Source organism: Dendropsophus ebraccatus, chromosome 9, assembly GCF_027789765.1.
Source record: "Dendropsophus ebraccatus isolate aDenEbr1 chromosome 9, aDenEbr1.pat, whole genome shotgun sequence".
NCBI classification, from domain to species: domain Eukaryota; kingdom Metazoa; phylum Chordata; class Amphibia; order Anura; family Hylidae; genus Dendropsophus; species Dendropsophus ebraccatus.
In genome coordinates, this window is record NC_091462.1 from 66,735,439 (window position 1) to 67,023,796 (window position 288,358).

The following is a 288,358-nucleotide window of genomic DNA, read 5'->3' on the forward strand; positions in this document are numbered from 1 at the left end:
ATTGCTTCTGCTGTGGGCTCTTGTGATGGGGATGATACAACTCTCCAGTCTGGAGAGCAGTATATAGTCACTCACTGAGTGGGGAGGAAGAGGCTAGCAGAGCAGTCAGCCACCTTGTCTGATATGCAACAAGACAGAGTGTGGAGAAGTTTTATACTAGACTGCGGCAGAGATGGATGGATTTGGGCTTTGAAAATACCTCATTGATGCATGGTAGAATTTTGACTGCTGCTTTTGTAGAGGGTCTTAGAGAAAACATTCGTAAAGGTTTGGTATTGGCCAGACCTTAGTGGAGGTCTCTACAACCTGTCTCTACTCTGTTGCAAGTTGCTAAAGAAGTGGAAGTAGAATTCACCAAAAGACCTAGAGCGGGTGTGGCTGCTTATCAGCTCCACCCAGAAGAGGGAAAGGGAGGAATATTTCGACGCAGGGGTAGGTGTTACAACTGTGGCAAATATGGACATTTTAAGCGTGAGTGTCGTGCACCTCTCCGCCCCAAAGAGGAAAAAGATGGACACTCAGCACATGGAACGCAAATGCTGTGTCTCTAGTATCTATGCAAGTCTTTTAGACTCTATTGCACTATTGAGTCTCTTGGCCACGCCTCAGCTGTCCTCACTCAAGCAAGGGCAGGAAACCAACGTCCTGTGGCCTATTACTCTGCCAGACTTGACCCAGTAGCCAGAGGAGCTCCATCTTGTGTCTGTGCTGTTGCAGCTGTATACCACATGCTTGATAAAAGCTCTGGCATTGTACTGAACTACCCTGTTACAGTACTTGCCCCACAGAACATCACTGCTATTCTAACGCAATTGCAGCCCAAGCACCTCTCCACTGCCTAGCACCTTAGACTTCAATGTGCACTCCTTATGCCACCAAATGTCACCATTCAAAGGTGCACAACCTTGAACCCGGCTACTCTGCTGCCTCTGGAGGGGGGAGGGAGTAGTAGTATGAGTCACCTAGCACAGTATCTTCCTGACTCTGAGTAGTCACATGACTGTCTCCAACTAATGTCCTAAGAGACGGCAGAGTTTAATCATGTGGTAGACACCCACCTGGAAAACCCAGAAATGGAGCTTTGTGGATGGATCGCGGTACATGAAATCATCAAGGCAGAACCCCTGCCTCCTCATATGTCTGCACAAGAGGCCGAACTCAAGGCTTTGGAAGAGGCCTGCAGATATGCGGAGGGAAAAACTGCAAAACATTCACCGATTCCAGATATGGGTTTGGGATTGCCCATGATTATGGTCCCATCTGAAAGGCTAGAGACTTTCTCACAGTAAAAATAGCAAGGGTGTAAAGGCCCTAATGGATGCTTTGCTGTTGCCAAAGAAGGTGGCCATTGTTAAGATCAAAGGCCACTCTTCAGACAAAACCCCTGAAGCTCGAGGGAACCATCGGGCTGATCAGGCAGCAAAAGCTGCTGCACAAAATCCCAGACATGACCCTGCAGGTATTGCAGCAGTACAACAAGACATTGCCCTGCCAGTTGATTTTGAAATGCTTAAAACATTTCAATCTCAAGCCAGTAAGGAAGAAAAGTCTGGGTGGGAAGAGAAAGGAGCTAAGATGAACCCTGAGGGAGCAGGATAACTAAAAAGGAAATTGTGTTTACCCCGTGCCCTGTTTCCTGCCACAGCTCAGGCCACCCATGGTAACACCCACTTGTCAAAGACTGCAATGTCTGATCTTGTGAATAAATATTGGCATGCCCCAGGATTTAGTGTTGCAGCAGCCAAGTTTACCCAAGCTTGTATGATTTGTGCCCATTACAATGTGGGAAAGACTGTAAAAACACCTTTGAGACACACCCCCAGGCCCAATTTCCACTTCCAAAGACTACAAATATCCTTCATCCAACTGCCCAAAGTCGGGACCCTTGAATATGTACTAGTGTGTGTATACCTATTCTCGGGATGGTCAGAGGCATATCCAGTGGCCAAAGCCACTGCGAAATCTGTTGCTAAGAAAATGATTAACGAGGTAATCTGTAGTTATGGGGTCCCAGAGACAATTGAAAGTGACTGTGGTACACATTTCACAGGGGAGGTCATGAGGGAAATCATGGGGGCCCTGGGCGTTGAGCAAGCCTTCCATACATACAGCCAACCATCCACAAAGTAGCGGTAGAGTAGAAAGACTGAATGGAACTATCAAATCTAAGCTGCAGAAAGCTATGGCTGAGCTGAAAAAGCCATGGACAGAGTGCCTACCCCTAGCACTCTTCTCCATTCGGTTTACCCCTAACCGAAAGACAGGCCTCAGCCCTTATGAAATTCTTTTTGGAAATGCCACTAGGCTAGGGCTTTATTTTCCCCAACAACTCCAGATGCAGCATAGTAACCTTACCGACTAGGTTATCAGTCTCAAAAAACGATTGTCTAACATATGTTCCCAAGTGTTTGCTTCTCTTCCAGATCCAGACAGCATAGAGGCGACCCACTCTCTACAGCCAGGAGATTGGGTAGTGGTGAAAAAGCACGTCCGAAAAACTCTAGAACCACGGTTTGATGGTCCACACCAAGTTCTGCTGACCACCGCCACAGCTGTCAAATTGGAAGGAAAACCCAATTGGATCCACGCATCCCATTGCAAGAAAGTGCCTGAACAGTCACCAGAATGACCTTCAGGGGCGTAACTGTCCTGCATGTGTTGATATGTTTTGTGTATTTTATAAAAGGGGAACCTCAGACTGATAAAATCCCTACTTTTGTGTTCCACCAAGACGATACAAAAACTGCATGGTTTGACTTCTGTATTGTAGTTGACTGTGGGCCAAAGGACAAAATAAATAAGGACACATGGCTCTGGTCCGACAAGTATATATGTGTAACTGAACCAAACTCTATGACATGTGAAAAGTGGGGATTGGTGGGATGGAACACTAGTCCAAGTAGTTGGGGATATACTCCAACAGGAGCCACCTCTAGAGTTAACAAAGGGGAAAACCTATTGCAGAGAATGACACTCAGGTATATATGATATGATAACTGCAGGTATGATAGATGTAACCCTCTGTTCCTATCCATTAGAAATCCCACTCAAGATTCAGGGACTTATGTCCTAGGAGCAGTGGTAGAGGGCAAAGATCCCATAGGTCAGTTCAAGATAATGGTAATAGGAAAGGATTTACAGGCAAATCCTACCCCTCTGCCAATATTTGGTGTTAAATACTTGGGCAATCTTAAATGCGAAGATAAGTTAGCCATCGAGACTGGGTTCTCAGATATCGACTTATGGGTAGAATGGGTACATTATACAGCCCTTTCTCAGGATAAATATGACTGTATTGCCTGTGCTGCAGCTCGTCCCCATTTAGGAACTGTACCTTTTCCATTAGATGATATCACTGATCCTGAAGGTCTCAAGTGCATCCTTAAGATGTACTCTGAAACTGTTACCATTAATGAGATGGCCCCACGTTGCAAAGCCCTAGCATTATTATATCCTGCAGTAAAGGAGGAAGACCATACGGGCTTTGGTGTAGTTCCGTACCCTGGGAACTATACTTTTTTTGAACGCAATAGTGTAGGACTACCCCTTGGTGCTTTCCCTCCAGGGTACTGTTCGCACATTGTACAACTCACTGACCCAAGCAATACAAGCAATAGTAGTGACGATTACCTAGATAGATTGTTTATTAATCAAATAAAACAGCATGCTGATATCTGGTGGATGTGTGGAGACCTAAAACTCCGACCCAGGATGCAGACAGAATGGGTAGGCCAGTGTGCCTTAGTTAAGATACTTATGCCTTTCCAGATATTTTACCCACCTAAATGGAATGAAATCAATCACAAACGTAGTAAGAGATCACTCCCAACATCCTTTGACCCATATGTCTATATTGATGCGATAGGAGTTCCTAGAGGAGTTCCAGATGAGTTTAAAGCCAGAAACCAGATAGCAGCAGGTTTTGAATCTCTCATTCCTATGATAGCCATTAATAAAAATGTAGATTGGATTAACTATCTCTATTATAATTAACAGAGATTCGTCAACTACACCAGTGATGCTGTCAAGGGAATTGCAGAACAACTAGGCTCCACCTCAGTAATGGCTTGGCAAAACAGACTGGCCCTCAACATGATTTTAGCTGAAAAAGGAGGGGTCTGTAAGATGTTCGGAGCTTCGTGTTGCACATTCATTCCCAACAACACTGCCCCCGATGGAAGCATCACAAAGCCATTAACCCCTTAACGACATTGGGCGTAAACTTACGCCCTCGCGCCCTGGTACTTAGCGCATCAGGGCGTAAATTTACGCCCGATGTTTCCCCGATCGCTGCGTGTTCACACACAGCGGTCGGGGAAGATGGCCTGCTATAAATCATAGCTGGCCATCTTAGCTTCACGGCACGGAGGGTGGTTAACACCCCCCGTGCTTACGATCGCCGCTATAGGCTGATCAATTCAGATCAGCCAATAGCGGCGATCGGAACCTTTCCGATGACCCGGGAAAAATGGCGGTCGGTGCTGTCCGAGGACGGCACCGACCGCCATTACTGTAAAAAGTAATGGTGGTCACCGTGCCACCGGCCCGATCGCCGTGAATGGCCGGCCGGCCGTTCACGGCGATCGGGCCGATGGCACGGCGATCAGAGTCCCACAAAATAATAAATACCTGCCCTGGACCCCTCAGCTAGGTAGCCGAGGGGTCCAGAGCAGGTATTTGTACATTACTCACCTGTCCCGGGCTCCTGATCGGCGTCTTCCGGGTTCGCGGCGTCCTCCATCTTTCCGTTCGGTCTTCGGATCTTTCCGGCGGTCCCCGTCGTCTTCTCTCGGCTATTTTCGGCTCCAGCCTCGTCATTTTCCGGAATTTGCGCTCTGCTGCCCTCTAGCGGCTGATATGTGTAATACACGTATCAGCCACTATAGGGATGTTCAGAATGTAGAAAAAGTTTTTTTTTTTTTTCAAAATTTTTTTTTTTCTATTTTCCGCACCCTATCGCCGCTGAGTGTTGATCAGCATCGCACGAAAGTGCGCTGCTAATCAGCAACTCCTCCTTTTTGGCGCAGGGTGGTTTTTTTCTATATTCTACTGCCACAGTCTGCTGATAAGTGCCGCACATAAGTGCGGCATTTATCAGCAACTCCTTTGTTGGCGTAGGTTTTTTTTTTATACTTACTGTAAAAAAAACACGTAAAAAACACTACATTACACCACACTACATTGAATAAAGTTTGACACTACACCACTACATACCCCATATACCAATCCCCATATAAAGATGGCCCCCAGGGTGTTTTCGGCGTCAGAGGGATACGTTATTATTGCCTCCGACACCGAAACAGCCAGTGAGGATGAATGGGGGGATCCTTCTTTCCTCCATTCATCCTCATCATCCTGTGACGTGTCTAGGGGTAGCGTAGCGTACGCTGCCCCCCAGACACGTCTTTTCCGCCAGTACCGTCCCAATAAGAGATCATGGTATGGCGTGAAATTCTCCAAACTCTGTGAGCGTACCTCAGGGTACTCTTACAGATTTAGGGTACGTGCACACTGCGGAATGGCGAAGGATAACCCTTCGTGCATTCCGCAGCTGGCACCCGCCGGCGGACTGATGCGGGCGCATGTCTCTACCCGTGTCATAGACTCCATGTTATGCACGGGCGGATTCCGTCGTCCATCCAAAGAATGAATACGTTTGACTGAGAGCGGAATCCGCCCGTGCATAGAATGGAGTCTATGACACGGACGGAGACGTGCGCCTGCATCAGTCCGCCGGCGGGTGCCAACTGCGGAATGCACAAAGGGTTATCTGTCGCGATTCTGCAGTGTGCACGTACCCTTAGAGTGTATGTAGGAAGGGACACCCGAATGCAGCCCGCAGATGCCCCCTCCCCCCCCCCATCCTCGGAAAAAGTGGGAAGATCGTTCGGGAACTGATCTTCCCACTGCTGGATAAAGGTCACCACCTGTACGGGGATAACTTTTATACCAGCACCTCATCTTCCGGTCCCTCGCTGCCCAAGCTACTGTAGCTTGCGGCACGATACGAAAATATCAGAAGTAGTAATAGCGCCCTAATATTTAGTAGCCATATAGCGGACCCAGCGCTTCTGGATATGAAGGACCCCGGATCGCACCAGGACAACATTTTCCAGGTGACGTCCCCCACACTGGAGAACAGGAGACCCCAGAAGAAGTGCAGAGTGTGGCGTAACAGGGGGATCAGGAAGGACACCATTTTCCCGTGTGACACCTGTCCTGATCACCCCGGCCTCTGCATACTGGATCGCTCCAAGGCGCACCACACGTCACTGGGGTTCTACATTATCTAAATTCTGTCCCTTATTCCTATTTCAGGGGTCACGTTGGTCCAGGGATTATTCTGATCGCCATTATGGAGTCGGGAAGGAATTTTTCCCTGTGATGAGGCTACTGTCGTGTGCCTCACGAGGGTTTTTTGCCTTCCTCTGGATCAACACAGGTTGAGTTTGATGGACACCTGTCATTTCCAACCTTATAAACTAATAATTGGCCTAATACCCCCAAATAAATTAGAATGGTCCCTTTTCCCCAGCTAAGTAGGTATGGCCGCCATTCCCATTAGAGGATGCCATGATGCAATTACAAAGCCTCTGTGCGGCCAGGACAGTAGAAACCCCCCACAAGTGACCCCATTCTGGAAACTACACCCCATGAGGAATCTAACAAGGGGGGCAGCGGGGATATGGCCCCCTGGTGACGGCCACATTTGGGACATGAAAATGAAAAAAAATGGTATTTTTTTTTTCTCGGCATATGTTCTACGTAAGTGACTGTCACCAGTGGGGTCCATATCCTCACTGCACCCCTTGTTAGATTCCTTATGGGGTGTAGTTTCCAGAATGGGGTCACTTGTCGGGGGTTTCTACTGACCTGGCAGCACAGGAGCTTTGTAATTGCGACATGGCCTCAATCCTCCATTCCAGCCTCTAAATGGCGCTCTGTCTCTTTGGTGGCGTGCCCTGTGCCCATATGGCACATTATGCCCACATGTGGGGTATTTTCATACTCAGGGGAAACTACCCTACACGTTTTGTGTTCATTTTCTTTTTTAACCCCTTGTGGAAATGGAAAAAATCAAGGCTAGACCAACATTTAGTGTAATTTTTGTAAAGTTTTTACTCTAAATCATTAATCTTGTCATGATTTTTTTCATTTTCACAAGGGGCTAAAAGATAAAAAAAAACAATAAATGTGTAGAGCAATTTCCCCTGAGTACGGAAATACCCCACATGTGGACATAAAGCGCCATGCGGGTGCAGGTTAAGCCTCCGAAGGGAAGGAGCGCCATTTCGTTTTTGAAGGCTGGATTTGAATGGAATGGATTTCGAGGGGCCATGTTGCATTTAAAAGGCCTCTGTGTTGCCAAGACAGTTGAAACCCCCCACAAGTGACCCCATTATGGAAACTACACCCCTCAAGGAATGTAACAAGGGGTGTAATGAGCATATGGACCCCACTGGTGACTGGCACAAATATGGAACAATGTGGCGTGAAAATGAAATATTTCATTTTTTACACTATAATGTTGGTTTAGCCTTGAATTTATCATTTTCACAAGGGGTTAAAAGAGAAAAAAACACACAATATGTGTAGAGCAATTTCCCCCGAGTCTGTAAATACCCCACATGTGGACATAAAGCGCCATGTGGGCGCAGGGCAAGCCTCTGAAGGGAAGGAGCGCCATTTGGATTTTGGAGGTTGGATTTGGCTAGAATGGATGATGAAAGCCATGTCGCATTTACAGAGCCCTCGTGCTGCCAAAACACTGGAAACCCCCCACAAGTGACCCCATTCTGGAAACTGCACCCCTCAAGGAATCTAACAAGGGGTGCAGTGAGGATATGGACCCCTTGATGACGGGCACATTTGTGCCATGAAAGTGAAAAAAATATAAATTTTTACTTTTACGTCACATTGTTCCACATTTGTGCCCGTCACCAGTGGGGTCCATATGCTCACTGTGCCCCTTGTTAGATTCCTTGAGGGGTGTAGTTTCCAGAATGGGGTCACTTGTGGGGGGTTTCCAGTGTCTTGGCAGCACGAGGGCTCTGTAAATGCGACATGGCCCTTGAAATCCTTTCCAGTGAAATTCAGCTTCCAAAAGCCAATTGGCACTCCTTCCCTTTGGAGGCTCGTCCTGCGCCCCCTTGGCACTTTATCGCCACATGTGGGGTATTTCCGTACTCGAGAGAAACTGCGCTACACATTGTGTCTTTTTTTTCCTCTTATCCCTTTAAGAAAATGAAAAATTGAAGGCTAGAACAACATTTTAGTGTAAAATTTTTTTTTTCTTTTTTCACGCCATATTGTTCGGAAAATCTGTGAAGCACCTGTGGGGTCCAAATGCTCACTGCACCCCTTGTTACATTCCTTGAGGGGTGTAGTTTTCTAAATGGTGTCCCTTTAGGGGTGTTTTTTAGGTTTTGGCACCCCAGAGCCTCTGCCAACCTGAAGTGGTACAGTCAGAAATGACCAAATATAACGGAGGCATTGAAATTCACTAGGCGCTCCTTTGTATCTGAGGCTTGTGGTTGCGTCAAATAGCGCAATAGGGCCACATATGGGGTATTTCTATAAACTGCAGAAACGGGGCAATAATTATTGGGGTGCATTTCTCTGGTAATAGGTTTATAATTATGAAAAATATTGGATTACAATAAAATCTCTGCACAGAAAATTAAAATTTTCAAATTTCTTACACACTTAGCTTTTATTTCTGTGACTCCCCTAAAGGGTTAAAACACTTTCTGGATATGCTTTTGCAGAGTGTGGGGGGTGCAATTTCTGAAATGGGGTGCTTTGTGGGGCTTTCTAACATACAGGCCCCTCAAATACACTTTAAACCTGAACAGGTCCCTAAAAATATCTGATTTTGAAATTTTACTGAAAATTTGGAAATTTGCTGCTAATGTTTTAAGCTTCCTATCGTCTAAAAAAAAATGAAAGATCGTTTAATAAATGCCGCCAACATAAAGTAGACATGTTGCTAATGCTATTTAATATATAATTTATGTGGTATAGCCAATTTCTGTATACGCAAAAAAGTTTCAAAGTTGGAAAAATGCAGTTTTTCACATTTTTTCACATTATTTGGGTTTTTTTCATAAAGATTCATTATGAGTATCGACTCCAATTTACCAGAAATGTAAAGTACAATATGTCACGAGAAAACAATCTCAGAATCAGCCAGATAGGTAAAAGCATCCCGAAGTTATTAATGAATAAAGTGACACAGGTCATATTCATAAAATTTGTCTCTGTCATTAAGGCCATTTCAAGCTCTGTCCTTAAGGGGTTAAAAGGACTCACGGCTTTATCAAAGGAACTGGCTCAGAACTCGAATTGATAAGGCTTTTACGTCATGGCTTGAGAAATGGTTTGGAAGCTGGTCCAATGTAGTAGCCAAACTAGTTATCACACTTGTTGATGTTTTTGTAATTTTAAGCCTTATATGCTGTTGTGTCATTCCTTGTTTCAGGAAACTTGCCTTACACACATTCAACACATCAGTGACCTCAAACACCATGTATATGAATAGTAACCCTATCAAAGACAAAGACTATTATGATCAATTATTTTAAGAGCGCAACTCTGCCCTTAAACAAACTAATAATCTTTGATAATTGCGGGGCTGTTTGGTATTGCCTTCCCATTGTCCTGAGAGGATTGTGGGGGGACCTGCTGAAGAAATAGGAAAGTCCAGCTCTGCGTCATTTAGGGCGAGGGTATGCACCTCACTTCGCCTTCTCTCATTGATCCTGCAGTCCGCAAAAAGGAGGGAGTTGTCAGAGATATAGTCTGAAAAATATCTATATGTATACTCAGGTATAGCTCGTACTGCCATATGGTAATCATTATATATATTTGAATGTGTCTTTGTTCTCTTAAGACTTTGGAGGGGGGGGGATACGAGTGGTCTTGGGTGTCAGATAACTTAGGAACTCATCAGCATAAGACACTCCCGAGTAGGCAAATAGCTAATTGTGCCAGTATTAACCAATGATGTAACCACCCTTTTCCTGTACGTCATAACTAGTATAAGAACTGTTTGTGTAATAAAGCGGAACCTTTTTGCATTGATACCAATTGCTATTGGTGTCTGTGTGAATCTGTATGAGCGCTCATACCATTATTTGATATAATTTGGATACAGCACAAAGAGGAAAAATCGCTATTAGTGTAATAACACTATCATAAAAAAAAAAAAAGTAATTTATATCAGTTGCAGTTGTATTAAGTGTATACGTACCTTTACTTGTGTTTATGAAGTAGGGAGAAATGTAGCCCCTGTCGAATTTCATTCCTTCGATTATTTCTAACTCATCATGGAGAGTTTTGCCATCCTATAAAATTAATGGTATTTATAAAAAAAAAAAAAAAAAAAAAAGTTCAGTTAAATTGGTTCTCAAATGAAACTATGAAATCTACGTAGCACAATTTCTAGAGTGACAAGTCATAGAAAAAGTACAAACCTATAATGTAACTTTTATTTAGCCATCATCAGGGAGTCTACAATTACCATATCTTAAACAACTTGTACTGCTGAATAGGGAAGATTTCAGTATAAATTTAAGGGCCCTATTACACTGTGTAATTGCAGGCAAAAAAAAAAAAAAAAATTCCTGTGTTGTTGATCATTGATTTAGATCTGAACCTAAAATTATCGCTAATCGTTCGCTGTAATTCCACATACATTCCCTCAAGTTCCGCATTTGTTCACTAATCGTTCAGTATAGTTGCACATAGTTTATTGTTTTGTCATACTCCTAGTCCCTTACTGGCCCAGGAGAGCGTGGTTTGGACTTCTACAAACCCTGGCCTTGGAACCTCCAATGCATCTTCCAAGGATACCGGACCTTCTACATCAAGGTCCATTACATCATCCAGACCTATTATCACTAAAGATGTCGGCATGGATCCTGAAAGGGCAATGCTCAGGAGCAAAGGCCTCTCAGAGGACATAATAAATACTTTGCAGAACAGCAGGAAACCAGTAAGACTAGTCTTTTTTTCCTTTATTTAATGCTCTCCCCAAGGTCCTTACGGTAGCCCACATTGGGCTTCTCTCTAAGATTCAAGGCAGCATCTCCTCAGTTAAGGAGGGTATACGCCATCACTTCTCAACTGCAGCCAGAATGGTATTGCTTTGCCACTGGAAATCCCTTACCCCTCCATCTCTTGTTGAGTGGGTGGCTGAAGTGAACTATATTATGTGTACGGAGGAGATGGTGGCAGAAGAGTGAGACCATAACAATGAATTCAACTGCACCTGGATGGTTTGGTTGGAATTCCGCAATAGCCCAGCCATTGCTACCTGGCTCGTATCTCCCTAATCATATAGATTGCCTTTCCTGAGCAACCATGGAAAAGTTATCCCCTTTATACAGCACCCCCCCCCTTCCCTACCACTTTTAATTATTTATTACCTTTTATTTTTCATTTTTATTATTTTTATTTCATTATTATCCACTTGGTTATTTCATTTTTTTATTTGTACCTCCCCTTCCTTTTCTTTACTCTTTTGATCTTTCTTATACTTATATACCAAATTTGATTACAATTATACAATGGTATCTAGAATTCCATATGCCGATAGATATTTATCGATGTTGGTTTCTTGCACCTCCATGCTGACCCATACAGATCAAACATCTGTTTCTTTGTACATCTACAACTACCACATCTCTAGTTGTTCAAAGTTATTCACACTTGGGCTCTGCGTAGCCAAATTTGTGTGTGCTTGTCTTTAATTCTTCCTCTCAATAAAAGTTTAAAAGTTGAAGTTTAAAAAGTTTTGAGATCTAGCTGTCAGAGATATGACTATCTGGATTAACTGCATTCTGAAAAAATTGTAGCTCTAAATGAAAAGAGAATGTTAGAATGTTCCTTGGGACGCCACATGATGTAAATGGACAAAAAAGGGCAGAAATCTGAGCAACAGGTTTAAAAAAAAAAAAAAAAAAAACACTGAAGAGAGGAGACAAGCCACCAAAGGGGGCTATGTATGCAGACAGCCAGAGGAAGAAAGTAAAATACTTAAATTCCAACTATTGTTATAACTTTTAAAACCTAAATTCGCAATAGATGTGAACTAAAGCAAGTTTTCAATTCATTATTTTTTTTTACCATGGAAAATAGGGTGCTTCCTGTGTTCTAACTTTTTTTTCTCAAACACAGCAAGTCTAGTGTTTCCTAGATCACTTGAGGGCTTACAGAGAAGGCATCATTTGATTGATGGATACATTAAGCTGTGACTCTGTACAGGACAATCTTCATGTCTTTAGGCCCCATTCATACGTCCGTGTCAGTTTTTACTGTCAGGAAATCCTGATCAGGAGACCTCAAAAGTCATCAGGAAAGTATCAGGATTTCCTGACAGTAATCCGTTTTTACCATCAGGAAATCAGGAAAAACCTTCAGGATTTCCTGATGAGTAAAAAAAAGTGTTTCCAACAGGGGCATGATGAGAGTTTTACTTCTGCAACCTAGATGGCCACAGGCTGCAGAAGTACAACTCCCATCATGACCTGTCAACAGGGACATGATGAGAGTTGTACTCCTGCAACCTGGATGGCCACAGGCTGCAGAAGTACAACTACCATCATGGCCTGTTAGCACGACATGGTGGGAGTTTTAGTATTGGGGGGGAGAGGGCTGTGTATCTCACCTGTCGTCGGCGGGGTCATCGGGCGGCAGCGGCGGGGTGATGCGATACGGCGGCGCGGTCATCGGGCGGCGGGGTGATGCGATGCGGCGGGGTCATCGGCAGGGTGATGCGATGCGGGGCAGCGGGCAGCGTTGTGATGCGATATGGCGCGGGGTCATCGGGCGGCGGCGGCTGATGTCCGGGTGCAGGGATCCCTTGGGTGGTGGCGGCGCGGCGGTCGGGCAGCGGGGGTGCCGGCGGGCTGTCAATCATCCGGAATCACAGGTACTTTCCTGATGTACATCAGGAAAGTGCCCGTGATTCCGGCGCCCCCATAGCCTTCTATGGGGGCGTCCGGGACGGAATTCCAGACAATAGGACATGTCCTATTTTTTCCGGATATATTTTCCGGAACGGACACCCTTCCGGAAAAATCCGGAAGGGTGTCAGTGACCAATTAAAGTCTATGGGTCCGGAAATCCGTCCGGATTTTCTGATAGGAAATCCGGATGGTTTTTCCGGACGTGTGAAGGGGGCCTTAGTCTTTTTTTTCAAGCAGCACAAGACTAAAAAGCTGCCTTTAGGAGACTGGACCTGGATTTCTGGTTAAGTATAGCTTTTTTTTTTTTTTTTTTTTTTTTTTTTTTTTTTTTTACAGCATCATAATAAAAAATACAATAATGAATGTATATTGCAAGCTTGCTTTATTTCACATATACTTTTCATTTACATTTTGAAAGTTTTAGACAGGTACACTTTAAGAAAAAGGACAAGGGCCTGACCCAGACTTAGGCTGGGGTCATAGGAAACATGGGAGAATGAAAAAAAAAAAAAAAAAAAAAAGTCCATAGATAAGTTGTTGGGCTGGCAGGCCACACCTGACAGGAACAAGAGAAAGTTTGTCTTTTGGTACATTGGTATGTTTACAAACATTGTCTCTGTACACTGAGGATCAGTGAGGGTCTGGTAACAACCAAGAGCGGAAGAGACAACCACGGGACAAGCCAGCAGGAGAAAGGGCCAAATCTCCAAGACCAATAACTTCAGCCGAGGAGGTTGGCTATTCCAAAAGACCTATAGTAGTCTATGGTCCAGAGATGAAAGTGTTAACTGTCTGTAAGCTTGCGTCGAGGGAGGGGGGGGGGGGGCCCGAGCCTAGCCGGACATGTGAGCGGACGAGAGTTCTAAGAGCTCTGACTCTTACTGAATACCGATGCATTGCTATTGCTGCGGGCCACCATTCTTGCAGAAAACGCTCCCGGGGGTGCGTGGAGCCCTGTGGAGCATACCGGTACCGGGCAAATGGCTGGAGGGACCACTAAAAGAACGAAATCGATGGCGGGAGCGGGCGGCCGAGAAATCCAAGATGGTGCCGTCCCACACACCACGCAGTACAAGGCAGCTTACTGCAGGGACGGCTGCCAGAGTTCCAGAAACCGCCAACCCCACGGATGAGCAATGGATGCATCCGGTATGATCCGGTGGAGGGGGAGGATATAGAGGAGAGACCCATAGAGAATACACCTTCAGAGGCAGACATAGCGGAGGGCTGCAGTCATAAGGAGGGAGAAGAGGAATACACGGATGCTGTGGTAGGGGAAGCACAGCAGAGCAATGCCCCACCACCTGTCTCAGAGGCAGTATGTGCACAGAAACCCACACAGACATTTTGCTGGCAGTCTCACAATGTAACTCCTCTATCACCAAATGTAATGCTGCTATTTCTTCTCTTACACAACAAGTGGGCAGCTTGCAGGGAGAAGTGGGGTTCCTCCGTCAAGATTTACGTAAAGTCAGTGACAGAACCACGGAGGTGGAACACAGAGTGGGAGACCTGGAAGACAAGGTTGTGCCTATTGCCACAACTTCCCACAAGCATGATCAACTTATCTCTCAACTACTACTGAAAACGGATGACTTAGAGAATCATCTGAGAAGGAATAATGTGAGATTGGTGGGAGTGCCGGAGAGAACAGAGGGTGCAAACCCCACAGAATACTTTGAGAACTGGCTTTCTGAGGTTTTCAGGAAGGATAATCTATTCCCTATGTATGCTGTTGAAAGGGCTCACAGAGTACCCACCTGACCCCTCCCACCCAGATCCCCACCTCGTGCAGTACTAGTAAAGTTACTCCATTATCGTGATCATGACATCATATTGCGAGCTGCACGGAATTTGCCAGAAGCTACTATCAATGGCAGCAAAATATCTTTCTTCAACGATCATTCCGCAGAAGTCCAGAAACAGCGTGCACAATTTCTAGAGGTGAAGAGGAGGCTGCGCAATCTCGAGCTGCCATATGCCATGCTGTATCCTGCCAAGTTACGGGTCGTGGTGGCAGGGGACACTCATTTCTTCACTTCCCCAAGGGATGCGACACGCTGGCTGGATCAGGAAGAACATCTTCGTGGAAGACGCAGCCCGCACAACAGAGATGCTCCAGCCTGAGATCAGGAGTTGACTACACAAGTTTAAGATTTGGTGCCCCCGGAGGATGTCCGGGTGTCTGGAAAGTATTTTATATTATATGAGCCAAGTTGATTTACGCATATTGACCCCCTTCCCTAGAGTGAGTTTTCTTCTTTTTTCCCCTCTCTCCTTTTTTTCTTCCTTCATATTCTCCTGCTGGCCCACAGGACTACATTTCTCCTGTTTTAAGTGGGACCTGTCCTGCTTCATACTCACAGCATTGTACCCGACTGTCTGTTCGTTGTGTCATGGTCATTGAGAACTGTTGCCCTAATCTGCAGATTTTTTTGGGTGCAGATCACCTTGTTTTTGGGAACTGTGTTATGTTTTAAGTTAGGGGATTTTTTCCCCCCACCTGTCTGGTTCCACATGGTGCCTTAAACTTCTTATTCTGCATGATATGTTCCGAGCCCTGTACACCTCTGCCACCCAGTGCCCGTCCTTAGTATGTCAATGTAATTTCCATTTTCTAAGATTAACTGAGTTTTATATGTCCAACGATATGTCTACTGAGCAGCATTACCATTTTTTAAATGTGTTAAGTAGTAAATATGGCTAGTAGGCTTACAGTGATCTCATGGAATGTGCGGGGCCTGGGAGATGCAGACAAGCGGTAGGCACTGTTTGATTCCCTACGACAGCATCACCCAGTGGTACTGTGTGTACAGGAAACACATTTGACCACGGACACTACCCAATACTTGAGGCGTGCCTGGGTGGGGTGGAGTGATCATTCTGTTTATACACAATACTCTAGAGGGGTGAGCATACTGGTGTGTAAACATATTCCCTTCACATACAGTAAAATTGATCAAGATGGTAGGCTCATATGGTGGTTGACCCCTTAATAGATAAACATAGTATGGGCTCTGTGAACCTAGCCGCTGGTACCACTGCCTTGGGGAAAATGCTAATAGAATTGTCCCTAACAGATGTCTGGCGACAGAGGCATCTGGGGGAGCGGAGTTATTCATGTTACTCATCCACACACCACTCACTATCCAGAATAGAATTAGCTATATGTTCTAACCATATAACCTGTGTTGACTATCTCCCTAGGACCCTCTCAGATCACTACCCTTGAGACTTCAAATAACACATCCTGGTTCTGGGGTGGTCGGGAGGAGCCTGTGGAGACTGAACCCGCATTGGTTGACAGTCTTGGACCCAGCTACAGTGATACCAGTGGTGGATGAGTATTTTGTTTTAAATGGGGGTTCTGTGTCTCTCTAGGTGGAATGGGATGCCATGAAAGCATACTTACGTGGTCATTTTATCCAGCGTTATCACGGGGGTGAAGAGAAGGGGACAATTGCGGAGGGATCTGCTGAAGGGCTTAAAAGAAAGGGAGGAGCAGCATGTTCTGCAACCGACAAGTGCTACCACCCGGAGGCTTCAAGCGGCCCATAAGGCTCTTAACATATTTGATATGGAATCTGCAGCGCAAAAACGCACATTTGCTAAACATTGCTTTTTTGTAGAGGAGGAGAAGGCGGGACACATCCTGGCGGTGGTGGCCAATGCCCAAAGGGATCCCTCATATCAAGAGCATTCAAAGTCAGGAGGGGGATGTAGTGACAACACTGACGGACATATTAGAGGTGTTTAGACGCTATTATCTAACGTTATACTCCTCATTTAACGGTGACCCCAGTTCAATTGCTGCAGTTTTTGGGTGGCATATCATTACCGACTCTCACTTTAGAACGGGACTGTTTAGACACACCATTCACATTAAAAGAACTAGAGGCGGCGGTAACCTCCCTACATAACTACAAAGCACCAGGATCAGAGGGACTCCCAGCCGAATTGTATAAATTAGTTGGGAAACCCTACTCCCCCAAACTGCTGGAAATATGGAAAGCCTCATTGGAATCAGGCACCCTGCCAGTGTCTATGCAGGAGACAATAATAGTGGTCTTACCAAAACCTGGGAGAGATCCTTTGATTCCTGACTCCTATAGGAGTCCTATTTCCTTACTTACAGTTGATATTAAAATCATAGCTAAAGTTCTGGCCACTCGTTTCTCTGGGGTTATTTTGTCTTTGATACACCCAGATAAGACGGGATTTATCCCTGCTCGATCTACGGCTCTGAATATACGTAGATTACACCTCAATTTACAGATACCAGTGGATAATCCGGGGGCTTGTGTGGTTTGCTCATTGGACGCTGTCAAGGCATTTGACAGCGTCGAATGGCCATACTTATGGGCGGTCTTTGAGAAGATGGGGTTCGGACCAGTATGTCTGTCAGCTATACAACTACTATACTCAGCCCCAGTGGCTCGTCTGCGGATAAACGGTGGGCTATCCTCAACCTTTCCACTTCATCGGGGAACGTGGCAGGGATGCCCGATCTCCCCGCTGCTGTTTGCGCTGGCTATAGAGCCTCTAGCTTCCCTGTTGCGCTCGCATCCTGGGGTGGTTTGCTTTAGGAGGGGCGTGAAGGAGGATAAATTGGCGTTGTACGCCGACGGACGGCTTATTATTCTACCTTAATGACTCCTCCGCCTCCCTTTCTATCGCTATGACCACAATAAATGAATTCGGTACATATTCAGGCTTTGCTATAAAACTGGGATAAATCGGTCATTATGCCCATAGATTCAGATGATACACTGCAGTAAGATCCGACCATCCCATTGAGGAGTGTTAGCACGTTTAAAGTGTCACTGCCGTGAAATTTTTTTTTGCAGAAATCAATAGTCCAGGCGATTTTAAGAAACTTTGTAATTGGGTTTATTATCCGAAAAATGCATTTTTATCATGAAAAAGCTGTTTGAAGCTCTCCCCCCTGTCTTCATTGTTCTCCTATGGAGAGAGCTAAACAAAAGACCAAAACAGGACAACAAAGAGTTAATCTACAAATATCTCACCCGTTATCTTCTTGGACAGTCACCAGTGACCAGTCTGAGCTCGGATTACAGCTGTCACCCAGCTCCGTGCCTGTAATCCTCTGTTATCTGCTTTCTGCTGCCCGCTAACTCCCTCCTTCCTCCTCCCCCCTCCCCTCTCCCTAGAACAGACAGGGGACGTCTCCTGCAACAAGTCACAATTTTCTGATTTTTCAGAGTGGATGAAAAAGAGGAAGGAGGGGGGGACCTGGGAAAAGGCTTTTTACATGCAGATAATGGCAGATTTGGCTAATAAACCCAATTACAAAGTTTCTTAAAATCGCCTGGACTATTGATTTCTGCAAAAAAAAAAATACGACAGTGACTCTTTAAGTATCTGGGAGTTTTTATCTCTAGAGAGCATATGAAAAATTTAACATGACACCCCTGATAGGTAAATTTCAGCAGAAACTGTCAGTCTGGCGTAAATTACAGTTGTCAGTGGTGGGTAGGGCGAATCTGGTGAAGATGATATTGATGCCACAACTATTATACATTTTACATAACTCTCCTGTGTGGCTTCCCTCTCGCCTTTTCCCAGCATCCACGTATTAAATTAGAAACATTACAAAGAGCTAAAGATGATGGGGGTCTCGCTATTCCTAATGCAGCCATGTACTTCCTTGCGGCCCAACTACAACACCTTAAGGGATGGGATATGAGTGACGGGGGTGACCAGAACAAAGCACTGCTTGGACACCACCTACAGTCAAGACTCTGTTTGAAACCCTAGAGGCCAAAAGGATACTACTGCTCAATCCTCAGATACCGACATTGCTGCTCATACACAAAATATGGTGGAAAACTAGAGACTTATATGGCGTTAGGGGATATACACAGTATACATCCATATGGGATACCCCATGGTTGGGAGAATTATACTTCCTGGAGGGGTTTTCTGCCTGGAGAGACACAGGATTTAGGAGAGTAAAGCAATTGTATGATGGTAGACAGCTGAAACAGTTTGAACAACTACAAAGTCAATTTGTACTACCCCACACTCAATTTTACAAGTATTTACAACTACGTCATGCATGTGAAGCGGAACGGGAAATACTTGCATCGGAAGTACAATATCTGCCACCGATGAATATTGTAGGGGAGTCAGAGTCTACTAAGGGGCTTATCTCCTGCTCATACAGACACATTATATCTAAGCACCTAGATAGATTTCCACTTCTGTTGCGGGAAAAATGGGAGGCAGATATTGGCCCTATAGAAGTAGGCCAATGGATGGAGATAATGGAAATGACACCTAAACTGTCCTTAGGGGAACAACACCGCCTCTCACACCTCTACCTGTTACACCTTGTGTATCGCACACCACAGTTCCTCTTTCGCATAAATGTCCGGGACCAGGGGTGTAGCTAAAGGCTGATGGGCCCTGGTGCAAAATGTTAGCTTGGGGCCCCCCATCTCACCCGATCAGGCAAAGTCCTATCTAACGTTATATCCAATTACTCTAATGTGCCACCATGTTCTAATGCCCTGCCACTGCCTCCACCTCATGTACTGCACTACTGCCCCCTATAATTAATGGACTGTACTGTGTCATTGTCTAATCATTGTATTCCAATCTTTGACTCTACAGCTGAAAAACTACAACTCTCATCATGAACTGCCAGTTGGAAACGATGGGGGTTGTAGTGCTGCAACCTGAAGAGCCACATGCTGCAAAACTACAACTCCCATTATAAACTGTCAGCAGGGCATGATGAAGTTTGAACTTCTGCAACCTGGAGAAGTCACCTGATATCACCTGCAGTCCTATGTAACACCACAGATAACAGTGATATCCCTCTGAGTACAGATAATGTAGTAGTCATCTGCAGTCCTATGTAACACCACAGATAACACAGTGATATCTCTGAGTACAGATAATGTAGATGCAGCACAAGCTGGAGCTCAACGCGGTAAAGATACGGCCATAGGACATAGCTTGGGCCGCCAAGGCAGATGTCTGGAGAAGGGGGCGCTGGTACTTGCTGTCATCTGATTAGGTAAGAGGCCCAATCAGATGACAGCATGTGCCAGCGGGCGCAGCGGGACAGATTAGCGCAGTGCTTCCCAACCTTTTCCACCTCGGGGCACCCCTACTAAATGATGTTCTACAAAATAAGAAAACCGTCATACAGTGACTCACCGGTGATGTCTTCTTTGATCTGAGGCGTCACTTTCCCTTTTCCTCTTCATCCGGCCCAGTCCTCCATGATGATTCCTTCCAGATACGTTTCATCCCCTTAGAACCTGCGAGACAAACAATTTAGGCTCCGCACATTTCTAGCACCTTCCTTCCCTTCCTCCCTCCTGTAGGCTCCCATAGTAACTGCGCTGTTTGGTGTTATGTGCAGTAAAGCGAGTAGGAATGTGGGATGCCCCCTGTATGTAGGATCCCCTGCTGTGCCCCCATGAGCTAATAATGGCCCCAGAGGTGCCCCCATACAATAATAATGCCCCCAGAGGTGCCCTCATGAGCTAATTATGCCCCCCAGAGGTGCCCCCATGAACTAATAATGCCCCCAGAGGTGCCCCCATGAACTAATAATGCCCCCAGAGGTGCCCCTATGAGCTAATAGTGCCCCAGAGGAGCCCCCATGAACTAATGCTGCCCCCAGAGGTGCCCCCATATACTAATGCCCCCAGAGGTGCCCCCATACAATAATAATGCCCCCAGAGGTGCCCCCATATACTAATAATGCCCCCAGAGGTGCCCCCATACAATAATGATGCCCCCAGAGGTGCCCCCAAGAACTAATAATGCCCCCAGAGGTGCCCCCATACAATAATAATGCCCCCAAGAACTAATAATGCCCCCAGAGGTGCCCCTAAAAAAACAAACATCCTACTCACCTAATCGGCGCTGTGTAGCTGCAGGCAGCAGCTCTCCTCCTCCTCTTCGGGCTCCATCTTGCCGCAGGGACGGGACTTCCGGCAGACGTGATGACGCCACATCCTCACGCCTGCCGGAGAGGTCACGGCCCGGCCTCCCATAGGCTGCTGGTATGAAGTGCTCACTGTGCGGGCGGAACATCAAAGCGATCTGTGCATCCCTAGAAGCTGCGCGGCCGCAGCTTCTCGGGATGCTTAAAGTGACAGTGTCACAAGTGGCAAGGGGGGGCCGTGCGGGCCCCCCTAGCGTAGGGGCCCGGTCGCCATGGCGACCCCTATAGCTACGCCACTGTCCGGGACACACCTATGTGCCTGCGATGTCAAGTACATGAAGGGGGGTTATTGCACATGTTTTGCCGGTGTCTCAAGCTGTTCCGCTATTGGAGAGGGGTGGCGTCGGCCATATGAAAAGCATACTCAGTGGAACTGCAACAATCTCCACTGGTTTATATATTAGGATATGTAGAAGACTTAGCACTACATGTTGTAGAACAAACTGCAGTAGCCCGTATTTTGTTCATGGCGCGTAAGCTCATTGCACAAAACTGGCTAGACGAGACCCCTCCTTCGGTATCGGAATTTGTGGGAAAGGTTAATTGGTTGATTGGCATAGAGAGGTATGCGTATGAGCAACGAAAAGCTAACAAAAAATTTGAGAAACTCTGGGGAAAATGGATGGCTATTCCTGAACTAGTGTCTCCAGGTTCTTGCACATAAGTTGGGACATATGATGTACGGGTCGGAGGGATGGTCTATATTATCATTGTCGGTATCTTATTCCCTCTAGTGCATCGTACTGACCAACTGAGCCTTTCCTCAGTTTTGTTTTACCTGGACTCCCCAGGTTAGGCAGGTGTCTGCTTCACCCTGCCTGATTAAAACCATCTTGCTTGATTAGACTCCCAACTCATTTGTGTTGCCACGCCCACTAAGGACTTGACGCAAGCTTTTTTTATTAATCAAAATTATTTTTATTAAAAAGGTGTGCGTATATAATTATATATATATATATATATATATATATATATATATATATATATATATATATATATATATATATATATATATATATATATAAACAAACAAACCTCCCCAGAGGGCATACCCTCACCTTTTGGATAAGAGTTTTATCCAAAAACCCTGAGAAAACACCTGAATAGTTGATACATGTAATCAAGCAGAAAACAGAGAGGGGGGAGAGAAGAATTATTGATTACTGATATTAGAGAATTAAAAAAAACAAAAAAAACAACTCTTCCATATGATAAAAACTAGAGATCGTGGTGCAAAAAAAATAAAAATAAAAATTACACCCCATCCAGCCTTGTAGATGAAAAAGTAAAAGCACTATGGCTCTTAGAAGGGGAGGAGGAACATTGCTTTGATACATGCAAAGCAGGGGGCTGACAAATGTGTCAGGGAACACAAGCTTAAACATGACATGACAAACGCTCACTCCCAGTTTTATCCTACTCTTAATTTTTATCTGATTATAATTTATTTCAGCATAAGAATCAACTGTGTATTAGTGATGCACAGCCAACGACTGTAAATAAAATAATCTTATACATACCTCTTCGTGCTCCCTGATGTCTGGCTAGCTTGGTTTCACTCCCTGCAGCCACAACTGGAGCTCCGGAAGCGCTCTTTGAAGCAACAGGCTGCTCGGGCAAATAACTGGCTGTGGCATTGTCCCATCTGGGCCAGTGTTTGGCTGAGCAGCCTGTTACTTCAGAGTCTGTCTGAGAAGTCCTAGTGACAGCCATGGGCAGAAGTGAGGCGGCCACCAGGTAACAGGGAATGATAAGCATCTTTATTTTTTTTTATTATTATTTTACGCAAGAGCTGCACAGACAGCCCTTGATTATCAATCCATGTAATAGGCTCAGTAAGCGAGCACCAGTCTAGCAGATCGGCACTCACATTTCTGATCGGGCCATGTAATATGGCCCTAACACACTTATCTTGTTGTCCAAGCTGTGAGCATTTGAATTCCTCACTAAATATTTACATGTAAAAGATGCAAGATGTGTCCATTTACACAGAAAGATTATCTGCCAGATTATCTGCCAAAGATTTGAAGCCAAAGCCAGGAATGGATTTTAAAAGAGGAGAAATCTCAGGCTTTCCTTTATGACCTGATCTCTGTTTACAGTCAGTTTCAGACTTTGGCTTCAAATCTTTGGCAGATAATCTGTTAGATAATCTTTCCGTGTAAAAAGGGCCTAAGTGCTCAATTAAAATCAGGACTAGCAGACCAAGAAGCTAATTTTTGCAAGTTAGTCTTAGTCATGTGACATAGTCAGGGGAAAACATGCTGTTCCCTGCATCTCCTACTGATCAGTCAAGTATTTACCAATCAAAACTTTTAATACATCTCTGCCATTTTTGTAATATGCAACAGGTCTACTTTTTGACAACACCCTTCAAAATATTAATATCTTTAGGCAATACAAGATGCAATTATATTTCTTTAGCAAATCATAAATCAGTACGTACCTTGACAGTTATAACACCTTTACGACCAACTTTTTTCATAGCATCTGAAATAATTTTGCCAATTTCTTGATCTCCATTAGCAGATATTGTGGCAACCTTTATATAGAAAAAAGGGGACACTGAAAAACAACACAGTAGATTCACAGTGGAGCCTTGTGAAGGCTCTTGCTTGACACTTGTTATCTGAAGCCTGTTGGCCCACCTATTAGGACCATTAAAGCAGGACACTCACTTGAGCAATCTCTTCAGGAGTTGTAACTGGTTTTGATAGTTTCTTCAACTCTTCGATGACTGTATCAACTGCCATCATCACACCTGCAGAAAGCAAACCATGTACTCAGTAAGAACTTGTTGTTGACATTGCAAGGGAAAAGGGTACCTAGATTTTTTTTTTTTTTTTTTTTATCAACTGGTACTAGAAAGTTATAAAGATTTGTAAATATTTATATCTCAAGCCTTCCAGTACTTATAAGGTGCTGTACATCTAGGAGGAAGTGTAGGTTTCTTTCCAGTCTGACAAAGTGCTCTCTGCTACCACCTCTGTCTGTCAGAAAACCCTCTCCTGTTTTGGAAAGTTCCTATGGGAATTTGTTACTGCTTATAAGTAACTTATAAATTGCAAAATTTTTCTTTTCAATTTTCCATTACCTAACAGAAGCTTAGGTGATGAAGTAACCCTTTAAGGCCAGTTGTTCAATAAAGAAATGCACAATTTTAAAAAAAAAGCATTTGCTTTAATCCTGAACAAATCTTTCTACCAAAAATAATTAAAATACTAGATTTGCATTTCCAGGAAAATACATAGTGCTTGAAAAGAACGCCCCTTTACCAGTGACTTCCTTTTAACTTTAATCCTGGGTGCCGTCCCTTTTAAGAGCGACTTGGGTCCCATCCCTTTAAAGGGAACCTGTCACCCCCCGTGTCGGGGTGACAGGCTCCCGACCCCCCGTTAGAGCCCCCTATAGTCACCTAATCTCGCCGGGTACCGCTTCTGGAGGTGGTCGGGTGATGAAGATCTCAGCCGCTGCAGCCCGGCACGCGCGCTGAGAGAGGAGTCCAACACTCATAGAGAATGACAGGAGAGTCCAGCGCTCCGTCATTCTCTATGAGTGTTGGACTCATCTCTCAGCGCGCGCGCCGGGCTGCAGCGGCTGAGATCTTCATCACCCGACCACCTCCAGAAGCGGGACCCGGCGGGATTAGGTGAGTATAGGGGGCTCTAACGGGGGTCGGGAGCCTGTCAACCCGGCATGGGGGGTGACAGGTTCCCTTTAAGAGCAACTTGGCTACCGTCCCTTTAAGAGCGACGTGGGTCCCTTTAAGAGCGACGTGGGTCCCTTTAAGAGCGACGTGGGTCCCTTTAAGAGCGACGTGGGTCCCTTCGCTCTTAAAGGGACCCAGGGATATTTCGCTCTTAAAGAGCCCCAGGTCGCTCTTTAAAGGGACCCAGGTCGCTCTTAAAAGGGACCCAGGTCGCTCTTAAAAGGGACCCAGGTCGCTCTTAACCTCTTAAGGACCCATGACGTACCGGGACGTCATGGATCACTGTCACTTAAGGACCCATAACGTACCGGTACGCGGGTCCTTTAAGAGGGCGCCGCGGACCGGCCGCATGCGATCGGGAGAGATGGCCTGCAGAAATACACTGCAGGCCATCTCTCCCTGTCGGTATGGGGGGTTGTTAAACCCCCCCCCCCCCATGCCGGCGATCGCTGCTATTGGCTTATCAGTTCAGATCAGCCAATAGCGGCGATCGGAACCTTTCCGGGCCATCGGTGACCCGGAAAAAAAGGCGGTCGGTGCTGTCCGAGGACGGCACCGACCGCCTTTACTGTAAGAAGTAATGGTGGTCACGGTGCCACCGGCCTGATCGCCATTCACGGCGATCAAACTCAAACTCCCCAAAAGTAATACACTTAGCAGCTATAGGGATGTTCAGTATGTAATAAAAGGGTTTTTTTTTCCCAAATTTTTTTTTTCCTATTTTCCGCACCCTATCGCCGCTGAGTGTTGATCAGCATCGCACGAAAGTGCGCTGCTAATCAGCAACTCCTCCTTTTTGGCGTAGGGTGTTTTTTTTCTATATCCTACTGCCACGGTCTGCTGATAAGTGCCGCACATAAGTGCGGCTCTTATCAGCAACACCATTTTTGGCGTAGGGTTTTTTTTTTATACTTACTGTAAAAAAACACGTAAAAAACACACTACATTACACCACACTACATTGAATAAAGTTTCACACTACACCACTACATACCCCATATACCAATCCCTATATAAAAGTGGCCCCGGCATGTTTTCGGTATCGGACGCATACGCTATTATTGCCTCCGACACCGAAACAGCCAGTGAGGATGAATGGGGGGGGATCCTTCGTTCCTCCATTCATCCTCATCCTCCAATGACGTATCTGGGGGTAGCGTAGCGTACGCTGCCTCCCAGACACATCTTTTCCGCCAGTACCGTCCCAATAAGAGATGACGGTATGGCGTGAAATCCCGCCGGTGGATTGATGCAGGCGAGTGTCTCCACCCGTGTCATAGACTCCATGTTATGCACGGGCGGATTCCATCGTCCGTCCAAAGAATGAATACGTTGGACGGAGAGCGGAATCCGCCCGTGCATAGAATGGAGTCTATGACACGGACGGAGACGCGTTCCCGCATCAGTCCGCCGGTGGGTGCCAGCTGCGGAATGCACAAAGGGTTATCCTTCGTCATTCCGCAGTGTGCACGTACCCTTAAGAGTGTATGAAGGAAGGGACACCCAAATCCAGCCCGCAGATGCCCCCACAATACCCCCCCCATCCTCGGAGTTAGTGGGGAGATCATTCGGGAACTGATCTTCCCACTGCTGGATAAAGGTCACCACCTCTACAGGGATAACTTTTATACCAGCACCCAATCTTCCGGTCCCTCGCTGCCTGAGCTACTGTAGCTTGCGGCACGATCCGAAAATATCAGAATCAGTAATACCAGCCCTAATACTTAGCAGCCATAGAGCAGACCCAGCGGTTCTGGATACGAAGGACCCCGTATCGCACCAGGGCAACATTTTCCAGGTGACGTCCCGCACACAGGAGAACAGGAGACCCCAGAAGAAGCGCAGAGTGTGGCGTAACAGGGGGATCAGGAGGGACACCATTTTCCAGTGTGACGCCTGTCCTGATCACCCCGGCCTCTGCATACTGGATCGCTTCAAGGCGCACCACACGTCATTGGGGGTTCTACATTATCTAAATTCTGTCCCTTCTTCCTATTTCAGGGGTCACGTTGATCCAGGGATTATTCTGATTGCCATTATGGAGTCAGGACGAATTTTTTCCCTGTGATGAGGCTACTGTTGTCTGCCTCACGAGGGTTTTTTGCCTTCCTCTGGATCAACACAGGTTGAACTTGATGGACACCTGTCATTTTCAACCTTAAAAACTAATAATTGGCCTAATACCCCCAAATAAATTAGAATTGTCCCTTTTCCCCAGCTAAATAGGTATGGCCGCTATTCCCAGTAGAGGATGCCATGATGAAATTACAAAGCCTCTGTGCGGCCAGGACAGTAGAAACCCCCCACAAGTGACCCCATTCTGGAAACTACACCCCATAAGGAATCTAAAAAGGGGGGCAGCGGGTATATGGCCCCCTGGTGACGGCCACATTTGGGACGTGAAAATGAAAAAAAAAAAATGGTATTTTTTATTTTCACGGTACATGTTCTACACATGTGCCCGTCACCAGTGGGGTCCATATGCTCACTGTACATCTTGTTAAATTCCTTATGGGGTGTAATTTCCAGAATGGGGTCACTTGTGGGGGGCTTCTACTGTCCTGGCAGCACAGGATCTTTGTAATTGCGACATGGCCTCCATCCTCCATTCCAGCCTCTAAATGGCGCTCTGTCCCTTTGGTGGCTTGCCCTGTGCCCATATGGCACATTATGTCCACATGTGGGGTATTTTCGTACTCAGGGAAAATTACCCTACACGTTTTGCATTTTCTTTTTTAACCCCTTGTGGAAATGGAAAAAAAAAAATAAATCAAGGCTAGACCAACATTTAGTGTAATTTTTTTTTTAATTTTTACTCTAAATCATTGATCTTGTCATGATTTTTTCATTTTTACAAGGGGCTAAAAGATTTAAAAAAACAAAACAAAAAAAAAAAAAAAAATGTGTAGAGCAATTTCCCCCGAGTACGGAAATACCCCACATGTGGACATAAAGCGCCATGCGGTCGCAGGGTAAGCCTCCAAAGAGAAGGAGCGCCATTTGGTTTTTTGACGCTGGATTTGGCTGGAATGGATTTCGAGGGTCCATGTTGCATTTAAAAGGCCCCTGTGTTGCCAAGACAGTTGAAACCCCCCACAAGTGACCCCATTATGGAAACTACACCCCTCAAGGAATGTAACAAGGGGTGTAGTGAGCATATGGACCCCACTGGTGACGGGCACAAATGTGGAACAATGTGGCGTGAAAATGAAATATTACATTTTTTACACTATAATGTTGGTTTAGCCTTGAATTTATCATTTTCACAAGGGGTTAAAAGAGAAAAAAATGTAATATTTCATTTTCACGCCACATTGTTCCACATTTGTGCCCGTCACCAGTGGGGTCCATATGCTCACTACACCCCTTGTTAGATTCCTTGAGGGGTGTAGTTTCCAGAATGGGGTCCCTTGTGGGGGGGTTCCAGAGTTTTGGCAGCACAAGGGCTCTGTAAATGCGACGTGGCCCTTGAAATCCATTCCAGTGAAATACAGCTTCCAAAAGCCAATTGGCGCTCCTTCCCTTTGGAGGCTCGTCCTGCGCCCGCTTGGAACTTTATCTCCACATGTGGGGTATTTCCATACTCTGGAGAAACTGCGGTACATGTTTTGTGTTTTTTTTTTCTTCCTTTATCCCTTTGTGAAAATGAAAAATTGAAGGCTAGAACAACATTTTAGTGTAAAAAATACTTTTGTCTTTTTTCACGCCACGTTGTTCGGAAAATCTGTGAAGCACCTGCGGGGTCCAAATGCTCACCGCACCCCTTGTTACATTCCTTGAGGGGTGTAGTTTTCTAAATGGTGTCCCTTTAGGGGTGTTTAGGTTTTGGCACCCCAGAGCCTTTGCCAACCTTAAGTGGTACAGTCAAAAATGACCAAATATAACGGAGCCATTGAAATTCACTAGGCGCTCCTTTATATCTGAGGCTTGTGGTTGCGTCAAATAGCACAATAGGGCCATATATGGGGTATTTCTATAAACTGCAGAAACGGGGCAATAAATATTGGGGTGCATTTCTCTGGTAATAGGTTCATAATTATGAAAAATATTGGATTACAATAAAATCTCTGCACAGAAAATTAAATTTTTCAAATTTCTTACACACTTAGCCTTTATTTCTGTGACTCCCCTAAAGGGTTAAAAAACTTTCTGGATGTGCTTTTGCAGAGTTTGGGGGGGGGGGGGGGGTGCAGTTTCTGAAATGGGGTGCTTTGTGGGGCTTTTTAACAGTCCCCTCAAATACACTTTAAACCTGAACAGGCCCCTAAAAATATCTGATTTTGATCTTTCTATCAGTACCTTGATTGCCCATATACAACTTTTTGATCGCTTTTTATTACAATTTTTCTGGATTTGATGCGACCAAAAATGCACAATTTTGCACTTTGGGATTTTTTGCGCTGACGCCGTTTACGGTGCGAGATCAGGAATGTGATTAATTAATAGTTAGGGCGATTACGCACGCGGCGATAGCAAACATGTTTATTTATTTATTTACTTTTATTTATAACCTGGGAAAAGGGGGGGTGATTCTGACTTTTATTAGGTGAGGGGGATTTTTACTAACAATACTTTTTTTTTTACTTTTACACTAGAAGCCCCCCTGGGGGACTTCTAGTATAAGTGCTTTGATCTCTCATTGAGATCTCTGCAGCATAGATATGCTGCAGAGATCCACGAGATAGGCACTCGTTTACTTACGGCTGCAGCCGGAAGTAAACGAGTGCCGAGCCGGGGACGGCGCCATCTTGGAGCGGTCCCCGGCCGGCTTCAGTTACGGGATGTTATCCCGGAGGAGCGATCTCCCCACTAGACACCAGGGATGACGCTGCGTCCGGTAATCGGATGCAGCTGTCATGTTTGACAGCTTCATCTGATTACTGTATGAGCAGGCACGGCGATCAGACCGTGCCCGCTAATACCTGCGGTCCCGGGCTACAAGCGGCACCCGGGACCGCGGCGGTTCAGAGCGGGTCGCCGCGCGGCCCCGCTCTGAACGTCCTTAACGGCATCAGGGCGTAAATATACGCCCTATGTCGTTAAGGGGTTATAAAGGGACCCATTTCGCTCTTAAAGGGACCCATTTCGCTCTTAAAGGGACCCATTTCGCTCTTAAAGGGACCCATTTCGCTCTTAAAGGGACCCATTTCGCTCTTAAAGGGACCCATTTCGCTCTTAAAGGGACCCATTTCGCTCTTAAAGGGACCCATTTCGCTCTTAAAGGGACCCATTTCGCTCTTAAAGGGACCCATTTCGCTCTTAAAGGGACCCATTTCGCTCTTAAAGGGACCCATTTCGCTCTTAAAGGGACCCATTTCGCTCTTAAAGGGACCCATTTCGCTCTTAAAGGGACCCATTTCGCTCTTAAAGGGACCCATTTCGCTCTTAAAGGGACCCATTTCGCTCTTAAAGGGACCCATTTCGCTCTTAAAGGGACCCATTTCGCTCTTAAAGGGACCCATTTCGCTCTTAAAGGGACCCATTTCGCTCTTAAAGGGACCCAGGTCGCTCTTAAAGGGACCCAGGTCGCTCTAGCGACATTGGTCTCTTTAAGAGTGACATTGGTCTCTTTAAGAGTGACTCTGGTCCCTTTAAGAGTGACTCTGGTCCCTTTAAGAGTGACTCTGGTCCCTTTAAGAGCGACTCTGGTCGGATCCCTTTAAGAGCGACTCTGGTCGGATCCCTTTAAGAGCGACTCGACTCGGGTCCCTTTAAGAGCGACTCGACTCGGGTCCCTTTAAGAGCGACTCGGGTCCCTTTAAGAGCGACTCGGGTCCCTTTAAGAGCGACTCGGCTCGGGTCCCTTTAAGAGCGACTCGGCTCGGGTCCCTTTAAGAGCGACTCGACTCGGGTCCCTTTAAGAGCGACTCGACTCGGGTCCCTTTAAGAGCGACTCGACTCGGGTCCCTTTAAGAGCGACTCGACTCGGGTCCCTTTAAGAGCGACTCGACTCGGGTCCCTTTAAGAGCGACTCGACTCGGGTCCCTTTAAGAGCGACTCGACTCGGGTCCCTTTAAGAGCGACTCGACTCGGGTCCCTTTAAGAGCGACTCGGGTCCCTTTAAGAGCGACTCGGGTCCCTTTAAGAGCGACTCGGGTCCCTTTAAGAGCGACTCGGGTCCCTTTAAGAGCGACTCGGGTCCCTTTAAGAGCGACTCGGGTCCCTTTAAGAGCGACTCGGGTCCCTTTAAGAGCGACTCGGGTCCCTTTAAGAGCGACTCGGGTCCCTTTAAGAGCGACTCGGGTCCCTTTAAGAGCGACTCGGGTCCCTTTAAGAGCGACTCGGGTCCCTTTAAGAGCGACTCGGGTCCCTTTAAGAGCGACTCGGGTCCCTTTAAGAGCGACTCGGGTCCCTTTAAGAGCGACTCGGGTCCCTTTAAGAGCGACTCGGGTCCCTTTAAGAGCGACTCGGGTCCCTTTAAGAGCGACTCGGGTCCCTTTAAGAGCGACTCGGGTCCCTTTAAGAGCGACTCGGGTCCCTTTAAGAGCGACTCGGGTCCCTTTAAGAGCGACTCGGGTCCCTTTAAGAGCGACTCGGGTCCCTTTAAGAGCGACTCGGGTCCCTTTAAGAGCGACTCGGGTCCCTTTAAGAGCGACTCGGGTCCCTTTAAGAGCGACTCGGGTCCCTTTAAGAGCGACTCGGGTCCCTTTAAGAGCGACTCGGGTCCCTTTAAGAGCGACTCGGGTCCCTTTAAGAGCGACTCGGGTCCCTTTAAGAGCGACTCGGGTCCCTTTAAGAGCGACTCGGGTCCCTTTAAGAGCGACTCGGGTCCCTTTAAGAGCGACTCGGGTCCCTTTAAGAGCGACTCGGGTCCCTTTAAGAGCGACTCGGGTCCCTTTAAGAGCGACTCGGGTCCCTTTAAGAGCGACTCGGGTCCCTTTAAGAGCGACTCGGGTCCCTTTAAGAGCGACTCGGGTCCCTTTAAGAGCGACTCGGGTCCCTTTAAGAGCGACTCGGGTCCCTTTAAGAGCGACTCGGGTCCCTTTAAGAGCGACTCGGGTCCCTTTAAGAGCGACTCGGGTCCCTTTAAGAGCGACTCGGGTCCCTTTAAGAGCGACTCGGGTCCCTTTAAGAGCGACTCGGGTCCCTTTAAGAGCGACTCGGGTCCCTTTAAGAGCGACTCGGGTCCCTTTAAGAGCGACTCGGGTCCCTTTAAGAGCGACTCGGGTCCCTTTAAGAGCGACTCGGGTCCCTTTAAGAGCGACTCGGGTCCCTTTAAGAGCGACTCGGGTCCCTTTAAGAGCGACTCGGGTCCCTTTAAGAGCGACTCGGGTCCCTTTAAGAGCGACTCGGGTCCCTTTAAGAGCGACTCGGGTCCCTTTAAGAGCGACTCGGGTCCCTTTAAGAGCGACTCGGGTCCCTTTAAGAGCGACTCGGGTCCCTTTAAGAGCGACTCGGGTCCCTTTAAGAGCGACTCGGGTCCCTTTAAGAGCGACTCGGGTCCCTTTAAGAGCGACTCGGGTCCCTTTAAGAGCGACTCGGGTCCCTTTAAGAGCGACTCGGGTCCCTTTAAGAGCGACTCGGGTCCCTTTAAGAGCGACTCGGGTCCCTTTAAGAGCGACTCGGGTCCCTTTAAGAGCGACTCGGGTCCCTTTAAGAGCGACTCGGGTCCCTTTAAGAGCGACTCGGGTCCCTTTAAGAGCGACTCGGGTCCCTTTAAGAGCGACTCGGGTCCCTTTAAGAGCGACTCGGGTCCCTTTAAGAGCGACTCGGGTCCCTTTAAGAGCGACTCGGGTCCCTTTAAGAGCGACTCGGGTCCCTTTAAGAGCGACTCGGGTCCCTTTAAGAGCGACTCGGGTCCCTTTAAGAGCGACTCGGGTCCCTTTAAGAGCGACTCGGGTCCCTTTAAGAGCGACTCGGGTCCCTTTAAGAGCGACTCGGGTCCCTTTAAGAGCGACTCGGGTCCCTTTAAGAGCGACTCGGGTCCCTTTAAGAGCGACTCGGGTCCCTTTAAGAGCGACTCGGGTCCCTTTAAGAGCGACTCGGGTCCCTTTAAGAGCGACTCGGGTCCCTTTAAGAGCGACTCGGGTCCCTTTAAGAGCGACTCGGGTCCCTTTAAGAGCGACTCGGGTCCCTTTAAGAGCGACTCGGGTCCCTTTAAGAGCGACTCGGGTCCCTTTAAGAGCGACTCGGGTCCCTTTAAGAGCGACTCGGGTCCCTTTAAGAGCGACTCGGGTCCCTTTAAGAGCGACTCGGGTCCCTTTAAGAGCGACTCGGGTCCCTTTAAGAGCGACTCGGGTCCCTTTAAGAGCGACTCGGGTCCCTTTAAGAGCGACTCGGGTCCCTTTAAGAGCGACTCGGGTCCCTTTAAGAGCGACTCGGGTCCCTTTAAGAGCGACTCGGGTCCCTTTAAGGGCGACTCGGGTCCCTTTAAGGGCGACCTGGGTCCCTTTAAGGGCGACCTGGGTCCCTTTAACCCCTTAACGACATCGGGCGTAAATTTACGCCCTGATGCCGGTAAGGGAGTTCAGAGCGGGGCCGCGCGGCGGCCCCGCTCTGAACCGCGCCGGTCCCGGGTGCCGCTTGTAGCCCGGGACCGTAGGTATTAGCGGGCACGGTCCGATCGCCGTGCCCGCTAATACAGTAATCGGATGCAGCTGTCAAAGTTGACAGCTGCATCCGATTACCGGACGCAGCGTCATCCCTGGTGTCTAGTGGGGAGATCGCTCCTCCGGGATGTTATCCCGGAGGAGCGATCTCCGCAAATGAAGCCGGCCGGGGACCGCTCCAAGATGGCGCCGTCCCCGGCTCGGCACTCGTTTACTTCCGGCTGCAGCAGCCGGAAGTAAACGAGTGCCTATCTCATGGATCTCTGCAGCATATCTATGCTGCAGAGATCTCAATGAGAGATCAAAGCACTTATACTAGAAGTCCCCCAGGGGGGCTTCTAGTATATGTGTAAAAGTAAAAAAAAAAAGTGTTGTTAATAGTAAAAATCCCCCTCCCCTAATAAAAGTCTGAATCACCCCCCTTTTCCCAAGTAAATAAATAAATACATAAACAAACATGTTTGCTATCGCCGCGTGCGTAATCGCCCGAACTATTAATTAATCACATTCCTGATCTCGCACGGTAAATGGCGTCAGCGCAAAAAAATCCCAAAGTGCAAAATTGCGCATTTTTGGTCGCATCAAATCCAGAAAAATTGTAATAAAAAGCGATCAAAAAGTCGTATATGCGCAATCAAGGTACCGATAGAAAGAACAAATCATGGCGCAAAAAATGACACCTCGCACAGCCCCATAGACCAAAGGATAAAAGCGCTATAAGCCTGGGAATGGAGCGATTTTAAGTGTTGTATATTTGTTGACAATGGTTTAAATTTTTTACAGGCCATCAGATACAATATAAGTTATACATGTTACATATCGTTTTAATCGTAACGACTTGAGGAACATATATAACTAGTCAGTTTTACCCCAGCGCGAATGGCGTAAAAACACATTTCCCCCAAATAAACAAAATGCGTTTTTTTTTTCAATTTCACCACACTTTGAATTTTTTTCTGGTTTCGCAGTGTACTTTATGGAAAAATTCAGCCTGTCATTGCAAAGCACAATTAGTGACGCAAAAAATAAGGGCTCATGTGGGTCTCTAGGTGGAAAAATGCAAGTGCTATGACCTTTTATGCACAAGGAGGAAAAACCGAAAACGCAAAAATCGAAATTTGCTCTGTCCTTAAAGGGTTAAGAGCAACATGGCTCCCGTCCTTTAAGAGCGACTTGCGTTCCTTTAAGGGCGATCTGAGTACTTATAATGGTAAAGATCATTGCGCGGTTACCATGACAACCTTACTCATGTCAGTGAGACAAAATCGTTAAGGACCTTCCATGTATTACATCTTCTATTGGCTAATAGTGGACATGTGACTGTGGATGGTGTGAGACATTGCCTGACAAGACCGATGAGTTCCTATTGGCTGCTATATCTCAGCTATTTGCATATGTGCTGTGATTGGCTGTTAGCGATTAGAGTGTGGCCATTATTGGCAATGGGCTATTATTTTCTATGGGAAATTTGGGGTCTTTAAACGTAAATTTCTTAAAAACAACAAATCTGATAAAAACGAAAAATAGATAGCACACCACACAGCACCGAGGGCTTCGAAACGCAGTTTGAACGGAGTCTGTGTGTAAAGCGGTTCGGGCTGTATTACGCGCAGAAAAATAGCTGGAAGAAGAAGAAACGGAAGAAGAATACGGATTACAATATAGTGCTTTTCAAGCACTATAATTAAGATATGAAAATTAAGCATCTATAGGCATAGTTTTCTATCCTTCCTGTATCACATAGATTTTTACTGATTAGACACAGACACTGGAAAATGTTTTCTTTTGTTAATTTTGGATTGGAATGTTTAAAATTTTACGTTTTGTGGGATGCCATCTTGCCTGGGCTGCTTTTAACAGTATACCTTGACATGCTTTACAGCAAGTCTCAGGGACATAGACACAATGAAAGTTTCCAGACTGCATTCTTTGTATAGGATACAGCGGTAAGCATGCTCAGTAACCTCTGTGACCTGTGGGAAGGTCATTCAACAGAGGGCTGCTATTGCCTTCTCTACTGGCATCACCCTTTACTGTAATGTGTTACAAGACACTTTGCAGCAGCCCCTTACTTATCACTGACAAAACAGGAAGTCTCTGCTTAGTTTTAAGTCAAGTGGCCTTCATAAAAATTGCAAGATTTCAGAATTCAGAAAACGGAAAAGTCAAAAGCTAATTTAAAAATTCTTAAAAAATATGTTTCTTAAATCTTAAAAGCTTGGATTTAAATACAGCCTTTTCTGACAACACATTCCTTTTTATAAGCATTTAACCTACTAATATGCCCTTATAGGGCACAGGGCGCTGAGGATGAAGCTAACTTTCTTGCGTTTTTGTGCACTGGGGCGGGGTTAAGCAATACTATTTAGGAGGGGCTAGCAGCACATTGAGGTAGTTACCCTGCCCACATTGAGGTAGTTACACCTTATTAGCATTATAAAGTCTTGAAAACGGTACAGAGCATGAAGGTATCACATTTACCTTCATCCTTAGCGCCCTATAGGGACATATCAGCAGGTTAGATACTTCTGACCTGCTAATAGTTTCCCTTTAAGACCATTTAACATGGTCTAATCAGTTTGGAGGCTGATTTAATCGTGTGTGGCAATTTCAATTGTCTCTTGACTTTTAAGTAGCCAGGGCAGACACTGTGCACTAGGCCCAGTGAATGCATATGGCTGCTTAGTATAAAGCCAGAATCCTACTCCACACTGACGAGGGGCAATTACCCCGAAACGATCGTCTGTGGATGGATGCCTGCCTTGGTAAACCCTTGTCATGTCGCAATACTCTCCACAGAGTTAGACTTTGACGTATAAGGGACCATCCTGGTATTTCCCTATTTATGTTCCAATACTCGCAACCGAGTGGGACTTAAGGGGCTACGTATCAGGGTGGGCCTTGGCAATAGGCTTCCCTCCCCTGGAGGGATATCTGGCTATTCCCGTGTTTTGAGACTCGTAACTGAGACTCCACGGACCCTTCTTTTGCATATTTAAATTTAAAGGGGGCAATGCATCAGTGGAGACTCTTCAGTGAGTACTCTATCTGATTTTTTTTTTGTCGCTGGTCTCCCTGAGTTCAGCGATTGCTGTGTTTTGTTGGTCTATTTTTCATTGCCCCTGCTAGCCAGAATCCTACTCCACACTGACGAGGGGCAATTACCCCGAAACGATCGTCTGTGGATGGATGCCTGCCTTGGTAAACCCTTGTCATGTCGCAATACTCTCCACAGAGTTAGACTTTGACGTATAAGGGACCATCCTGGTATTTCCCTATTTATGTTCCAATACTCGCAACCGAGTGGGACTTAAGGGGCTACGTATCAGGGTGGGCCTTGGCAATAGGCTTCCCTCCCCTGGAGGGATATCTGGCTATTCCCGTGTTTTGAGACTCGTAACTGAGACTCCACGGACCCTTCTTTTGCATGCTTAGTATAAAGCAGCAGGAAGGCAGAGAGATGAGCAGACAACACAGACTAGCTTAGTGAGGGGAGAGGACAACCAACTGTTTAGACAATGCTAAGGCTACAAAGGAGAGGGAGGATGGACCAGCAGGCAGTGTCTTTAAGTTGGGGGTCCATGGACGCAAAGTTTGGTCCCCCTAAGAATGTGAAGTCAACAGTGATGCATGTAAGCATCACCACTCACTATTGTACAGGAGCAGGGAATCTGGAAGTAAATCCCAGCTACAGTGCGTACATTTCATAGCATACTTCGTAATGTATGTACAGAAGCAGAGACATCCTGCATGCGCTGCTCTAGTTAAGACACCTGGAGAGTTTAGGGGTTGGCCTCAGCACTGGATTAAGGGTTAAATTCAATATTAGGAGGCATCCTGGGAGGGGAAAGAGGGTTTACTGCGGTACTGGGGGGGGGGGGGGGGAGGAATCTACTTAATTTGGGTGAGGTTTAACTACAGGGGGAATTTACTTAATGAGGGTTATCTACCTACTGGGACGCATTCCTAGCTGAGCTTGTTGTCCTGTGGATAGGGCATAAGCTGAAAGTTGGGAATCTGACTGCCAGAACCCCCAACAGGCAGCTAGAATTGTTCTTAATCCCTGTTCTTAAGATTTGTGGAGGTCCCAGCAGTCTAGCCTCAAGTAATGAGTTTGGTATCAAGTTCAGATGAGAATATTTAATTGGTGGGGGGTAGGGATCCGCTCCTCCCCAAGTGCTTAAAAAAAAGATGGACCCAGTCCTGGGAAGCTGCGAGAAGTTTCCCAGGACTGGATCCATCTTTTCCTAGCACCTTCAAAGCCCCGCAGACGGATGAGAAAAATGTCGTTTGTAACATAGCACTATGCTCCAATTCTACTGTAAATTTCCTCTAGTGGGGAATAAAGAGACCCTGTCATTACTCACCTGATTTCTATGCAGTTGCTCCTACCACTGTGTTTGGATAACTATAGATACAAAATAACCAGGTCAGTTCTGTGCACGGGCCCTATTGAATCAGAATAGGGCCTGTTAACAGAATCAACCAGACGTAGCAATATCAATATTAACCCAAACTTCCAGCAGCAGGGACGACTGAACAGCAATCAGTTGAGGAAACAATGGTAGGCATGCTTGCAACTCCCTTACTTTGGCGAGTTGTGAAGTGAGCAACACTTTGCCTTGCTTTGGGTGTTGCCAACCCATGCTACTAACTGCCAGCAGGGGAAACACAAACAGTACTGGGAAGTGGCCAGCATATTTTATATATTTGCTTGGTTTCTGTTTGGATCATGAGTGTTGTGGCTAATGAAAGCAAAAGGCAATGGGGAGGTATAGTTCGTTATCAAAGATGTCATATGTACATGTTCAGAGATTGAAAAATAGATATGTAACAAATTCATACTTTCAAGATAATGGATGCACACAACACCATTATTAATTTGAGAAGACTTCAAATAGATGCTTACCCCTTCTGATTTCTACAGGATTTGCACCTTTACTGATTTTTTCAAACCCTTCTTTGGCAATGGCCCTTGCAAGGACAGTGGCTGTAGTTGTGCCATCACCAGCTTCCTCATTAGTGTTGTTAGCTACATCTTGAACCAGTTTAGCACCAATATTCTTGTATTTGTCTTTTAAGTCAATAGCTTTTGCAACAGTAACACCATCCTTAGTTACTTTAGGACTTCCCCAGCTCTGTTCAATGATAACTGTTCTTCCCTGAAAATAAGGCATAAGAGAAGGGATATATAGATAGATTTACACACACACAGATATATACACACATATATATATATATATATATATATATATATATATATATATATATATATATATATATATATATATATATATATATATATATATATATATATATATATATATATATATAGTGCCACATAATTTTTCTTTTTTTTCTTATTGCTGTCACATAACGACTTTTGAGTCAGGAGTGGATTCAAAGGGAATGTGAGATATAAAAGGAATGATTTTAGAAATTATTTGTGTGCGATATTACAAAGAGGTACTCCTGCCACAGAAAAGTTTTTATATACTGCTGCCATTCTGTAGTACATAATAAAGATGTTATTCTTGCCTCACCACACTCTTTTTCTCTCAGTCAGTCATTTGCAGGCGGTCACTGCCAAGACGAGTCCGACTTGAAAATGGCAGCCCCGAAAATGCCGCAGGTGGCCACCTGGAAAGCGTGGCGATACTGGTGAGGCAAGACTAGCATCTTTGTTTGACAAAAGGGCTGCGGTATATAAAAAGTTTTCCATGGCCAGAGTACCATTTCAAATGAGCACTGTCATTACCAATAAATACTGTTAAAGTGGTACTCCAGCCAAAAAAAAATTTCCAAAGCAACTGCTGTAAGAAGTTTTAGATTTGTAATTAACCTTAATTTAAAAGTCTCCAGTCTTCCAGTACTGATCAGCTGCTGTATGTCCTACAGAAAGTGGCGCATTATTTCTTGTCTACCACAATGCTTTCTGCTGCCACCTCTAACTGCCGATCTGGTTCCTGATTGTGACCGAATCAGAGATATGCGACCACCAGCAACACTAAACTGTGTCACTTACATGCTGTAAGAAAGGGTTAATCAGGACAGGATATTTATGCTTCTTTTTTTTTTCAAGGGAGGGAAACAAACAAACGGTTATCACCTACGACTTTTTGTTCGGTGGGTAAAGTCATTGTTATCAGCCTCACATGTTTAAATTATGTTTTTATATTAACCTTTGAGAATTTCCATTTTTCTATCTTAAGAGTTAGTTCACACTGAGCAAATGTGGCGGAATTCCACAGTGGAACTCTCCACCACAAAATCCCGCCTTCCTCAGTGTGACACTGCTTCTCTATGGGAAGGCTTGCGCGCCTCTGCTTCCCGCACACAGAACTGACATGTCAACTGTCTTTGAGCAGACAGCGACGCACGTGGAGGCACACAAGCCTTCCGATAGAAAAGCAGTATTACACTGAGGCAGGCGGGATTCCACAGCCACATTTGTTCAGAGTGGACATAACAGTAAAATTTTTATAATTTAGGGTATCACTGGGGCTAAAACTAAGCTGAGAGTCTCTCTCCTGTCTGTGGTGATAAGAGGCTGCTGTAAAGTGATCTGTACAGCATCACAGTGACACGTGACAATAGTAGCTCCCTGTAAAATGACCTCCTCAAAGTTCAGAGATGCTTAAAGGGGTCTTCCGGCGCTGATTAGAGGAAAAAAAAAAAAAAAAAAAAAAAAAAAAAAAAAAAAACACACAATTCTAAACATAGTTTATCCATCCGGAGCCTGTCTCCGTTTGAATTTCCCGCTGTTTGCAGGTCCCTGATGCTCCAGTTGGTGGTTTCATTGTGGTATCATGTGACAAAGGAGGCTGGCTTAAGATGGCTTAGGCCCGCCTCCCTCTTGATGATATTGTTACAAAATGGCTGCGGCAGAAAAGCCTGGGGTCAACAGTCATTAGGTAAGAATGAGTTTACTTCACTTTCTGGTGGGGGAAAGATAGAGAAGAGGGGCAGATAGGTGATTGAAGCATATTACAAATTTATACACTCACCGGCCACTTTATTAGGTACACCATGCTAGTAACGGGTTGGACCCCCTTTTGCCTTCAGAACTGCCTCAATTCTTCATGGCATAGATTCAACAAAGGTGCTGGAAGCATTCCTCAGAGATTTTGGTCCATATTGACATGATGGCATCACAAAGTTGCCGCAGATTTGTCGGCTGCACATCCATGATGCGAATCTCCCGTTCCACCACATCCCAAAGATGCTCTATTGGATTGAGATCTGGTGACTGTGGAGGCCATTTGAGTACAGTGAACTCATTGTCATGTTCAAGAAACCAGTCTGAGATGATTCTAGCTTTATGACATGGCGCATTATCCTGCTGAAAGTAGCCATCAGATGTTGGGCACATTGTGGTCATAAAGGGATGAACATGGTCAGCAACAATACTCAGGTAGGCTGTGGCGTTGCAACGATGCTCAATTGGTACCAAGGGGCCCAAAGAGTGCCAAGAAAATATTCCCCACACCATGACACCACCACCACCAGCCTGAACCGTTGATACAAGGCAGGATGGATCCATGCTTTCATGTTGTTGACGCCAAATTCTGACCCTACCATCCGAATGTCGCAGCAGAAATCGAGACTCATCAGACCAGGCAACGTTTTTCCAATCTTCTAGTGTCCAATTTCGATGAGCTTGTGCAAATTGTAGCCTCAGTTTCCTGTTCTTAGCTGAAAGGAGTGGCACCCGGTGTGGTCTTCTGCTGCTGTAGCCTATCTGCCTCAAAGTTGGACGTACTGTGCGTTCAGAGATGCTCTTCTGCCTACCTTGGTTGTAACGGTTGGCTATTTGAGTCACTGTTGCCTTTCTATCAGCTCGAACTAGTCTGCCCATTCTCCTCTGACCTCTGGCATCAACAAGGCATTTCCGCCCACAGAACTGCCGTTCACTGGATGTTTTTTCTTTTTTGGACCATTCTCTGTAAACTCTAGAGATGGTTGTGCGTGAAAATCCCAGTAGATCAGCAGTTTCTGAAATACTCAGACCAGCCCTTCTGGCACCAACAACCATGCCACGTTCAAAGGCACTCAGATCACCTTTCTTCCCCATACTGATGCTCGGTTTGAATTGTAGGAGATTGTCTTGACCATGTCCAGGGTCGGCATTAGGGGGGGGCAAACAGGGCACTTGCCTAGGGCCCCCATCCCCCGGGGGCCCCCTACGGCAAATACATAACGTGTCAGAGGCAGGAGCATACTGGGAGCGTCCTGCAGCGTCTGTGAATGATCCCTGGCTACAGCTATCAGGGGTCACACAGAGGCTACAGGACGCTCTGCTCCGGTGTGCTGCTCCCCCCCTTCCAGCTTCACTACACCATGTGACCTCCCCTGTGTCACATGGTGTGATATTACAGCAGTCGGGACATGGAGGAGAGGGCTGCAGGCTTCAGTGTGAGGATCCCAGCCTGCTGCTGCATGGACATGTGTGGATGCACCACTACTCCCAGCATGCTGCTAGTGGTAGTAAGTATACTGTGTATGTAGTGTGTAATGTGTATGGATGTAGGTGTATGAGGGATGAATGTAGTGTGTGTTACATGTCATGTGTGTAGTGTATGGGCTGGATGGGTTGGATCTGTATAATGTGTTTTCATGGATGTGTGTGTGATGGTGTGTGTGTGTGCATGTAGCAGCAGTCGCTGCAGTCCCGGCATGTAGCAGCAGTCGCTGCAGTCCCGGCATGTAGCAGCAGTCGCTGCAGTCCCGGCATGTAGCAGCAGTCGCTGCAGTCCCGGCATGTAGCAGCAGTCGCTGCAGTCCCGGCATGTAGCAGCAGTCGCTGCAGTCCCGGCATGTAGCAGCAGTCGCTGCAGTCCCGGCATGTACAGTAGCTGCAGTCCCGGCATGTACAGTAGCTGCAGTCCTGGCATGTAACCTTCTGAACTGACTCAATGTGAGTAAGGGCCATAATACACGGAGCGAAAATTGTCCAAATCCGGACGATAGCGCTCTGTGTAATAAAGACTACAGTCATCAACTGATCATTGTCTTTTGGGAGGTGTAAAAATCATTGGCTGCTGATTATGCGTATGACATAATAAAGCTGTTACTTACCTTATCACGTCCCCTGGTGTCCTCAGGCTTTTTCTGTTTGTTACCGCCAGTGACTGGCTGAATGGCCGATCACTTCAGAGGGGACCAGAAGTGAATGCTGCAGCTGCGGTGACTGGGAGATCCCAGAGACACGGCCTGAGGACACGGGGGAACGTGATCAGGTAGTATATATCTTTATTGTTCACAATATACAGCAAGGGCTGCACAGACATCACTAATGAGATATATATACAGCCTTTGCTGCACAATAATTGAGCCATGTTGTAGGCTCTGTAAGCGAGCTCCATTCTACTAGATTGGCGCTCACTTCTCCGGAATATCAGGCTGTGTAACACGGCCCTTAAAGTGGCCGTACACTTCCAATAACTGCTGGCTGAACAGTCCTTCAGAAGACAATTATCTCTCCCATCTGGCCCCATCCTCCTCATACACAGGAATGTTCTGCACAGATGAGTGTTCCTGTGTAGGCCCTATTCCACCAACAGATCTGACGACAGATTATCTGCCAAAGATTTGAAGCCAAACCCAGGAACAGACTATAATAAGAGATCAGGTCATAAAGGAAAGACTGGATTTCTCCTCTTTTCAAATCCTTTCCTGGGTTTGGCTTCAAGTCTTTGGCAGATAATCTGTCATCAGATCTGTTGGATCTGGTGGAATAGGGCCTTAAGAGGGATAAGCTATAGCCAGACAGATCTGATGGCGGCTTATCTCTCTGAGAACAAAGAGGTTGGATGTTGATTTTCCATCACGCCCGACCCCTTATGTCCACTGATGTCATCTGTCAGACTGTCCACAGAGCCCTATACACCTTACACTGATAGCCGAACCCACCACGAGCAGCAGGTACCACCAACAAAAGTGTAAAATGTATGGGGACCTTAAATTGTTGCTACAATATTTCAGCATATGGGGCCCCACCTTCAACTTTGCCCAGGGCCACATTTAGTCTAAAACCGGCCCTGACCATGTCTACATGCACTGAGTTGCCGCCATGTGATTGGCTTATTATAAATTAAGTGGTAACGTGCCGTTGGACAGGTGTACCTAATAAAGTGGCCAGTGAGTATATATCTTTGTAATGTGTTTCAATTACTGGGAAAAAGCTTTTCGCTGGAGTACCCCTTTAATGATGTTTTGCATTCAAGGGGACAGACTGTCTATTGTCATCTATGTCCATGAGTCTTGCAGTAAAACATGTCACCAGGCAATATGGCAGCCCCCATAACAAGGTGAAATGAAAGGAAAATAAAAAAAAAATTGTACCTGACTTATCAGTAAAAGTTATTATAGTGTAATCATAGGTACACCCACCAGAGTACACCCACTGATCGTCGCGTGAATACAAGTATTAGATAGAGAGAAATATGCTATTACAGGGCTCCAGATGGCAACCAAAATGGTCGCCAATGCGACTAATATTTTGCAAATGGCGCCCAGATTTATTAATCTGGGCGCCATTTGCGACTGGCCCCGGCGGCAGCGCGCTGTCTCTTTAAGATGCGCGGCTGATGCGCGGCTGCCGGGGGTGTCCCGTCCTATCCCCGGCAGCGCGGCGCATCAGTGAGCTGCCTGGGGCCCTGACTTCCGGCACAGGAAGCGCGCGTCAGAGACGCTTCCTGTGTCAGAAGTCACAGCCCCGGCGTACAGGGAGCTCACTGACGCGCCGCGCTGCCGGGGATAGGACGGGACACCCCCGGCAGCCGCGCATCAGCCGGGGACCGGACTTAAAGAGACAGCACGCCGCCGCCGGGGACAGCGCCTGAAGAAGAAGAGGATCGCCGGGGGAGCGGGTTGTCAGGTGAGTTTGTGTGTTTATTTTTTTAAAATATTGCTTAGCATAGAGGAAAGGGGGGGGCATCTATAATGGGGGGAAGAGAAGGGGGGGCATCTATAATGGGGGGAGAAGAGGGGCCATGTTCAAGGGGGGGAGAGGGGGCTAGCTATAAGGGGAGGGGGCATCTATAATGGGGGGGAAGAGGGGGCATCTATAATGGGGGGGGGAGAGGGGGCATCTATAATGGGGGGGGGGGGAGAGGGGGCATCTATAATGGGGGGGGGGGGAGAGGGGGCATCTATAATGGGGGGGGGAGAGGGGGCATCTATAATGGGGGTAGAGGGGGTCATCTATAATGGGGGGGGAGAGGGGGCATCTATAATGGGGGGGGAGAGGGGGCATCTATAATGGGGGTAGAGGGGGTCATCTATAATGGGGGGGGAGAGGGGGCATCTATAATGGGGGGGGAGAGGGGGCATCTATAATGGGGGGGGGAGAGGGGGCATCTATAATGGGGGTAGAGGGGGTCATCTATAATGGGGGGGGAGAGGGGGCATCTATAATGGGGGGGGGAGAGGGGGCATCTATAATGGGGGGGGAGAGGGGGCATCTATAATGGGGGTAGAGGGGGTCATCTATAATGGGGGGGAGGAGGGGGCATCTATAAGGGGAGGGGGCCATCTATAAGTGTAGGGCAAACTGGCTGCAGACACTGGGAGATAGATATATGCACAATTATTTTTATCAGGGCCCCTCAGGTGTCTGTATTGTAGGGGGTCACTTGCATTAGTCACTAGGTGAGAGATATATCTATCTATATACTCATCTTGTGGGGGGTCACTATGGCTGCAGTCAGAAGTCCAGCTCAGTATTTATAGACTGTTGCAAGCTTTTAAAGGGAACCTGTCACCCCCGGTGACGGGGTGACAGGCTCCCAACCCCCCGTTAGAGACCCCTATACTCACCTCATCGCGCCGGGTCCCGCTTCTGGAGGTGGTCAGGTCACGGAGATCTCAGCCGCTGCAGCCCGGCGCGCACACTGAGAGATGAGTCCAACGCTCATAGAGAATGACAGAGCGCTGGACTCTCCCGTCATTCTCTATGAGCGTTGGACTCATCTCTCAGTGTGCGCGCCGGGCTGCAGCGGCTGAGATCTCCGTGACCCGACCATCTTCAGAAGCGGGACCCGGCGTGATGAGGTGAGTATAGGGGGCTCTAACGGGGGGTTGGGAGCCTGTCACCCCGGCACGGGGGTCAACAGGTTCCCTTTAAGTTCAAGTTCAGAAGAGTAAGCCTCATTAAAAGCTGAAGTACTGAGTCAGACTGGATATGGTTGTCAGGTTGCAAGTTTCCATGTTGAACATTTTCAAACTAAGAAAAGAGAGAATCTAAAGGAGGAGGAGGCTGCCGCGGCCTCTGCACACAGTAAGTCCCATGTAACATAACATTAATTTTACATGGTTTAAAATGTTGGCGACCAAATATTCTATTTGGCGCCTAAATTTTTCAGGTTAGGAGCCAATGGCTCCTAGGTAAATTTTTTAGTCTGGAGCCCTGTATTAGTAAAAAAAAAAAATACAAGTTTATTAGATATGCATTAAAAAGTATCTTTCATACAGGAAAATAAATATTTGCAATGAATCTCCAAATGTAGTCAAGCCAAGTAAAAGAGCAACAAGTCAGTCTGTGTAATAGTGTCTAGAAACCATCTGTCAAATATCCACATATCTCAGTTCCACAATTCAAACACTTCACAGGAGATCCTGACAGCTCTCGGCTATAAACCAGTGTCAATGCACTAGGGTAATTCTTGCTCCTACCAAAACCACAATAGTCAGTCTGGACCAGGAGAGTACAATATCATACAACCCATCAAAACTATCTCTCCCAACGCGTTTCAGTAACCAAGTGTGTTACATCAGGGGCCGTGGGGTCAAGGTCGACATGTATATAGGACCTATTTACATGTCGACCTTGACCCCACAGCCACTGATGACATAACACACTTTGTTACTGAAACGCGTTGGCACAGTTTTTATGGGTTGTATGGTATTATACTCTCCTGGTCCAGACTGACTATTGTGGTTTTGGTAGGAGCAAGAATTACCCTAGTGCATTGACACTGGTTTATAGCCGAGAGCTGTCAGGATCTCCTGTGAAGTGTTTGAATTGTGGAACTGAGATATGTGGATATTTGACAGATGGTTTCTAGACACTATTACACAGACTGACTTGTTGCTCTTTTACTTGGCTTGAATACATTTGGAGATTCACTCATTGCAAATATTTATTTTCCTGTATGAAAGATACTTTTTAATGCATCTATATCATAAAAATCAAAGTCTGTCTGTCCTTCTGTCTGTCCTCTATAGACTTCCAAACGCCTGAACCGTTTGACCCAAATTTGGCACACAGATACATTGGCTGCCCGGGAAGGTTATTGCGAAGGTCCCGTCCCCGCCAGATGTACAGGAGAGGAGGGGGAGGGGAAAGAGAGGCGCCCCTTAGAGATGAATGGGAAAATCTCCTCACTGCAAACACAGGTGATATAATTAGCTGCAGCAGACACGGCAGTTGGAGCCTTAGCAACCAATAGGATTACTGCTTTCATTTTCACAGGGAGCAATGGTTGCTAGGGAAGCTGCCTCACAACATCCACAGTAATAACTGGTAGATCCCCTGCTCCATCTATACAGTACATGTATATACAGGACCCCCTGCTCCATCTATACAGTACATGTATATACAGGACCCCCTGCTCCATCTATACAGTACATGTATATACAGAACCCCCTGCTCCATCTATACAGTACATGTATATACAGAACCCCCTACTCCATCTATACAGTACATGTATATACAGAACCCCCTACTCCATCTATACAGTACATGTATATACAGGGCACAACAGGTATACCAAACTGTGACTGGGTAACACTGCTACACCAGACCTGACCAATACCGCCATACTGTGACTGGATAACACTGCCAGACCTGACCAATACCGCCATACTGTGACTGGATAACACTGCCAGACCTGACCAATACCGCCATACTGTGACTGGATAACACCTCCATACCAGACCTGACCAATACCGCCATAATGTGACTGGATAGCACCTCCATACCAGACCTGACCAATACCGCCATACTGTGACTGGGTAACACCGCCACACCAGACCTGACCAATACCGCCATAATGTGACTGGATAACACTGCCACACCAGACCTGACCAATACCGCCATAATGTGACTGGATAACACCGCCACACCAGACCTGACCAATACCGCTATACTGTGCTGGATAACACTGTCATACCAGACCTGACCAATACCGCCATACTGTGCTGGATAACACTGTCATACCAGACCTGACCAATACCGCCATACTGTGCTGGATAACACTGTCATACCAGACCTGACCAATACCGCCATACTGTGACTGAATAACACTGCCATACCAGACCTGACCAATACCGGCAAACTGTGACTGGGTAACACCGCCACACCAGTCCTGACCAATACCACCATACTGTGACTGGATAACACCATCATATCAGACCTGACCAATACTGCCATACTGTGACTGGATAACACCGCTATACCAGACCTGACCAATACCGCCATACTGTGACTGGATAACACCCCCATACCAGACATGACCAATACCGACACACTGTGACTGAATAACACTGCCATACGGGTAAATACAACCCTGCAGGTATACAGGACCCCAAAACTATACACTACAAGTGCACGGGACCTCCACAAAACTATATACTACAGGTATACAGGACCTACACCAACTCTATAATACGGTATATAGCACCTTCACCAACTCTATACTACAAGTATACAGGACCCCAAATATACTACAGGTATACAGGAACTGCACCAGCTATACACTACAGGTATACAGGACCTCCACCAACTCTATACTATAGTTATACAGGACCCTCAAACTATTTACTACAGGTATACAGGACCCCCGAACTATATACTACAGGTATACAAGACCTCCACCAACTATACATTACAGGTATACAGCACCAACTATATACTACAGGTATACAGGACCCCCAAACTATACAGTACAGGTATACAGGACCTTCACCAACTGTACACTGCAGGTATACAGGACCTCCCTCAAGTATACACTATAGGTATACAGCCCCCCCAACTATGCACTACAGATATGCGAGACCCCTAAAAACTATACATTGTGGGTATACAGAACCCCTCCAACTATGCACTACAGGTATACACTAATTCCAGTGATTAACTCAGATGAAACAATACCTTTAGCTTGGCCTCCTGGGCACCTTAGAACAAATCTAATTAACACACTGACACTTTATACCCGGGCAGCGCCGGGTACATTTTCTAGTATCTAATAAACTTGTATTTTTTTTTACTAATAGCGTATTCCTCTCTATCTAATACTTATCAGTAAAAGAAAATTTTTGTGACAGATTCCCTTTCAGTGGCTTCATGAACGTTAAAGATTGTTTGTGCGGCCCGTGAACTCAATTAGTCGTGCAGTGTAAAGGCACTGCAAGCGAGCACGGATTAGCATTAGTTTTATAGCTGTGCACTGATGCATATGTGTGTATAAGGGCACTTAATTGAGATGGTAATAGCCCCTAGAGCCGTGATGGCGAACCTATGACACGCGTGTCAGCACTGACAGGCGTAGCCATAGTCGCTGACATCTGGCAGCATACAGAAAAGCAAGCTCTATAGCAGTCCAGCAGCGCCGGACATCACCACGTATTCCCCGCCCCACATATCGCCCGGACGCAGAAACTGTGACGTCACCCAGCACAGTAGCTGAATACCGCGGTGCCGTGCTCCAGCCTTACTCCTGCCTCCAGCGTTGTCTCCTGGTGCCACAGCCTGCATCCTGGACCACATGGGTCAGGTGGGGTATTGTGTGTGTGTGTGTGTGTGTGTGTGGGGAGGGATGGGGTAGTGTGTGTAAGGGTAAGGGGGTCAGGTGGGGTAGTGTGTGTATGGGTGGGTCAGGTGGGGTAGAGTGTGTATGGGTGGGTCAGGTGGGGTAGTGTGTGTATGGGTGGGTCAGGTGGGGTAGTGTGTGTATGGGTGGGTCAGGTGGGGTAGTGTGTGTATGGGTGGGTCAGGTGGGGTAGTGTGTGTATGGGTGGGTCAGGTGGGGTAGTGTGTGTATGGGTGGGTCAGGTGGGGTAGTGTGTGTATGGGTGGGTCAGGTGGGGTAGTGTGTGTATGGGTGGGTCAGGTGGGGTAGTGTGTGTATGGGTGGGTCAGGTGGGGTAGTGTATGGGGAGGGATGGGGGTCAGGTAGGGTAGTGTATGGGGAGGGATGGGGGTCAGGTAGGGTAGTGTGTGTGTGGAACGGTCAGGTAGGGTAGTGCAACATATTGTTATTTAAACTATAAATATCGCAAAATGATGGTGTTTTTTCTCGAAGTGAGTGACACATCATTCGAGTTATACTTTTTTTTTTTTTTTTCTGAATGCTGACACACCAAGCTCAAAAGGTTGCCCATCACTGTCCTAGAGGGTCCATTCATACATTCAGGGTCTGTCATAGATATAAAGAAGTCCAGACACCAGAAGAAAATTTTTAAAATGTGAGGATAAACTATCCAGACTCCCCTCATGCCTCTCACTGCTCTGTGACCCCCTGCAGAGTTGATTTCCCAACCCAGTTGATGGACAGCATGCTCAGCCAGTAAATGGTGTGGGACACTGCTTCAGTCACTGATTGACTGAGCAAGCTGTCACTCAGCTGGGACAGGCATTTTCCCCCCGTGATGGCATCAGAACTGGGGGGAGGGGGGGGAACAATGCCTTCTGGTGGGGGACCTGGAGCCTGTCAGATAATGTAAATTTAAGGCCCCATTCACACGTCCGTGTCAGTTTTTACTGTCAGGAAATCCTGATCAGGAGACCTCGAATGTCATCAGGAAAGTATCAGGATTTCCTGACAGTAATCCATTTTTACCATCAGGAAACCATCAGGAAAAGCCTTCAGGTCAGGTTTGTGCGGATCGGGCGGCTGCTTTGCGGGCGGGGGGGCGCATCGGGCGGCTGCTTCTGGTGGGGGGGGGGGGGCTGCCTGTGCTGATGTCCATGCAGGGGGCCATAGTTAGCGGGGGCCGGCGGGCTCTCACCTTTTCGGAATCACGGGCACTTTCCTGATGTACATCAGATAAGTGCCCGTGATTCCGGCGCTCCCATAGACTTCTATGGGGGCGTCCGGGCCGGAATTCCAGATAAAAATAAAATAGGACATGTCCTATTTTTTCCGGATCTATTTTCCGGAACGGACACCCTTCCGGAAAAATACGGAAGGGTGTCCGTGACTAATTAAAGTGTATGGGTCCAGAAATCCGTCCGAATTTACTGATAGGAAATCCGGATGGTTTTCCGGACGTGTGAAGGGGGCCTAAAGCTGCAGATACCAATCTAACAAAAAGATGGAACACGGTATAAAGTCTGCAGCACACACTGGGGAATGCTCTGCCACACATCCTCTGACAACTCTGGCTGGCTTTCTTCAGGAGTCACATGTTCAGTTTATTAAAGCAAGTGGCTAACCATGAAGCATACAGAGAAAAAAAATTCCCAACACTTTTAGTAATTCCTGGGGCAATTTATGGGCATCCTAGAAATTTCCCTTTATTGGAATAAACTATCCTGCAACACAGGCCTAAATGGTTTCTAAAGAGGATACAATAACATGGGCATCACCATAGCAAAAGAAAAAAAAGAGGCAGGAGATCCTGCGCCTGCCCCATAGCATGCCCTTTAATCAATGAAGCAGTACATACCTTTGGACCCATCGTTACTGCAACTGCATCAGCCAGAAGATCAACTCCTTGTAACATAAGAGCTCGGGCGTCTGCTCCGAATTTGACATCTTTGGCGTAAGCACGGTGGAGAGGAGTCAGGGCACGATAAGCCGGTCGCACCTTTTGCAGAAGAGTCGGTAAACGAAGCATTATCTAAACGAGAGGGAAAATCACTACACTATGAGCAGAGAAGCGAATGACATCTCAGACACCAGGTACAGTGAAGCCCCTCACAAGGTCAACAGGAGATAACCGAACTTATTTGTAAAAGAAAACAATACTAGTGTCGTCTCTGCGAAACAAGACAGCTTCCACTAAAGCCAATGGCGGGGAGAACGGCTTACCGCCAAGATGGTCGCCACTGTCACACACGTGCCTGCAACTAACTAGCAGAGGGAAGAGTTTAAACCATGTAGCTGCTGCCAGGGTCACGTGTGCAAGACAGCGCCGGAAGAACATTCACCCAGGAACAAGCACACCTCCTAGCCTGGCGCCGCCCACTGCCTTTTAGTCCAATGGTAAGTCAGCCAGGGAGGAACACGCCGAAGGCAGTGGATGTTATAGCGCATGCTGGTTTCGGGGGACTGCTTTCCAGAATGTTCTGGAAAAAAAGTTTCCAGACCAAGGTTAAAGGTAGTAATGGCATTTCCCCGGAAGTCGTCTCTCGTCAACGCCCGTGCTGTTTTTTTTTTTTAACTGATGAATCATGACCGGTATTGCTTGTTCAGTGCTTTACAGCGAGTTGCGTGTGCATTTTGCAACAGCGTGTAAGAACGAAGGTCAGCAACGCCTTTTTGGTTGGCTGACGCAGGCGCACTAAGCTTTTGGAGTTCACGTGGGCACGAAGTCTTTCCCTTTGTGCAGCACAAGGATTCGCAGTCATGGTGAGGAGTAGCTTTTCTTGCATGTGTTGTTTAATTATGTTTTTATTTAATGTCGAATGTCAAGTTAGTGTAGTGTAGATTATGTAAAAGGTGCAGGCTGAAGAGACCGAGCGCTCTGCAGGAGGCTCTTCCTTGTGGAGGGGGTTAGATTTACTCTTGATTGTTCATTCCCGTCGTAAGAGGATATGTGAAGGTGTAAGGTAGCTTTCTTTCCCTTCAGTGGTTTACTCCAACAAGGAGTCTTATGACAGCTTGGGGAGATGTGGTGCCAGTCTATTTTCTTGAGATGCTGTTAATGTGGCAACAATGAACATTCTTAGTTGTCTCCTTATCCATACAGATATCTGGATGCAGGGGTATTCTACATCTTGCAAGTGAAACATCTAGAATTAGGCATACTGATGAGATGCTGATATAAAAATAAATGCCCCCTAATAACAGTTTAAATCCCCCTCCCTTTCTTTTTATTTTTCCAAATAGAAAAGTCTAAATTCAAGAAAAAAAAGTGTCACTGTCACTTCAAAAAACGTATGACCTATCAGACAGACTCCAACCAATCAAAACTTTAGGCATATCTGTGTGACATGTTTAAATTTTTTTAAAGGGGAACGGGGAACTATCAGCAGGTTAGACAAATCTAACCTGCTGATAGCCCTCTATTGCTCACAGGGCACCAAGGAGCAAGGTACGTGTCTTACCTTTCTCCTCGGCGATGTTCATGTGCTATTAGCAGTGTAATTCTGGGTCTGGAGCATCGCTTCACCCCCATTGTGCAAGCTTGCTTCTTCTAACGATAATCAATGGGGCTGGTTAGCCATATCGGCGCCCTGGTAGCAGGCTGGTGGCCACCCGTGACTGCTCCACTGCTCTGTTTGTTGGTGCGGAGTGCAGGGGTGATTGACAGACAGAGAGAACGTTAATGGAAAAATCCAAGAAAAAAATGGAATAAATAGTGATTAAAAATGGTCTCCCAACATATTATGTATATGGATGCCGGGCTGGCAGTGATGGGGTAAGGCAATTAAAATAAATAAATAAAATTGGAAAACTGATGTGCCATTGAGTTGTTGATGCTGGTTTCACACAGACAAAACCAGAAGTTGATTTAAAGTAATGGGTAAAATAAAGGCAGCACTTATGTCTCCCTATTTGCTGGATCCAATTCTGGCTTTGACTTAAAGTGACTGTACCACCACGCCCAGGCTGAAGCACTGGAGGCAGGCCAACCCACCCCTAGTGGGAGGAAACCTTAGCCCCTCTATGATAAGAGTTCCATTGATTCTAATGGAGTCACGTCATGGAGGGGCTGGGGTTTCTACCCACTAAGGGTGGGTTGGCCCGCCTCCAGTGCTTCAGCCTGGGCGTGGTGGTACAGTCACTTTAAAGGGGTTATCCAGCGCTACAAAAACATGGCCACTTTCCCCCTACTGTTGTCTCCAGTTCGGGTGGGGTTTTGAAACTCAGTTCCATTGATTTAAATGGAGCTTAATTGCAAACCACACCTGAACTGGAGACAACAGTAGGGGGAAAAGTGGCCATGTTTTTGTAGCGCTGGATAACCCCTTTAAAACTGCAGTGGCAATTTCCCCCCATACTGCTATGCGTGAAACTAGTATAAGGCCTCATTCACATATTCAGTAGTTTTTCTGGACCGCAAAACCTCCTGCTATTTTTACTCTGTGGTACTTATAAAATTATCCGTATTTGCGTGTTTCTGTAAAATGTGAATAGTACTAGTTTGCATAGGTTTGATCTGTGTTTTTTGTGAACATCACCCTTAGAACTTTATTGGTAATCCATACCGCAATCACAATCCACACTAGGACATGTTTTTTTTTTTTGTTTTTGTTTTTTTAACGGAACGGATTACGGATCAAAAGTAAAACGGACTGTGTGAATAGCCCAATAGAAATCAATGTGCTCTAAGTTGAACAGTGATTACGGACAACTTTACTGAACATGTGGGTTCACACTATGTTTTTGCAAAAAAAAAACAATGGCGGCAGCGAGCGAGTCCGGGGGCAGCCATGTGGAGCTGCGTGGGGGGGCTGCCTGGGTGATCATTAATCGTCCAGGCAGCCAATAGCATATAGCAGCGGTCTGCTGCCACCACTCCTATTCCACGGAGCAACGGTAGCAGATCGTTGCTATATGAGTTGTTTGTCTTTCAACATGTTGAAAGACAAACGACTGCAACTATCACCCAACATCGTTCATGTCGGCTGATCGTTGCCTTCTTTAAGGCCCCCTTCACACGTCCGGAAAAACCATCCGGATTTCCTATCAGGAAATCCGGACGGATTTCCGGACCCATACACTTTAATTAGTCACAGACACCCTTCCGGATTTTTCCGGAAGGGTGTCCGTTCCGGAAAATATATCCGGAAAAAAATAGGACGTCCTATTTTTATCCGGAATTCCGGCCCGGACGCTCCCATAGAGGTCTATGGGAGCGCCGGAATCACGGGCACTTTCCTGAAGTACATCAGGAAAGTGCCCGTGATTCCGGATAAGTGAGAGCCGGCCGGCCCCCGCAACCACTGGCACCCCTACCTCCCCACCGCACAGGCAGCGGCAGCACAGGCCTCCCTCCCGGCGCCACGACCCCCGCCCCGGACAGCTTCCACCAACTCCGCCCCCTCCCGACCGGACAGCTTCCAACCCCCGCACCCCCCCCCCCTCCCGCCCCCCCTTCCCCGGACAGCATCCACCCAACAAGCCCCCCCCCCCCCCCCCCCCCCCCCCCCCCCCCCCCCCCCCCCCCCCCCCCCCCCCCCCCCCCCCCCCCCCCCCCCCCCCCCCCCCCCCCCCCCCCCCCCCCCCCGGACCGCAGCCGCCGGATGACCCGGCAGCGTAAGCACAACGCCAGCGTACTTCTGCTGCCTGTGGCCATCCAGGTTGCAGAAGTACAACTATCATCCCTTATGTTTGCATACTAGACCATATTAAGAACTATTTTTTTTTTCTCATCAGGAAATCCTGAAGGTTTTTCCTGATGGTTTCCTGATGGTAAAAACTGATTACTGTCAGGAAATCCTGATACTATCCTGATGACACTTGAGGTCTCCTGATCAGGATTTCCTGACAGTAAAAACTGACACGGACGTGTGAATGGGGCCTTACACGGGATGATTATCGACCATAACGGCCAATAATCGTTCCGTGTAATAGGACCTTTAGGGTCCATTTACACAAAGATTATCTGACGTTATCTGCCGAAGATTTGAAGCCAAAGCCAGAAACACACTATAAACAGAGATGAGGTCATAAAGGAAAGCCTGAGATTTTTCTAATCCATTCCTGGCTTTGGCTTCAGATCTTTGGCAGATAATCTTCCTGTGTAAATGGACCCTTATAAGTGATGACCCATCAATCAGCCCCCTCCATTCCATGAAACCCCCTTTAATTTGCATATACCTGATATATTAAATGCTAGAAAATTCATTTTTTATTTAGTTAGAAATACCAGGTTTATAAACTCTAAAGTATAAAAAATTTACGTTGAATTTAAACTTGACTCATTTTATTAAGACACTTGATTTATCAAGCTGGGCAACAATCACAGCTAACCTTTCATTTCTCTTGCCCTGGAAAATGAGAGCTGAACCTTCATAGGGAAACAAAGACAATCATAATAAGACAGCTTTACAAATCTCCTCCACTGTTTCTAGAATCCTCCACCTCCAGGCCACATGTCTTTGCATAACCAACTGACCTTGGGCAAGGTCACATACCAACAGTTTAGCTATTTTTTTTTTTTTTTGTGTTCTGCTTTGACTTTTAGATTTAAAATACGGTAGATTATTTATTTTATTACTATAACAATGTATGTTATAAGTAATTTTTTTTTAATATTAAAGGTTGAGCCTAATAGGGCCCATGTGCTCTCCACAGTTTAGTTGTATGATGTCTATGAAATTTTGTACACAGGCCTTATTCTGATTAATAAAGCTCATGAACAGAGGCGAGCTGCGTATTTCTATGCTGAGCTTGTAGGTCCGCATAATTGGACTAACCCTTCAAAATGCTATAGTTAAAATAAAATGCAATATTGCATAATATATTTTATTGAATAAATATCTTCCACTACAGAGGTATTTGTATCATAAATCTGACATGAAAGGAGAAGATTGGGGTCGGACATTTTTTTTCTTTTAAAAGATCCAGGGAGGAGGTGGCTGAACCTCCCCGGCTCCAGTGAAGGGGTCTACTGTGCCCCGCTCCAGTTCCTCCTGGTCTGAGCGATGACCGGGTCTTGACATGTCAGCCCCACTCAGCTAGTCAGCGTCCCTATTGGGGACACATCATCACCCGGGTCCTCGCTCAGACCAGTAAGCAGCCGGTGGACCGTTAGCAGGAGTGGGGGGAAAGCGGACCCCTGCACTGGAGATGGGGAGGTAGGTGTGTGTTGTTATATTCAGCCACCGCCTCCCCGACTCTTTAAAAAAAAAAAAATGTTCGACCCCGGTCTTCTTTAATTTATGTTATATGGAAGCCCGAACTCTTGAATTGTCCATTGTAGAAGCTAGCCGACACTGCTTGTGCTTGCTGGAAAACTGTTCCAAATGGTAAACCTTGTGGGGGAGTTCTCATGATTCTGAGGCATGTACTGCTGTACAACTACTAAGTGTTAAAACCGCTTTGGAATTAGTGTGCCAAAAACTAGAAACATGGGCTATTTTCTTAATGGAAGTACACTACACATTTGAAGAACTTTTTATTTAGCAATAATTTCAATTCCCAAGAACACCCTTCATATGTGTATGTAATACATTAATCGTTAATTTCATTTTTTTTTTTCCATATCTACAGGCAGGAAAAGCTTTCAAAAAGTTTATTCCTTTACTTGACCGTGTTCTTGTTGAAAGGCTTGCTCAAGAGACCGTCACCAAAGGAGGAATTATGCTTCCGGAAAAATCTCAAAACAAAGTCTTGCAAGCAACAGTGGTAGCAGTTGGTGGCGGGTCTAAAGGAAAGGTAAACTTAATTTCCGGTTTCCAGACCAACACTGGGCAGTGCAGTCTAAAATGTGACTCCAGTGTATAATGTGTGTGCATGTTAGATACTTACCTCTCCTGTTCCTGTGCTGTCCTAAGTAGCACAACAGCCACGATATTGAGCACCTCTTCCAGCAGCTATACTCTGTTTGTGGGGATGGAGAGGGATTGATTGGAGCTGTCATTGCCCTCTGATTAAGTACCAGGTTTGGGGAGCGGGCACTTAAATGCAGAGACAGAGGACAAATGCTGACATCTAGGAAACTGTATAGAGGCAGAAAGGAAGTAATGCCCTGAACCAGGATTTCAGTGTGACGTTTCGCATTCAGGGAGAAACCTCCCCGCCAACAGTATAGGCTATGTCAGCTGACACAAATGGGTTGACTTCCCATGAACAATAACACCACAGATGGGGAGAGGCCTGGCCCAAGTCAGCTTTTGCACCAGGGCCCATGAATTGTGGGGTGTGCACCTGTATGAAAGTGTTCTTTTTGTAATACCCAATGTTGTCGAAATGTGTTCTGTACTGTATTTGTTGCTGTTCCTAGGCTTGCCCTGGAACTAAAATAAAATGTTTAAGGATAAGTCCTGCGATTGCTAAAAGCTGGCAGCCTGCAGGGGGAGGGGCCAAATTGATGACAAAGTAGGCACTTAACTCTCCTTGCGCCTTCAGTGAGCAGCCGCAGGACCCCCGCCGGAAGTCATTTTCCCCCCAAGTTGTGATGACGTCACCATTCCGGCTTTTCGCAATAGCTGGACTTGAAATATTATATATATTTTTTTTATTAAAGATGATCATTGTAAAGGCTTACCTGCTCCAGTACCCACTTTAAATACATAGGTTATGCACTAAGCATTTATTTATATTGAAGTATCTGACTTTTCTTGTGTTATAGGGTGGAGAGATCAGACCACTTGATGTAAATGTTGGAGAAAAAGTTCTACTTCCTGAATATGGAGGAACTAAAATTGTGCTTGATGATAAGGTGCATATAACTGCATAAAACTCTTTCTTGGTATCTACTGATTATTGTATTGAATTTGACATAAACTAATGTTTTGTTTTCTTTTTTCATTGCAGGAATATTACTTATTCAGAGATAGTGATATTTTAGGAAAATTTTTGCCATAACTGCTATTTTTTTTCTTCTTCTTTTTTTTTCTTCCCCCTCCATTCCAAAAGGTATTAAATATAATTATGCAATGAATGTAATGTGTTAACTACAATAAAGTAAAAAAAAAAATGCTTTGTGTTCTGCCTTTGTTTAAAAGTATCTGTAGGTCATAAACCAAGGCCTCAGTTACAGTTCAGTGTTTCCTTAAAGGGGTTGTCCGGCGATAAAAAAATTATTCACAGAATAACACACATTACAAAGTTATACAACTTTGTAATGTATGTTATGTCTGTGAATGGCCCCCTTCCCCGTGTTTCCCCCCACCCACGCTAGACCCGGAAGTGTGGTGCATTATACTCACCGCATCTCGTGTCCACGGTCTCCGATCGTCAGCAGTGACGTCTTCTTCGGGAGGCCAGCGGATCTTCCCGAGTGCCGGCCGCCCTCTGCAGCGTCATCCGAAGCTCAGCCGCGATTGGCTGAGCATAACTGATCTCAGCCAATCGCGGCTGAGCGGCTGATGACGCGGCCATGTCATCAGCTGCTCAGCCGCGATTGGCTGAGCACAGTTATGCTCAGCCAATTGCGGCTGAGCTTCGGATGACGCTGCAGAGGGCGGCCGGCACTCGGGAAGATCCGCTGGCCTCCCGAAGAAGATGTCACTGCTGAGGATCGGAGACCGTGGTCGGCACGTGACAGGTAATGTATAGCGCACCACACTTCCGGGTACACGGGTGGGGCTAGTGGGACACGGGGAAGGGGGCCATTCACAGACATAACATACATTACAAAGTTGTATAACTTTGTAATGTGTGTTATTCTGTGAATAATTTTTTATCGCCGGACAACCCCTTTAATATTGTATCTGTTCTTTGAAAGGGAATGTATTACCTAGATATTTTTTTTCTTAGTGATCTGAGCCAGGTACTGATAATGTACAGTATTATGGGGCAGCATTTATAGACCGGGCTGTGGAGTTGGTAATACGCATCTCCCACTCATTTATAAAGAAGCGGGAGTCGGACTCTGAAAAAAATCCAGGAGTGAGTTTGTCTTTTATTAACCCCTTAACGACATCAGGCGTAAATTTACGCCCTCGCGCCCTGGTACTTAGCGCATCAGGGCGTAAATTTACGCCCGATGTTATAGCCCGATGATATAAATCATAGCTGGCAATCTTAGCTTCTCGGCACGGGGGGTGGTTAACACCCCCCGTACTTACGATCACCGCTATTGGCTGATCAATTCAGATCAGCCAATAGCGGCGATCGGAACCTTTCCGGGTCATCAATGACCCGTAAAAAAATGGCGGTCGGTGCTGTCCGAGGACGGCACCGACCGCCATTACTATAAAAAGTAATGGTGGTCACGGTGCCACCGGCCCGATCGCCGATCGGGCTGGTGGCACGGCGATCAGAGTCCCCCAAAATAGTAAATACCTGCTCTGGACCCCTCAGCTAGGTAGCTGAGGGGTCCAGAGCAGGTATTTGTACATTACTCACCTGTCCCGGGGTCCTGATTGGCGTCTTCCGGGTTTGCGGCGTCCTCCATCTTCTCATTTGGTCTTCGGCTCTTTCCGGCGGTCCCCATCGTCTTTTTTCGGCTATTTTCGGCTCCAGCCTCGTCTTTTTCCGGATTTTGCGCTCTGCTGCCCCCTAGCGGCTGATATGTGTAATACACTTATCAGCAGCTACAGGGATATTCAGAATGTAGAAAAAGGTTTTGTTTTTTTTTCCAAATTTTTTTTTTTCTATTTTCCGCACCCTATCGCCGCTGAGTGTTGATCAGCATCGCACGAAAGTGCGCTGCTAATCAGCAACTCCTCCTTTTTGGCGTAGGGTGGTTTTTTTTTCTATATCCTACTGCCACGGTCTGCTGATAAGTGCCGCACATAAGTGCGGCATTTATCAGCAACTCCTTTGTTGCCGTAGGTTTTTTTTATACTTAGGGTACTATTACACCAACAGATCTGACGACAGATTATCTGCCAAAGATTTGAAGCCAAACCCAGGAACAGACTATAAACAGAGAACAAGTCATAAAGGAAAGTCTGGATTTCTCCTCTTTTCAAATCCACTCCTGGGTTTGGCTTCAAATCTTTGGCAGATAATCTGTCGTCAGATCTGTTGGTGTAATAGTACCCTTACTGTAAAAAAAAAAACCCGTAAAAAACACTACATTACACTACACTCCATTGAATAAAGTTTGACACTACACCACTGCATACCCCATATACCAGTCCCCGTATAAAGATGGCCCCCAGGGTGTTTTCGGCGTCAGAGGGATATGTTATTATTGCCTCCGACACCGAAACAGCCAGTGAGGATGAATGGGGGGGGGGGATCCTTCTTTCCTCCATTCATCCTCATCATCCAGTGATGTGTCTGGGGGTAGCGTAGCGTACGCTGCCTCCCAGACACGTCTTTTGCGCCAGTACCGTCCCAATAAGAGATGACGGTATGGCATGAAATTCTCCAAACTCCGTGAGAGTATCTCTGGGTACTCTTACAGATTTAGGGTACGTGCACACTGCGGAATGGCGAAGGATAACCCTTTGTGCATTCCGCAGCTGGCACCCGCCGGCGGACTGATGCGGGCGCGCGTCTCCACCCGTGTCATAGACTCCATTCTATGCACAGGCGGATTCCATCGTCCATCCAAAGAATGAATATGTTGGACGGAGAGCGGAATCCGCCCGTGCATTGAATGGAGTCTTATGACACATGTGGAGACGTGTGCCTGCATCACTCTGCCGGCAGGTGCCAACTGCGGAATGCACGAAGGGTTATCTGTCGCGATTCCGCAGTGTGCACGTACCCTTAGAGTGTATGTAGGAAGGGACACCCGAATCCAGCCCCCAGATGCCCCCTCCCCCCCCATCCTCGGAACAAGTGGGAAAATCGTCCGGGAACTGATCTTCCCACTGCTGGATAAAGGTTACCACCCGTACGGGGATAACTTTTATACCAGCACCCCCTCTTCCGGTCCCTCGCTGCCCGAGCTACTGTAGCTTGCGGCACAATCTGAACATATCAGAAGTAGTAATAGAGCCCTAATATTTAGCAGCCATGGAGCGGACCCAGCGCTTCTGGATATGAAGGACCCCGTATCGCACCAGGACAACATTTTCCAGGTGACGTCCCCCACACTGGAGAAAGGGAGACCCCAGAAGAAGTGTAGAGAGTGGCGTAACAGGGGGATCAGGAAGGACGCCATTTTCCAGTGTGACACCTGTCCTGATCACCCCGGCCTCTGCATACTGGATCGCTCCAAGGCGCACCACACGTCATTGGGGTTCTACATTATCTAAATTCTGTCCCTTATTCCTATTTCAGGGGTCACATTGATCCAGGAATTATTCTGATCGCCATTATGGAGTCGGGAAGGAATTTTTCCCCTGTGATGAGGCTACTGTCGTCTGCCTCACGAGGGTTTTTTGCCTTCCTCTGGGTCAACACAGGTTGAATTTGATGGACACGTGTCATTTTCAACCTTATAAACTAATAATTGGCCTAATTCCCCCAAATAAATTAGAATTGTCCCTTTTCCCCAGCTAAGTAGGTATGGCCGCCATTCCCAGGATGCCATGATGCAATTACAAAGCCTCTGTGCGGCCAGGACAGTAGAAACCCCCCACAAATGACCCCATTCTGGAAATTATACCCGATAAGGAATCTAACAAGGGGGGCCAGCGAGGATATGGCCCCCTGGTGACGGCCACATTTGGGACGTGAAAATGAAAAAAAAAATTTTTTTATTTTCTCGGCACATGTTCTACGTAAGTGCCCATCACCAGTGGGGTCCATATGCTCACTGTACCCCTTGTTAGATTCCTTATGGGGTGTAGTTTCCAGAATGGGGTCACTTGTGGGGGGTTTCTACTGTTCTGGCAGCACAGGAGCTTTGTAAATGCGACATGGCCTCCATCCTCCATTCCAGCCTCTAAATGGCGCTCTGTCCCTTTGGTGGCTTGCCCTGTGCCCATATGGCACATTATGCCCACATGTGGGGTATTTTTGTACTCAGGGGAAACTACCCTACATGTTTTGCGTTCATTTTCTTTTTTAACCCCTTGTGGAAATGGAAAAAATCAAGGCTAGACCAACATTTAGTGTAATTTTTGTAAAATTTTTACTCTAAATCATTAATCTTGTCATGATTTTTTCATTTTCACAAGGGGCTAAAAGATAAAAAAAAAACACTAAATGTGTAGCGCAATTTCCCCTGAGTACGGAAATACCCCACATGTGGACATAAAGCGCCATGCTGGTGCAGGGTAAGCCTCCGAAGGGAAGGAGCGCCATTTGGTTTTTGAAGGCTGGATTTGGATGGAATGGATTTCGAGGGGCCATGTTGCATTCAAAAGCCCCCTGTGTTGCCAAGACAGTTGAAACCCCCCACAAGTGACCCCATTATGGAAACTACACTCCTCAGGGAATGTAACAAGGGGTGTAGTGAGCATATGGACCCCACTGGTGACGGGCACAAATGTGGAACAATGTGGTGTGAAAATGAAATATTACATTTTTTACACTATAATGTTGGTTTAGCCTTGAATTTATCATTTTCACAAGGGGTTAAAAGAGGGAAAAAAAACAAAATGTGTAGAGCAATTTCCCCCGAGTCCGTAAATACCCCTCATGTGGACATAAAGCGCCATGTGGGCGCAGGGCAAGCCTCCGAAGGGAAGGAGCGCCATTTGGATTTTGGAGGTTGGATTTGGCTAGAATGGATGATGAACGCCGTGTCGCATTTACAGAGCCCTCGTGCTGCCAAAACACTGGAAACCCCCCACAAGTGACCCCATTCTGGAAACTGCACCCCTCAGGGAATCTAACAAGGGGTGCAGTGAGGATATGGACCCCTTGATGACGGGCACATTTGTGCTATGAAAGTGAAAAAATGAAAATTTTCCCTTTCACGTCACATTGTTCCACATTTGTGCCCGTCACCAGTGGGGTCCATAAGCTCACTGCACCCCTTGTTAGATTCCTTGAGGGGTGTAGTTTCCAGAATGGGGTCACTTGTGGGGGGTTTCCAGTGTCTTGGCAGCACGAGGGCTCTGTAAATGCGACATGGCCCTTGAAATCCTTTCCAGTGAAATTCAGCTTCCAAAAGCCAATTGGCGTACCTTTCCTTTGGAGGCTCGTCCTGCGCCCCCTTGGCACTTTATCGCCACATGTGGGGTATTTCCGTACTCGGGAGAAACTGCGCTACACATTTTGTCTTTTTTTTCCTCTTATCCCTTTAAGAAAATGAAAAATTGAAGGCTAGAACAACGTTTTAGTGTAAAAAATAAATTTTTCTTTATACATCGTCCACATGACAGCACCACATGGAGGATGTCACCCTTGACCTAACAGGAACAGGAAATACAGAGAGAGGTTAAAAGGGCACTTCCCCAATCCCACCACAGTGTTTTTCCTGTTCCTGTGAGGATCAGATGGAATACAGAGGTTACCTGTGATCCTTCCAGGTCATGGGTTGGGACGATATCCTCAGGAGGTGGTCCGGAGTGTTCCTCTGTTTCCCTCCAAGGTCCGGTCATGGCTCAGTGAGGGGTCCCTTGTGGATCCCTCGTGGTCCCAGTCTCCCTGCGGCGCTCAAAGCGGGTTGATGCAGGGAGACGATCCAGATTGCCGCTTCCCTTTGCGCGCCGCGGTGCGCCTGGGCCTACGCGCGCGGCGGATGTGACGTGTGGATGACGTCAGACGCCGGCGCACGCTTCCCGCATGGATTGCCGGGAGCGCGGCATGACGTCTTTCGGCGCCAAATTCAAAACTCCTGTCGGAGGCGACCCGGAAGTTCGGCGGTAGCGTCAGGTGACGCCAAATTCAGTTGGACCCAGCAGTATTTAATGGTAAGATGTACCAGTTTAGCTCTCTCTCTCTCCTTGCCACCATGGATTCTCCTGCTGCTACAGGAGAGGCTGCTGAGTCTACTGCTACCGCCGGCTCTCTGAGTTAACCCCTTGGGGTCTCCTTTTACATATGAAAAGCAATCCTTTTATGCTGATTCCTTTCCCTATAATTGTTTCTTTGGCTCTCTGCTTTCTCTTAGGGAGAAAAAGAGACACAAAAGAAGCCAAAAAGTAGAAGATGTGTGGGCTGTAATGATAAGATACCTGATGATTATGCAAAACAACTATGTAAAGTGTGCTACAATAAGCTGCATCCCTCCTCACGTGTATCCATCTCAGAAGAACTGCGCAAGGTTATCCGTCAGGAGATCAAATCTATATCTAAATCAACCCCCTCTACCACTGCTTCTACTTCCGCTTCTGCTACCCCTCCCCCTGCTCCTCCACACAAAAAGCGCAGATATGTTATATCAGATTCTGAGTCTGAGGAAGAGAAAGAAGCTTCTGAAGAGGGTGAAATTCCTACTGATCCCACTCCTAAGGAATCTGGGAAGTTTTACTTCTCCTCTGAGGACTCAGAAAACCTAATTAGAGCCATAAGAAGTGTTATGGGTATTGATGATTCTGAACAGCCTGTATCTATTCAGGATGCTATGTTCGGAGGCCTTAAACCCAAGAAAAAGAAAGTTTTTCCCATTCATGAAAATATCAAAGATCTTATTAAAGCAGAGTGGAAGGAGCCTGAAAAAAGACTGTTTGTACCTAAAGAATTTAGTAACAGACTAAATTTTGATGAAAAGGATACTGAAACATGGGCTAATATCCCTAAAGTAGACTTTCAAGTATCCAAGATATTAAAAAAGACAATGCTTCCTTTTGAAGATGCCTCTCAGCTAAAGGATGCAATGGATAGAAAAATGGAGGGACTACTGAGAAAGTCCTGGGAAGCCTCCGCAGCTATGATTAATCCTAACATAGCTGCTACAAATGTATCTAGGGCGCTCTTCATATGGTTAGAGCAGTTAGAGGGCCACCTGGGAGGTACTACCTCGAGGGAAGAGATCCTTAAAACTATTCCTATGCTGAAGTTGGCAACAGGTTTTTTGGCAGATGCTTCTGCCGAATCAGTCAGGATGGCCGCCAAATCAGCTGTCCTCTCAAATGCAACCAGAAGAGCCCTTTGGTTAAAGAATTGGCAGGGTGATGCAACGTCTAAAATAAAGCTGTGTCAAATTCCTTTTGAAGGTGATCTACTCTTTGGCTCTTTCCTTGAGGAGATCTTGGATAAGGCGGCTGATAAGAAAAAGGATTTCCCTACACCCAAACAAGAGAAAGGTAAGAAACCTTTTCGTCACTATACACAGTACACCCACAGAAGGGACGAGTTTAAAGGTAAAGGCAAAGGAGGAAGATGGTCCTACCCAAAAGGAGGACGCGGCAAGGGATTCCTCCTTAATCCCTCTTCTGAGGGAAAAAACAAGTGACCGCTCCAGAGTGGGGGGAAGGCTATCTTTATTCCACAGTCAATGGGAGAAGATAACAAACAACCAGTTCATCTTAAACATCCTGAACAGTGGGTACTTAATAGACTTCTCCTCCCTTCCCCCCAAAAAATTCTGTATAACCCACTTCAATTCAAAACTAATGATGGATCGTGTGATGAAGGGGGTTCGGGATCTGCTACTATTAGGGGCAATCATCCCTGTTCCCCAGGAGGAAATCGGTTTGGGTCATTACTCAACCCTTTTCCTAGTCCCGAAACCCAATGGCACTTACAGGACAATAATCAATCTCAAACCTCTAAACCGATCTATCAAACACAAGAAATTCAAGATGGAGACAGTGAAAACTACCATTACCCTCATCCATCAGGGGGCATCACTAGCAACCTTAGACTTGAAAGATGCTTACTTCCACATACCCATTCACCCTGCGCATCAGAAATACCTCAGATTCGCAGTTCAGACACAGCATCAACTAGTCCACTACCAATTTCAAGCCCTACCGTTCGGAATCTCATCGGCCCCATGGCTATTCACAAAGATTATGTTGGAAGTAGTAGCCTATCTAAGGAAACAGGAGATAACTATCGTTCCATATATGGACGATCTACTGTTAGTCTCTCCATCTATCCTATCTGTACAGATTCAGATAACTATTTCTATCCTACAGGATCTCGGCTGGATAATAAACCTGGACAAATCAGATTTAACACCAGCCTGCAGGAAGAAATTCCTGGGAATGATCCTGGATTAACACCTGCAGAAAACTTTCCTGCCTCAAGACAAGGTGAATATGTTAATGACAAACATTGCCTCCTTCAGGAAGAAAAAATCCACCACAATCCGGAAGGCCATGTCGCTCTTGGGTTCTATGACCGCAACCATCCCAGCGGTACCTTGGTGCCAACACCATGTTCGCATCCTACAGGGCGATATACTTCATGTGTGGAACAGATCCCCCTTAACATTGGACAAACGTATGACGATTTCACAAAAAGTGAAGATTTCGCTCCTCTGGTGGCTGAAGGAGTCCAATCTACAGAAAGGTTGCCCTTGGATTCTGGATCCAGTAGTTACGGTGACCACGGATGCCAGCCAATCAGGTTGGGGTGCTCACATTCAAGGCTTTCTTTTTCAGGGTCGTTGGTCGGAAGAAATCAGTGCCCAGTCCTCCAACTTTCGAGAGCTGGCTGCAGTCTGGGAGTCTCTGAAGATGGCGGAATACCTGCTCCTCAACAACCATATAAAGGTCTATTCGAACAACTCGACGGTGGTAGCATATCTTCGCCACCAAGGAGGGACAAGATGCAAACTTCTGCAGCTGTTATCCAGAAAAATCTTCTCTTGGGCAGAAGGCAAGGTGAGATCTATCTCAGCAGTCCATCTAAGGGGAGTGGACAACAAATTGGCAGACTTTTTAAGTCGCAAAATAATACACCCTGGGGAATGGGAACTCAGTTCCCAGATCTTCTATCAACTTGCACACAGATGGGGTTTTCCACAGGTGGACCTGTTCGCCTCAAAATCCAACAGGAAGACAGAAAAATTCTTCAGCCTGAACCCTCGGGATTATCCAACAGGATTGGATGCTCTCCAACAAGACTGGAATTTTCATCTGGCTTATGCGTTTCCTCCTCTACCTCTCATCCCGAGAGCTCTACAAAAGATACGCTCCAGCAATACCACGGTGATCTTCATAGCTCCCCACTGGCCAAAGAGGAGTTGGTTCAGTCTCCTATCCTCCATGTCAATTCAAGATCCCTTTCCTCTTCCTCTCAGAGCAGATCTCCTATCCCAGGGACCTCTTCATCATCCGGACCTACAAAACCTCCATTTAACTGCCTGGCTACTGAAAGGTCCATCCTCACAGCCAGAGGTTTGTCCTCTAGAGTAGTAAATACTCTTGTGAAAAGTAAAAAATAAATAACATCTGCCATATACCTTAAACAATGGAAGAAGTTTTGCTCCTGGTGTGGAGATCCGCCTCCGGATTTGACACAACCAGATATTCCTAAAATATTGGACTTTCTACAAGCTGGATTAGACAAGGGTCTCTCCTTAAGTACTTTGAAGGTTCAGGTCTCGGCTTTAGGCTGGGTTCACACTACGTATATTTCAGTCAGTATTGTGGTCCTCATATTGCAACCAAAACCAGGAGTGGATTAAAAACACAGAAAGGATCTGTTCACACAATGTTGAAATTGAGTGGATGGCCGCCATATAACAGTAAATAACGGCCATTATTTCAATATAACAGCCGTTGTTTTAAAATAACAGCAAATATTTGCCATTAAATGGTGGCCATCCACTCAATTTCAACATTGAACAGATCCTTTCTGTGTTTTCAATCCACTCCTGGTTTTGGTTGCAATACTGACTGAAATATACTGACTGAAATATACATATACTGACTGAAATATACGTAGTGTGAACGCAGCCTCAGGATGCATTTATGATACCAGAATTGCAGAGCATCAGTGGATCAAAAGATTCTTCAGGGCAGTATCCAGAATCAAGCCGAAGATAAAAAATCTAACAGCCCCTTGGGACTTGAATACTGTTCTTTTGGGTCTCTCAGACAGACCATTTGAGCCCTTACATGAGATCTCTTTAAAACTACTTACCATCAAAACCGCTTTTCTTATTGCTATAACAACAGCAAGGAGGGTAGGAGAGATTCAAGCCTTATCTATTATGCAACCCTACTGTACCATTCTAGATGACAAAATAGTATTTAAATTAAGTCCTGTTTTTCTACCAAAAGTTGTTACCAATTTTCACAGGTCCCAGGATATTATTATTCCTTCATTCTGTGACAATCCAAAAAATGAGAAGGAAGAGTCATTTCATCACCTGGACGTAAGACGTGCTATTCTTCAGTACCTGGAAACCACAAAACCGTGGAGGAAAGATGAAAATCTGCTGGTCCAATTTCAAGGCCCTAACAAAGGTAAAAAGGCCTCCAAAGGTTCTATAGCCCGTTGGATCAAGACTGCCATCTGTGAGTCTTACTCGGCCAGAGGGAAAGAAGCTCCATCGGGTCTCAAAGCTCATTCTACCAGAGCCACTGCAGTCTCCTGGGCAGCCAAATCAGCAGCCTCTCTTGAACAAATTTGCAAGGCTGCTACCTGGTCCTCGCCTCACACCTTCTTCAGGCATTACCGGCTGGATGTGGGTACTTCCCAAGACATGGCTTTCGGGAGAAAGGTGCTACACGCTGTGGTCCCGCCCTGAAAGTCTAAGTTGGTATGTCTCCATGTGGTGCTGTCATGTGGACGATGTATAAAGCAAGAATTATTACTCACCGATAATTCACTTTTTATGAGTCCATCATGACAGCACCCTTAGATTTCCCTCCCTATGTGTTGTTGATCCTATGGTTTCGTTATAATAACACTGAGGTGGGATTGGGGAAGTGCCCTTTTAACCTCTCTCTGTATTTCCTGTTCCTGTTAGGTCAAGGGTGACATCCTCCATGTGGTGCTGTCATGATGGACTCATAAAAAGTGAATTATCGGTGAGTAATAATTCTTGCTTTTTTCACGCCATATTGTTCGGAAAATCTGTGAAGCGCCTGTGGGGTCCAAATGCTCACCGCACCCCTTGTTACATTCCTTGAGGGGTGTAGTTTTCTAAATGGTGTCTCTTTAGGGGTGTTTTTTAGGTTTTGGCACCCCAGAGCCTCTGCCAACCTGAAGTGGTACAGTCAAAAATGACCAAATATAACGGAGCCATTGAAATTCACTAGGCGCTCCATTATATCTGAGGCTTGTGGTTGCGTCAAATAACGCAATAGGTCCACATATGGGGTATTTTTATAAACTGCAGAAACGGGGCAATAATTATTGGGGTGCATTTCTCTGGTAATAGGTTTATAATTATGAAAAATATTGGATTACAATAAAATCTCTGCACAGAAAATTAAAATTTTCTAATTTCTTACACACTTGGCTTTTATTTCTGTGACTCCCCTAAAGGGTTAAAACACTTTCTGGATATGCTTTTGCAGAGTGTGGGGGGTGCAGTTTCTGAAATGGGGTGCTTTGTGGGGCTTTCTAAAATACAGGCCCCTCAAATACACTTTAAGGCCAGGTTCAGACTATGTAAGTGTGCGGCTGTATTTGCGGCTGTAATTGTGCGGCGGTATTTTTGGTGGTTCATGCGTACGCTGGAAAGTATAGGATATACGGCTGCACAGTGCACACTATGTATGAATCTACGGCCCCATCGTAAACGGACCCGTAAAAAATGAACAAGATCATTGTTTGCGGCTGGAAACGCGGCCGTGGATTGACAGGCGGTACGGAGTACTTCAAAAATAGCCGGCAATGATGTCGAATGCCGATGCCTCTAATAGTTAATATATTAAATTAATAAAACACATTTTCTTTGTAATAAAGTCCCTTTCGTTGTTCAATAATTTAATTCTAACGAATCCATCATTTTGCAATTAAATATACTGTTAAAATAAATATATATATATAAAGAAATGTATATTTATATATATATTTATTTTTTGACAGTATATTTAATTGCAAAATGATGGATTCGTTAGAATTAAATTATTGAACAACGAAACTGAATTTATTTAATCGAAAATGTGTTTTATTAATTAAATATTAATTAGTACAGGAAGCTCCATAAGCCGTTAATTCATATTGCCGGCAAAAGCGCATTCTGTACTAATCATCACTTTACTTTAATGAAAACATCAAATGTTTCTTCTAATTATGTTATCACAATAGCATTATTAGAAGAAACATTTAGAATTATATGTGCGCTCAGCTGATTGGCTGATCGGCTGAGCGCACATATAATTAGCGGGTCCGCAGCACAGTGACTTCATTGTGCTGCGGACCAGCGAAGAGACAACATTGGGGTGAGTATAGAGCTCTCCCCACCCCCTCCCCAGCACTGCACCCCTCCCAGCATGGAAGGGGGGGTCAGTTAACCCCTTCCTTGCTGGGATGGGTGCAGTCTGACATCAGTCTGGCCCCCAAGGGGTTATGGGGGATACAATACATCCTCCATTAACCCCTTGGGGGCCAGACTGTAAGCAGCGATCTGTAAAGATGCTGCATACTGTAAGGAGCACAACACCGCTCACAATGATGGGTGTTGTGCTCCTGTTTGTGTGTTTTTTGTGTGTTTCTCCCTTTTTGTTTTTCAGATATCGGTATCCTGGGGACTACGTCGGATTCCGTGGACTACGTCGATGACCAGCGTTTTTTTTTTTGTTTTTGTTTTTTTTAATAAAATGGTCAATGAGGGGTGTGGGGGTGTTTTTATTTGAATAAAAAATTTTTTTAACTTGTGTCTTGTCTTTATTTCTTTACTTTATAGACTTAGTAGTGGAAGCCGTCTAATAGACGGAATCCATTACTAAGTTGGGGCCTAGTGTTAGCCGGTATAAAATGGCTAACGCTAACCTCCTATTAGTACCCCAGTACCCAATGCCACCAGGGGTACTGGGAAGAGCCGGGTGCCAGTGGTCCCGGAGCGTCAAAATTGGCGCTCCTGGACCGGGCGGCAGCAGGCTGGTAAGTTTTAGGCTGGGGAGGGCCTAAACCAATTGCTCTTCCCACCCTGGTGTTACCAGGCTGCTGTCGTTTGGTTTTTAACCCGGCTGGTTATAAAAATAGGGGGGACCCTATGCGGTTTTTTTTAAAAATAAATAAATAATTTAAAAAAACGCATAGGATCCCCCCTATTTTTATAACCAGCCGGGTTAAAAAAACAAACGACAGCAGCCTGGTAACACCAGGGTGGGAAGAGCCATTGGTTTAGGCCCTCCCCAGCCTAAATCTTACCAGCCTGCTGCCGCCCGGTCCAGGAGCGCCAATTTTGACGCTCCGGGACCACTGGCACCCGGCTCTTCCCAGTACCCCTGGTGGCATTGGGTACTGGGGTAATAATAGGGGGTTAGTGTTAGCCATTTTATTCCGGCTAACATTAGGCCCCAACTTAGTAATGGATTCCGTCTATTAGACGGCTTCCACTACTAAGTCTATAAAGTAAAGAAATAAAGACAAGACACAAGTTAAAAAAAAAATTTATTCAAATAAAAACACCCCCACACCCCTCATTGACCATTTTATTTAAAAAAAAAACGCTGGTCATCGACGTAGTCCACGGAATCCGACGTAATCCCCAGGATACCGATATTTGAAAAACAAAAAGGGAGAAACACACAAAAAACACACAAACAGGAGCACAACACCCATCATTGTGAGCAGTGTTGTGCTCCTTACAGTATGCAGCATCTTTACAGATCGCTGCTTACAGTCTGGCCCCCAAGGGGTTAATGGAGGATGTATTGCATCCCCCTTAACCCCTTGGGGGCCAGACTGATGTCAGACTGCACCCATCCCAGCAAGGAAGGGGTTAAGTGACCCCCCTTCCTTGCTGGGAGGGGTGCAGTGCTGGGGAGGGGGTGGGGAGAGCTCTATACTCACCCCGATGTGTCCTCTTCACTTGTTCGCAGCACAATGAAGTCACTGTGCTGCGGACCCGCTAATTATATGTGCGCTCAGCCAATCAGCTGAGCGCACATATAATTCTAAATGTTTCTTCTAATAATGCTATTCTGATAACATAATTAGAAGAAACATTTGATGTTTTCATTAAAGTAAAGTGATGATTAGTACAGAATACTCTTTTGCCGGCAATATGAATTAACGACTTATGGAGCTTCCTGTACTAATTAATATTTAATTAATAAAACACATTTTCGTTGAAATAAAATCAGTTTCGTTGTTCAATAATTTAATTCTAACGAATCCATCATTTTGCAATTAAATATACTGTCAAAAAATAAATATATATATAAATATACATTTTTTTATATATATATTTATTTTAACAGTATATTTAATTGCAAAATGATGGATTAGTTTAAATTTAATTATTAAACAACGAAAATGTGTTTTATTATTTTAATAGATTAACCATGAGAGACATCGGCATTAGTGCAGAGGATCGCAAACCCCGGTAATAGCAATTCATGTAAACTGTGTTCCCTGCTTTCCCAGATGCATGCAGAGGTGTTTGCATCACTTTGTTAAGATTTTGTTATTTTTAGTTGAACCAGATTTCCAAGTAAATGACCGTATGTTTTAAGCCGCATGTCTATTTTTTCCCACGGCCGTAGTTTCATCCGCACATTTATAGCCGCATAAAAAATACAGCCGCACAGTTACATAGTATGAACCTAGCCCCCACCTGAACAGGTCCCTAAAAATATCTGATTTTGAAATTTTACTGAAAATTTGGAAATTTGCTGCTAATGTTTTAAGCTTCCTATTGTCTAAAAAAAATGAAAGATCGTTTAATAAATGCGGCCAACATAAATTAGACATGTTGCTAATGCTATTTAATATATAATTTATGTGGTATAACCACTTTCTGTATAAGCAAAAAAGTTTCAAAGTTGGAAAAATGCATTTTTTCACATTATTTGGTTTTTTTTCATAAAGATTCGTTCTGAGTATCGACTCCAATTTACCAGAAATGTAAAGTACAATATGTCACGAGAAAACAATCTCAGAATCAGCCGGATAGGTAAAAGCATCCCGAAGTTATTAGTGAATAAAGTGACACTGGTCATATTCATAAAATTTGTCTCTGTCATTAAGGCCATTTCAGGCTCTGTCCTTAAAGGGGTTAAAGGAAAAGTAATACACACAAGCATTATCCAATACGAGTACAAAATAAACAGTACAAAGGATAATGTCATGTGAGAAATGGATACAGTGGCAATATCAGTATAAGGCTAAGTTCACATTAGCGTTTGACCATCCGGCACCATTCCGTCTACCTTTTCCGTTTTAGAGTAAGCAAAACGGAAACTGTCGGATCCGTTAAAATCCCCATAGATTCCCATGCTATTTTAGTGTGCTTAAAAAAACGGATCACGAATGGAAAGTGCACTTCCGTTTTTTTTTTACATTGTAGTCAATGAGGACGGATTTAAAACGGAAGGTATTTCCGTTCACATCCGTTTTTGCACTGAGCATGCGCAGAAGCAGCAAGAAACCAAAGAAGAAAAATAAACGGATAGAAAAACGGATGTTGACTGATGCAAACTGATGTACAAAAGTCAGTTTTTTTATGCCAAAATACAAACGGACCATTAAAAAAAGATGAACATTTTGCAATCAGTTTGCATCAGTCTGCTCATCAGTTTATGCTCATCCGTTTAATTAATATAGACGGATCCGTTAGAAACAAAGAAAAACGCTAGCGTGGCCGAGCCCTAAGGCAATTATGACATACTTGTGCAAGTGAGAACAGGAAGACCAACGTACAGCAACTGTGAAAGATCGAACCACTCAGTGGAGGTACATTAGAATGGTATATAACCGCAACCATATGCGAAAGTTGCTCCAACCTGTAATAAGTACTAATAAATACACTAATCAGCCCCTCTCCGTGAAGGTAAGTTATGTTTCCCAATCAGTACAAACCTACTTGGCTGGAAGGCAGTTTACGGTGAATCGCACCACCAACCCCAGACCTTCTTAAATTTCCCATCATGTGCCAGAAGTCCGACCTAGGGTTACTACACCTATGACATTACTCTGTGGGGTATCTACCCATTCTGTGCATACGTAGGGGAGTTAAATAGCTTTGGTGTATAATAAAAAGCTATGTCAATCTATTGTTATTGCCGGTGACACGTAGAGATCAGAGGGCAGAACTTCAGACAACTCCTCCAAACCACCCAGGGATTGCTTCCACTGGTAATAAGTCATGCCTGGTCAAGAAAGGAGTAAAGTGCAGAAATTAATGGTGTGTGTTTACACAGACTTATCTGACAGATTTTTAAAGCCTAGGCCAGGAATGGATTTGAAAAGAGGATAGATCTAAGTTATTCCTTTATGACCTGTTCTGTTTATAGTCTGTTCCTGGCTTTGGCTTCAAAGATCTGTCAGATAAATCTCTCTAGGTCCCTGAAAATGAAATATTCCAATAAGGGGGTAATTAGAGAATGGCAAATTGGGGCCCGGGAACTAAACATTAAAGGCATGGCAGAGTTGAAGATATTTATACATTGATCCCCTAGGTAACTTAAATTTTTCCTGCAATTGTTCAAAAGGACTGAACCATACACTCATCTCCCAGTTCACCCCCCACCTACACTGTTATATCCAGAACTGTACTGCTAACTGGTCAAAATAGTGAGGTAGATGTGGGTGGTACCATAGGGCTATTTCCAGCATTGTGTCCCGGGAGTTCAGAAGCTTTTTAATTGCCCCATAGACCTGATAAGCAAGTTTATGTAGGGGCAGAACCGGCCATAAAAATTGTGCTAAGTGATCTCTATTTGGGAGTATCCCAGCTTTCGCCCACTTCCTAATTGACCTGCCAAGTAATATAAGTACACATCTGGGAGGGACATTCCACTATAATTCTTAGGTCTCTGCAATGACTGTAGGCTAAGCTTTGATCTAGATGCCCCCCCCCATATAAATGAAGGAAACAATGAATGACGCTGCCGGAAGAAACTTAGACTTGCTCCAGTACGTACAGGCATTTAGGGAAAAGAACCATTTTAATGACATTTATACGACCAGGGACTGCCAATGGAAGGGTTGCCCGGCCGACCCCTCGCTAGAGACCTTTATACTTACCCGGGCACGAAGTCTCGCTCCTGGAGCCGGTCCCCTCGCCAAAATATCACCGTCAGAAGTGCGGCGCGCTCATCAGAGATAAGTCCGACGCTCATAGAGAATGAATGGTTCCATTCAAGGGCCCTTTTGTCAAGGCGGACTCTGCACGGCCGTCAGTGACGTCAGGCGGGAATCCCGTACGATGCTAAGATCCCGGAAATTATGTGAGCGGGGGAACTCCCATGTGAAGCCATGAACACCCGGAAGTGATATCAGCCACTCTGTCAGAGTGTGGTTGGTGCAGTGGGTTGCTATGGGGACACTGAAGCTCCGTGACAGCGCTCAGCTACATAGCTGCCAGCGCTGACTGAGCCTCGGAGCCAACCATATAGAACAGACCATTCCAAACAGCTGGTGTAGATGGAGGGTATTCTGTGGAGATTATCACCTTCTGTCTTATAAGAGAAACAGATTGCTGAACTCAGGGAGACCAGCCAAACGACAACACTGCCGGCTGCTAGTGAAAGTGCTCAATGCAGTGCAGTCCTAGGTGCATTGCCCCCTGGGAAACATGAATACGCAAAAGAGGAGCCCGTGGAGTCTCAAAACACAGGACTAGCCAGATATTCCCCGGGAAGGACCCAGCCAAGGGGCAGCTCCTGTTAGGAAACCACCAAAACCACCATAATAAGTGGCCCTATAAGTCAATGTAATGACAAGGGATAAACCAAGACTAGGTAACCATCCACATACAGCTGTTTTGTGGTGTTGCCCCTCATCAGTGTGGAGCAGGATTCTGGCTAGGTGGGAGCAATGCCTAGTAGAGCCATAGGAGAAACAGATTGCTGAACTCAGGGAGACCAGCCAAACGACAACACTGCCGGCTGCTAGTGAAAGAGCTCAATGCAGTGAAGTCCTAGGTGCATTGCCCCCTGGGAAACATGAATATGCAAAAGAGGAGCCCGTGGAGCCTCATTGAAGAGATTCAAAACACAGGACTAGCCAGATATCTTTCCGGGATATCCCTCCCTTCTGTCTTTTAGGAGCAGTTCTTTCAGGTCTGGCAACAGTAGGAAAAATGAGTCACGAGTGGAAAAGACCCAAAAAATTTGGGGAGGGCACCACAAAATGCAGGGTTCAATAGTGCCAAAACAAATCACAGTATAATCAAAAAAAAAAAAAAAGGGAAAAGAAAGCATTATATATAAGCACACCTTGTTAGGCTAGGTTCACACAGCGTTTTTGCAATCTGTTTTTTGCACACAAAAAAAGGGATGAAAAACAGATGCATTTGTGTGCATCCGTTTTGATCAGTTTTTCCATTGACTTCCAATGTAAAAAAAAAAATGTTTTGATCTGGGGGGTTTTTTACAATGGAAGTCATGGAAAAACGGATGGACATGCATCCGTTTTTTGCAAAAAAAAACAAAAAAAAAAACAGATTGCAAAAACGCAATGTGAACCTAGCCTTATTAGGCAAATAATAATTTTATTGAAGCACAGAAAAAGTATTAAAAACACTTAAAAACATACAAATATATAGTACAACCCATAGTAAGGAGTGCTATCAACCCTGTCCAAGGCAGTAAATAAACTACCTATATCCCTAATAGGGGAGACAAAAAGAATTTACTAATGCAAATACACATGTAGGTGCAGATAAGTACATAATTCAGGTATCAATAATGCATAATACACTGCTCCCTCATTCTATATGCAGTTGTGCCCAGTGCATAATAATACGAGAGCCTAAATGGCAAAGCATACAACCTGCACCAAGGACCATCAATGTGTGGACAGAGATGAAAGACCAGCTCAACGAGTTGCGTTGGGCAATGCGACTTCGTCAGGGACAAGATAACTGTGCTATATGGCAGTGATTTTCAACCAGTGTGCCGCGACACATGGTCGGGTGTGCCGCGGGGAAAGTTCCCCAAATTATGGTGCCCCTGTGAAACAGGAGAAAACAATGGGGGAGAGAAACCTGGGGATGGGGGAGAAACAGGGGAGAGAAGCAGGGGGGAGAGAAACATGGGGATGGGGGAGAGAAACAGCGGAGAGAAGCAGGGGGGAGAGAAGTATGGTGGAGAGAAGCATGGTGGAGAGAAGCACAGGAGAGAAGCATGGAGGAGAGAAGTACAGGAGAGAAGCAGGGGGGAGAAGTATGGTGGAGAGAAGAACAGGAAAGAAGCACGGGGGAGAGAAGCACAGGAAAGAAGCATGGGGGAGAGAAGTACAGGAGAGAAGCAGAAGTATGGTGGAGAGAAGCACAGGAGAGAAGCAGGGGGGAGAAGTATGGTGGAGAGAAGCACAGGAGAGAAGCAGGGGGGAGAAGTATGGTGGAGAGAAGCACAGGAGAGAAGCAGGGGGGAGAAATATGGTGGAGAGAAGCACAGGAGAGAAGCAGGGGGAGAGAAGTATGGTGTAGAGAAGCACAGGAGAGAAGCATGGTGGAGAGAAGCACAGGAGAGAAGCATGGAGGAGAGAAATACAGGAGAGAAGCAGAGGGGAGAAGTATGGTGGAGAGAAGCACAGGAAAGAAGCATGGGGGAGAGAAGCACAGGAAAGAAGCATGGGGGAGAGAAGTACAGGAGAGAAGCAGGGGGGAGAAATATGGTGGAGAGAAGCACAGGAGAGAAGCAGGGGGAGAGAAGTATGGGGGAGAGAAGCACAGGAGAGAAGCAGGGGGGAGAGAAGCACAGGAGAGAAGCAGGGGGGAGAAGTATGGTGGAGATAAGCACAGGAGAGAAGCACAGGGGGGAAAAGAAAACAGGCCCAGGTTTCACACTGAGTGAGTATAAATACATTTAGAATCTATATTATTAACCATATGTATAATATGTACTGTATTAGTGTCATTTTTTGCCATTTTGGTTGGTGGTGTGCCCCTGGATTTTTTAAGTATAAAAAGTGTGCCGCGGCTCAAAAAAGGTTGAAAATCACTGCTATATGGTGTCTATTTATATATTCTAAATCACTTACAGTAAGGGCTGCCCTGTACCAGCATCCCACAACGACCACGCTGTCCGTAAGCGCTCTCCGACCCTGCATCATAATAATGTAGAATTTCACAATAATTTCACTATGTGGGTTCCATCATACAATAATCATATTAATATTTAGATCCAAACACCTTAAATAATACAAATAACTATAGAACGCATATATAAATTCAACCCATGCGCATAAACCATTACAGTCGCCATATTGATGGGGGTACGGTGTTAGATCAGCGCCATAAGAGTATATGGAAATGCAGCGCGTTCGCGAAACCATTAAGGTCACCATTTTTATGGAGTCACACGCCATGTTGGTGTAGTCAGATATATGCATGCGCATAGCTCCGTACTATGCCGGCGGCCATTTTAAAATAGAGCTTACATTGCATTTTGCCCACAATCAATACATAGAACATTAAATCACCATCTAATCACATAATTCATGTACAATCTACCGTATTAGGCTAATACTTGGCTAGTACTAGGCTAATGACTATAAATCTTTTATAGTAAACCTTATATAAACAATTTAAAACATGATATCGTAAGGCAATATAGCTCTAGGTATAACTATAGTACATAACTTCCCAGGGACTTTAACATAAACCTATCACATTCCATTAATACAATATAGAGTAATAAACCTTAATCTCTATTAAAGTGCAAGTACAAATAAGGCATGATATTCATCCATTCAAGTGTATAGTAGAATTATAATTAATAAAATACTGTATACTATCGATAAGATACCTATCAGGGTACAAAATGCCCTTCAAGGTAACCTTGTGACCAGTGAAATGTGAATTATAAAGCGCAAAATACTGAAAAACCCTGAGTAATTATATCAAATATTGTGTGCAAAATCAATATCACATATAAAAATGGTGGTTTGCCAAACCTGGGCAAAGAAACAACAACCAGACTATAGCAATAATAGCGGGAGAGCTGGCCTGGGGGTCAGAAGGGCACCATGGGGCAAAAGGGGAATATATATAATAGATATATATATATACTGTAGTCCATCAGAGCAAAAATATTTCTCATGTATACCATGTATCAAAAGGTGCATACTGTCCAAAAAACAGCATCAATCCTTCCTTTAAAGCAAATATATTGCTGATGATCAATCTTGAAGTAGATCCAGGACAAGGGGGAAGGCCATACGAAAAATTCTTATTATGTGGAAACATCATGTTGAGGTGAATCCAAGCTGTGGGCGGAGCTAGATTCAGAGAGGAGGGGGTGGAGCTACAGGCTTGCAGAGCTCTGATGTCACTGCTGACCCCTGTGACCTGGAAGTTCTTTATGTAAACAAACACAAAAAGCAGCATTAGAGGATGCCCAGGGACACAGAGACGAAAAAAGGTTAGAGAAAACCACTAAGGGAAAGGGACAGATTACAAATTATTAACATTTCCAATAAGAAAAAAATGTTGGACAACCTCTTTAAGTAACGGCCGCATGATCTTTTGGCTGCAGGGCACCTGGGAAGGAGCGGTGCGGAGCGGAACACACTTCAAAGCGCCGCAGCCCGATGAGCGGCATACAGATAGGGACGAAGCGCTTCGCTTCGTCCCTACTATAAATTCGCTCATCCCTAGTGAAAATTATATGGTGTACACTGAATTATAAATGTGATGTGTAAATGTTATATAAGTGTGTGATGAATATATACAAAAAGTGAAATCAAAATCCAACAATGTAAACTGTTAAGCCTTCTCCAAAAGGTACGGGGAAGTTCTGGTGCAAAAAACTGAAAAGAAAAAGGAAAGAAGAAAAAAGAAGGAGAAAGAAAAAAAGGAAAAAAGGGAGGAAGAAAGGAAGAGAAAGAAGAAAATAGTGACCAATGTGTGAAGAGGTGATAATTTGTCCTTGGATACGTACCATAATGAAACTGCTACAACTCATGTCCTCCATTGTTCTTCTTGTTGATATTCCTTCTTGATCCCAGGGATATATCAGGCGAAATATAGACAGGACAAACGTAAGCCTATATACTAAAATGCAGAAGAGGAAAACAACTGAACTAGAATGGGTGAGGTAATTTTCATCCTAAAAAGCCTGTGAATAATAACTCTTCATTCATCCCAAAGGGATTAATGGTGTTTAATTAATATATCCATCTTGATTCTAGTGCAATCCCTCCCCCCCCCCCCCAGGGCCCACTACCACCTTTTCCAAACCCACCACTTGAAGACCCAGAGTCTTACCCTGATGCCAGTCTAGGAAGTGTGCCGCGACTGCTGTCGAAGGTTTGCCTGTGGATAAATGTTTTTGAATTCTTTTTCTCAATTCTTGAGACATCTGTCCCACATATATTTTCTGACAGGGACATAAGATGGCATAAATCACCTGTCTAGTATGGCAGTTGATATAATGTTTGAGCTGATACACTTTTCCATTTTGTGGGTCCTTTAGTTCCCTGGTGGGTTTGATAAATTGCCAGATGTTATATTGTCCACACCCATATGAGTTTATGACCCCTTCCTGTGGTCTTCGTTAGATTTTTGAAATGGCTTCGGGTAAGAAGATCTTTCAGATTTGGTGCTCTCTTGGCCGTAATTAGCGGTCTTGAGGGGGATATGTGGAGCTATTTTTGTGTCTGCCAGTGGGATGTGCCAGTTGTCAGTCAGAATTCTCGACATCTCTTTCCATTGATTATTATAAGGAAACGTAATGAAACATAGTTCTTAATTCTCTGAGGGTATTTACGGGCCTTAAACCTTTGTGTGAGCTCCCGTGCATGTTTACGAAATTCGTTGAATTCTTTACAATTCCTCCTGATTCTCTGGAACTGTCCCACCGGAATTCCATTACGAGTAATGGCAGGGTGGAAACTGTCATATGATAACAGACTGTTGGTCGCTGTCGTCTTTCTATACAATGTAGTGCTGATATGGTTACATTGTCGTTGTAATATTGAGTCCAAAAATTCAACTGAATCTGTCAAGACATGGGAGGTTAGATGGATGTTGAAAAGATTATGATTTAATTCGTCAATGAAGAGCCGGCATTCATCTTCTGTACATGTCCACAGCAAAACAATGTCGTCAATAAAGCGATACCAGAAATGAACCCTGTTTTGAAATGAGGCCATGGGGTACACGTGCTGCTCCTTCCACCATTATAGACCCATGCCAAGATACAAATAGTAAGTTTGCTATAGTGCCAAGATAAATCACAGTACAATCATAAAAGAAAGGAAAGAAAGCATTATATATAAGCACTCCTTGTTATTAGACAAAAAAATTATTTTATTCAAGCACAGAAAAAGTATTAAAAACACTTAAAAACATACAAACATATAGTACAACCCATAATAAGGAGTGCTATCAACCCTGTCCAAGGCAGTAAACATAAACTTCCTATATCCCTAATAGGGGAGACAAAAAGAATTTACTAATACAAATAGACATGTAGGTGCAGATAAGTACATAATTCAGGAATCAATAATGCATAATACATTGCTCGCTCATTCTTTATGCAATTGTGCCCAGTGCATGATAATACGAGAGCCTAAATGGCAAAGCATACACCCTGCACCAAGGACCATCAATGTGTGGACAGAGAGGAGAGACCAGCCCAACGCATTGCATCATCAGGGACAAGATAACTGTGCTATATGGTGTCTAATTATATGTTCTAAATCACTATCGCGCGACGACTGTTTACACGGAACGATCGACGAACGACGATTTGATGACATGATGAAAGATCAAAACGAACGATGTCTCGTTCGTCGTTAGATTGTTTGCTGCGTTTACACGTACGATTATCCGCAGCCCCCTGCGCCACCGCTCTGATCGCCACCCGCCGCCGCTCCGGTCGACCCCCTACCCCCCCCCGCCGCTCCGATCGCCAGCCCCGATCGCCAGCCCCGCTCCAATTGCCACCCACCGCCGCCTCTACGGTCGCCCCCCCCGCCGCTGCTCTGGTTGACACACCCCCGCCGCCGCCCCCGCCGCTCCAATCGCCCCCGCCGGCCCGCGGTCATACCTTACCTGCTCCGCGCAGCAGGTCTTCAGATATCCCCGGCTCCGCAGTGCACTGATCGGGAATTTCAAACGGCTCCTCTTCAGCACTGATTGGCTGAAGAGGAGCCGTTTGAAATTCCCGACTCCCCTCTTCAGCCAATCAGTGCAAGGCAGCACTAATTGGCTGAATAGGAGCCGTTTGAAATTCCCGACTCCTCTCTTCAGCCAATCAGTGCTGCCTGGAATTTCAAACGGCTCCTCTTCAGCCAATCAGTGCAAGGCAGCACTGATTGGCTGAAGAGGGGAGCCGGGAATTTCAAACAGCTCCTCTTCAGCCAATCAGTGCTGAAGAGGAGCACTGATTGGCTGAAGAGGAGCCGTTTGAAATTCCCGTCTCCCCTCTTCAGCCAATCAGTACACTGAAGAGCGGAGGCGGGGATGTCTGAAGACCTGCTGCGCGGAGCAGGTAACGTATGAGTGTGGGCCGGCGGGGGCGATCGGAGCGGCGACGGCGGTGGCGAACGGAGTTGCGGCGGCGGGAGGGGCGACCGGAGCGGCGGCGGCGGGTGGCGATCGGAGCGGCGGCGGCGATGAGAGCGGCGGGGGTGGCGATCGAGCCGGCGCAGGGGGCTGCGGATGAGCGGGGGGCCAGGCTGCGAGCGGGGGGCCGGGCTGCGAGCGGGGCTGCGGGCGGCCGGACTATCGCGCGACGACTGTTTACACGGAAAGATCGGTGAATTTTTTGCGAACGACGATTTGATGACATGATGAAAGATGTCTCGTTCGTCGTTTGATTGTTCGCTGCGTTTACACGTACGATTATCGTTCAAATTCGATCATTATCGCGCAAATTCGCACGATAATCGTTACGTGTAAACGCACCATTAATCCCTTTGGTATGAATGAAGAGTTGTTATTCACAGGCTTTTTAAGATGAAAATAACCTCACACATTCTAGTTCAGTTGTTTTTCCTCTTCTGCATTTTACTATATAGGCTTGCATTTGTCCTGTCAATATTTCGCCTGATATATCCCTGGGATCAAGAAGGAATTTCCACAAGAAGAACAATGGAGGACATGAGTTGTAGCAGTTTCATTATGGTACGTATCCAAGGACAAATTATCACCTCTTCACACATTGGTCACTATTTTCTTCTTTCTCTTCCTTTCTTCTTCCTTACTTTTTTTCCTTTTCTCTTTCTTTTTTCTTGTTTCCTTTTTCTTTTCAGCTTTTTGGACCAGCACTTTTGTTTTTTTGGACCACATCCAGCTAGTGATAAAAGAACCGAACCGTTACGAACCAGATTTGCTACAAATTTAGCAAAAGATTTGATTCGGTACCAAACCGCACTTTGAGAAAGTTTGTTCCAAATCTGTTAAAAGTAACAGCAGGAACGCAAAATTGTACTTTGTTCACAGAATAGACCAGGATACAATGTATTACTCCTCCTATAATGCCTTGTATCCTGGTTTTCTATGAAAATCAAGATTTGTGTCATCACTCCCCAGCACCAGGAAGTGCCAGTGCGCGCCAGCAGCTTTTCAGTGTGTGCACGGAGCTCCGTATCAGATAGAAAGGGAAAAGACATAGATAGATAGCCAAACAACTAGATAGATACAGGGAGAGATAGAGAAGGAATACAAAGTGTTGGGGAGAGAAGCAGGAGAAAGGAAGAGAAAAAAAAATAGCAAGGGAAAGCTGAATATAGAAGATAAGCTGATACATAGGGAAAGAGGCTGAGAAATCAAGATTTAGGTAGAGATAGGCATCAGTTACCTATAGCACGTATATATACACGTATAGCAGCAAAAGTTATTGAAGCCCTCCATAGGAGGTCAGTGCCCCAAAAACCTGTCCGTTTCTGCTTTGCTGGGTGCCGTCAAGTTTGTTTAGCCGCACCAAAAAAAGTTTGTTTCTCATTAGCTGTTATAGGTGAAGTAACCTATAGCAGCAAAAGTTATTGAAGCCCTCCATAGGAAGTCAGCGCCCCACAAAACCTGTCCGTTTCTGTTTTGCTGGGTGCCGTCAACTTTGTTTAGCCGCACCAAAAAAAGTAAAAAAAAAAGTTAAAAAAAAAAAAATAAAGTTTAAAAAAGTAAAAAAATAATAATAAATATTTGAAAAAACTAAAAGACACAAAAAAATAATAATTGTTTCTCATAAGCTGTTATAGGTGAAGTAACCTATAGCAGCAAAAGTTATTGAAGCCCTCCATTGGAGGTCAGCGCCCCCAAAATAAAACCTGTCCGTTTCTGCTTTGCTGGGTGCCGTCAACTTTGTTTAGCCGCACCAAAAAAAGTTTTTAAAAAAAAAATAAAGTTTAAAAAAGTAAAAAAAAAAAAAATTTCAAAAAACAACAAAAAAAATTGTTTCTCATAAGCTGTTATAGGTGAAGTAACCTATAGCAGCAACAGTTAACCCCTTAAGGTCAAAGCCAATTTTTGTTTTTGCGCTTTTGCTTTTTCCATTTTATGTTTAAAAGTCCATAGCGCTTGCATTTTTTCACCTAGAGACTTATATGAGCGCTTATTTTTTGCGAAACCAATTGTACTTTGCAATGGCAGGCATTATTTTTCCATAACATATGCTGTGAAACCGGAAAAAAATCATTTGAGCCTTCAAATTGAAAAAAAAAAGAATTTGTTTTGATTTAGGGGAGTTTTGCATTTATGCCGTTCGCCCTATGGTAAAACTGACTTGTTATGCATGTTCCTCAAGTTGTTACGATTACAACGATATATATCATGTATAACTTTTATATTATCTGATGGCCTATAAAAAATTCAAACCATTGTTAACAAATATATGTTCCTTAAAATCGCTCTATTCCCATGCTTATAGCGCTTTTATCCTTTGATCTATGGGGCTGTGTGAGGGCTCTCCAGGAGTGAACAGCCTGCATGCTGTGTTTGCTGGGAGCTGGAAAGAATACTGCCGCTGCTGGGGCTTGTTCATACCGTGCGATACCGTGGATTGAAGTGTCAGACAGGTGACCCGCTTGTTAGTAAGTGCCTAGACGGGCAAGACCTTTTTGTTTTATTTTGTTCTTAAAAAGCACGGTGTTGCTGTACTTATGTTTGCTGGACTGTTTATGCTGCCAATAAACGCCAAGCTGTTATTTTAAAAAGCCAAGTCTGCTGTGAACTGTGTCCAAACACACCATCCCCCGAGAAGATCCTTACAATATACACAGCAAAGATCGATGAGATCGGTCATAGATTGCTATGGCCTGCTGCAGGCCATAGCAATCTATTGCCGAGCCGGGATCAGCGTCATTCCGACGCTGAGTGCCGGCCCGGTCAGAAGAACGGATCTCCCCGCCCCCCCCCCCCCCCCCCGCGATCGCATCGCGGGGGGGAAATCCGACCCACTAGACACCAGGGATGTCAGGTTTGACAGCTGCATTGAAGTGCTTAATTAGCCGGCGCGGCAACCGGACCCGCGAAGGCTAATAGAGGCACTGCGCCGTTCAGAGGGGGGTCCCAACGGGACCCCACTCTGAACACTCCCCGCGGCACCATGACGTACCAGGTACGTCAAGGGTCGCTACGGGGTTAAAAAAAAAATTTTAAAAAATAAATAAAATTTGTTTCTCATAAGCTGTTATAGGTGAAGTAACCTATAGCAGTAAAAGTTATTGAAGCCCTCCATAGGAGGTCAGCGCCCCACAAAACCTGTCCGTTTCTGCTTTGCTGGGTGCCGTCAACCCACAAAGCATCAGTCATTGAAACTTTGTGCCTTCCGGACATTAACTCACTTATAATTTTTTTTTTTTTAATTCTCATTTCATTTTCCCCCAACCAAATAATTATGTCAAAGCATCCTACTTCCAGCACTTCCCAGGCAAGGACTGTCACAGCAGGTGGTGAGGGTAGGAGAAGTGGCAGCACCAGGCCCGGTGGCAGCCATGGTAACAGGCGTGGCAGCAGGGTGCAGCTACCCCAGACGCCCACTGGTCGTGTAAGAACCACACAGCCAGCGGTTCTAGATTGGCTTACCCAATCCTCCAGTTCCACCGCCTAAAGCTCCCAAACGAGGAGTCAACTATCGGTTGGATCATCCGACACCACCCTTACATGGGACTGTCAGCGAGAGTCCTCTGCCCCGTCCCCTGTTATTACTTAGCCACTCACCTTTGGGGCACTTTCTGTCAGGGAACTATTGGCAAATCTTGATCTGCCCTTGGAGTCTCTACTCTTGGAGTCTCTACAGAGTAAGGGTATATTCACACGAATGAGCTCGCAGCGAGTTCCCATACACTACATAGTTGCTGCGGTCTAAACGACCGCAGCGAGTATGTAATTCTGCCGCCCTTAACCCCTTCTGCTCCCGGCCGTCTCCCCCGCTGTAAGCATACTTTACCTGTCCTTGCTGCATGGGTCCGGCGTCCTGCTCTCCCGTCCGGCCAATCAGTGGCTGCAGCTGGGCAACACACTGATTGGCCGGACGGGAGAGCAGGACACCGGACCCGTGCAGCAAGGACAGGTAAAGTATGCTTACAGCGGGGGAGCCGGGAGGGAGCAGAAGGGGTTAAGGGCGAGAGAACTACATACTTGCTGCAGTCGTTTAGACCGCAGCAAGTATGTAGTGTATGGGAACTGCCAGGACCTGCCGGGCTCGCAGCGAGAATCTCGCTGCGAGCGCGTTCGTGTAAATATACCCTTAAGCATAATTAAAGAGGTTGACAAAGTCATAGGCATCTGCAACAAGCAGAGTGTCCATGGGTTAGTGAAGGAAAAATTGGAAAGGCAAGCAGTATAACAAAAGTCTTTGCACAAAAGGATAAGATGAAGTGTGGCAGCTCACCAAAATCGGTTAAAAGATGCTTTATTTGGGCATAGAAGGCATCAATAGCAGGTAACCTGCTATTGATGCCTTCTATGTCCAAATAAAGCATCTTTTAACCGATTTTGGTGAGCTGCAGCACTTCATCTTATCCTTTTGTGCAAAGACTTTACTGGACTGTTTTCTCAAGCTGAGCACCACCTACAATAGAGTTACACAAACCAAGGGAGAGTCACGGTGAGGTCCAAGTTTGGTTTCCTAAAACTGGGGACAGTGCCAGCATACACATCTTGTGTGAATCTAAGTATAACAAAAGTAATTTGCAAACAAGAAATAGGCGTTAATCAGGAGGAGGGCCTGCAAGGAGGCATAGGCCCGAGCAACTAGACATTGACATAGTGCATAACCTGGGGGGTCAACTGGACATGGGCCAAGACTGACCCAGCTATCAACGGCAAAGCATGGGATGCTTCCAGGGCCCCCAGGTGATGTAGTGTGAAGACAAGCCCCACTCCAGGGCAAGACTAAGATGTAAACGATAGAAGAAAGGAGAGAAAGGTAGCAGCGAAAAGGTAGGGTAGTAGGAGAATCAGAGGGGAGGGGGGGAGAGAGGGGTAAAGGGAAAGAGCTATCTCGGACATCTGTCCCAAAACGCGTCCCATGGCACCCAAACTTAAATTTGTCTACTATATTATTACGTAAGAATATGGAGGAGTAACCTGGCGGCTTGAGCCCTGATAGACCTCGGGGGGACATTAAGAAGCAGGTGCAGAGGGGTCAAGGGAACCTGGATCTCGAGAATTTCTTGTATGGTGTTTCGCACTGTCACCCAGTACGACATAATCAGGGGGCAGTCCCAGAATATATGAAGCAGCGTCCTGGGGACGGACAGGCATCGCCAGCATGTGTTGGGAAGAGCAGGGTTAAATTTATGGAGAAGATGGGGGGTATGATACCATTGTGTTAACAATTTGTACTGAGCTTCCTTGTATTGTGTGCATAAGGAAGAAGTGGCCGATTTACGCCAGATAACCTGCCATGTAGATGGCGAAATTGTAAGGCCCAAGTCCCTCTCCCACTTGCGCATATAACCATGTCCCGAAGGGTCCATCGGAAAGAGCAGACAATAAAGCGGAGGGACGCCCAGGCAGGGATAGTGCGCAAATGTGCGGCCAGATAGTAGCGAGATATATGAGGTAACGACAACCCGCCCCTATGAAACCGCGAAGTGAGGATCGAGAGGGGAATTCTGTGACGTCCCTCCTTCCATAGAAATCTGAGAAAAAGGGCCTGGATACGTCGGAGGGTAGGGCGGGGTACCGTAACAGGAAGGGTCTCAAAGAGATAAAGGAATTTGGGAAGAATTGCCATTTTTATAGTGTTAATGCGGCCTATGAGAGAGATAGGTAGGTGTGTCCACGAGTTTAACAGTCGAGAGACTTCGGTAATTAAAGGGGTGAAGTTGGCCTGGAAGAGGAGAGAATATGAGGGGGTAAGCTTGACCCCAAGGTACGAGAGGGAAGAAGATTGCCAGGTGTATGGGAAGGATTGTTGAAGAGAGGCCAGGAGGGGACTAGGGATATTTATAGGGAGGGCATCGGTCTTAGACATGTTAATTTTATAACCTGACAGCTTGCCAAAGGATAAGATGAGGTTGTGCAGGGAGGGAGATGAGCGGCTGAGTGATGGTGAGGAGAACGTCGTCCGCATAAAGGGCGATTTTAAATTCCATGTTGCGTAGGCGAACCCCGTGGATGTCCGGGTTAGCCCGAATAGCAGCCGCTAGGGGCTCTATGCATAGGGCAAAGATCAATGGGGACAGCGGACATCCCTGGCGTGTGCCGTTGCGCACAGGAAAGGGGAGGGAAGTGGCGTGAGGGAGCCGCACAGCAGACATCGGGGTGGAGTATAATCCATGGAGGGCGGTGATAAACTCGCCTCGGAAGCCCAGGTGATCTAAGGTGGAAAAAGAAACGGCCACAAAAGGCGACTCTACCACTTTTTAGTGATGAGGAGGAGGAAGAAGTCCCCAAAAGTCAGCGGGTGGAACGTGCTGAGACTCCAGAGGAGATGTTGGCTGTAAGCGGTCAACACAGCCAGGGAGGGGCATCCAATGCCACACCTGATATCCTGCCCCAGCCACCGGAGGAAAGTAGCACTGGTGAGGATGATGATGTTGCGGATCGGATGTGGCGCCCTCAATCAGCATTATCCTCTGCATCATCAGGGGAGGAAATAAAGGTGCTACCGACGCAGCAACATCCCACTGTTGCAAGGAACCAAGGCACAAGAGGGAGGGGTAGAAGACAACCTACCAGGCAGAGTTCATTACCTCTAAGCCTTGGCTCTCTTGCCACAGTGTTGAGATGCTGACTTTTGTGAAGATGAATGGATTACATCGGATTATACCACCCCTCTGCCTGATGTGAATGACTAAGGGTGGTATTACACGGGCCTGTAAACGAGCGCCGATTTGCTAGATCATCGCTCGTTTACTGGGCCTATTACATGGCCCGATAATCGTTTAACAAGGGCTGCAAGGACATTGTTACCGATGTCCTTGCAGCCCTTGTTTAAACTATATACATTACCTATCCACGCTCCGGGGCTGCTCCTGCAGTCCGCTTCTCCCTAGGTCCTGCGCGCTCTAGCTTCAGAGTGGCCTGTCAGCTGACCCGGGGAGAAGACCGCAGGAGCAGCCCCGGAGCGTGCATAGGTAATGTATATCGTCAGTCGCCGGCCTCGCACCGCTATTACACGTATCGATGCGTGGTCGTGCCCGACAAATAAAGGTCCAAACCTATAGGAACGATCAGCCGCTGATCGTTGTCATCGGCTAATCCTTGTATTTAATTACACGGAACGATAATCGGCCGATTATCATTCCGTGTGATAGTACCCTAAGTCATCAGTCACCCATCTTGCATGGCAATCCGTGTGTCCAAGAAACTGTCCTTAATATTCTAAATATGTGCACAACGTAAAAATCCTTAATTTAACTTATTAAATTAAGTAATGTTCCCCCTTAGACCCCCAAATTTTAAAAAATCACCTTAAAAATTCCCTACTTAATTCGGATACATTTGAAAAAACAGATCCCCATCTCCAAATTTAATGCCCATGGTATGTTGGCCATTTAACATCTCCACACCAGATTAATGCCTCACACTGGTCCACTGTCCAACCCATACCCCAAGAACAGTACCATCCCTATAATAATCCCCACGACTATGCTTCACAAAGTGGGGATTTCACCTTTTTATGAACTATAGCCGTGACTAAGTCTCCTTTGGTGGCTGGAGCCAGCCAATCTCTCCAGAGGGGTCAGGTGGTTTCCAAATCACCAGGTCAGAATTACCACAGACGCCAGCCCATGGGGATGGGGGGCACACTCAAGCCAGCATCATCTACTCCAGGGTCCATGGCCTCCTCACGTCACCCACCACTCCTCCAACTTCAAAGAGCTATGTGCAGTACTCCTAGCCCTAAAAGAGCTATTATAATCAGATATTATCACAGGATGTATTAATTTACTCGGACAATACTACTACAGTGGCGTATCTCAACAAACAGGGGGGAACCAGATCAGAAACTCTGTTAAACCTTTCCTCACAAATCTTCTCTCTAGCAGAACAGAATCTCTCATCTCTTGTGGCGGTCCATCTCAAAGGCTCCCTAAATCAGACAGATTATCTCAGCAGAACTCATCTCCTACAGTCAGAGTGGTCTCTGAACAGAGAAGTCTACGACCTAGTCATAAAAAGGTTTGGTTCTCCGACGATAGACCTGTTTGGAACCAAAACCAACAGGAGACTACACAGATTCTGTTCTCTCAACCCTCGGGATCATCCGACAGCAGTCGATGCTTTTTTCCCTTCACTGGGGTTTGGAAAAGGGCTATGCATTTCACTCAGACTAATCCCCAGAGTGATAAAGAAAGTAATCGGGGACAAAGCAACAATAATTCTAATCGCCCCCTTCTGGCCGAGGAGGCCATGGTTCACGGTTCTCAGACAACTCTCACTGACTACACCATGGGTACTGCCAGACAGGGAGGATCTCCTCGTCCAGGGACCAGTCAAGCATCCGGGGGCACCCCACTTGCACTTGACAGCCTGGATGCTAAAAAGGGTAATTCTAAGAGCTAGGGGTCTGTCGGATGATGTTATTAATACCCTATTGGCTAGCAGGAAGGATGTAACCTCCTCCATTTATTTAAGAGTCTGGAAAGCCTTCCTGAGGTTCGCAGATGGTAGACAGGATCCATTAGGCAAACCCAACATACCCCTAATTTTAAGTTTTCTTCAAGCAGGACTGGATAAGAACCTAAGACCCAGTACTCTTAAGGTTCAAATCTCATCACTTAGCTCCTTTTTAGACTATAAGTTGGCAGAAAACTCGTTAATCAAAAGATTCATCACAGCGGCAGTCAGATTAAATCCCCCTAAAAGAGTGACAGTGCCCCCTTGGGATCTAAATCTAGTTCTAGATTCTCTCACAAATCTGCCATTTGAGTCGCTAGATGACCTTTCCTTAAAAATATTGTCTATTAAACTAGCCTTCTTATTGGCCATTACTACTGCCCGTAGGGTAGGAGAACTGCAGGCCCTCTCAGCATATCCACCCTACACTCAAATTCTAGACCATAGAGTCATCATGAAAACCCTACCTTCATTTTTGCCCAAGATGGTTTCCGAATTTCACAAGAATCAACAGATTGTTTTGCCCTCATTTTGTGACAATGCTACAAACAGGGGGGAACAAACTTATCATTCACTTGACGTTAGAAGATGCCTCCTTAAGTATCTGGAGGTTACACAAAGTTTCCGTTGTTGTGAAAATGTATTACTCCAATTCTTGGGTCCCAACAAAGGCAAAGCTGCGTCTAAACCTACAATTAGTAGATGGATCAGACAAGCCATTACTATGGCATATACAGCCCAAAATAAGACCCCTCCTGCTTATTTTACGGCCCATTCCACTAGGGCAGTAGCTACCTCCTGGGCAGAACGGGCTGATGCTTCCTTAGACCAAATATGTAGGGCAGCCACATGGTCTTCGGTCCATACATTCCTAAGACACTATAGGTTACAATTAAACCCTATATCAGATTTGTCCTTCGGCCGAAAGGTTCTTTTGGCTGTGGTCCCGCCCTAGAGAGGATTACTATTCTAGTCCCCCAGGGGTGCTGTCATTGGGCGTCAGGGTAAAAGCACGATTACTAACCGGTAATCTTGTTTTCATTAGCCCATGACAGCACCCCTCATCTAAACCCTACCCTATTATGTTTTTTGCCAAATATTATTTATATATTAGTTCTTTTAGTTTATTTCCACTCCGCTGGAATACTTGTTTAGAACTGAGGTGTGGAGAGGCGTGTCAAGATTTTATCTTCACAGGTTTCCTGTCCTGCGGTGGGAGGTCCTCTCCAGGGGTGCTGTCATGGGCTAATGAAAACAAGATTACCGGTTAGTAATCGTGCTTTTTACACGGGTATCCATGATATGGTATGTGGGCTGCTGGGGTTTGATTGCCAGGGCTGATTTTAAGTCCCAGTCCGGCCCTGATTCCACGTCCGTGATCCGTCAGGATCACGGAACGTGGGAATGCAGCCTAAGACTGCAGAAAAGGCTTATACTTTCTATATACATGTTATATAACTTAAGGTTCTCTGCTGAACTTTACAAAAAAAAAAAAATTGGCCAGACTCCTTTAACCTTTTGATGACCAAGCCCAAAATGACCCAGTGGACCGTGCCAATTTTCAATTTCTGTTTTTTCCTCCTCCCCTTCTAAGAGCTCTAGCACTTTCATTTTTCTATCTACAGGACCATGCAAGGGCTTGTTTTTTTCAGAAATAGGTGTACTTTGTAATGGCACTAGGGATGAGCAAACTGAACCGTTACGAACCAGATTCTTTACGAACTTTGCAAAAAGTTTGGTTCGGTACCAAACCGAACTTAGAAAAAGTTTGTTACGAATCTGGTAAAAATAACAACGGCGATGCAAAATTGTACTTTTTTCAGAGAATAGACCAGGATACAAGGGATTATTACTCCTATAATCCCTTGTATCCTGGTGTATTCTGTGAATATCAAGATGTGTGACGTCACCCGTTAGGGTAAGACCGTAAATTAGTGTTCTCAGATATACCTGGATGCTGCCTAATCAAAAATGTAATGTGACAGCTGTCTGTGAGTATTAACCAAGACACATCAAAGAAACTTCATTGTTCAAACGTATCGAATTTATTAAGGTAAAATCAGTTCATATCTTTAAAATCAGGTTAATAAAAAAGAACCCCGTTTAGATGCAACAACGAAAAGTTAATTAAAAAAAAAAAAAGTCCAAAAAAAGTCCCATCAATGTCCCAGAAACAAAAAAAGTCCAAGAAAAAATCCCATCTCTGCACAGTTGTGTAGAAAAATGTTGGCGACTCATTGGGTATCTTGGTGTCCAAGACCGTGCACCCCAGTGCTGATGTCTGGTCCTTTAACTATGGGCAAGGTCAGTACATGTCTGTTACTTCCCATTGGGTCAACATTCCCCCAGAAGACCACCAGAAAGTTAGCCCATTCTTTCCACGGTCACCTCCCCGGTGCTTTAGCGGGCCAGTTCTGCACAAGTTCTGCCTCCACCAGCTTGCAACCGCCCACCGCTTTGACTGAAATCTAACCTGCCCCGGTGTCTTACCAATGATGTCAGACCCCGAGCTCTCAGGCTGTCCTCCATTTTGTGAGCCTGGGTGAACGAAGCCACAGTGGGCAGGAGCTCCTCCGGACCATCAGGGAGTAGAAGGAGATATATGAATGGCTGACCCCAGGTCAACTAACGGTGGGAAGTGTTGTAGCCGACAATGGGATGAACATTGTCTCTACAGTGCAGCAGGGAGTCATACACTTTGTATGGCACATGTGATAAACCTCATAGTGCACAGGTTTCTTCGAACATGTTGTGCCAATTGTTAATCCCTTTTGAGCAGGCATCAAGAACATCATCCCACTCGTCCGTATTCTGGAAAGTGCTGTAACCAACATAATCAGCAAGGATTCCCAGGCTTCACTCCAAGGCTGAACATCCTCATGCTCCATGACTAGTCTGTTCTCAATAATACTGTCCTGAGTGCAATCAGGTAGTGCCTCCTCCTCCTCAAATAGTCTCTTTTTAACCATACTGGGCTGTTTGCAATCAAGTGCTACTGCCTCCTCCTCCACACTGAGTCCAATACAGTACTATTATTGCTGCTGGTTCGACTGTCAAATGTCTGTTTTCCACCCTACTGGGTCCAAGAAACTTTGTGTCCTATGTCCCGTGTAATCATTTACACCTTGGCTAATTTTTTTTCACTATTTTTGCACTTTGATTTTTTCCACTTTTTTCATTGTAACTGCAACTAAACAAAACTATACCCTATCAGACTCCCACTATTGTAGCTGCAATTATTTAGCCGTTATTGTAAGGTTCGTTTTAGGTTCGGCCCGGCCGAATACGAACTTCACGAAAGTTCGCGGGATTAAACCGAACCGAACTTTTCAAAAGTTCGCTTATTCCTAAATGGCACCTTTCATAACATGTATGACAGAACCCCCAGAATATTATATATGAAAATATACATTGGTGAAATCGTAAAAAAAAATGCAATTTGGTAACTTTTGGGAAATTACTGTGTCTATGTAAAAGTGACATAATACCATTATTCTTTAGGACAGTCAGAACACAACCAAATGCAGGTTTAGGTTACAAACCCACTTGCCGGAACTGCAGCGAGTCTCCTTGCTGCGTTTTTGCAGCGAGACTCGCTGCAGATCCTGGCCCTATACTTTCAATGGCAGAGAAACTCGCAGCAGGGATGTACATCCCTGCTGCGATTTTGTCTGCAGCCCGGCCCATTAACCCCCCGGCCGCCGGACATTATACATTACCCGGTCCCCGTTCCTGCTTGCTTCGGGGCTCCCGGTGTCTTCACGGCCCGCCCGGCCAATCAGTGCGCTGCGGCGGGGCAGCACACTGATTGGCCGGGCGGATTGTGCCGGGAGCCGCTGAAGCAAGCAGGAGCCGGGATCAGGTAATGTATATCGCCCCCAGCCCCCGACCGCACGATCGCCCGCAGCCCCCGACCGCACGATCGCCCGCAGCCCCCGGCCGCACGATCGCCCCCAGCCCTGCAGCCCCCGACTTCACGATCGCCCCCAGCATCGCAGCCCCCGGCCGCACGATTGCCCCCCAGCGGGCGATCATGCGGCCGGGGGCTGCGGAGCTGCGGGCGATCGTGCGGCCGGGGGCTGGGGGGCTGCAGGCGATCGTGCGGCCGGGGGCTGGGGGGCTGCAGGCGATCGTGCGGCCGGGGGCTGGGGGGCTGCAGGCGATCGTGCGGCCGGGGGCTGGGGGGCTGCAGGCGATCGTGCGGCCGGGGGGCTGCAGGCGATCGTGCGGCCGGGGGCTGCGGGGCTGGGGGCGATCGTGCGGCCGGGGGCTGCAGGGGGGCGGGCAGGATATACATTACCAGGTCCCCGCTCCTGCTTGCTTCGGCGGCTCCCGACACGTTCCGCCCGGCCAATCAGTGCGCTGCCCCGCCGCAGCACACTGATTGGCCGGGCGGGCCGTGAAGACACCGGGAGCCCCGAAGCAAGCAGGAACGAGACCCGGTAATGTATAATGTCAGGCGGCCGGGGGGTTAATGGGGCGGGCTGCAGACAAAATCGCAGCAGGGATGTACATCCCTGCTGCGAGTTTCTCTGCTATTGAAAGTATAGGGCCAGGATCTGCAGCGAGTCTCGCTGCAAAAACGCAGCAAGGAGACTCGCTGCAGATACGGCAAGTGGGTTTGTAACCTTACACAGATTTTCTAATGTTCTATATATATATTTTTTTCCATGAAATATATATATATTTTTTGCAATTACATTATTAATAACATGGCCCTATTGTGACGCTTATAACGGTTTTCGTTTTTCACCTACGGGGCTGTATGGAGTTTAGTTTTTATTAATACCATATTTGTGTAGCTCGGACATTTTGATCACTTATTAATTTCTTTTTATATATAATATAACAAAAATCAGCAATTTTGGCGCTTTTCCCCCTCTTTTCGCTTATGACTTTCACCGTTCACGATGACCATTGCTATATTTTAATAGATCGGACAACTACGCACACTACGGTTCATTATTTTTATGTTTTATTTATATAATGGGATAGGGGGGGTGATTTTAACTTTTATTGGGGGAGGGGCTTTTGGGTATTTTTTAAAAACATTTCTACATTTTTCCCCCACACATTTTAAGTCCCCCTTGGGGACTTTTACCTGCAGTCAATAGATTGCATACACTGATCATTGCTATGCCATAGGCACAGCATTGATCAGTGTTATAGGTGCTCTGCTGATTGAGTCTGACACAGGCAGGCTCAATCAGCAGAGCGATGATCGGACCGCACTGAGGAAGGTAAAAGACCTCCGGCGGTCCGCGAAAGTGGTTGGGTAAGTGACAGGAGCTGCAGCGCGATTGCTGCAGCCTGTCATTAACGGTGATGGCCTGGCTGCTATGAACCTAGTGACAGGCGGCAAGGCCGTAACTGTACATTCAGGGTCGTCTAGGGGTTAAAGGGAACCTGCCATTACTTTCATGCTGCCTGAGTCATTGGTACAGTCTCCCCATTTCACCAGCACTGACTGACAGATCTCTCCCTGTTTATGTAGAGGGGTTAAGAGCTACTGTATCAATCAAAGGCCAGTGAGGCAAGCAGAAACCACTGGGGACTTCCTCAATGCCTTGTAATTCAGGCAGCATTAAAAGTGATGTTAGTTTCCTCTTGGCAGCTCGGCAAATCATTCCTAAGCTGTGGCGGTTGACCACTCCCCCCTCTAGACTCATGTGGGCCGAGGCTTTTGGCGCCTTGATGCGAATGGAGGAGATAAGGGCGGATGAGCACAATACGAGTAAGAAATTCTCCACTAAATGGAGGATTTGGATAATGTTTCAGTCCTCCCCTGAGATGGCTAGATGGAGATAATTCCCTTGGAGGTACATAGATCTCTGGTCCGGTTTCCTATGACACCTGGCGGCTGGATGGCGATGGGCTACCACACTCCCTCTCCCCCCTAACCCCCATCCTTCTCTCTCTCTCTCTTTTCTCCCTCTCCTCTCATTCTCTTTAGCTATAGCTGGACACTTGGATAGCACACTAATACACAGCAATATAACTCCCCTTTCCTCTCCCCCTTCCCAGGTACTTTCATGCCCCATTTCCCTTTTCCCCATACTTTACCCCTTCCCATGTGTTCAGTGTTTGTCGACGTGTACCTGTTTAAACCCCCCCCCTTCCTTTTTTTTGTTTTGCTGTTGTTCTGTATATGCACAATGTCTACCCACCAAGTGCCTACAAGGGTCTCATATGTTGCAGTTAATCTTTTGTTGGTGTAGTGGGAGTAATTTGACCCTTCATATTTTGGCAGGCTTCGGGTGACATGTTATTTTACCAATTTCTGACCTCTTTCTTTCTTTTTTGGCTTCTGTATAATCTTGTCGGCACTCTCTACCTAGCCGAAAATACTTGTTGGATGCGTATTCTTTATATGTATGGTTATTATGTAAACTCTTTAATAAAAATATATTGAACCATAAAAGTGATGATAGGCTACCTTTAACCCATTGACAGGTGCCACTGTAACAAAATCAATATTATTAACTTTTCACACAAGTGATAGTTTATATTTTTGGTAGTGCAGCTATTCAGCCAGTAATAACCTGCATGAGGTGTGCCCTAGTTTTCATTCGATTTTGCACAAAAAAAATTAATTAAAAATAAATGTGTAAACATATTGCATTTATGAGTGTTGGGAAAACAAAGTATTGTAATACAGAGTGAAATAATCAGTGTTAGGCCCCGTTCCCACTGAGGAAAGGTAGCGGAATTCCGCGACGGAAGCCTCCCGCTCATAATGGGAGTCTATGGGAGGCGCGCGCTCCTGCCCTGTCCGCGCTGAATAATGAACATCTCCCATAGACTCCCATTATGAGTGGGAGGCTATGGGAGATGTTCATTATTCAGCGCGGACAGGGCAGGAGCGCGCGCCTCCCATAGACTCCCATTATGAGCGGGAGGCTAACGGCATTCCGTGGCGGACAATTCCGTCGCGGAATTCCGCTACCTTTCCTCAGTGGGAACGGGGCCTTAGAAAAACGGCAGTCCTTTTATGTGATTCAATCCCTTTCGATATACAAATAAAACATGAATGTTGATTAAATACTTACAATAAAGCATACTTTATTACAGTAGAACAGTTTAACAACTTATTTTTAGAAATATGCTAGGTCTCAAATCAAAATTTGTTGCAAAGAATTTAAAATAAGCGAATTTACAGTATTAACAAAGCAAAGCACTTTTTTTTTTTTTTACTCTTGGCCGTCCTGTGATCAGGCTGCTGCTCTATAACTTCGCTCCAGGGGCCTGGAAAAGCTGGATACAGACCTGGGAAACATCTCCTAAAACTGCATCAAGCTTTTCCAAGCACTGGAGTTCAAGAGCAGCAGCCTGACCAGACGATGGTAGAGTGCAGCAAAGTGCTTTGCTTTGTTAATACTGTAAATTCACTAATCTCTACAAATAATGCATAATTGTCATACAACCATGTAATTTTTTATACAAATATAGGTAATTTAAAGACAATATAACCCATATCCCCTTAAACTAACAGCAAGACCAATATTCAATCATTAAAAACTTACTTGATTACTGTAAAGAATGTAATTTAGCATTTGCTTACCTCACATAAGTCTAATTGCAGGGCCATTATTTATGTAACCATTCTCATCAAATTGGCAATGTACATGATAATTTTTTCTACTTTGTGACTTTTAATAAAGAGATCTACAGCTAAAATGGTTGTACACAAAATATACAAACACAATATTAAACAAAAATACTAGTTATAGTCATACATGCCAAAGGTCTAACATACAATCCAAGTTTTTTTTTTTATGAGTAATTTATAAAGACAAACTTTCCCAAAAGCTTTAATTTTCCTTTGATAAAATAGAACATATAATCATTTAATTTCAAAACCGGAAAAAACGCAATACACAGTACAGATATCATTATGCTTCACTCTCTCCAGAAACCAGTCTTTGAACCTCCTCTTCCAAGATGGGAACAATCAGATTATCCTTGGACATCAAATTATACTTCATAACAAATTTTGTAAAACGATGACACAAGAAAGTTTCATTCTGAAAAGAAGCACAACTATTAAGATATGTCATTAAAATAAAATAAATTATGTTAAGTCATAATATTGGTAGGAAACAGTATAGTACAAGAAACAAAAAAAAGGTTTATACTTTGTACATTCAGTTTTTCCCAGTTTGTCATTCTAAATATTACACAACCCCTGCATTTGTAATTTACAACAGCTCATTTGCCATTTCAGCAGAAATCTTTTCTCCAGTAAACAACCAAGGCATGTCCCATGTATCCTTTTAGTGGACAAATTTATCAAAGACCACCAAGTATTTTCTACAAATTTGTCTTTTGAAAATGTGTCAGGAGCCATCTGCAATATATGGTTTGAGCACGGAATGTATACTGCAGACCAGACCTTGGGACACCTGGCATCATCATTTATTGTAATGCAGAGAGCTCCAAAACTGTGCTATTGTACTGACAGAGTTTTACTGACACAGAACAGGGAAAGAGTTTGGAATCTGACTGAACAAAACTTTTTTGACATGTCCATAGGACGGAAGGTATGCTGTAAATAATGCCTTTGAATGCCGAAATAACTAACTTGATTATTCTTTTGTGAAATTCTCCTCCTTCAGGAATGGAAAAAAGTGTTTATCAGGGAATGCACGAGGATCTTGAGAATTAAGACCTTTATGAATTTAATGTGTAGCCTGAAGTCAGGCTCACTCCAGAGTCCTCCAAAATTCAGTTTTGTCCTCTTGGAACAAGAATCCCCAGGCTTTAGAGTTCCATCTACCAAAGAGTAGAGGATTCACTCTGTTTTCTCAGCTTTGTCCCAGAAACCTAGAGAAGGGAATACTGTGGATCCAGTCTATTACAGTATATGTCATTGGATCGGGTTGAGAAGCTCAGTGTCAGAATATGTATTCTCTAATAATAATAATAATAATAAAAATAATAATAATAATTTTTAATTTATATAGTGGCAACAGATTCCACTGCACTTCTGGATGATACAGACATAATAAGACATTGCAGATATATACATGTACATGCAAGATAGGGATGTCAGCTCACCATGTGAGTTTTTAAGCCAGAAAGGTTTCCCAGGTAGTGTAGAAGCTAGGCCGTTCACAGCTGATAAATAATGCAAAGGAGGAACGTCCATAGCTCCATATAAAACTTCAATAGTGAATTGCTGGTCCATAAAAATACATTGACATGTTTTTGTACTTCCTGCCGCGGGTGGGGAGCTTCAGAGAGGGGTAGCATGGGGATCCTGCTCTGAACAGACTATTAGCTATTAGCGTGCACGGTCCTTTCGCTACGCCAGCTATTTAGCCATTTAAATGTAGCTGTCAGGCCTTAAATAGCCTTCCCTGGTGTTTTGTGTGTGTGTGTGTGTGTGTGTGGTTGATTCCCCAAGGGGACTTCTGAATGTATGCATAAGAAAAAAAAATAGTTTTTATTAATAAAAAAATTAAACAAATTTGGTATCGCTGCATGCGTAATCACCCGAATTAAATATCACATTCCTCTGATCTCGCAGGCTAAATGGCATAAGCGCAAAACCCAGCAAAACTTGTCACATCAAATCTAGAAAAATTGTAATAAAGCGAGCAAAAAGTCCCACATACACAAGCAAGGTACTGATAGAAAGTACAAATCATGGCGCAAAAAATGACACCTCACACAGCCCCATAAACCAAAATATAAAAGCGTTAAGGATGAGAATACAGCAATTTTAAACATTTTTTTTTGTTAAAGGTTTAAATTTTTTAAAAAGTCAGGTAAAATAAAAGTTATATAAATTACATATCATTGTAATTGTACTTACTTGAGGAACATATATAACACGTCAGTTTAACTAGGATGAATAGAGTAAACACGAAACCCCCCAATTTCACTGCGTAAATTATTTTTTTTCCAGTTTCAAAGCATACTTTATTGAACAATTAAGTCTGCCAGTGGAAAGTACAATTGGTGTCGCAAAAAATAAGGGGTCATGTAGGTCTGTAGTTGAAAAAAATGCAAGCGCTTTGGCGGAAAAAATAAAAGCGTAAAAATTTATATTAGCCTGCTCCTGAAGGGGTTAATGTCACAATGTATTTATGTCCAAGCAATAAACTATTGAAGTTTTATATGGAGCTGTGGACCTTTCTCCTTTGCATTATACACATGTACAGTTGTGCTCAAAAGTTAATATACCTCAGTAGAATTTTTGCCAATAAGAATGGGCAGCTTTACCATCTGAGAAAATAAAGCGCCTCATCCACAACTACCACAAAAAGACTTCAAGCTGTCATTGATGTTAGAGGGGGCAATACATAGTATTAACCCCTTAATGTCCTTAAATGAGCCTGAAATGACCTTAAGGACCGGGACAATTGTCACTTTTGCGTTTTTTCCTCTTCGCCTTCTAAGACCCATGACACTTATTTTTCCACCTATAGGGCCATGTGAGAGCTTTTTTTTAGGAGCAGCTGTACTTTGTAATGGCATCTAATATCATTTATGGGGTGAATTTTGGGGGGTTCCTTGTTTAAGTAATGCAATTTACGGTAAAACTGACATTTTTTTCTTTATTCTATAGGTTAGTCTGAACACAACAATATGCATGTTTACTAGGTTTTCTAACATTTTACTATTTTTATTAGCAGTAAAACTTATTTGCAAATAGGTATATTTAAAATGGTCATATTGTGACTCTTATTATAGCGCTTTTATTTTTTCACCTACGAGGTCATATGGGGCATCATTTTTGAGCCATGAGCTCTAGTTTTTATTAGTAACATTTTTTTTCTAGATCAGACGTATTGATCGCTTTTTATAATTTTTTTTTTATACATAAAATGTAATTATAATTTTTTTTATACATAAAATGTAATTTAAAAAAGCAATCTCTGTGGTTTTTTACAGCTTTTTCTTAACGTCATTTACTGTGCAGGAACAATATTGTTTTATTTTAATAGATCGGACCATTAAGCACGCTACAGTATATTAGGTTAATTAGCTTTATTATTTTTAGGTGTTTTATGTATAAAACAAAATAGAACTGATACCCGCATGAAACAGCAGAGCTGAGCCAGTGATCTAGCAGAGCTGACACCCGCATGACACAGCAGAGCTGAGCCAGTGATCTAGCAGAGCCGACACCCACATGACACAGCAGAGCTGAGCCAGTGATCTAGCGGAGCTGATACTCGCATGACACCTGCACGACACAGCAGAGCTGAGCCAGTGATGTAGCAGAACCGATACCCGCATGACACAGAGCTGAGCCAGTGATCTAGCAGAGCTGATACTCGCATGACACAGCAGAGCTGAGCCAGTGATCTAGCAGAGCCAAAGTCACCCTTAAAGGGACAGTACATAAGTCACTCTTAAAAGGGACAGTACTCAAGTCACTTTTAAAGAGACAGTTGCTCTTCAAAGGGTGGTACCTAAGTCGCTTTTAAAAAGACGGTAGATAAGCAAGTCTCAAAGGGACAGTATATAGTTAACTCTTAAAGGGTTGGCACCAAAGTCGCTCCTTAATGCACTGTACCAAAGTCACTCTTAAAGGAAGGGTATCAAAGGTTTAAGTTTCTCTTAAAAGGAAGTCACTGTGGTTAACAGAGGAAGGAAATATAAGAAGCTCAGTTTCAGCAAGATCGAGTTTAAGGAATAGTGAAGATATAATTTAAGAGATGGAAGACAGAGAGTCACTAGTGTTTTGTAGAAAAGCGGGGGTGAGATCACAGGAGGAGGTATATAGCTGGGTATCATAAGAGATAATAAGGAAAACCAAACTCTCTGATAATTTGTCCAATGGGTATAGTGTAAAGTGAGAAAAGGAGAGGAACAAAGACTGATCCTTGAGGAACCCCAACAGTAAGAGGAAGTGAAAATGGGGACAACAAACATTACGCTAAAGAAGCGGTCAGGGAGGTAAAAAAGGAAAACCGGGAAAGAGCAGAGTCCTTGAGGCCGAAAGATTGGAGCAGAGTGCGGGGGAGCTATGGTGGTCTACAGTGTCAAAAGCAGCAGGCATCTAGGAGAATTAGGAGAGAGCGGTCGCCTTTAAATTTGGCAGTGAGGAGATCATTAGAGGCTAGTTAGGGCAGTTTCTGTAGAATGGAGAAACCAGAAACCAGACTAAAGCAGGTCAAGAAGAGAGTTAGTGGGTTAGGCGGGAGTAAACCAGACGTTTCCAAGAGTTTACAGATAAAAGGGAGATTAGAGACAGGTTGATAGTTGGCTGTACAGGATGGGTCTAGAGAAGGTTTTTTCCGTTATGGCGAGATGGAGTGTTTAAAAGTCCAGAGAAAGATGGCAAAAGAAATAGAGAGGTTGAAGTATTTAGTTAAGTACGTGGTGAGAGCATGAGAGAGACAGGAGGAGGTGTGAGGGAATAGGGTCACTAGGGCATGTCTGGAGACTTCTTCTGTCACTGGTTGAAAGGCTGAGAGGGATGAGGAAGAAACGTGAGAGGGAATGGGATCAACACGACTTGGTGACTGGGAGATGATATCTATTTTGCTTGGTATCCATTTTGTGTGTCTGTCCTTTGGGTTTGAGGAGAGAGTTGAGGGTATTAAAGCGTAACTGTCATGTTTTTTTTTTATTGCAGAAATCAGTAGTATAAGCGATCTTAAGAAACTCTGTAATAGGTTTCATCAGCCAAAAAAGCCTTCTATACTCAAGAAGCAATCTCCCAGCCTCCCCCCCTGACTTCTTATCTGTGCATTATCAGGCAAACACGTCTTCATTACAGAGAAGCCAGTGAAGACGGGTTTGCTCTCTCAATTCTATCCTTATGGAGGGGGGAGGGGCCGAGGAAGATGAGGGAGCAGGAAGAGGTGACATGAAGGTCAGCTGTTTGTAGACTCTCTGGGCACCTAAACGCTAAATTCAGGTGTCAGAAAGGTCAGTGCTTATCTATGAACTTACTGAAAGAAGATTGCAGGGTGTTGTGCTTTGCAGAAATCCTCAGTGCTCAGTCACTCCTAACAGCCCCTCCCCTCTCCATAGCCACATAATGGAGACAGAAATCCTGCTTCATTTGATGTGAGGGGGGAGGCTGGGAGATTGCTTTTTCAGTACAGAAGGAAACTCTTTTAGTAAATAAAACCTATTACAGAGTTTCTTAAAATCGCATGTACTGTTGATATTTAATGTTTTCAGAAAAATGGCCCTGAAATTACAGTTACGCTTTAAGATTTGGGTTAATGAATAGAGAAGAGATATGAGTGGTACAGTAGGATTGCTTAGCAGAGTGAAGAGCAGAGTAGTAGCTTCTGAGCACAAACTTATAATGTAGAAGGTGTGGTGTTGTTCTGGATCTCCTCCATAGACGTTCAAGCACACCTAGAACACAGTCCAAGAAAACGTGTTTTAGATGTGTGCCAGGGTTGTGGCCATCTGTGTTGGGCTGCTTGGGGTATAGGGTTCCAAGTCTGTTCAGGATGGTTTTGAAAGTGTGCAGTCCGATTAGGACAGGAGAGGGAAAAATAGAGAGCAGTAATGATTGTACATTGTCTAAGAGTTGTTGGGTGTTGATGGCACAAAGGTTCTTGTATGTAAGTGAGTTCGGCGTGTCAAGAGGAGGATGAGAATTTGTAAAGGAGAGAAGGATGTGGTCTGAGAGCACAGAGCTAGTAAAATGGGGAACTGGGGAAAGTCTGGAGTAGACCAGGTCCATGGTATACTTATCCTTGTGGGTTGAAGAGTTAGAATACAGAGAGGCCAAGGTAGGAGGTTAGGGGAAAAAAACTGAGCAGCTGAAGGGGAGATTAGGTTGTCAACAGGGATGTTAATTTCCCAAGAAGAGAGCAGAAATGTCAGTAGATAGAAAGTAAGGAAGCCTGGTAGAGAAGTGATTAAGAAAGTTATGAGGTGGCATGAGGCGATAGAGGACTACGACTCACAGGGAAAATGGCCTTTAGTGTCTTATAGTTTGAACCTCAAAAGAGAAAAATGAGGGGGCGGGGGAATGACCTGGAAAGAGCAGTTTAGGGAGAGAAGTACTTCTCTCCCTAAACTGCTCTTTCCAGGTCATTCCCCCTCCCTCTCATTTTCCTCTTTTGAGGTTCAAACCATATGACTCTAAAGGCAATTTTCCCTGAGAGTCAAAGTTCCCTTTTTTCATGCTTGTTCTCAGGTCTAGGGGTATGGGAAAGGTGTAAGCCACCATAATTCAAAGCTGCGGGTAAGGGTGTGTCTGAGTCTTGTAGCAATGTTTCTGAGCCAGCAGATTGAGCAATTTAGAAACTAACAAATCATAAATTTCAGTGAGTTTGTAACAGACACAGAGTGCAGTTCATAAGGATAGGATCCGGCATGCAGGGAATCCTTACCAGGATATGAGTGTTTCTATAGGAGGCAGGTGAAGAAAAGTAGCTGTTAGTGAAAGAGGGAGGGCCACGGTTAGGAGAAATTTCCCCTGGTGCAAGAAGAAAAAGAGTTGTAAGAGATAGATGATTAAGTGACTTATGAGGGCGGTTTCTGTGTTGCACCTTGGAGAGTAAAAGGCGATGAGATTTCAGAAGGTAAAGAGTGAGTGTGAACAGTACATGGGTTAAGGAAGATGAGAGGGGCATATATAAAGAGATACAAAGCATTATGTAAGTAATAGAGAATTAAGTGTTTAGTAGATCTATGGATGCATGTGCAGTAATCATAGGCTATAGTAACTCAGAGGTTTAGATTGGTTTCTTTATGGTTTAATTCTGGTCTAATTCAAAAGTGGTCACTTAAAATGGTTCTCACCTGCTTAACAAGACAAGAAGTAAAAAACATTAAAATCCATAAAATCACCAGGCCCAGAAGGTAGCCATCCTAGAGTTTTAAAGGAATTAAGTTCTGTGCTAGACAGACCCTTATTCCTAATATTTAAAGATTCTATAATGACAGATTTCATTCCACATGACTGGCGCATGTGGTACCAATATTCAAGAAGGGGTCAAAAAGTGATCCTGGAAACTATAGGCCGGTAAGTCTGACATCTATAGTGGGTAAAATATTTAAAGGGTTTTTAAGTAATGCTTTACTGGAGTATCTTAATGAAAATTATCTTAACACATCACCAGCATGGGTTTATGAGGGATTGGTCCTGTCAGACTAAGCTGTTTAACTTCTATGAGGAGGTCATTTATAGACTGGACCTGGGGGAGGCTGTGGATGTTGTGTATCTAGACTTTTCAAAGGCATTTGATACTGTGCTGCATGAAAGGTTGGTCTATAAAATGAGGATGCTGGGACTAGGGGGAAATATATGTAGATGGGCAAGTAACTGGTTGAGCAATAGGAACAGAGGGAACATACTCTGATTGGGAAACAGTTACTAGTGGGGTACCACAGGAGTCAGTGCTCGGTCCATTTCTTTTTAATGTATTTATTAATGACCTTGTAGAGGGGCTACAGAGTCTAATCTCCAAAGCTGACAAAGCTGCGGTGGAGCGAGGCATCAGGGGCTTCGTTTGTTCCCTTAAAATAATTTTGGGCTCTGGGCTAACTTTTTTTGCTTATTATCAGCTTTATACCTGTTACCATTACTATATATGTGAGGGTTACTGAATTTGTTTTTTGTATAGGGCCTGTATTGCAGGCCCTATTGTGATTGAAAGTTTCCTCCATATATGACCAGTTTACCTTTATGACTACCGGTAACCTCATTTTGTGATATTTATATACATACTCTTTGCAATAACATTGATGCTAAGCCCCTGCAATCAAGTGTGTGCCCCTGGCTATTTTTGTATGTATCTGTGTATGTTCTAGTGAGGTGTATTTTGTATTTTATGGATTTTACTAATTAAGTGGATTTATAAATAAATAGACACATATTTTTGCACTTTGGGATTTTTTTGCGCTGACGCCGTTTACCGTACGAGATCAGGAATGTGATTAATTAATAGTTCGAGCGATTACGCACGCGGCGATAGCAAACATGTTTATTTATTTATTTATTTGTTTACTTTTATTTAAAACCTGGGAAAAGGGGGGTGATTCAGACTTTTATTAGGGGAGGGGGCTTTTTACTATTAACAACACTTTTTTTTTTTTTTTTTTACACATATACTAGAAGCCCCCCTAGGGGACTTCTAGTATATACACTTGGATCTCTCATTGAGATCTCTGCAGCATAGATATGCTGCAGAGATCCATGAGATCGGCACTCGTTTGCTTTCGGCTGCTGCAGCCGAAAACGAACGAGTGCCGAGCCGAGGACGGCGCCATCTTGGACGCGTCCCCGGCCGGCATCAGTAACGGAGATCGCTCCTCCGGGACAAGGTCCCGGAGGAGCGATCTCCCACACTAGACCCCAGGGAAACGTTGCCTCCGGTAATCGGAGGCAGCTGTCAACTTTGACAGCTGTCTCCGATTAGCTAATTAGCGGGCACGGCGATCAGACCGTGCCCGCTAATAGCAGCGGTCCCGGGCTACTCGCGGCACCCGGGATCGCGGCACTTCAAAGCGGCCCCGCTTTGAAGTGTAAGTGAGGACATATGACGTACGCATACGTCCTATGTCCTTAAGAGGTTAATGTTGAAAAATGTAAGGTTATGCATTTGGGCTGTAGAAATAAGTACAGTTCTGTTCTCAATAATAACACACTGGACAACACTGCTTCCGAAAGGGACCTGGTGGTGTTGGTGGACAGTAAACTCAACTTTAGTGATTAGTGCCAGGCTGGGGCTGCAAAACCTAATAAAATCATGGGATGCATCAAAAGAGGCATTGAGGCTAAAGATGAGAACATAGTTTTGCCTCTTTATAAATCACTGATCAGACCACACATACTGTGGAATACAGTGTACAGTTTTGAGCACCGGTATATAAGAAGGACACAGCTGAACTGGAGCGTGTGCAGAGGAGGGCGACCAAGGTCATTAAGGGAATGGGTGGGTTACAGTACCAAGACAGATTATCAAGCTTGGGGCTATTTAGTTTAGAAAAAAAGACATCTTAGGGGGCGATCTGATAACAATGTATAAATATATGAATGGACAGGACAGTGATCTTTTTACTCCTAGACTTGTAACCATGACAAGGGAGCACCCTCTACGTCTAGAGCAAAGAAGGTTTCACCACCAGTACAGATGGTGATTCTTTACTGTAAGAGCAGTGAGACTATGGAGGTCTCTGCCACATGATGTTGTCATGGCCGATTCATTAAGTTCAAGGGAGGTCTGGATGCTTTTGTTTATTATATAATATTACAAGTTAAGGACACTAGATTTCTGGTGATATATTGATCCAGGGATTATTCTGATTGCCATTTTGGAGTCAGGAAGGAACTTTCTCCCTGTGATGGGGCAATTGGCATCTGCCTCATAGGGGTGTGTGCCTTCCTCTGAATCAACACAGTAGGGTTTCTCTAGGTTGAACTTTATTGACTTCTTTAGGCTGCGTTCACACTACGTATATTTCAGTCAGTATATTTCAGTCAGTATTGCAACCAAAACCAGGAGTGGATTAAAAACACAGAAAGGATCTGTTCACACAATGTTGAAATTGAGTGGATGGCCACAATATAACAGTAAATAACTGCCATTATTTCAATATAACAGCCGTTGTTCTAAAATAACAGCAAATATTTGCCATTAAATGGCAGCCATCCACTCAATTTCAACATTGTGTGAACAGATCCTTTCTGTGTTTTTAATCCACTCCTGGTTTTGGTTGCAATACTGACTGAAATATACATATACAGACTGAAATATACGTCGTGTGAACGCAGCCAAAACGTTATTAATTATGTTACTATGGTACATTTAGATGAAATGCTAAAAAGACCTATGTGCTGTGGTCTCAAGATATTGATTCAGCCTACTCGAATCTGAGAGAACTGTTATTGGCATGGCATACTCTTACATCTTTTCAGAACATCCTAAAAAACAACCATGTAAAAAGTTCTGTCTATAGTTGCATACCCTTTGCCACCTCTACACCTACAAAGAGTAGCAGCAATACAAAAGGAGAGTAGAAAATTTGAGTAGCTTTCCTTATCACACAACATGCTCTCAGATGATTTATCCCTAAATCAGGAGGTGTTACTACAACTGGTCCAGAAATGGGGTCTCCCCCAAGTAGATCTGTTTGTTTTCCAGCTAAACAAAAAGCAGATCTATTCTGTTCTCTCAATGCATCAGATCTCCCTTCCTAATTATTCCACTAGTTCTAAGGAAGATTCAGAGGAGCCAGACAACTGTTATCTTCATTGCCCCTCATTGGCCAAAGAGGAGCTGGTTTGATCATGTAGAGCAGCTGTAAAAAGAATGACCAGTGCCACTTCCAGCAAGGACAGATCTCGAGAGCCCAGTAGTCTATCCTGAGGTAGAGGGAAATACTAAATGGGAAGACTAAATGGACCCAGTGTTTTTTTTCTGCTGACAATCTTCTATGTTTCTAGAGAGATTAAATTTGTCAGCTTGCCCCAAAATTTTACCTACTGAACTATAAGCCTCTAAAACAAAATTCCTAGTAGCCATTACTACAATTTGAGAAGCTTCTCTCAAAAATTCTAGATAAAAAGAATGTAATTTGTCACGACCATACTTTCATGACAAAGATAGTTTTAGAGTGCCACAGATATTGCTATATTATATTAAATTAAAATTGCTCTATTACCATGCTTAGAACGCTTTTATCCTTTGGTCTATGGGGCTGATTGAGGTGTCATTTTTTGCGCCATGATGTGTTCTTTCTATGCCTTGATTGCGTATATGCGACTTTTTGATCACTTTTTATTACAATTTTTCTGAATTTGATGCGACCAAAAATCCTCAATTTTTGCACTTGAGGGTTTTTTGCGCTTACGCCGTTAACCGTGCAAGATCAGGAATGAGATAAATTAATAGTTCACGCAATTACGCACGCAGTGATACCAAACAAGTTTATTTCTTTCTTTATTTTTAATTATAAAATGGGAAAAGGGGGGTGATTCAGACTTTTATTCGGGGAGGGGGCTTTTTATTAATGAAAACACTTTTTTTTTTTTTTTAAACTTATACAGTAATTAGAAGTTCCACTGGAAGACCTCTAATACAACTACACTGATCTCCCATAGGTGTCAGTGTACTTCTATTACACAGCACCGATCCATCGGTACTCTATTGCTTTGGTCTTCTGCAAACCATTGCAATAGAATACCGAGCCGGGATCAGCGTCAGTCCGACGCTGAGGCCCAGCCCAGTGAGATGAAGAGATCCCCCCTCCGCGATCGCATCGTTGGGGGAATCCCGCCACTAGACACCAGGGATGTTACGTGATCTTAATTAGCCGGAGCGGCGATCGGCCTGCTCCCGCTAGTAGCCGCGGTCCCCCTCTGAACTCCTCTTGCGGACGTATGCCCACCCTTTTTACTGTCATATCTTTACTTGTCTCTTTGGTGAACCTCTACTATTATTATTTGAAATCAATGGGGGGTGCCCTGGCGAGGGGCCTTTTAAACTTAGCTGTGCCTAAGGAGATGAACAGGAAATCCTTTAGTACAGTCATAAAGGATTTGTGGAAAATCAATTCACAGTAAGACTAATTCTGAATTTCAACATTTTAAATAATATCGGTGTATTATTTTGGATTTGTACAATTTTAGGCTATGTTTAAAAACAAAATAAAGGAAAAATATAGCTGTAATTTTGAGGTCAAAATACAGCCCTATTTTCAGTATAATTCACCCAACATATTTTTTCCATTTAATAAGGTCATTGTAACCAGCTGTTAATAAATGAAAAAAAAACAACAAAAAACTGCACTGATTGTAATGGTATCCCGGCCGGAGTGTATACACTTGTGGCCTTGCGGCTGCACAAGGGCCTGACACGTCAGTTTTGTGCGGCCGCTATTCATTGAATAGCGGCCGCATAAGACTGACAGATCAGACAGGTAAAGTGCAGCTGTATCCCCCAGATCTTTTCACACCCTAGCAACACCCCTGGTGGCCTGGTAAAAGCTAGAATATTTCAAGAATTTTTTTTAATGGGTGGTTCATTAAAACCATTACTATGTTATTTACAAGAGATGTTCTAATAGCTGAACTTGATGGTAAGACTATACATAATAATCATATAGAAGCTAGTTGATTGTGTTTTTAACACATTCAGTTTACTATCAAGTATATGATTTTATTGTATGTACATAAAAGTAAATTTTTAGTCGGGTACTGTAGGAGGGCTTAATTCCCCAGGCTTTTGCCTGAGGGATTGGTGATTGTAGTCAAAATATGAAAAGTAAACCTTATCCAGCTAAAATTGCCTATTAGGCTTTTTCACATTGTGATTACAATGTACCTCCATCTAACCTGCTGATTTGTCCATATAGTACACAGTGTGCTGAGAATTAAAGTTAAGCCCTTAAGGACCGGGCCTGAAATGGCCTTAAAGCGTAACTATAATTTCAGTAGCCAAAAAATTAAATTTCTCAAATAAAAAGCCCATGTGTTACACTTTAAAAAAAGAGCCATAAACTGCGTTGATAGCATGTACGCTCGCTGAGATATCACCAGTTGTTTGGCTCAGAAGAATAAATGAATTTTTCTTCTGGCTGAGACAAAGTGGGCGTGGCCTATCCCTCATCTCTCTGGCTGCGTCCCTCCATTCACTGACCAGCACCTTAGCAGATGTATCACACATAGCAGGATTAGATACAGCCCCAGCATACAGTATCACAATGTAAGATTAGGTACAAAACTCCAGAAGATGGTATCACACACAGTGGGATTAGATACAGTCATCTGCTCTCATAACACTGTAGGATAATGTCAGACATGGAAGTGGGGACACCTGCTGCAGAAATCTGATAGTGAATGTTATATGTACTATGGAAGGACTACAGCTGTGTTGTGCTGGGACTTGTAGTCCTCCCCTCAGTGACTCACCCACTCTCCCTCATGCAGTACATTGGAGTCATGGTGGCATGTGCCTCCTGGGTGAAGCTCTGGATACTTGTCCCTCCATCCAGCTCTTCCCCTGCGCTGCTCCTCACACACAACACCCTCAGCTCTGCTTAGTCACCTCTGTGAGGGGAGGGGGGAGAACGTGCTGCTAGGAGGTGAGGGGAGGGGGGAGGAGGTTTTGTTTATGTGTGTGTCAGGGCTGTTATCTGATGCTGCTTTCAGAGTCTGTACTCTTAAAGGGAACCTGTCACCCCCCGTACCGGGGTGACTGGTTCCCGACCCCCCGTTAGAGACCCCTATACTTACCTCATCCCGCTGGGTCCCGCTTCTGGATTCGGTCGGGTCCCGGAGATCTCAGCCGCTGCAGCCCGGCGCGCGCGCTGAGAGATGAGTCCAACACCCATAGAGAATGACAGGAGAGTCCAGCGCTCCGTCATTCTCTATGAGCGTTGGACTCATCTCTCAGCGCGCGCGCCGGGCTGCAGCGGCTGAGATCTCCGGGACCCGTACCGAATCCAGAAGCGGGACCCGGCGGGATGAGGTAAGTATAGGGGTCTCTAACGGGGGGTCGGGAACCTGTCACCCCGGTACGGGGGGTGACAGGTTCCCTTTAAGTACAGATCTCCAGGGAGGGGGCGTGTCCAGCAGGAATGCAGAAATAACTCAGAGGCAAAGAGAGCTCTGAGGGGACTTTTGGCTTTATGTATTTAAAAAAACTGTTCATTTTAGGTTATTAATGTATATTGCAAAAAGTCTTATCATGACCTAAGCTAACTAAAACTGAAAGGTCAAAATATTTTATAGTTACGCTTTAAGGACTGGAGCAAATTTTATGAATATGACCTGTCACTTTATTCATTAATAACTTCGGCATGCTTTTACCTATCCGGCTGATTCGAGATTGTTTTCTCGTGACATATTGTACTTCACATTTCTTGTAAATTGGAGTCGATACTTATAACGAATCTTTATGAAAAAAACCAAAATAACGTGAAAAATTGTAAAAAACTGCATTTTTCCAACTTTAAAACTTTTCTGCTTATACAGAAAATAGTTATACCATAGGGCTGGGCGGTATACCGCAAAAATACCGATACCGTCACTGGCGTCGGTTAACCGACTTCAACTTAGCCAGGACGGTAATTGCGGTATTTTTGTATTTTTATGTCCCCGCGCCCATCCTGTCAGAGCCCCACGCGCGCGCACACACACACACACACACACACACACACACACACACACACACACACACACACACAAGCGGCCCGACACGAGCGCTGCACGTCATGTGCAGGGACGCCGGTATCGCCCGCACCGCCCCCGTGTGGTCCAAGCGACCTTCCCCCCCGCCCCCCCGTGCGCGCACCTGTCCGCCCTCTCTGAGGCCCCGTCCTGCCGCACCGTCCATACGCCCACCACCTGTCCGGTCTGGCGTCCCTGCTCACTGAGGGGAGTACAGGACAGCCACCCTCACGTGCTGCTGCTCCTCCAGCGCTGACACGGCCGCCTCCCTGCACACACAGGACAACGTGTGCAGCGCTCGCCGGCCGGGTGTGTGTGTGTGGGGGGGGGCACTCGGACGGGACTGTGCTGGTCCCCCCTCCCGGACCAGTCCTGTCCGAGCGCCCCCACCCGGCCGGCGAGCGCTACACACGTTGTCCTGTGTGTGCAGGGAGGCGGCCGTGTCAGAGCTGGAGGTGGAGGAGCAGCACTTGGGAGCAGCTGACCTGTCATCTCATCCCCTCAGTAACAGTACAGGATAGGAGGAATAATGGGCTGCAGCGGGCAGGATAAGTTATTGCTGTGTGTGGTATCCTGCCTGCTGCAGCACATCCATTCCTCCTATGTTACAGTCCTGTACTGTTACTGAGGGGACTACAGTCATACACCCATGTACCCCCCCCCCCTGTACAGTCATACACCGCTGTCCGCCCGCCCCCCTGTACAGTCATACACCGCTGTCCGCCCCCACCCCCACCAGTATAGTCATACACCGCTGTCCTCCTCCCCATACAGTCATACACCCCTTTCCCCCCCGTATAGTCATACACCCCTATCCCTATGTGCCCCCCGTATAGTCATACACCCCCTGTCCCCCCTGTAAAGTCATACACCCCATTCCCCCCCGTATAGTCATACACCCCTATCCCCCTGTATAGTCATACACCCCTATCCCCCTGTATAGTCATACACCCCTATCCCCCTGTATAGTCATACACCCATATCCCCCCTGTATAGTCATACACCCCTATCCCCCCTGTATAGTCATACACCCCTATCCCCCCTGTATAGTCATACACCCCTATCCCCCCCTGTATATAGTCATACACCCCTATCCCCCCTGTATATAGTCATACACCCCTATCTGCCCCCTGTATAGTCATACACCCCTATCTGCCCCCTGTATAGTCATACACCCCCTGTCCCCCCCTGTAAAGTCATACACCCCCCCCTGTATAGTCATACACCCCTATCCCCCTGTATAGTCATACACCCCTATCCCCCCTGTATAGTCATACACCCCTATCCCCCCTGTATAGTCATACACCCCTATCCCCCCTGTATAGTCATACACCCCTATCCCCCCAGTATAGTCATACACTCCTATCCCCCCCTGTATAGTCATACACCCCCGTCCGCCGTCCCTGTATAGTAGTACACCCCTACCCCCCTGTATAGTCATACACCCCTACCCCCCGTATAGTCATACACCCCTACCCCCTGTATAGTCATACACCCCTACCCCCCGTATAGTCATACACCCCTATCCCCCCCTGTATAGTCATACACCCCTACCCCCCATATAGTCATACACCCCTATCTCCCCCTGTATAGTCATACACCCCTATCCCCCCCTGTATAGTCATACACCCCTGTCCGCCGTCCCTGTATAGTAGTACCCCCCTACCCCCCGTATAGTCATACACCCCTATCCCCCCGTATAGTCATACACCCCTATCCCCCCGTATAGTCATACACCCCTATCCCCCCGTATAGTCATACACCCCTATCCCCCCGTATAGTCATACACCCCTGTCCACCCTCCCCTGTATAGTCATACACTCCTATCCCCCCGTATAGTCATACACCCCTGTCCACCCTCCCCTGTATAGTCATACACCCCTGTATAGTCATACACCCCTATCTGCCCCGCCCCCTGTATAGTCATACACCCCTATCCCTATGTGCCCCCTGTATAGTCATACACTCCTATCTGCCCCTCCCCCTATGTGCCCCCTGTATAGTCATACACCCCTATCCCTATGTGCCCCCTGTATAGTCATACACTCCTATCTGCCCCTCCCCCTATGTGCCCCCTGTATAGTCATACACCCCTATCCCTATGTGCCCCCTGTATAGTCATACACCCCGATCCACCCCCATATAGTCATACACTTCTATCCCTATGTACCTCCTGTATCGTAATGCACCCCAATCCATCCCCCCCATATAGTCATATACACGTATACACCCCCCATATAGTTATACACATGTATTCCTATATGACCCCCTGTGTATACACATCCTGTAGAGGCTATATACCTGTATATACACATCCAGGTCTCTGCTGAGACCCCTAATAATGACAAATAGTAATAATGATAATAGACTAACCATGGGTTGCTGTTCAGTTCTTTTTTACTTTTTCTAATCAAAATATCGCCAGTTTGGCATGGCAAGTGGGTGTGGTTTGCTAAAAGGGGCGTGTCATAATTATCGTTGAATTATCGTTACCGCGGCTACATGTGCGATAAACCGCGATATTGATTTAGGCCAATATCGCCCAGCCCTATTATACCACATAAATCATATATTAAATAGCATTAGCAACATGTCTACTTTATGTTGGCAGCATTTATTAAACTATATTTTATTTTTTTTAGACAATAGAAAGCGTAAAACATTAGCAGAAAATTTCCAAATTTTCTGTAAAATTTCAAAATTAGATATTTTTAGGAACCTGTTCAGGTTTAACCCTTAGACGACCCAGGGCGTAACTATACGTCCTGGGTGGTTCCTCCGCTATGAAGTGTGCTCCGGAGCGGAGCACGCTTCACAGCAGGTGGGGGCCGGCTGCAATCAGCAGCCGGGACCTCACTGGTAATGACACGCTGCAGCGATCGTGCTGCTGCGTGTCATTAACTCCTTAGGTGGAGTCCCCTGTCACTTACCGATAGGGACCCCCACAGTGTGACTGCGGGGGTCCCAATCGTTAAAACGGACCGCCGGAGGTCTCTCATTTGCCTCCGTGCGGTCCGATCGGCGTCCTACTGCACTGAGCCCGCACAGGCAGGCTCAATGAGCAGATCGCCGATAACACTGATCAATGCTATGCCTATGGCATAGCATTGTACAGTGTGAGCAATCAAAGTACTGTATGTAAAAGTCCCCCAAAGGGACTTCAAATGGGTAAAAAAAAAAAAAAAAAAGTTAAAACACTAACACACTACCCCAAAACCCCTCCCCCAATAAAAGTCTAAATCACCCCCTATCCCATTATATAAAACATATAAAAATGAATAAACAAATAAACATATAATATACCGTAGCATGCGTAATTGTCCGATCTACTAAAGTATAAAAGTTCGCGGATTACCGATTTTATGTTAATATATATATATATATATATATATATATATATATATATATATATATATAAAAATTATAAAAAGTGATCAAAACGTCCGATCTTCACAAATATATTAAAAACTAGAGATCATGGCGGAAAAAATGACGCCCCATACAGCCCCGAAGGTGAAAAAATAAAACCGTTATAAGCGTCACAACAGGCCCATTTTATTAATATTTAATTGCCAAAAAAAAAAAGGATTTCATTTAAAAAATATGTATATAACATTAGAGAATCTGTGTAACCTGCATATGGTTGTGTTCGGACTGACCTATAGAATAATTGTATCATGTCGCTTTTACCATATAGTGCATTACGTAGACACAGGAACCCCCCAAACATTACCATATTGCATTCTTTATTTATATCTTCATAAATAATATATTTGGGATTCCGTCATACATGTTATGGTAAAATGAAAGACGCCATTACAAAGTACAACTATTCCTGTAACAAACAAGCCATTACATGGCCCTGTAGATAGAAAACTGAAAGTGCTAGAGCTCTTAGAAGGGGAGGAGATAAAAACGAAAACACTAAGATCAAAATTTGCGCGGTCCACTGGGTCATTTTGGGCCTGGTCCTCAAAAGGGTTAAAGTGTATTTGAGGGGACTGTATGTTAGAAAACCCCAGAAAGCACCCCATTTCAGAAACTGCACCCCCCACACTCTGCAAAAGCACATCCAGAAAGCGTTTTAACCCTTTAGGGGAGTCACAGAAATAAAAGCTAAGTGTGTAAGAAATTTGAAAATTTTAATTTTCTGTGCAGAGATCTTATTGTAATCCAAAATTTTTCATAATTATAAACCTATTACCAGAGAAATGCACCCCAATATTTATTGCCTCGTTTCTGCAGTTTATAGAAATACTCCATATGTGGCCCTATTGCGCTATTTGAGGCAACCACAAGCCTCAGATATGAAGGAGCGCCCAGGGAATTTCAATGGCTCAGTTATATTTGGTCATTTCTGACTGTACCACTTCAGGTTAGCAGAGGCTCTGGGGTGCCAAAACCTAAAAAAACAACCCTAAAAGGGACACCATTTAGAAAACGACACCCCTCAAGGAATGTAACAAGGGGTGCGGTGAGCATCTGGACCCCACAGGTGCTTTACAGATTTTCCGAACAATATGGCATGAAAAAAGACAAAAGTATTTTTTTACACTAAAACGTTGTTCTAGCCTTCAATTTTTCATTTTCACAAAGGGATAAAAGGAAAAAAAAACAAAAAACATGTAGCACAGTTTCTCCCGTGTACGGAAATACCCCACATGTGGACATAAAGTGCCAAGCGGGCGCAGCACGAGCGTCCAAAAGGAAGGAGCGCCAATTGGCTTTTGGAAGCTGGATTACACTGGTATGGATTTTAAGGGCCATGTTGCATTTACAGAGCCCTCGTGCTGCCAAAACACTGGAAAACCCCCACAAGTGACCCCATTCTGGAAACTACACCCCTTAATGAATCTAACAAGGGGTGCAGTGAGCATATGGACTCCACTGGTAACAGGCACAAATGTAGAATATGTGGTGTGAAAATAAAAAATACAATTTTTTTCATTTTCATGTCCCAAATGTGGCAGTCACCAGGGGGCCATATCCCCATTGCCCCCCTTGTTAGATTTCTTATGGGGTGTAGTTTCCAGAATGGGGTCACATGTGGGGGACATGTGTGTCCTGGCCGCACAGAGGCTTTCTAATTGCATCATGGCAAGCCTCTAATGGGAATGGCGGCCATACCTATTTAGGGGTCCATATCCTCATTGCACCCCTTGTTAGATATCTTGAGAGGTGTAGTTTCCAGAATGGGGTCACTTGTGGGGGGTTTACAGTGTTTTGGCAGCACGAGGGCTCTGTAAATGCGACATGGCATTCATCATCCATTCTAGCCAAATCCAAAATCCAAATGGCGCTCCTTCCCTTCAAAGGCTTGCCCTGCACCAACATGGTTCTTTATGTCCACATGTGGGGTATTTATGGACTCGGGTGTAGTTTCCATAATGGGGTCACTTGTGGGGGGTTTCAACTGTCTTGGCAACACAGGGGCCTTTTAAATGCAACATGGCTCCTCGAAATCCATTCCAGCCAAATCCAGCCTCAAAAAAACAAATGGCGCTCCTTCCCTTTGGAGGCTTACCCTGCACCCGCATGGCGCTTTATGTCCACATGTGGGGTATTTCCGTACTCAGGGGAAATTGCTCTACACATTGTGTTTTTGTTTTGTTTTTTATCTTTTAGCCCCTTGTGAAAATGAAAAAAATCAAGACAAGATCAATGATTTAGAGTAAAAATTTTAAAAAAATTACACTAAATGTTGGTCTAGCCTTGATTTTTTTCCCATTTCCACAAGGGGTTAAAAAAGAAAATAAACGCAAAACGTGTAGGGTAAATTTCCCTGAGTACGAAAATACCCCACATGTGGACATAATGTGCCATATGGGCACAGTGCAAGCCACCAAAGGGACAGAGCGCCATTTAGAGGCTGGAATGGAGGATGGAGGCCATGTCGTAATTACAAAGCTCTTGTGCTGCCAAGACAGTAGAAACCCCCCACAAGTGACCCCATTCTGAAAATTACACCCCATAGGGAATCTAACAAGGGGTGCAGTGAGCATATGGACTCCACTGGTAACAGGCACATATGTAGAATATGTGGTGTGAAAATAAAAAATACTATTTTTTTCATTTTCATGTCCCAAATGTGGCAGTCACCAGGGGGCCATATCCCCACTGCCCCCCTTGTTAGAGTCCTTATGGGGTGTAGTTTCCAGAATGGGGTCACATGTGGGGGATTATACTGTCCTGGCCGCACAGAGAATTTCTAATTGCATCATGGCAAGCCTCTAATGGGAATGGCGGCCATACCTATTTAGTTGGGGAAAAGAGACAATTTTAATTTATTTGGGGGTATTAGGCCAATTATTAGTTTATAAGGTTGAAAATGAGAAAAGTCCATCAAATTCAACCTGTGTTGATCCAGAGGAAGGCAAAAAACCCTCATAAGGCAGACGACAGCAGCCTCATCACTGGGAAAAAATTCCTTTCCGACTCCATAATGGCAATCAGAATAATCCCTGGATCAACGTGACCCCTGAAATAGGAATAAGGGACAGAATTTAGAAAATGTGGAACTCCAATGACGTGTGGTACGCCTTGAAGCGATCCAGTATGCAGAGGCCGGGGTGATCAGGACAGGCGTCACACTGGAAAATGGTGTCCTTCCTGATCCCCCTGTTATGCCACACTCTGCACTTCTTCTGGGGTCTCCTGTTTTCCAGTGTGGGGGACATCAGCAGGTTAGATGCTAGGCTGCTGATAGCTGCCTTTTAAATCTTTTGAAGCGATTAAACATACCTCATATTCATCAAATATTTGGCGATGATGGAAATATGCATGAGAAAATATCCTATAGATCCTACGGCACACCGATCCCAATTTAGCCACGGATGACTCCTTTATGCTAACCCTGTAAAGACAACTACATTAATACAAACAGTGTGATACAGTTTTTATTTAAGTCTAGTAATAAATTATATATCAATAGACTGTATTAAAGGGGTATACCATAGAAACAATTCTTTTCACATCAACTGGGGCCAGAAAGTTATACAATCTTGTAAAGTACTTCTATTTATAAAACTCAAGCCATTCACTACCATTCCTGCAGGAAGTGGTGCATTCTTTCCAGTCTGACACAGTGCTCTCTGCGCCACCTCTGTCTATGTGCATTGGTAAATCCCTACAGAAAACCTTTTCTTGCTTTGGATAGTTCCCATCACAGAGCTGCCACAGAAGTCCACAGGAGTCAAATTGTGTTAATCTGGAAAGAAAACACCACTAACTGCAAGGCAAATAGCAGCTGATAAGTACTGGATTTTAATAGAAGTAAATTACAAATCTATAAAACTTTTTTAATTTGAAAGAAGTAACTTTCTGCTAGAGTATCCCTTTAAATATAATTGTAAACCCAGCCTTAAAAATACAATTGGTAGAGCCTTGTGTTTTTTGACAAAATTACCAACACAGTGATTCTAGAGATCCATTAAGATGCATTTCTATGAAGTTCTGTGTGTGTTGTACTATTTCCTCTTTCTTCACATATACATGCTTATGAAGTGCATAAAGAAAGTACATAATATACAAATGGACATAAAGTATAAATGTGCCTAATAAAATTTCCATTACTGGTGCATTTCAATGGATGGTGCATAAGGTAGGAATAACTACCACCAATGGTGCAGAAGGTAGGATGAACTACCACTGAATCAATTCAAGATATGTCCCAACTGAAACAGATTTTTTTTATTCAATTGCTATGGATGATTTATTTTTTTATGTATAAATACTGTTGAAATACACACAATAGGGAAAATTTATCAATATGTTTACCATAAAACTAGAGTAAAAATGTTGCAAATCTAGTGCAATACAGTATACATTATTTCCCCATGCTTTCAAATTTTGCACGAAAACACAAGAAAAATCACCTATTTTTCTGCAGGTTACATAAATATTTGCAATATATTTACACCAAGGCCTGTTCCAAAAATATTCATATTTTCTGCAATATTTTTATGGGATAAGCCCTTTATTGATATTGTTAACTTATACAAAATCTCAAATAGGAAGCACATAACCACCATAAAGTTCAATTTTGTAAAGCGTTATGCATCCCTTAATAACTGTTCATAGATTTCCCACATACTAGACAGCAAGCTTGCTGACAAGTAGTTTCTGCCACTACTTGGGCAAAAATAGAAAGTTTAAGCATATGTGTGTGTCAGTAAGCAAAAATGGGGAGGTACATATTGCTTTTATGTTTTCCTCTTTTTAAAGAAAAAAAAAATGTTTAATATTTTTCCCCCTTACAGGAAGAACTTGACAACTTGAGGATGAAGACGAAGAAAGAAAATATTTTTATTAATAAGGTGCCTTGAGATGGGTTTTAAGTTTTTGACCCGCATGTTTTTTCCTCTTACTCATATGTGGCTTAGCAGTGGAAGTCATTACTGAGGAGGAGCTCAGCTTGTAAAACTGCTAACGCTCCCCCCCCCATATTATCTGAGCACCTACCACTGGAAACAGCTGGGTACAGGTCAGCCCAAAATGCCAAAATATGGTGCCCCAGGACTGGTGTGGTTGCAGCCTGGCGTTATTAGGCTTGGGAGGGCAAATATAAATGGTTATTTCTACCACAGTAATGCCAGGCTGCTACTGCATAAGCATTGCATGATGGAAGATGCATTTTCTGGCCAGCACCATGTTGGATATAGTTCAGCTTTTTAAAAAACTTGTAACTATGGAACAGAACGGAAGCAGCTAGAAAGACGGGAGATGGCTCAAAATACTCAGGGAGACTTGGTGAGTAAGATTAGCTAGGTTTCAGAGCATTTTATTTTTTTGGTCTTGGGAATACCCCTTTAAAAATAATTGCTTTTAATTTTTTTTCCTTTTGCATGTGCACTATTATACATTCCATTTATCCATGGACCACTGATGTTTTTTCATCAATTTCACCACAAAAATATTTTTTCTGTTTCACAGTTTATTTTTGTCATCAAAAAGTACAATTAGTCCGGCAAAAAAAAACAAGCCACCATATCATTGAATTAAGGTTACCCCTGTCCATCGAAAGGCAATGAATGGAGTGGAGGCTGGTCCATAATATTAATTATGGGCACCATTATGTTTCTGTTCTCAGGAATCAGGATCTCTACCATCTGTCAGAACTCCACCATTCTGCTTGTTATACCCTATCCTGTGCATAAGGGATAACGTAAGATTGAGATACCTCTTTAAGTGGTTAAAGTACGGAAAAACAGATTTATGGCAGAAGCAGAGGAAAAAATATATAGTGTACACAGAGAAGAAGAACTTAGTAAAGTACAAAATTGATTAAATGGACTTGATAATGCCTGAAGAAAATACATTGTAGGAATAACAGAGACATGGCTGGATGACAGCTTTGACTAGGTGGTTAACTTACAAACAGCAATGACAAATTAAGGTGGATAGAAGACTCTTAAAAGGAGAAGTCCCATGAAATTGAAAAAAGGAAGGAAGACAGGAGCATGTGGGAAAATAATAAACGGAGTAAACTCACCCATCCCCATACCTATGTAGTGCAGCTCCTGGGTCCCGCTGACAACCACCGGATGTAATTTTCTGCTGCAATCATGGCCCCGCTGAGTGATTGCCGCTCAGCCAGTCAGCAGTGTTCCACTACAGTCACTGATTGGCCGAGCGGGCAGTTGATTTCTTGGGTACACGACGTTGGGGCTGGAAAAGCTGCAGGTGGCCGGCGGATGTAAAAGGGACCCAGGAACAAAGCTACGGGGCACAGGGACAGATGAGAATACTGTTCCTTATTATTATTATTATTATTTTATAATACTTTATTATCCCCAAAAAATCTATTTCACAGGACTTTAACTCCTAAAATCATTTAAAGGAAAAGAAAAAAAAAACAGGGCAATGTTAGAGAGGCAATACTAGACAGGCAAGATTAAGGAGCTAAAAAAAGAACTGGTGCAGGAAGGATGGGTTTGGGTTCATAGATAACGGGACCAACTTGTCTTTTGCCTACAGATTCTACTGTAGCGATTCCCTGCACATGAATTTGGAGGATACAGCTGTACATGGGAAGAAGATGGCTAGAGGGTTAGAGGCATGTTTAAAGTGGTATTCTAACATGAGGTAAAAAAATAAATGAATGTACGGCAGAAGCATAAAGAATTGATGACATCTCTGCCCTGAAGCCACCAAAAATCTATTGGTGGTCAGTAAAAAGTGCCTGCACCTGCTGTTCTCATTTCCTGTCTGCTCTTCTGCCGTGGCAATGCTCATCACAAGGTAGCAAGTTGTAAACAATCCTCAAGCTCTCCAAGTGTCCCTTTAGAGATATATATGTATCTGTGTATAGGACAGGGACATGGTAATGTAAGCTGGAGGGGCTGTTCAGAGATGTGACATCACTCAGAAGGGTGTGGCTAGAGCTCAGCTTATACCAGAATACCCCTTTAGGTTACGTTTACACGTACCGGATCCGCAGCAGATTTAATCTAAATAACTGAACATCGAATCAAATCTGCACCATCAAATCTGCTGCAGATTTGCTGCGGATCCTGTAGGTGTGAACGCACCCTTAGGCTAGAAAATGGGGGAAGTCAACAATATAAAAAAGACAGTAAGCTGGGACAAAGTATTAAAACTGGGATGGAGGAAGGAATTAAGGTTTGTGTTCACAAATGGTGTTCTTATTTTGTGCGATTTTTCCTGTGAATTACACAATTGTGGTAAAATAGTGCATTTTTTACCGCAATTCACTGCAAAATAGCAGGAAAATCAAGGCAAAAACACATCATAAATGGAAAAAAAACCCACGTGTGAACACAGCCTAAAACAGTCACTAGATATATGGAGAAAGAAGCAATAGATTAATACACTGAATTACATAAGCAAAGAACCAAATAGAAACAGCTATCCATGGTGTAGAAACCTCAATAAAGATTAAAATCAAGATAAAACAAAACGCATTTTAAGGCCAGACTGGCCTCTTCCTCAGGTATATATCACAACACACAGGTAGCTATACCAAGAAGTGGAGTCTAAGCGCCTTCTTGTTCTTAACCTTTTATCACTCTCCAGGATGCGCTTAAGTGTCTTCCCATTGTGAGCAGCAGCTAGTTCCCAAGAAGCAGAATCAGTGCATGGCACCAAGGACCACTCAGAGAAAGAACGGGCACAGCCATAGCATAACATTGATCAGTGAAATCCACGATCATTACGTAGAGCCTGCCTGTGGCAGGCTCTATGCAATGATCTCCCAGCTGACTGCACGGAGGAAGTTAAGAGGTGGCAGTCAGAACGATTGGAACAGTTGAGATCGGATAGTAACTGTCACGGTCTTAAATGTCGTGATTGCAGCACTGCAGGGGTTAATGGCGACCATCCCACAATCAGGGCGGCATGTCAATAACAGTGAGGATCCGGCTGCTGATAGAAGCCAGTCCACACTTCTCTGTGAAGTGAGCCCAGCTCCTGAGATCGCTTCACAGAGCCTCCGGACCTATTGGCATCCTAATCATGAGTCCTAAAGTGACAGGCTCCCAGGACATACCAGTACACCATGGGTCCTTATGGCGTTAAGAAAATAAATTAGCAGAAGTAAAAGAATTAGACGATTCCACATTGAAGACTCAAGAAACAGATCTATCAGTAAGTGTCATTCTTAGTAACTCCATTGCAGGTAGCAGCACAGAAATAACATGTTTCGGGTACAAGGGGTCTCTTCTAGATCTAAAACATGTTGTTTCTGTGCTGCTACCTGCAATAACGTTACTAACAAGGGTACTTACTGATCCATCTGTTAAGTTTTTTTTTTTAACCTTAATTTTCTCCTGGATCCGGAGAAGGATTAGATAACAATGTATATTATCAAAGCTATGCATGCAGATCACACACACATACACAAACACACACACACCACCACCACCACCACCAATCTAATGATTGCTGTACCAAATAAGCTTGAAAGCTAAAATTCACAACTTACCTACTAGGAAAATATTTATTGCTATTCAAAAGACACGCAGCACCATCCAGTGTGTGTCGTGTGTAATCTATAGCAGGACACTAAAGACATAAGAAAAAACATGAGATTTGTTAAAAAAATGGTGTTTAGTGTACTATATATATCTACAATTTACACTAAGAGTGAATAAAGAAAAAGCATTCAGTAGGAAAAGCTAAAAAAAAAAACAAAAAAAAAAAAAAACTTTAAGAATATCCTATTCTAAATCTATCTGAACCACTTAGTGTTGTCTCCAAGACTTTGCTTGTGCTATGCTACTAAGGGTCCTATTAAACAAAGTGATTTCTCGTTTAAACCAATTAACAATTGCAAACAACCACTTTTGTTTGGGACATTTTAATGTATATATTTACAGCATTTTGTAATAATATGATTAAAATTTTCATTGTATGGCTATGATTGGCTGCACAAATGTCGTGAAGTACCAGGTGTATCCCATATAATGCAATGCTTATTGGCATAGTGTGGATAGGCTGAGAGGAAGCGCATGCACTAGGGTGAAATGGTCCGTTGCCTTCTTTTCTACATCTGTTATGACCATTATGAATTAAAGATATGAATTTGTAATATCATCGGTGAGTGCCACAACTAATTTCTACACATGGTTTCGTTGAATGGACTCTTTTACTTATATTGTTGAGCACCACCGACTGATACTGAGCGTCACTGCATGTTTGGGTCAGCAAGTGTTTCACATTCTGGCTAATTAGTACCGGAAAAGGGGAGTAGTGCCGAGGATCTCTCCTTGCTGGTGTATACAGACCTGAAATCGTTTAACTTCTTGTGGTTTACTATGTATTATGTTAAAGACCCTTCCTACTATCACCAACACATGTATAACAATAAACCCTTTGGGTTTGGTCCTGTGACATTGGGGTTTGCTGGGCCATTCTATGGCCCCCCTTCCCTGCTTGTGCACACTTTGCTGGGGTTGGAGGTCGATGACCAACACAGTGTGGTTAGTGTAGGGACTGTGAACCAGGAGACCTGCCGAATGCCCAGTCTTGATTATTCTGCAGGTGAAGCGTGTAGTGTCTGGTGAATGTACGAGGTGTTGACTATGTAGGTGCTATGTATACACTATGTATACCGGCCACTTTATTAGGTACACCATGCTAGTAACGGGTGGTCTTCTGCTGCTGTAGCCCATCTGCCTCAAAGTTCGACGTACTGTGCGTTCAGAGATGCTCTTCTGCCTACCTTGGTTGTAACGGTTGGCTATTTGAGTCACTGTTGCCTTTCTATCAGCTCGAACCAGTCTGCCCATTCTCCTCTGACCTCTGGCATCAACAAGGCATTTCCGCCCACAGAACTGGCGCTCACTGATGTTTTTTCTTTTTCGGACCATTCTCTGTAAACCCTAGAGATGGTTGTGCGTGAAAATCCCAGTAGATCAGCAGTTTCTGAAATACTCAGACCAGCCCTTCTGGCACCAACAACCATGCCACGTTCAAAGGCACTCAAATCACCTTTCTTCCCCATACTGATGCTCGGTTTGAACTGCTGGAGATTTTCTTGACCATGTCTACATGCCTAAATGCACTGAGTTGCCGCCATGTGATTGGCCGATTAGAAATTAACTGGTAACGTGCAGTTGGACAGGTGTACCTAATAAAGTGGCCGGTGAGTGTATATGCTCAATTGAAGCTCAAGCTTTTTCTGCTCAAGATGTTGAGATGGCTCTTGATGAGTGGGCTGTGATTCCCAGAGGTGATTGTAAATCCTAAACCTTGTAGCTTCTGTGATGGCTCCCTTGATCCATCATACCAGAGCACTCTTAAAATTTTTTCCTCTTATTCTTTCCCTGGAATTGGATGAAGATATTCTGATCCTTCCACCAGGTGTTACAAAGTGTCGAGATGCTGAAGAACTTGACATTTTAAAATCTTGACATTTTAAAGCAGGGTGGATTTGTTTTAAATCAAACTGATTTAAATCACGATTTAAATCACGATTTAAATCACTAGTCCGGAAGGCTTGATTTAAATCAGTGATTTAAATCAAAGTTTCTACCTAAACTAGTTCTTGCTACTTTAACATGCAAGTAGATGAAGATTTTTAGAATCACTTTTTATATTACTTTTTTCTCCCCAGTTTAATGGGTTAATCATTCATATTTGGACACCACTGTTCTGTTGTACTTAGGAAGGAGAAAAATAATCCTGAACTTAATAACAATTTAAATGGATTTATTCAACTGAAACAATAACAACATTACAGCATACGTTATTTGCTTAACCCCTTAAGGACAGAGCCTGAAATGGCCTTAATGACAGAGACAAATTTTATGAATATGACCAGTGTCACTTTAGTCATTAATAACTTCGGGATGCTTTTACCTATCCGGCTGATTCTGAGATTGTTTTCTCGTGACATATTGTACTTTACATTTCTGGTAAATTGGAGTCGATACTCATAACAAATCTTTATGAAAAAACCCCAAATAATGTGAAAAAATGTGAAAAAATGCATTTTTCCAACTTTGAAACTTCTTTGCGTATACAGAAAGTGGTTATACCACATAAATTATATATTAAATAGCATTAGCAACATGTCTACTTTATGTTGGCGGTATTTATTAAACTATCTTTCATTTTTTTTAGACGATAGGAAGCTTAAAACATTAGCAGCAAATTTCCAAATTTTCAGTAAAATTTCAAAATCAGATATTTTTAGGGATCTGTTCAGGTTTAAAGTGTATTTGAGGGGCCTGTATGTTAGAAAGCCCCACAAAGCACCCCATTTCAGAAACTGCACCCCCCAAACTCTGCAAAAGCACATCCAGAAAGTGTTTTAACCCTTTAGGGGAGTCACAGAAATAAAAGCCAAGTGTGTAAGGAATTTGAAAATTTTAATTTTCTGTGCAGAGATTTTATTGTAATCCAATATTTTTCATAATTATAAACCTATTACCAGAGAAATGCACCCCAATAATTATTGCCCCGTTTCTGTAGTTTATAGAAATACCCCATATGTGGCCCTATTGCGCTATTTGACGCAACCACAAGCCTCAGATATAAGGGAGCGCCTAGTGAATTTCAACGCCTCCGTTATATTTGGTCATTTTTGACTGTACCACTTCAGGTTGGCAGAGGCTCTGGGGTGCCAAAACCTAAAAAACACCCCTAAAGGGACACCATTTAGAAAACTACACCCCTCAAGGAATGTAACAAGGGGTGCGGTGAGCATCTGGACCCCACAGGTGCTTCACAGATTTTCCCAACAATAATGCGTGAAAAAAGAAAAATTTATTTTTTACACTAAAACGTTGTTCTAGCCTTCAATTTTTCATTTTCTTAAAGGGATAAGAGGCAAAAAAAGACAAAAAATGTGTAGCGCAGTTTCTCCCGAGTACAGAAATACCCCACATGTGGCGATAGAGTGCCAAGGGGGCGCAGGACGAGCCTCCAAAGGGAAGGAGCGCCAATTGGCTTTTGGAAGCTGAATTTCACTGAAAAGGATTTCAAGGGCCATGTCGCATTTACAGAGCCTTCGTGCTGCCAAAACACTGGAAACCCCCCACAAGTGATTCCATTCTGGAAACTACACCCCTCAAGGAATCTAACAAGGGGTGCAGTGAGCATATGGACCCCACTGGTGACGGGCACAAATGTGGAACAATGTGACGTGAAAGGGAAAAATTTCATTTTTTCACTTTCATGGCACAAATGTGCCCGTCATCAAGGGGTCCATATCCTCACTGCACCCCTTGTTAGATTCCTTGAGGGGTGCAGTTTCCAGAATGGGGTCACTTGTGGGGGGTTTCCAGTGTTTTGGCAGCAGGAGGGCTCTGTAAATGCGACATGGCGTTCATCATCCATTCTAGCCAAATCCAACCTCCAAAATCCAAATGGCGCTCCTTCCCTTCGGAGGCTTGCCCTGCGCCCACATGGCGCTTTATGTCCACATGTGGGGTATTTACGGACTCGGGGGAAATTGCTCTACACATATTGTGTGTTTTTTTCTCTTTTAACCCCTTGTGAAAATGATAAATTCAAGGCTAAACCAACATTATAGTGTAAAAAATGTAATATTTCATTTTCACGCCACATTGTTCCACATTTGTGCCCGTCACCAGTGGGGTCCATATGCTCACTACACCCCTTGTTACATTCCCTGAGGGGTGTAGTTTCCATAATGGGGTCACTTGTGGGGGGTTTCAACTGTCTTGGCAACACAGAGGCCTTTTGAATGCAACATGGCCCCTCGAAATCCATTCCATCCAAATCCAGCCTTCAAAAACGAAATGGTGCTCCTTCCCTTCGGAGGCTTACCCTGCACCCGCATGGCGCTTTATGTCCACATGTGGGGTATTTACGGACTCGGGGGAAATTGCGCTACACATTTTGTTTTTTTTCTCCTCTTTTAACCCCTTGTGAAAATGATATATTCAAGGCTAAACCAACATTATAGTGTAAAAAATGTAATATTTCATTTTCACGCCACATTGTTCCACATTTGTGTCCGTCACCAGTGGGGTCCATATGCTCACTACACCCCTTGTTACATTCCTTGAGGGGTGCAGTTTCCATAATGGGGTCACTTGTGGGGGGTTTCAACTGTCTTGGCAACACAGGGGCCTTTTGAATGCAACATGGCCCCTCGAAATCCATTCCATCCAAATCCAGCCTTCAAAAACCAAATGGCGCTTCTTCCCTTCGGAGGCTTACCCTGCACCCGCATGGCGCTTTATGTCCACATGTGGGGTATTTCCGTACTCAGGGGAAATTGCGCTACACATTAAATGTTTTTTTTTATCTTTTAACCCCTTGTGAAAATGAAAAAACATGACAAGATTAATGATTTAGAGTAAAAATTTTACAAAAATTACACTAAATGTTGGTCTAGCCTTGATTTTTTTCCATTTCCACAAGGGGTTAAAAAAGAAAATGAACACAAAACGTGTAGGGTAGTGTCCCCTGAGTACGAAAATACCCCACATGTGGACATAATGTGCCATATGGGCACAGGGCAAGTCACCAAAGGGACAGAGCGCCATTTAGAGGCTGGAATGGAGGATGGAGGCCATGTCGCAATTACAAAGCTCCTGTGCTGCCAGGACAGTAGAAACCCCCGACAAGTGACCCCATTCTGGAAACTACACCCCATAAGGAATCTAACAAGGGGTGCAGTGAGCATATGGACCCCACTGGTGACGGGCACTTACGTAGAACATGTGCCGAGAAAATAAAAAATACAATTTTTTTCATTTTCAAGTCCCAAATGTGGCCGTCACCAGGGGGCCATATCCCCGCTGCCCCCCTTCTTAGATTCCTTATGGGGTGTAGTTTCCAGAATGGGGTCACTTGTGGGGGGTTTCTACTGTCCTGGCCGCACAGAGGCTTTGTAATTGCGACATGGCATCCTCTAATGGAAATGGCGGCCATACCTACTTAGCTGGGGAAAAGGGACAATTCTAATTTATTTGGGGGTATTAGGCCAATTGTTAGTTTATAAGGTTGGAAATGACAGGTGTCCATCAAATTCAACCTGTGTTGATCCAGAGGAAGGCAAAAAACCCTCTTAAGGCAGACGACAGTAGCCTCATCACAGGGGAAAAATTCCTTCCCGACTCCATAATGGCGATCAGAATAATCCCTGGATCAACGTGACCCCTGAAATAGGAATAAGGGACAATAATTAGATAATGTAGAACCCCAATGACATGTGGTGCGCCTTGAAGCGATCCAGTATGCAGAGGTCGGGGGGATCAGGACAGGCGTCACACTGGAAAATGTTGTCCTTCCTGATCCCCCTGTTACGCCACACTCTGCACTTCTTCTGGGGTCTCCCGTTCTCCAGTGTGGGGGACGTCACCTGGAAAATGTTGTCCTGGTGCGATACGGGGTCCCTCATATTCAGAAGTGCTGGGTCCGCTCCATGGCTGCTAAATATTAGGGCTCTATTACTACTTCTGATATGTTCGGATCGTGCCGCAAGCTACAGGGCAGCGAGTGACCAGAGGAGGGGGTGCTGGTATAAAAGTTATCCCCGTACAGGTGGTGACCTTTATCCAGCAGTGGGAAGATCAGTTCCCGGACGATCTTCCCACTAACTCCGAGGATGGGGGGGAGGGGGGCATCTGGGGGCTGGATTCGGGTGTCCCTTCCTACATACACTCTAAGGGTACATGCACACTGCGGAATCGCGACAGATAACCCTTCGTGCATTCCACAGCTGGCACCCACCGGCGGACTGATGCAGGCGCACGTCTCCGTCCGTGTCATAGACTCCATTCTATGCACGGGCGGATTCCGCTCTCCGTCCAACGTGTTCATTCTTTGGATGGACGATGGAATCCGCCCGTGCATAGAATGGAGTCTATGACACGGACGGAGACATGCGCCTGCATCAGTCCGCCGGCGGGTGCCAGCTGCGGAATGCACAAAGGGTTATCCTTCTCCATTCCGCAGTGTGCACGTACCCGAAATCTGTAAGTGTACCCTAAGGCACACTCACAGAGTTTGTAGATATTTCACGCCATACCGTCATCTCTTATTGGGACGGTACTGGCGGAAAAGATGTGTCTGGGGGGCAGCGTACGCTACGCTACCCCCAGATACGTCATTGGAGGATGAGGATGATGAGGATGAATGGAGGAACGAAGGACCCCCCATTCATCCTCACTGGCTGTTTCGGTGTCGGAGGTAATAATAACGTATCCCTCTGACGCCGAAAACACCCTGGGGGCCATCTTTATACGGGGATTGGTATATGGGGTATGTAGTGGTGTAGTGTCAAACTTTATTCAATGTAGTGTGGTGTAATGTAGTGTTTTTTACGTGTTTTTTTACAGTAAGTATAAAAAAAAAACCTACGCCAACAAAGGAGTTGCTGATAAATGCCGCACTTATGTGCGGCACTTATAAGCAGACCGTGGCAGTAGAATATAGAAAAAAAACACCCTACGCCAAAAAGGAGGAGTTGCTGATTAGCAGCGCACTTTCGTGCGATGCTGATCAACACTCAGCGGCGATAGGGTGCGGAAAATAGAAAAAAAAAAATTTGAAAAAAAAAAAAAAAAAAAATTTCTACATTTGAACATCCCTGTAGCTGCTGATAAGTGTATTACACATATCAGCCGCTAGAGGGCAGCAGAGCGCAAAATACGGAAAGAGCCGACGCTGGAGCCGAAAATAGCCGAGAGAAGCCGAACGTGACGTCACGGAAGAAGCCGAAGACCCGAACGAAGACGAGGATGCCGCGAACCCGGAAGACGCCGATCAGGAGCCCGGGACAGGTGAGTAATGTACAAATACCTGCTCTGGACCCCTCGGCTACCTAGCTGAGGGGTCCAGGGCAGGTATTTACTATATTGTGGGACTCTGATCGCCGTGCCACCGGCCCGATCGCCGTGAATGGCCGGCCGGTACCGGCCGGCCGTTCACGGCGATCGGGCCGGTGGCACGGCGATCACCATTACTTTTTACAGTAATGGCGGTCGGTGCCGTCCTCGGACAGCACCGACCGCCATTTTTTTCCGGGTCATCGGGTCGCCGATGACCCGGAAAGGTTCCGATCGCCGCTATTGGCTGATCTGAATTGATCAGCCTATAGCGGCGATCGTAAGCACGGGGGGTGTTAACCACCCCCCGTGCCGTGAAGCTAAGATGGCCTGCTATGATTTATAGCAGGCCATCTTCCCCGACCGCTGTGTGTGAACACGCAGCGATCGGGGAAACATCGGGCGTAAATTTACGCCCTGATGCGCCAAGTACCAGGGCGCGAGGGCGTAAGTTTACGCCCGATGTCGTTAAGGGGTTAAACAAACATCCATGTTAACTAATTTGGCTAAACAAAAAAATAAATAAAAAGAAAATAGTCCAAACAATCAGAAACATATTGTCTAACTTCTTGGACTTGGTACTGAAGGGGATGATTCTGTATTCATAGGTTTGTAGAACAATAGGATTAAGGTCTTTTTCTCAACTCTGTTCATGTTGTAACATTTGAGAACATATACAGCCTTTATTCTACTGAGTTAAACAACTCAGCTTTATCTCATGATGGAAGAACCTTTGGATGGTAAAATATTTTCCTCAAAAAGCAGTTTATTGAAAAAAATCCGATTTAAATCAAAAAAATCCGATTTAAATCAAAAAAATCCGATTTTTTTGATTTTTTTAAAAAAATCATTGATTTTTATCCACCCTGTTTTAAAGTGTGATTTTTTTTTTTTTTTTTTTTTTTTTTTTTTTTTGTATTTGAACAAAAGGATGGTAGAACTAGATCCTGAGAGTGATGGAAGTCAGACTATTTTTGGTAGGAATGTAAGATAAGTTTTGAGTATTATTTTTTTTTTTATCAGCAGCATACAATGTTCATTAAGAAAACAAATAAATAAATATATATATATATATATATATATATATATATTACAAATATATATACAAACAAAGTCTTGCAATGGAACATGGCATGCATATGTGCAAATTGTAATAAAAAAAAAAAACAGCATGTTAAGGGATGTATGCACCAATAAACAACTCCATAAAAAAGGAGAAAATGATAAGAAAAGAAGGGAGTGGGGCGAAGAAGAGGGAAAGACGGATGAGAAGGAAAGAGAACGTCAGCACGGTTCCAAGAAAGAAAAGGTTTATGATAGAAATAAGAGCAGATGGATATTTCTCATAACTCTTAAGATGTCTGCAAGCCAGCAAGGGATTTATATAGGGGTGTATCCAGAAACGCCGCCCAAGGGAGCCACAGCCGCGTCACAGTGACAGTTCTATTATTAAATTCAGCTCTCAATTCCTCCATCCTCTGTAAGTATAAGACTTCAGCAAACCAATCTGTTATAGTTGGTGAAGTCTCCTTTCCCCCCCACTTTCCCCAGTTTTAGCTGCTAAAAGCAAAAACTTTAGGAGGGCCTTCCTACTCTTAGCAATCGGCCTGGTATCATAAACAATAGAAGTGTGGTAGGGTCATTTGGTAATTGCGTGCCTGTGATTGGATAATTGAGCCCCACCAGATATGAGACATGGTTCCCCTGGCCAATCCACATCTCCAGCATGAGTCAGGAACAGTGGGGTAAAACCTGTGCAACAGAGTCGGGACCCTATACAACCTTGAGAGGACCTCATAATTAGTCTCCTGAGCTCTGCTGGAGATGGAGGATTTGTGGCAAAAGAAAAGGGCCTTCTCCAAATCATCACTCATGATGGTGGTTTTGTAAGAGTCCAGCAGAGCATTTAAGAGTGTGTATAGCAATGATATTGTTTGCGTGTGGGGGGGTCAGTTTAGAAACAGAGTTCCTCAAATAGGGTCAGTTGCCTATGTAACCTAAGGGATTCTGCGGCCGTACTATAAAAGTGTTTCCACTGCAAATATTGGTAGTACAGTCTAGGGGTTCTATCTGCTTCTGGAACCAGTGTTTCGTAGGGGGTTAAAGCAGGTGCCTCTATGGCGTGTTTAAAGAGTAAAACTTTATTCTTAGGTTTTAGCAGAAAGGGAAGGTCTGAGTACCATGCAGGCAAATCCACATTATTTGTTACTGGGGTCAGTGGTCCATTTGCTTCATATAGTGTTGTTTTATCTTTCAAGTACCGAAAGGTCAGTAATACTGTTCTAGAAATCATATACATACAGATACTCCAGCTGATGATAGAAAAACACTACCTAGTGATAATGTCTCACAGTTTCCCACCATACAATTTAGTAACTACGGAGATCCCCTACAATATACATATCCACCAAAATTTGATCGACACCAGTACAAAAATTGATATCTTCATTAATAAGACTAAACATACAATATAAAACCAAGAGGCAATTCCAAACATGAAATATTCCAGACAATGTGATTAGGGATAAATTAAATGGGGCTATACGAAATTAACATCATTCAAAAGTGCAAGTGACAGTGCAGATATAAGGCTATGTATAAGAGAACACAACACTCTATAGCACTCTCTACTCTAAACAAACATGGTGATTATCTGCTGTGTCTCATTAATATCTCCCATTTAGTGGCACTATCAATGAGCATATCTAGTACATAATAGCCACACTATGATCATATGTAAACATACTTTTAGTTATTGCACACGTAAAAGCATTGCATCTTACCCATTAGTCTCACAAGTCTGGTCAGTTCCCCAACGCACGTTTCGCGATCGTAAAGCGACCCATTTGCTTCCTCAGGGTGCGTTGCATATTTGATCATGTGGGCTCTCTTTATACCCTGACCCGCTGATGTCATCTCTACTTCTGGATCCATCGGCGCATGTGCGGGTGATTCCCGGAAATCACACCCCTCCTCCCAAGGCATCCAGCGACGCACCGATGCCCACAACCAAAATGGCCAGAAGGCATGAGAGCGTCACTTACGTCCCCCGGGGTGAGCAGCGTCCAGGTTGGTCCACCTGCGTATGCGCACATCCGTACTCAGAGCTGTTACGTGGTGTAATACAAAGTGAATGGGAGCTATAATTCTTTTACTATGAAAGAAGGTTACGGACTAATGTTATCATATATTGGACAAAAAAAGGGGGGATTAAAACATGCACAACCATTGAGTGCATTTAAAGTGCTATGAAGTTCTATCCTCAAAATAAGTGCAATTAAGATGCTATAATATACAGAAATTATTATAAAGTGCTAAGTATCCATCTACTGGAGAGTAAACTGCCAAAAATCTTAAAGTGACAAGTGCTAAGGCAAAAGTGCAAAAATACAATAAAGAAAGTGCTAAAAAAGGTTTATATTATCACACATGTATCACAATGAATAGCAATCTCTGGCAAAAAAACGCAACAAAAGTGAAAAAAACAAAAACGCACAAAAAAAAAAAAAAAAAATTATATTTTTCTTCAAGTGTATTTATCCCTTCCTTTTCCTCCAATCAATTTTTTGTCCAATATATCATAACATTGGTCCGTAACCTTCCTTCATAGTAAGAGAACTATAGCTCCCATTCACTTTGTATTATACCACGCAACAGAGTACGGATGTGCACATGCGCAGGTGGACCAACCAGGACACTGCTCACCTGGGCGGACGTAAGTGACGCTTCTCATGCTTTTTGGCCATTTTGGTTGTGGGCATCGGTGCGTCGCTGGACGCCTTGGGAGGAGCGGTGTGATTTCCGGGAAATCACCCGCACATGCGCCGATGGATCCGGAAGTAGAGATGACATCAGTTGGTCAGGGTATAAATAAAGCCCACATGATCAAATAGGCAACGCCCCCTGAGGAAGTAATTAGGTCGCTTTACGATTGCGAAACGTGCTTTGGTGGACTGACCAGACTTGTGAGACTAAGGGTGGTATTACACGGGCCGAGCAGGGCCCGATAATACCTGTAAACGAGCAGCGATCTGCTAGATCGTTGCTCGTTTACTGGGCCTATTACACGGCCTAATAATCGCTTAACAAGAGCTGCAAGGACATAGTTACCGATGTCCTTGCAGCCCTTGCTAAACTGGCATACATTACCCATCCACATTCCAGGGCTGCTCTTGCCGTCCGCTGCTCCTGCCGTCCGCTTCTCCCGGGGTCCTGTGCGCGCTCTAGCTTCACAGCGGCCTGTCAGCTGGTAGGCCGCTCAGCCAATCACAGGCCGGGACCGCCGCGGCCTGTGATTGGCTGAGCGGCCTATCAGCTGACAGGCCTCTGTGAAGCTAGAGCGCGCGCGGGACCCTGGGAGAAGCGGACGGCAGGAGCAGCCCTGAAACGTAGATGGGTAATGTATATCGTTAGTCGCCGGCCACGCACCACTATTACACGCAGCGGTGCGCGGTCGGCGCCCGACGAAAATAGGGTCTAACCTATATCAACGATCAGCCGATGATCGTTGTCATCGGCTAATCGTTGCATTTATTACACGGAGCGATAATCGGTCGAATCGAGCCAATTCGGCCGATTATCGTTCCGTGTAATAGTACCCTAATGGTTAAGATGCAATGTTTTTACATGAGATTTGTGCAATAACTACAAGTATGTTTACATATGAGCATAGTGTGGCTATTATGTACTAGATATGCTCATTGATAGTGACGCTAAATAGGAGATACTAGAAAATGTACCCGGCGCTGCCCGGGTATAAAGTGTCAGTGTGTTAATTAGATTTGTTCTAAGGTGCCCAGGAGGCCAAGCTAAAGGTATTGTTTCATCTGAGTTAATCAGTGGAATTAGTGTATACCTGTAGTGCATAGTTGGAGGGGTTCTGTATACCCACAATGTATAGTTTTTAGGGGTCTCGCATATCTGTAGTGCATAGTTGGGGGGGCTGTATACCTATAGTGTATAGTTGAGGGAGGTCCTGTATACCTGCAGTGTACAGTTGGTGAAGGTCCTGTATACCTGTACTGTATAGTTTGGGGGTCCTGTATACCTGTAGTATATAGTTGGTGCTGTATACCTGTAATGTATAGTTGGTGGAGGTCTTGTATACCTGTAGTTTAAAGTTTGGGGGTCCTGGATACCTGTAGTGTATAATTGGTGGAGGTATTGTATACCTGTAGTATATAGTTCGGGAGTCCTGTATACCTGTAGTAAATAGTTTGAGGGTCCTTTATAACTATAGTATAGAGTTGGTGGAGGTCCTGTATACCTGTAGTGTATAGTTTGGGGTCCTATATACCTGTAGTATATAGCTGGTGGAGTTCCTGTATACCTGTAGTATATTTGGGGTCCTGTATACTTGTAGTATAGAGTTGGTGAAGGTGCTGTATACCTGTATTATAGAGTTGGTGTAGGTCCTGTATACCTGTAGTGTATGGTTTTGAGGTCCTGTATACCTGTAGTGTATAGTTTGGGGTCCTATATACCTGTACTATATAGTTGGTGGAGTTCCTGTATACCTGTAGTGTATAGTTTTATGGTCCTGTATACCTGTAGTGTATAGTTGGTGGAGGTCCTGTATACCTGAAGTATATAGTTGGTGGAGGTCCTGTATACCTGTAGTATATAGTTTTGGGGTCCTGTATACCTGTAGTGTAAAGTTTGGGGTCCTGTATACCTGTAGTATATAGTTTTGTGGAGGTCCCGTGCACTTGTAGTGTATAGTTTTGGGGTCCTGTATACCTGCAGGGTTGTATTTACCCGTATGGCAGTGTTATTCAGTCACAGTGTGTCGGTATTGGTCATGCCTGGTATGGGGGTGTTATCCAGTCACAGTATGGCGGTATTGGTCAGGTCTGATATGATGGTGTTTTCCAGTCACAGTATGGTGGTATTGGTCAGGTCTGGTATGACAGTGTTATCCAGCACAGTATGGTGGTATTGGTCAGGTCTGGTATGACAGTGTTATTCAGCACAGTATGGCGGTATTGGTCAGGTCTGGTATGGCAGTGTTATCCATTCACAGTATGGCGGTATTGGTCAGGTCTTATATGACAGTGTTATCCAGTCACAGTATGGCGGTATTGGTCAGGTCTGGTATGACAGTGTTATCCAGTCACAGTATGGCGGTATTGTTCAGGTCTGGTGCGGCAGTGTTATCTAGTCACAGTAAGGCGGTATTGGTCAGGTCTGGTGTGGCAGTGTTATCCAGTCACAGTATGGCGGTATTGGTCAGGTCTGGTGTGGTGGTGTTACCCAGTCACAGTATGGCGGTATTGGTCAGGTCTGGTATGGAGGTGTTATCCAGTCACAGTATGGCGGTATTGGTCAGGTCTGGTATGGAGGTGTTATCCACAGTATGGCGGTATTGGTCAGGTCTGGCAGTGTTATCCAGTCACAGTATGGCGGTATTGGTCAGGTCTGGTATGACAGTGTTATCCAGCACAGTATGGCGGTATTGGTCAGGTCTGGTGTAGCAGTGTTACCCAGTCACAGTTTGGTATACCTGATGTGCCCTGTATATACATGTACTGTATGGATGGAGTAGGGGGTCCTATATATACATGTACTGTATAGATGGAGTAGGAGGTCCTGTATATACCTGTACTGTATAGATGGAGTAGGAGGTCCTGTATATACATGTGCTGTATAGATGGAGTAGGGGGTCCTGTATACATGTACTGTATAGATGGAGTAGGGGATCTACCAGTTATTACTGTGGATGTTGTGAGGCAGCTTCCCTAGCAACCATTGCTCCCTGTGAAAATGAAAGCAGTAATCCTATTGGTTGCTAAGGCTCCAACTGCCGTGTCTGCTGCAGCTAATTATATCACCTGTGTTTGCAGTGAGGGGATTTTCCCATTCATCTCTATGGGGCGCCTCTCTTTCCCCTCCCCCTCCCCTCCTGTACATCTGGCAGGGACGGGACCTTCGCAATAACCTTCCCGGGCACCCAATGTATCTGTGTGCCAAATTTGGGGTCAAACGGTTCAGGCGTTTGGAGGTCTATAGAGGACAGACAGACAGAAGGACAGACAGACAGACTGATTTTTATGATATAGATTAATGAGACACAGCAGATAATCACCAAGTTGGTTTAGAGTACAGAGTGCTTTAGAGTGTTGTGTTCTCTTATACATAGCCTCATATCTCCACTGTCACTTGCACTTTTGAATGATGTTTATTGCGTATAGCTCCATTTAATTTATTGCTAATCACATTGTCTGGAATATTTCATGTTTGGAATTGCCTCTTGGTTTTAAGTTTTAGAAATCAGTGGAGGGTCTGATCCACAATAGACACTGTAAAGAGAAAGTAGAAAGCAGTTTATGAGGGTCTGGCAATGCCAAGCCCAGTCTAGTTTTGCAAGCCACAGTAGATCTCGCCAAACAAGGGAGTGCTCTTCTCTTGATAAACCTGGAAAAAAGACAATTTAGGTTCTTAAAGAAGGATCGTGGTAGAAATGCCAGGATTGTTTGGAACAAATATAGAAGCCGGGGCAGCAGATTAATTTTGATAATATTAATTCTGCCTACCCCTTGCCTCTTCAGCCTGTTTTGGCCTTAATGACCAGGGCCTATTTTTCAAATCTGACCTGTCTCTATGTAGTTATAACTCTGCGATGCTTTTAACTATCGCGGTTATTCTGATATTGTTTTTTCGTGACATATTCCTCTTTATGTTAGTGGTATACTTTGGTTGATACACTCAGCAGTTTTTTGTAGACAACACAACATTTGCGCAAAAACTAGAAAAATTTACGTTTCTTTATATTCAAAATTCTTTTCTCCTAAGAAAAATTGTTATATCACATAAACTAATTATTACTGCAACATCTACAACATGTCTGCTTTATGGTGACGACATTTGGTGAACGTCCTCTTACTTGTTAGGATGTTAGAGGGCTTTGAAATTTTGCAGCGATTTTTCACATTTTCAGGAAAATTTCAAATTCTAATTTTATTAGGGACCAGTTCAGTTCTGAAGTGGATTTGTGGGGCCTGTATGTTAGATACCCCCATAAATCCCTCCACTGTAAAAACTGCACCCCTCAAAGTATTCAAAGTAACATTTTAATATATAAGTGTATTAACCCTTTAGGTGTTTCATAGAAATTTAAGCAAGTTGGTGGGGAAATTTAAAAAGATTTAATTTTTTTGGCAGATATTCCTTTTTAATCAATTTTCCCTCTAACACAGCAAATACTGACTGAGAAATGGATCTCACTATTTATTCCCCTTATTCCAATGTTTCTATAAATCCCCCATATGTGGCTGCTGGGCATCACCTGACTTAACCACAGGCCGCAGACATGACAGAGACCTGGGGAATTTTGGGGTCTTTTCTTATTTCAGGTTTTTTTAGCCATACCACCATGTCACAGAGGCCTTGTGGTGCCAAAATATTTGTGCAAGACAAGTTGACGTTTCCACCGGTACCATACTGAGGGACATGTGACACCCTGATCGATATTTAGTTAATTTTTTTATAAGGTGGTATGAATAAAAAACACAATTTAGCAGCTGTTTTTCACCATTTTTTTTGTATGCAGTTTACTATACGTCACATATGACATGTTCTCTTTATTAGTCAGGTCAGTACGATTACAACGATATCCATATTATATAGCTTTTGTTATAGTTTATGGCATTTATGCTATAAAAACTGTTTATGTCTTGTATATTGTGAGAGCTGTAATATTTAAATTTTTTTCGGCAATGGAGTTATGTGAGGTTTTTTTTTTTCTAAGCATAAGCTGACGTTTTTAGTGGTGCCCCTTTTGGGTACATGTGACGTTCTGATCGCTTTTATCTATATTTTTTAGGTGGCGGGATTAACAAAAAAATTGTCATTTTGGTTAGATTTTTTGTTATTTTTTTAATGGTGTTCCTTGGGTGGTATAATTAATGTAACGGGTTAATAGACGGGGTCATTATGGACGCGGCGATACCAAATATGTGTACTTTATTTATAGGGGATCATTTATAAAGGGGGGATGGTGAATGTGTATATTATTTATTTTAATTATTTATGTATTTAATTTAATTATTAATTTTAACTAATTATGTATTTGTGCGTGTTTTTTTTTTCAACCTTTGCAGAAATATACTGCATATCATGCATTGCAGCACATGATCTGTGCTGTAATGCATGATACAGTGAATGAGCTCATTCAAACGATCAGGTCTCTGCAGTGCAGAGACCTGATCGTTAAGCACCGGGAGGAAGCCGGAGACGGGCGGGGGTGAGTCTTGGGAGGGAGCTGGGGGGGACGGGGGAGCCGGAGCAGGAGTGAGGGGGAAAGGGGGAGGGGGCCGGAGCACACTGGGAGAAACCGATCGGGGGAAGGGGGGGCTGGAGCACATGGGGGAGAAGCCGATCGGGGGTAGGGGGGGCTGGAGCAGATGGGGAAGAAGCCGATCGGGGGACTGGGGTTGCCGGAGCGCATGGGGAGAGGGAGCTGGACTGAGGCAGGGGGAGCAGCACGGGGTCGGAGGGGGAGAGAGGCGGGGGAAGGACATCAGCAGTGGCGGCAGGAGGAGCCAATGTGCCGCAGCCTCCTTCTGCTGCCCGATCAGCGGGAGACATCAGATTTCCCCATAGACGCTGCGGTCGTAATGACCGCGGCGTCTATGGGGTTAACTGCCCGTGGGGGAGCACGGCTCCACCCCGGGCATTGACAGCGGGAGGAGGCTGTGTGACACAGCCTCCTCCCGCTGGCCGATCTCAGATACAGACAGCTGGGGGAGGCAGAGAAGGCATGACGTCCAGGGACGTCATGTTGCAGAATGGCACTGCTTTTCATGATGTCCCTGGACGTCATATTGGCAGAAGGGGTTAATATATTCTGGTCCCATTTGGCAAGATCTGATCTGAACACAGACATTAAGGGGCAAAAATTCTGTTCCATGGTGTCTGACAATGTTGAGGGAATGTGGACTCCTAAATATTTAACCCTTTAAGGACGGGGCCCATTTTCGTTTTTACGTTTTCGTTTTTTCCTCCTTGTGTTTAAAAGGTCATAGCACTTGCATTTTTCCACCTAGAAACCCACATGACCCCTTATTTTTTGCGTCACTAATTGTACTTTGCAATTACAGGCTGAATTTTTGCATAAAGTACACTGCAAAACCAGAAAAAAATTCAAAGTGTGGTGAAATTGAAAAAAAAAAAAGCATTTCTTTTATTTGGGGGAAATGTGTTTTTACGCCATTCGCCCTGGGGTAAAACTGACTTGTTATGCATGTTCCTCAAGTCGTTACGATTAAAACGATATGTAACATGTATAACTTATATTGTATCTGATGGCCTGTAAAAAATTCAAACCGTTGTTAACCAATATACGTTCCTTAAAATCGCTCCATTCCCAGGCTTATAGCGCTTTTATCCTTTGGTCTATGGGGCTGTGCGAGGTGTCATTTTTTGCGCCATGATGTGATCTTTCTATCGGTACCTTGATTGCCCATATACGTCTTTTTGATCGCTTTTTATTAAATTTTTTCTGGATTTGATGCGACCAAAAATGCGCAATTTTGCACTTTGGGATTTTTTTGCGCTGACGCCGTTTACCGTACGAGATCAGGAATGTGATTAATTAATAGTTTGGGCGATTACGCACGCGGCGATAGCAAACATGTTTATTTATTTATTTGTTTACTTTTATTTAAAACCTGGGAAAAGGGGGGTGATTCAGACTTTTATTAGGGGAGGGGGCTTTTTACTATAAACAACAATTTTTTTTTTTTTTTTTTTTTTTTTACACATATACTAGAAGCCCCCCTGGGGGACTTCTAGTATATACACTTGGATCTCTCATTGAGATCTCTGCAGCATAGATATGCCGAGGACGGCGCCATCTTGGACGCGTCCCCGGCCGGCATCAGTAACGGAGATCGCTCCTCCGGGACAAGGTCCCGGAGGAGCGATCTCCCCCACTAGACCCCAGGGAAACGTTGCCTCCGGTAATCGGAGGCAGCTGTCAACTTTGACAGCTGCCTCCGATTAGCTAATTAGCGGGCACGGCGATCAGACCGTGCCCGCTAATAGCGGCGGTCCCGGGCTACACGCGGCACCCGGGATCGCGGCACTTCAAAGCGGGGCCGCCGCGCGGCCCCGCTTTGAAGTGCAAGTGAGGACATATGACGTAGGGGTACGTCATATGTCCTTAAGAGGTTAAAGAGTCACTGTCGTATTTTTTTTTTTTTTTTGCAGAAATCAATAGTCCAGGAGATTTTAAGAAACTTTGTAATTGGGTTTATTAGGCAAATATGCCATTATCTGCATTTAAAAAGCCTTTTCCCAGGTCCCCCCTCCCTCCTCTTTTCCATCCACTGCAAAAAAAATCAGGAAATTGTGACTTGTTGCATCAGACGTACCCAGACTGGTCTATAGAGGTTGGAGGGGGGAGGAGGAAGGAGGGAGTTAGCCAACAGCAGAAAACAGAGGATTACAGGCACTGAACTGGGTGACAGTGTAATCAGAGGTCAGAGAGGTCAGTGCTGACTGTCAGAGGAGATAAAGGGTGAGGTATTTGTAGATTAACTCTTTGTTGTCCTGTTTTGGTGTTTTATTTAGCTCTCTCCATAGGAGAACAATGAAGACGGGAGGAGAGCTTCAAACTGCTTTTTCATGATAAAAATACATTTTTCGTCTAATAAACCCAATGACAAAGTTTCTTAAAATCGCCTGGACTATTGATTTTTGCAAAAAAAATAAAAATTTCACGACAGTGACACTTTAACCCCTTGCCTCTAAAGCCTGTTTTGGCCTTAATGACCAGGCTCATTTTTCAAAATCTGACCTGTCTCACTTTATGCTCTTATAGCTCAGTGATGCTTTAACGTATGCTAGCGATTCTGAGATTGTTTTTTCGTCACATATGACACTTTATATTAGTAGCAAAATTTGGTCACTACTTTGTGTATTTTTTGTGAAAAACATCAAAATATAAAGAAAAATTTGAAAATTTTGCATTTTATGAACTTCTGAAATTCTCTGCTTCTAAAAAAGGAAGTCATAGCACATAAATTAGTTACTAAATCACATTACCAATATGTCCTCTTTATTCTTGCATAATTTGGGAAACATATTTTACTTTTTTAGGGTGTTACGGGGCTTAGAAATTTATGAGCAAATTATCACATTTTGTGAAAATTTCCAAAACTGATTTTTTTTAGGGACCAGTTCTTTTTTAAAATGGATTTAGAAGGCTTGTATACTGGAAACCCCCATAAGTGACCCCATTTTGGAAACTAGACACCTTAAAGAATTAATCTAGGGGTATAATGAGCATTTTAACCCTACAGGGGCTGGAGGAAAGTATTCACAATTAGGCCGTAAAAAAATCGAAAATTTAAATTTTCAAATAATATATACGTTTAGATTAAAGTTTCTCATTTTCAAAAGGAACATGAGAAAAAAAGCATGCCAAAATTTGTAACGCAGGTTCTCTTGAGTACAACGGTACCCCATATGTGGGCGTAAACCACTGCATGGGCACACAGCCGGGCTCAGAAGTAAAGGAGCGCCAATTAGCTTTTTTAACCTCTTAAGGACATAGGACGTACCGGTACGTCCTATGTCCTCACTTGCACTTCAAAGCGGGGCCGCGCGGCGGCCCCGCTTTGAAGTGCCGCGATCCCGGGTGCCGCGTGTGGCCCGGGACCGCCGCTAATTAGCTAATCGGAGGCAGCTGTCAAAGTTGACAGCTGCCTCCGATTACCGGAGGCAACGTTTCCCTGGTGTCTAGTGGGGGAGATCGCTCCTCCGGGACCTTGTCCCGGAGGAGCGATCTCCGTTACTGATGCCGGCCGGGGACGCGTCCAAGATGGCGCCGTCCTCGGCTCGGCACTCGTTTGTTTCCGGCTGCAGCAGCCGAAAGCAAACGAGTGCCGATCTCATGGATCTCTGCAGCATATCTATGCTGCAGAGATCTCAATGAGAGATCACAGTGTATATACTAGAAGTCCCCTAGGGAGGCTTCTAGTATATGTGTAAAAAAAAAAAAAAAAAGTGTTGTTTATAGTAAAAAGCCCCCTCCCCTAATAAAAGTCTGAATCACCCCCCTTTTCCCAGGTTATAAATAAAAGTAAACAAATAAATAAATAAATAAACATGTTTGCTATCGCCGCGTGCGTAATCGCCCGAACTATTAATTAATCACATTCCTGATCTCGTACGGTAAACGGCGTCAGCGCAAAAAAATCCCAAAGTGCAAAATTGCGCATTTTTGGTCGCATCAAATCCAGAAAAAATTTAATAAAAAGCGATCAAAAAGACGTATATGTGCAATCAAGGTACCGATAGAAAGATCACATCATGGCGCAAAAAATGACACCTCGCACAGCCCCATAGACCAAAGGATAAAAGCGCTATAAGCCTGGGAATGGAGCGATTTTAAGGAACGTATATTGGTTAACAACGGTTTGAATTTTTTACAGGCCATCAGATACAATATAAGTTATACATGTTATATATCGTTTTAATCGTAACGACTTGAGGAACATGCATAACAAGTCAGTTTTACCCCAGGGTGAATGGCGTAAAAACACATTTCCCCCAAATAAAAGAAATGCGTTTTTTTTTTCAATTTCACCACACTTTGAATTTTTTTCTGGTTTCGCAGTGTACTTTATGCAAAAATTCAGCCTGTAATTGCAAAGTACAATTAGTGACGCAAAAAATAAGGGCTCATGTGGGTTTCTAGGTGGAAAAATGCAAGTGCTATGACCTTTTAAACACAAGGAGGAAAAACCGAAAACGTAAAAACGAAAATGGGCCATGTCCTTAAAGGGTTAATGCAGATTTTGCTGAAGAAGTTTCTGAGCGCCAGGTGCATTTGCAGAGCCCCTGTAGTGTCCGCAGAATAGAATCCCCCCAAAAGTCACCCCATTTTCGAAAGTACACCCCTCAAAGAAATCATCTTTGGGTAGGATGAGCATTTTGACCCCACATGCATTAGAGGAAAGTATTCAAAATTACACAGTAAAAATGAAAAAACACAAATTTTTCCAATAATATGTTTGTTTAGTTTGAAATTTTTCAATTTCACGAGGAACAAGAGAAAAAAAGTACCCCAAAATTTGTAAAGAAGGTTCTCCTGAATACAACGGTACCCCATATGTGGGCATAAACCACTGTATCGCCACACAGGAGGGCTCAGAAAGAAGGGAGCGCAAATTAGCATTTTCAGTTCAGATTTTGCTGAAGAAGTTTCTGAGTGCCAGGTGTGTTTGCAGAGCCCCTGTAGTGTCCGCAGAAGAGAACCCCCCCAAAAGTCCACCCATTTTGGAAAGTACACCCCTCAAAGAATTCATCTTGGGGTGTGGTGACCATTTTGACCCCAAAGGTATTAGAGGAAAGTATTCAAAATAAGACAGTAAAATTGAAAAACTAGAATTTTTCCAATAATATGTTCGTTTAGTTTGAAATTTCTCAATTTCACTAGGAACAGGGGAGAAGCTGCATGCCCAAATCTGTAACGCAGGTTCTCCTGAGTAGAACGGTACCCCATATGTGGGCATAAACCACTGTATGGGCACCCAGCCGGGCTCAGAGGGGAAGGAGCGCCAATTAGCATTTTCAGTGCAGATTTTTACGAAGAAGTTTCTGAGTGCCAGGTGCGTTTGCAGAGCCCCTGTAGTGTCAGAAGAATAGAACCCCAGCAAAAGTCACCCCATTTAGGAAAGTACACCCCTGAAAGAATTCATCTTCGGGTGTAGTGAGCGGTTTGACTCCACAGGTATTAGAGGAAAGTATTCAAAATAAGACAGTAAAAATGAAAAACTCGAATTTTTCCAATAATATGTTTGTTTAGTTAAAAATTTCTTAATTTCACGAGGAACAGGAGAGAAAACGTACCCCAAAATCTGTAACGCAGCTTCTTCTGAGTAGAATGGTACCCCATATGTGGGCATAAACCACTGTATGGGCACACAGCAGGGCTCAGAAGGAAGGGAGCGCCAATTTGCTGGAGCAAAACCGCAGCTAGTAATAGTTATTAGAATAGCGCAGTTACTAAAATACAATAAAAAATGAGATTACAGGTAACGTGGGGTGGTCACGGGCAACCTGGGGTGGTCACGGGCAACCTGGGGTGGTCACGGGCAACCTGGGGTGGTTATGGGCAACCTGGGGTGGTTACAGAGAATCTGGGGTGGTTACGGGCAATGTGGGGTGGTTACGGGCAACGTGGGGTGGTTACGGGCAACGCGGGGTGGTTATGGGCAACGTGGGGTGGTAACGGGCAACGTGGGGTGGTAACGGATAAACTGAAGTGCTTATAGGTAATCTGGGATGGATACCTGTAATTTGGGGTCGTTACAGGCAATCTGGCGTGGTTACGGGCAATCTGGAGAGGGTCACTGGCAATTTGGGGTGGTTAGAGGCAACGTGCAGTGGTTATAGGCAACGTGCGGTGGTCAGGGGCAACGTGCGGTGGTCAGGGGCAACGTGCGGTGGTCAGGGGCAACGTGCGGTGGTCAGGGGCAACGTGCGGTGGTCAGGGGCAACGTGCGGTGGTCAGGGGCAACGTGCGGTGGTCAGGGGCAACGTGCCGTGGTCAGGGGCAACGTGCCGTGGTCAGGGGCAACTTGCCGTGGTCAGGGGCAACGTGCCGTGGTCAGGGGCAACGTGCCGTGGTCAGGGGCAACGTGCGGTGGTCAGGGGCAACGTGCGGTGGTCAGGGGCAACGTGCGGTGGTCAGGGGCAGCGTGCGGTAGTTACGGGCAATCTGGAGGGGGTCACTGGCAATTTGGGGTGGTTACGGTCAAGATGTGGTGGTTATGGGCAACGTGCGGTGGTTACATGTAATCTGGCGTGTTTACGGGCTACCTGCAGCGGTTACGGGCAAACTGGGGCGGATACGGGCAACCTGCGGTGGTTACGGGTAATCTGGGAGTAGACCGCAATTATTACTATAATAAAAAGTGTGTTTTATTTTGTTTGTATGTTTTTCACTTTTTCACATTTACACTTTTTCACTTGTTCTTTTTTCACTTTCATTTTCACTGTATTACTATGATTACTGTGATATTTTCTATCACAGTAATCATAGTTTAGTGACAGAGACCAAATTGGTCTCTGTCACTTTAAATTTTCAGAGCTAACTGCTTCTGACGCGCATGCGCACATCAGAAGCAGTCAGGACTTCGAGGAGGACGGAGCTCCAGGATCCGGTGAGTATATGGGGAAGGGGGGGTGACTGAGGGACGGGGGTGACTGGGGGGGTGGGGGGCGACTTGGGGGGGGGCACGGTGACACTTTTTATCCCCTGTCACCAATGATTTATGGTGACAGGGGATAAAAAGTGCCGGGCAGCACTGGGAACAGGCGATCGGCGGTATATAGTATATACCGCCGATCGCCTGCTCCGGGACCACACGGGGGGGTCCCCGATCACTGCCCCATGCTCTCCGCTACCTCCGGTGGCGGAGAGCATGGGGCTTTGATCATTATTTTATATCCATCCCTGCGAACAAACATCGCAGGGATGGGGGCGGCCATCTTGGATCTGATGGCCGCCCGGGTACGGGGATCTGGGGTCTGATCGGGGGGCTGATCTGGGGTCTGAGGGGACATTTTTCATCTCCCCCCACCGTGGATTCACGGTGGGGGGAGATGAAAGCTCTCGGCGGCGCCGGTAATTCCCGGTACCGGAGATCACCGCTATAACGGTAATAGCGGTGATCTCCGGTATCGGGGGACAAGGGGAGGGGGCCGAGGGACACACTTGTTGTGGCGGTGGGGGGAGGCAACGTGCTGCAGCCTCCCCCCGCCGCCCGATCGCCCGATCTCCCCATAGACGCTGCGGTCGCATTGACCGCGGCGTTTATGGGGTTAACTGCCCGGGGGGAGCGCGGCTCCCCTCCGGGCAGAGGCAGCAGGGGGATGCTGTGTGACATAGCATCCTCCTGCTGCCCGATCTTCTATAGGGACAGCGGGGGGAGGCAGGGAAGCCATGACGTTCCTGGAACGTCATGTTGCGGGAACTACCTGCTTTACATGACGTTCCAGGAACGTCATTTTGCGGCAAGGGGTTAAAGGAAGAGGATCGCCAATTAAAGGGAAAGCGTTGCTGGAGGGATAGGACACTAGATTGGGGCAGAGAGACATTGAAGACGACAATTTGGAAGAGGGGGCATCTCTGTCTGGTGCCATTATATATGCGAAACGGCGTGGAGAGTGAACAGTTTATTTTGAGCTGTGCCTGCGGTGAGTTATATAAAGGTCAAAATACATTCCAGCATCACTCTGCCTACGCCAATTCCCCTAAGCACCCCCCCCTAGGAAGCCCCGGTTTACCCGGTAAAATGCCTTCTCTGCATCCAAAAGATTTTCAGGGTATTATCCCTGGAGGGCACAAACCCAACTTGATCCGGGTGGACTAGGGATCCCAGTGGGGCGACAATCTCTGAGCAAGCAGTTTCGCCTATAGTGTGGCATCTGTGTTGATCAGGGAAATTTTGCCTATAGCTATAGCCTTTACCCTCCTTTAGTATGACGGTTATGTGAGCTCAAAGGAAGGCTGGGGGCAAAGGGGAGTCAGATGAGACCTCATTAAAAGGCCGCAAGGATATAAGGGGAGAGTTCCGATTGTAGGACTTTAAAGAATTTTGCGGTATAGCTATCTGCTATACCGCTATAGCTATATTGCGGTCCAATATCTTAGTAATTTCATTTCTAACCCTGACTAGGTCTCTGTGCCAAAGTCGCTTTATGTTTTAACTCCAAAGTGTGGAGCTCCTGTAAGAGTGAGTCAAATTTACTTGCGGCTTCTCCTTAGCCAAGCACTGTGCCTGATCAGGATGCCCCGTAGGACACACTGAAGAGCCTCCCATTTAATCTGCGGAGGGGTATCATCTGAGGCATGATCTGGTGTTGTGTGGCAGTTTTCAGGTCTAACGTACAAAAGGAATCATTTAACAGCGACTCATTGAGTCTCCAGGTATATTCTTTTGTGTGGGTCTGTGGGAAAGAGAGAACGCAGGTCACCAGAGCATGATCCGATAAGCGAATGCTGCCGATAGAGACAGTTCATATTCTATCTAGCAGGTGGTGGTGCACAAAAACATATCCTTTATGTATGTTAGAATAGTGGGTATAATCACAGGTATCTGGGTGGGTTAAACGCCAAGTATGACAAAGTTGCATACAAAATAAGTCACGTTTAATCCTATTGCGCTTACCATGTGGAAATAAAGACAGACCCGAGGATGTATCTAGGGCTGTGCTCAATGGGACATTATCGCCACATAGGATCAAGTCACCCTGTGCAAAGATATTCAAGGCATCCAAAGTTTAAGAGATAAATGGTTGCTGTCCATGATTAGGTGCATACACATTGGCTATTCTATACATATGACCCGCTATGGAACATCGGAGGAACACCTAACGTGCCTCTTCGTCTGTCTTCACTTCCATGACCTGACAAGGAGGGGATTTATGCAAGAAAATGGCAACACCCTTGGTTTTATTTTCAGTACTACTACTATAGAACCATTGTTGATAATATCAGTTTCTAAAAGCAGTGATACTATCTTGACGGAAATGCGTTTCCTGCAGACAAAGAATATGCGCTCTCAGCTTGTGCATGGCATACACGATCTGTGAACTTTTCAAAGTAGTCACATTAAGTGTAGCCATCACTGAAATCCTTGGTGCCATGCAACAAGTGGAGCGCATGGATAACATTAGGGGAACAGTGAGTGTGCGGTAGCTCAAAAGTTTGCAGAAAAGTAGGCAGATCCGCAATATCCCTTAGTGTCACAGTCTTGTCATTGCTTCTGGCCTGCAGGGCGAAGGGGAAGCCCCGCCTGTAAGGGATATTTTGCAAGATTGCAATAGGGCTAGGAGCGGTTATAAGGCTGCACTTAGAAACAGGGTGCGTCTAGAGAGGTCCGGGAAAAAAAAGAAGTTTAGCTCCATCAAAGTCCACTTCAGGGAGCCTGCTAGCTTTTTGTATAATTTCTTCTTTTACGGAGTAATAATGTCTCCTGCAGATTATATCTCGTGGACAAGACGGGTCCGCACTTTGTGGACAGAGTGCCCGATTGGCTCTGTCTATTTCGATATGAGTCTCTGGAGGTCTGTCCAGAAGCATGTTGAATATGCCTAGCAGAGTAGGGAGTAAGTCAGCAGCACGGTTGGCTTCAGGTAGGCCATGAATTCTAAAGTTGTTCCGCCTACTGAGGTTCTCGAGATCAAGTTTGCATCTGTTCTCTACAGCTAGTATTGGATAAGTGTTGGACAGTGTGACAAGAAGATCTCACAGGGGTTGGGAGCCGAGAGGTGCTAAGATCGGGGCTCTCATATAGGGGTACTACAGTTGCCCATGTGGTCCCCTTTTAGTTAGCCTCCTGTGTGGCTCGATGCAGGGAAACGGGGATCACCGGTAAAACACTGCTGGCACCTACCTGGTGAGCAGCGTGGCGGCAGCAAGAGGATTCAGGAAGTGATATGGGAGAGGTGTCTTACAGGGCTGGAGGGATCTGCAGCATCGTCTCCCGTTCTGATATGGTCGGAGCGATCTGGCTGTAAGGAGGAGAGCGGGTATTCGGGTCCGCACCGTGCCGCGTCACAGGCTCAGGCTGGAGGACGGAGGCCAGAGGTTGGCAAGATGGCTGACTTCCGTCTTGTTCCTGCTGCAGTGGATCGCTTTTTCTTCTGTCCATTTGTCCCACATCGCACTGCCTCCGATCAAGAGCCTCAGGGTCATTCGCTGCAGCGGGCGGGTCGGCAGCCTGGCGTGAGAGGGCTGTGCTGCGAGTCTGTCTCCGTCCCCGCGTACCTGCCTCTGAGCAAGATGGCGCCCGGGCACTGTCTCCGCCTGGACAGGTAACGTATGATGCTGCTGCTGTCGATTCGTCGGTCGCGATGCGATGCGCGGTGGGGGAACAATGATTTTAGGTCTGGCCCTAAATGAACAATCAGCCGTTGACGCGATCATCGGCTGATTGTTCTCTCTATTTCACTGAACGATAATCGGCCGAATCGGGCCAAATGGGGCCGATCCGGCCGATTATCGTTACTGTGGAATAGGGCCCTAAGACTAGACTCTGATAACGGAGAGCACATCAATCCCTCTAGCACTGTATTCAAGTCCCATGGAGGAGGAAGGTTTTTGATTCTGGAAGCAGCTTTCATAAGCCTTTTTTTATCCATCTATGAGAGAGAGTGTGGATGTGGTGGTCTATGGCTAGGCAATGTAGTAGGCTGAACCATCTCCTTACTGGCCACAATAGAGCGATGAGGATAAATTAACCTTCCATGTTATAATTTTTTGTAACATCTTGGGAAAAAGAGGAATGGAAAGGAACTCATTTACAGCCAGTGTGGACAGGTTGTGCTGCTCAACTGGTTTGTCTTTGGGCCAGATGAAGAGGCAAAGTCTAAGTACCCTCTAGGCCTTCATCTTGCTCCAGGATACGGAAGCTGGACTTCTTCATCTAGAACATACTAGGTTGCTCCACAAGCATTGTACCGATGTGAGCAGCAACTGACCCTCTGAAGAATAGTGTTCTGGCTCAGGAAATCTGTCTGGCTGTTTCTGTGGGTTTCTGAAAGAAATGGCAGATGGTCTTTGGCCCAACCAATGATTTGGCCAGAAAGGTCCTGGAGTGTCAGCTGGCTGCCTTTGAACTCTGTTTCACTTCTCTCTGGGTGTCTGATGGAAAAGATGGATCCAGTCCAGGGAAACTAGGAGAATTTTCCTAAGACTGGATCTAACTTTACCTGGCACCCTGAATGGATAGGCATGGATGCATTTGTGCATCCCTAGTAAAGATATATTAAAGGGGTATTCCCCCAAAGAGCAAAAAAATTTAATGCCCCCAAACCTAGCTGGTCTTACTCACCAAGTCCCCCTGAGTATTTTGAGCCATCTCCCATCTTTCTAGCTGCTGCCGTTCCTGAGTTACAAGTTTTTCTAAAAGATGGTCTATTAACAAGATAGGAAACTACATTTCCCATCATGCAATGATTATTACTGATGATGGTGAAGTAGCAGAGCTGAAATGGTGGTGATAATGATGATTGCGTAGCAGAGCTGAGAAGGTGAGACTGTGTAACAGGCGGGTAACAGGGGTGCCGCAGGTGAGTGGCGCATGTGAGACGCAGGTGACAGGGGTGCCGCAAGCGCTAATGAGCAGGGGGGGGGGGGGGGGGGGGAGGCGCGAGTGACCCAGCCGCGAGTGACCCACGGGGGGGGGGGGGGGGGGCCGGGTGTGACGGGAGGGTGCCTCGGGTGTGCAGTGCTTGTGAGCTGCGGGTGACGGGGGCGCTGCGGGTGAGCTATGGGGCTGGGGGCACACGGTCCGGGTGACGAGGGTGGCTGCTGTTAGAGAGGGAGACAGCTGCAGTGATCACTGTCTGATCTGTCTGATCTGACTGTTAGAAGCGCTAACCCAGCCCAATAAAGAGAAGGACGACACGTGATGCCGTCTCGGAGGGTGCGGGCCAGGAGCAGGGAGCGTGTCGGGTTGGACTAAGGTTTGATGATTTTATGCGTTTGGTGGGGGTGGATGTACCTAGATAACAGCAAAACTGTGCAGAATTTATAATAAATTGATATTGGTAAAATGGAAAGCTACGGGTGGGCAACATATTAATGCAAAAATAATTTTTGGGGGAATACCCCTTTAACCGCACTATGTAATTCAAAGATCAGACCAATACTTGAGGGGAACAAGCCCCTGAAAGAAGTGGGCGTCTTTGTTTTCCAACCAGATGCTTCCATCCATTGAGATTATAATCTTGTGTTGAGGATTCCAGCAAACCCCTTTCTTCAAATTTTCCAGGTTCAGCCACCAGTCTAGTCTATGCTTGCCAATTTTTGTTTATGATTGATCCTAATATAATATAGAGGTTTTGAAGAAATCTGCAAATCTTATTGTAGTTTCTAGGGAGAATATGCTTTAACGTAGTAGTGATGGGTAGTTCAAGAATGATCAGTTCAAAATGAACTAATCTTCAAAGTGAATAATCTAGTTCACTATTTTGAGGCTAAGATTAGTTTATTATCGAACAAAGGAGAGAGAGAGAGAGAGAGAGAGAGAGAGAGAGAGAGAGAGAGAAAGAAAGACAGAAAGAGAGAGAGAGAGAGAGAGAGAAAGAGAGACTGTGTCTAAGAAAGTATGTTCATCCAGTTTACCTGTTGTGATAGTAATCTTGTTAGCCAAGAGCTCGAGACTTGTTGCCGTCATTTGATCTTGTATCCTCACTGTGTGCTATATAAGCTACTTGCAGCTTGAAGCGGATTCCGCTTGAAATTCCGCCTGTAAAATATGAACAGAGCAATGTCCCATTGTGTTCAATGGGATTTCCGCTCTGTTGTTTACACAGCAGAATTTTCTGTGGTGGATCTGTTTTCCGCCCAAAAAATTTACGTGTCAATCCTATAAAAATCCTATAGAAGTCAGTGGAGCTTGAATTCTGCCAGAGACAATTAAACGAGGAATTTCAAGCAGAAAACTTTCCTCTTCAATTACTTGCCCATTCCTTAGTGTGAACATACCCTTACTGCTTTTTAGCTCCCTCATACCGTACATTCACCAAGTCAAGACCTGTAACTACCATAGGTGTCACTGCTGAGCTCAATCATATGCATGTGATTAAACTAAGATGGCCCGATTCATTCTTCTGGCATTTTGCTTAGCAGTTCATAGGGCACACAATGATCAACTGTGAGCTTCCTCAGGACGCAAACCTGTAAACTGCAACCATGATGGAGCCTTGACTGTAGCATAGCTAAAAAATGGCAAATATAAAAATGTCATGTGGGTATGACATCTTATATTACTCTGACTCCCAGCCAATTTATAGCTACAGTGTTTTTTGGACAAAAGATGCAATAAAGGTTCAAAAACAGAAAAAAAAAAAGTTATGGTAATTTATGTATTAAATAGCACATACAATGATTATTTTGCAGAGTTTAATATGACACTATGAGCTTGTTTTGTAAGTGATTGCATTACTTAAAATAATAACTAATGAAATGTGATGATTTGACCAAAATAACCTGTTATCCAAACAGCTAGCACTGAAGGCTCAGAGAGTCATAGTCATCATTTTGCTAGTGACTTATCAGTGTTCCAGTAGCAGATCATCAGACAATGATATTTATGCCTAGCAGGTGAAGGTGAGATATCGCTTTCACCATGAGGTTTGTGAATATCCTGGCAGACAAGGAAATCCTAAAGGGTAGGACCACAAACTGGACATAATTAATTCTTCTCTTTATCTGTAAATCTTAGAGACCGTTCACATAGTGAGGATGGGAACAAGACAGTAGGCACCTAGCATTTGCTTAACCTCTTGCCCCTGTAGTTTTCCTGGAACAGAACTGCTGCTTCTTTTTAAAAGCTTTTCCTTCCGGCAAGAATTCCTTATCAGACAATTTTCCTACAATCTTATTGATCCCAAGATGTATTTCCCTTTAAATGGGTTTCAACACAGTTTTAGCCATAAGGCTCTCCTGGCAAAACTGGTTAGAGCCCTGTCTTTTTCTCACATTCTGACTGACAAAGATTATGCCTTTTTTGATGAGTATGGGATTCTATGATGTGTCCCAGGCTAAAACTACAAATGGAGAAGAGAAAAGGCCAGAGGACAGAGCCTTGGGAGACACCAACAGTGAGGGGAAGAGAAGAGGAGGTGGTGTGGGAGACACTAAGGGTGTTATTACACGGGCCGATGGGGGCCCGATTATAACTGTAAACGAGCACTGATCTGATACATCGCCGCTCGTTTACTGGGCCTATAACACGGCCCCGATTATCGTTTATCAAGGGCTGCATGGACATTATTACCGATGCCCTTGCAGTCCTTGTTTAAACGTTATACATTACCTATCCAGGCTGCAGGGCTCCTCTTGCAGTCTTCTTCTCCCCGGGTCCCGCACGCCTTAGCTTCAGAGCAGCCTGTCAGCAGAGACAGGCCGCCCTGAAGCTGGAGCGTGCGGGACCCGAAGAGAAGAAGACCGCAAGAGGAGCCCAGCAGCCTGGATGGGTAATGTAAATAGTCAGCCGCCAGCCGCGCACAGCTATTACACGTAGTGATGCGTGGTCGGTGTCCGACAATTATAGGTTCAAACCTATATGAACGAACAGCCGATCATTACACAGAGTAATAATCGGCCGAATTGGGCCGATTCGGCCGATTATTGCTCCGTGGAATAGGCCTTTAAAAGTGCAGTTGGAGAGGTAAGAGGAGATACAGTAGAGGGCCAAGTTGGTGACACCAAGGGATGAAAGAATTTGTAGGAATGGTCAACTGTGTCGAAGGCAGAAGATAGCTCAAGAAGAAGGAGCACAAAGTATTGGCATTAGGCAGTAAGTAGGTCATTGGCCACTTTGGTGAGGGCAGTTTCCACGTGTCAAGTCCTCTGCTTGCCACATCCCCTGCTCACCCATCAGACATGCAGGGTGTATGTTGGAAAAAAGAAGTCTGGATAAAAATCTGCACTTTTTTTCAGACATACACAAGGTACAGGCTTAATAAATCCCCCCTCCCTTTTTTTCCTTTTAGACTGTAATAACTGCAAAAACAAGGAAAAACTAATCACTCACCTCCTTCGGGGTCTTATGAGCGGCACAAAGGAATATCCATTGTTCTGTAGCAGTCATCTGAGTGCAAGTGTCAGGGTGACATTCTACCTGTAAATAAAGAGGAGCTTGAAAAATGTAACATTTGAAAGGCTTGTTTTGAAATATTTCAACTTTTACAGTACACAGGTTGGCAATGCTAAAAATAGGATCTCAAATTAATCTGATAATTTTGCCCTTAGCAGGGCTGGAGACTTAAATTTTTGCAAAAATCACGAATTTTTGCCCCGCCTATTAAAAAATAAAAAATAAATGAAAATGTGCAGACAGGGATAGTGGAAAGGATGCAGTTTTGCTCTTTAACCCTTTTTTTGATGCAGCGTATAAGTGACACAAAGTAATTCAGTTCTGCATCACCTGCTGCAGCACAGAAAGGGTCAACAGCAGAAAACTATATGCTTCACCACATCAGCTCCTGTTCTGATGCCCTCCGACCTCTGCACCAGAGTACCACACACTCAAATGCTGGGGGAGGTGTCTATGCTTTTAACTATAAGGGCTCCTAATGCCTATCCCAGTGCGCACTTCCCTTCCCCTTTGAATGCTTCGCATTATCTGACTTGAAGTGTCACTGTCGTTTAATTTTTTTGCAGAAATCAATAGTTAAGGCGATTTTAAGAAACTTAGTAATTGGGTTCATTAGCAGTTTAAAGTTCTCCCCCCTGTCTTCATGGTTGTCTATAGAGAGGGGAGGGGTGGAGGGAGATGAGGCACCAAAACAGGACAACAAAGAGTTCATTTACAGCTACATCACCGAGCTTTCTCCTCTGAAGTCAACACTGACCTCTCTGACCTCTGAATACGGCTTTCACACAGCGCCCACTGTGTAATCCTTTGTTCTCTGCTGGCGACTAATCTCCCTCCACCCCTCTCCATAGATTACACAGGGCACATCTGATGTAAACAAGACATGATTTCCTGATAATAGACAGTGCCTAATAAACCCAATTACAAAAAGTTTAATAAAAATCGCCTGTACTACTGATTTATGCAAAAAAACAAACAAACAAAAAAAAACAAACAAAAAAAAAAAACATGACAGTGACTCTTTATGGCCGATTATCAGCATGTAGCATGAGTATGTAGAAACACTCATTCGGCCCCAAAAAATTGACCTGTGTAAAAGCTACTGCAATCAGAGACAGTGACCTTTTGCATGGTGCAAAAAAAAATGTCTATCAGTCCTACCTCCACCTTTGCGATCACAGGGATGTGCAGCCCAAACCAATATATTTAACCCCTTCATGACCGAAGTTATTGGTGGCCGGGTAAAATTAATGCAATTTTCCTTCTTGCCTTCTAAGAGCCATAGCTCATTAAATTTTTCACCTACAGGGCTGGTTGGGGTGTCATATTTTGCACCATGATCTCTAGTTTTGTTAGTATAACATTGGTGTTAAAAAATGTTTTATTATATTAAAATATAATATTTTATTATATAGGACAATTCTGCACACTACGACATATAATATGTTTATTTTTACATATTTGTACTTTTATAATGGGCACAGAGGTATTTTAAACTTGTTTGAGGGGTTATAAGGTTTTTTTTTAAATACTTTGAAAAATTTAATTAAAAATAGTTTTTAAAACACATACTTTACTGTTAAACATGTAATCATTAGATTGCATATACTGATCTATGTTATGCCATGGTGCAAAACCTGCACACATATCCATATCTCTGACAGTGTACCAGTCCCACCATCACAGGAGGTACACAGAATCAAGGGAACATTTTCTTACAGATCTTCTAATGTGGTGTATCTGATCATGTGTGTGCGATGTCCAACAACAGGCCTCTATGTGGGGGAAACAGGGCAGAGACTCAGTCAACGTATGAACTCACATCGATTTAGTATTAACAATGGCCGGACAGATCTTCCCGTGGCTGCACATTTCTCTGGAGAGGGACACACAGTAGAAGACCTGCTGGTTACGTTCTTAATGGGACATTTTAAGACACAGAGAAAGAAGGGAATGGGAATATAAACTAATGCTCATATTTAAAACTTTGCAACATGGTCTCAATATCCATGTCAGCTTCATGTCGGTCTATGTGTGACCTGTTCTGGTTATGAAGACCATTATTTGGCAGTAGGCCATTAATCTGACAAGAATCAGATAGCAACAAGAGCTTACCATCCTCTTGTCACACCTCACGAGCTTTAGTTTATTGACCTGTTGTAAATAGCAGACCCTGTGTATATTGCATTTTGTTATTTCTAAAATTTCCTAAAATCCTTTGATGAGCTCTGTCTAGTGTGTATATAAGTGTGATTTTTTTCAGTTTTGTAGAACATCATTTCTGACGAAGGGAGCTAGACTCTCGAAAGCTTACAAATCAAATATACTCAGTTACCCTCCAAAAAGGTATCGCCTGATTTCTTCTCTATTCTATGCTATGCCATGCTATGTACACTTACATGCTATGTTATGCTATGTAAGTGTCTTACCCCTGCCCCTCAGTACAAGTGATCAGTCAGTGATAGGTGCTTAACCAGCATTAGATCAGCATTACAGTACCACTCTGTGAGGCGGAAAGGCCGCACTATATCTGCAATAGCCTGAGGGTCATAATTGGTGACTATAAAATTCCTCCATTTTTGGAGAAAAAAAACGTTTTGTGCTTTTAGTTTTGTGTCTCAGTATCAATGCGGTTCACCCCAAAGAATATTTTCAACTGAGTGATGACCATGAGTATGTCAGGGGTGTAGAAGATATCCAATTAAAAAAAAACAAACACTGAAGCGCCACTAAGAGAATCACACTAACCATCTGCGGTGGTTGGCGTGATTCACTTTCCTTTTCTGGAGGACGTAGCTGACGAAACAAAATAGCCTGTGGAGTCATGGCCAACCTGACTTTTCAAAGAGTCTAAATGAAATCTATCACTTCTTGCCAAAATTTGGCAGTATGACTACAGCTCCATGCAACAGAATAATAATAATAATAATAATATTTTTTATTTATATAGCGCCAACAGATTCCGCAGCACTTTACATACATAGACAAAAATAGACATTACAGAGATATACATATAATTATCAGCCATACATGAGGAGTGAGAGCCCTGCTTGCATGCATCAGCTTACAGACTATGAGGAGGGAATGCGAGACAAAATGGCAGAGGGGCAAAGTCCTTCCTTTTTAGCATGGTCCCGCCATCTATATAAATAAGGCAGTGCAGTTAAAGGTGGGTAAACCAGTCACCAACCAATGCCTGCCTGCCACAGGTCTAAGTGCTTAAATGCCTGGCGCATGTATTGGGGGAGGGGGTCAATTTAGGGAACCTGGTAAGCCTGTTAAGGGTGCGTTCACAGCTACAGGATCTGCAGCAGATTTGATGCTGTGTTCAGTTATTTAAATGAAATCTGCTGCAGAAAATCAGCTGCAGATCCTGTAGATGTGAACGCTGCAGATCCTGTAGGTGTGGACGCACCATTAAACAGAAGTGTTTTGAGGGCACGTTTAAAGCTTTGGGTATTGGAGGTGAGTCTGACAGTCTTGGGTAATGCATTCCATAGAACTGGTGTAGCTCGGGTGAAGTCCTGGAGACGGGAGTGAGAGGTGCGGATCAAGGTGGATGTTAGTTGTAAGTCATGAGTGGAGCGTAAGGCACGGGTATTGCGGTAGACAGAGATGAGGGAGGAGGTATAGGGAGGTGCAGCACTGTTGAGAGCCTTGTGGGTGAGCAGGAGGAGTTTATATTGAATCCTGTGTTTAATAGGGAGCCAATGTAATGACTGGCACAGGGGGGAGGCATCTGTATAGCGGCTGGACAGGGAGATAAGCCTGGCCACTGCATTGAGGAAGGACTGGAGAGAAGAGAGTTTAGAGGAAGGAAGGCCGATTAATAAGAAATTGTAGTAGTCTAGACAGGAATGAATCAGAGCGACAATGAGAGTTTTAGCAGATTCGACAGTAAGAAAGGGACGGATTTTAGAGATGTTTTTTAGATGCAGATTACAGGAACATGAAAGAGATTTAAGATGAGGAGTAAAGGAGAGATCCGAGTCAAACATAACCGCAAGGCAGCGGGCTTGTTGTCTAGGGGTTATGGTTGCATTACAGACAGAGATAGAGATGTCAGATGGAGGGCGGTTAGCAGAGGGAGGGAATACAAGAAGCTCAGTCTTAGCAAGGTTAAGTTTTAGGAATAGGGAGGACATATCGTTAGAGACGGCAGACAGGCAGTTACTGGTGTTCTGTAGAAGAGCGGGGGTAATATCAAGGGAGGAGGTATACAGCTAGGTATCATCAGCATAAAGATGGTACTGAAAACCAAACTTGCTGATGATTTGTCTGATGGGTAAAGTGTAAAGTTAGAAAAGGAGAGGGCCCAGGACTGATCCCTGCGGAACCCCAACTGTAAGGGGAAGAGAGGATAAGGAGAAACCAGCAAATGATACGCTAAAGGAGCGGTCAGAGAGATAGGAGGAAAACCAGGAAAGAGCAGAGTCCTTGAGGCCGATTAGGAAAGGACAGAAGAAAATTAAAACCATATAGAGCGTTGTGTGCCATCTTAAAGTAAGTTTCACGTCATCTCTCATTGCTAGAGTAAAAAGAAAAATCCCAAAAAATGGTATCATTACCAGCGCTGTCACTGCCAGAAAATCCAATTCACCAGGCGAATGAAGAAAAACTTGTTTATTTGGTTGCACAACGTTAACATGTTTCGGGAAAGTATCCTCCCTTTCTCAGAACCAAAGTGCATAGTGAACTCATGGAAACAGTGTGGTTTAAAAGACATGGTAAAACCCACCACACCCGCCCAGGGGGCGGGGGGAGGAAAGAAAGCAAAACATAGGTTAATACATATTCAAATATAAAAGATATAAAACTACTATATAAAGCACAGCACTAGCGCATATATATATATATATATATATATATATATATATATATACATACATACACACACACACATATACATATATATATATATATATATATATATATATATATATACACATACACACACACACACATACACGTGAATGGACCTAAGCACCTTCGGATTCAAAAGGTGCACTTTATTCAGACACAAGTATTTCTAGTCTGTCTGTATGAGTGAATGTGCCAAGCAACTAACAGAGGAGTGTCTCCACAGCTGTCCCAGTGCTTTAGTGGAGACAGGCTTCTGAACTGAATTAGCATAATGAATAAGGTCCAGCTGAGATAGTGGACTGGCTGACAGGGAAATCCCCATACAGCCATCATGCAGCACAAAAGGGGTGGGCTCTTAGAACACCAAAGTTTCCAAGCTGGTATGAATTATGATTTCAGTATGAGTTATAATGGTTATGACGATCTAAAGTAAAATAAAATAAAATAAAATGAATGAAGTCAAGATAATAAAAACAACCTCATATCTCAATAACCATGATGTAAGGATGAAAAAAGCATATAGCAATAGATACATGCTGTTAGTGTGTGTAAGATAAAATGACATAAATATGTCACTAAGTATCAAATATTAATAGATAATAAAAAAATAGAAAATGTATGTATAAATTTATGGCAAAAAAAAAGAAAAAAAAAAAAAAAAAAAAGAGTAAATGTATGATTATACCCATAGGTGTTATAGATTATATGTTAAAAAATAGATATGTTAAAAAATAAATATATATATATAGAAAAATATATGCAAAGAAAATTAAAAATAAATCCTATATTCTATTTCATTTGTGGACATTCTCAATGTACTCGTTGAGGCCCTGTGGTACTAATGTCTTTAATTTGAATATCCAGAAATTTTCTCGTCTGGGTAATTTCTAAAATCTCTGTCCCCCCATTGGAATGTGCTCTATGGGAGTGATGTTAAAGGAAGAAAAATTACAATTATTACAAGAAATGGCATGGCGGGATACACTATGGAGAAGGAACCCTCTTTCCACGTTGGACCTATGCTGGTTCATCCTAGTGCGAAAAGCTTGAGTGGTCCGACCGATATATTGAACGCCACATGAGCAGGTAAGTAAATATATTACGTAAGTAGTACTGCACGTTAGAAAGGATTTAATGGCAAATGTAGTGCCTGTAGTAGTGGATGTGAAACTTGTGGCTCTATGTGTGATGTTATTACAACATTTGCATTTGTTCACACCACATCTAAAGCTACCCGATGGTTTTGTGAGAAATGAATGATGGGCTGGTTTATTACTATTGGTAGTAGTATTAGTGTCCTTCAGTCTACTGGGTGCTAGGACATTTTTAAGTGAACGAGCCCTTCTAAAAGTGACCCCGGGATGGCTGGGTATTATATCCTTCAGGAAAGGGTCAGACATCAAGATATTCCAATGCTTGTTCAGAACACTCTTAATCTTTTTGTGATCCGAAGAATAAGTGGTAATAAAATTGACGCTGAAATCCTTGGGTTCATGCTTCAAATTTCCTTGCATCTGCTTCTTCTTTCCAGGCTAAAGACATTGTGTTTGGCTTAGGCTGGCTGCCTTCTTCCGAGAATTCTTTATAAGGGAGGCTGGGTATTTTTTGGCAGAAAAGCGTTTGGCAAGAATTTGACTCTGAGTCCTGTAATCACTGCTCCTAGTGCAGTTCCTGCGGATCCTCCGTAACTGGCCAAAAGGTATGTTTTTCAGCCATTTTTGGTAATGGCCACTATCAAAGTGCAGATAACTATTGCCATCTACACTTTTAAAAAAGGTTTTTGTAAGTAATTGATTCTTCTCGTGGAATACAATAATGTCTAAAAATTCAGCATGATTATGGAAGATATTATGGGTAAATTCCAGACCCCAGGTGTTGCTATTAATATCATTGACAAAAGAAGTTAGTTCGGCCTCGGTACCATCCCATATGATAAAAATATCATCTATGTACCTGCAATAATGTACACACTTAGTAAACAACGGATGTTGATACATTATCCCATTTTCAAAGGAACCCACAAATAGGTTCGCAAAGCTGGGTGCAAATGTGCTACCCATTGCAGTACCCTTATTTTGTTTGTATAGTTTATGATTAAACTGAAAAACATTATGTTGAAGTATAAATTGAATTGCATCCAAAATAAAGTCTTTTTGAGCCACTGGCATGCTTGAATCATTATTCAGGAATTCTCTAACAGCCTCACCACCCAGAGAATGGTCTATTACAGTATATAATGAAGAGATATCCATAGTTAGGAACAGGTAGCTGTCATGCCATGAATTGGAGGTAATCTGTTCAATGAAATGTGAAGAATCGCGCGTATAAGATTTCAGGGCCTGGACATATTTCTGTAGGAAGATGTCAATGTATCTTGAAAGATCTGATGTGAGTGAATTAATTCCAGAAATAATGGGTCTACCAGGGGGTTTTGTAGTGTTTTTATGCACTTTTGGCAAATAATAAAAGGTTGCTAAAACCGGTTCGGTGTTATTCAGAAAATCATATTCAGATTTAGTAATCACCCCCAACTTTCTGCCCCTCTCAATCAATTGCGCGTATTCCTTCATATATTCAGGTAATGGGTTATTGGTAAGTGGGGTGTAAAACTGAGTATCTGATAATAGTCTATCAGCTTCAGCAAGGTAGTCATCACGATCTAAAATAACTATCCCTCCCCCTTTGTCTGCCGCTTTGAATATGATGTAGGTGTTAGACAATATGTGGAGTGTTTGTTTTTCAATGGAGGACAGATTTTGGGGGGGCATAGTTGGGAAGCGAGACCAGGGAATCGAGATCAGCCATAACCAACGCAGAGAAAGTTTCTAGGTAGCTCCCACGACTTTGAAGGGGATAGAAAACTGATTTGGGTTTTAGCCCACTATCAAGAGCGGGGGGCTCTAGTGGAACTGCTGGAGACATGGTAGAAAGAGTAACATTAGTATTTAATTCCTTAATTTTGAAGTGTCTCTTTAATGTTAATTTTCTCACATAGGTGTTAAGATCAAGAAATAACTCAAAATCATTGCTCCTAGACGTAGGACAGAAATTCAGGCCCCTCTCTAGAATGCTTGTTTCTATAGGATTTAGATTATATTTAGACAAATTAAAGACTAACTTTTTCTATAGGACTAGAAGATGTAGATGATGTCACATTTCTTGCTTGTTTCTTTTGTCTCTTACGTCGATTGAGTAACCCTCCTCTGGATCCTCTCTTTCTTTTCTTTTTCCGCTAAGTGGTGGTGCCCAGTGTACAGTCTCTGATGTTTGTATTAGCTGGGAGAGCGACGGTGGAGGCGGAACCTGAGGGGGAAGGCCTAAAAAAGACACATTGTCTAAGAGGGTGAGATTGGTATCATGAATGGTGCGGTTGTCAGGCGCATGGAGCCTCGACACATTTAGGAGAGTATAAAAAATCGGTTCCGCATCCTGGTTGGTGATAATATCGGCATCTCATTGCTAACACATCTCCTCACCCTCATCTATCCTGCCAAAAAGACCTCTGCAATGTTTTGGTCATGTGTCCATCGGGACCATGTTTGAAATAACGCAAGTCTGTCCGATTTCAAAAGGAATTTTCTCAGGGCTACATAAAGAAAGGAAATAGAGGATCTGTGTGGTTCCGACCCAAGTAGGTCGTCAAAGGGGCTTCTTTGGCCAAGTTAGATAATCTAGAAGCACAAAAGGCATGTGGTTGATAGAGTTGTAATCTCTGTGCAGGTGGCATGTTAAATTTAGATAGTAGCTCCACTGTAGTGTACCATTTGTGATGTTCCCTGTCCATAAGATGCCCCACCTTCCGTAGGCCCATGCTTGCTCAGTGCCTAAGCCAAGTAGCTGGTTGTCCCTGATACAGTTCTGGATGCCTGGACAGCGTCATATGTTTAGATATAAGAAATGGCAAACAATGCGCTTTGCGGACTTCTTTCCAAGCCACAAGGGTGTCCCGTAGCAAGACAGAACGTTTTACTTCTTGGAGGGGTTTGGCAAAGGTAGTATGTAATAGGCAGGTGAGATCCCAGGGGCTAGCTAAGTCTGCTTCTAATTCGAAACTGGAAAAATATGAAGAGCCATAGATCCAGTCTAGGACATGCTAAATTATGGCCCCTTATACTCAGCAAATTGAGACCCCCCCCCTCCAGTTTCCCCAACATTAGTTTCTGAAGGGAAGTCCGTGGACGTCTGCCCTTCCAAAAAAGACCGTAAAAGCTTTGTGTAATTTCTAGATGTATTTGTGTTTTAGTAACAACGGTAATCTCTGTAGCGGGTAAAGCAATAGTGGAAAGCTTATCATCTTAATCAGATGGCATCGGCCCATGAAAGTTAATGCCAAGTTTCCCAATTACAGAGTTTTTGGTAATTATGGGGGTATAATTTAAAGAATATAACGTGTCCGTAGTTTTCCCTATGTTTATACCCAGGTAGGTGATTGCAGAGGAGGCAGGTTTGATTCCCAAAGCCAGGCAGGGGAACTAACTCCCAAAGGAAGGATCTCACTCTTGGATTCATTAATTTTGTAGCCGGAAAAGCTACCAAAGTAATGTAGAAAGTCCATTATCTTGGGGACAGACTCCTCCGGGTTACTCAAGAACAACAGGACATCATCAGCAAACATGGTCGCTTTAACCGCTCTTTTGTTGATCTGGATTCCCTCTTAAAGGTCTGAGTCCATCAAGTGTCTAGCTAGAGGCTCTATTGCCAGGTCAAAAAGAAGAGAGGATAGGGGACACCCCTGACTGGTTCCTTCCTCCAAGGTTAAATGAGACTATAAAATTCCTGGGGTATGTACTAGAGCCTGTATAGGCCCGACAAGAAAACCCTGAATGCTCCAGATATGCCATATTTGTCCAGCACCCATCTCAGCCAGTCCCACCGAACATTATCGAAAGCTTTCTCCGCATCCAGTGTAGGGATGCACGATGGACCTAAATATCGATACTACTATCGATACGGTTCAGTACCAGGATTTCCTGGTATCGATACTTTAGTTAAGCTGCATAATCTATATCATAAAAATCAAAGTCTGTCTGTCTGTCTGTCCTTCTGTCTGTCTGTCCTCTATAGACTTCCAAACGCCTGAACAGTTTGACCCCAAATTTGGCACACAGATACATTGGGTGCCCGGGAAGGTTATTGCGAAGGTCCCGTCCCCGCCAGATGTACAGGAGGGGAGGGGGAGGGGAAAAAACGCTCCATAGAGATGAATGGGAAAATCTCCTCACTGCAAACACAGGTGATATAATTAGCTGCAGCAGACACGGCAGTTGGAGCCTTAGCAACCAATAGGATTACTGCTTTCATTTTCACAGGGAGCAATGGTTGCTAGGGCAGCTGCCTCACAACATCCACAGTAATATCTGGTAGACCCCCTACTCTATCTATACAGTACATGTATATACAGGGCACTACAGGTATACCAAACTGTGACTGGGTAACACTGCCACACCAGACCTGACCAATACCGCCATACTGTGACTGGATAACACCTCTAGACCTGACCAATACCGCCATACTGTGACTGGATAACACTGCCACACCAGACCTGACCAATACCGCCATACTGTGACTGGATAACACTGTCATACCAGACCTGACCAATACTGCCATACTGTGACTGGATAACACAGCCACACCAGACCTGACCAATACCGCTATACTGTGCTGGATAACACTGTCATACCAGACCTGACCAATACCGCCATACTGTGACTGGATAACACTGCCATACAAGACCTGACCAATACCGCCATACTGTGCTGGATAACACTGTCATACCAGACCTGACCAATACCGCCATACTGTGACTGGATAACACTGCCATACCAGACCTGACCAATACTGCCATACTGTGACTGGATAACACCGCTATACCAGACCTGACCAATACCACCATACCGTGACTGGATAACACCGCCACACCAGACCTGACCAATACCGCCATACTGTGACTGGATAACACCGCCATACCAGACATGACCAATACCGACACACTGTGACTGAATAACACTGCCATACGGGTAAATACAACCCTGCAGGTATACAGGACCCCAAAACTATACACTACAGATGCACGGGACCTCCACAAAACTATATACTACAGGTATACAGGACCCCAAACTATACACTACAGGTATAAAGGACCTACACCAACTCTATAATACAGGTATACAGCACCTTCACCAACTCTATACTACAAGTATACAGGACCCCAAATATACTACAGGTATACAGGAACTCCACCAGCTATATACTACAGGTATATAGGACCCCAAACTATACACTACAGGTATACAGGACCTCCACCAACTCTATACTATAGTTATAAAGGACCCTCAAACTATTTACTACAGATATACAGGACCCCCGAACTATATACTACAGGTATACAAGACCTCCAGCAATTATACACTACAGGTATCCAGGACCCTCAAACTATAAACTACAGGTATACAAGACCTCCACCAACTATACATTACAGGTATACAGCACCAACTATATACTACAGGTATACAGGACCCCCGAACTATACAGTACAGGTATACAGGACCTTCACCAACTGTACACTGCAGGTATACAGGACCTCCCTCAACTATACACTACAGGTATACAGCCCCCCCCCAAATACACACTACAGGTATACAGGAACCCCCCCAAATATACGCTATAGGTATACAGCCCCCCCAACTATGCACTACAGATATGTGAGACCCCTAAAAACTATACATTGTGGGTATACAGAACCCCTCCAACTATGCACTACAGGTATACACTAATTCCACTGATTAACTCAGATGAAATAATACGTTTAGATTGGCCTCCTGGGCACCTTAGAACAAATCTAATTAACACACTGAGACTTTATACCCGGGCAGCGCCGGGTACATTTTCTAGTAACATAATATAATTAACATAAAGTATAGAGCAGAGAACACGGCGGGTGGCTAGCTGAGCGCCGGACATGTTCTCTGGGTGCTGCCCCCCTGGCGTCACCTCCCTCCCTACCCTCCCTCCGCTCACAGCAGTGATAAGTTCTAGCCAGCACACAGCGATTGCTTGTGCCGGCTATCACAACTGACAGCGGCGTCTGACCCCTCCTGATCAATTCCAGAAGCAGTGGGGTTCGGCTACTATGTCTAGCCGACCCCCGCTGATAATGACCCCAGCCCGTCACACCTCAGTCTCTTGTCATTCCTGGTATGCAGCCAGTGTAAGGAGCTGCGTGTGGGGGAACTGACCTGCCTGGCAGAGTAACCCTTTCCTGTCTGTCTGCTTCCAGACAGCCTTGCCTGCTTCTGTCTCCAGCTGCACCTGGAGTGTGAGTACTTATGCAGCATGGAGTACCATTTTGTGCTCCCTTCCATGGAGCAACCTACTCCCTCCCCAAATGCTCCTCCACCTCTTATTCTACCTTGTGTCTCTCTTCTCCATACCCCCCCCCTGTCACTTTGTGCCCCTTCCCTTTCAACATGGTCCCCAAAAAGTCTTCTTTTCTTTTTCTGCTACTTTCCCAATCTGCTCCAGCCATTTGTGTCCCCTTTGCTGTCTCCTACTCCATCTCTCAGACAAACCCCTACCACCTTACGACCCCTACAATTTTATCACAAAGTTCACTTGCCATCTTGTGGACATACTTTGTCACCTCTAAGCCTCCTCTCAATAATTAAGGGGGGGGGGGGGGGGGTCTAGGGTTGATTTTTGGTCACATCACACCCCCCAAAAAAATTAATTAAAAAAAAAAGTGACCAAAAGGTCACATATATACAAACGTTATACCGAAAAACCTGCAGATCACAGTGAAAAAAATAATCTTGCACACCACAGCCATACAGGGGAAAAACATTAAAGGTTACAGTAGTCAGAGTAGGGCAACTTTAAGCATTTTTATTTAAAAAATGTTAAACTATTTCTGAAATAGTAAAATAAAATAAAAAGCCCATAACCTGCTATCACCGTAATAGTGCAGACCTGAAGACCTTAACGGCATAAAAACGGTTGGGGGGGGGGGGTGTAGCTTTTTCTCATACTTAGGTATCGAATTGGTATCGGGTATTGAAATAAAAAAATCGAGTATTGGTATCGAACTCAAAATTCTGGTATTGTGACATCACTAGTCCAGTGCAAGGAGAGCTGGACTTTCTCCTGGCTGGGGTCGGTGCTGAACCCTGTCTAGAACCATCAGCACCTTTCTGATGTTTGTGACTGCCGCTCTGTCACGAACGAACCCCACCTGGTGGCCACCAGTCACTCACTTTTTTAAACGCTGCGATCGCTATGCAGTGTTGCGTTTAAGGGGTTAATGCCAGAAATGGATTTGAAAAGGAGACATCTCAGGCTTTCCTTTATGACCTGTTCTCTGTTTATAGTCTATTCCTGGCTTTGGCTGAAAAAAACTGTCACAGATCTGTTGGTGTAATAGGGCCCTTAGTTGTATTGTCAAGGCACTCTGGTGTCACAAGAATGTAAACTTTATGGAACTGAACAAAAGGAATGACAAAAGGAAGGAGTGCTTCTTTCAGGAGCATAACTTCTCTTCAACACAGACAGGAGTACAGTAAAAGATGACACCAGTGTACAGAAAACAGAGGAACGCACAAAAGCAGTTGCTCACTATTCAACCCCCTCCCCTGTGAAGCAAGCCCACAGAGCATGCTCACAAAAACAGGTTCTGGAGAAATAAATTGTGACTATGTCCAACGTTGTTTCTGTCAAGAGGCAAAATGACCTTCTTACGTCAAGTGGCAGGTTCTTGTGTCTTTGAAGGTGGTGGTATTGTTGCTGACTTTGCTCCTTCCTGTCAGTAACACAACTAAAATGATAGGCCATTAACTCACTATTGCCTGCTTTTGCAACATTCTCCTGGCGTGGCCTCTCTGTTAAAGAGATGTCACGCATACTGTCTGCACAGCACACTGAGAGAGAAAAACACTTATGTTGCTGTCAGAAGCTAGTTAGTGAACAGTTAAGTGTCAGTGTTATTCCTGATAGTTGGTCTGGCTACCCATGACTACAGGAAATCCTATCTCTTCACTCTGAAGTCATTTTGTGCACAGCCTACCCCAGAATGAGGAAAACAAGACGAGGTGAGCTTATGTATTTTTATGTACACACAAATCTACCTAGGTGGAAAACTAGGGGCAACTATTACAACTGATTACTAGGGGTAAATATCTATAGTTGACAACTAATTAAGGGGGGCGTGAATATCTACCTGTTCGGGACCACCGATTACTGGGAGCAACTACCCGTCTGTGAAGGACAACTGACCACTACCAGTAACAATGTGACCTATGGGGGCCTAAAAATCTTTGTTTACCAGCCGCACATCTCCCTGTGTAAACAGGAGATTTGCAGCCGATCATGCATGTGGCCCCACCACTTGATTACTTGTGCCATGTAAAGGCACTGGAAACAAATGGCAAGCTCACTGATCGCTGCTTGTTTGCTTCTATAGACAGCCCCATCTCAGGCGGTCTGAAAGGACCCCAAGAATAGGTCTCCTAAGACATTTTGCTGCAAGGCAGATTATTCTCAGACAGTAAAGGTCACAAGCTACCTCCTACTCAATTTGCAAAAGAAAAGCCTGTGGAGCCTCATCAAAGTCTCGAAACACAGGACTAGCCAGATATCCCTCCGGGAAGGACCCAGCCAAGGGGTGGCTCCTGTAAGGATACCACCATATTAAGTGGCCCTATAAGTCAATGTAACGACAAGGGAAAAACCAAGGCCAGGTATCCATCCACATACAGCTGTTTCAGGGTGTTGCCCCTCATCAGTGGGGAGCAAGATTCTGGCTAAGTGGGAGCAATGCCTAGTAAAGCAATAAGAGAAACAGATTGCTGATCTTAGGGAGACCAGCCAAACGACAACACTGGCGGCGGCTGCTAGTGAAAGCGCTCAATGCAGTGAAGTCCTAGGTGCATTGCCCCCTAGGAAACATGAATATGCAAAAGTAGAGCCTGTGGAACCTCAAAGAATCTTAAATCCTGCTCCTCACTGATGAGGGGCAACACCCCGAAACAGCTGTAAATGGATGGATGGCCTTGGTTTTTCCCTTGTCATTACATTGACTCATAGGGCCACTTAATATGGTGGTTTTGGTGGTTTCCTTACAGGAGCCACTCCTTGGCTGGGTCCTTCCTGGAGGGATATCTGGCTAGTCCTGTGTTTCAAGACTCTTTGATGAGGCTCCACAGGCTTTTCTTTTGCATATTCATGTTTTCCAGGGGGCATTGCACTTAGGACTTCATTGAGCGCTTTCACTAGCAGCCGGCAGTGTTGTTGTTTGGCTGGTCTCCCCGAGATCAGCAATCTGTTTCTCCTACTCAATTGGCCTGGACTAAAGTCCTTAATAACATTATGTGAGCAGGGGAGCTCAAGTCTGATAATGACAACACTACTGTCCAATTCCCTACAGTGTGATATACCTGGTTGCAATTCCACTCCTCTCTGGACATGCTTTCTTGGGTATCCACAGGAATTATACACTGATGCCATCATCTTTGAAATCATACTCTGTCACAGTCCTTCAATAGTAAGCAACAAAAGAGCTGTAATGGTTCTTTAAAGGGAATCTGTCAGCACCTGGGCTGGTCCCGAAGTGCTGACAGTGCAGTGAAGTAGTATGTCCCTTAATGTATGTGGTACCTTTCTTTTAGCATTCAGTGCAGTAATTTTCTTATTCTTGCCCATAACTTGTAGTGGGGAGGTGTTCGTGCCGCACTTAGGCACGTCTCACCCCCACTTTCTCCTCCCCGTTTGCTGCCCGGCCTCCTGCTTCTTGATGACGTTGCTGGCAAGGGCCACGCGCTGACTTGCCAGTATGTGCATGCGCCCTGGATCTATTGGGACACGCGCTCCTGCGTCCCGAATTGCGCATGCACTGTAGCACGGAAGCACCCTGATGAACATAAGCATGGACTTTCCTACAGAAAATTTTTTAAACACAATTCCATGAATAATTGGGAAGGTGCACTTTCTCCCAATTTGCACAGGAAAAAGTCAGACCCAATATAATTTATTCAGGGTTGGACTGAAACTTTTTTTTTTTTGTCGTTAACTGACAACCCTTTAACCTGTAATAAATAATGCCTTGACTGCTCATATGCAAATTTGGTACCGCTAACATCCGAATAATGTGCCTGAAAGTCAACCCACAGTAGTGGCATTATCTCTGAAAAAAAAAAAAAGGTTAGAAATCCAGCAGTTAAGCCACTGGGAGAAGGGGAATACTTGACGTTCTTCCTGAAAGTTCAGACTATGCACTAATGGTGAAACGTAATCCCATTTTTCCCTAAACCCCTATTTTCCACCTCCTTGCAGATCAGGGCCGTTTCTAGGTCATTTTGACTACAAGGCGAACTACAAAAAAGCGCCCTCCTCCAACCACCTCCTCTGACTACCCCCCCCCCCTCATACAGGCTGGTATTTGAAACACCAATTTATATCTAGTGACTCACAGGTGATGTCTCTGATCAGAGCTGCTCACTTTTCTTTTTCTTTTCCAAGTGGCACAAGTCATGATTCTTCTCTTCAGAATCTGCCACAGGAACATTTTAGGTTCCTTGCTCCAGCATACATTGTAGTTAGATCCCTTGTGTGTCCCCATATAGCAGTTTGGCCTCTCTGTGCCCCATATGCCCTCTCTGTGCTCCCACATAGAAGAGGCCTACTCTGTACCCCGCATAGCATTAGCCCCCACTGTGCCCCTCGATGCTATAGGCCCCCTGAGCAGAAGTCTTCATATAGTATATGGCTCTCATGCAGAAGTCCCTATATAGTATATGGCCCTTATGCAGCAGTCCCTATATAGTATATGACTGTTCTGTGCAGCAGCCCACATATAGAATATGGCCCACTTTCCAGTAGTACCCATATAACATAGCCCCTTGTCCAGCGGTCCACAAATAGTATAGCTCCCTGTCCATCACATCAGTCCCAATATAATGTAGCCCCTGTCCAGTGGCTCCCCATATAGTTTAATCCCCCCCCTGTCCAGCAGTCCCCATATTATATAGCCCCCTGTCTAGAATTCCCTATTTAATATAACTCCCTGTCCAGCAGTTAACATATATTATAGCTGCATGTGTGTAGAAGTCCCCATATAATATAGTCCCTTGTGCAGAGGTCCCCATATATTTTAGCCCCATTGAGCAGCACCAAAATAATATATCCTCCGGTCCAGCAGCCACATATAGTATAGGTCACTGTAACTGTAGTATGGGTCACTGTAACCTGTCCTATTACTCCCCATCTGGAGATTCGGTGAGCATCTATTCAAAAGAGCTTCCCATGAAGGCAGCCTGAAACTTAGCCTGAAACAGCACTCGGCTCTTTCCAGCAGCTTTATAGGAGAGATGACAGACAAGTTAGTAAAAATTGGACTTAATCCTCGGATAGTTCAGTGGATTTGTGGTTGGATGAAGAACAGATATCAGAGGGTTTTTGTTAATGGTGTATATTTTATGTGTATATTATGGTGTATATTATATGTGTGGAGAGCCACAAGGGTCTGTTTTGGGTCCTATTCTTTTTAATATGTTTGTAAGTGACATAGGAGGTTTGTTAGATAAGGTTTGTCTGTTTGCTGATGCTTTTTCTGCAACTTTTTAAGCGACTTTTTTACTAAGATACATTCACTATAGCAGTGCTACATTTTAATAAATCGGTCACAAGATATTGGAACAAAATATACACCAATCCTCATTGGAGTAACACACATTAGACTCCTTAGTAAACTTCCCTCTAAGATTTCTCCTCTTTTCAAATTCATTCCTAGCTTTGGCTTCAAGAATCTGTCTATGTGTAAATGCACCTTAAGAATAGACAAAGGGGCTTTCCCGAGCTCTTAGAGCCATAACTGGATATATGTAAGGTAACAAATGTCTCCTTGACATAACAGCTATGCAACATTATCAAAAATTGGAATAAAAATTACAGCCAACTTTAAAGGTTTTAGAGCTGAGGGCTCAACTGAGGGCTCCCGGTGTGGTGGGGAGACAACTGAGTACAATTGGTGAGCAATAGACTCAAAAGGACAGCTACCCTGTTTCCCCGAAATTAAAACACCCTCCTAAAATAAGACACCCCAACTACTCTACCCACTAACCTTAAGTAAGGCATCTCCCTGAAAATAAGGCACTCCCTACTCTAAACTAGGGCACCCCCAGAAAGTAAGGCTGCCTGTTGCAACCCCCCGCCGCCACCCAGGACTCACCTAAACCCCTAATCCCCAGCACGACATGGCCCCCACACAACATTGCACATTTTGCCGCATACCTGACCCACCGGTGATGCGCTCTTGGTGAGTATTTCGGGGAGGACGTCCTATTTCTCTCCCCTCGGCCGGAGGGACAGAAATAAGACATCCCCCGAAAATAAGACATGGTGACTGTATTGGGGGGAGGGAGGAATTTAAGGCACAGTCTTATTTTCGGGAAAACAAGATAGGAAGAGGTATATAGTTGGGTTAGTGGTCAGACAGCCTAGGTCTTGTTTTATGTGCAGGGTGTTGCCTGCACATACTTTACCATGGTTGGATGAATAAAGCTGACTGCAGACAGTTTAGAACAAATACCAGCATGTGGGACTGCAGTTTGAGGAGTGCCAACAATCTCAAACCAGGGTGACTAATATCCCTGAGAATGAGTAACCCCTGTTTGCCACAGTGTGTGTGTATATATATATATATATATATATATATATATATATATATATATATATATATATATACACACACACACAAACAAACAAACAGTTCTTGACCTTAGAACTAAAAGTAGCGTCTCGAGAGGCTTTTACAGGGCTCTCCATGGTGCTGATTGTCCCTGTAGCTCCTATGTAAACCTCCCTCATCAGACTACTCCATTCTGTACATTCAGAGGGTAAAAGTAGAAGTTCAGGAGCAACAAGAATTGTTTACTGTGAAAAACGTAACAAGAATTCTTTATTGTAAAAAACGTAACTCTGTAAAAGCCCACTACAGCAGTTGGTTACAGATGATGACCTGTGATCAAATAGCCTTCAACAACTAAAGTTGCCATTCCTGAGGGTTCAAAAAGATGATTATAAATCTGCAAGGCTTGTTTTTTGTTAATTATGTTTAGTATGTTCTGTGGGCTTTCCTTTTGTCAAATCTCTTTTTATTGGAAAACTGACATCAATTACAGAGAATGGCATAATACAGGAAATTGTCCAAGATTTTTTACCTTTTTTTGGTAACAATGTAACAATAAACAGATGCATTGTACAAATTAAGGAGCAACTAAATTTACACTCTATTGTGACTGGAAAAAATAGCACATTTATATATACCTGAAGCTTGACTGCAAGTCCGTTAAGTTCGAGACAAAACTGCCTAAAAAGGGAAAAAAAAAAGTTTAGATCTAAACTCCATAGGCTACAACCATATAATCAATATAAAACAAAGAGGAACAGCAAAAATGTTATCTTAACGCCTTAAGGACTGAAGCAATTTTCATTTTTGCACTTTCCTCCCATGTGTTTATAAATCCATAGCACTTGCATTTTGTCACCTACAGACCCATATGAGCTCTTATTTTTTGCTCCACCAATTGTACTTGTCAATGACATAATGGCATAGCAATGATAGTAATCTAATGACTGCATGTAAAAGTCCCCCAGGGGGACTTAAGTGTAAAAAATAAAAAGTTGAATGTTTTTAAAAATACCCTCAAAGCCCCTCCAATAAAAATTAAAATCACCCCCTATCCCATTATATAAATAAAACATATTCAAATAATTAAAGGACAACTCCGGCGAAAAAAATTTTTTGGCTTATTTAACACACATTACAAAGTTATATAACTTTGTAATGTGGTTAAATACCCGGTCTGGCCCCCTTCCCCCACTTTCCGACCCCCGACCCCCCACCCCGGAAGTTAAAGAATATATACATTACCTATTACGGTCGTCACGGACCTCTTCTCTGGTGTCGGGTGATGTCAGAGCTGGGGGCGGTCCGGGTCTTCTTCCTCCTCGGCGTCTTCATTGAGAGAGGAGTGAATGGGAGAGAAAAGGCTGCTGGTGCACATGCGCACCAGCAGCCTTTTCATTGGCTGGAGCGCATCACATGGCTTCCAGCTTGCTCAGCCCTGATTGGCTGAGCTTGCTGGAAGCCATGTGATGCGCTCCAGCCAATGAAAAGGCTGCCGGTGCGCAAGCGCGCTGGCAGCCTTTTCTCTCTCATGGACCCGGAAGAAGGAGACATCGCTGGACGGCGGTGACAGTGAGGCGGACGGCGGGCGAATGGAGTGGCGATCGTCACCGGAGGGATGGTGAGTATGGTGTCTGTGTGTGTCTGTGTTGTTTTTTTTTTTGGGGGGTCCCGCCGGACTTGTCCTTTAAATCGGCATATTATATACTGTAGCATGCGCAATTGTCCAATATATTAAAAATATAACAATAGTGATCTTGTATGGCAAACGGCGTAAATGAAAAGAGGGAAAAAACACCAGGATTGTTTATTTTGGTAATGCAAAAATGAAAATTGGCCAGGTCATTTAGGCAATTTGGGGTTTGGTCATGAAGGGGTTGAGAAAGTCGGTAAAATTAGCTTCTGAGGATTGACAGTGGCAAAAACACTCTTTAAGGGTTCATGCTAGGAATAAACAAATAATATTACCACAAATTGTGCGTTGTCACAAACTTCATCCTATGCATTTTGCGAACTAAAAATCTTGTTGGATTTTCACCCTATGCATTTTGCACAGTGAAAATCAATACGACTATTGTGGATTGAAAAATCGGAGCTTGCTCTAATGCAGGGATGGGAAACCTTTAATCCTCCAGCTGTTACAAAACGAAAATTCCCAGATTTCTATGTCCAGACATGATGGTAACTGTAGTTTTGCAACAACTGGACGGTCAAATGTCCCCCATCCCTGCTCAAATTGTTCAGATTTGCACCACAAAAATCTGTCACATCTGCCACTTTTAGGATATGTACCCACACACTATATTCTACTAAATACAATGGGAAAATAAATCTTTGTTCAAACATTGTTCAGTTTAATTTCGAAACCGTGTGCTGGGCCGTCAGCCATTAATAAATGGCGGTATATTGGCACATAATTTTGAATATATTTTGGGCCACTGAAAATGGCCCTTTTTGGCCTAGAACAAGGCCATATTGTACAGCTCAGTCTGAAAAAAAATAGCACAAGTTAAATTTATTCGCAGGGCAGTCCACTGATTGGCTGAGCGCTAGGAGCCCCTGAAGCAATCCAGAACAGGGACCTGGTAAAGTATGTACCCGGGCCTTGGAGCTTAAGGGCACTGACTTTGACATACTAGCCGCAGGATGACAATCCCTTTGCGAGTATGTCATCCCATTGAAGTGATTGGGCAAGTATCCTCAGCGGATTTAGCTGTGAATTTGCAGCGAGAAATCCGCTGCAGATAGGGTACTGTTTGTACCCTAAGGGTACAAACTAACTGGGCGAATCTGTAGAGAGTCTCCCTGCCCTGTGCACATATGGGCAGACAAACTCGCAGCAGGATGAAAGTTTGTTCGCAGCCCACCCCATTAACCCCCCCCCTTCCCGGCTGCCGAAGCGTGTACGTCACCTGGTCCCCACTTTGGGGGTTCCCGGCAGGTCCCGCTCGGCCAATCAGTGCGCTGCCCCCCCCCCCCCACAGCGCACTGGTTGGCTGAGCGGGACGTGAAGACACTGGGAGCCCCGAAGCAAGCCAGAGCGGGGACCAGATGACGCATACGCTCCGGTGGCCGGAGGGTTAACGGGGCGGGCTACGGACAAACTCACAGCGGGATGTGCATCCTGCTGCCCATATGTGCACAGGGCAGGGATCCGCAGTGAGTCTCGCTGGATCTGCCCAGTGAGTTTGTACCCTAAGAAGGTAAAGTATGTAATGCAGCCGGGAGTTGCCATGTATAGAGGGGTCTCATGTTCAAAGCCCTTATAGTACCCCCCTTAAAAGAAACCAATCAGTTTCCGGCGGGAAGGCAAATCTTTAAATAGTCCGTCCGGTTGCCTACTAAGTAGGAATGAGGACAGAGCTACAACAGCATGCCAGCCATGCTTTACTGAAAGCCTGAGCACAGGAAACTTAATGCATAGCTTATCGCCCAGGATCCCGATCAAGCGTGAGTGTCTACTTACCAGGTGTCAAGACAAACTATTAAAACAAAGATTTTGCATTGCCACCCTACTTGATACTGCCAGGCACAGCGATGGAGAGCTGTGCTAAGCAGCTGCAAGCTATTGTGGCCAATTCACTCTCCCTCAGTGTAAACCCTGAGACCACATTCACACAACATTTTGGTGCTATAACTGAGGTACGATGTACATCTGCGGAGAGAGGAAAAAAAAAAAAAAAACTACACATTGCAGTCACAAAATCATACATACACACAAAAACACAACAAATGGATACACTCATATATTCTCTTCCACACACACACACACACACACACACACACACACACACACGCATCTACATACACAAACTAACCTCAGTGTGATGTTGTATTGAGTCTCCTCACTAGGCAGACTATACATCTTGGAACCATGTAAGGATGAAAGCTCTGCACAGACTTACCGTATTACAGTTTTCTTCTTCATGTAGGCAGGCTGCCATACTGTGACTAGTTTCTTTCTGGACCCACAGCTCAGAGGACAATGCATGGCATACAAGTATACAATAATGCTGTGCATCATCCATTCCGCGCTTCTGGACCCTGACCAGGCTTCCCTATCAATCAGCCCGATAGCAAATATGTGGTCTGCCTCTATAATTGCTATGCCACTGATTGCAATTTACCACACTAGCAAGTAATATGGCACCACAATATAGTTACAGGCAAAAAATGCTTATGAGACAGATGCCCAGTGGGCAACCTTTTTTCCCGACTCCAAATACAATTTCAAATATTATCAGAATGAATTCCTGGACCAATTTCTATCACCAAAAATCTAGTACCCATAACTTATATTATATTTAAAAGGAAAAACACCAAGGCCCCCCATTGCACAATAACATTTACTGTATACAGTAAGTCCAGCCTATACATAAATACCCACCAAAAGAGTAAATAAAGGCAATTAAAAAATTCAGTTTACAAAAAAAAGGTCACATAAGGGAGAGAATGGGACGATGCAAACAATTTACAGTGGTACCTTGGTTTAAGAGCTCACAGTTTTTCAAAATTGTGACTAGGTTTAAGAGCATTGCTTTGGATTAAGAGCTCCCTGAACTGGGTGGGAGCGCGAGTGGGGGAGGGGCATGGTCTGCATAGCGGGGTCTACAGCTCTGTACGCTAACCCAGGAAGTCTTCCTCACCTTCCAAATCATAGCAGATCCACTAATGTCCTACATGATCCTGGGGCGACTTCTGAGTGAATAAAGGAATATTGTATATAAAGCAGATTCTCCTGTGTGTGCAGTGGATGCAGCCAGTCTCCAGCCTCCACGTCCTAAACTACTCACAACTAGACTAGAAGGAGCAGGTGGTCTTTTCCTGCTGACAGTCTTCTATGTTTCTAACTAAATATTCACCATACTTAAAGAAACACTGCTAACAATGCCGGATACCTGTAATATAGAGGTCAGCCATAGTGATATAGAGGGGGGGGTCACACATCGTGATATAACACACACACAGCCTGCTGCAGCCATAGCGCACACACACAGCCTGCTGCAGCCATAGTGCACACACACACAGCCTGCTGCAGCCATAGCATACACACACACAGCTGCAGCCATAGCATACGCACACAGCCTGCTGCAGTCATAGCACACACACACACAGGCTTGCTGCAGCCATAGCACACATACACACAGCCCGCTGCAGCCATAGCACACACACACACACACAGCCTGCTGCAGCCATAGCACACACACACAGCCTGCTGCAGCCAAAGCACACATACACATAGCCTGCTGCAGCTATAGCATACACACACACAGACTGCTGCAGTCATAGCACGCGCACACACACACAGCTGAAGCCACAGGACATTGAAGAAAAACACACAAATCTTCTCCCAGAGAGAAAAAAAACACACTGAAGACAGAGGTTACTGTTACACAACTTATGTCTCCTCCTCCTCCTCTATATTACACAGGATATTTTGATATTACACTGCTGCTCATATACAGTCATCCAGCATCCAGGAAGAGACCAGCACAGATCTCCCCCCACACAATGGACTCTTCCAGCTCAGAAACAAACTGCCAAACAGTGACCCGACAACTTTTCCATGACCACCCTTATGTAATAGGGCCAGTGTCCTATTAGAATGTTGCTCATAATATATATTCATGAGCAAAACTTGTAAAATTCATATCAAAATTCAATTCTACATTATTTAAAGATTTTTTTTAAGTACTCCAACTCCGACTTCAGCGAAAACTAGCTCAGACTCCACAGCCCTGGCGGTAACCCCAGTCCTGCTCATTCCTTCATGCTCCCTGCAGTCTCTGTCTGCCCTTGCGTTTCCCATCCTCTCCATTACTGTACAGTAACTTATAATAACACATATTCTGCTGTTTCTGAATGTTTGTTTCATTAGTTTTACATGTTATTCAGAATAATAAATAATTTTTGGGGCGTGGAACCAATTGTCTGCATTTCTATATCTTATGGGAAAATTAGCTTTGGTTTGAGAGTGGATTTGGATTACAAGCACAGTCCCGGAACGGATTATGCTCATAATCTAAGGCACCACTGTATTTTTTTTAATGTACAATCTTTAAGTAATGAACCATGACAAATACTTTATAAATTAGGTATTGAATTATATAGACCAGCAGTAATCTGGATAACTTATCAGACCGCAAAAAAAAAACAAAAAAACCCTTTAATTAAACTAACTAATAAAAAAAATACCTACCGTAGATGTTCATACTTCCAAACACCTTCATCCTGACCTTCAGGAGGTTCTAGAATTTTATCAGTGTTGGAACAATCTGTCCTTATATTTTGCTGAATATACTGCGAAATAAAAGTTGAATATTATTAGGGCCATGTAAAAGCAATTTAATTTCATTAAAGCATTTTTTTCTCATTTTCCCCTTGTCTGTCCAAAAATTAATGTTGCTGAACAATACTGATATGTTAGAGGAAGGAAATATTAAATGGTCACTAATTTTAAACAAATGCCATATGATTCTATGTGACTGTAACATACTATACTTGTAAATCACTTCATTTACCAAAAATATCTAGTGAATAGCTAGTGCTATGCACAGGGGAGAGGGAGAGCTTGGATTGTAAGGCTTAGTTCACACTTAGCAAAAACAACGGAATTCTACAGGCGGAGCTCTCCGCTGCGCTCAGTATCCTGCAATATCTCTATGGAAGCGCGCGCGCCTCCACTTTCTTCCCTCTCCAATCAAAGTGGTAAGATGTCAATTCTTCCATAGAAATACTGCAGGACACTGAGTACAGCGGGTTTCCTCGGCGGAGAGGCGCACCACGGAATTCCACCATTTTTGTTCATTGTGAACGGGGCCTATACCTGTGATGAGTTAACCTGCTCCTCCACAGGCTTCACGCTTTGCCTAAAAGGTGAATCAAGGTTCCCCTTTCATCTCTGACCACCCATAATGTTCTAGGCAGCTGCCCCTGTGTAAGTACCTGTGTTCTTACTACTGCATGCACACAGTTCTGCCTCCAGAAAGCAGGGCTAGTTTTAGGCAAAGTGTGGTACTGGGCAAAATGAAAAGTGGGGCCCTAAAAAGGTGAAATATTGTAACAGCAACAAGGTCACACTCTGTTAATTCAGAAATAGCGTGCCATAACCTCCCCTCAGCCTCTAAACAAATGACACATTATGTATACACAGAAATCTTTATATACTGTGCATAATTTAAAAAAATACCACTCTACCAAGAGCAAATTTTACTGCCATATACCATATTATCACCTCCATATTGAACAAAGCGCACAGAACAGATAAAACTGCTGCATCATGACATAATACCATTATCACTCAATAACAACTCTAAAGTAATACCACCATAGCGGTCCATTACCCAAATACCAATATGCTTTCCATAAAGTAACTTAGAGTGGTGGCCAGAGGTGAACAAGATTCCAAAATACGGTTGTGCGAGCCGTTTTATGTTTTCCAGTAGTTCCCACTAATGTCTATTGCAGCGGAGAACAGACAGACACCAGAACAAGACAGATAGAGAGCATTACATGCTAGCAACATGTAGGGGTGGCTATATAATAACAGCGTATTGATGGTATGGGCACAGGAGCTGTGCACGCATAGCACTTATAGATGCCAGCAGTGTTGTACAGTCAACATACTTTTGTAAAAGAGTTGTGTGTCTTAATAAGCAAAATCTACTGATAAGTTTTGGGTGGGGTGATCATAGATATATGATAGATAGATCCCCTACGTCCAAATTGAAAGACACCAGCACCTCCAGTAGGATAAAACTTTTTTTTTTTTTATGACAGTACAGAGCTAAAATAAAAACATGGGTTTACGTGTTTCAGCTATCTGCCTTGTTCACAACCAAGGCGGATAGCCTTGAGTGGTTGTTAACAAGGCGGATAGCTAAAACGTGGCCTTCTTTACAGTTTTACATTCCTTGTGGCTTGTTCGTAGATTTGACGTATAGGAGCAGTTGATTGTGATCTGAAAGGGGAGACTGAGGGTGACTGTGAAGGCGTCAACGTTTGTAGAATCCATATCAGTGATAGCATCACCGCTGCGTACATTGGAGTTAATGGTGTGTCTTCCTAAAGAGTCTCCCTTTGTCTGGCCATAAAGAATACGAAGTTCAGGGCTTCAACATAAGTTGAGCAGTTTTCTGCCCCTTTTATTGACTGTGCCTCTCAATCTGAACTGAGCTGTCACAGTCAATGTTGGCTCCAAGTATATAGATGTTCCCACCAGTGGTCAAGTAGTCTCTTTCTCTCCCAGTTCTTGGATTGAGGTCTCCATAAATGAGGACCGGCAGCTTCCCTCTGTAGCATCTCAAAGCAGTCTGTGTTAAAGTAAGGAGACTCTGGCAAAACTACTTATAAGGTGTTCAGATGGGGCCTTTCTCCACCAAATATGAGGCCCTCTGTGCCCCCATATAGGAGATCTTCTTTGTGCCTCCATCTAGGTGGGGTGTAGTAGTAGAGGTATAGTGGATAAGGGGTGCTGTACGGGTACAGGTATAGATGAGTACAGGTATAGATAAGTGTTGTGTCAGTACATGCTGGGAGTTGTAGTGTTCCCCCACACTCTTTAACACCACGTGACAGTGATCACTGCGAAAGCCCTCCAGCTCCCAGCATGTCTACTAACTCAGTTCTGCTACACCAGCCCGGCACATGTTGCTCTCACCTGTCTTTCACCTCTGACCTCCCGCGGTCGGTGCTCAGTGAACGGGAGCCAGGACGGAGACATCACTAGTGCGGGTGACACCAGGGTAGCATGATCCCAGCATGTGCGGCAGCATGGGACACAGCGCCCACTGGACTCACACAGGACACGCCCACCTGTCAGGAGAGCAGCGGCCGCTATGTTTGAATTAGGTACAACTAACAGCTACAGCATCCCTGTCAGCAAACAAGTGCACCGACATGACACCAAGGATCCTTCCTATTAATTGCTCCGCAGCGATCTCCTGGGTGAGTAGATGGGGGCAGGCGGCGGTTCCCCTCTCCTGAGTGCAGGAGGCCCAGCAGCACATGCACTGACTTTTTTTTTTTTTTTTTAAATCGAATTTACGATTTTCAAAGAAATTTAACCCCTCAGGGACCAAGCCTTTTTGGGCCTTAATGACCAGGCTCATTTTTCAAAATCTGACCTGTCTCACTTTATGCGCTTATAGCTCAGTGATGCTTTAACATATGCAAGTGATTCTGAGATTGCTTTTTCGTCACATATGGTACTTTATGTTAGTGGCAAAATTTGGTCACGGTCTTGTGTTTTTTTGTGAAAAACATAAAAATATAATGAAAAATTTGAAAAATTTGCAGTTTACGAACTTTGAAATTCTCTGCTTTTAAAAAAAGAAAGTCACATGACAAATTAGTTAAGAAGTCACATTATCAATATGTCCTCTTTATTCTGGCTTCATTTCGTAAACATATTTTACTTTTTCATGAAATTTCCCAAAAATTATTTTTAGGTACCAGTTCTTTTTTTAAGTGGATTTAGGAGGCTTGTATACTGGAAACCCCCATAAGAGGCCCCCATTTTGGAAACTACACACCTTAAACAATTAATCTAGGTGTATAATGAGCATTTTGACTCTACAGGGGCTGGAGGAAAGTATTCACCATTAGGCCAGAAAAAAAATGGAAAATAGAAATTTTCCAATAATATATTTGTTTAGATTAATCTCATTTTCACAAGCAACATGAGAGAAAATGCACCCCAAAATATGTAACGCAGGTTCTACCGAGTACAACGGTACCTCATGTGGGTATAAACCACTGTATGGGCACACAGCAGGGCTCAGAAGAAAAGGAGCGCCAATTAGCATTTCCAGTTCAGATTTTGCTGAAGAAGTTTTCGGGTGCCAGGTGCGTTTGCAGTGCCCCTGTAGTGTCAGCAGAATAGAACCCCCACAAAAGTCGTCCCATTTTGGAAAGTACACCTCTCAAAGAATTCATCTTGGTGTGTAGTGAGCATTTTGACCCTACAGGTATGAGAGGAAAGTATTCAAAATTAGACCATAAAAATGAAAAAAAATTAAATTTTCTAATAATATGTTTGTTTTGAAATTTACCAATTTTACGAGAAACAGGAGAGAAAATGCACCCCAAAATTTGTAGCGCAGGTTCTTCAGAATACAACAGAACCCCATATATGGGCATAAACCACTGTATGGGCACACAGACAGGCTCAGAAGGGAAGGAGCGCCAATTAGCATTTTCAGTGCAGATTTTTCTGAAGAAGTTTATGAGCGCCAGGTGCGTTTGCAGTGCCCCTGTAGTGTCATCAGAATAGAACCCCCCCCTCAACTCACCCCATTTTGGAAAGTACACCCCTCAAAAAATACATCTAGTGATATGGTGAGCATTTTGACCCCACAGGTATTAGAGTAAAGTATTCAAAACTAGACCGTAAAAATGAAAAAATTTAATTTTTCCAATATGTTTAGTTTGAAATTTCTCAATTTCACTAGGAACAGGGGAGAAAACACAAAATTTGTAACAGAGGTTCTTCTAAATACAATGGTGGGCATAAGCCACTGTATGGGCACACAGCAGGGCTCAAAAGGGAAGGAGTGTCATTTTGGTTACGGGCAATCTGAGCGGTTACAGGTAAACTAGGGTGGTTATGAGTAATCTGGGGTGGTTACAGGTAATCCGTAGGACTTGAACAAGCCATCAGCGATATACAGTATATACCACTGATCGCTTGTACTGGGACCACACCGGGTGGTCCCCGATCATTGCCCCATGCTCTCTGCCACCTCTGGTAGCAGAGAGGTAGCTGAGAGGAGGGGGCTGTGGGCCTTACCGGCGCCGCTGCACTATTCTGTGCCATCGCTGTAAAAAGCTGATGGCAGCAGAGAAGAGCCCATTAGTGACAGCCGTAAAAATCCGTATGGGCGGTCACTAATAAGATAATAAACGTATTCTCTGGGTCACTGCGGTTACGACGATACCAAATTTGTGTAGTTTTTTTTTAACTATTACCACTAGAACGCAGTAGAAACTATCTTCCTATCAAAACCCCACAAAAACTGTCAACACATTGCAAGATCCATAGCGTTCTTATCTTTTGCTTAACAGAGCTGGTTTTGGGCTTATTTTTTGCGGGAAGATCTGTAGTTTCTATTGATACCAAGTTTTACATGTATATGACTTTTTGATCTCTTTTATGACATATTTTCTAAAGCAGATTGATAAAATACAGCTATTCTGGTACTGTTTTTTTTTTCTTTTTTTTTACAGCGCATCGTGCGATATAATTATTGATATAGTTTTATAGATTGGGTCGTTACGGACGTGGCAATACCAAATATGTATAGGATTTGTGTTTTTGATCTGTTTTATGTAATGTTTTATTATGTATAGGGAATGTAGCCGCATTTTTATTATTGGGGGGGCGTTTTGTGTTTGGTGCACATATTTCTTAAGTTTTTTTTTTTTTACTTTTACACTAGTGATGTCAGCATGATAGTATCTCCATGGTGAGTCAGGGGGCCTTCATTAGGCCCCCGGGATCACCATGGAGACATGGGGGGGCCAGACTGCGCTGCAGGACATTGCGAAACCAACCAAGAACAACAGGGGTATGTAATTAGCATAAGGCACACCACAAATAATTTTAGAAAAATGCAAAAAATCTTTATTCACATAACTGAAATTACAAGAAGAAACATAAATACATGAAAAAACATATGGCCACAAAGCCCCCTAACCATTTTAAAAACAATTAAAAAATACACAACAAGGGACATTGCGATGGCGTGAGTATACCCGCGGTGCCGACCGGGACACACAGGAGCCCGTTAGATGCCACTGTCATGATTTGACAGCGTCATTTAACGGGTTAAACTACCGGGAGCGGAGGATCTCCGCTCCAGGTAGTTTAAAGAGGGGGGGGGGGGGGGGGGGGGGGGGGGAATCAGCTTTCACACTGACAGCTGATCCCCCGCTCTGCTGCCGCAGGGGGGCGGCAGTTTATTCCGATGCAGCCGCCGTTAAAAGGCGTATGCATCAGAACAAAGCCTATTAGTGGCCGCCGTTAAAAGACTTGCGGCGGTCACTAAGGGGTTAAATAGATTCTCAAAATCTAGGCAAATTAATCAAATTAATTTGATTAATCGCCCAGTCCTACTTCAGGGATATTTTTTCTTGGGAGCAGGGATAACAGGATGATTTTATAGTCAGGGAACTTCTGTTGTGTGCTCTTTGCTAGTTGGCTCAGTTGTCCTACTGTCTGCTGGTCTCTATGCACAGATCGCTGATCCGACAGGACGAAGGTAAGTGGTTTACCCCCCGCCTGTCAGTGTAAAATGATTGGGACCTCACGCAGCCATGCGCCAGTTAAGGGGTTAATGACAGACAGCTGTGTGACTGCGGCTGCCTGTCATTACCTCCAGCGATACTGATGTGTGTGGGACCACTCTCACTGACGCTGCCCCGCACACATTAAAAGCCCCTTCACGGCAGAAACGTATATATAAGTTGCGGCAACAGGAGCATATATATAGGTTGTGGACATGAAAGGGTTAAACTGCACTGTACTGTACTGTACTGTTCCGTTTTGTACTGTAGTGATTAAACTGGGCACTTTCCAATGCAGCAAATGATACTGTAGTTAAATGTTGGTGGGTGCTGGAACCAATTAAAGGGAATGTGTCACTTTTTCACATTTTTTACTATAATTTCTGTTATATCACAGCAATGCTTCAAAAAATAGTTAAACTTTTATCAGTGTTCTGGTTCCTTTTTATTTAATCATCAATGTGCTGCACTGGGGGCTGCCATTTGTAATAGCATCTGTGTAATGGTGCCTAAACCACACCTACACTGATGCTTTATGGCAGCTCCCTGTGCATAGACCTCAATTGACGACTCCCGTCTGGTTCACTTTGCTGTGAGGTGAAGATGCCATGCGCAGCTTCCAGCAAAGTGGGAGGGAAACCAGAAGCCCCTCCAGAAGACCCCCTGCAGGAGTGCTCACCATGGGGATAGCAGCCTCTTATGTTCTCCGGCCAGCAGAAGTCACCTCCCCCTCCCTTCAGCCTTCATGTGCCGCTTTGTAGCACAGTGTAACCTGTGCTCTGCAGGGAAGTGGGGCCTGGAGGAGAAGCACTGAGAAGCAGCTCACACTGCCGTTGTCAGTGTGTTAACCCCATCCTTCCCAATTGTCACTGTAGCTAGCTATTACATTGCATCTGTTTTAACCCCTCCTCTATCAGCACTTTCCTCTCCTGACATCCTCTGTGCTGCTGGGATCCTCTGACCTCCCCTGTAAGATAAGCACCCTCCTCTCCTGACATCCTCTGTGCTGCTGGGATCCTCTGACCTACCCTGTAAGATCAGCACTCTCCTCTCCTGACATCCTCTGTGCTGCTGTGACCTCCCCTGTAAGAGCAGCACTCTCCTGTCCTGACATCCTCTCTGCTGCTGGGATCCTGCTCCTGTCAGCTGATCGTTGCAAATTATAACATGAAGCGATTATTGGCCATAATAGTCATTAATCAGCCAAATGCGGTTGATAATTGGCCTTAAAGGGGTACTCTGGGCCGGAGGGTATATTTTTACTCACAATCACAACAGGAAGGGAGGTGTGAGGTCCCCAGCAGGAGGGGCGAGGTCAAATTTGCAGCAGTCAAGTTACATGTTGCTTGCCTTCACCAGTTTACCATGTTAGCTCCCTCTGTTGGTCAAGGGTAGGAAATATGAAAAGTTTTGTATTTAATTTTTCATATTTCCTGACAAGGCAATAAACCAAAAATATTTTCCAAAAATACATAACAAATATGAAGAATACATTTCACCTCTAGATTAAAAAAAAAATAAATAGGTGACACATTCCCTTTGAGCACATTTACATTATTTCCTATGTTAAGACACTGCTCAGTTCTCAAATTGCCCTCCTGAACCAATTAAGTGTATTAAGTACACACACACACACAATATATATATAAAATCGGTAGATATAATGGATATATTTTAACTTTTGCGCTTTTACTTTCTACAGCTGGGTGGCTCCATATTTTTTGGAGGTTTAAAGAGGATGTACCACCTGGTACATTCTCTTTAACCTGAACCTACAGATCGATCGGCGCCGGCACGGGGAAGCCGATGCCGCGGTCGTTTTTCTGACCACCGCCCAGTTCCCATGCACAGCGCCGTTCGCTCCAGCGGTACCGGCTGGTGCTGAAGCACTGGAGATCGGCCGGACGGCATCCAGTGGGAGGGAATTCCCTCCCTTGTATGACGCGGCGCCATTCATTCTAAGCAAGCCGCGTCATACAGGGGAGGGAATACCTTCCCACTGGGGGCAGGCCGGCCGACCTCCAGTGCTTCAGCACCGGCCGGTACCGCTGGATTGAACGGCTCCGTGCACGGGAACCGGGGCGGTGATTGTTAGGAAAATATTTAAAATATATATCATAAAGGGTTAATTTAAGGGTTGATTTAATATGTATTATTGATCCATTTATGTATTATTGATCCATTTATGTACAGTGTAAGAATAGCAGTGTGCCAGGGAGAAGGACACAGTAAGGTATGTGAAGGAGTCTTCTTGGCTAAATAAAGATTTAGGGTCTGCTGAGTTGACTCCTGAGTAAGCAAGCTCTATCTCTGTATTGTACCATATGTTGTAAAAAAAGTCAGCTCCTTGTCTCAGCTGTTATAAAAGCTAAGCCCATTGTGTCTTCCTCAGACCTCACTCTAGATGCTGTCTGTGTGAGCTCTCCCGGCTAGCTGGAAATAAAGAAGCTTGCTATAACCTCGGTGTTTGGTCCTACTTGATAGAGAAGAATTTTCCTTACAAGTTGGTCCTTCGAGCCGGAACCCAACATCTCCAGCTCCTGTCCAGTCGTGGCCTGATACCGTGCACGGGGAAGTCTGGGACTTCTGATGGAAAGACCTCCAACTGAATTGTTGTAAACAGAGGCCAGCCCACCTGTTCAGGAGTGGAGTGACGGGTTCGTATTTATAGTCCTTCAGAACGGGACCATTCACCTGGGTTAAGGTAAGACCATTTTGTTTTGAGTCACTAAGGTCACTAAGGTATGGGATACGACAGAGATAAGGATATAGGGCAAGGATAAAGTATAGCTTGAGTTTTATATTGCTTATGGTCTGGTCTATCGTCCACAGCCACTGTGAGAGGCTACAGGAAAGAATACTCCGTGCATGCCCGATAACCGAAAGGATTGTGATAGTAGAGAATTCTCAGGGAAGTGACTATAATGTGCTACGTAGAGTATAAGGAAACTGATCTGGATCATGTATATTGAACGTTCATTTGGTTTCTTTTGTGTGTCTTTGTCTTTCTATTTTGTCTGCGTTCTGTCTGTGAATAAATGTTGCAAAAGTAAGAGTTGGGACAGTCTCTTACACCCCCGCTGTGGTCACCAAGGGTGAGCGGCCTTACTGTTCTGTGGACTTTGTTTTGGTAAGCGGCCCTGTGCGTACAGGGTGCAGCGAGCATTGAAGTCCTGGGAGAATAACGGTTTGGTAAACGGTTCTTGACACACAGTCTTGAACGCAGCGAGCATTGTTATTCACGAACTAGATTTCTAGTTCATCCCACATGCCCAACAAATTTGTGTCACCATATATGAGGATCTCTGAATGGTCTGTGTGACTGGATGAGTGACTGATATAAGGAATTCATACATAAAATTCCTGGCTGCATAAGGGATCCCGTTAGGAGTGATTTCTTATTACTGAATAAGAAATAAGAGGGAGGAACACGTCCCCAAGTAAAATCACAACTATTATATGTATTGTGTCTCGTCTCAAGAGTCTCTCATGAATAAGTCCAGTGTTGGTGATGTTTGTGATTTTCCCGTTTGTTGGGTAGATATTCATTGTTTGGAGGGATTTTCTTTGATTATCTTCCTCCTGTTTTTGTTTGCTCTTCAGTTGTGTTTTAAGATCTATATAGATCAGAGACGAGGGTATTTTCCTTTCAAAGTATTTTAAGAATAATACCTTGTCAGCTGAGTAATTATGAGCAATTAAGTACGTAAATCATTGGGATGTGGCTGCTTTTGTTGTAATGGGAGACAGGAAGTGATATATACTTAGTGTTAGAAATTGAAAGAAAGGAATGCATTGATGATAACTTGTTGCTATTCAACACCTGGGAAAGCTGTGTGGGAAGAGTTTGTGTCACAGCAGAGCAGGTTCTCTTGCTGGGAAGACTAGTAAGTAAAAAGCTGGTCTGATGTTATATGATGACACTAGAATGGATTACATCTTATGATATAATTTGGGAGATTTACAATGAGTATATATGAAAAGAAACAATATATACTATGGTATGCATGTGTGATATAGATTGCAAATGTTTTGTTCTATTGTGAAGCTGTTTGAATCTTAGGTTGAGGGAATGTGTGTGATGTGATGGATCCATTTGAATTGATATGTAACAAAGTAAAATCCACGTGGTGATAGGTCTGAGCTTATTATGATTCTCTCAGACAATAAGTTTGTTTTTACAATTATATTAAAGCTACTAATGTGGTACTCGGACAGGGGTGTTGTCTGTCGTGACGCCAGCACTGTAGTAGTGTACAGGTAGGATGTGGGTACCTGCTTTTAACAAGGCTTGTGAGGGTCCCTGGGGCTCTTGTGATGGTATTCCTGAGTGGTAACTGATCCACCCAGACTAGCAGTACCGCCACCCACAGTGAGATGAAAATAACCCAAGGGGTACGGTGCAGTGTGTGGGTGCTGGTGAGATAGAAGACAGAGTCCCAGATAAGATAAAAAATAATAGCAGTTGAAATAATCTTGATCACTTGATACTAGGTACAGTAAGCAAAAAAAAAAAAAAAAAAAAAAATTATATATATATATATATATATATATATATATATATATATATATATATATATATACACAGTCTTTTTAGTGCTGAAACTTGGTGGATAGTGGAATCTTTAGTAACAGGAGAAAGAGTAGCAGTGTAGAGAGGGCTTGGATTAGGGTGTTCCTTGGCTGAGCACTGCATAGCGTTTATGGTAGTTTGGAAGAAATCTGGAGCTTTGCTTTCATCTGCAGCTGTGCAATATACAGTAACATTAAGTGGTAAAACTAGAATTCTACCTCCATCACCACTTTAACTTTTGAAGAACTTTTGTGACAGGTGTCAGACAAAGAACCACAGTGGTGGGACACCACAACTAATCTGTCCAATTATAACGTTTTATTTCACAGTTGCTGGATGACGTCGAGAAAGCCCCGGTATGTAATAATGTCACTAATTATCTGCTTACATTTCAGGTACAAATTTATCCAGAAAGAAGAAGATAATAGGCTATACTTAGTACTGCAATTTTGATTTGATAATCATTTTTATTTTGGCTATTTTTGCATTTTTTGGTCATTTATTCATTTTTTAAGGAGCTCCATGTTTTTATATTTTTGTATGAAATGTATGGTGTGCTGGGCCCATGTGTGATCTATGCTTGTATATGTCTGTATTATGTGTCTGTTCATGCTTTGTGTGTACTGTGTCACCATCGGACAGTAAGATAGAGTTTATCCCCAGACAGCAACTAACGGGGAAACAAGAGGAATACAAATTCACCCAATTCAAGGGGGTGGAGACTGGTGTCATAGAGGGGAGGAGAGAGGTGGGACCCCAGAGGGAGAAGGACAGTCTTTTAGGTTAAATGTAACAGTTCTTGCTCCTCCCAACAAATATATTATGTCCTAACAGAAAAGGGAAAAGAAATAAAGCAAGATGAAATGAAGGAGCCTGCAGATATCTCTATACACATAGTGCTGCTATACACATAGTGGTGATATACACATAGTGGTTCTATACACATAGTGGTGATATACACATAGTGATGTTATACACATAGTGGATCTAAATGCTGATTAGAATTTGTGTCACATAATATTAGGGATGATGATATTAGTAACAGAATGGGTTAACAAATGTGCAATCCTACATGAAGCTCTAGTTGTATGTCCACTAGGTAAATATATACTACCTAGTAATCTTTTCAGATTTACAGGTATATTGAGCCATGGGACAAAGTCATGTCTCAACAGGGGGGATGGTAGAGGTGATATCTAAGGGATTTCTAATTACTAATAAAAAAAAAAAAAAAAAAAAAAAAAATTGTCTATCCTGCTGTTTGGTAATTACTAATGCAATTATAAGGTGGATAGAGGTATTTCCTACAGGCAATCCAGATGTCATCACTGTAGCTAAAGCACTGGTGAAAGAAGGTATTACTGGGGTTTGGATACCTGAAAAAAAAAAAAAATACAATGATAATGGGTCCCACTTTGTGAATAATGTCTTCAGTGGCGCAGAGTTTTAAGTTTGAACTAAAGAATCCTTGTGCCTATCACCCCCAGTCTGTAAGGTTGGTAGAAAGACATAATAGTGTACTTAAGAATAACCTCAGAAAGACCATGGATGAGATAGGGACAAGCTTGGTCTAGGGTTTACCACTAGTAATCCTAAATATGCAGGTTACACCAGCCCCATCAGGATGAACACAGAATTTCTCACTCGGTTCCAGATGATGCTGTGAATCCTCCTTTAACTGAGAAACCTGAAGACTGGATCCTAATAAGGAAATATTTCTATAATCCCAGGTGGGAGGGTCCATATCAGGTATTGTTAACAACCCCCAGTGCAGTAAAGATGGCAGAGAGAACGTCCTGGATACACCTGTCACATTGCAAGCTGGTCAAACCACTACCTGATCAATAGGGAGAGAATAGGGAATCACCACCATCTCCTGAGGCAAAGTCTGACTACAAAGGGGGGTCTTCCTATTAGAGGGGGCTCGTCTCAAACTTCAGTGAAGAAACCAACGGCTGACGGAGACTTAGGGTGATTATGGAATTCATAGGGAAAAGAAAGTATGGTAGTGTGTGGACACCATCTGGGCAATCGTGGCTAGGAAGAAAAACAGGTATGGGGGTTCAAAGGCTAAAGAGTGGTCCTACTCTCCTCTGTAGTAATGATACTGCTGGGGACAGTGGTTCCCTATATAAAAACCCTTGGGGAAACTAGAATTTAGGAGGGTAATAGGTAGAAGGTCAGGGTTAATTGTGACACTGGCTTAGACTAGAATCCTGTGACATAACATTCTATGTGGGGGAAACATCCACGGTAGAGTTCTGCTCCCTGGTCTGCAATGCATCCTTCAATTGTATCAGGACTCTTTTCTACCTTCCAATGGAAAATGTAAAACATTCTCTTTGTTGTATCCAACAGTGAAAGGAACAGACGTACCACCCCTGGTCACTGCCTACCCTGGTAACTATACATGCTTTGCTCGTTCGGGATCAGGTAGGTATGTAGGAGACGTGATAAAAGAGTATTGTTAGAAACTTGGAGCGTAACATTCGACTCCGAAAATTATTTAGCATCTTGGTTCAGAAGTCAGACTGCAATGAGAGCCGATATTTGGTGGTTGGGTGGAGATAAGCAGCTGAGGCTTAAGCTCCGGCCTACTGGTATGGAGTCTGTACTGTGGTCCAGATACTGATGCCCTTCCATCTGTTCTCAGCAGGAGACTATAAGTGGAAAAGTGAGAGGACCTTGTTTACCAAATGGTATAGAACTGAGAGGTCAGTCCCTGGAGGGTCCTTTGACCCTAGAATCTATAAAGAGATGAGATTGGAGTCCCTACAGGTGTACCGAACGAGTTCAAGACCAGAAACCAGGTGGCAGCAGGTTTCCTTCATTGGTGGTCTACAATAAACAATGTGGATTGGATATTATAATCAGTAGAGATTGGTTAATTATACTAGAGATGCAATAAAGGGCATTGCAGACCAGCTGGGTCCAACCTTATAGAGGGCAAGATAGGATGGCTCTCTATACGCTGCTGGCTGAGAAAGGAGGAGTATGCAAAATGTTTGGTACTTATTGCTGTACTTTTATTCCCAACAACACCTCTCCAGATGGCAGCATCACAAGAGCACTAGAGGGCCTCACCGCCCTCTCAGAGGAACTGGCTGAAAATTCTGGGGTTTATGGTCCCTTCACATCATGGATTAGAGGATGGTTTGGCAGATGGTTCGAAGTAGTGAAGTCCATCCTAATCTCCTTTGCACTTATCATCAGTGTACTAACTGTGTATGGATGTTGCTGCATTCAGTGTATCAGATTGTTAATCCAGAGACTGATTGACACTTTAATAACTAAGACCATGTACCAACAAGAAATTACCATAGAAGAATCTTATGATGATGATGATGATGATGATGATGATGATGATGAAGAGATGACCACTCCATGACGGAACATGAAAAGGCCTTAGACAAGCAAACAGGAAACTTAAATAATTGTGGACTCTTTATGATAAAATGTTAATCAGGGGGGAATGTTAGGAAAATATTTAAAATATATATCATAAAGGGTTAATTTAAGGGTTGATTTAATATGTATTATTGATCCATTTATGTACAGTGTAAGAATAGCAGTGTGCCAGGGAGAAGGACACAGTAAGGTATGTGAAGGAGTCTTCTTGGCTAAATAAAGATTTAGGGTCTGCTGAGTTGACTCCTGAGTAAGCAAGCTCTATCTCTGTATTGTACCATATGTTGTAAAAAAAAGTCAGCTCCTTGTCTCAGCTGTTATAAAAGCTAAGCCCATTGTGTCTTCCTCAGACCTCACTCTAGATGCTGTCTGTGTGAGCTCTCCCGGCTAGCTGGAAATAAAGAAGCTTGCTATAACCTTGGTGTTTGGTCCTACTTGATAGAGAAGAATTTTCCTTACAGTGATCCGAAAAACGGACCGCGGCACCGGCTTCCCCGTGCCGGCGTCAATTGATCCGTCGGTTCAGGTTAAAGAGGATGTACCGGGTGGTACATCCTCTTTAAATGTTAGTGGAAGTTGTGAGTAGTAGTAGTAGTAATTTTTTGTCTTTATTTAGGCACAATATTTGTAAAAAAAAAAAAACACCCAAAAACATGTCTTTAGTTACCCAATATACTAGAAATGAGGAACCTCCGGCCCACGGGCCGCATCTGGCCCCTGAGACCTTCTGATGCAGGCCGTGGCCCGTGACTCTCCTGTGACGTCTGCCGCTCTGGTGGGGCAGGAGCCGTCATACACAGCATCCTTCTGTGTCTGTGACGGCTGCCAGATACAGGAGGATGCTGTGAGTGCTGTCCCTTTCCCCACCAGAGCGCCGCACATCTTATTTCTCCTGCGGGCCACACACGATGACGTCATTTCTGCAGGAGAGAACGGGCACAGGCTGGAGGGGAGAGAAGAGGACCTGGGCAGCGTGGGAGCGGAGGAAAGGTGAGTGGGATGTTTATTTTATTTGACACTGACACTGGGGGTTAACTAGAGCCACCAGGGGCATCACTGGGCAGGGTTAACTAGAGCCACCAGGGGCATCACTGGGCAGGGTTAACGCTGGCTACCGGCATCACTAAGGGTTCACATCAGGTACAAGGGGCATCACAGAGGGTTAACTACAATAGCAGGGGCATTAGGGGAACAATAGTTTGCCTTGCTACGGGTGCTGCCAAACAACGCTACCCCACTGCTGCGCACAGTATAACTTTGAGTGCAGTGGCCCTCTAATGATTTTATTAGTGCCGAAAATGCCCTCGACAGGGAAAAGGTTCCCCACCCCTGCAATATACAGTAAATTTACCAATCATGCTTTACCTGCTGAACTGCAAGAGTACTGTCCATTTCTTCAAAAGATTCATCTGGCCAGTTGTAGAAATCCTAAAGACATTACAAACATATTGTAAATTGTCAGCCTTTTTATTTTTAGTTTGTTTGTCTTAAAAGTTTTTTATTAACCCCTTGCCTCCGCAGCCTGTTTTGGCTTTAATGACCAAGCTCATTTTTCAAAATCTGACCTGTCTCACTTTATGCGCTTATAGCTCAGTGATGCTTTAACGTATGCTAGCGATTCTGAGATTGTTTTTTTGTCACATATGGCACTTTATATTAGTGGCAAAATTTGGTCACTACTTGTTTTTTTGTCACATATGGCACTTTATATTAGTGGCAAAATTTGGTCACTACTTTGTGTGTTTTTTGTGAAAAACATCAAAATATCATGAAAAATTTGAAAATTTTGCATTTTATGAACTTCTGAAATTCTCTGCTTCTAAAAAAGGAAGTCACAGCACATAAATTAGTTACTAAATCACATTACCAATATGTCCTCTTTATTCTGGCATAATTTGGGAAACATATTTTACTTTTTTAGGCTGTTATGGGGCTTAGAAATTTATTAGCAAATTATCACATTTTGTGAAAGTTTCCAAAACTGATTTTTTTTTAGGGACCAGTTCTTTTTTTAAGTTGATTTAGGAGGCTTGTATGCTGTAAAACCCCATAAGTGACCCCATTTTGGAAACTAGACACCTTAAAGAATTAATCTAGGGGTATAATGAGCATTTTAACCCTACAGGGGCTGGAGGAAAGTATTCACAATTAGGCCTTAAAGAAATCGAAAATTTTAATTTTCCAATAATATATATGTTTAGATTAAAGTTTCTCCTTTTCAAAAGGAACATGAGAGAATCTGCACCCCACAATTTGTAACACAGGTTCTCTTGAGTACAACGGTACCCCATATGTGGGCGTAAACCACTGTATGGGCACACAGCGGGGCTCAGAAGGGAAGGAGCGCCAATTAGCATTTTCAGTGCAGATTTTGCTGAAGAAGTTTCTGAGCGCCAGGTGCGTTTGCAGCGCCCCTGTAGTGCCCGTAGAAGAGAACCCCCCCAAAAGTCACCCCATTTTGGAAAGTACACCCCTCAAAGAATTCATCTTGGGGTGTGGTGACCATTTTGACCCCACAGGTATTAGAGCAAAGTATTTAAAATTAGACAGTAAAAATGAAAAACTCGAATTTTTCCAATAATATGTTCGTTTAGTTTTAATTTCTCAATTTCACAAGGAACATGAGAGAATCCGCACCCCAAAATTTGTAACGCAGGTTCTCCTGAGTACAACGGTACCCCATATGGGGGCATAAACCACTGTATGGGCACACAGGAGGGCTCAGAAGGAAGGGAGCGCCAATTAGCATTTTCAGTTCAGATTTTGCTGAAGAAGTTTCTGAGCCCCAGGTGCGTTTGCAGTGTCCCTGTAGTGTCCGCAGAAGAGAACCCCCCCATAAGTCACCCCATTTTGGAAAGTGCACCCCTCAAAGAATTCATCTTGGGGTGTGTTGACCATTTTGACCCCACAGGTATTAGAGGAAAGTATTAAAAATAAGACAGTAAAATTGAAAAACTTGAAGAATTTTTCCAAAATTATGTTTGTTTAGTTTGAAATTTCTCAATTTCACGAGGAACAGGAGAGAAGCTGCATGCCCAAATCTGTAACGCAGGTTCCCCTGAGTAGAACGGTACCCCATATGTGGGCATAAACCACTGTATGGGCACCCAGCCGGGCTCAGAAGGGAAGGAGCGCCAATTAGCATTTTCAGTGCAGATTTTTCCGAAGAAGTTTCTGAGCGCCAGGTGCGTTTGCAGAGCCCCTGTAGTGTCACCAGAAGAGAACCCCCCCAAAAGTCACCCCATTTAGGAAAGTACACCGTTCAAAGAATTCATCTTGGGGTGCAGTGAGCGGTTTGACCCCACAGGTATTAGAGGAAAGTATTCAAAATAAGACAGTAAAAATGAAAAACTCGAATTTTTCAATATATGTTGGTTTAGTTTAAAATTTCTCAATTTCACGAGGAATGGGAGAAAAAATGTACCCCAAAATCTGTAACGCAGGTTCTCCTGAGTACAACGGTACCCCATATGTGGGCATAAACCACAGTATGGGCACACAGCGGGGCTCAGAAGGAAGGGAGCGCCAATTTGCTGGAGCAAAACCGCAGCTAGTAATGGTTATTAGAATAGCGCAGTTACTAAAATACAAAAAAAAAATGAGATTACAGGTAATGTGGGGTGGTTACGGGCAACGTGGGGTGGTTACGGATAAACTGAAGTGCTTATAGGTAATCTGGGATGGGAACCTGTAACGTGCGGTGGTCGGGGGCAACGTGCGGTGGTCGGGGGCAACGTGCGGTGGTCGGGGGCAACGTGCGGTGGTCGGGGGCAACGTGCGGTGGTCGGGGGCAACGTGCGGTGGTCGGGGGCAACGTGCGGTGGTCGGGGGCAACGTGCGGTGGTCGGGGGCAACGTGCGGTGGTCGGGGGCAATCTGGGGGGAATTACATGTGATTAGGGGCAACCTGGGGGGGTTACAGACAATCTGCGGTGGTTACGGGCAACATGGGGTGGTTAAAGACAATCTGGGGTGGTTACGGATAAACGGAAGTGCTTATAGGTAATCAGGGGTGGGTACATGTAATTTTGGGTGGTTACGGCAATCTGGAGGGGGTCACTGGCAACGTGTGTGAGTTAGAGGCAACGTGCAGTGGTTAGAGGCAACATGCGGTGGTTACGTGCAATATGCGGGGTTACGGGCAATCGGGGCTGATTATGGACCGTCTGGAGGGGCTCACTGGCAATTTGGGGTGGTTACAGGCAACGTCCGGTGGTTAGTGGCAACGTCCGGTGGTTAGTGGCAACGTGCGGTGGTTAGTGGCAACGTGCGGTGGTTAGTGGCAACGTGCGGTGGTTAGTGGCAACGTGCGGTGGTTATGGGCAACGTGCGGTGGTTATGGGCAACGTGCGGTGGTTAGTGGCAACGTGCGGTGGTTAGTGGCAACGTGCGGTGGTTATGGGCAACGTGCGGTGGTTAGTGGCAACGTGCGGTGGTTAGTGGCAACGTGCGGTGGTTAGTGGCAACGTGCGGTGGTTATGGGCAACGTGCGGTGGTTATGGGCAATGTGCGGTGGTTATGGGCAACGTGCGGTGGTTATGGGCAATGTGCGGTGGTTATGGGCAACGTGCGCTGGTTATAGGCAACGTGCGGTGATTACGGGCAATCTGGGGTGGATACGGGCAATCTGGGGCGGATATGGGCAACCTGCGGTGGTTACGGGTAATTTGGGGGGGGCTAGGGGTAATCTGGGAGTAAACTGCAATTATTACTATAATAAAAAGTGTGTGTTTTATTTTTTTGTATGTTTGTCACTTTTTGTACTTTATACATTAATTTTCACTGTATTACTATGATTACTGTAATATTTTCTATCACAGTAATCATAGTTCAGTGACAGAGACCAAATTGGTCTCTGTCACTTTAAATTTTCAGAGCTAACTGCTTCTGGAGCGCATGCGCACTTCAGAATCAGCCTGGACGTCGAGGAGGACGGAGCTCCGTGGATCAGGTAACGTATGTGGGGAAGGGGGGGGCGACTTGGGGGGGGGCACGGTGACACTTTTTATCCCCTGTCACCAATGATTTATGGTGACAGGGGATAAAAAGTGCCGGCAGCACTGGGAACAGGCGATCGGCGGTATATAGTATATACCGCCGATCGCCTGCTCCGGGACCACACGGGGGGTCCCCGATCACTGCCCCATGCTCTCCGCTACCTCCGGTGGCGGAGAGCATGGGGCTTTGATTACTTATTCATTTCCATCCCTGCGAACAAACATCGTTTGTTCGCAGGGATGGGGGCGGCCATCTTGGATCTGATGGCCGCCCGGGTAGGGTAATCGGGGGGCTGATCTGGGGTCTGAGGGGACATTTTTCATCTCCCCCCACCGTGGATTCATGGTGGGGGGAGATGAAAGCTATCGGCGGCGCCGGTAATGCCCGGTACCGGCGGATCGCCGCTAAAGAGGTAGTAGCGGCGATCCGCCGGTATCGGAGGACGAGGGGAGGGGGCCGGGGGACACACTGTTAGTGGCGGTGGGGGGAGGCAGCGTTCTGCAGCCTCCCCCCGCCGCCCGATCGGCGGGGGACACTGAATCTCCCCATAGACGCTGCGGTCGCATTGACCGCGGCGTTTATGGGGTTAACTGCCCGGGGGGGAGCGCGGCTCCCCTCCGGGCAGTGGCAGCAGGAGGATGCTGTGTGACACAGCCTCCTCCTGCTGCCCGATCTCACCTAGGGACAGAGGGGGGAGGCAGGGAAAGCATGACGTCCAGGGACGTCATGATGCATTCTGCCACTGCTTTTCATGACGTCCCTGGACGTCATATTGGGGGAAGGGGTTAAACAAACACAAATACCAGTCCCGTGCAGGAGCGCTCACCCCAACAGGACCAAGCGGCGGGATGAGCGCTGAGGCACAGCGAGGGACGGGCTGCAGGGGCTCAAAATGATGGGAGGAGGACCACTTCTTTCTTGAAAGGAGAACAGAGGGCACAAGAGGAGGTGCAGGAGCGCTCACCCCAAAAAGGACCAGGCAGCGGGGTGAAAGCTGAGGCGCAGCAGTGGCACAAAGAGAATGAGATTAGGCGCAGGCAAGGGACCGGGCGGCGCGGTACGGAGCCACAAGGGCTCATAGAGGATGGGCGGCAGTGAGGGCACGGGCAGCTTCTTGGAAGGAGGTGCAGTGGGGTGAGCGGCAGATTAGGAGCGCTTACACGGGACCGGGTGGCATAGCCGGGAGGGAGACAGGCAGAGAGATGGGATGAGAAAACACCGATTCAACTACACAGACTTCTACATAGACGTCTATTCTTCCACATGAGCCCTTTGCTGGACCCTGCCGGAAAACATACACTTCAGACGTGACGTCCCTTTTTTTTTACAGAAATTGAACCTTCCTGATCTACTAAATTGAGGAAAATAGCACTTTCTGAGCATTTCCCATAAATAGTGTATATTAGTGATTTGTCTAACTTTTCATATGTAATAAAATATGTATGCAGTACCCCTTTAATAGTTTAAACGATTATGCACAATGCAATACCATTTTTTTTTTTTTTCATGAAAATGGAATAAAGGGGGTGAGTCAATCTTTTACTATTGGATGGGATTTAAAAAAAAAAAAAAAAAAAAAAAAAAGAATTTTTTTTGTTACACTGTAACTTGAAGTCCCCCTAGGGGACCTCTATGATAACTGTACTTCTTATATTGAGATCAATACAGTATATAATCCACCGATGTTCTTTTCATAGCATTTAAATACAGCTGTCAGTTTTGACAGCTGCATATAAATGGCTAATTAGCCGAGCCGACCAATAGCTGTGGTGTCCGGCTGCTGATAGTAGGTGGGAACCATGTGGATCAGAGTGGGGTATCTGAACTCCCTTACCCGCCCCAGGACATACAGGTACACCCTGGGTGGTCAAGGTGTTAAGGCTAAAATCCACTGTGTCCTTAACCTCTTAAGGACCCATGACGTACCGGCACGTCATGGATCACTGTCACTTAAGGACCCATGACGTACCGGTACGCGGGTCCTTTAAGAGGGCGCCGCGGCCGGCCGGGTCCCGATCGGGGGAGATAGCCTGCTATAATACATAGCAGGCCATCTCTCCCTGTCGGCATGGAGGGTTGTTAACCCCCCCCATGCCGACGATCGCCGCTATTGGCTGATAAGCCCATAGCGGCGATCGGAACCTTTCCGGGCCATCGGTGGCCCGATGACCCGGAAAAAAATGGCGGTCGGTGCTGTCCGAGGACGGCACCGACCGCCATTACTGTAAAAAAAAAAATGGTGGTCACGGTACCACCGTCCCGATCGCCGTGAACGGCCGGCCAGCCGGCCGGCCGTTCACGGCGATCAAAGTCCCCACAAGTAATAAATACCTGCTCCAGACCCCTCAGCTAGGTAGCTGAGGGGTCCAGAGCAGGTATTTGTACATTACTCACCTGTCCCGGGGTCCTGATCGGCGTCTTCCGGGTTCCCGGCGTCCTCTTCATCTTGTCGGGTCTTCGGCTTCTTCCGTGAGTCCCGATCGGCTTTTTCCGGCTCCAGCGTCGTCTTTTTTCGTATTTTTCCAGCTCCAGCGTCGTCTATTTTCGGATCTTGCGCTCTGCTGCCCCCTAGCGGCTGATAAGTGTAATACACGTATCAGCCACTACAGGGATGTTCAGAATGTAGTAAAAAAAAAAAAAAAAATTTTCCCAATTTTTTTTTTTTTCTATTTTCCGCACCCTATCGCCGCTGAGTGTTGATCAGCATCGCACGAAAGTGCGCTGCTAATCAGCAACTCCTCCTTTTTGGCGTAGGGTGGTTTTTTTTATATCCTACTGCCACGGTCTGCTGATAAGTGCCGAACATAAGTGCGGCATTTATCAGCAACACCATTTTTGGCGTAGGTTTTTTTTGTATACTTACTGTAAAAAACACGTAAAAAAACACTACATTACACCACACTACATTGAATAAAGTTTTACACTACACCACTACATACCCCATATACCAATCCCTATATAAAAGTGGCCCCCAGGGTGTTTTGGGTATCGGACGCATACGTTATTATTGCCTCCGACACTGAAACAGCCAGTGAGGATAATGGGGGGTCCTTTTTTCCTCCATTCATCCTCATCATCCTCATCATCCAGTGACGTGTCTGGGGGTAGCGTAGCGTACACTGCCCCCCAGACACGTCTTTTCCGCCAGTACCGTCCCAATAAGAGATGACGGTATGGCGTGAAATTTTACAAACTCTGTGAGAGTACCTCAGGGTACACTTACAGATTTAGGGTACGTGCACACTGCGGAATGGCGAAGGATAACCCTTCGTGCATTCCGCAGCTGGCACCCGCCGGCGGACTGATGCAGGGGCGCGTCTCCGCCCGTGTCATAGACTCTATCCTATGCATGGGCGGATTCCATCATCCGTCATTCCATCAACACGTTGGACGCAGAGCGGAATCCGCCCGTGCATAGAATGGAGTCTACGACACGGACGGAGACGTGCGCCTGCATCAGTCCGCCGGCGGGTGCCAGCTGCGGAATGCACAAAGGGTTATCCTTCGCGATTCCGCAGTGTGCACGGACCCTTAGAGTGTATGAAGGAAGGGACACCCGAATCCAGCCCCCAGATGCCCCCTCCCCCCCCCCCATCCTCGGAGTTAGTGGGGACATCGTCCGGGAACTGATCTTCCCACTGCTGGATAAAGGTTACCACCTGTACGGGGATAACATTTATACCAGCACCCCCTCTTCCGGTCCCTCGCTGCCCGAGCTAGTGTAGCTTGTGGCACGATCCGTAAATATCAGAAGCAGTAATAGCGCCCTAATATTTAGCAGCCATGGAGCGGACCCAGCGCTTCTGGATATGAAGGACCCCGTATCGCACCAGGACAACATTTTCCAGGTGACGTCCCCCACACTGGAGAAAGGGAGACCCCAGAAGAAGTGCAGAGTGTGGCGTAACAGGGAGATAAGGAAGGACACCATTTTCCAGTGTGACACCTGTTCTGATCCTCTGCATACTGGATCACTTCAAGGCGTACTACACGTCATTGGGGTTCTACATTATCTAAATTCTGTCCCTTATTCCTATTTCAGGGGTCACGTTGATCCAGGGATTATTCTGATCGCCATTATGGAGTAGGGAAGGAATTTTTCCCCTGTGATGAGGCTACTGTCGTCTGCCTCACGAGGGGTTTTTGCCTTCCTCTGGATCAACACAGGTTGAGTTTGATGGACACCTGTCATTTTCAACCTTATAAACTAATAATTGGCCTAATCCCCCCAAATAAATTAGAATTGTCCCTTTTCCCCAGCTAAATAGGTATGGCCGCCATTCCCATTAGAGGATGCCATGATGCAATTACAAAGCCTCTGTGCGGCCAGGACAGTAGAAACCCCCCACAAGTGACCCCATTCTGGAAACTACACCCCATAAGGAATCTAACAAGGGGGGCAGCGGGGATATGGCCCCCTGGCGACGGCCACATTTGGGACGTGAAAATGAAAAAAATGGTATTTTTTATTTTCACGGCACATGTTCTACACATGTGCCCATCACTAGTGGGGTCCATATGCTCACTGCACCCCTTGTTAGATTCCTTATGGGGTGTAGTTTCCAGAATTGGGTCACTTGTGGGGGGTTTCTACTGTTCTGGCAGCACAGGAGCTTTGTAATTGCGACATGGCCTCCATCCCCCATTCCAGCCTCTAAATGGCGCTCTGTCCTTTTGGTGACTTGCCCTGTGCCCATATGGCACATTATGTCCACATGTGGGGTATTTTCGTACTCAGGGGAAACTACCCTACACGTTTTGTGTTCATTTTCTTTTTTAACCCCTTGTGGAAATGGAAAAAAATCAAGGCTAGACCAACATTTAGTGTAATTTTTTTTTAATTTTTACTCTAAATCATTGATCTTGTCTTGATTTTTTCATTTTCACAAGGGGTTAAAAGATAAAAAAAAACACAATGTGTAGAGCAATTTCCCCAGAGTACGGAAATACCCCACATGTGGACATAAAGCGCCATGCGAGTGCAGGGTAAGCCTCCAAAGGGAAGGTGCGCCATTTGGTTTTTGAAGGCTGGATTTGGATGGAATGGATTTCGAGGGGCCATGTTGCATTCAAAAGGCCCCTGTGTTGCCAAGACAGTTAAACCCCCCACAAGTGACCCTATTATTGAAACTACACCCCTCAAGGAATGTAACAAGGGGTGTAGTCAGCATATGGACCCCACTGGTGACGGGCACAAATGTGGAACAATGTGGCGTGAAAATGAAATATTAAATTTTTTACACTATAATGTTGGTCTAGCATTGAATTTATCATTTTCACAAGGGGTTAAAAGAGAAAAAAAAAACACAAAATGTGTAGAGCAATTTCCCCCCGAGTCCGTAAATACCCCACATGTGGACATAAAGCGCCATGTGGACGCAGGGCAAGCCTCTGAAGGGAAGGAGCGCCATTTGGATTTTAGAGGTTGGATTTGGCTAGAATGGATGATGAACGCCATGTCGCATTTACAGAGCCCTTGTGCTGCCAAAACACTGTAAACCCCCACAAGTGACCCCATTCTGGAAACTACACCCCTCAAGGAATCTAACAAGGGGTGCAGTGAGGATATGGACCCCTGGATGACGGGCACATTTGTGCCATGAAAGTGAAAAAATGAAAATTTTCACTTTCACGTCACATTTTTCCACATTTGTGCCCGTCACCAGTGGGGTCCATATGCTCACTGCACCCCTTGTTAGATTCCTTGAGGGGTGTAGTTTCCAGAATGGGGTCACTTGTGGGGGGTTTCCAGTGTCTTGGCAGCACGAGGGCTCTGTAAATGCGACATGGCCCTTGAAATCCATTCCATCCAAATCCAGCTTCCAAAAGCCAATTGGCGCTCCTTCCCTTTGGAGGCTCGTCCTGCGCCCCCTTGGCACGTTATGTCCACATGTGGGGTATTTCTGTACTCGGGAGAAACTGCGCTACATGTTTTGTGTTTTTTTTTTTCCTTTTATCCCTTTGTGAAAATGAAAAATTTAAGGCTAGAACAACATTTTAGTGTAAAAAATACTTTAGTCTTTTTTCAAGCCATATTGTTTGGAAAATCTGTGAAGCACCTGTGGGGTCCAAATGCTCACCGCACCCCTTGTTACATTCCTTGAGGGGTGTAGTTTTCTAAATGGTGTCCCTTTAGGGGTGTTTTTTAGGTTTTGGCACCCCAGAGCCTCTGCCAACCTGAAGTGGTACAGTCAAAAATGACCAAAAATAACGGAGCCATTGAAATTCACTAGGCGCTCCCTTATATCTGAGGCTTGTGGTTGCGTCAAATAGCGCAATAGGGCCACATATGGGGTATTTCTATAAACTGCAGAAACGGGGCAATCAATATTGGGGTGCATTTCTCTGGTAATAAGCTTATAATTATGAAAAATATTGGATTACAATAAAATCTCTGCACAGAAAATTAAAATTTTCAAATTTCTTACACACTTAGCTTTTATTTCTGTGACTCCCCTAAAGGGTTAAAAAAAACTTTCTGGATGTGCTTTTGCAGAGTTTAGGGGGTGCAGTTTCTGAAATGGGGTGCTTCGTGGGGCTTTCTAACACACAGTCCCCTCAAATACACTTTAAACCTGAACAGTTCCCTAAAAATATCTGATTTTGAAATTTTACTGAAAATTTGGAAATTTGCTGCTAATGTTTTAAGCTTTCTATTGTCTATAAAAAATGAAATATAGTTTAATAAATGCCGCCAACATAAAGTAGACATGTTGCTAATGCTATTTAATATATAATTTATGTGGTATAACCATTTTCTGTATAAGCAGAAAAGTTTTAAAGTTGGAAAAATGGATTTTTTCACAATTTTTCACGCTATTTTGGGTTTTTTCATAAAGATTCGTTATAAGTATCGACTCCAATTTACAAGAAATGTGAAGTACAATATGTCACGAGAAAACAATCTCAGAATCAGCCGGATAGGTAAAAGCATCCCGAAGTTATTAATGAATAAAGTGACACTGGTCAAATTCATAAAATTTGCTCCGGTCCTTAAGGCCATTTCAGGCCCGGTCCTTAAGGGGTTAAAGTGACTCTGTACCAACATTCTACCCCCCCCCCCCCCCAAAAAAAAAAAAAACAAAAAAAAAAAAAACGCTTGTACCGTCAGCTGCTTTTAATCCAAGATCCAAGATGTTTTTAGGGCAATAACTGCATCACCTGCCGAACGTACCCCAGGACAGATCTTGGATTAAAAGCAGCTATCTGAAGGTACAAGTGGTTTGGTGGGGTCAGATTGTGGGTACAGAGTCGCTTTAAGGGGGTAAGAGGAACTCCTGGCCGCTAGCTATTATTCTCATCTGTAATCTGGGTACGCCATTAACGGTATCCTGCCCCACTCACCGGGTATGTGATATTGCAGCTGGAGAAGCTGCAGGAGGCCGCTGGCTGTCAGCTGGACATTAATGTTTCCACAAACCACTGCCTTTCTGATTTTAGTTTTTTAACTGTCATGGGACAGTTCTTTAAAAATCTCAAGGCTTCCAGTAACTATAGCGTACCTGCCACTAAAAATAACTTTTCACATGTCATCAGACATATCAGATAGAATAGAAGTCCAAAAGCACAGTGTCCAAAAATTGGCAAGGACTAGTTTGGATGCACGGCAAAAAGTCAGTAATCCCAATACTGACCAATATAGCATACAAAGAAGTATTCCAGCAGTGTCCAGAAATCTTCAGTGAAATTAAGTGTTTATTCCATAACAGAGCTCGGATATGGAATAAAGACTTAATTTCATTGAAGATTACTGGATGCTGTTAGACTTCTCACTGCAGGCACCTGCTCTGTTCAGAAGATATAGCGGGGGAAAAATTTTGGCAGCGTAATGCAATGCTTCTAACTGTAATTTCTTTACATTTTATTTGTAGTACACTATTATTAGGGCTGCCATCTTGTTTTTAACAGCATTTATTGACATTCTTTATGGCATGCCTCATGGATGTAGACACAATGAAAACCTTCACACCATATTGTTTTTCACATCTTTAGGTTTGCTATGTTGCCCTTTCCACAGGGAAATGGAAGCTGAGTTGCTATTGTTTTCACTACCGGTATCTACTGGTGTCACTCCTAAAGGCCCTATTCCAAGGATTATTCGGCCGATAATCGTCCCGTGGAATAGGAGGCAACGATCAGCAGACATCGTTCATGTTGAAAGACAAACGACTTAGCAACGATCTGCTGCCGTCGCTTCGTGGAATAGGAGAGGCGGAAGCAGACCGCTGCTTTATCCTATGGGCTGCCCGGACGATCAGCCATCACCCGGGCATCCCCCCCGCAGCTTCCCCCAGAATCAATAGCGTGTAATAGCGGCAGCAGTGAGCGGGGAATGAGGAGCAAACAAGCGCTGACAGTGCTCGTTTGCTCCTCACTGTCGGCTCGTGTAATAGGGCCTTAACTGTAAGATCGCATTTCAGCAGCTGCCTAATCGTCATCATTAGACAGAACAGGAAGTCTCAGTTTAGTTTTAACCCCAGTGGCTAAAATAAAAACTTCAGGATTTCAGAACTATTTAATAATAGTAAAATAAATTTAAAAAAAAATCCACTAAGGCTGTATTAACACATTTTTGAGGCTTTTTTTGTGTTTTTGTACCAGAAATTGTGTTATTTTACTGCAATTATGCAAATCATGGTAAAAATGTGTAATTTTCACAGCAATTTTAGAAAATTAGGCAAAAATTTAGGCAAAAAATAATAAGGTCCTAATTTACACATCATTAATCATGCGCGTAATAGTGGACCCACGACTACAGATGGTATTCGGATCTGTATCCGTCCTCAGGGGCGGACACAGACTGCATAGGGCCCCTGTGCAAAAAATTTGCCTGGGCCCCCCCCCCCATAAGCAAACCAGCAGGGGGTGCAGTATATGTAGAAGTATAGAAGTAGAAGTCTATGCAGAAGTATATGTAGTGCAATCATCCCCATCCCCCAGCTCCCTCCCATGCAGCAGGTGAACTCTTTAGTCACCATCTATCCCATTCCCATCTGCCTTCCTCCCTCCCCATGCTGCCTACTCATGTGCCTCCCTCCCCATGTTGCCCACTCATGGGCCTGGTGGTCCTTTCTTTTGGTCTGGGCCCCTGTGCAACTGAACAGGCTGCAAGTGATATGTCCGCCCCCATTTGCACAGACCCATTAATTGAAATGTACCTGCATTACGACTTTCCAACAAAGATCACAGCCCTTTTACAGATCCGTAGCAACTACAGATATGTCAAATTGTCCATAGAAATCAACTGTTATTTTACTGTCCGCAACTGCAGACAGTAATTTACTGTCTCGTGAAGTAGGCCGTGAAACTTGTTAAAAAAAACTCTATTCTGATCAGGGGCGTAACTACAGCTGTAGAAGTCATAGCGGCTGCTATGGGGCCCACCGCATCAGAGGAACCCGTTGCATCCTCCTGCAATACACTGGGCCCCCTGGGCTGTCATCATTTGCAGCACCAGGTGGACAAGCGGGCCTCACGGGTCTTGCAAATGTCCCTTAAGGTTACAAACCCACTCCATGCTGCGTTTTTGCAGCGAGACTCGCTGCAGATCCCGGCCCTATGCTTTTAATGGCACACAAACACGCAGCAGGGATGTACATCCCTGCTGCAAGTTTGTCTGCAGCCCTCCCCATTAACCCCCCGGCCGCCGGAGCTGATACTTCACCTGATCCCGGCTCCGGCGGTTCCCGATGTCTTCAGCAAGCCGGAGCGGGGACCAGGTGAAGTATATGCTCCAGCCAGCCGCCCGATCGCCCCACCGCAGCCCCGGCCGCCCCCCCGCAGCACCGATCGCTTACACGCCCCCCTGCAGCCCCGGCTGCGCGATCGGGCGGCCGGGGCTGCGGGGGGGCGATCGGGGCTGCGGCGGCTGGCTGGAGCATATACTTCACCTGGTCCCCGCTCCGGCTTGCTGAAGACATCGGGAACCGCCGGAGCCGGGATCAGGTGAAGTATCAGCTCCGGCGGCCGGGGGGTTAATGGGGAGGGCTGCAGACAAACTCGCAGCAGGGATGTACATCCCTGCTGCGTGTTTGTCTGCCATTAAAAGCATAGGGCCGGGATCTGCAGCGAGTCTCGCTGCAAAAACGCAGCATGGAGACTCGCTGCAGACCCGCCAAGTGGGTTTGTAACCTTAAAGGGGTTATCCAGTGCTACAAAGACATGGCCACTTTTCCCCCCTACTGTTGTCTCCAGTTCAGGTGCAGTTTGCAATTAAGCTCCATTTACTTCAATGGAACTGAGTTTCAAAACCCCACCCAAGCTGAAGACAACAGTAGGGGGAAAGTGGCCATGTTTTTGTAGCGCTGGATAACCCCTTTAACTGTGTAAAAATGCTTTTCATGGACAGAGTCAACGAAGCCTGTTGAGCCTACTCTTCCCGCCTAAGGGAGAGGGAGCTCAACGGCTGCAAATTGTCGATGACACTGTTCATTGATAATGAAAATCATTTCTACAGTGACAAATAAGAAAAAAGGACACCATTGACAAAGATAATTTTGACGTGTGCTGCAGATGGTCTAAAGGTCCTATTACATGAACTGATTATTGGAGGTATTTGGTCGATACCAACTGTTTCGGACGATAATCGCATTGTGTAGTAGAAAACAATAATCAGCCGACAGCTGCCCGGACAATCTGACGACCTGGGCAGTCCCCAACGTTCGCTTGCTCTCCACATCACCCCTTGTAATAGGGGCTTAAAAGGGGTTATCTAGCGCTACAAAAACATGGCCACTTTCCCCCTACTGTTGTCTCCAGTTTGGGTGGGGTTTTGAAACTCAGTTCCATTGAAGTAAATGGAGCTTAATAGCAAACCGCACCTGAACTAGAGACAACAGTAGGGGGAAAAGTGGCCATGTTTTTGTAGCACTGGATAACCCATTTAAAGGGAACCAATCACCGGAAAAACGCATATAGAGCTTTTGAAATGTGCTATTAGAGCACACAGCACACTTGCCACACGTGTTTTCATAGCCTCCGTGCCTTCCCGGTGTAAGCCGCAAAGTAACTTTATAAAACTGGTGCCCCGTATGCTAATTACCTAAGGTAGTCATCTGGGCTGTGTGCAGCTAGCAGGTAGTCACGGTCCCCTGGGCATTCTTCTGCTGTTATCACCCCCCCTCTGGGCGTGATTCAAATGGCCGAGTAGCTGTGATATTCTGATGCCGGACGCCGCCACGCATGCGCAGTACAGCCGCTTCCATTCCGGCTGTACTGCGCCTGTGCAGAATAGCCTCGAATAGCCTGTGAGCCGGAGTTCGAGGCTATTCTGTACAGGCGCAGTTCAGCCGGAATGGAAGCGGCTGCACTGCGCATGCGCGGCGGCGTCCAGCATCAGTAGGTAAACGCGGCGACCTCGGGCACGGTGCGCTCCCGAGTGACGCCACAGCTACTCTGCCATTTGAATCACGCCCAGAGGGGGGGTGATTACAGTGGAAGAACGCCCAGGGGACCGTGACTACCTGCTAGCCGCACACAGCCCAGATGCCTACCTCAGGTAATTAGCATACAGGGCGCCAGTTTTATAAAGTTACTTTGCGGCTTACACCGGGAAGGAACAGAGGCTATGAAAACACGTGTGGCAAGTGTGCTGTGTGCTCTAACAGCCCATTTCAAAAGCTCTATATGCTTTTTTCCGGTGATTGGTTCCCTTTAATTGATGGATCAGAGAACAGCACATAGCAAAATCGGTAACAGAACCTCGTTAATAAGTAATTGGAAAACGCTTTTTACAGGAAGACATGTCAAAAGTTTTGATTGGTCGAGAAATCAGAGTGCAGCGCATTCTCTGGTGGCTCTGTGTTAGGCTCAGTTCATACTGAGCAAAAATGGCGGAATACCGCTGTGCAAGTGTCCTGCAGTGAGTGAATGGAAGGACGCACGCGCGAGCCATTCACTCAATAAAGGACACTGAGCACTGTGGGATTCCGTGGCAGAGAGCTTCGCTGCAGAATTCTGCCATTTTTGCTCAGTGTAAACTGGGCCTTAGGGTATGTTCACACTGAGTAAAATAGGTGGAATTCCGCCTGCCTCAGTGTGTCATTGCCCATCTATGGGACAGCGAACGCTCCTCTGCTGCCACAGCTCTCCGCTCAAGGAAGTGACATGTCACTTCTTTGAGTGGAGAGCGGCGGCCACGGTAGAGCACTTGCTCTCCCATAGAGATGCTATGACACACGGAGGCAGGCAGAATTCCGCGGCGGAGAGTTCTGCCACAGAATTCGCCCTTAGGGTATGTGCACAATGAGGAAAAGGAAAGGTATTGAAGAGGAATACGCTCTTAATTTCCGCTTGAGTTTAAAGGGGTAATGCGGCGCTTAAACAATTATTCACAAAACACAGTTATACAACTTTGTAATGTACGTTATGTTACTGAATGGCCCCCACCCACACTAGACCCGGAAGTGTAGTGCTCTATACTCACCTGATACAGAGAAGGGGGCCATTCACATACATTACAGTTCCTATAGAACTCAACAGGGGCTCAAATACTGCTTGAATTCCACTCGACTTTCACTCAAATTCTGCCAGAGCTGAATAGGCAAGAAATTTCAAGCAGAAAACTTTCCTCTTCAATTCATCCCTGAATACTAGCCTATTTTCTCAGTGTGAACATACCCTTATGTAACCTGGGCAGCAAGTCTATAGGACCATCCAGGCCAAACAGACACAAATCAGGGAGAGGAGGGTACAACAGAGAGCTGTCACCCCCAGTCTGAACACTCAGACTCTGACAGACCAAGACTTTATGTCAGAAGTTTTTTTTTCTTTTTTTTTTCCAAAGATGAAGATATTGGCATTTTTGAAGCCTCATTACTGCTGAGTGATTCCCTTTCAGTCTCAGAAAGCAGTTAACTTCTGGAAGGGTTCAGAGGAGCTTTGGGTTTTAAACCAGTGCTTCTATTCCCTAGCTTTCCACTGACGAGCAGGCATGGATGCTTGTCTGCATAGAAGACGGAATTCCGATCCACAATACTACAGGACCGGCCTTATAACGCTGCAACCCGCATAGAGATGTTTCCACTATATCACGCATTACGAGTATTATGAAACCCGATGCGTTACTGAAAAGATTAAAACATACACAGATTACGTCTTCAACACAATAAAGTTATATTTTCAAGGCGTTTTAGGTGCTTCCGGTTACAAGGGCAGGGTGATGAAACACAAGTATGGCGGCCCACACACACACTATGCGAATCGCGCTTTTCGGATCACGGCCTGCATTCAGAATAAAGACATAAACCGAGAGAATCTCACACACACATTACACGTCAGCAATATCACAGCATGAGTAACGAACTGTACCTGGTTCTTGGTGCCCGGTCTGTTCCTTCTCAGCACTGTAGCTCCTTCCGCCATGACCATAGTGACAAAATGTAGCTCCACAGAAAACGCCTAGATGCGGTTATTCCGTCTTCGGAGTGGGCGGGAACATTTCGCCTGTGCTCGGCCCCTTTATGGCTGTACTGCAGATACACGCTATGTAGGTGAACGCTGGACCGAATTGTGCTAGAGAGGTCCTTCCTTCTAGTCTGCTCACTGTAGTAAAGATGGACCCATCTAATTGAGTGTTGAGTGTGAGTCTATGACTTTTTGCATCTTCCAGTGTTCTTGCCGATTGCCAGAATGCTCCTTTGTGATGTTACATGTGTCTAATTATTTTTACAGTTGTCTTTTGAAATCCGCGTTTTATATATATACATCCTGAAAAATGTGAATTTATTCCATGAAACGAAAAAAGTGCAACACAACAGTTGCTGTGTTTATAAATTCACATTTTTTACTATTTGAAGGAATGCTGCAGACTAGAAAGGGGCAAATCAGATTTGGTTTGCGTCATAGGAAGCAAAACTGATGTGCTGCCAGCTCCGTGCAGAGGAAGGATACCACCTGGAAAATATGGATACAGCTATGGTTGTATCCATATTTTTCAGGCGGTCCCCATACGGTATCCTCCCTCTGCACAGAGTCGGCAGGCTGAGGTAGATCGAAAAACAAATCTGTTTCCATCATCTCTACTGCAGACCATTTTTTGAATTATATTACATGGTCCTTGGTCAGAACAACGCCGCTGGCACCAACTGGGCTTATGTAGGACCCCTTCCCCTTCATACTTTGGGAAAATCCATCCAGATTTTTTTCCAGACGCATTTCTGAGCCCATAGTATTATATTATAGTATAGTATAGTATTATTATAAGTCCTAAAGGGTGTCTGTTCCGAAAAATGGATCAGGATTTTTTAGATCCTGTCCTATTTTTGTCTGAAATTGCAACACGGATACTCCCATAGAAGTTCATGGAAGCACCAGAATCCTGAACGCTTACCTGATCAGGCCGGGGCTGGTGATGGGTGACAGTCTAAGTCGGATAACTGCAGGGAACGCTTGGCACAATGACACCCACCCCCGGCAGTGGTCATCATTCCCCCGCCATCCCCAGGGACCAGAAAGACACAGCGCCAGGGTAGCGGGAGCGATCCTCCTTCTCCTGCCACCCCAGGAACAGGGAGAGACACATGGCGAGGGCCAGGGCCGATTCTAGGTTCTATGCTGCCTGAGGCGAAAATTGAAACTGCGCCCCTTCCCCCGCAAACACAACTATATACCAGCAGTGAACATTGCATATATAACTACATACCAACAGTGCATACAGAACTATATAACAGAAGTGCATACACTAAGGGTATGTTCACACTGAGTAAAACAGGTGGAATTCCGCGGTGGAACTCTCCGCCGCAGGATCCCGCCTGTCTCACTGTCCCATAGCCCATCTATGGGAGAGCGTGCGCTCCTCCGCAGCCGCCGCTCTCCGCTTGAAGAAGTAACATGATACTTCTTTGAACGGAGAGCGGCGGCTGCAGAGGAGCATGTATAAGTGCCAGTCTTAATGGTGGTGACATATGGGGAGCCAAGTGTTAGAGACCCCCAAATAGTATAGGTCTCAGACGGCCTAATACTGCCAGCTTCAGACCCTCAATAATACTGTTAGCCTCAGAGACCACCTTACCCATATCATCATACTACTCCCCCCTTCATCCTCCTTCCCCCTCCACCATCATACTACTCCCCCCTTCATCCTCCTCCCCCCTTCATCCTCCTGCCCTATCATCATACTACTACCCCCACCTTTATCCTCCAGACCCTCCATCATCATACTACGACCCACTTTATCATCCTCCTGCCCTTCCATCATCATAGTATAACCCCCCTCATCCTCCTGCCCTTCCATCATCATAGTACTACCCCTCTCATCCTCCTGCCCTTCCATCATCATACTACAACCCCTCTCATCCTCCTGTCCTTCCATCATCAAACTACAACCCCTCTCATCCTCCTTCCTCCTCCATCCTCATAGTACAACCCCTCTCATCCTCCTGTCCCTCCTTCATCATACTACTACCCCTCTCATCCTTCTGCCCTTTCATCATCATAGTATAACCCCTCTCATCCTCCTGCCCTTCCATCATCATACTACTACCCCTCTCATCCTTCTGCCCTTCCATCATCATACTACTACCCCTCTCATCCTCCTGTCCCTCCATCATCATACTACTACCCCCCTCATCCTCCTGCCCTTTCATCATCATAGTATAACCCCTCATCCTCCTGCCCTTTCATCATCATACTACTACCCCTCTCATCCTTCTGCCCTTTCATCATCATACTACTACCCCTCTCATCCTTCTGCCCTTTCATCATCATACTACTACCCCTCTCATCCTTCTGCCCTTTCATCATCATAGTATAACCCCTCTCATCCTTCTGCCCTTCCATCATCATACTACTACCCCTCTCATCCTCCTGTCCCTCCATCATCATACTACTACCCCCCTCATCCTCCTGCCCTTTCATCATCATAGTATAACCCCTCATCCTCCTGCCCTTTCATCATCATACTACTACCCCTCTCATCCTTCTGCCCTTTCATCATCATACTACTTCTCCCTTTATCCTCCTCCTGTGCCTTCATCATCATACCACTAGCCCCTTCATCTGTATTTAAAACAAAAAAAGCCATACTCACCTCACCAGTATGGACCTTCTAGTCTTCCAGGGACTCCTCTCCCGCTCTGCATGGGTGACATCACTCGCGCTCGGCAGGGGGCGGGGCTTCCCGCGGCAGGGGGCGGAGCTTCCCGGGACATGGTTTTGCCGGGGCTGTCTCGTCAGAATCAGGACAGTCCCGGCAAAACCTGAGGGCCCCCACCTGCTCCCCTCCTCACCATCTGGACCGGGATCCACCGCTTCTCCTTTCCCTCGGTGACAGGAGAAGACGCCACACAGGCCCCTCCCCCAGGCCAGGTCACAGCGCCATACACGCTCTCTGTTGTACAGCATTGTGACCTGGCCTGGGGGAGGGGCCTGTCACCCAGCGGATGCCGTACAGGGGAGAGGATTATAGTGTGAGTGGGGGCGTCCTCTCCTGTCACCGAGGGCCACGAGTCTGACGGCAGTGCATCCCTAGAAGCTGCAGAGCTGCAGCTTCTAGGGATGCGGAAAGGGGGACACCTGAGCGGGCGGCGGGAGTCAGATGACAGGACAGAAGTTGCCGCCCCTAAAGGGACCCCAGAATGTGCCGCCTGAGGCGGAATACTCATTCCGCCTCATGGCAGAAGCGGCCCTGGCGAGGGCAGTAGCCCACCATCCCCCCTTCACCTGGATCAGAGAGTGAAAGCACTAGTTCATCAGGAGCGGTCCTCCATCCACACCCCCAGGGCAGCGATCCTCCATTACCCCTCTTACCCTGACTTCAGCAGCGGTTCTCCAGACCCCACCCCTCTTTCCCTGACCTTGGCAGCAATCCTCCATCCCCAGCTCCCCCATCCTCCCCAGACCTCGGCAGCGATTTTCCATCTGTGTGACCCTCCATCTCTGCTGTGATCTCCCCTGGACAGCCAGACCTGACCAGAGAAGGCCAGAGTAGGAACCAGGAGAGGAAGTAGCACGGTACATGAGAGGGGAGACGGTAGCACAGTACACTAGGAGACATGTGGGTACCATAGTTGCCAGGGCCTGAAAAAGAGTGAGGGACTGCCAGTTGGAGGACACACAGCTTTTCCAGCATCTTATATCATGGAGGTCACTCAGCTTTCCTAGCATCTTGTATAGTAGTAAGTATAATGGAGGTCAATCAGCTTTCCTAGCATCTTGTATATTAGTAAGTATAATGGAGGTTACTCAGCTTTCCTAGCATCTTGTATAGTAGTAACTATAAAGGAGGTCACCCAACTTTCCCAGCATCCTACACTTAGTGTAATGGAGGTCACTCAGCTTTACCAATATGCTGTGCTCAGTATGCAGAGGGTCACCCAGCTTTCCCGGCATTTTGCAGTCAGTATAATGGAAGTCACCCAGCTTTTCTAGCATCCTACTCTCAGTATAATGGAGGTCACTCGACTTTCCCAGCATCTTATATTCAATATGATGGAGGTTACCCAGCTTTTCCAATGTCTTGCACTCATGTGTATAATCCTAACTGTAAAATCCATACAATGAGGACAATATACAGAAAATTTCAGAAAAAAGGGAACTCAGATGACAACACCCCCCCCCCCCCCGGCAAAACACACCCACAATAGACCACACCAACAATAAGCCACACCTCTCGTTGTGAAAGCCTAAGTGTCCCTAGAAAAACATTTCAAACGTTGGCAACTATGGGGTACATGTGATATATATTAAATGTATGTTGGCATACTAAACCATATTGAAAACACTTTTTCTTTCCTGATCCGGAAATTCTGAAGATAAAAACTGATTAGGGTCCGTTCACACTACGGAAGCGGCAGCGAAAATCCGTGCAGAACCCCCCTGCCGAATCCTGCCTTTTATCTGTTTGAATGATAGGGCTTGTGCGAGCCTTCCAATTCAAACAGATAGAAGGCAGGATTCGGCTCTAGCAGTGGCGTAGCGACTGCGGTCACTGCCGTGACCGGGCCGCTACCAAGGGGCCCCTCCCAATCCCTCTTGTGACCGCAAGCAGTGTTTTGCTTGCGGTCACAAGAGGGAGGCTGGAACTGACCCGCAGCTCCCTGGCTCTGTCCCCAGCCCCGGCAGCACCACGCACAAGTGAACTCTGTGTGCGCCGGGGAAGTACTTCGGCACAGGCGTGTCACTTACACGCGCCCCCCTGTTCCGGAAGTAACAGCCCTGGTGCACACAGAGCTCCGTGGTGCATGTGCTGCTGGGATGGGACAGAGCCTGGAAGCCGAGCCGGGGGCCAGTTCCAGCCTACAGGAGAGAAGAGCCACGACGGGAGAGCGAGGTGTCAGGTGAGTTGTTGTTTTTTTTATCTTTTATCTGCGTTGCACAGACTAGGGGGCAACTATAAGGGGGGTAACTAGGGGGCATCTATAAGGGGGATGACCATGGGGCATCTATAAGGGGGATAACCAGGAGGCATCTATAAGGGGGATAACTAGGGGGCATCTATACGGGGGGGGCATCTATAAGGGGTATAACCCGGGGGCATCTATAAGGGGGATAACCCGGGGGCATCTATAAGGGGGATAACTAGGGGCATCTCTAAGGGGGATAACCAGGGGGCATCTATAAGGGGGATAACTAGGGGGCATCTATAAGGGGAATAACAAGGGGGGAGCATCTATAAGGGAGATAACATAGGGGGCCATCTATAAGGGGATAACATAGGGGGAGCATCTATAAGGGAGAAAACATAGGGGGGGCATCTATAAGGGGGACTCCATGGAGGGTGTATGCAATAGGGCATGTACTATAGTGAATTACACAGAGGGGGCATAAACTATAAGGGGGATCACATAGCGCCAGCCTACCCACCTAATGAGGGCACAAAGGGGACAAGACAGGTGTGCAGTTTGTATAGAGATGAGGATGGTGAGTGAGGAGCCTAATATGTCTGTCTGGCAAATTCTGTGGATTCGTTGCTCTGAGAAGATGAAAAGGGAAGAACTCTGATCAGAAGACGTCCCCTGTAAGTCACCGGATATAACTGCACTGTAATGTATATGATGTACAGAACCTGTGTAGAGCTGAGGTTACCGCTATATGACTTGATGAGGTGATATTGGTCTTTGTACAGTCATGGCCAAAAGTTTTGAGAATGACACAAATATTATATTTTCCCATGATCTGCTGCCCTCTGGTTTTTATGTGTGTTTGTCAGATGTTTTTATCACATACAGAAATATAATTGCAATGATATTATGAGTAACAAAAGCTTATATTGACAGTTAGAATGAGTTAATGCAGCAAGTCAATATTTGCAGTGTTGACCCTTCTTCAGGACTTCTGCAATTCTCCCTGGCATGCTCTCAATCAACTTCAGGACCAAATCCTGACTGATAGCAGTCCATTCTTGCACAATCAATGCTTGCATTTTGTTGGTTTTTGTTTGTCCACCCGTCTCTTGATGATTGACCACAAGTTCTCAATGGGATTAAGATCTGGGGAGTTTCCAGTCCTGTGCCATTTAGTTATCACCTTTGCTTTATGGCAAGGTGCTTCATTATGCTGGAAAAAGCATTGTTGATCACCAAACTGCTCTTGGACCGTTGGGAGAAGTTGCTCTTGGAGGACAGTCTGGTACCATTCTTTATTCATGGCTGTGTTTTTAGGCAAGACTGTGAGAGAGCCAATTCCCTTGGCTGAGAAGCAACCCCACACATGAATGGTTTCAGGATGCTTTACAGTTGGCATGAGACAAGACACCTCGTTTTCTCCGAATAAGCTGTTTTCCAGATGTCCCAAACAATGGGAAAGGGGATTCATCAGAGAAAATGACTTTACCCCAGTCCTCAGCAGTCCACTCCCTGTACCTTTTTCAGAATATCAGTCTGTCCCTGATGTTTTTTCTGGAGAGAAGTGGCTTCTGTGAGTCTCCACCTCACAGTGCGTGCAGATGCACTCAAACCTGCCTGCTGCCATTCCTGAGCAAGCTTTGCACTGCGGGTAGCCGATCCCGCAGCTGAAACACTTTTAAGAGACGCTTCTGGCGCTTGCTGGTCTTTCTTGGGCGCCCTGGAGCCTTTTTGGCAACAATGGAACCTCTATCCTTGAAGTTCTTGATGATGCGATAGATTGTTAACTGAGGTGCAATCTTTCTAGCTGCGATACTCTTCCCTGTTAGGCCATTTTTGTGCAGTGCAATGATGACTGCAAATGTTTCTTTAGAGATAACCATGGTTAACAGAAGAGAAACAATGATGCCAAGCACCAGCCTCCTTTTAAAGTGTCCAGTGGTGTCATTCTTACTTAATCATGACAGATTGATCTCCAGCCCTGTCCTCCTCAACACCCACACCTGTGTTAACCCTTAGGGGACACAGCCAGTTTTCATTTTTGCGTTTTTGTTTTTCCCTCCTCGTGTATATAAGGCCATAGCGCCTGCATTTTTCCACCTAGAGACCCAAATGAGCCCTTATTTTTTGCGCAACTAATTGTACTTTGCTATGGCAGATGTAATTTTTGCCTAAAATGTGCCGGGAAACCAGAAAAAAAATTATATGTGTGGTGAAATTGAAAAAAAAAATGTTTTTTTTTTATTTGGGGGGGGGGGGGGTTGTTTTTACTATGTTCGCCCTGGGGTAAAACTGACTCATTATATATGTTCCTTAAGTTGTTACGATTACAACGATATGTAACATGTATAACTTTTATTTGATTTGATGGCTTGTAAAAAATTAAAACCTTTTAAAGAAAATATATGTTCTTTAAAATCGCTCCATTCCCAGGCTTATAGCGCTTTTATCCTTTGGTCTATGGGGCTGTGTGAGGTGTCATTTTTTGCGCCATGATGTGCTCTTTCTATCGGTACCTTGATTGCGCATATATGACTTTTTGATCGCTTTTTATTACAATTATTCTGGATTTGATGCGACCAAAAATGCGCAATTTTGCACTTTGGGATTTTTTTGCGCTAACGCCGTTTACCATGTGAGATCAGAATTGTGATTAATTAATAGTTCGGGCGATTACGCACGCGGCGATAGCAAACATGTTTGTTTATTAATTAATTAATTTATTTTTATTTATAAAATGGGGAAAGGGGGGTGATTCAGACTTTTATTAGGGGAGGGGATTTTGTGTTATTAAAAATACATTTTTCTTTTACTTTATACATATACTAGAAGCCCCCCTGGGGGACTTCTAGTATATGCACTCTGATCTCTCATAGAGATCCATGCAGTATAGTTATACTGCATGAATCCATGAGATCGGTGTTCTATTACTTTTGGCTGCTGCAGCCAAAAGCAATAGAATGCCGAGCCGGGATCAGCGCCATTACGGAGCAGACCCCGGCCCGGGATGGATGCGGGGATCGCCCCCCCGCAATCGCGCCGCAGGGGGGCGATCCCCCCACTAGACCACCAGGTATGGAGATTATCAAGTATTTAGAAGCAGCTGTCAACTTTGACAGCTGCTTCTAAGTACTTAATTAGCGGGCACGGCGATCGGACCGTGCCCGCTAATAGCCGCGATCCCGGGATACACGCGGCACCCGGGATCGCGGCAGTTCAGAGGGGGGTCGCCGCGCGACCCCCCTCTGAACTCCCATAGCGGCACGAGGACGTTCAATAACGTCCTGGTGCAGCTATGGGTTAATGGAACAATTACTGAAACAATGTTAGCTGGTCCTTTTATGACAGGGCTGCAAAGATGTTGAAATGTGTTTTGGGGGATAAAGTTCATTTTCTTTATAACATTCTGGAGTATATGCAAATTGCCATTTTAAAAACTGAAGCAGTAGACTTTGTAAAAATTAATATTTGTATCATTCTCAAAACTTTTGGCCATGACTGTACAGTGGATGTTATTCAGTAGCAGCGGTGGTGTTATTTAGTAGCAGCGGTGGTATTAGTCAGTATGTGGTGATATTAGTCAGTATGTGGTGATGTTAGTCAGTAGCAGCGGTAGTATTAGTCAGTAGCAGTGGTGGTGTTAGTTACTATATGGTGGTATTTGTTACTTGTAATCTGGTACTTTGTTTTATTGGATTTAGTCTACTGGATTTGGTCAGTAACCATATGGTGGCCATGGTGTGGCGGTAATATTTGCCCCTTGTATACTGTTATTATTGGTAATATTGGTCTCAGTTTACAGGATTTGGTAAGTAACTGTATGGCGGTAATATGTATGGTGATTATATTTCCTATATACTGGTATTATTGGTATTATCAGTTTTGAGATATATATATATACCAATAGCATCGCTTTGTCGAGGAATGGGGGGCCCAAAATGACCTCTTGCACCAGGGCCCAAGAGACATTAGCTACGCTCCTGGGCTCGAGTCAGCGTGTGGGAAGGTTCTGCACGGAATTTCAGGGCGGATTCTATAGTTTGAACGGGCTATTACTATCCGTAAATCCTGATGCTTTCCTGAAGCCTTTTGAGGCCTCCTGACCATGATTTTCTGATGGTAAAAACTGACACGGACATGTGAAGGAGGACTTAGGCCTTCACATGTCCCGAAAATCCACCCAAATTTCTTAACAGGAATAGGGTTACATTATAGATGGACACCCTTCAGGATTTTTCTTAACCCCTTAAGGACCGGAGCAAATTTTATGAATATGACCTGTGTCACTTTATTCATTAACTTTGGGATGCTTTTACCTATCCGGCTGATTCTGAGATTTTTTTCTTGTGACATATTGTACTTCACATTTCTTGTAAATTGGAGTCGATACTTATAACGAATCTTTATGAAAAAAAACAAAATAATGTGAAAAATTTTGAAAAAAATGCATTTTTCCAACTTTAAAACTTTTCTGCTTATACAGAAAATGGTTATACCACATAAATGATATATTAAATGCATTAGCAACATGTCTACTTTATGTTGGCGGCATTTATTAAACTATATTTCATTTTTTTAGACAATAGAAAGCGTAAAACGTTAGCAGCAAATTTCCAAATTTTCAGTAAATATTTTTAGGGACCTGTTCAGGTTTAGGCTATGTTCAGACTATGTAAGTGTGCGGATGTATAATTTTTTTGTCCGTACATGTCCGGGTGGTCTTGCGTCCGTGTTTAAAAAGCACTTACGGTCTCATCGTAAGAGTACGTCCGTAGTGTTATGCTTGGTTCGACCCGGCCGAAAGCATGTAATTTATTCATGAATCTGCCCCCGGCCCAAATAAGCACACCCACATCCCTATAAAATCTACGCCCACTCGCGAAGTGCGCCTATATGCTTTTTGTCTTTGGAAAAATCGTGAAAATATTAATGATGTCTGGAACTAATGCTCCCTATGGTCCTGCCCGAAGAATGAGGCTTCTGCGCAAGCACCAGCCCCTGGTGCTTGGTGTGTTGTGGAACCTTCGGCATTATTATCTGCGATTGTGTGTAAGTATTTATTTATTCCATTTTTTTTTTTTTTTTATGTCAAGCTTTATCCAAATGTTTTAGAAATAGCGTTACTAATTGTTTAGGATTAGAATCAGTAAACATTGCTTTAATGTATTGTTTCTGCAAGCTCCCTTAAGTACTGTTGACAAAAGGTCCTTAAATGCAACAGTTGAATACCTTTCAGACTAATTTACATGTGTTAAAAAAATTTTTTTTTAATTTTTCTTATCAGAGGCGAGAAAACGAACTGCAGCGCCGTAATCATGTTGGACGGCGCTATTGGGTGCACCCCATCAACCTACGTAGGGAGACCCGTGGCCACATCGGTTGCCTGTATGACGATTTGCGCTGGTAGTTTTTTTTGTAAAAAATGTAGTTTAATATTTTAATAGAATATCATAATTTTTACTTTACTGTAACAAATTTTTTTTTTACAAAACTCCATAATGTGCATTATGTCCATTCGGTTATTTTTAGCCTTACAAGCTTTTATCTAAATTTCAGCATTTGTTTCCCTCTGACATCTTCGTATGATCTGTGTTTGTGTGTAATATTTCTGAGAAATATATTTCTACATTTGTTGCAGTCATCCTGATAAATTCCAGGCCTTCGTCCGCCTGCCTATGGAGGCCTTTGATAATTTGCTTTCAATTTTGAGCCCACATCTCCAGAGACAGGACACCTACCTGCGGAAATCCATCCCTCCTGTGGCCCGTCTGCTCATAACGTTAAGGTGAAGAGGCTTTTGTTGATGTTTAAGTATTTTTTCATGTATTAATTTAAATGTATTTTTTGATTAAAAAAAATATATCTAGAAATATTTTATTAATATATATATATATTTTTTTTATTCCAGATTCTTGGCGACAGGGGAGAGTTATGCATCGTTGCACCTCCAATTCCGGGTTGGTAAGTCCACCATCTCTGGAATTGTGAGGTGCACGTGCGGCGTGATCTGGGAGCATTTGCAGCCCATCGTGATGCCCAGTCCGACCCGGGAGATTTGGTTGCAGTCAGCAGCAGGCTTTCAGTCTGTGGCCAATTTCCCCAACTGTATAGGGGCGGTTGATGGTAAGCACATACGTGTGAAGCAACCACCGCGATCAGGATCACAGTATTTCAATTATAAGAAATTTTTTTCTGTGGTCCTGATCGCGGTTGTTGATTCCACGTATCGTTTCCTGGCCATCGACGTCGGCTCCTATGGCAGTACTGGGGACTCCCGGGCGCTACTGAGATCAGAGTTTGGGAGGCGAATACTGTTAGATCGCGTGACTCTACCTCCTCCCACTCCTCTTCCGGGTACCACGCATCCCGCTCCATTCGTCATGTTAGGGGATCAAGCCTTCCTTTTACTGACCAACCTGCTGAGCCCTTACCCACGGAGAGGGCTGGATGAACGGGGGAGAGTATTTAACCGGAGGCTGAGCCGGGCACGTAACTTCGTGGAGTGCGCCTTCGGAATCATGACTAGTCAGTGGAGAGTGTTTACCACTGCCCTGCAGTTGAACTTGGGCACAGTTGACATGGTCATTAAAGCTGCCTGTGTTCTCTACAACTACCTTCGGGACTATGCCACCCCCCCCGGATGTGGACGTGGAGACACTGCCAGCTTTTAGTGCCCCTGTCAACTATGGCCAAGGGAGACAACTCAACCGCGGGATAGTGTTCAGGAACCTCTTTGCTGACTACTTCATGACTCCTGAAGGCGCCGTGCCCGTGCCCCTTTCACAGCCTCCGTTATGAGCCACGGCCACAGGACTGATGTTTTTCTAAGTTCTTTTCTACTAAACAATGTGTCTGGCTTTTCAATGTATGTCAACCATGTAGTGTCTGGCCACATAGTTGTAGTGTGCTAAAATACACATAACCTCACTAGATCTACTAATGGGCAGGAATTAGCGAGCAAGGGCAGATCCTGCTAATGTTCAAATTGAATAGTCCTTTCAACCTAGTGTGCAGAAACATTGATGTGAGCCAAACATGTGTGTTTCCTATGGAGTGACCAGCAGGGTGCGCACTATATGTAGAACTTTATAGTCTGGGATATGTAACAGGATCTGATATCTTCTAGGGACACAGCCCATCTCACTTGTTACCAATCACCATTAACACACCACATATATCCCTCCACCCATCACCCAGGTGCGGCAGGTGGATGGAGGGATGGATGTGGTCTACTTATGTAGTTGGTTCTGTGTACGTTTATATAGTCTCAACGTTTGTAGCTAATTAGCACATGCTGGATGTGCTGCAGGAGGATAGTTCTAATAATATCTGACACATTGCTCTATGTAGAAATTTGTGTGGCCTGATCCTAAAGATTAATTTAGTAAACTATTATTGATCATCCCAACCCTCTCCTGCTCTGGCCACTTCCTGCCTTGCCCACAGATGTCAGCAGAGAGCAGTGTCAGACTTTAAAAACACAGAATAGCAACATTCACTACATCTTCGTATGCAAAGTATCAAATGTATTGTTTATAGTATTTAGGTGTTCCTTAGTGGCAGTCAGTAATTATTAATGTGTTTTGAATGCTTAAACACAGAAACCTAAATAACTAAAATACAACAATTACGCTAACAAACATATATCTCAAAATGGATTTATTACATGTAAAAGCAAAACATAGATCACATGATAGTGTGTCTGGGTGGATGTGGCAGAGGGTGTGTGACCACTACTTTTGACCATGTTGACAGGAGGTTGAATAGTGTGCAGAGGCAGTAGTCTGGCCATTATGTGAAGGCCACAGCCAGCCTGACTGTAGGCTGCCAACACAACCATAAAAGGGACATCCCCATCCCCCCAAGCTCTTTCTGTCATCCGTAGCTAATGGGATGCCAGACCTTGTAAAGAGTCTGTTGTTGATGTGGTCCTGGTGCGCAGAAATGTTATGAAAAGATGAATGCTAGTAATCCTAGGTTGGCATAAGGGCCCTACAGTCTAGCAGACAAGGGGTGGTGTTGGTTGAGGTGAGGAGAGGGAGTGCGGGCCGCACACAAATGTTGTTGGACGGTCAAGCCAGATGTTGGCCTCCCTCGCTAGGCTCCACAGGGCCCTCTTGCCATCTTGGTGGTGGAGTCATGGGCAGTGCCTCTGGAAGATGAGGTTCTTCATTCTCTTCATCCGATGAGGCCTCTGCTGGTTGCTGAACTAGTTCTGCTCTGAGGAGAAAAGAACACTGGTCACAATCTGTCATTACAAAATAGGTTTTATACATTGGTGGAAGTCCAAATAAACAATATGCATCCAATGCAGTATGTTACTCTGGTTGGTTTAGGAATCTTTTCTTCAATATGTTCAATGTGTCACACTTGAACTTTGATCACTACATTCACACACTGGTACCCCAAAATGCTGGTCTTCACAAACCGACCCTAGTGGAACATTGTTAGGTCCTATGGACACATTAGGTCCAATGTTTCAACATTCTTACTACAGTCCATGCTATTGGCCAAAATTATACTTACAGTTATGTATTCTATCCTGGACTGATCAAAAGCTGTTCTAAAGGCGGTTATGCCACGCTGCATTTGTTAATTATCTTGTGTCCAGCAGGGGGCGCATGATCTTACCTAAGTATATATTACTCTAAAGTGTTACATAAATATAGTGCTCCCCCTGCAGGACCCTCAATGTATATAATCTCTGTAAATTTAACACATGTCTATGTCTGCACACATAAGACACTGACCTACTTCTGTCATCATCTGATCCTAGCATGGACAGATGCAATTAAGACACACACTTACTGGCGCCGTCTGCTGGCATTCAAAATGAAACGCAGCATTGGGGCAAAACGCAAAGAGGCCAGTTCTTCTTGTGAGGCCCCACGCCTCATCAGCTGCCGTCGCTCCCTGATGAATCTGTCCCTCACACTGGACCACCTGGTCTCCACATGTTTGGCTGAAAGCAAAAAACGTACAGACATTAGTAATATATGAGCGTCAGGTGACCATAACAGTATAGTTTCTTGTTTGCCATAGTGGATAAACAACTTACCAATTATGAACTTCTGTAATCTACTATGCTTGTCCCAATCTGGGTATACAATCCGGGCAACCTCCCTCCATGCGGCACTCCGCCTTAGCCGGCTTGTGTACCCAGGCGCAGGCCCGTCCCATAGCAGTGGCCGAGCATGGTTCTGAAAAAAAAAAAATTCAGTAAGGTCTTGGAAACAATGATAGATTAAGGTAATAGCTAGTCGAGGAATTTTCCATGCTACACGCCATGTTTCAGCCAAAATAGTACGTCACTTATGTGGGTGGGTTCTCGAGCTTCCCGTGCAGCTTACTCCCTCCCTCCCTCCTCCCTCCCTCCTCCATCCATGATGTCTGCTGGCGGCACATATCATATACACAGTACACTACTACTCCCATCATGTGTTAATAGAATTAGGCTAAAATACATCTGCTTAGTACTAGGGAATGGCACCCCACAATCCGGCGCGGGGGGCTGGTATCGGATAGCGACTCGGGGGGACACGCCTCCTCTCTGTAGGATCGGCACGTCAGCACTGGGCGTAGCGGGGGGGGGGGGGGGTGTGACAATTGTGTGTCCTATGCTTGGCTAATGGCTATGTGAGACCATGTAACGCTGGTCAGCTTTGCCATTTTTCCACCCCAAACCCATAGGAATTACACACAATCGTAGTTACATTAACTACTATGAGCGATGTATCGTGCCACAAAATCACAATGGACAATCGGTCCGCTTAAATAAATATTAGATACCATCTTGTCGTCAGAAAATTATATAATTTTTTTTTTTTTCTAAACAACAGCCTGTAATTACATATCTTACATTTTGACATTAAATCACCCGGGTTAAAATCTAAGCATTCTACCTAACATGCATGTAAATGTTAGTGACACAACAACTCAAATTAATACATCAAGTCACAGGCACACACATCGCTTCTCAGCCTCCAAAGGAGACTATAAATATGTGTATATCGAAGAGCTTACCTATCTAGAACGGACGCACAACACCTCATTAAAAACTTACTTCCAATATTAGCTTTACCACGTCTATTATAGAGCGATCAATAACCATCTCTGGGTCCATCTATCAGCCTTTACTGTAAAACAAAATTATTCAGCCAGGTCGTGTTTCAATGTGCAGATGTTCAAATCCAGACAAATCATAAATAACCTTGGCTTCTACCCATAGGAACCAAAAATGATACATTTTTTATCTCCATCCAGTCACACCACGGCCTAGCTGAAGCCTGGGCACAAAGACTTCTTACATTCATCCCTGTAGTTTATGGAATGTTTGAAAGTAAACAAAGCACAAAAAAGATAACACCGTGAGGAATGTTTCAGAAACCGCATTTCTATAATGTCTAACCTTAGAAAAGGAAAAATATTTATTCTATCAGGCTATGTCAATGCAAAGTGTCAATCCTGCTCTCCTCACATAGGTGCAACTATCGAGAGTGCAGGGTGCCACTCAGCAACATGCACTACCAATGCTATATAGCATTAGGCCACTCCTACAAGAAATGGGCCACCAACACACACCATTCCTTTCCCTTCCGGCCCAAAAGGCACCTGCAAAGGTCTAGGACACATGTCCACTCTCAGAAAAGGCTGAGAGCACACCTGTACCAACGATACCTCATACCCAGCCCTCAGGCCAGGCACTCACTGGTCGTCAGTTAATCTAAAACAAAGGTGTTATCTCCAGAAGGAGAAAACTGGTGCGTAGGGATGAAATTACCACAGAACAACAGGTTTGTTATGATACATTTTTTATCTCCATCCAGTCACACCACGGTTTAGCTGAAGCCTGTGCACAAAGACCTCTTACATTCATCCCTGTACTTTCTGCAATGTTTGAAAGTAAACAAAGCACAAAAAAGATAAGAACACCGTGAGGAATGTCTCAGAAACAGCATTTCTATAAAGTAGAACCTTAGAAAAGGCAAAAAAATTTTTCTATGAGGCTATGCCAATACAAAGTGTCAATCCTGCTCTCATCACATAGGTGCAACTATCTAAAATGCAGGGTGGCACACAGCAAACTGCACTACCAATGCTATATAGCAGTCGCCCACTCCTACAAGAAATGGGCCACCAACACACACCATTCCTTTCCCTTCCGGGCTAAAAGGCACCTGCAAAGTTCTAGGACACATGTCCACTCTCAGACAAGGGCGCGAGCAGACCTGTACCAATGATACCTCATACCCAGCCCTCAGGCCAGGCACTCACTGGTTGTCGGTTACTATACAACAAAGGTGTTATCTCCAGAAGGAGAAAACTGGTGTGCAGGGATGAAACTACCACAGAACAACACATTTGTTATTCCTAGATTCATTCCTTACACCCCTTTGTTGGCACCTGTCCTAGCTGGTTGCGGCTTAGGCCCCACTATTTCAAGGTTCCTTTCTATATTGAAGCTACCGAACCTGTGGATCAGCCCAGCCACTATGGCCCTTTGTGAGCGAGCACAATGATTTACATATGCAAATACCAAGGCCTTTGCGCCAAAGAGCAATGTTGCTTGGAAATCTAAGCTAGCTTTCAGCTTTGTTACTGCCAGGGTTAACACATTTGTGATTAGCATATGAAATTGATGCTTTGTATTCAATCATAAAAACTGTTGTAATCTGGATACACGGATAATAGTGATGTCGCATTAATGCTAATGATTAAGCTAAACAAACTGCACAACCAGCTAAGGTTTTTAGAGGACATGTGAAATCATGAGACATTACATAGAAATACCCATGTAATTGTATTCCTAAACATTGTCAGACTTGTCAAGCAATCTGATCTCACAACAGTGAAGTAAAAGTTAGATTTTGACAGAGGGGGAAGGGCGCAGGAAGCTCCAGCTTACTGCATACAGATCATTGGATTCTGCTGCAGTCTTCACAAAGCACAATCTCGTGGTCCAGTCTAGGAGCACACTATCATATATTCCTCGAATACACACCATGAAAAAAGCCTCGGTCACGGATTAGCGTAGTGCCAGAAGATGCTTAGAAAAGGCTGACACTATTGGGAAATGTGACATATACATCGTGAACACACATCCATCAACTGCACTATGCGCCATGCCAAACAATCATCTGCATAACAATCCAAAAAAAAAATGTTACGTCTCTTAACACATGTGAACATATCCTTGATGTATCATTGTAAAGGCTTTAGGCCTGTCCATATTGCAAATGGCCACTTTATTGCATAGCCAACATTGAGTCTGCTCGATTTAATTATTGCGTTGAGGAAAAGCGCTACATTCCACAACCCAATCGAGAGACAATAACGCTGATGTGTGTTGAAGAATGTAAATAATTCAAAAGTCCTAGACAACGTATCAGTGTTTTTTCATACAAAATAATACTAGCGATTTTCTTGATGATCATGAAGGTAGTTATGATGTGCTGAAAAATATAAGTGAGATCTGTAATTTTTTAAAATAAATATATCATGTTCTCAATCAAATCTCAGATGCAAGTGATTATAGTCGAGAAAAAAAAAAAAATTAAAAGGACATTTTACACACAAAGATTAGGTGCCAGATTATCAGTCAAAGATATAAATCCAAAGGCAGGAATGGATTTAAAAAGAGGACACATCTGAGGCTTTCATTTATGAGCTGATCTCTGTTTTTAGAGTCCATTTCTGTCCTTGGCAGCAAAAAATTTTCACATAGTGTTTCAGGTCCAAACAGTGGCGGTCTTTGGCACCAAGCACCCCAAGCGATCGCTTGGGGCCCCCACCATCCAGGGGGGCCCCCACACTCCGCTCTTGTGCTCAAGACCGCTGGACAGGGACACTGCCCCGCTCGCTGCTACCATCTGAACTGTAACTATGAGCACTCGTAGTATAAGTGTTTGTTTTATTGCGTTATATACTATATGGGAGGGGGACCCCCGGACGAAGACTACGAAACGCGCGTTGGGGTGGTGGCGTCCCGGAGGATATATACTGAAATTACCTGGCAGGTACTGTATCTATGCTGTGTCTCCAAGACAATTGGGGTCAGGAATACTTACAGGCAGCCTTGTATTAGGATGTATGGTCAGACGGATTAGTACTGCTTACAGATATGCACTGGCACTTTACATGATCTGCCTATGTAATGGTGTGTTTAGTTGGTCGGGGACACAGCATGTGCAATAATAGTATAGCATAAATACTACTTGTGGGGATAGCCACTGTTCTTTAATGTTTCGTTTTCTCTTTTTTAAAGAATGAATTGTTTTTAATATTGTATTTAATTAAGATTTTTATTTTTTTGACTACATAAGTTCAGCATTTTCTCCTTTCTTTTTGGACAATTATATGGGAGGGGGAGCACACAGGGGTCTGTTCAACTGGGGTAGCGCACATCGGGGGTCTATATAAATGGGGGGAGCACACAGGGGGGCTATATAACAGGGGGAGCACACAGGGGGATATATATAACTGGGGGAGCACACAGGGGGGCTATAGACTACTGGGGCTTCACAGAGGGGTCTATATACTAGTGGGGGCAGCACACAGGGGGTCTATATACTATTTGGGGCAGCAGAATGGGGTCTATATACAACTTGGAGAGCACAAAGGAGGTTTATATCCAAGTGGGGGAGCACACAGGGGGCTATATACTACTGGGGAGCATACAGGGGTCTATATACTACTGGTGGGGCACACAAGGGGTCTATATACTACTGGTGGGGCACACAGGGGGTCTATATACTACTTGGGGAACATACAGGGGGTCTATATACTACTGGTGAGGCACACAGGTGGTCTATATACTGCTGGGGGCAGCACACCGGGGGTCTATATATACCTGGGGGAGCACACAGGGGTCTGTATACTACTGGGGGAACCACACAGGGGGTTTATATACTACTAGAGGAGCACACAGGGGCCTATATCCAAGTGAGGGAGCACACAGGAGGTCTATATCCAAGTAAGGGAGCACACGTGTGGGGGGGTAAATATCCCTGAGGGAGCACACAGGGGGGCTACATACTAGTGGGGGAGCACACAGGGGGTATATACAACTGGGGGCAGCACACAGTGGGTATATATGAGACTGGGGGCAGCACACAGGGGGTCTATATACAACTGGGGCAGCACACAGGTCTATATACTTCTGGGGGAGCACACGGAGTGGGGGGGGGGGCTATATATAACCGGGGGAACACACAGGGGTCTATAAACTACTGGGGGAAGCACACAAGGGGTATATACTACTGGGGGCAGCACACAGCGGTCTATTGTTGTGGATCGCGTGTCGAGGGGGGGGGGGGGGGCCCAGACACAACTTCGCTTGGGGCCCCAGAAATGCCAAGACCGCCCCTGGGTCCAAAGGTCCCCTACACACAAGAAACAGGCGCCCTGGAGATATGAAAAGGCAAGATTTATGATTGTACATCTTTCTAACTTTGTTTGTTTAAATGAGGATCTTAGCAAACTGTTTTTTCAAACAGAGTGTACCATGTCACCACAGTAAGGTGTCCTCAGGGACATGGACCCTACTCTAACCTAACACAAAATGACCTCTCTGGGCCAGAAGAAGCAGACCACTTGCCATAAAATAACAAAAAAAAAAAAAAAAAAAAGAAATAAAAAAAAAAATTAATATAAAATAAAAAATATGATGTATTGCCTCATACATCAAATACTAGAAATCATAAACGTGGTAGGTGACGAGAAGCCCGAGAGCGCCGTCCACGCCGTGGTTGGCGCCTAAGAACGGCCCTAGTACCCTCAGATGGAGGTGGCATGGCACCAGGTGGCTCTGGGGAAACTGCTGGGGGGACAGGGGGGGACAGAGGTGGGGGCTCAGTGGTCTGAGGGAAAAGGTTCACCTCCTCCGGGATACGTGGCCTCCGTAAGTGTAAACCATACACAGTTTGTAGGATGTGGCCCACGTAGGAAGGGTCGGGGAGAGTATCCGGGTCAATCTGCTCGTGGCACGTCATGACGAAGTCCATTACGAGCCTCGCACTCCGTGCCACAATAGTAGGGAGATCCCGTAAACGGGTTCCCAGATAGTGGCAGAAGAAGTCATTCTGGTCATCTCCCCCATCAAACCGCCTCACAAACTCGATGACAGAATGATCAACCTCAGTCAATGCTGACTCAGGTTCTTCTAGGTCCCTGGGCCGCCTGGTGGTGGTGGTGGTGGACCGCGTCAGTGGCTGACGTGGCCTAGCTGCCAGGGGCACACCACTGGGAGCCGCACCCGATGTGGACAGTGCTGCAGCCTCCTCCTCTTCGGGCATGGAAGTAGAGCCAGAAGGTCCTGGCATCTGCTCCGTGCCCTCAGAAAGAGTCGGGCTGGCTGGCTCCTGTGATGGCGGTGGCGTGGCACTCTCCCCCTCCTGCTGGGGTGCTTCAACGTCTGCACCACCAGCATCCTCTCCTCCAGCTGGCTCCGAAAAATTGCCACTGATTCTGTGGAGAGACAGAAAGGTTAGAGAATCTAGACACATTCACAAAGTCACATTTGTTAATGTTTTTTTTTTTTTACTATTTGCTAACATACAGTATGGTTCCATTTGCTATTTGGTAACAGGAATACATTATGTAGTACTATCAGCATCCTAGGTCAGGACATACAACTGTTTATTCCTAGTCTTTCTGATTAGTGTGTTCTCAAATAAAAAAAGCCGCATATTGTTTGAATAATTGCCCCTTTCTCACTGTGCCAACAATGCTCTCATCTTCATGGCATGTTGTGGCCATGGAAGCATTCTTGTGACCACACAATAACAAGTGTTTTCTCATGTCGGCCATCATGGAGAGGGGCGTCAGTTAGTCATGTCACCAGATACAGAAGCGTCCAGTAACAGGGCTCTGTACCTGTCATTGATCCCCGCAGGCCACACTGACAGTGACAGAGCAGGAGACCGCCCAGCATTGAGTATTCAGGAAGTGAATAGTGTGAGGCGACCACCAGCTCTCTGACTGCTTTGTACAGTAGGACACTAAAGATTGAACATTATCCGCTGGATGGAAAAGGGCATTTCATTCACCATGCTTACTGACTCTGACACCTACAGCACACGCTGAACAACTGAGGGAGTGACCGTGATATGAGAAATTCACAATAATTGGATATTTAGGTGTAGCTCCATGACAGAAAGTCATATATTTTAAATTAATTAGAGGATGCTGAAGCATGAGTGAGAGTGGTGTGTAAGCATTTGGTTAACTGTGTGAGCAAAGGGGCCTATTGGGATTGATCAGGATAGATTAACCCTCTCTGTACAGTCACATACACCATCATGAAGGCTAATAAACATGACACAACTAGGCTAGGTTCAGACTATGTAAGTGTGCGGCTGTATAATTTTTTGGTCCGTACATATCCGGGTGGTCTTGCGGCCGTGTTTGAAAAGCACTTACGGTCTCATCGTAAGAGTACGTCTGTAGTGTTATGAGGCTTCCTGGCTTGTTTCGCCCCGGCCGAAAGCATGTAATTTATTCATGAATCTGCCCCCGGCCCAAATAAGCACACCCACATCCCTATAAAATCTACGCCCACTCGCGAAGTGCGCCCATATGGTTTTTGTCTTAGGCAAAATCAGCCAAAAATTGAGAATGTCGGGCAATAATACTCCGTATGGTCCTGCAAGAAGAATGAGGCTTCTGCGTAAGCCCCTGTTGCTTGGTGTCTTATGGAACCTTCGCCATTATCTTTTCTCAGTAAGTTGATAGATAAGCACTGACCTTTCTGAAACCTGAATCCTGCGTTTTAGGTGCCCAGAGAGTCTACAAACAGCTGACCTTCATGTCACCTCTTCCTGCTCCCTCATCTCCCTCGGCCCCTCCCCCCTTCATAGGCTTATAATGGAGAGAGCAGAGCCCGTCTTCACTAGCTTCTCTGTAATGAAGATGTATTTGCCTGATAATGCACAGATAAGAAGTCAGGGGGGGAGGCAGGGAGATTGCTTCTTGAGTACAGAAGGAGGCTTTTTTGGCTGATAAAACCTAATACAGAGTTTCTTAAAAACGCTTATACTTCGGATTTCTGCAATAAAAAAAAACATGACAGTTACGCTTTAAGTACTGTTGACAAAAGGGTCCTTAAAGTGTCACTGTCGTGAATTTTTTTTTTGCAGAAATCAATAGTCCAGGCGATTTTAAGAAACTTTGTAATTGGGTTTATTATCCGAAAAATGCATTTTTATCATGAAAAAGCAGTTTGAAGCTCTCCCCCCTGTCTTCATTGTTCTCCTATGGAGAGAGCTAAAGAAAAGACCAAAACAGGACAACAAAGAGTTAATCTACAAATCCCTCACCCATTATCTGTTCTGACCATCACCAGTGACCTGTCTGAGCTCAGATTACAGCTGTCACCCAGCTCCGTGCCTGTAATCCTCTGTTATCTGCTTTCTGCTGCCGGCTAACTCCCTCCTTCCTCCTCCCCCCTCCCCTCTCCCTAGAGCAGACAGGGTACGTCTCCTGCAACAAGTCACAATTTTCTGATTTTTCAGAGTGGATGAAAAAGAGGAAGGAGGGGGGGACCTGGGAAAAGGCTTTTTACATGCAGATAATGGCAGATTTGGCTAATAAACCCAATTACAAAGTTTCTTAAAATCGCCTGGACTATTGATTTCTGCAAAAAAAAAAAAAACGACAGTGACTCTTTAAATGCAACAGTTGAATACCTTTTCCGACTAATTTACATGTGTAAACAAAGATTTTTATATCTTTTTCTTCTCAGAGGCGAAAAAACGAACAGCGGCGCCGTCAGTATGTTGGACGGCGCTATTGGGTGCACCCGATCAATCTTCGGAGGGAGACCCGTGGCCACATCGGTTGCCTGTATGATGATTTGCGCCGGTAGGTTTTTGTTATAAAAATGCGGTTTAATATTTAAAGCTAATATCATAATGTTAACTTTACTGTAACAGAATTTTTGTAACAAAGTCCATAATGTGCATTCTGTCGTTTTTTTTTTTTTTTTTCGCCTTACAACGTTTGATGTAAATTTCAGCATTTGTTTCCCTATGACATGTTCGTATGATCTGTGTTTGTGTGTCATATTTCAGAGCAATATCTTTCTTCATTTGTTGCAGTCATCCTGACAAATTCCAGGCGTTCGTCCGCCTGCCTATGGAGGCCTTTGATAATTTGCTTTCTATTTTCAGCCCACATCTCCAGAGACAGGACACCCACCTGCGGAAATCCATCCCTCCTGTGGCCCGTCTGCTCATAACGTTAAGGTGAAGAGGCTTTTGTTGATGTTTGACTATTTGTTCATGTATTCAGATTCTTGGCGACAGGGGAGAGTTATGCATCGTTGCACCTCCAATTCCGGGTTGGTAAGTCCACCATCTCTGGAATTGTGAGGTGCACGTGCGGCGTGATCTGGGAGCATTTGCAGCCCATCGTGATGCCCAGTCCGACCCGGGAGATTTGGTTGCAGTCAGCAGCAGGCTTTCAGTCTGTGGCCAATTTCCCCAACTGCATAGGGGCGGTTGATGGTAAGCACATACGTGTGAAGCAACCACCGCAATCAGGATCACAGTATTTCAATTATAAGAAATTTTTTTCTGTGGTCCTGATCGCGGTTGTTGATTCCACGTATCGTTTCCTGGCCATCAATGTCGGCTCCTATGGCAGTACTGGGGACTCCCGGGCGCTACTGAGATCAGAGTTTGGGAGGCGCATACTGTTAGATCGCATGACTCTACCTCCTCCCACTCCTCTTCCGGGTACCACGCATCCCGCTCCATTCGTCATGGTAGGGGATCAAGCCTTCCCTTTACTGAACAACCTGCTGTGCCCTTACCCACGGAGAGGGCTGGATGAACGGGGGAGAGTATTTAACCAGAGGCTGAGCCGGGCACGTAACTTCGTGGAGTGCGCCTTCGGAATCATGACTAGTCAGTGGAGAGTGTTTACCACTGCCCTGCAGTTGAACTTGGGCACAGTTGACATGGTCATTAAAGCTGCCTGTGTTCTCCACAACTACCTTCGAGACTATGCCCCCCCGGATGTGGACGTGGAGACACTGCCAGCTTTAATGCCCCTGTCAACTATGGCCAAGGGAGACAACTCAACCGCGGGATAGTGGTCAGGAACCTCTTTGCTGACTACTTCATGACTCCTGAAGGCACCGTGCCTGTGCCCCTTTCACAGCCTCCGTTATGAGCCACGGCCACAGGACTGATGTTTTTCCGCATGTGTGTCACCTGTCTCTGGGATGTGTCAGCTCTTTTATTTTTATTTTGAATATTTATTTGCTTATATTTAATTTCCGTTATATTTATTTTAACCCAAAACAAAAAAAATTATATTATTTATTTTCTCCTAAACAATGTGTCTGGCTTTTCAATGTATGTCAACCAAGTAGTGTCTGGCCACATAGTTGTAGTGTTCTAAAATACACATAACCTCACTAGATCTACTACTGGGCAGGAATTAGCGAGCATGGTCACATCCTGCTAATGTTCAGAATTGGTTAGTCCTTTCAACCTAGTGTGCAGAAACATTGATTAGAGCCAAACATGTGTATTTCCTATGGAGTGACCAGCAGGGTGCGCACTATATTTCTAACTTTCTAGTCTGGGATATGTAACAGGATCTGATATCTTCTAGGGACACAGCCCATCTCACTTGTTACCAATCACCATTAACACACCACATATATCCCTCCACCCATCACCCAGGTGCTGCAGGTGGATGTAGGGATGGATGTGGTCTACTTATGGTGCGTTTACAGACACATATTTATCAGTAAGATTTTTGATGCCAAAGCCAGGAATGGATTTAAAAACAGGAGAAATCTCAGTCTTTACTTTATCACCTGTTCCCTGTCTACAGTCTGCTCCTGGATTTGGCTTCCAAAATCTGTCAGATAAATCTGCCTGTGTAAACGCACCATTATGTAGTTTGTTGTGTGTACGTTTATATATCCTCCACGTTTGTAGCTAATTAGCACATGCTGGATGTCCTGCAGGAGGATAGTTCGAATAATATCTGACACATTGCTCTATGTCGAAATTAGTGTGTCCTGATGATAAAGATTAATGTAGTAAACTATTATTGATCATCCAAACCCTCTCCTGCTCTGGCCACTTCCTGCCTTGCCCACAGATGTCAGCAGAGAGCAGTGTCAGACATTAAAAACACTGTATAGCAACATTCACTACATCTTCTTAGTGGGTTCACACTACGTGTATTTCAGTCAGTATATTTCAGTCAGTATTGCAACCAAAACCAGGAGTGGATTAAAAACACAGAAAGGCTCTGTTTACACAATGTTGAAATGGAGTGGATGGCCACCATATAACAGTAAATAAGGGCCATTATTTATAAATACCAGCCGTTGTTCGAAAATAACAGCAAATATTTGCCATTAAATGGCGGCCATCCACTCAATTTCTACATTGTGTGAACAGATCCTTTCTGTGTTTTTAATCCACTCCTGCTTTTGGTTGCAATACTGACAGAAATATACTGACTGAAATACACGTAGTGTGAACCCAGCCCACTGCTCTCTGCTGACATCTGTGGGCAAGGCAGGAAGTGGCCAGAGCAGGAGAGGGTTTGGATGATCAATAATAGTTTACTACATTAATCTTTATCATCAGGACACACTAATTTCGACGTAGAGCAATGTGTCAGATATTATTCGAACTATCCTCCTGCAGGACATCCAGCATGTGCTAATTAGCTACAAACGTGGAGCATAGAAAAAACTTTAAAAACACAGAATAGCAACATTCAATACATCTTCGTATGCAAACAAAGTATAAAATGTATTGTTTATAGTATTTGGGTGGTCCTTAGTGGCAGTCAGTAATTATTAATGTGTTTTTAAGGCTTAAACACTGAAACCTAAAGAACTAAAACACAAAAATTACGCTAACAAACATATATCTCAAAATGGATTTATTACATGTAAAACCAAAACACAGATCACATGATAGTGTGTCTGGGTGGATGTGGCAGAGGGTGTGTGCCCACTACTTTTTACCATGTTGACAGGAGGTTGAATAGTGTGCAGAGGCAGTAGTCTGCCCATTATGTGAAGGCCACAGCCAGCCTGACTGTAGTCTGGTAACACAAACATAAAAGGGACATCCCCATCCCCCCAAGCTCTTACTGTCATCCGTAGCTAATGGGATGCCAGACCTTGTAAAGAGTCTGTTGTTGATGTGGTCCTGGTGCGCACAAATGTTATGAAAAGATGAATGCTAGTAATCCTAGGTTGGCACAAGGGCCCTACAGTCTAGCAGACAAGGGGTGGTGTTGGTGGAGGTGAGGAGAGGGAGTGCGGGACGCACACAAATGTTGTTGGACGGTCAAGCCAGATGTGAGTCTCCCTCGCCAGGCTCCACAGGGCCCTCTTGCCATCTTGGTGGTGGAGTCATGGGCAGTGCCTCTGGCAGATGAGGTTCTTCATTCTCTTCATCCGATGAGGCCTCTGCTGGTTGCTGAACTAGTTCTGCTCTGAGGAGAAAAGAACACTGGTCACAATCTAAGATTACAAAATCGGTTTTAGACATTGTTGTAAGTCAAAGTAAACAATATGCATCCAATGCAGTATGTTACTCTGCCTGGTTTAGGAATCTTTTCTTCAATATGTTCAATGTGTCACACTTGAACTTTGATCACTACATTCACACACTGGTACCCCAAAATGCTGGTCTTCACAAACCGACCCGAGTGGAACATTGTTCGGTCCTATGGACGCATTCGGTCCATTGTTTCACCATTATTACTACAGTCCATGCTATTGGCATAAATTTTACTTACTGTTATGTATTCTATCCTGGACTGATCAAAAGCTGTTCCAAAGGCGGTTATGCCACGCTGCATTTGTTAATTATCTTGTGTCCAGCAGGGGGTGCATGATCTTACCTAAGTATATATTACTCTAAAGTGTTCCATAAATATAGTGCTCCCCCTGCAGGACCCTCAATGTATATAATCTCACTAAATATAACACATGTGTATGTCTGCACACATAAGACACTGACCTACTTCTGTCATCATCTGATCCTAGCATGGACAGATGCAATTAAGACACACACTTACTTGCGCCGTCTGCTGGAATTCAAAATGAAACGCAGCATTGGTGCAAAACACAAAGAGGCCAATTCTTCTTGTGAGGCCCCACGCCTCATCAGCTGCCGTCGCTCCCTGATGAATCTGTCCCTCACACTGGACCACCTGGTCTCCACATGTTTGGCTGAAAGCAAAAAGTGTACAGACATTAGTAATATATGAGCGTCAGGTGACCATAACAGTAGAGTTTCTTGTTTGCCATAGTGGCTAAACAACTTACCAATTATTCATTTCTGTAATCTAGTATGCTTGTCCCAATCTGGGTATACAATCCGGGCAACCTCCCTCCATGCGGCACTCCGCCTTAGCCGGTATGTGTACCCAGGCGCAGGCCCGTCCCATAGCAGTGGCCGAGCATGGACCTGAAAATAATCAAAAATTACAGTAAGGTCTTGGAAACACTGATAGATTAAGGTCATAGCTAGTCCACCTATTTAACATGCTACACGCCATGTTTCAGTCAAAATAGTACGTCACTTATGTGGGTGGGTTCTCCAGCTTCCCGTGCAGCTAACTCCCTCCCTCCCTCCTCCCTCCATGATGTCTGCTGGCGGCACATATCATATACACAGTACACTACTACTCACATCATGTCTTCATAGTATAAGGCTAAAATACATCTGCTTACTACTAGGGAATGGCACCCCACAATCCGGCGCGGGGGGCTGGTATCGGATAGCGACCCGGGGGGACACGCCTCCTCTCTGTAGTATCGGCACCTCAGCACTGGGCGTAGCGGGGGGGGGGGGGGGGGAGACAATTGTGTGTCCTGTGCTAGGCTAATGGCTATGTGAGACCATGTAACGCTGCTCAGCTTTGCCATTTCTCCGCCCTTGTCACGTCGTAAGCAGGTGCACTATAAGTGACATAATGGGCGTCCACGCCGCTTTGAACGTGGCTGGTGCGTATTGGGTGTGCTTCCGACGTTACAACGGATGACAAAGTAGAAAGCAGAGCAGCGGTAAAAGCATAAGTAGCCATTAGCCTAGCACTGAACACAATTAGCACAGCACACCAACACTCCGGTTAAACCCCCCCCCCGCTACGCACACTGATGACGTGCATGGACTACAGAGAGGAGGCGTGTCCACGCTGTGTGGCTAGCCTATACCATCCGGATGGTGTGCTTGATTTGAGTGCTATTAAAGCGAACTCGTTATGATGACACTATCAGCACATGATGGCAGGATTTGTACTGTGTATGTGCTATGTGCCGCCAGCAACCATCATGGAGGGAGGGGGGAGGGACTTAGGTGCACGGCCATCTCGCTAACACAACACATAAGTCACGCCCTGGTTTCCCAGCAACATGTGCTCTTACAAGGACAATTCCTCGACTAGCCATTACTTAGAAATAGCGCAGAAAATATTATGTGCGTGACCTCGGCAAAAATAGCTAACACATTCACAGATTTGGAGGACACACACACATAGGAAAAGACAAATCCAGTAATTTATCTATTTCAAGCGCCCCCTGATGGCAAACCCATAGGAATTACACACAATCGTACTTACATTAACTACTATGAGCGATGTATCTTGCCACTAAATCACTATGGACAATCGGTCCGATTAAATAAATCTCAGATAGCATATTGTCGTCATTAAATTATATCAATTTTATTTATTTTTTTGTCTAAACAACAGCCTGTAATTACAGATCTTACTTTTTGACATTAAATAACCTGGGATAAAATCGAAGCATTCGAAATAACATGCATGTAAATGTTAGTGACACAACAACTCAAATTCATACATGAAGTCACAGGCACACACCTCGCTTCTCAGCCTCCAAAGGAGACTATAAATATGTGTATATCGAAGAGCTTAACTATCTAGAACGGACTCACAACACCTCATTAAAAAACTTACTTCCCAGATTAGCTTTACGACGTCTATTATCGAGCAATCAATAACCATCTCTGGGTCCATCAATCAGCCTTTACTGTAAAACAAACTTATTCAGCCAGGTCGTGTTTCAATGTGCAGATGTTCAAATCCAGACAAATCATAAATACCTTGGCTTCTACCCATAGGAACCAAAAATGATACATTTTTTATCTCCATCCAGTCACACCACGGCCTAGCTGAAGCCTGGGCACAAAGACTTCTTACATTCATCCCTGTAGTTTATGGAATGTTTGAAAGTAAACAAAGCACAAAAAAGATAACACCGTGAGGAATGTTTCAGAAACCGCAGTTTTATAATTTCTAACCTTAGAAAAGGAAAAATATTTATTCTATCAGGCTATGTCAATGCAAAGTGTCAATCTTGCTCTCATCACATAGGTGCAACTATCGAGAGTGCAGGGTGGCACTCAGCAAAATGCATTACCAATGCTATATAGTATTAGGCCACTCCTACAAGAAATGGCCCACCAACACACACCATTCCTTTCACTTCTGGCCCAAAAGGCACCTGCAAAGGTCTAGGACACATGTCCACTTTCAGACAAGGCCAAGAGCAGACCTGTACCAACGATACCTCATACCCAACCCTCAGGCCAGGCATTTATTGGTTATCAGTTAATCTAAAACAAAGGTGTTATCTCCAGAAGGAGAAAACTGGTGCGCAGGGATGAAATTACCACAGAACAACAGATTTGTTATTTTTTTTTTTTTTTGAGAGTCGAGGCAACGTGCTCTCATCACCCAGGTGCTACTAAAAAAGTGCACTAGGATGCTGTCTATCGCAAGCCCACTCTAAAAAGAGATGGGCCCCCAACACACCTAATTCCCTTCCCTTCCGGGCCAAAAGGCACCTGCAAAGGTCCAGGACAAATGTCCGCTCTCAGACGAGGCCAAGAGCAGACCGGTAAACAACTACGGCTTGTACCTGAGCGTAACCCAGGCACTCACCGTTCGTCATTCAATCAAAAGGTGGTCACTCCCGAAGGAGAACCGGGGGTGCAGGGAGGCAAGGAGCGCAGATGGCCACACATGCCTCCCCTAGACCTCCGAGGGGTCCCCAAAAGGCGACCGCAACCCGAGAGATCCTAGTGACAAAACAAACGTGGAAAGTGAACACACAGTGACAAAAAGAATAAATAAATCAGACGTGCGCTGTGCAAAACAGCCCGGACATCTGGCCGGATCTATAAAAATTCCTCGTAATTTTCACAGAGCCAGAGGCCGGAAAACTAGAGGTGTGTGCTCAAAGGGGTGTGAATGTGAAGTGCGTGCTCAGTGCCATTCCTCAAATGGGGTCCTACACCCAGTGAGTTCAGGCACCCTGGGGTCACCACTCCCAGGTCACTTCTGCACCTCGACTCTCAACCTCCTCGAAACCTCATGGCCAGATCCAGACGGGCATGACCTACTAGGAAGGCTGATCAGGCCGCACAGCCAACCGTTCTACCCATGCCGTCTGTGTGGTTCTCTGCTCACTTAAGAACAGATACTACACTTGATCTTAGGCAAAAGGCCGAGAAGCGATTTATTATTCCTAGATTCATTCCTTACAACCCTTTGTTTGCACCATGTCGAAGCTGGTTGCGGCTTAGGCCCCACTATTTCAAGGTTCCTTTCTATATTGAAGCTACCGAACCTGTGGATCAGCCCAGCCACTATGGCCCTTTGTGAGCGAGCACAATGATTTACATATGCAAATACCAAGCCCTTTGCGCCAAAGACCAATGCAGATAGGAAATCGACGCTAGCTTTCAGCTTTGTTACTGACAGGGTTAACACATTTGTAATTAGCATATGAAATTGATGCTTTGTATTCACTGAGAAAAAGTGTGGTAATCTGGATACACGGATAATAGTGATGTCGCATTAATGCTAATGATTAAGCTAAACAAACTGCACAACCAGCTAAGATTTTTTAGAGGACATGTGAAAACCTGAGACATTATAGAAATACACATGGAATTGTATTCCTAAACATTGTCAGACTTGTCAAGCAATATGATATCACAACAGTAAAGTAAAAGTTAGATTTAGACAGAGGGGGAAGGGTGCAGGAAGCTCCAGCTTACTGCATACAGATCATTGCATTCTGCTGCAGTCTCACAAAGGCCAATCTCGTGGTCCAGTCTAGGAGCACACTATCATATATTCCTCGAATACACACCATGAAAAAAGTCTTAGTCACGGATTAGCGTAGTGCCAGAAGATGCTTAGAAAAGGCTGAGACTATTGGGAAATGTGACATATACATCGTGAACACACATCCATCAACTGCACTATGCGCCAAGCCAAACAATCATCGCCATAAGAATAAAAATAAAAATGTTAAGTCTCTTAACACATGTGAACATATCCTTGATGTATCATTGTAAAGGCTTTAGGCCTGTCCATTTTGCAAATGGCGACTTTATAGCATAGCCAACATTGAGTCAGCTCGATTTCCTTATAACGTTGAGCAAAAGCTCTACATTCCACAACCCAATCGAGAGACAATAACGCTGATGTGTGTTGAAGAATGTAAATAATTAAAAATTCCGAGACAATGAATCAGTGTTTATTAATGTACAAATATACTAGCGAGTTTATTTATGATCATGAAGCTAGTTATCATGTGCCTGAAAATATAAGTGAGATGTGAATTATTTGTCAAAAAATTGATCATGTTCTCAATCAAATATCAGATGCAAGTGATTATAGTATAGAAAGACAAAAATAAAAAAGCCCATTTTACACACAAACATTAGGTGCAAGATTATCAGTCAAACATATAAATCCAAAGGCAGGAATGGATTTAAAAAGAGGACAGATCTGAGGCTTTCATTTATGACCTGATCTCTGTTTTTAGAGTCCATTTCTGTCCTTGGGCTCAAAATTTTGTCACATACTGTTTCTGGTCCAAAGGTCCCCTACACACAAGAAACAGGCGCCCTGGAGATATGAAAAGGCAAGATTTATGATTGTACATCTTTCTAACTTTGTTTGTTTAAATGAGGATCTTAGCAAACTGTTTTTTCAAACAGAGTGTACCATGTCACCACGGTAAGGTGTCCTCAGGGACATGGACCCTACTCTAACCTAACACAAAATGACCTCTCTGGGCCAGAAGAAGCAGACCACTTGCCATAAAAAAAAGCAAAATATAAATTAAAAAAAATAGAAAAATACAAATAAATTCGATAAAATAAAAAATATGATGTATTGCCTCATACATCACATACTATAAATCATAAAGGTGGTAGGTGACGAGAAGCCCGAGAGCGCCGTCCACGCCATGGCTAGCGCCTAAGAACGGCCCTAGTACCCTCAGATGGAGGTGGCATGGCACCAGGTGGCTCTGGGGAAACTGCTGGGGGGACAGGGGGGACAGAGGTGGGGGCTCAGTGGTCTGAGGGAAAAGGTTCACCTCCTCCGGGATACGTAGCCTCCGTAAGTGTAAACCATACACCGTCTGTAGGAGGTATCCCACATAGGAAGGGTCGGGGAGAGAGTTTCCGGGTCAATCTGCTCGTGGCACGACAGTACGAAGTCTGTTACGAGCCTCGCACTCCGTGCCACATTAGTAGGGAGATTCCGTAAACGGCTTCCCAGATAGTGGCAGAAGAAGTCATTCTGGTCATCTCCCCCATCAAACCGCCTCACAAACTCGATGACCGAATGATCAACCTCAGTCAATGCTGACTCAGGTTCTTCTTGGTCCCGGCGACGCCTGGAGGTGGTGGTGGACCGCGTCAGTGGCTAACGTGGCCTAGCTGCCAGGGGCACACCACTGGGAGCTGCACCAGATGTTGATGGTGCTGCAGCCTCCTCCTCTTCGGGCATGGAAGTAGAGCCAGAAGGTCCTGGCATCTGCTCCGTGCCCTCAGAAAGAGTCGGGCTGGCTGGCTCCTGTGATGGCGGTGGCGTGGCACTCTCCCCCTCCTGCTGGGATGCTTCAACGTCAGCACCACCAGCATCCTCTCCTCCAGCTGGCTCAGAAAAATTGCCACTGGTTCTGTGGAGAGACAGAAAGGTTAGATAATCTAGACACATTCACAAAGTCACTTAATATATATATTTTTTTGGAATTGCTAACATACAGTATGTTTACATTTGTTATTTGTTAACAGGAATACATTATGTAGTACTATCAGCATCCTAGGTCAGGACATACAACTGTTTATTCCTAGTCATTCAGATTAGTGTGTTATAAAAATAAAAAAAATGCATATTGTTTCAAAAATTGCCCCTTTCTCACTGTGGCAACAATGCTCTCATCTTCATGGCATGTTGTGGCCATGGAAGCATTCTTGTGACAACACAATAACAAGTGTTTTCTCATGTCGCACATCATGGAGAGGGGCGTGAGTTAGTCATGTGACCAGATACTCAAGCGTCCAGTAACAGGGCTCTGTACCTGTCATTGATCCCCGCAGGCCACACTGACAGTGACAGAGCAGCAGGCCGCCCAGCATAGAGTATTGAGGAAGTGAATAGTGTGGGGCGACCAACAGCTCTCTGACTGCTTTGTACAATAGGACACAAAAGATTGAACCTTATCCGCTGCATGGAAAAGGGCATATAATTCACCATGCTTACTGGCTCTGCCACCTACAGCACAGGCTGAACAACTGGGGGAGTGACCGTGATCATCAAAATTCACTATAATTGGATATTTTGGTGTAGCTCCATGACAGAAAGTCATATATTTTACTTTCATTACAGGATGTTGAAGCATGAGTGAGAGTGGTGTGTAAGCATTTGGTTGACTGTGAGCAAAGGGGCCTATTGGGATTGATCAGGATACATTAACCCTCTCTGTACAGTTACATACACCATCATGAAGGCTAATAAACATGACACAACTAGGGCGTTAGAAATAATGGCAATAGTGTATGTTGCAAAATTATATCTATACATTTCAGAGAATTGTCTTGTCATTCATAGAAAATCTCAACATAAAGCAGAATGTGATGGGGAGTGGATGATATCAGCTGCCACTGAGTATCGAGCAGGTTCAGCTGAATATCCCAAGGCAGACTTTGTAGAGAATCGGACCATATAAGATTTTATATCATCAATTAGATATTGGACACTCTATGATACTATATACATTAGCTAATAAGCCAAATATCCTCACAGCCGTTGACTCCGGCTCGGGAGAAAATCCAACAGAGGCGCATATCGCATAGAGGTCGGCTCCCCACCCCTCTCCTCCGTGCGTATCGCCAGGCCTGTATTTAAAGTTCATGCTGCCCTAGGCACTTTGCACGCAGAGGCGCCCCCCCTCACCCCCCCCCCCCCGCCGCGCCGTTACTGTACATGCATGGTATATACCCTAGCACTTGGGTGCCGCTCTGCTTGATGCCCGCTGTTCTCATCAAACAGACGTGATGGAGGAAGGAAGGAGGCCGGGGGACTGGTTCTGTCCAGTGTTGGACTGGGGGACCTGGAGCCACCAATATACAACCAGTGAGACACGACATGCTGACCCCGCTCCTTTCCTGAATTCATCTGTATCTGTGACAAATCTCAGAACACCCTCCATTTATACAGCTCTCAGGGTATGCTGGAAGTTGTAGTCTCTGAGAGGACAACCCTGTAATAAATCACTGTGTGCAGAGGCTCCTGGTGGCTGCAATCTGTGGGTGACAACCATCAGCCCTGAAGGTCCAGCAATACATCTGTCTACAGTGGCAGTTATCATAGGATTGTACTACTGTACTACAACTCCCAGCATATCCTGAGGGCTGCAGACTGTCAGTACATGCTGGGAGTTGTAGTGCCTGCAGCTATTGTAGTTTGGTCCTATACACTGAATGCTTTGTGGCATATAAGAATAAAGAGATCTGTGGGGGCTCAGTGCAGGGAAGTGACCCCAGAACATCACTAATAGGGGATAGAACAAAAACATCTCCCCCTATCCCTATTAGTGATGTTCTGGGGTCACTTCCCTACACTGAGCCTCCACAGATCTATGTATTCTTATATGCTACAAAGCCTCCAGTGTATAATGCACCTAGGACCCAACTACAGCAGCTGCAGGCACTACAACTCCCAGCATATCCTGAGGGCTGCAGACTGTTCTGGGAGTTGTAGTGCCTACAGCTGTTGTAATTGGGTCCTTGAGGCGTTGCGGGAGATCAGAATACATAGATCTGTGGGGGCTCAGTGCAGGGAAGTGACCCCAGAACATCACTAATAGGGGATAGGGGGAGATGTTTTTGTTCTGTCCCCTATTAGTGATGTTCTGCGGTCACTTCCCTGCACTGAGCCCCCACAGATCTATGTATTCTTATATGCCACAAAGCATCCAGTGTATAATGCACCTAGGACCCAACTACAACAGCTGTAGGCACTACAACTCCCAGCAAGTACTGACAGTCTGCAGCCCTCAGGATATGCTGGGAGTTGGAGTGCCTGCAGCTCTTGTAGTTGGGTCCTAGTTTAAAAGTTTGCACTAGTGTACTGTAGTGACCGCGGGGCTGTGTCAGTACACTACCGCAAACAATAAACTGACCCTTATAGACCCCAATGGTACACAGGCTCTGCACACTATAGAAGTAATTACAGTGCAGTTACTAATAACTCACAGGTGACGTCTTCTCCGATTGCCGTCGCTAACTTTTTGCTTTCTTCTCCATCTGGCGCAGCATCATGAAGACTTCTCCGACCACAACTTGTTTGCAGGGGCAGCTGGGGGTGACTGGGGAAGGGAGGCAGCTGGGGGTGACTGGGAAAGGGAGGCAGCTGGGGCGACAGGGGGACTGGGGAAGGGGGGCAGCTGGGGGTGACAGGGGAAGGGAGGCAGCTAGGGGTGACAGGGCAAGGGAGGCAGCTGGGGGGGGACTGAGGAAGGGAGGCAACTGGGGGTGACTGGGGAAGGGAGGCAGCTGGGGGAAAGGGAGAGCAGCTGGAGGAAAGGGAGAGCAGCTGGGGGGCAGGGGACCAGCAGGGAGGGGCAGCTAGGGTGGCAGGGGAGAAGCTGGGGCTCAGGGGGAGAGGCAGGGGGGCAGGGAAGAAGCTGGGATTCAGGGGGAGAGGCTGGGAGTCAGAGGGAGAAGCTGTGGGTCAGGGGGAGGGGCTGGGAGGCTGGGGAGCAGCTGAGAATGCAGGGGAGAGAGGCTGGGGGCAGGGGAGAGGCTGAGAATGCAGGGGGGAGAGGTTGGGGACCAGGGGAGAGAGGCTGGGGTCAGGGAAGAGGCTGAGAATGCAGGGGGGAGAGGCTGGGCTCAGGGAAGAGGCTGAGAATGCAGGGGGGAGAGGCTGGGGGCAGTGGAGAGGCTGAGAATGCAGGGGGGAGAGGTTGGGGACCAGGGGAGAGAGGCTGGGGTCAGGGAAGAGGCTGAGAATGCAGGGGGGAGAGGCTGGGGACCAGGGGAGAGGCTGAGGGTTAGGGGGAGAGGCTTAGGGTTAGGGGGAGAGTCTGGGGGGGGGCAGGGGAAAGGCTGGGGGGCAGGGGAGAGGCTGGGGGGGGCAGGGGAGAGGCTGGGGGGCAGGGGAGAGGCTGAGGGTTAGGTGGAGAGGCTAAGGGGTTAGGTGGAGAGGCTGGGGGGGGGGCAGGGGAGAGGCTGGGGGGCAGGGGAGAGGCTGAGGGTTAGGGGGAGAGGCTGGGGGGCAGTGGGAGAGGCTGAGGTTTGGGGGGAGAGGCTGATGGTTAGGTGGAGAGGCTGGGGGGAGCAGGGGAGAGGCTGGGGGGCAGGGGAGAGGCTTAGGGGCAGGTGAGAGGCTGGGGGGCAGGTGAGAGGCTGAGGGGCAGGTGAGAGGCTGGGGGCAGGTGAGAGGCTGAGGGGCAGGTGAGAGGCTGGGGGGGCAGGGGAGAGGCTGGGGGCAGGGGAGAGGCTGGGGGGGCAGGGGAGAGGCTGGGGGGCAGGGGAGAGGCTGAGGGGCAGGTGAGAGGCTGGGGGGGGGGCAGGGGAGAGGCTGGGGGGCAGGGGAGAGGCTGAGGGGCAGGTGAGAGGCTGGGGGGCAGGTGAGAGGCTGGGGGGCAGGTGAGAGGCTGGGGGGGCAGGGGAGAGGCTGGGGGGCAGGTGAGAGGCTGAGGGGCAGGGGAGAGGCTGGGGGGGCAGGTGAAAGGCTGGGGGGGCAGGGGAGAGGCTGGGGGGCAGGTGAGAGGCTGGGGGGCAGGTGAGAGGCTGAGGGGCAGGTGAGAGGCTGGGGGGGCAGGTGAGAGGCTGGGGGGGCAGGGGAGAGGCTGCCCCCCAGCAGGGGGGCAGCTGAGGATGCAGGGGGGCCGGGGGGCGGGCAGACGCTGTGGGGCTGGGGGGAGACGGGGCGGCCGGGAGCAGGCTGGTGGGCAGGCTGGTTCCCTCCCCCCATGCAGCGCCGAGGTCCGGGGTCCGGGGTGCGATGCAGGGGGTGAGCTTCCGGCACACACAGTCTGACAGAGGCCGGAAGCTCACAGCTGCAGCCCCACGTTCCTGGATCTTCTCTCCTGCTAGGCGATGACGTCACATCACGTGAGCGCCGCCGAGCAGGAGAGAAGATCCGGAACCGCGGGGCTGCAGCTGTGAGCTTCCGGCCTCTGTCAGACTGTGTGTGCCGGAAGCTCACCCCCTGCATTGCACCCCGGACCCCGGACCCCGGACCTCGGCGCTGCATGGGGGGAGGGAACCAGCCTGCCCACCAGCCTGCTCCCGGCCGCTCCGTCACACCTCCCCCCCCCGGCGCGGACTAGGCACCCGTGGGCCGGTGCCTACGGACGTTTTTTTTATTTTTTTTTTAATAATAAAAAAAGTGTTCCCTGCGGGTGCCGCCCCCCCCCCAGGGCGCCGCCCTAGGCACCGGACCACGGGTGCCTAGTGACAAATACGGCCCTGCGTATCGCCCGTTGGTACTGGTCCCTCACACTTGACCAGCGGGTCTCCACTGCTCGGACTGACAAAAGAGAAAAAATAAAAGGATAAGATTAAAAAATAATAAACAAATTAATTTTATAATATTTCGATGGCTTATTATGAATATCGGCCATTCTTCCAAAGATTTTCAGTCATACATGATTTGACAATACGACATACCCATCCGCATCTGCTCCGAGTCCATCACCTCGCCCCACTGTGGGACTACCAGAGCCGCTATAGTGTCCCACGTCTCGCGACGCAGGACGCGGTCGTGGTAGCCACGCCCAGTCAAGTCCCACAAATGGGGACGTGACCGCACCTGAAAAAAAATATATGAACACATAAATCAATACACATCTCCATCTGACTTCACCTCTCTGTGTGTCTAGATCTATTTGAAGAATAACCACACGAATAACATGTTTTCCATAATGAAATTACATAGAGTGGTGTTGGGATTCCAACAGACCACCTGTGTAATCTAATGAACACAGCCTAATAACCACTGAGCCAAGACGCACAACACAAAGGCATGCCAGAACTTTTTGAAGACACTTAGGAAAAGATACAAACATTTGTGTGCAATTATTTAATTTAGTAAAGGCTTTTTAGCTTAATGGTGCGTTTACACAGACAGATTTATCTGACAGATCTTTGAAGCCAAAACCAGGAACAGACTATAAACAGGGATCAGGTCATAAAGGAAAGACTGGGATCTACCCTCTTTTCAAATCCATTCCTGGCTTTGGCTTCCAAAATCTGTCAGATAAATCTTTCTGTGTAAACGCACCATAACTTGCACTAATTAGTAGTCCACAAGACCAGCTCAATGAGAGCTTTGCATTCACACCTGATGACAAAGGAAATCAACATTGCTTAGAAAAAACATCAACACATGTGCAAACGAGTGAAGCTAACAATTACACTACTGCGGTGGTTGTTCTGGGGTGTGTGGTGTTTTGCTATCAGTAGTGTGTGGCAAAAACATGGCCCAACGAATATGGTGACAGATATTGCAATTTTGCCATAAGTATGGTCAACATTTATCAATAAAACAGTAATTGTAAATTTTTTTTCTAAATATCTTGCAAATTAAATACATCGAAGGTTATGTATTGCATTATGTGAAAGATTCAATGAGGGACAGACAATAACATTCAACAACGTCGAAAATAAAGCTACATGAAAAACGCATAAAAAACGCATCATTTTTTATACTATATGAAATATGCACAAAATGTAACACTTACATATCAGGCAACATGAAAAACCATTACAAAACCAGAGCTTTAGAAAACACAACATTTATAACGCCAAATAATATTGACATTCACAATATAATGCATCAAAAACGCTTCAGTTTTTATAATACATTAAAATATGCAGAAAATATAACACTCACATATCAGACATTAAAAACCATTACCAAGAAATTGCTTTATAAAACACTAGATTGATAACGCTAAATAATATTGACATTCACAATATAACCGACAAAACGCATCAAAAACGCGTCAGTTTTTATAATACATTCAATATGCAGAAAATATAACACTCACATATCAGACAACATTAACCCCTTGCCTCTAAAGCCTGTTTTGGCCTTAATGACCAGGCTCATTTTTTAAAATCTGACCTGTCTCACTTTATGCACTTATAGCTCAGTGATGCTTTAACGTATGCTAGCGATTCTGAGATTGTTTTTTCGTCACATATGTCACTTTATATTAGTAGCAAAATTTGGTCACTACTTTGTGTATTTTTTGTTAAAAACATCAAAATATCATGAAAAATTTGAACATTTTGCATTTTATGAACTTCTGAAATTCTCTGCTTCTAAAAAAGCAAGTCATAGCACATAAATTAGTTACTAAATCACATAACCAATATGTCCTCTTTATTCTGGCAAAATTTGGGAAACATATTTTACTTTTTTAGGGTGTTACGGGGCTTAGAAATTTATTAGCAAATTATCACATTTTGTGAAAATTTCCAAAACTGATTTTTTTTAGGGACCAGTTCTTTTTTTAAATGGATTTAGAAGGCTTGTATACTGAAAACCCCCATAAGTGACTCCATTTTGGAAACTAGACACCTTAAAGAATTAATCTAGGGGTATAATGAGCATTTTAACCCTACAGGGGCTGGAGGAAATTATTCACAATTAGGCCGTAAAAAAATCGAAAATTTAAATTTTCTAATAATATATAGGTTTAGATTAAAGTTTCTCATTTTCAAAAGGAACATGAGAAAAAAAGCATGCCAAAATTTGTAACGCAGGTTCTTCTGAATACAACGGTACCCCATATGTGGGCGTAAACCACTGTATGGGCACACAGCCGGGCTCAGAAGGGAAGGAGCGCCAATTAGCTTTTTTAATGCAGATTTTGCTGAAGAAGTTTCTGAGCGCCAGGTGCGTTTGCAGAGCCCCTGTAATGTCAGCAGAATAGAACCCCCCCAAAAGTCACCCCATTTTGGAAAGTGCACCCCTCAAAGAATACATCTTTGGGTAGGATGAGCATTTTGACCCCACATGCATTAGAGGAAAGTATTCAAAATTAGACAGTAAAAATGAAAAACACACATTTTTTCAATAATATGTTTGTTTAGTTTGAAATTTCTCAATTTCACAAGGAACATGAGAGAATCAGCACCCCAAAATTTGTAACGCAGGTTGTCCTGAATACAACGGTACCCCATATGTGGGCATAAACCACTGTATGGCCACACAGGAGGGCTCAGAAGGAAGGGAGCGCCAATTAGCATTTTCAGTTCAGATTTTGCTGAAGTAGTTTCTGAGCGCCAGGTGTGTTTGCAGTGCCCCTGTAGTGTCCGCAGAAGAGAACCCCCCCCAAAAGTCACCCCATTTTGGAAAGTACACCCCTCAAAGAATTCATCTTGGGGTGTGGTGACCATTTTGACCCCACAGGTATTAGAGGAAAGTATTCAAAATAAGACAGTAAAATTGAAAAACTAGAATTTTGCCAATAATATATTGGTTTAGTTTGAAATTTCTCAATTTCACTAGGAACAGGGGAGAAGCTGCATGCCCAAATCTGTAACGCAGGTTCTCCTGAGTAGAACGGTACCCCATATGTGGGCATAAACCACTGTATGGGCACCTAGCCGGGCTCAGAAGGGAAGGAGCGCCAATTAGCATTTTCAGTGCAGATTTTTCCGAAGAAGCTTCTGAGCGCCAGGTGCGTTTGCAGCGCCCCTGTAGTGTCAGCAGAATAGAACTCCCCCAAAGGTCACCCCATTTAGGAAAGTACACCCCTCAAAGAATTCATCTTGGGGTGCAGTGAGCGGTTTGACCCCACAGGTATTAGAGGAAAGTATTCAAAATAAGACAGTAAAAATGAAAAACTCGAATTTTTCCAATACTATGTTTGTTTAGTTAAAAATTTCTTAATTTCACGAGGAATGGGAGAAAAAATGTACCCCAAAATCTGTAACGCAGCTTCTTCTGAGTAAAACGGTACCCCATATGTGGGCATAAACCACAGTATGGGCACACAGCAGGGCTCAGAAGGAAGGGAGCGCCAATTTGCTGGAGCAAAACCGCAGCTAGAAATAGTTATTAGAATAGCGCAGTTACTAAAATACAATAAAAAATGAGATTACAGGTAATGTGGGGTGGTCACGGGCAACCTGGGGTGGTCACGGGCAACCTGGTGTGGTCACGGGCAACCTGGTGTGGTCACGGGCAAGCTGGTGTGGTTATGGGCAACCTGCGGTGGTTATGGGCAACCTGCGGTGGTTACAGACAATCTGGGGTGGTTACGGGCAATGTGGGGTGGTTATGGGCAACGTGGGGTGGTAACGGGCAACGTGGGGTGGTAACAGGCAACGTGGGGTGGTTACGGATAAACTGAAGTGCTTATAGGTAATCTGGGATGGGTACCTGTAATTTGGGGTCATTACAGGCAATCTGGCGTGGTTACGGGAAATCTGGAGAGGGTGACTGGCAATTTGGGGTGGTTAGAGGCAACGTGCGGTGGTTATAGGCAACGTGCGGTGGTTATAGGCAACGTGCGGTGGTCAGAGGCAACGTGCGGTGGTCAGAGGCAATGTGCGGTGGTCAGAGGCAACGTGGGGTGGTCAGAAGCAACGTGCGGTGGTTACGTGCAATCTGGGGGGTTACGGGCAATCGGGGCTGATTACGCACAATCTGGAGGGGGTCACTGGCAATTCGGGGTGGTTACGGTCAACATGTGGTGGTTACAGGCAACGTGCGGTGGTTAGAGGCAACGTGCGGTGGTCAGAGGCAACGTGCGGTGGTCTGAGGCAACGTGTGGTGGTCAGAAGCAACGTGCGGTGGTCAGAAGCAACGTGCGGTGGTTACGTGCAATCTGGGGGGTTACGGGCAATCGGTGCTGATTACGCACCATCTGGAGGGGGTCACTGGCAATTCGGGGTGGTTACGGTCAACATGTGGTGGTTACAGGCAATGTGCGGTGGTTATAGGCAACGTGCGGTGGTTAGAGGCAACGTGCGGTGGTTAGGGGCGACGTGCGGTGGTTAGAGGCGACGTGCGGTGGTTAGGGGCGACGTGCGGTGGTTAGAGGCGACGTGCGGTGGTTAGGGGCGACGTGCCGTGGTTAGGGGCAACGTGCGGTGGTTAGGGGCAACGTGCGGTGGTTAGAGGCGACGTGCGGTGGTTAGCGCCGACGTGCGGTGGTTTGGGGCGACGTGTGGTGGTTATGGGCAACGTGCGGTGGTTATGGGCAACGTGCGGTGGTTATGGGCAACGTGCGGTGATTACGTGCAATCTGGCGTGATTACGGGCAACGTGCGGTGGTTACGGGCAATGTGCGGTTGTTACGGGCAACGTGCGGTGGTTACGTGCAATCTGGTGTGATTACGGGCAACCTGGGGCGGATATGGGCAACCTGCGGTGGTGACGGGTAATCTGGGGGGGTTAGGGGTAATTTGGGAGTAAACTGCAATTATTACTATAATAAAAAGTGTGTGTTTTATTTTTTTGTATGTTTTTCACTTTTTTTACTTTATACATTTATTTTCACTGTATTACTATGATTACTGTGATATTTTCTATCACAGTAATCATAGTTCAGTGACAGAGACCAAATTGGTCTCTGTCACTTTAAATTTTCAGAGCTGGCTGGTTGTGAAGCGCATGCGCACTTCATAACCAGCCAGGACACTGAAGAGGAAGGAGCTCCAGGATCAGGTAACGTATATGGGGAAGGGGGGGTGACTGGGGGACGGGGGTGACAGGGGGGGTGGGGGGCGACTTGGGGGGCGACACACTAAAACTTTTTATCCCCTGTCACCAATGATTTATGGTGACAGGGGATAAAAAGTGCTTTTTTGCACTGGGAACAGGCGATCAGCGGTATATAGTACATACCGCCGATCGCCTGCTCCGGGACCACACGGGGGGGGTCCCCGATCACTGCCCCATGCTCTCCGCTACCTCTGGTGGCGGAGAGCATGGGGCTTTGATCACTAATTAATTTCCATCCCTGCGAACAAACATCGTTTGTTCGCAGGGATGGGGGCGGCCATCTTGGATCTGATGGCCGCCCGGGTAGGGTGATCGGGGGGCTGATCTGGGGTCTGAGGGGACATTTTTCATCTCCCCCCACCGTGGATTCACGGTGGGGGGAGATGAAAGCTATAGGCGCCGCCGGTAATACCCGTTACCGGCGGATCGCCGCTATAACGGTAATAGCGGCGATCCGCCGGTTTCGGGGGACGAGGGGGGGGTCCGGGGGACACATCAGATGTGGCGGCGGGAGGAGGCAACGTTCTGCAGCCTCCTCCCGCCGCCCGATCGGCGGGGGAACTCAAGTCTCCCTCATAGACGCTGCGGTTGCATTGACCGCGGCGTTTATGGGGTTAACTGCCCGCGGGGAGCGCGGCTCCCCTCCGGGCAGATGCAGCGGGAGGATGCTATGTGACATAGCCTCCTCCCGCTGCCCGATCGCTGTCAGGGACAGCGGGGGGAGGCAGGGAAAGCATGACGTTTGGGGAACGTCATGTTGCGGGAACTACTTGTTTTACATGACGTTCCCCAAACGTCATTTTGCGGCAAGGGGTTAAAAACCATTACCAAAAAATAGCTTTATAAAACACTAGATTTATAACGCTAACTAATATTGACATTCACAATATAACCGACAAAACGCATCAAAAACGCAAGTTAGCTCATTTGGAAAATCAAAAAAAAAAATATATATATATATTTAACTTTTACTAAAAACGACACAAGAATAACAAGAACAATGGTACTGTCACAACGGCTCACAAATTAGCCATATATAAATTGTTCATTAATATTTTTTATTTTCTCAAAATAAATACTAGAGCATATAAGGAAAGACATCACGCTACAATATGCTGATTGTTTGCGAAGTTAATAATCAATTTTAAATTTTTTTGGTAAGGCCACATTCACACGCCCGTCTCGCATAACAAAACCGCTGATATTCCACACGACTAATAGTCATTATATTCATATGTGTCTTACATGTGGCTTAGGTGCGGGTTTCTTGGCCGAGACGACCGTGTGAATTGGTAACAAAAAATATACATTTATTACATTTACAACATAATATATATATATAAACATATATATATATATATATATATTTTTTTTAAACAAATATAAAAATATATTATATATTCTCGATATATATATATATATATATATATATATATATATATATATAGAGAGAGATAGATAGATAGATAGAGAGAGACAGAGAGAGAGAGTATAAATCCTATTTTCATAGAAAAATACAAATATAAATATTAGTATAATTCTTCGAGAACATTTACCTCTGCCAAGAACCACGTCGCCCACGACGGGCACCACCATGCTCCGCTACTCGTCGTGCCATAGCTCCAGATCGGGACATCTAAAAGGAGGTCACCTATTGAAGACCATTCACTTGGGCCTTTTAAACTCAAACTAATCAGAATCCGGATTTATCCGGCTGTAATCAGAGGTTCCGTCTGGGACAAATGTTACTTCCTACGGCCGACTTGGACCTTTGCGAGCCGCAAATAATGGTCTTGCTCATTTTTTACGGACCCGGATACAATCAGGCCCGAAACTCATACGGAGTGTGCCCTTGACAGCCGCATATCCTATACTTCCAACCATACACACGAACCACCAAAAATACCGCCGCACAATTACAGCCGCATATACAGCCGCACACTTACATAGTCTGAACCCGGCCCTAGGGCGTTAGAAAGAATGGCAATAGTGTATGTTGCGAAATAATATCTATACATTTCTGAGAATAGTCTTGTCATTCATAGAAAATCTCTACATAAAGCAGAATGTGATGGGGAGTGGATGATATCAGCTGCCACTGAGTATCGAGCAGGTTCAGCTGAAGATCCCAAGCCAGACTTTGTAGAGAATAGGGCCATCTAAGATTTTATATCATCAATTAGATATTGGACACTATATGATACTATATACATTAGCTAATAAGCCAAATATCCTTACAGCCGTTGACTCCGGCTCGGTAGAAAATCCAACAGGGGCGCATAGCGCATAGAGGTCGACTCCCCACCCCTCTCCTCCGTGCGTATCGCCCGTTGGTACTGGTCCCTCACACTTGACCAGCGGGTCTCCACTGCTCGGACTGACAAAAGAGAAAAAAAAAAGGATAAGCTTAAAAAAAAATAAAAATTAAATTTAATAAGATTTCGAAGGCTTATTATGAATATCGTCCATTCTTCCAAAGATTTTCATTCATACATGACGTGACAATACGACATACCCATCCGCATCTGCTCCGAGTCCGTCACCTCTCCCCACTGTGGGACTACCAGAGCCGCTATAGTGTCCCAAGTCTCGCGACGCAGAACGCGGTCGTGGTAGCCACGCACAGTCAAATCCCACAAATGGGGACGTGACCGCACCTGAAACAAAATATATGAACACATAAATCAATACACATCTCCATCTGACTTCACCTCTCTGTGTGTCTAGATCTATTCGAAGAATAACAACACGAATAACATGTTTTCCATAATGAAATTACATAGAGTGGTGTTGGGATTCCAACAGACCACCTGTGTAATCTAATGAACACAGCCTAATAACCACTGAGCCAAGACGCACAACACAAAGGAATGCCAGAACTCTTTGAAGAGACTTAGGAAAAGATCAAAACATTTGTGTGCAATTATTTAATTTAGTAAAGGCTTTTTATCTTAACTTGCACTAATTAGTAGTCCACAAGACCAGCTCAATGAGAGCTTTGCATTGAGACCTGATGACCAAGGAAATCAACATTGCTTTGAAAAACCATCAACACATGTGCTAACCAGTGAAGCTAACAATGACACTACTGCGGTGGTTGTTCTGGGGTGTGTGGTGTTTTGCTGACAGTAGTGTGTGGCAAAAACATGTCCCAAAGACTATGGTGACAGATATTGCTATTTTGCCATAAGTATGGTCAACATTGATCAATAAAACATAAATTTCAAAATTTTTTCGAAAATATCTGGCCAATAAAATACATAGAAGGTTATGTATTGCATTATGTGAAAGATTCAATGAGGGACAGACAATAACATTCAACAACGTCGAAAATAAAGCTACCTGAAAAACGCATCAAAAAACGCATCAGTTTTTATACTATATGAAATATGCAGAAAATATAACACTTACATATCAGACAACATGAAAAAACATTACAAAACAATTGCTTTAGAAAACACAACATTTATAACGCCAACAAATATTGACATTCACAATATGGCCGGGTTCAGACTATGTAAGTGTGCGGCTGTATATGCGGCTGTAATTGTGCGGCGGTATTTTTGGTGGTTCGTGTGTATGCTTGGAAGTATAGGATATGCGGCTATCAAGGGCACACTCCGTATGAGTTTGGGGCTTGATTGTATCCGGGTCCGTAAAAAATGAGCAAGACCATTATTTCCGGTCCGAAAAGGTCCAAGTCGGCCGTAGGAAGTAACATTTGTCCCAGACGGAACCTCTGATTACAGCCGGATAAATCCGGATTCTGATTAGAATAATTGATCAATTCGTAACGCCCCTTGAGTTTAAAAGGCCCAAGTGAATGGGCTTCAATAGGTGACCTCCTTTAGATGTCCCCATCTGGAGCTATGGCACGACGAGTAGCGGAGCATGGTGGTGCCCGTTGTGGGTGACGTGGTTCTTGGCAGAGGGACATTGATGTTCCCCGGCTGATCGCAGAGGTAAATGTTATAGAAAAATTATACTAATATTTATATTTGTATTTTTGTATCAAAATAGGATTTATACTCTCTCTCTGTGTGTCTCTCTCTATCTATCTATCTATCTATCTCTCTCTCTATATATATATAGAATATATAATATATTTTTATATTTGTGTATATATATATATATATATATATATATATATATGTTTATATATATATTATGTTGTAAATGTAATAAATGTATTTTTTTTTTTTAGCAATTCACACGGTCGTCTCGCCCAAGAAACCCGCACCTAAGCCACATGTAAGACACATATGAATATAATTACTATTAGTCGTGTGGAATATCTGCGGATTTGTTATGCGAGACGGGCGTGTGAATGTGGCCTTACCAAAAAATTCTAAATTGATTATTAACTTCGCAAACAATCAGCATATTGTAGCGTGATGTATTTCCTTATATGCTCTAGTATTTATTTAGAGAAAATAAAAATTATTAATGAACAATTTATATATGGCTAATTTGTGAGCCGTTGTGACAGTACCGTTCTTCTTGTTATTCTTGTGTCGTTTTTAGTAAAAGTTAAATATTTGCGTGTTTTTGTTTTTTTTTCCAAATTAGCTAACTTGCGTTTTTGATGCGTTTTGTCGGTTATATTGTGAATGTCAATATTAGTTAGCGTTGTAAATGTATTGTTTTCTAAAGCTATTTTTTTTTATGGTTTTTAATGTTGTCTGATATGTAAGTGTTATATTTTCTGCATATTTCCTGTATTATAAAAACTGAAGCGTTTTTGATGCGTTTTTTCGGTTATATTGTGAATGTCAATATTATTTGGCGTTCTAAATGTTGTGTTTTCTAAAGCTCTGGTTTTGTAATGGTTTTTCATGTTGCCTGATATGTAGTGTTATATTTTGTGCATATTTCATGTAGTATAAAAAATGATGCGTTTTTGATGCGTTTTTCATGTAGCTTTATTTTCGACGTTGTGGAATTTTATTGTCTGTCCCTCATTGAATCTTTCACATAATGCAATACATAACCTTCTATGTCTTTAATTTGCCAGATATTTTTTAAAAATGTTTAAAATTAGTGTTTTATTGATAAATGTTGACCATACTTATGGCAAAATAGCAATATCTGTCACCATATTCGTTGGGACATGTTTTTGCCACACACTACTGTTAGCAAAACACCACACACCCCAGAACAACCACCGCAGTAGTGTAATTGTTAGCTTGACTGGTTAGCACATGTGTTGATGTTTTTTCTAAGCAATGTTGATTTCCTTTGTCATCAGGTGTCAATGCAAAGCTCTCATTGAGCTGGTCTTGTGGACTACTAATTAGTGCAAGTTATGGTGCATTTACACAGACAGATTTATCTGACAGATCTTTGAAGCCAAAACCAGGAACAGACTATAAACAGGAATCAGGTCATAAAGGAAAGGCTGAGATTTCTCCTCTTTTCAAATCCATTCCTGGCTTTGGCTTCCAAAATCTGTCAGATAAATCTTTCTGTGTAAATGCACCCTCAAGCTAAAAAGCCTTTACTAAATTAAATAATTGCACACAAATGTTTCTATCTTTTCCTAAGTCTCTTCAAAGAGTTCTGGCATTTCTTTGTGTTGTGCGTCTTGGCTCAGTGGTTATTAGGCTGTGTTCATTAGATTACACAGGTCGTCTGTTGGAATCCCAACACTACTTCCCGTAATTTCATTATGGGAAACATGTTTTTCGTGTGGTTATTCTTCAAATAGATCTAGACACACAGAGAGGTGAAGTCAGATGGAGATGTGTATTGATTTATGTGTTCATATATTTTTTTTCAGGTGCGGTCACGTCCCCATTTGTGGGATTTGACTGTGCGTGGCTACCACGACCGCGTCCTGCGTCGCGAGACGTGGGACACTATAGCAGCTCTCGTAGTCCCACAGTGGGGCGAGGTGACGGACTCGGAGCAGATGCGGATGGGTATGTCGTATTGTCCAATCATGTATGAATGTACATCTTTTGAAGAATGGCCGATATTCATAATAAGCCATCGAAATATGATAACATAATTTTGTTTATTATTTTTTAAGCTTATCCTTTTATTTTTTATATTTTGTCAGTCCGAGCAGTGGAGACCCGCTGGTCAAGTGTGAGGGACCAGTACCAACGGGCGATACGCACGGAGGAGAGGGGTGGGGAGCCGACCTCCATGCGCTATGCGCCCCTGTTGGATTTTCTCCTGAGCCGGAGTCAACGGCTGTAAGGACATTTGCCTTATTAGCTAATGTATATAGTATCATATAGTGTGCAATATCTAATTGATGATATCAAATCTTATATGGCCCTATTCTCTACAAAAAGTCTGCCTTGGGATATTCAGCTGGACCTGCTCGATACTCAGTGGCAGCTGATATCATCCACTCCCCATCACATTCTGCTTTATGTAGAGATTTTATAAGAATGACAAGACAATTCTCTGAAATGTATAGATATAATTTCGCTACATACACTATTGCCATTCTTTCTAACGCCCTAGTTGTGTCATGTTTATTAGCATTCATGATGGTGTATGTGACTGTAGAGAGAGGGTTAATGTATCCTGATCAATCCCAATAGGCCCCTTTGCTCACAGTCAACCAAATGCTTACACACCACTCTCACTCATGCTTCAACATCCTGTAATGAAAGTAAAATATATGACTTTCTGTCATGGAGCTACACCAAAATATCCAATTATAGTGAATTTAGCTGATCACGGTCACTCCCTCAGTTGTTCACCATGTGCTGTAGGTGGCAGAGCCAGTAAGCATGGTGAATGAAATGCCCTTTTCCATGCAGCGGATAATGTTCAATCTTTTGTGTCCTACTGTACAAAGCAGTCAGAGAGCTGTTGGTCGGCCCACACTATTCACTTCCTGAATACTCAATGCTGGGCGGCCTGCTGCTCTGTCACTGTCAGTGTGGCCTGCGGGGATCAATGACAGGTACAGAGCCCTGTTACTGGACGCTTGTGTATCTGGTCACATGACTAACTCACGCCCCTGTCCATGATGTGCGACATGAGAAAACACTTGTTATTGTGTTGTCACAAGAATGCTTCCATGGCCACAACATGCCATGAAGATGAGAGCATTGTTGCCACAGTGAGAAAGGGGCAATTATTCAAATAATATGCATTTTTGTTAATTTGAGAACACACTAATCTGAACGACTAGGAATAAACAGTTGTATGTCCTGACCTAGGATGCTGATAGTACTACATAATGTATTCCTGTTAACAAATAACAAATGTAAACATACTGTATGTTAGCAAATGAAAAAAAAAAAAATTGTAAGTGACTTTGGGAATGTGTCTAGATTATCTAACCTTTCTGTCTCTCCACAGAACCAGTGGCAATTTCTCTGAGCCAGCTGGAGGAGAGGATGCTGGTGGTGCTGACGTTGAAGTATCCCAGCAGGAGGGGGAGAGTGCCACGCCACCGCCATCGCAGGAGCCAGCCCGACTCTTTCTGAGGGCACGGAGCAGATGCCAGGACCTTCTGGCTCTACTTCCATGCCCGAAGAGGAGGAGGCTGCAGCACCATCAACATCTGGTGCAGCTCCCAGTGGTGTGCCCCTGGCAGCTAGGCCACGTCAGCCACTGACGCGGTCCACCACCACCACCAGGAGGCGCCGGGACCAAGAAGAACCTGAGTCAGCATTGACTGAGGCTGATCATTCGGTCATCGACTTTGTGAGGCGGTTTGATGGGGGAGATGACCAGAATGACTTCTTCTGCCACTATCTGGGAGCCCGTTTACGGAATCTCCCTACTAATGTGGCACGTAGTGCGAGGCTCGTAACAGACTTCGTACTGTCGTGCCACTAGCAGATTGACCCGGAAACTCTCCCCGACCCTTCCTACGTGGGCTACCTCCTACAGACGGTGTATGGTTTACACTTACGGAGGCCACGTATCCCGGAGGAGGTGAACCTTTTCCGTCAGACCACTGAGCCCCCACCTCTGTCCCCCCCTGTCCCCCCAGCAGTTTCCCCAGAGCCACCTGGTGCCATGCCACCTCCATCTGAGGGTTCTTAGGATCCAGCCACGGCGTGGACGGCGCTCTCGGGCTTCTCGTCACCTACCACCTTTATGATTTATAGTATGTGATGTATGAGGCAATACATCATATTTTTTATTTTATCGAATTTATTTGTATTTTTTTTTTTTTTTTTAATTTATTTATGGCAAGTGGTCTGCTTCTTCTGACCCAGAGCGGTCATTTTGTGTTAGGTTAGAGTAGGGTCCATGTCCCTGAGGACACCTTACCGTGGTGACATGGTACACTCTGTTTGAAAAAACAGTTTGCTAAGATCCTCATTTAAACAAACAAAGTTAGAAAGATGTACAATCAAAAATCTTGCCTTTTCAGATCTCCAGGGCGCCTGTTTCTTGTGTGTAGGGGACCTTTGGACCTGAAACACTATGTGAAAAAATTTTGAGCCCAAGGACAGAAATGGACTCTAAAAACAGAGATCAGGTCATAAATGAAAGCCTCAGATCTGTCCTCTTTTTAAATCCATTCCTGCCTTTGGATTTATATGTTTGACTGATAATCTGGCACCTAATGTTTGTGTGTAAAATGGGCTTTTTTATTTTTGTCTTTCTCTACTATAATCACTTGCATCTGATATTTGATTGAGAACATGATCAATTTTTTTTAAATTAATTCACATCTCACTTCTATTTTTAGGCACATGATAACTAGCTTCATGATCATAAAGAAACTCGCTAGTATATTTTTGCATTAAAAAACACTGATACATTGTCTAGGACTTTTGAATTATTTACATTCTTCAACACACATCAGCGTTATTGTCTCTCGATGGGGTTGTGGAATGTAGCGCTTTTCCTCAACGTTATAAGGAAATCGAGCTGACTCAATGTTGGCTATGCTATAAAGTCGCCATTTGCAATATGGACAGGCCTAAAGCCTTTACAATGATACATCAAGGATATGTTCACATGTGTTAAGAGACCTAACATTTTGATATTTATTCTTATGCAGATGATTGTTTGGCTTGGCGCATAGTGCAGTTGATGGATGTGTGCTCACGATGTATATGTCACATTTCCCAATAGTCTCAGCCTTTTCTAAGCATCTTCTGGCACTACGCTAATCCGTGACTAAGACTTTTTTCATGGTGTGTATTCGAGGAGTATATGATAGACTGCTCCTAGACCGGACCACGAGATTGGGCTTTGTGAGACTGCAGCAGAATCCAATGATCTGTATGCAGTAAGCTGGAGCTTCCTGCGCCCTTCCCCCTCTGTCAAAATCTAACTTTTACTTTACTGTTGTGACATCATATTGCTTGACAAGTCTGACAATGTTTAGGAATACAATTCCATGTGTATTTCTATATAATGTCTCAGGTTTTCACATGTCCTCTAAAAAAAAACTTAGCTGGTTGTGCAGTTTGTTTAGCTTAATCATTAGCATTAATGCGACATCACTATTATCCGTGTATCCAGATTACTACACTTTTTATCAGTGAATACAAAGCATCAATTTCATATGCTAATCACAAATGTGTTAACCCTGTCAGTAACAAAGCTGAAAGCTAGCGTAGATTTCCAATCAACATTAATCTTTGGCGGAAAGGGCTTGGTATTTGCATATGTAAATCATTGTGCTCGCTCACATATGACCATAGTGGCTGGGCTGATCCACAGGTTCAGTAGCTTCAATATAGAACGGAACCTTGAAATAGTGGGGCCTAAGCCGCAACCAGCTATGACATGGTGCAAACAAAGGGGTGTAAGGAATGAATCTAGGAATAACAAACTCTCTCCTTCCTCCTCTCCCCTTGTGTTGTGTTGTCTTTCAATAAAGCTTCGGGCCTGTGATTTCCCCCTCCCTACCCCCCTCTTCCCCACCCCCCTTACCCCATCACTTGTCTGTATTGCTTTATTGTTTGTTGTTTTAGGATTGTTAAGGTATGTGGGAATGCTAGTGTAGCGGGTGGTATGACGTATAGCGTAGGGAGCCTGTGCTGTATGTTGTACCATGGTGCTGAGTATGTAGTGTCTTATTTATTGAACTGTGCTGCGTCACAGTTTATGTATGCCTGACGACGACTGATTGTAATAAAGATATTTTCAATCAAAAAAAAAATAACAAACCTGTTGTAATTTCATCCCTGCGCACCAGTTTTCTCCTTCTGGAGCTAACACCTTTGTTTTATATTAACTGACGACCAGTGAGTGCCTGGTTGAGGGCTGGGTATGAGATATCGTTGGTACAGGTCTGCTCTCGGCCTTGTCTGAAAGTGGATATGTGTTCTAGACTTTTGCAGGTGGCTTTTGGTTGGGAAAGGAATGGTGTGTGTTGGTGGCCCATTTCTTGTAGGAGTGGGCTAATGCTATATAGCATTGGTAGTGCATTTTGCTGTGTGCCACCCTGCACTCTCGATAGTTGCACCTATGTGATGAGAGTAGGATTGACACTTTGTATTGACATAGCCTGATAGAATAAACTTTTTTGCATTTCTAAGGTTATACATTAAGGGGCTCGGTTCACACGTTGTAAGAGTGCGGCTGTATGCGCGGCTGTAATTGTGCGGCGGTATATTTGATGGTTCGTGTGTATGCTGGGAAGTATAGGATATGCGGCTGCACAGTGCACACTCCGTATGAGTTTCGGGCCTGATTGTATCCGGGTCCGTAAAAAATGAGCAAGACCATTATTTCCGGCCCGAAAATGTCCAAGTCGCCCGTAGGAAGTAACATTCGGGCCTGACGGAACCTCTGATTTCAGCCGGATCAATCCGGATTCTCATTGGAATAATTCATCAATGCGTAACGCCCCTTCAGTTTAAAAGGCCCAAGTGAATGGGCTTCAATAGGTGACCATCCTTTTAGGTGTCCCGATCTGGAGCGATGGCACGGCGAGCGGAGCATGGTGGTGCTGGTCGTGGGCGACGTGGTTCCTGGCAGCGGGACATTGATGTTCCACGCCTGATCGCAGAGGTAAGTTTGATCGAAGAATTAGACTAATGTTTGTCGAATGATTTGCCTTCGAAAATAGGATGTGTAGTCTCTTTCTGTGTATCTATGTATCCCTCTCTCTCTATGTGTATATATATATATCAATATATGTCTAATAATATGTAATGTATGTGACCAAAAATAGATATCTATGTTTATATATTTATGTTCTGTGTGAAAATGTTTTAATTGGACTTAGAAATGCCCATGGTCGTCTCGGCCAACAAAGACGCACCTAAGCCACATGTAAGACACATATGAATATCCAGACTCTTAGTGGTCTTTAATATCAGCGTTTTTGTAATGCGACACGGGCGTGTGAATGTGGCCTTAAAAAAACCACAAAGTATCGTGATGTGTTTCCTTATCTGCTATAGTATTAATTTCGAGTGCAGTTCCCATATTAATGAACTACTTACATATGTCGAATTTACTAGCCCTATTGAGTGTATGGTTGTTGTATTTCTTCCAGTATATATTTTTATAACAGTTACATGTGTTAAAAGTTTTTTTTTTTTTTTCCTTACAATAATGTTTGTAGCGTTTTTGATGCGTTTTTTGTGTGATATACTGCATGTCAATCTGAGTAAGCGTGCGCACTAGATAGTTTAGTCAAGTAATCTTTGTTGAATGTTTCCAAACTCGATTCGACCAAGGTTGCGTTTTTGATGCGTTTTTTGTGTGATATACTGCATGTCAATCTGAGTAAGCGTGCGCACTAGATAGTTTAGTCAAGTAATCTTTGTTGAATGTTTCCAAACTCGATTCGACCAAGGTTGCGTTTTTGATGCGTTTTTTGTGTGATATACTGCATGTCAATCTGAGTAAGCGTGCGCACTAGATAGTTTAGTCAAGTAATCTTTGTTGAATGTTTCCAAACTCGATTCGACCAAGGTAGCGTTTTTGATGCGTTTTTTGTGTGATATACTGCATGTCAATCTGAGTAAGCGTGCGCACTAGATAGTTTAGTCAAGTAATCTTTGTTGAATGTTTCCAAACTCGATTCGACCAAGGTTGCGTTTTTGATGCGTTTTTTGTGTGATATACTGCATGTCAATCTGAGTAAGCGTGCGCACTAGATAGTTTAGTCAAGTAATCTTTGTTGAATGTTTCCAAACTCGATTCGACCAAGGTTGCGTTTTTGATGCGTTTTTTGTGTGATATACTGCATGTCAATCTGAGTAAGCGTGCGCACTAGATAGTTTAGTCAAGTAATCTTTGTTGAATGTTTCCAAACTCGATTCGACCAAGGTAGTGTTTTTGATGTGTTTTTTGTGTGATATACTGCATGTCAATCTGAGTAAGCGTGCGCACTAGATAGTTTAGTCAAGTAATCTTTGTTGAATGTTTCCAAACTCGATTCGACCAAGGTTGCGTTTTTGATGCGTTTTTCATGTAGCTGGATTTTGCACGTAGCTTCATGTTATTGTGTGTCCCTCCTAGAATCTTCGACCTAATGCAATACGTAACCTTACATGTATTTAATTATCAATATATATTTGTAACTATATATCAGCTATTGTTTAATAGATAAATGTTGACTATAGTTATTAAAAAATGTCGAGATCTCTAACCATAGTCGTTGTGACATGTTTTATCCACACACTAATTATAACAAAACACCACACACACACACCAGAACAAACACCGCAGTAGTTAAATAGTTAGCTTCACTCGTTTGCACATGTGTTCATGTATTTTCTAAACAATGTGGATTTTCGTTGTCATCAGGTGTGAATGCAAAGCTGCCATTGAGCTGGTCTTGTGGCCTACTAATTAGTGCGAGTTAAGATACAAAGCCTTTCCTAAATTAAATAATTAGACACCAATCTTGGTATGTTTTCCTAAGTGTGTTCAAAGAGTTCTGGCGTTCCTTGGTTTAGTGAGTCTTGGCTCAGTGGTTATTAGGCTGTGTTCATTAGATTACACAGGTGGTCTGTTGGAATCCCAACACCACTCTATGTAATGTCATTAGGGAAAACATGTTATTATTCTAATCGATGTAGACACACAGAGAGGTGAAGTCAGATGGAAATGTCTATTGATTTATGTGTTTATATATTATTTTTCAGGTGCGGTCCCGTCCCCATTTGTGGGACTTAACTGTGCGTGGCTACCACGACCGCGTCCTGCGTCGCGAGACGTGGGAGAGGATAGCGGCTGTGGTAGTCCCACAGTGGGGCGATGTCACGGACGCTGAGCAGCTGCGGATGGGTATGTCGTGTTGTCAAATAATGTATGACATAAAATCGTGAGAAGAATGGCCGATATTTCGACCAAGCCCTATAAATATATATAAATGATAATTATCTATCTATTTCTAATAAATATTTGCTTTTGTCAGTCCGAGCAGTGGAGACCCGCTGGTCTAGTGTCAGGGACCAGTACCAACGGGCGATACGCACGGAGGAGAGGGGTGGGGAGCCGACCTCCATGCGCTATGCGCCCCTGTTGGATTTTCTCCCGAGCCGCAGTCAACGGCTGTAAGCATCTTTTTATTATTACATAATGTATATAGTATCATATAGTGGACAATATCTAATACATGATATAAAATGTTATATGGGAGTAATGAGTTTAAATTCTGCCTTTGGTTGTTCAGCTGAACCTGGTCCATACTCACTAGCAGATAATATAATCCGATTTCACAAATCTTCATCTTTATGTATATGTTTTATAGGAATGGGCAGACAATTATCTTTAAATGTATACAGATCATTTGACAACATAGACTATTGCCATTCTTTATAAGGCCCTAGTTGTGTCATGTTTCTTAGCCTTCATGCTGGTGTATGTGACTGTCCAGAGAGGGTTAATGTATCCTGACCAATCACAATAGTCCCCTTTGCTCACACTCAACCAAATGCTTACACAACACTCTGACTCGTGCTTCAACATCCTGTCATTTCTATAAAATATGTTACTTTCTGTCATGGCGCTAGACCAACATCTCGGGATTTTAGCAGATCACGGTCACTCCCTCAGTTGTTTAGCGTGTGCTGTAGGTGGCAGAGCCAGTAAGCATGGTGAATGAAATGGCCTTTTCCATGCAGCGGATAAGGCTTAATATTTTGTGTCCTACAGTACTAAGCAGTCCGAGAGCTGTTCTCCGGGCCACACTATTCACTTCCTTTAATACTCCATGCTGGTCGGCCTGCTGCTCTGTCACTGTCTCAGTGTGGCCTGCGGGGATCAATGACAGGTACACAGGCCTCTTACTGGACGCTTGTGTATTTGGTCACATGACTAACTCCGGCCCCTCTCCATGCTGTGCGACATTAAAAAACACTTGTTGTTGTGTTGTCACCACAATGCTTCCATGCCCACAACATGCCATGAAGATGAGAGCATTGTTTCCACACTCAGAAAGGGGAACATTTTTCAACTATATTCCTTTCTTTTAATTTTTTTTACACACTAATGTGAATGAGTTTTTATAAATAGTTGTATGTCCTAACATAGGATGGTGATAGTACTATATAATGTATTCGTGTTAACAAAGCACACATTTCTTCATAGTGTATGTTAGCCAAACTAACCAATTCTATATATGAAGTACCTTTATGAATGGGTCCATATTAGCTAACCTTTCTGTCTCTCCACAGAACCAGTGGCAATTTCTCTGACCCACCGGGAGGACAGGATGCTGGTGGTGCTGATGTTGCAGCATCACAGCAGGAGGGGGAGAGTGCGACGCCACCGCCATCACAGGTGCCTGGCAGTCCGACTCTTTCTGAGGGCACGGAGCAGATGCCAGGACCTTCTGGCTCTACTTCCATGCAGGAAGAGGAGGAGGCTGCAGCACCATCAACATCTGGTGCAGGTCCTAGTGGTGTGCCCCTGGCAGCTCGGCCAACTCAGCCACTCACGAGGCCCACTACCACCACCAGGAGGCGCCGGGATCAAGAAGAACCTCATTCAGCATTGAGTGAGGTGGATCATTCTGTTATCAACTTTGTCAGGCGGTTTGATGGAGGAGATGATCAGAATGACTTCTTCTGCTACTATCTGGGAGTCCGTTTACGGAATCACCCTACTAATCTGGCACGTAGTGCGCGGATCGTTACAGAATTTCGTGCTGTCGTGTCACGAGCAGGTTGACCCCGATACTTTCCCCGACCCTTCCTATGTGGGCGCCCTCCTACAATCGGTGTATGGGTTACACTCACGGAGGCCACATAGCCCGCCGCAGGTCTATGTTTTCCCCGAGACCACTGCGCCCCCACCTGTGCCCACACCTCTCTCCCCCCTTGTCCCCCCAGCAGTTTCCCCAGAGCCACCTGGTGCCATGCCCCCTCCATCTGAGGGTACTAGGGCCGTTCCTAGGCGCCAGCCACGGCGTGGACGGCGCTCTCGGGCATCTCGTAACCCACCACGTTTATGATTTCTACTATGTGATGTATGAGGCAATACATCATATTTCTTATTTTATATTTTGTTACAATTTTTTCTATTTATATTGCTTTAATTTTTAATTTTATTTGCTTTTGTTTATGGCAAGTGGTCTCCTTTTTCACGGCCAGAGAGGTCATTTTGTGTTAGGGTAGAGTAGGGTCCATGTCCCTGAGGACACCTTACCGTGGTGACATGGTACACTTTGTTTGAAAAAACAGTTTGCTAAGATCCTCATTTAATAAAATCTATAGAAACAAGTACAATCATAAGGTGTTTCCTTTAGCTATCTCCAGGGCGAATGGTTCTTGTGTGTATGGGACCTTGGTAGCAGAAACAATATGTGACTAAATGTTAACGTCAAGAAGGCCAAAAATGTACTGTAATACAAATAGATGAGTTCCTAAATGCAAGTGTCTGATGTGTCGTGTTTTTCCAGCCATTCATGACTTTTGTTGTATATGTTTGACTCAGGATCTTGCACATAAGCTTTATGTGTAAAATGTTTCCTATTTTTTTTTACATTTCTACACAATAATCAGTTTCATGTGATATTTCAGACAGAACATGATGAGTTTAAAGTATAATTCATATCTATATAATATTTAATGACACATTCGAAGTCTTTTAATGACCCACTATTCAATCCATACTAGATTTTGGCCTGGAGAAAACAATGCTACATTGTGTGTGTGAAGTTGAATAGTTCACATTCTTCCACACACATCTGCGTTGTTGTCTCTAGATTGTGAGGTTGAATGTATTGCTTTGCCTCAAGGTTACAAAAATAACTCTGGCTTACAGAATGTTGTGTATCCTATAATAAACTCACCATTTACAATATGGCGAGGCCTACAGCGTTTACAATCAGACATCAAGGATATATTCACATGTTTTAACCGACAAAACATGTGAATTTAGATTCTTATGGTTTTTTTGGTTTAGGCTTTGCGCATAGTGCAGTTGATGGATGTGTTCACGATATGATATGTAACATTTCCCCTGAGTCTCAGGCTTTTATTAACATCTTCTGTCACTACGCTAATGATTGACTCAGTGTGTGTTGGATGAATATCTGATAGTCCTGCTCCTAGACTGGCCCCCGAGATCGGCCTTTGGGAGGCTGCAGCTTCATGCGCCCTTCCCCCTCTGTCCTAATCTAACTTTTACTTTACTGTTGTGACATCATATTGCTTGACAAGTCTGACAATGTTTACGAATAAAATTCCTTGTGTATTTATATCATATCTCAGTTTTTCTCCTCTCCCGGAAAAACCTTAGCTGGTTGTGCACTTTGTTTTGCGTTCTCATTTGCATTAATGCGACATGCCTATTAGCCATGTATCCAGATGCCAACACTTTATCAGTCTGAATACAAAGGCTCGATTTCATATGGTAATTCACTATTTCTTAACCCTGTCAGTACCAAAACTGAAAACTAACGTACATTTCTATTCAACATTGGCCTTTGCCGGAAAAAAGGGCTGGTTATTTGCATATGTAAATGAGTGTGTGCGCTCACATATGGACATAGTGGCTGGGCTGATCCACCGGTTCGGTAGCTTCAATATAGAACGGATCACCAAAATAGTGGGGCCCAAGCGGCAAGTAGCTACCACATGGTGCAAACAAAGGGGTGTAAGGAATGAATCTAGGAATAACAAACCTGTTGTTCTGTGGTCATTTCATGGCTGCGCACCAGTTTTCTCCTTCTGGAGATTACACCTTTGTTTGCTATTAACTGACAACCAGTGAGTGCCTGGCCTGAGGGCTGGGTATGAGGTATCGTTGGTACAGGTGTGCTCTCGGCCTTGTCTGAGAGTGAACATGTGTCCTGGACCTTTGCAGATGCCTTTTGGCCCGGAAGGTAAAGGAATGCTGTGTGTTTGTGGGCCATTTATTATATAGCATTGTTAGTACATGTATCTGAGTGGCACCCTGCACTGTAGCTAGTTGCATCTATGTGATGAGAGCAGGATTGCCAGTTGGCCTTAACATAGGATGATAGAAGAAACGATTTACTTTTTTTTAAGCTTACCCAGGATTGAAATGTTTTTTTCTACACATTTCTCACGGTGTAGTATTTTTGTTTTTCCTTTTTTTTTTTTAATAGAACTCTAAATACAGGGATGAATGTAACAACTGTTTGTGCCCATGCTTCACCTAGGCCGTGTCCGTGACTGGATGGAGATAACAAATGTATCATTTTGAGTTCCTATGGGTAGAAGAAGCCAAGGTTATTTATCCTGTGTCTGCATTTGAAGAGCTGCAGTTTTAAAACTGTCGCTGGAAGAATAAGTTTCTTTGACACTAAAGCCTGAGTGATACCTGGAGCCAGAGATGGATATTGATCGATTGGTTATAGACGTCGGCCAGCTTATCAGTGAAGTAAGTATTTTCTGGAGGTGTTAGGAGTGGTTTATACATAGATAAGATCGTCGATACACACATTTAGATCCTCCTTTGCACTCGGAGAAGATAGTTGTGTGCCTGTGACTTAATGTATGATTGTCATTTGTTGTTTGACTCACATTTACATGCATGTAATTTCGAATGATTGGCTTTTCTAGCGTTTTTTTTTATGTCCCAAAGTCTGTTATTGCAGCCTGTTTAAGTGAGAAATAATTTCGTGAAACAAAATCGATAATGTCATGATCACTAGATGATAGATAATATTATTTTATGTGTACGATTGTCCATAGTCATTTAGTGGCACGATACATCGTTCACAGTAGTTGATGTAAGTACGATTGTGTGTAATTCCTATGTGTTTGCCATCAGGGGGGCGCTTGAAATCGAGCAATGACTGCATTTGTCTTTTCATATGTGTGTGTGTCCTCAAAATCTGTGAATGTGTTAGCTATTTAGGAGCATGTAACGCACATCATATTTTAGCCGAGATTTGTAAGTAATGGCTAGTCGAGGAATTGTCGTTGTAATAGCACATGTTGGTGGGCAACCAGGGCGTGACTTATGTCTGCTGTTAGCGAGATGGCCGTGCAGCGAACTCTCATCCATCCTCCCTCCTCCCTCCTCCCTCCTCCCTCCATGATGGGTGTTGGCGGCACATACATAGGAGAAATCCTCCCATAATGTGCTCATAGTGTCATCATAAGGAGGTCGCTTTAATAGTACGCAAATCACGCACAAGATCCGGCGCAGGCTGATGTTATAGGCTAGCGACACAGCGTGGACACGCCTCCTCTCTGTAGTACATGCACGTCATCATTGTGCGTAGCGGGGTGGTTGTTTAGCCGGAGTGTTTGGTGTGCTGTGCTAATTATGTTCACTGCTCGGCTAATGAGTACTTCGGCTTTTAGCGCTGCTCTTCTTTCTACTTTGTCAGGCGTTGTACGTCGGAAGCACACACAATACGCAGCAGCCACGTTCAAAGAGGCGTGGCCGCCCATTATGGCACTTGTAGTGCAGCGGCTTAGGACGTGACTAAGCGGTTTCCAGAACACGACACACAATTGTTCAATGTGCTGAGGCGTACTACACAGACCCCGCGAGTGATTGTGGGGTTCCATCCATAGTAGTAGCACATATATTTTCAAAAAATAGTATGAGGACATGTTGTGAGTAATGTTGTACTGTGTTATTTGTCGCCAGTATTGTGCTGGAGACCCACCCACATAAGTGACGTATGAAAACAGTAGTTAAATGACTAATAATTCTAAGACGTTACTGTAATTTTGTTCTTTTCAGGTCCATGCTCGGCCACTGCTATGGGACGGCCCTGCGCCTGGTCAGAAGGGCTAATGCAGTGCCGCATGGAGGTGGGCGTATACTAGATTAAGATAAGATACAAACTTGTTGTATGTGTGTGTTCACCACATTAGGCTGTGCTTCACAGGTGGCTTTTGCGTTTTGCCCCAATGCTGCGTTTCATTTGAATTCCATGTGTGTTAATTACTAATCGATCAGATGATGACAGAAGTAGGTCAGTGTCTTATGTGTGCAGACATAGACATGTGTTATATTTATATGTTTATATATTATTTTGCAGTATATTTAGTGGGACACTTGTTGCTACCACGACGTCAGAAATGGGGATCACGGATCTATCAAATAATGTATGCAATCTATATTTCCTCTTCTCTAATTATTGCTTTTGTCAGTTACTAGTGTCACCAGTAGTGGCGATGTGAATGCGAGTTCTTTATAAATAATGTTAGTATAGTGGCAATATCTAACATGGGAGGATTTGCCTTGGTGTTCATGAACCTGGTAGCAGATAATATAATCCGATTTCACAAATCTTCATCTTTATGTATATGTTTTATAGGAATGGGCAGACAATTATCTTTAAATGTATACAGATCATTTGACAACATAGACTATTGCCATTCTTTATAAGGCCCTAGTTGTGTCATGTTTCTTAGCCTTCATGCTGGTGTATGTGACTGTCCAGAGAGGGTTAATGTATCCTGACCAATCACAATAGTCCCCTTTGCTCACACTCAACCAAATGCTTACACAACACTCTGACTCGTGCTTCAACATCCTGTCATTTCTATAAAATATGTTACTTTCTGTCATGGCGCTAGACCAACATCTCGGGATTTTAGCAGATCACGGTCACTCCCTCAGTTGTTTAGCGTGTGCTGTAGGTGGCAGAGCCAGTAAGCATGGTGAATGAAATGGCCTTTTCCATGCAGCGGATAAGGCTTAATATTTTGTGTCCTACAGTACTAAGCAGTCCGAGAGCTGTTCTCCGGGCCACACTATTCACTTCCTTTAATACTCCATGCTGGTCGGCCTGCTGCTCTGTCACTGTCTCAGTGTGGCCTGCGGGGATCAATGACAGGTACACAGGCCTCTTACTGGACGCTTGTGTATTTGGTCACATGACTAACTCCGGCCCCTCTCCATGCTGTGCGACATTAAAAAACACTTGTTGTTGTGTTGTCACCACAATGCTTCCATGCCCACAACATGCCATGAAGATGAGAGCATTGTTTCCACACTCAGAAAGGGGAACATTTTTCAACTATATTCCTTTCTTTTAATTTTTTTTACACACTAATGTGAATGAGTTTTTATAAATAGTTGTATGTCCTAACATAGGATGGTGATAGTACTATATAATGTATTCGTGTTAACAAAGCACACATTTCTTCATAGTGTATGTTAGCCAAACTAACCAATTCTATATATGAAGTACCTTTATGAATGGGTCCATATTAGCTAACCTTTCTGTCTCTCCACAGAACCAGTGGCAATTTCTCTGACCCACCGGGAGGACAGGATGCTGGTGGTGCTGATGTTGCAGCATCACAGCAGGAGGGGGAGAGTGCGACGCCACCCGCCATCACAGGTGCCTGGCAGTCCGACTCTTTCTGAGGGCACGGAGCAGATGCCAGGACCTTCTGGCTCTACTTCCATGCAGGAAGAGGAGGAGGCTGCAGCACCATCAACATCTGGTGCAGGTCCTAGTGGTGTGCCCCTGGCAGCTCGGCCAACTCAGCCACTCACGAGGCCCACTACCACCACCAGGAGGCGCCGGGATCAAGAAGAACCTCATTCAGCATTGAGTGAGGTGGATCATTCTGTTATCAACTTTGTCAGGCGGTTTGATGGAGGAGATGATCAGAATGACTTCTTCTGCTACTATCTGGGAGTCCGTTTACGGAATCACCCTACTAATCTGGCACGTAGTGCGCGGATCGTTACAGAATTTGTGCTGTCGTGTCACGAGCAGGTTGACCCCGATACTTTCCCCGACCCTTCCTATGTGGGCGCCCTCCTACAATCGGTGTATGGGTTACACTCACGGAGGCCACATAGCCCGCCGCAGGTCTATGTTTTCCCCGAGACCACTGCGCCCCCACCTGTGCCCACACCTCTCTCCCCCCTTGTCCCCCCAGCAGTTTCCCCAGAGCCACCTGGTGCCATGCCCCCTCCATCTGAGGGTACTAGGGCCGTTCCTAGGCGCCAGCCACGGCGTGGACGGCGCTCTCGGGCATCTCGTAACCCACCACGTTTATGATTTCTACTATGTGATGTATGAGGCAATACATCATATTTCTTATTTTATATTTTGTTACAATTTTTTCTATTTATATTGCTTTAATTTTTAATTTTATTTGCTTTTGTTTATGGCAAGTGGTCTCCTTTTTCACGGCCAGAGAGGTCATTTTGTGTTAGGGTAGAGTAGGGTCCATGTCCCTGAGGACACCTTACCGTGGTGACATGGTACACTTTGTTTGAAAAAACAGTTTGCTAAGATCCTCATTTAATAAAATCTATAGAAACAAGTACAATCATAAGGTGTTTCCTTTAGCTATCTCCAGGGCGAATGGTTCTTGTGTGTATGGGACCTTGGTAGCAGAAACAATATGTGACTAAATGTTAACGTCAAGAAGGCCAAAAATGTACTGTAATACAAATAGATGAGTTCCTAAATGCAAGTGTCTGATGTGTCGTGTTTTTCCAGCCATTCATGACTTTTGTTGTATATGTTTGACTCAGGATCTTGCACATAAGCTTTATGTGTAAAATGTTTCCTATTTTTTTTTACATTTCTACACAATAATCAGTTTCATGTGATATTTCAGACAGAACATGATGAGTTTAAAGTATAATTCATATCTATATAATATTTAATGACACATTCGAAGTCTTTTAATGACCCACTATTCAATCCATACTAGATTTTGGCCTGGAGAAAACAATGCTACATTGTGTGTGTGAAGTTGAATAGTTCACATTCTTCCACACACATCTGCGTTGTTGTCTCTAGATTGTGAGGTTGAATGTATTGCTTTGCCTCAAGGTTACAAAAATAACTCTGGCTTACAGAATGTTGTGTATCCTATAATAAACTCACCATTTACAATATGGCGAGGCCTACAGCGTTTACAATCAGACATCAAGGATATATTCACATGTTTTAACCGACAAAACATGTGAATTTAGATTCTTATGGTTTTTTTGGTTTAGGCTTTGCGCATAGTGCAGTTGATGGATGTGTTCACGATATGATATGTAACATTTCCCCTGAGTCTCAGGCTTTTATTAACATCTTCTGTCACTACGCTAATGATTGACTCAGTGTGTGTTGGATGAATATCTGATAGTCTGCTCCTAGACTGGCCCCCGAGATCGGCCTTTGGGAGGCTGCAGCTTCATGCGCCCTTCCCCCTCTGTCCTAATCTAACTTTTACTTTACTGTTGTGACATCATATTGCTTGACAAGTCTGACAATGTTTACGAATAAAATTCCTTGTGTATTTATATCATATCTCAGTTTTTCTCCTCTCCCGGAAAAACCTTAGCTGGTTGTGCACTTTGTTTTGCGTTCTCATTTGCATTAATGCGACATGCCTATTAGCCATGTATCCAGATGCCAACACTTTATCAGTCTGAATACAAAGGCTCGATTTCATATGGTAATTCACTATTTCTTAACCCTGTCAGTACCAAAACTGAAAACTAACGTACATTTCTATTCAACATTGGCCTTTGCCGGAAAAAAGGGCTGGTTATTTGCATATGTAAATGAGTGTGTGCGCTCACATATGGACATAGTGGCTGGGCTGATCCACCGGTTCGGTAGCTTCAATATAGAACGGATCACCAAAATAGTGGGGCCCAAGCGGCAAGTAGCTACCACATGGTGCAAACAAAGGGGTGTAAGGAATGAATCTAGGAATAACAAACCTGTTGTTCTGTGGTCATTTCATGGCTGCGCACCAGTTTTCTCCTTCTGGAGATTACACCTTTGTTTGCTATTAACTGACAACCAGTGAGTGCCTGGCCTGAGGGCTGGGTATGAGGTATCGTTGGTACAGGTGTGCTCTCGGCCTTGTCTGAGAGTGAACATGTGTCCTGGACCTTTGCAGATGCCTTTTGGCCCGGAAGGTAAAGGAATGCTGTGTGTTTGTGGGCCATTTATTATATAGCATTGTTAGTACATGTATCTGAGTGGCACCCTGCACTGTAGCTAGTTGCATCTATGTGATGAGAGCAGGATTGCCAGTTGGCCTTAACATAGGATGATAGAAGAAACGATTTACTTTTTTTAAGCTTACCCAGGATTGAAATGTTTTTTTCTACACATTTCTCACGGTGTAGTATTTTTGTTTTTCCTTTTTTTTTTTTTAATAGAACTCTAAATACAGGGATGAATGTAACAACTGTTTGTGCCCATGCTTCACCTAGGCCGTGTCCGTGACTGGATGGAGATAACAAATGTATCATTTTGAGTTCCTATGGGTAGAAGAAGCCAAGGTTATTTATCCTGTGTCTGCATTTGAAGAGCTGCAGTTTTAAAACTGTCGCTGGAAGAATAAGTTTCTTTGACACTAAAGCCTGAGTGATACCTGGAGCCAGAGATGGATATTGATCGATTGGTTATAGACGTCGGCCAGCTTATCAGTGAAGTAAGTATTTTCTGGAGGTGTTAGGAGTGGTTTATACATAGATAAGATCGTCGATACACACATTTAGATCCTCCTTTGCACTCGGAGAAGATAGTTGTGTGCCTGTGACTTAATGTATGATTGTCATTTGTTGTTTGACTCACATTTACATGCATGTAATTTCGAATGATTGGCTTTTCTAGCGTTTTTTTTTATGTCCCAAAGTCTGTTATTGCAGCCTGTTTAAGTGAGAAATAATTTCGTGAAACAAAATCGATAATGTCATGATCACTAGATGATAGATAATATTTATTTTATGTGTACGATTGTCCATAGTCATTTAGTGGCACGATACATCGTTCACAGTAGTTGATGTAAGTACGATTGTGTGTAATTCCTATGTGTTTGCCATCAGGGGGCGCTTGAAATCGAGCAATGACTGCATTTGTCTTTTCATATGTGTGTGTGTCCTCAAAATCTGTGAATGTGTTAGCTATTTAGGAGCATGTAACGCACATCATATTTTAGCCGAGATTTGTAAGTAATGGCTAGTCGAGGAATTGTCGTTGTAATAGCACATGTTGGTGGGCAACCAGGGCGTGACTTATGTCTGCTGTTAGCGAGATGGCCGTGCAGCGAACTCTCTCCATCCTCCCTCCTCCCTCCTCCCTCCTCCCTCCATGATGGGTGTTGGCGGCACATACATAGGAGAAATCCTCCCATAATGTGCTCATAGTGTCATCATAAGGAGGTCGCTTTAATAGTACGCAAATCACGCACAAGATCCGGCGCAGGCTGATGTTATAGGCTAGCGACACAGCGTGGACACGCCTCCTCTCTGTAGTACATGCACGTCATCATTGTGCGTAGCGGGGTGGTTGTTTAGCCGGAGTGTTTGGTGTGCTGTGCTAATTATGTTCACTGCTCGGCTAATGAGTACTTCGGCTTTTAGCGCTGCTCTGCTTTCTACTTTGTCAGGCGTTGTAACGTCGGAAGCACACACAATACGCAGCAGCCACGTTCAAAGAGGCGTGGCCGCCCATTATGGCACTTGTAGTGCAGCGGCTTAGGACGTGACAAGGCCGGACACAAATGGGTAAGCTGAGCAGCGTTACATGGTGTGACCTAGCAATTCGCAGAGCACACGACACACAATTGTCAACAACCCCCCCCCGCTACGCCCAGTGCTGAGGTGGCGATACTACAGAGAGGAGGCGGGTCCCCCCGTGTCGCTATCCAATACCAGACCCCCGCGAGGGATTGTGGGGTTCCATTCCATAGTAGTAAGCACATATATTTTCAAAAAATAGTATGAGGACATGATGTGAGTAGTGGTGTACTGTGTATATGATATGTGCCGCCAGCAAACTTCATGGAGGGAGGGAGTTATCTGCAGGTGAAGCTGGAGACCCCACCCACATAAGTGACGTACTATTTACAATCAAACATGGCGTGTAGCATGTGAAATGGGTGTAGTAGCTATGACCTTAATGACTAATAATTTCTAAGACGTTACTGTAATTTTGTCTTCTTTTCAGGTCCATGCTCGGCCACTGCTATGGGACGGCCCTGCGCCTGGGTACAGAAGCCGGCTAACGCGGAGTGCCGCATGGAGGGAGGTTTGCCGGATTGTATACCCAGATTGGGACCAGCATACTAGATTACAGAAATGGATAATTGGTAAGTTGTTTAGCCACTGTGGCAAACAATAAACTCTAGTGTTATGGTCACCTGACGCTGATATATTCCTAATGTGTGTCTGCTTTTTGTTGAAGCAAACTATGTGGAGACCAGGTGGTCCAGTGTGAGGGACAGATTCATCAGGCAGCGACGGCAGCTGATGAGGCGTGGGGCCTCAGAAGAAGAACTGGCCGCTTTGCGTTTTGCCCCAATGCTGCGTTTCATTTTGAATTCCACCAGATGCCGCAGGTAAGTGTGTGTGTTAATTACATGTGTCCATGGTAGGATCAGATGATGACAGAAGTAGGTCAGTGTCTTATGTGTGCAGACATAGACATGTGTTATATTTATATAGATTATATACATTTTGGCTCCTGCAGGGGGAGCAGTATATTTAGTGAACACTTTAGAGGAATATCCATTGAGCTAAGATGATGCGCCCCCTGCTGGACACAAGATAACTAACAAATGCAGCCTGGCCTAACCGCTTTTGTAACAGCTCTTGATCACTCCAGGATCTAATCCAGAACATGAAATACCATTTATGCCAATAGCGTGGAGTGTATTAATAATCTTTAAACAATGGACGCAATGTGTCCATAGGGGCGAAGAATGTTCCACTCGGGTGGCCTTCTGAAGACCAACATTTTGGGTGAACAGTGTCTCAATATAGTGTAATTTTGGTGTCTATTGTGACACCTCGTACATAGAAAATAGTGTGAAAGCAGGCAGAGTCAAATCCTGCATTGGATGCATTGAGTTTATTTATATGCCAAAAAATGTCCTTAAACAAAAGTGCCATCTTAGATTGTGACCAGTGTTGTTTTCTCCTCAGACCACAACTAGTTCAGCAACCAGCAGAGGCCTCATCGGATGAAGAGAATGAAGAACCTAATCTGGCAGAGGGAGTGGCCAGGACTCCACCACCAAGATGCCAAGAGGGTCCTGTGGAGCCTGGCGAGAGAGAGTGACATGTGCCTTGACCGTCCAACAACATTTGTGTTAGTTCCGCACTCCCTCTACTCAGCTACACCAACACCACCCCTTGTCTGTTCCACTGTAGGGCCTTTGTGCCAACCGCGGCTTACTAGCATTAATATTTTACTAACATTTCTGCGCACCAGGACCACATCAATAACACACTGTTTACAAGGTGTGGCATCACATTAGCTAGGGATGACAGTAACAGCTTGTGGGGATTGGGATGTCCCTTTTAGTTTTGTGTTGCCAGAATACAGTCAGGCTGGCTGTGGCCTTCACATATTGCCCAGACTAGTGCCTCTGCACACTATTCTAACTTCTGTCAACATGGTCCAAAGTAGTCTCCACACACCCTCGCCCACATCCACCCACACACACTATCATGTGAATGTGAATTTTTGGCTACATGTAATAAATCCATTTCGACATATCTTCTTGTTTACATAATTTTTTTTTTGTTACTTGTTTATGTTTGAGTGGTTAAGGGTTAAAAACACATAAATGATTATTGACTGGCACTAAGGAACTACGAAATACGCTTAAAAGCACTTAGTGGACTTTGTTTGCATAGAAAGATGTATTGAATGTTGCTATTGTGTGTTAGTCAATTTACTTGTATGCTTGACGTTTGTAGAGAAATAACACATGCTGGATGTCCTTCAGGAGGATATTTCTAATCATATCTGACACATTGCTGAATGTGTCATGATAGGAAATATTAATGTAGTTAAGTATTTGATTAATCAGCCCAACACTCTCCTGCTCTGACCACTTCCTGCCTTGGCCACAGATGTCAGCAGAGAGCAGTGTCATACATGAAAAACAATGAATAGCAACATTCACTACATGTTCGTAAATTTCCTAATTTAGAGTTTTTCTGGCGCACATCCACTACATGACAACATTGTGTCAACAGATCCTTTGTGTGTTTTGAATCCACTACTGTTTTTGTTAGCTATACTGAGTGAAATACACGTATTGTGAAGCCACTACCGAAGATGTAGTGAATGCTGCGATTCCTTGTTTTTCAGGTCTGACCCTGCTCTATGCTGACATCTGTGGCCAAGGCTGGAAGTGGCCAGAGCAGGAGAGGCTTGTGATGATCACTAAAATTTGTTTGGACATTAATGTTTATTATCATGACACTATCATTTCCACATGGAGCTATCTGTCCGATGGGAGTGGAAATCGCCTCCTGCAGGACATCCAGCATGTGGTCATTATGTACAAAGTGGAGGATATATCAACGTACACACAATAAACTACATAATGTAGCGTTTACACAGGCAGATTGATGTGATCGATTTTTGATAACAAAGCCAGGAGATGACTGTAGACAGGGAACAGGTCATAAAGTAAAGAGCGAGATTTATCCTCTTTTTATACACTATTCTGGGTTTTACTTATCTTTAAGATTTGTTTCGGGAACCGCAACCTAAGTAGACCACATCCAGCTGGCGCACCTGGGTGATGTGTGGAGGGATATATGTGGTGGGTTAATGGTGATTGTTAAGAAGTGAGATGGACTGTGTCACTAGAAGATATCAGATCCTGTTACATATCCCAGACTAGAAAGTTAGACATATAGTGCGCACCCTGCTGGTCACTCCATAGGAAATACACATGTTTTGATCACATCAATGTTTCTGCACACTAGGTTGAAAGGACTATCCAATTAACATTAGCAGGATGTGACCATGCTTGATAATTACTGCCCAGTAGTATATCTAGTGAGGTTATGTGTATTTTCGAACAATACAAATATGTGGGAACACACAACATGGTTGACATACATTGAAAAGGCAGACACATTGTTTAGTGGAATACCAAAATATATTGTATATTTTTAATCAAAATATAAGCCAAATTAAATATAAGCAAAGACATCTGGCTCAAAGAAAAAAAAAAAAAATAAAAAAAAATAAACACATCCCAGAGACAGGTGACATACATGCGGAAAAACATCAGTCCTGTGGCCGTGGCTCATAACGGAGGCTGTGAAAGGGGCACGGGCACGGCGCCTTCAGGAGTCATGAAGTAGTCAGCAAAAAGGTTCCTGACCACTATCCCGCGGTTGAGTTGTCTCCCTTGGCCATAGTTGAGCGGGGCACTAAAAGCTGGCAGTGTCTCCACGTCCACCTCCGGGGTGGGAGCATAGTCCCGAAGGTAGTTGTGGAGAACACAGGCAGCTTTAATGACCATGTCAACTGTGCCCAAGTTCAACTGCAGGGCAGTGGTAAACACTCTCCACTGACTAGTCATGATTCCGAAGGCGCACTCCACGAAGTTACGTGCCCGGCTCAGCCTCCGGTTAAATCCTCTCCCCCGTTCATCCAGCCCTCTCCGTGGGTAAGGGCGCAGCAGGTTGTTCAGTAAAATGAAGGCTTGATCCCCTACCATGACGAATGGAGCGGGATGCGTGGTACCCGGAAGAGGAGTGGGAGGAGGTAGAGTCAAGCGATCTAACAGGATTCGCCTCCCAAACTCTGATCTCAGTAGCGCCCGGGAGTCCCCAGTACTGCCATAGGAGCCGACGTCGATGGCAAGGAAACGATACGTGCAACCGCGATCAGGACCACAGAAAAAAATTTCTTATAATTGAAATACTGTGATCCTGATCGCGGTGGTTGCTTCACACGTATGTGCTTACCATCAACCGCCCCTATACAGTTGGGGAAATTGGCCACAGACTGAAAGCCTGCTGCTGACTGCAACCAAATCTCCCGGGTCGGACTGGGCATCACGATGGGCTGCAAATGCTCCCAGATCACGCCGCACGTGCACCTCACAATTCCAGAGATGGTGGACTTACCAACCCGGAATTGGAGGTGCAAGGATGCATAACTCTCCCCTGTCGCCAAGAATCTGGAAAAAAAAAAATAAAAAAAAAAATTACATTCGATTCTATTTCACATTCATCTAAATATTACATTATTACATCTTTTAAGACAATATTACATTTACATTAAAATCCATGAACAAATAGTCCCAATTAAACAAAAGCCTCTTCACCTTAACGTTATGAGCAGACGGGCCACAGGAGGGATGGATTTCCGCATGTAGGTGTCCTGTCTCTGGAGATGTGGGCTCAAAATCGAAAGCAAATTATCAAACGCCTCCATAGGCAGCCTGACGAAGTCCTGGAACTTGTCAGGATGGCTGCAAGAAATGAAGAAAAATATTGCTCACAAATATTACACACAAACACACATCATAGGAAGATGTAATAGGGTTTACAAATGTCGAAATTAACATCAAACGTTGTAAGGATAAACCAAAACCAACAAAAACATAATGGACTTTGGACCAAACATTTGGGGACAGTAACGTTTACATTAGCATATTACATTCAAAGATTATCCTACTTTTATCTATTAAAATCGACATACCGGCGCAAATCCTCATACAGGCAACCAATGTGGCCACGGGTCCCCCTCCGCACATTGATGGGGTGGACCCAATATCGCCGTCCCACCTCCTGCAGACGGCGCTGCTCTGCGTCTTTTTGCCTCTGAGAAGAATTGTAAAAAAAATTACATTCAGAATTTTGAAGACATCTCACTTAGTCAGAAAATGATTACACTGTTGCATTTAAGGACCTTTTGTCAACAGTACTTAAGGGAGCTTGCATAAACAATACATTTAAATCAATGTTTTACGGATTATAAGCCTAAACAGTTTGTAAGGCTATTTCTAAAAAAGGTACATAAAGCTTCAAAAAAAAAAAATAAAAAAAAAATTAAATAATACTTACACACAAACGCAGGTAATAATGACGAAGGTTCCATAGGACACCAAGCACCAGGGGCTGGTGTTTGCGGCGCAGCCTCATTCGCCGTGCTGGCCCATAGGGCACATTATTTGCCTCATCAGACATCTTGATAAATTTCTTGCCTTGCTTCAAAACACAAAAAGCATATGGGCGTACTTCGCGAGTGGGCGGAGATTTTATAGGGATGTGGGTGTGCTTCTTTGGGCCGGGGGCAGATTCATGAATAAATTACATGCTTATCGACCGGGGCCAAACAAGCCAAGAAACATCATGACACTACGGCCGGACTCTTACGATAACACCGTAAGTGCTTTTCTAATCCAGCCGCAACACCACCCGGATATATACGGGACAGAAATTTTTACGGCCGCACTGTTACAGCGTGTGAACCCGGCCTAGAAATGCGGTTTCTGAAACATTTCTCACGGTGTTATCTTTTTTGTGCTTTGTTTACTTTCAAACATTGCAGGAACTACTGGGATGAATGTAAGAAGTCTTTGTGCCCATGCTTCAGCTAGGCCGTGGTGTGACTGGATGGAGATAAAAAATGTATCATTTTTGTTTCCTATGGGTAGAAGCCAAGGTTATTTATGATTTGTCTGGATTTGAACATCTGCACATTGAAACACGACCTGGCTGAATAATTTTGTTTTACAGTAAAGGCTGATCGATGGACCCCGAGATGGTTATTGATCGCTCTATAATAGACGTCCTAAAGCTAATCTTGGAAGTAAGTTTTTTAATGAGGTGTTGTGAGTCCATTCTAGATAGTTAAGCTCTTCGATATACACATATTTATAGTCTCCTTTGGAGGCTGAGAAGCGAGGTGTGTGCCTGTGACTTCATGTATTAATTTGAGTTGTTGTGTCACTAACATTTACATGCATGTTAGTTCGAATGCTTAGATTTTATCCCGGGTGATTTAATGTCAAAATGTAAGATCTGTAATTACAGGCTGTTGTTTAGAGAAACCAAAAAAATAAACCTAAAAATAATTATATAATTTTATTTAATCGGACCGATTGTCCATTGTGATTTAGTGGCACGATACATCGCTCATAGTAGTTAATGTAAGTACGATTGTGTGTAATTCCTATGGCTTTGCCATCAGGGGGCGCTTGAAATAGATCAATTAATGGATTTGTCTTTTCCTATGTGTGTGTGTCCTCAAAATCAGGCAATGTCTTAGCAATTTTTGCCGAGGTCACGCACATAAT

The 288,358-nt window shown here is 44.8% G+C and overlaps 3 protein-coding genes and 1 pseudogene across 5 annotated transcripts in view; 1 reads left to right on the forward strand and 3 right to left on the reverse strand.

The window, feature by feature from the left end:
- HSPD1 (heat shock protein family D (Hsp60) member 1) overlaps positions 1–51,604 on the reverse strand; it is a 121,530-nt gene extending 69,926 nt beyond the window's left edge. Inside the window, exons 1-6 of the mRNA XM_069983566.1 lie at positions 51,252–51,604; positions 50,887–51,060; positions 38,126–38,378; positions 23,637–23,719; positions 23,405–23,500; positions 10,253–10,346 (exon numbers count right to left, since the gene is read on the reverse strand). Coding sequence (XP_069839667.1) covers positions 10,253–10,346; positions 23,405–23,500; positions 23,637–23,719; positions 38,126–38,378; positions 50,887–51,057 — 697 coding nt within the window. The 5' untranslated portion in view covers positions 51,058–51,060; positions 51,252–51,604. The remainder of the gene's footprint in view (positions 1–10,252; positions 10,347–23,404; positions 23,501–23,636; positions 23,720–38,125; positions 38,379–50,886; positions 51,061–51,251) is intronic.
- Positions 51,160–58,024, forward strand: HSPE1 (heat shock protein family E (Hsp10) member 1). 2 transcript variants are annotated; one of them, XM_069983568.1, is made up of 4 exons: positions 51,160–51,425; positions 56,604–56,768; positions 57,685–57,774; positions 57,870–58,024. In XM_069983568.1, the coding sequence occupies exons 1-4, from the start codon at positions 51,423–51,425 to the stop codon at positions 57,918–57,920; spliced, it is 309 nt and encodes a 102-aa protein (XP_069839669.1). In that variant the 5' UTR covers positions 51,160–51,422; the 3' UTR covers positions 57,921–58,024. The 2 variants fall into 2 exon arrangements, with proteins under 2 accessions (XP_069839669.1, XP_069839668.1); XM_069983567.1 differs by lacking the exon at positions 51,160–51,425 and adding an exon at positions 51,449–51,791 and having other exon boundaries at positions 57,870–58,023.
- A 39,846-nt stretch (positions 58,025–97,870) lies between these two features.
- MOB4 (MOB family member 4, phocein) lies at positions 97,871–214,068 on the reverse strand. Of its 2 annotated transcripts, XM_069985335.1 has the most exons (8): positions 213,934–214,067; positions 196,994–197,056; positions 181,562–181,662; positions 176,001–176,043; positions 156,765–156,851; positions 124,881–124,960; positions 119,681–119,792; positions 97,871–98,861 (listed from the first exon to the last, which is right to left on the reverse strand). In XM_069985335.1, the coding sequence occupies exons 1-8, from the start codon at positions 213,991–213,993 to the stop codon at positions 98,730–98,732; spliced, it is 678 nt and encodes a 225-aa protein (XP_069841436.1). In that variant the 5' UTR covers positions 213,994–214,067; the 3' UTR covers positions 97,871–98,729. The 2 variants fall into 2 exon arrangements, with proteins under 2 accessions (XP_069841436.1, XP_069841437.1); XM_069985336.1 differs by lacking the exon at positions 196,994–197,056 and having other exon boundaries at positions 213,934–214,068.
- A 30,302-nt stretch (positions 214,069–244,370) lies between these two features.
- On the reverse strand, positions 244,371–244,437 carry LOC138802273 (U2 spliceosomal RNA; annotated as a pseudogene).
- Positions 244,438–288,358: the final 43,921 nt, after the last annotated feature.

Excerpts from the sequence above, each read along its gene's own strand:
- HSPE1 (XM_069983568.1), top strand. Across the intron at positions 56,769-57,684 it reads GTGGCGGGTCTAAAGGAAAG|GGTGGAGAGATCAGACCACT; the intron begins GTAAACTTAATT and ends CTTGTGTTATAG. Across the intron at positions 57,775-57,869 it reads AAATTGTGCTTGATGATAAG|GAATATTACTTATTCAGAGA; the intron begins GTGCATATAACT and ends TTTTCATTGCAG.
- MOB4 (XM_069985335.1), bottom strand. The coding sequence starts at position 213,993 with ATGGTCATGGCGGAAGGAGCTACAGTGCTGAGAAGGAACAGACCGGGC. Across the intron at positions 156,852-176,000 it reads GACTTGCAGTCAAGCTTCAG|GTAGAATGTCACCCTGACAC; the intron begins GTATATATAAAT and ends CTTTATTTACAG. Across the intron at positions 124,961-156,764 it reads CTCATAAGACCCCGAAGGAG|TGTCCTGCTATAGATTACAC; the intron begins GTGAGTGATTAG and ends TTATGTCTTTAG.